The 288,358-nt window shown below is 41.7% G+C and overlaps 7 protein-coding genes and 1 pseudogene across 7 annotated transcripts; 2 read left to right on the top strand and 6 right to left on the bottom strand.

Annotated features, from left to right (window-relative positions):
• Positions 1–1,127: 1,127 nt before the first annotated feature.
• LOC115777469 (E3 ubiquitin-protein ligase RNF31-like) lies at positions 1,128–132,270 on the bottom strand. Its single transcript, XM_030725375.1, has 23 exons — positions 132,134–132,270; positions 128,428–128,626; positions 126,507–126,653; positions 111,843–111,998; positions 111,063–111,119; positions 65,934–66,130; positions 65,343–65,476; positions 62,919–63,091; positions 58,995–59,228; positions 58,724–58,909; positions 58,454–58,621; positions 58,171–58,356; positions 52,061–52,267; positions 51,788–51,961; positions 48,481–48,579; positions 46,513–46,602; positions 43,228–43,342; positions 41,807–41,919; positions 39,767–39,877; positions 39,430–39,478; positions 8,363–8,459; positions 3,652–3,817; positions 1,128–1,272 (listed from the first exon to the last, which is right to left on the bottom strand). Exons 2-23 carry the CDS (start codon positions 128,623–128,625, stop codon positions 1,222–1,224), a joined length of 3,108 nt encoding a protein of 1,035 aa, XP_030581235.1. The 5' UTR covers position 128,626; positions 132,134–132,270; the 3' UTR covers positions 1,128–1,221.
• On the bottom strand, positions 95,233–98,635 carry LOC115777490 (uncharacterized). Its single transcript, XM_030725408.1, has 5 exons — positions 98,335–98,635; positions 97,775–97,896; positions 97,093–97,236; positions 96,216–96,362; positions 95,233–95,977 (listed from the first exon to the last, which is right to left on the bottom strand). Exons 2-5 carry the CDS (start codon positions 97,890–97,892, stop codon positions 95,655–95,657), a joined length of 732 nt encoding a protein of 243 aa, XP_030581268.1. The 5' UTR covers positions 97,893–97,896; positions 98,335–98,635; the 3' UTR covers positions 95,233–95,654.
• Positions 98,843–101,214, top strand: LOC115777489 (uncharacterized). The gene is made up of 4 exons (XM_030725407.1): positions 98,843–99,016; positions 99,271–99,375; positions 99,785–99,992; positions 100,135–101,214. The coding sequence occupies exons 1-4, from the start codon at positions 98,844–98,846 to the stop codon at positions 100,597–100,599; spliced, it is 951 nt and encodes a 316-aa protein (XP_030581267.1). The 5' UTR covers position 98,843; the 3' UTR covers positions 100,600–101,214.
• A 16,069-nt stretch (positions 132,271–148,339) lies between the features above and the next one.
• On the top strand, positions 148,340–157,803 carry LOC115777481 (cytochrome P450 2J2-like; annotated as a pseudogene).
• A 24,245-nt stretch (positions 157,804–182,048) lies between these two features.
• LOC115777493 (potassium voltage-gated channel subfamily B member 2-like) lies at positions 182,049–205,010 on the bottom strand. Its single transcript, XM_030725410.1, has 3 exons — positions 204,754–205,010; positions 201,932–202,694; positions 182,049–188,298 (listed from the first exon to the last, which is right to left on the bottom strand). Exons 2-3 carry the CDS (start codon positions 202,511–202,513, stop codon positions 186,304–186,306), a joined length of 2,577 nt encoding a protein of 858 aa, XP_030581270.1. The 5' UTR covers positions 202,514–202,694; positions 204,754–205,010; the 3' UTR covers positions 182,049–186,303.
• A 5,330-nt stretch (positions 205,011–210,340) lies between these two features.
• LOC115777467 (dnaJ homolog subfamily B member 6-like) lies at positions 210,341–235,107 on the bottom strand. Its single transcript, XM_030725374.1, has 8 exons — positions 234,764–235,107; positions 227,025–227,131; positions 226,246–226,355; positions 225,967–226,032; positions 225,550–225,660; positions 223,741–223,884; positions 223,438–223,642; positions 210,341–211,178 (listed from the first exon to the last, which is right to left on the bottom strand). The coding sequence occupies exons 2-8, from the start codon at positions 227,087–227,089 to the stop codon at positions 211,073–211,075; spliced, it is 807 nt and encodes a 268-aa protein (XP_030581234.1). The 5' UTR covers positions 227,090–227,131; positions 234,764–235,107; the 3' UTR covers positions 210,341–211,072.
• A 254-nt stretch (positions 235,108–235,361) lies between these two features.
• exoc3 (exocyst complex component 3) lies at positions 235,362–256,791 on the bottom strand. Its single transcript, XM_030725373.1, has 16 exons — positions 256,614–256,791; positions 255,594–255,792; positions 254,780–254,999; positions 254,480–254,652; positions 251,752–251,964; positions 250,831–251,009; positions 250,373–250,489; positions 250,068–250,185; positions 249,684–249,809; positions 248,681–248,781; positions 247,800–247,910; positions 245,108–245,249; positions 243,303–243,425; positions 243,001–243,162; positions 242,640–242,761; positions 235,362–236,311 (listed from the first exon to the last, which is right to left on the bottom strand). Exons 2-16 carry the CDS (start codon positions 255,735–255,737, stop codon positions 236,116–236,118), a joined length of 2,247 nt encoding a protein of 748 aa, XP_030581233.1. The 5' UTR covers positions 255,738–255,792; positions 256,614–256,791; the 3' UTR covers positions 235,362–236,115.
• A 13,791-nt stretch (positions 256,792–270,582) lies between these two features.
• On the bottom strand, positions 270,583–276,766 carry LOC115777457 (uncharacterized). Its single transcript, XM_030725363.1, has 5 exons — positions 276,475–276,766; positions 274,015–275,892; positions 273,849–273,938; positions 273,236–273,298; positions 270,583–270,662 (listed from the first exon to the last, which is right to left on the bottom strand). Exons 1-5 carry the CDS (start codon positions 276,749–276,751, stop codon positions 270,634–270,636), a joined length of 2,337 nt encoding a protein of 778 aa, XP_030581223.1. The 5' UTR covers positions 276,752–276,766; the 3' UTR covers positions 270,583–270,633.
• Between the last annotated feature and the right edge of the window lie 11,592 nt (positions 276,767–288,358).

Raw genomic sequence — 288,358 nt, forward strand, 5'->3', positions numbered from 1 at the left:
ACAGCTGAGCACAACAGGTGAAAATAATAAGACTAATAACACAGGAAGTAAAACATAACACAAAACACAGGGAACACTGGACTACCAAAATAAAGCAGGAAATACTAAACATAACAGACGCAGACCTAACACAGAAAACTTGACAAAGGCAACATACACAACAAAACAACAAAGGAAACCAAACCGCACACTCAAACAATATAACTATAAACTATAAGAAACACTAAAAAACATAACCTGAAAAGTACAACAAAAGAAAGCTACACAAAAGAAACTCAAAACACTGGGCCACCGGCTGTAGCTCAGTGGGTAGAACGGGTCACCTACTGATCGGAAGGTCAGCGGTTCGATTCCTGGCTACTCCAGGCTACATGCCAATGTATCCTTGGGCAAGATACTTAACCCCAAGTTGCTCTCCGACCATCCTGTCGGAGTATGAATGTGTGTTAATGCTAGTTAATTAAAAAAGCACTTAGCTTAGTATAAACATGGAAGTGCTTGTATGAATGTGAGTGCATGGGTAAATGTAAACATGTTGAGTAAGCGCTTTGAGTGCTCTGACTGAGTAGAAAAGCGCTATATAAGAGCTAGTCCATTTACCGGCCCAGGACCATGACAGTTTTTGAAATAGGCTGCAAGTAACAAAGTACCTAACGATACAATTTAAAATTAGTTCTTTGCTAAGTTGTCTGTTATGTATAGACACCACAGTGGTTCATCCCTTGAGTAAGGTGCATTTGTTATGCGTGAATGATTCATAGGTCAGTGTTAAGTGGCTAAAACAAACAAACATTCCTCTGAAAATGGTCAGGTACAAGGGCTGGGTGGAAAATAAGTAAAAAAGCAGTCAATTTTCAAAGAAAAAAAATTTGCAGACCTTATGAAAGCTGGAGAATGACTGCTCAAGACTACTTATAAAAAGAAAGTCTACTTCCTTGAAAGAGAAAGTGTTTGCTCAAATCTTTAGCACAGTACTGTATATTCAACTTACATTTCATTATTGATTTGCCATTTATAGAATTAAAAACTTTGTCAGAGCTTGTCTCATGTTCCAGTCCACAAAGATCCATTTTTGATGGTGATTCACTCACAAAATCAAACTATTTTTATTTACACTATCACAGGAGTATAAGCTAATATTAACTGATCTGAAAGACAGGGTGGCCATTTTGTCTTGTGGTTAATGTGATTTAAAATTAAAAACAAGAAATGAGGCATTCACTACTTCTTCCGTGGGACCTTATCACCAAGCGGCACTTCACCCATCAGTTTCTGAAAAGACACCAAAATGGGGATGTTAGAGTATCAAATGTCTTAGACTGACTCAGATGTACAAAACATATAATACATTCTAGTGAGGCAAAGATGCTGTATAAGGTGATGAAAAATGAAAAACTGAAAATATATTTAGACCTAAATGTTTTATCTATCTAAAAATCCCAGGTTGCCCTTTTGGGCAATCTTTGTCCTCCAAACTCAGGTCCTCTACCAGAGGCCTGGGAGCTCGAGGGTCCTGCACAGTATCTTAGCTGTTCCCAGTATTGCGCACTTCTGGACAGAGATCTTGGATGTTTTTCCTGCTGGAGCCACTCTCTTAGTTTGGGGGTCACTGCCCTGAGTGTTCCGATTACCACTTGGACCACCGTTACCTTCATGTTCCACATCCTTTCCAGCTCCTCTCTGAGCCCTTGGTATTTGTTGAGCTTCTCGTGTTCGTTCTTCTTCATGTTCCCGTCACTTAGTATTAACGTCTATCACCACAACCTTCTTCCTTTGTTTGTCCACCACTACGATGTCCGGTTGGTTAGCCACCACAAGTTTGCCTGTCTGTATCTGGAAGTCCCACAGGATCTTAGCTCTGTTGTTCTCAGCCACCCTTGGGGGTGTGTGCAGAATAGGACGGCTTCTAAAGAAAAACTAAAAGGTCTGTGAGAGCCAGAATTCTTGCTAGTTGGTAGGTGATCAAATACTTATTTCATGCAATAAAATGCAAATTAATTATTTAAAAAAATCATACAATGTGATTTTCTGGATTTTTTTTCTCAGATTATGTCTCTCACAGTTGAAGTGTGACTACGATAAAAATTACAGACCTCTACCAGAGGCCTGTGAGCTTGAGAGTCCTGCACAGTACATTAGCTGTCCTCTGGATAGAGACCTCTGATGTTGTTTCTTTGTGACAGTCTTCCTGATGTATTCATGGATCTTTGTTGTTTCATCTCCTCAAGCCACTCTCCCACTTTGGGGGTCACTGCCCTGAGTGTTTCTATCACCACGGGGACCACTGTTACCTTTTTCCAGCTCCTCTCTGAGCCCTTGGTATTTATTGAGCTTCTTGTGTTGTTTGGTATTTTGGTATTGCGTTTGGTATTGCAACGTCTATCACTACGGCTTTCTTTCTCTTCTTGGCCACCATTACTATGTCAGGTTGCTTAACCATTACAGTTTGCCTGTTTGTATCTGGAGCTGAGAACTGAAGGCACAAATTAACTTATATAAAGCATCAGAGAATAAACAATTAAGGAAGTGTAAGCATGACTTACATTTTCCAGGGATTTCATTATAGTTGAATTATGAATCCAAATCCATAATGATATTTGGAAATCATCAGCTAAGACTCCATAACATCTGCTATGCAATAAAGTTCTCCATATAAAAATATCAGTGAAAAAAAGTAACTGAAATGTCATATTATCTATTGAATGGGTGCTCAGACTTTTCACTCAAAGCAGCAGCAACTACTGAGATTCATTTTCTGGACAGCATGAATATCTGTAGAAGACACACAAAAATACATACTGTACAAAAGTGGATACAATACAGACAGATGATGGATTATAAAAATGAAGGATATGCCAATAATTTGATGAGTGTGGATGCAAGTGTTTCAATGTATCTAAAAGAAGTGAACCAAATGCAAACAAAACCTGAAACAACTGTGTGCCTGCCTGCTGAGGAGAACAGAAAGAGAATGTTAAGACCAAAACCTTTCAAATAACACTCAGCCATCTTCAAACTGGTGTGTCGCCTCTTGGGACCCACCCCTCAGACTCTGCTTGCCTCCTACACAAACCCTAGAAAGGAAAGTCAGGAGGGAACAGGCAGAATGGAATGGCTCACATACAACCATTCCACTTGTTTACAGACTCAGTTTAATAAAATACAATTTTGGATATTAAAACTGACCATTATCTGTGTAGTCTCCCTATTTTTTGTCTGAACTCTGAGCTGGTTCATGACAATATTCCATCAGTTCTTTTTAATGACGGTGGTAGAGAGACCAACATGTTGGTCTTAAAACTCCCATAGCTGCTCAGCTGGACTGAGTTCTTTGAGGAACTTTGTATTCTTAACTTGCTTCTCAAGAAATCATCCAGCATTTTCACTGTTAAAAAGACCACTCCCATCAGGATAAAAATGTTTTATCATACTGTAAAGATGATAAGTCTGAAGAACACTATCAATTTACTGTGACCCTCCCCTCTAAAGGAATTAATGGTCCTAAACCATGACAGAGTAATGATCCCCACAGTTAGGTTCCCCTTTTATTTGTCACCTACCTGTATCCATATCTGAACTGAAGGTGGCCAGCATAGTTAAAACCATGAAATTGTGTTCAACAGTAAAACACATGTAGGCACAGATCCTCACCTCAAGCAGTCTGCTATAGTATGTGAAGGTGTCCTCCCCATCCCGGCGGGTGTCATCCACTTTGTATCTCCTGCAGGCCAGCAGCAGCTCGTTGGAGCTGTAGAGGGGTGCTGGGTCAATGGAGTGGCTGTTGATCAGGCTGACCAAGTACTCCCGGTAATGCTTTCTAGAAACCAGTACACCACCATGTTAGCATGACCACATGAGTGCTGTTGATAAAACTGAATGTAAACTGTGAGGCTACAAAATTAGTTTTTAATTTTTAAAACCTTTTACTGTAGGTCATTTTAAATCAGCCACAGAGACAGTTTGTATTTATTATTATTATTATTATTATTATTATTATTATTATTATTATTATTAATAATAATAATAATAATAATAATCCATTCATCCATTTTCTTCCACTTATCCAAGGCCGGGTCGAGGATAATAACAATAATAAAGAATAACGTTTATTTGTACAGCACTGTACAGCTGTGACAATTTACATATAAATTATATAAATGAGTCTTTAACAGGGCTTTTTTTTTTTTTTTTTTTTAAGATAATGACAAAATTAATCAGAGTTGCTCAGGCAGGTAGTTCCACAAAAAATAGCCAACTCTTGATTGGCTTTTGTTTTGAGGTGTTAGTTGGGAACATTTAACAGGGTTCTGCCTGAGGACCACAGGCTGCACACTGGTTGGTATAGAAGAGCAGCTTGAATATGTAATTTGGAGCCAGGCTACAAAGGGCTTTAAACAGGTAAAATCTAAAAACTAATGTGTAGAGTCAATAAACAGCCTGAGCATCATTAAACCTCAGTATTAGACTCAATATCGATTGAGTTCTGTCATTAGCATAGCAATAGATTGAAATGTTACATGACAAAAAAGGTTGGGTCCCAGGGACTCCACAAATTAGTACATGTTAAGAAGAGGCATTGTCACAAACAGAAAATAAAAACTCCTGCAGAGCAGTCCCTGTGCTGCAGCCTCTCAATCAACATTTTATAGTTAAACACTGCAATTAAGTCAAGAAGCACAAGAACACAACATTCACCAGTATCAGCAGTTCTTGTACAGTGATATGCAAAAGTTTGGGCACCCCTGATAATTTCCATGATTATCCTTTATTAATCATTGGTTGTTCGGCTCAGCAGTTTCAGTTAAATATATCATATAGCAGACAAACACAGTGATATTTGAGAAGTGAAATGAAGTTTATAGGATTTACAGAAAGTGTGCAATAATTATTTAAACAAAATTAGGCAGGTGCATGTGGTTAAGCACTCAGATGGGAGACCACCTGGGAATACACAGCACTAGACAATGTGTTTAATTACAGCAGAAGTCTTTCTGACAGTGCTGTGACTAAGTTTAAGATAATTATTCCTCCACTGCTATCTTCTTCAGTGTGAGAAATGGGGTGGCATGCAGACTCAGGAGGTCCCCTGACTAATCGGAAGGTTGGTAGATTGATCCCTGTCTTAATGCCAAAGTATCCTTGGGCAAGATTCTGAACCCCGAATTGCTCTCTGATGCAACTGTCAGAGTATGAATGTGTGTGAATGTTAGCTAGAAAGCGCTTAGCCATAGAAAGAAGTGCATGTGTGAATGGGTGAATGAGGCATGTTGTATAAAGTGTTTTGAGTGCTCAGTGTTGAGTAGAAAAGTGCTATATAAGAACCAGTCCATGTACCAACACATAGCAGCTACCTAAACTCTACTCCCACAAAGGTCGATTATCTTCTTAATAGTGTTAAACCCTCACTGTGTATATTGCTGGATACTGTGGTTCCTCTGAAAAAGAAAACATTAAATCAGAGATGCTTGACTACCTGGTATAACTCACATGCCTTACAGCAGATAACTCGTAAGGTGAAGAGGAAACGGCATTGCACTAATTTAAGAAATCTTTGTCTGGCCTGGAAAAACATCTTTATAAAAAAGGCCTCCATAAATCTGGGACATCTTACTATGTGTCTCTAGAACAGAAACAACAGCAGTTTTCTTTTCAGCACTGTAACCAGGCTGACAAAGAGTCAGAGCTCTGTAGAGCCGAGTATTCCTTTAATCTGAACTATAACTTCATGAATTTGTTCACAAATACAATTTTAACCATTAGAGAAAAAAATGATTTGCAGCTATTCCACAGATGTTTCATTAAATATAGCAACTCTAATTATTGGTGATATTTACCTAGACTCGCTTTCCTCATGATTTTTCTGAGTTAACTTCAATAATTTCTTCCTGTAAACCATCAATGTGTCGACCCCATTCCTACAAGACTGCTCAAAGATGTTTCAGCATTAATTAATGCTTCAGTTTTAAATGTGATTAATCAATCTTTATTAACAGACTACGTACCACAGTAATTAAACATTACTTAAAAAGCTCTTACTTGCTCCAACTGTCAGCTGTTTATTTCAGCTAACTGATCATCTGCAGAGGAATGGTAAATGGACTAGTTCTTATATAGTGCTTTTCTACTCTGTCTGAGCACTCAAAGTGCTTATACAGTACAACATGTTTACATTTACCCCATTCACACAAGCACTTTCATGAATAACTTTTATCTAATATTCACAGACATTCACACTCCAACGGTTGCATTGGAGAGCAACTTGGGGTTCAGTATCTTGCCCAAGGATAAATTGGCATGGAGTCTGAAGAAGCCAGGAATTGAACCGCTGACCTTTTGATCAATAGGTGACCTGCTCTACGTCCTGAGCTACAGCCACCCAACATGGTTTATTTGAAGAGTTTCAGTCAGGTTTCAGAATTCATCACAGTACAGAAACAGCATTAGTGAAGGTTACAAATGATCTTCTTAGAGCCTCTGACAGTGGACTCATCTCTGTTCTTGTCCTGTTGGACCTCAGTGCAGCTTTGATACTGTTGACCATAACATTTTATTACAGAGTTTAGAGCTTGCTATAGGTATTAAAGGTACTGCACTGCAGTGGTTTGAATCATATCTATATATTAGACTCCAATTTGTTCATGTAAATGGGGAGTCATTACACACAAGTTATTCACAGTATTCCACAGGTTCTGTGCTACATCCAGTACCTTTCACATTATAAATGCTTCCCTTAGGCAGTATTATTAAAAAACTTTGCATTCATTTTCATGCTTTGCAGATGATACACAGCTTTATTTATCCATGAAAGCCAGATGATACAAATTAACATCTTAAACTGGACCACTTCATTATTACGTTGGTCAAAATGCTCCCTTTAGTTGATCCAGAACATGAGGGTACTAACTGGGACTGGAAAGAGAGAGCATTTTTCTTCCAGTGAAGCAGTTTTGTAAAAGTAGAATGGGAGGCAGAGCTTCAGCTTTCAGGCCCCTCTGCTGTGAAAAAAGCTCCCAGCTTGGATTCGGGAGACAGATGCCCTCTCTACTTTTAAGATTAGGATTACCACTTTCCTTTTTGATAAAGCTTACAGTGTATCACAAAAAGTGAGTCAGTGTTGTCCCATGAAAAGATATACTTAAATATATGCAGACATGTGAGGGTGTACTTGCTTTTGTGATACACTGTATAGTTTTAGTATACTCATCGTTGGCAGTTTAGTTACTGTAGACTGTATTTTTCTGAACCTGAACCCTCCCTTAGTTATGTTCCCAATAGGCCTAGCCTGCAGGGGGTGCTCTCTGGCTGGTCTCTTTTCTCTTTCCCCTCACGTCCACCCTGTCTCAGCAGATGGCTGCCCCACCCTTAACCTGGTTCTGCCAGAGGATTATTCAGTTAAAATGTAGGTTTTCCTTCCCACTGTTGCCAAGTGATTGTTCATAGGGGGGGCGTGTGATTGTTGGGGGTTTCTTTCTAATATTGTGGGGTCTTTACCTTACAATATAAAGCGCCTCGAAGCAACTGTTGTTGTGAATTGTCACTATAGAAATAAAACTGAATTAACTGCTGTAGCAAGAAAGATCGTGGCCATATTTTTTTATGTATGGGTGTACATGGGCCATCTTTAAGTATTCTGGGACACAGACAGGGGACAGAGAACTGTTAATTATTCTAATCACTATTTTCCTGATTTGCCTGTTCATTAAAAAGAGAAAATGTTTTCAGGTGGTAAGTATGACTTTGTTGTTATGTAAGTGGGATTGTTGCTGTGCAAATGCACATCATATTGAAGTCATCATGTGAGTCCAGGTAATTTTTTGCATAGAGTTGTGACCAAATCAATTTATGGTAATTACTTGTCAGTACTGCGGTGTAATATGATACAGTGACATTTCAATTCAATTTTATTTATATAGCACCAAATCACAGCAGTCACCTCAAAGTGCATTAGTTTGTATGGTAAAGACCAACAATACTACAATACAATTACAGAGAAATCACAACAGTCAAAACGACCCCCTATGAGCAGCACTTGGTGACAGTGGGAAGGAAAAACTTCCTTTAACAGGAAGAAACCTCCATCAGAACCAGGCTCAGGGAGGGGGGGTCATCTGCTGAGAGGGGGCTGAGGGGAGAGAAACAGGGCAAAAGGCACACTGTGGAAGAGAGACAGAGATTTGTAGAGTTTTAAAATGGACTGAAGAATGCAAGAAAAATTATTACTACACTGTAGAGCATCCTTGGATCCATGATAACCACCAAAAAGGGTCACACATGAGTAAAGACAAGTTTACAATGTGGACTGCTGGCGATCTAAAGAAGATATTACAAATAATGCAAATATTGCTGATTAAAACCATCATACTCGCAGAGTCCAGCATGTCCAGGTTGGGTCTGAGCTCCACAGGCTGAATCTGGCTGCTGCCCTCCCTCATCTTTTTGCTCTATTACTCCACATAGGCCTGAAAGGATACAAGAAGAATAAGAACATGGTCAAATTCAATAAAAAAAACATACTGAAAAGCATCTGCTAAAAAAAAATAAAGAAAATCTGAATGCAGAAAATTCCTTAATTTCAAAACAGTACATTGTATTTTCACAGTTTTTTTCAGCATATGTAGAAATTACAAAAAAGCACAGACAGGACTTCCGGTTATGGCGGCCATGTGAGGACGTGTCTTCACCGCTCTGCTGTTCCAGTCAAAGAATTTACCTAAAACTCCTTCCTTTCAAAACGAACTAAATGACAAAAGAGCGCGTGAGTTCGGAATAATGCCTAAAGCAGCAAAAACATCCCAAGAAGTAAGTGAAAAGGCGAAACAACACAAGCTAACGGAATACCACCTTCGTGGTGAAATGCAGAAAGCTAATGCTAGCTCATCCTCCGCTCCGATGGTTGCCGCAGACAGAGAAGAGAACCCGAAGTCTCAAAGCAGCAAGGTGGATGAAATACTTTCTGTTGTTAATTCGATCCAGAAGGATTTCTCCTCTAGATTTGATGAGGTTCTGGGCTCCATCGACAGTGTAAGAAAAGAGATAAATGACTGTACTCAACGAATCACAGAAACCGAAACACGTATTTCTGATGCGGAGAGTGAGATAGAAATACTACGAACTAAGGTGGATACGCTAGAGTCCAAGAAGAAAGAATTGGAAGATAAAGTTACGGATCTGGAGGCTAGGTCGAGACAAAACAACCTGAGGCTTATCGGTCTGCCGGAGGGAGCTGAAGGACAGAATCCATGTGAGTTCCTAGAGAAGTGGCTGCCGGAGGCCCTCGGTGTTGGAGCGGTGGTCGTGGAAAGAGCGCATCGAATTGGACCCCGGAGGGACAGCACTGCCGCGCCTCGCACTTTAATAATGAGATTTCTTAGCTACAAGGATAAGCAGCGTATTGCTCTAGCATCAAGAGTTAATACTGAAATTCGTTACCAGAATCATCAAGTCCGGCTCTACCCAGATACGGCGGCGGATCTTTTCCAGCTTCGGAAGCAGTTTGACCCGATACGCACAGAACTACGCAAACTGGGACTGCGCCACGGGGTGGCTCACCCAGCCAAGCTGCTGGTGACTTATCAGGACCGAACTCATGTTTTCAAAACAGCGGCGGCTGCACGTGAGTTTTTACAGAAAATCCAGAAGAAAACCAACGGGGAGGCAACAGTGGCTTAAACGCCCATACGGTTTCTTAAGTTAACAATTTGTGGCTTTCTATAACCAAGTTGTTGCCTTTATTTGTCAGTTATATGGGTGATGGAACAACAGGGATCTAGTACGAATACATTTACTCCTGCTTAGGGATGGCAAGGGGGAGCATGCACATACCGGTTGGTGTGCATGCATGCTAATAAGCTCGAACCCGTGAGCAAATATATGGAAGATTAAAGTACTGTTATGTATAGTGAACAGCATCGGTAAACATCGGTTTTTTGTTTTGGTCATTGAGTGGTTAGACTGCTCCTCACTGTGTGTGGGTCAGTCACACGTGGTAACGGGAGGTGTACGGAGGGGGGAGGGAGTCCCTCGGAAGTCGGACTTGGTGTGGGAAACTAGGTTTAGGGGATATGTTGTGAGTTTTGTTCTGTTTAAGCTTCTCAAATGTTCATGTTGGTATGGGGTAAACTTTTTTTTTTATTTTTTCTCCATTTCTGGTAATTTGATGGATCTTACATGTCGCAAGCCTTAAATGTTAAAATGGTTACATGGAACTGCAGGGGCCTACAATGTCTAAAGAAGGTCAAACAAGTCATTAATAAACTGCAAGATTTGGATTCCAGAATAGTATTTCTACAGGAGACGCATCTTATGAAAGGGGATGAGGGGCGGGTCAGGAGGAGGTGGCGAGGCAATGTATTCACTTCAACATTTTCTTCTCAAGCAAGAGGAGTTATGACTCTTATCCACGAATCTGTCCCATTCCTTGCAACCAATGTTATCAAGGATGAGAAGGGTAGATATTTGATAGTTCAGGGCTCTTTACTATCGGAAAAAATTAACCTAGTTAACGTATATGGTCCCAACACAAATGATTCTGGGTTTTTTCAGAACTTGTTCCTCTCACTTTCAGCGTTGCAGGGGCGCTTTGTGATCGCAGGGGATTTTAATTGTACTCTTGTTCCAGAAATAGATAGATCCACAGGGTCAGATCTGACACATAACACCTGTAGAACAACTATACAAATGTTATGAAAACTCTCAGACTGGTAGACATCTTTAGGGAACTCAGCAACAAACCAGAGCCTACTCATGCTACTCGGCAACATTTCAGACGTACTCGCGAATAGATTATTTTTTAATTTCAACAGAACTAATATCCAAAATTCAAAACTGTACCTATGGAAACATAGTGATTTCAGATCATGCTCCATGTTGTCTGAGCTACTGTGATAAGAATCTTACTAGGGATCCCCCTAGATGGCGCTTTCAGCATAAATGGTTGCAGGATGAAGATTTTGTTAAATATATAGGAATACAAATTGATGAGTTCTTTCAGTTGAATACTAATCAAACAACAGCATGCATCAGATGGGAGGCCTTTAAAGCATTTATTAGAGGTCATATTATTAGCTTTACAGGCAATAAGTCTAAGGAAGCCAAGACTAAAAGGCAGCACCTAGAAAATAAAATAAAGAACATTCAGGAGAAGGTTTTTCAAACAAATGATACTGAGTTGAAAAAACAGCTGTTGATCCTCAGAGCAGAATATGACAAAATGTCCAGTCTCAGAGCTGCATCCAGTCTCTTAAGATTGAAACAAAATTTTTACGAACAGGGGGATAAGGCTGGAAAACTTTTAGCTTGGCAGATTAAACGGCTTGAAACAACAACCTCGATTACATCAATAGAAACACAGAATAAAACTCTAACAGATCCAAGGGATATTAATAATGCTTTTAAAGATTATTATCAGAAATTATACGACTCTAAAGGAAAGTTAGACCAAGTGGAATTAGACAAGTTTTTAAGTAGACTACATATCCCTGTCATTGCAGAGGATTGTAGAGTAGACTTAAATATAGAAATAAATAAAGAGGAATTAGCACAGGCCATTAATGGAATGAAATCTGGTAAGCAACCAGGACCTGATGGTATCCCCATTGACCTTTACAAAAAATTTAAGGACAAACTTCTTTCTCCCCCTTCTAGACATGTTCATGGAGTCATTTAAAAATGGCACCTTGCCTCCCTCTTTAAATCAGGCTCTAATTATTCTGCTGCCAAAACCGGGTAGGCCTCCCAATAAATGTGAAAACCTGAGACCCATTAGTCTACTTAACTCTGATCTCAAAATCATCTGTAAATTATTGGCACTACGACTGCAAAGAATCTTACCAGATATTATAAATAAAGATCAAAATGGGTTTGTAGTATGGAGGCAGGGATATCACAATATTAGAAGAGTCCTGAATATTATTTGGTTCAAAAAGAACGCTAAAGACACAGGTCTTCTTTCAGTGGACGCGGAGAAGGCTTTTGATAGGGTCGAATGGCCCTATCTTTTTAACATATTGGAAAGGTTGAATTGTGGTAGTAACTTTATTAAATGGGTTAAAATATTATATAACAATCCAACGGCAGAAATAGTATCAAACAAAATATTTTCAAGGGCAATTCAAATCAGGAAGGGTTGTCGCCAGGGATGCCCTCTCTCTCCCTTACTATTCACACTAGCAATCGAGCCTTTGGCATCAGCTATTCGTCTCCATCCACGAATATCTGGGATCACGGTGGGTCCCACAGAGCACAAAATTTCTCTATTCGCTGATGATGTTATTTTATTTCTAACAGATCTGAAAAACTCAATTCCGGCGACGATGGAAGTGATCCAGGAATTTGGGAGAGTCTCAGGCTACAAAGTAAATAATACAAAATCCTCTATTCTGGTATTAAATCAAGGTGAAAGGATCAACCCCATCAGTGAGATTAAGCAATTTAACGTGGTGGAACATTTTGTATATTGGGTGTTCAGATTTTCCCAGAAACTACAACAAGTGGTCAAATCCAACTACGAACTCCTAATGAAAACAATAGCTGCCTCAATTAACAACTGGACATCTCTGCCTATATCCATATTGGGAAGAGTTAATGTCCTGAAATGAATATACTTCCAAAGCTATTATACCTCTTCCAAAGCATTCCCCTGCCGCCTCCTCCTGAATTATACAATTGGCTGAAAAAAAACATTTTAGGTTTTGTGTGGAATAATGGAAGGTCTAGGCTTCGCCTCTCGTTGCTTTATTTACCATTTGATAGAGGGGGGTTAAAGTGCCCCAACTTTAAACTTTACTATTGGGCCACTCAACTAAGGACTATTATGTTCTATTTTGCAGATAAAGATAATCCTCATTGGGTAGAAATGGAGTCCCACAATTTAAGTCTAACTCTTCCATTGTTCATATACTCCGACACATTAAAGAAGTTACAGAAACACACTACAAATCCCATTCTGAAAAACATGATAAAAATTTGGCAGGATGTTAGAAAATACCTTGCGGAGCCAAACAACATATCCCAATTTAGCCCAATATGGGGTAATCAGCTGTTTGCTCCAGGTAGGGCAGATGCAACCTTTAGGCTTTGGGCACTGCAAGGTTAAAAAGTATTGGGGACCTCTACCCATCAAATTCTGATATATTTTTGTCATTTGGAGAGCTACAAATCAAATTCAAGCTGGATAAAAGCACTATTTCAAATTTCTTCAGATAAGAAGCTTTGTTAAGCAAACTACAACAATCTTAACAAGCCCCCTCTTACCTTACTTGAAAGTTAATGATTCGGAATAAATCAAGAAAGGGCATCATTTCAGACTTTAATAATGTCCTGATCTCCAACTCATTAGAGAACTCAAACAATAAGCTTATAAACTGGAATTTGGACCTATCATCAAATATCAGTGAAAGGATGGGAAAGGGCTTTAATTAAAACTCACACAATGTCCATAAACAGCCGTCTTAGAATTCTACAATTTAAATGGCTAATGCGTATCTATGTTACGCCTGTGCATTTAAATAAATACAATAATAATATTCCAGATCTTTGTGTAAAATGTAACTCCAAAGGGACTTTAATACACTGCATGTGGGAATGTAGACAAATCAAAGCATTTTGGACAGAGGTGAAAGATATAATTGAAAAAATTATCTCAAAACAAGTTCCATTGGATCCTAAACTGTTCCTGTTAGCTTTATATCCTGGGGAACATAACTTTATTAAATCAGAACGTACCTTTATAGATATAAGCTCGTTAGCTGCAAAAAAATGTATTGCTTTGGTTTGGAAAAACATCAGCAGACCTAGTGCCACACAGTGGTTAAAACAGATGTCGTCTAATTTGCCGCTAGAAAGAATAACATATATTAGGAATTCCAAACAGTATCTTTTCGAGAGTATTTGGGGACCTTTCATTAATTATATTAAGAACTTAGACTTGACAGAAGGTTTGTTTGAGTTCTGATTTGCCGGAACCTGTGGTGTGCCATGTTGTCTAGATGTATATATTCATATTTGACCAATTTGTAATCTGCTCGATACCCCTGTCTTTGAGAAGCTGTGTTTTTTTTTTTTTTTTTTTTTTTTTTTCATATTTGTCTTCTTTTTCTTTTTTCCTTTACTTCTTATTTCATTTCTCTAAGTTGAGTAAAACTAATTACTACCATGTAATAACTACAAAGAGAACCCGTTCAGCAATTACGTGCTTGTATTTGCAAAGTGAAAAATCCTAATAAAAATATATTGGTAAAAAAAAAGCACAGACAGGCACACATTTATTTAAAATGGGAGGAAAAAAAGAAGTCAATGAGTTGCAAATCATTTTCAGCCAGGTTTTCTGTTGAAAAAAGCACAAAGAAACCATATCAAACAATGAAATTTAATTGTTTTTGGAAAACTTAAGCTCACTTTGCTACTGATGCTGTTACATGTTTCAGAAAAGTTTGGAAAAAAGAACTGAACCAAATTTCTTATAACCACACACTAACAGGAAATTCTGTAGACTAGTTACTGTAAGTAAGTAAAAAGTAAGTCAAATTACACTGCTCAAAAAATAAAGGGAACACTTAAACAACACAATATAACTCCAAGTAAATTCAAACTTCTGTGAAATCAAAACTGTCCACTTAGGAAGCAACACTGATTGACAATCAATTTCACATACTGTTGTGCAAATGGAAATAGACAACAGATGGAATTATTGGCAATTAGCAAGACACACTCAATAAAGGAGTGGTTTGCAGGTGGGGACCACAGACCACTTCTCAGTACCTATGCTTTCTACTGATGTTTTGGTCACTTTTGAATGTTGGTGGTGCTTTCATACTCATGGTAGCATGAGACGGACTCTACAACCCACACAAGTGGCTCAGGTAGTGCAGCTCATCTAGGATGGCACATCAATGCGAGCTTGTGGCAAGAAGGTTTGCTGTGTCTGTCAGCGTAGTGTCCAGAGGCTGGAGGCGCTACAGGAGACAGGGCCAGTACACCAGGAGATGTGGAGGAGGCCGTAGGAGGGCAACAACCCAGCAGCAGGACCGCTACCTCTGCCTTCTGGCAAGGAGGAACCGGAGGAGCACTGCCAGAGCCCTGCAAATGACCTCCAGCAGGCCACAATGTGCATGTGTCTGCACAAACAGTTAGAAACTGACTCCATGAGGATGGTATGAGGGCCCAACGTCCACAGATGGGGGCTGTGCTCACAGCCCAACACCGTGCAGGATGCTTGGCATTTGCCAGAGGACCCAGGATTGGCAAATTCGCCACTGGGTGCCCTGTGCTCTTCACAGATGAAAAGAAGGTTCACACTGAGCCACATGTGACAGACATGACAGAGTCTGGAGACGCTGTGGAGAGCGATCTGCTGCCTACAACATCCTTCAATATGACCGTTTTGGCAGTGGGTCAGTAATGGTGTGGGTGGCATTTCTTTGAGGGCCGCAGAGCCCTCCATGTGCTCGCCAGAGGTAGCATGACTGCCATTAGGTACCGAGATGAGATCCTCAGACCCCTTGTGAGACCATATGCTGATGGCCCTGGGTTCCTCCTAATGCAGGACATGTTAGACCTCATGTGGCTGGAGTGTGTCAGCAGTTCCTGCAAGATGAAGGCATTGAAGCTATGGACTGGCCCGCCCGTTCCCCAGACCTGAATCCGATTGAGCACATCTAGGACATCATGTCCCACTCCATCTACCAACATCACGTTGCACACAGACTGTCCAGGAATTGGCGGATGCTTTAGTCTCAGGAGACCATCTGCCACCTCATCAGGAGCATGCCCAGGCATTGTAGGGAGGTCATACAGGCACGTGGAGGCCACACACAATACTGAGCCTCATTTTGACTTGTTTTAAGGACATTACATCAAGTTGGATCAGCCTGTAGTGTGTTTTCCACTTTAATTTTGTGCGTGACTCCCAATCCAGGCCTCCGTTGGTTAATAAATTTGATTTCCATTGATGATTTTTGTGTGATTTTGTTGCCAGCACATTCAACTTTGTACAGAACAAAGTATTCAATGAGAATATTTCATTCATTCAGATCTAGGATGTGTTATTTGAGTGTTCCCTTTTTTTGAGCACTGTATTCATTTAGCGCTTTTCACAGAGAGCAGTCACAAAGCACTGTACATGGTAAAAAAAAAATAGTAATTAAACACCATAATAGCTAAAACTAATAATTCAATAGAAATTCTCAGCAGAAGGCCTTTTTAAACAGAAAAGTTTCATCCATCCATTCTCTTCCGCTTATCTGGGGGACAGGAGCCTGAGCAGAGAAGCCCAGGCTTCCTTCTCCCCAGCGACCTCCTCCAGATCATCCGGAGGGACCCCAAGGCGTCCCCAGGCCAGCTGAGAGATATAATCTCCTCAGCGTGTCCTGGGTCTACCACGGGACGTGCCCAGAACACCTCACCCAAGAGGCAACCAGGAGGCATCCTAATCCTAATTTTAACTGCTTTTTAAAAGAATCCACAGAGTCAGCTGAGTGTAGATGTAGTGGTAGACTGTTTCACAGCCTTGGTGCCACTAACTGAAAGGCTCTGTCCCCCCAAGTCTTTAGTTGTGTGGGGGCAACAACTAACAAATTCCGAGCCTGTGAGTGGAGACAGCGAGAAGCCGTATATTTTATGAGAAGCTGGGAAATATAATCTGGAGCCTGGCCGTTTAATGCTCTGTATGTGAAGACGAGAATTTTATAATGAATCCTAAAATTGATTGGGAGCCAATGTAAGGAATGTAAAATCTGAGTTTTTTGAGCTTGCTTGCTGGAATGTGTTAATAATCTGGCTGCAGTGTTTTGTATTGCTTGGAGGTGTGAAAGAGATGATTTGTCCAAGCCAGTAAACAGGGCATTACAATAATCTACAGACACAATTTTTTCCAATCAGCTGGAGACCATATGTTGTAATTTAGAATGTTCCTTAAATGAAAGAAGCAGAAAGAATGAGATAGAGATCTTACATCCGAGTGAAAGCTTAAAGAGGAATCAAATATTACACGACGATTACGGATGTTGGACTTAGCAGTGGGACAAAGGAGGCAAGAGCCTGACTGATTTTCAGATATAGCTCAGGAGGAGCTATAATCATAGTCTCAGTGTTATTGGCATTTTAAAACAAGGTAATTACTGGATTCTGTAAGTAAACTGTCTTGTTTCATAAAAAAAAACTTCAGGTGCCTGAACAGTTCCCCATTTTCAAAAGCTCATAAATAACTGGACAACTGACAAGCTCTGCAACGCAGTGTTCAAGGTTTGGGAAATTTCTTTCATTCGTACATAAATACTCATTTAAAACGACCAAAAAATTTACCAATTAGGCCAGTTTTTTATGAACTGTAAGGTAGACGATGGGAAAAAAGGTCCATCCATAAAGTCACTCCATGCATCCATCCAACCATGGTAAATGGACTAGCTCTTATATAGCGATTTTCTACTCTACTTTTAGCACTCAAGGCACTTCATACAACATGCCTTATCCACCCATTCACAATTCATACTCCGACAATTGCATCAGAGAGCAACTAGGGGTTTAGTATCCGGCCCAAGGATACTTTGGTATGCCAGGACTGGAGCAGCCAGGGATCAAACCGCCCAACCTTCCACTTACTGGGACAGGTCACAGGGACAGCAGCGTAAGTAGAAAAGCCCAGACCTGCCTTTTCCCAGCCACCTCTTCCAGCTTTTCCAGGCGAACACTGAGGTATTCCCAGACTAGCTGAGATACATATCTACTTGTCTGGTTAGGACATGCCCAGAACACCTCACCAATGAGGCATTCTAGTCAAATACCCAAGCCACCTTAACTGGCTCCTTTTTATGTGGAGGAATAGCAGTTTACACTTGGCCCTTCTTGGATGACTGCACTGCTACCCCTATCTCTAAAGAAGAGGCCAGCCACCCTCGAAGTAAGCTGATTTCCACCACTTTTACCTGCAATCTTCTTCAAAAACTGTGGCAAATATATCCCAAATGCACAAGAGCACTTGACTGTGCTGAGCAGGCCAATCACAATTGTTCTGGGCTGCATGGAGCTGACGTGTAGTTGCATTTCTTGAGAGGTGCATGTCAGGTTATGTTGCAGGTTACTGCATAGGTTTAGAGGGGTTTCCGTAACTGCCTTGTGCGCACTCCTCAAGTGGACTTTGAGGTCGGTGGGGGTTTTCCTCTTGAAAAGTGTTCCGCACATTTGTCATCATCCGCAACAAGACACTCGCTTCTATCTGTCTCGCCATCGTACTCAAAGAAATCCCCTACGGGACACTGCGCTTTCTCACAACTTTTACTGTTGCCATTAGTTTGCAGACTGGGGCGGTGAGCAGACAACACAGTGAGGTGCTGTATGGTGTAAAACTGCTAAAGTGAAAAAATTATTTCAAATCAATCCACAAGGCTTTTAAATAAACTGACAAAACAAAACATTTATCATTTAACATTTTATCTATAATTTCAGTTCATTTTAGTTAGTTTGTAAACACACAACACAGTTTCAATTAGTGTTGTTTTTTTCTTTTTCTCCTTTTTTAAATTTCAGTTAACAAAAGTTTTTTCAATTTCAGTTTTTGTTATTTTGTCCATCTTTTTAACTATAATAACCTTGATTCCAACCAGGGGCAAAAGCTCCTGGACAACACAGCCCCTGGGATTGCTGGGACACACAAACCTCCTCCACCACAATAAAGTGGTGATTCACAGAAACCATTCATAAAAGAAGAGCTGAATTAATGTGAAGTAGACGATCAGAAAGTGTAAAAACTACAGGCCTATAGGCTGCAACTTAACTATGAAGCATAAATACATTTATGGGAGCAACTCAAAATGATCATTAAAATCAACACAATTTCCACCTCCAATTATTTCATCTGTCTTTTTCTAGTTTCCATCAGCATGTTTTTATTACCTGTAATTAACTTGAAATTAACAATCAGCTTATTGAATACTTTCTGAGCAGTTTATTTTTGCTCATTGGTGAAGATTATCAGTGGCATTTAAATGGTGCACCTGCAGTCTCAGGACCATTCCAGAGCCTGGGTGGGTAATGAGCTCCTGCATGAATTCACTTTAATACACTTTTATTTACATAGCGCCAATCACAACAACACTCATATCAAGGTGCTTTATATTGTAAGGTAAGAGCCAACAATAAAACCCAATACTCAAATTGACCACCTATCAGCAGCACTTGGTGACAGGAAGGAAAGTTCTCATCTGCTGCAACCGGTTGGGGGTGAGGGAGTGAGACACATTTTGGAAGAAAGCCAGAGATTATCAATAAATAATGATTAAATGCAGAGTGGGTATAAAACAGAGAGTGAAAGAGATGAGCGGGAGGAGAACAAACACTCAGTGGATCATGGAAGCCCCCAGAAGCCTATTGCAGTGTAACTGAGGGTTCAGGGGGGTTCAAGGCCACCTGATCCAGCCCTAACTATAAGCTTGATCAAAAGTTAAAGTTTTATGCCTAATCTAAAGGTAGAGAGGGTGTCTGCATCCAAAATCCAAACTGGAAGCTGGTTGCCATTCCTATTATTAAATTCTGGCTTTCTTCCATAAGTTTCTTTTGTCCTGTCTCCCTCTCTTCACCCTTAACCAGTCACAGCAGATGACTGCCCTCCCTGAGCCTGGCTCTGCTGGAGGTTTCTTTCTGTTAAAAGGAGTTTTCCCTTTCTCACTGTTGCAGAGTGCGGTGTGTGTGTTGTTTCTTCTTTGAATATAATCTTTGTTTCATCTGTTCAGTTTTTTTTTTCCAGAACTGTGCAGGCTCTTTTGAATGTTTTGAGAGAAAATCTGATTTTACCTTTATGTTCTTGTTGTATACACTGGTTTGCACCTTGGGCCTTTTATTATTTATGAGCTGGCCAGTGCATTTCTTCATTTTTTTTTTAGGAATGTACAACATTGGTGATTTCAGACTCAGACTCAGACTTATTGTCATTCAGACTATGAGACATAAGTTTCTAAGGTCTTGGTGGTCTGTGGTAGGTCAAACATATAATTAGAATAATAATAAAATAGTCTCTGGAGCTTGAAAAAGGCGACTGGACTTCTTTTTGTTTCTTGAAGACGTTTCACCTCTCATCCGAAAGGCTTCTTCAGTTCTCAACCAAAGGTGGAGAGACCCAGGTATTTAAACCCCTGTGGGCGTAGTCCCCTGGAGGGTGGTTATGACCCTCTATTGATCATGTGCGTGAACACATGTCCCCAGGTGTGAAGGGGGCGTGGGTCATATTTAATCAGTGGTTTCAGTTGAAACCAATTTAGGACTCTGCTCCATTTGTTTCCTGTGGCCTATTGAGGTCACTGGAACAAAGGTGTGAAATGGGGGTTGAGACGTCTGGGAAGGGAGCTCAGGACAGCACTGTAAGCGGGGGAAAGTTGGTGACGTAATCCACCTCCTCTGTTCAATGATGGTTGTTCACAGTGGACATAGATGGCTTCTTTCACTCCTCTTTCAAACCATCTGTTTCCCTGTCCAAAATGTGAACATTGGCATCCTCAAAGAGTGCCCTTTCTCCTTCAGATGCAGATGTACTGCTGAATCTTGTCCTGTCGAGGTGGCTCTTCTATGTTGTGCCATTCGTTTGTGAAGAGGCTGTTTGGTTTCACCAATGTAGAGGTCCGAGCACTCTTCACTGCACTGAACAGCATACACTACATCGCTGATCTTGTGTTTGGCGGGTTTGTCCTTGGGATGAACCAGTTTTTGTCTTAGGGTGTGACTTGGTTTGAAGTATACTGAGATGTCATGCTTGGAGAAAATTCTTCTGAGTTTCTCTGACAAGCCTGACACATATGGGATGACAATGTTGTTCCTCTTGTCCTTCCTATTCTCTGTAGTTTGTGTTTGGCCTTCATTCCTGTGCATCTTAGCTGATTTGATGAAGGCCCAGTTGGGGTAACCGCATGTTTTGAGGGCTTTCTCAATGTGTGTGTGTTCCTTATGCTTCCCTTCTGCCTTAGAGGGAACACTTTCCGCACGGTGTTGTAGGGTCCTGATCACCCCAAGTTTGTGTTCCAGAGGGTGGTGGGAGTCAAAGAGGAGATACTGGTCTGTGTGTGTGGGCTTCCGGTAAACTTCAATGTTGAGGCTTCCATCTTCCTCAATAAGCACTGCACAGTCCAGGAATGGTAACTTGTTATCTCTGGTGTCCTCCCTGGTAAAACGTATGTATTTATCCACTGAGTTAATGTGACGAGTGAAGGCTTCTACTTCTTGGGTTTTGATTTTGACCCAGGTGTCTACATATCTGTACCAGTGGCTAGGTGCCATCCCTTTGAAAGAACCAAGAGCTTTACTTTCCACTTCCTCCATGTAAAGGTTGGCTACAATGGGAGACACTGGGGAGCCCATGGCACATCCATGCTTCTGTCTGTAGAATCCATCATTGTATTTAAAATATGTTGTGGTAAGGCAGAGATCTAAAAGTGCACAAATCTGATCTGGGGTGAAGCTGGTTCTGTTCAGTAAGGAATCGTCTTCCTGTAGTCGTCTTCTGACGGTCTCCACTGCCTCAGTTGTGGGTATGCAAGTGAAAAGTGAAACCACATCAAAGGACACCATGGTTTCATCTGGATCCAGTACAAGATTCTGGACCTTGTTAGTAAAATCTGTAGAGTTTTCAATGTGGTGGGGTGTGATGCCAACAAGCGGTGATAAGATGGTGGCGAGGTGTTTGGAAATGTTGTAGGTGACCGAGTTTATACTGCTGATAATGGGTCGAAGTGGGACTCCTTCTTTGTGGATCTTTGGGAGTCCATAAATGCATGGAGTGGCTTCTCCAGGGTACAGGCGGTAGTAGGTGGGTAGTGGGGGTAGGGTGGTGGGGTAGAAGTGGGCGGTCAATGGCTTTTTCCTTTTCAAGTTGTTGCAGGCAGCAAACAACTTTTTTCTTGTAGTTGCTTGTGGGATCACGTCTCAAGACCTCATAAGTATTGTTGTCACTGAGGAGTGTAGTAATTTTGTTGTGGTAATCCGATGAATTCAGCACAACCGTGCACCTCCCCTTGTCGTCTGGCAGTATGGTGATGTTTTGATCCTTGCTTAGAGCTGTGATGGCCTTCTTCTCCTGAATGGTGAGGTTGGATGGAGGAAGTCTTGCACTGGAGAGAGTGGCTGAAACTTTCATCCTGATCTGTTCTGCTTCAGGATGAGAAAGTTTGTTATTTCTTATAGCGGTTTTGTTGCTGTGATGAGGTCTACTATAGGAAGCTGTTGTGGGGCTATGCAAAGTTGAGTCCTTTGGCTAGCACATTTTCTTCTGGTTTGGTGAGGACCCGGTCTGATAGGTTCTTCAGAGACCTATCAGACAGAGACTACTATGACCTGGATGACTGAGAATCTACACAGACAATAATAAAATAGAATTTAAATAAATAAAATAAGTAATCAACTAGGATAAGTTAAATAGAATAAGAATACACTAAACTAACTAAAACCTTCTACTGTAACAGCAACATCTTAAAATGTTTCTAAGTGCAGTGGTAAAACAATAACAGCAGAATAGCAGGATACTGAAATAACACAATAGCAGCATGGAATCCTGAAGTGACAGCAGAGTTCTTAAAGTGACAAATGTGCAGTTGTAGGACATATGGTGGTGTGAGAGTGTGGAGCTTTAGGGGACACCTTTTCAATGTTTAGTGAATGGAGGTACATAGTCAGTATATGGGGTGGAATGGTTCAGCAGTCTGAAGCTATATTTCAGTCTAGATGTTTTTGCCCGGATGCAGAGCAGCCTCTTCCCAGACGGGGAGGGGAAGTATGAAATGTCTGTGTGGGTGGGCTCACGGAGGATGCAGGTAGGTCTTTCCCTGCATCTGATGTGTAGATTCAATTCAATTCAATTCAATTTTAATTATATAGCGCCAAATCACAACAGACAGTCGCCTCAAGGCGCTTTGTATTGTAGGTAAAGAACCCTACAATAATACAGAGAAAACCCAACAGTCAAAACGACCCCCCTATGAGCAAGCACTTGGTGACAGTGGAAAGGAAAAACTCCCTTTTAACAGGAAGAAACCTCCAGAAGAACCAGGCTCAGGGAGGGGGGGTCATCTGCCGCGACTGGTTGGGCTGAGGGGAGAAGAAAGACATGCTGTGGAAGAGAGCCAGAGATTATATCAATTAATGATTAATGCAGAGTGGAGTATAAACAAAGTAAATAAGGTGAATGAAAAGAAACAGTCTATTGTGGGAACCCCCCCAGCAGCCTAGGCCTATAACAGCATAACTAAGGGAGGGTTCAGGGTCACCTGATCCAGCCCTAACTATATGCTTGATCCTAAAGGAAGTTTTAAGCCATCCATCCGCTTCCGCACATCCTGTTAAGGGTCTCGGGGGGGCTGGAGCCTATCCCAGCTGTCATAGGGCGAGAGGCAGGGTACACCCTGAACAGGTTGCCAGCCTGTTGCAGGGCCAACACAGAGGGACAGACGACCCTTTCACACTCACATTCATGCTCTCATTCACACCTACGGGCAATTTAGATTAGCCAATTAACCTAACCCCAGTAAGTGCATGTCTTGGAATGGGGAGGAGGAAACCGGAGTACCCGGAGGGGCAACCCACGCAAGCACGGGGAGGAGAACATGCAAACTCCACACAGAGAGAGGGAGAGGCCTGGGCCAAGGTGGAATCGGAACCCAGGCCTTCCAGATGGTATTCTAACTGTGAGGCAGCAGTGCCTAACCACTACGCCACCGTGCTGCCTTTTTTAAGCCTAATCTTAAAATAGAGAGGGTGTCTGTCTCCTGAATCCAAGCTGGGAGCTGGTTACACAGAAGAGGGGGCCTATGAAAGCTGAAGGCTCTGCCCTCCATTCTACTCTTAAGTATCCTAGGAACCACAAGTAAGCCAGCAGTCTGAGAGCGAAGTGCTCTGTTGGGGTGATATGGTACTATGAGGTCTTTGAGATAAGATGGGGCCTGATTATTCAAGACCTTGTATGTGAGGAGAAGGAATTTTTAAATTCTATTCTAGATTTAACAGGGAGCCAATGAAGAGAAGCCAATATGGGAGAAATTGCTCTCTCTTTCTAGTCCCTGTCAGTACTCTAGCTGCAGCATTTTGGATCAGCTGAAGGCTTTTCAGGGAGCTTTTAGGACAGCCTGATAATAATGAATTACAATAGTCCAGCCTAGAAGTAATAAATGCATGAATTTGCTGAGAAAGGATGTTTCTAATTTTAGGAATATTGCGCAAATGCAAAAAAAGCGGTCCTACATATTTGGTTAATATGTGCATTGAAGGACATATCCTGGTCAAAAATGACTCCAAGATTTCTCACAGTGTTACTGGAGGCCAAAGTAATGCCATCCAGAGTAAGTATCTGGTTAGACACCATGTTTCTAAGATTTGTGGGGCCGAGTACAAGAATTTCAGTTTGATCTGAATTTAGAAGCAGGAAATTAGAGGTCATCCAGGCCTTAATGTCTTTAAGACATTCCTGCAGTTTAATTAATTGATGTGTGTCATCTGGCTTCATTGATAGTGTAACCCATGTTAAAATCTGACATAAAAAAGAATAAACAGTTGATTAAAAGTCTGCAGACAGAAAATAACGTCACTGCCCCTTTAAGGAACCAGCGTTACAGACGCAGCACCTGAGTGACGCTGCAGTACACAGACCGGAGGGGAGAGAGGGCAGAGGAGGAGTCGGAGAGAAGAGCGGTGATTAATTAACAGAAAAAAGTTAATATATGGTGAAAAAAACATAATCTACCTGGTCGGGAACTGACGGGGATTTTATGAGAACAAGCTACATCGGGTTTGGTCAGGTTTTTTGCTTGGTTGGAAGCTCGGTCGGAGCGGAGGATTGGATTGCCGTGTGCGGCGTGCACATTCACAGACGGGATTCAAGATGGCGAGCCCAGACCTAGACCTTCAATTCATCTTCTCCATCGCATTAGGGAGGGATTCTCCTGCGTGTGGTAATTCGCTGCCGGAGCGGGTAGGAATATCAGGAACTAGTTCGAACTGAACTGACCAGAACTGAGAACTGATTGAATTATTATCCTTTTTGGACTGAGTCAAACTGAAGCTTTTTCACTGAACTGAGTACCTGAATTTACATTTTGACTTGAACTTGAATTAAAGTGCCATACTTTGATTTTCATATGTTTATGTGTCTGAATGTGATTTGAATAGTTGTAGTCCACTTTGATTTAATTGTGTTTGAAGGTATTTTTCTTACCTCTAAAAGAAAGGAGATTGAGTTAACTCAGGAAGAAAAATAGGAATCGTAAATAGATGCAACTAGGAAAAAAGACTGGTTTAACTAACTCAAATTAGTCTTATTAAAATAAGCTAGGTAAACTAAAGAGCAAAAAGAAAGAGTGACATACTCTTTATTTTTTTTCCCTTTTCAATTATATTTGCCTCCTTATTAAGAACCTGCAGGGTAATTTTTGTTTTATGTATTGTATTTTATGTGTGTGTTTTTGCATTCAGTAAATTGCCGGCCTGTTCCACTTAAAGCAGCGGGTCTCTGGTGGTGTTATTCCTTGCTCCCCACTCCTTAGAGCCTAGAACTGGTCCAGTGGCGCAGTTAGCAGTGTGACACCGGTGCTACAAACGTGGCGAGCCAGCCAGGAGTGGCTTAAAGCATTTAAACTAGAAACCAGAGACCGTATAATATTGTTATCAGAAAAAAAAAAAAATGGATGTCGTTCAAACCAGTAGTGTAAAAATCCCTAACTCAGTCATAGTTAGCGGCATGACCGATACAGAAACTGATGACGAACTAAGTGACTTCCTGAAACAATATGGTTCCATTCAAAGGGTAATCCCAGTGGATCTCACTGAACCAGATTCAGCCAACAGGTTATCGTAGAGTATGTGTATGGTACAGCTGTGCAATCTCTCTTACCTTCATTGCCATACAGGCTTACAGTAAGACTAAGACTGACGTCACCTACCACATCAGAGCCCTAGCTAATGTTTACACACCTGTAGCTAGCAAGACAGCTACACAGACTTACCTTTCAGAGTTAAAGGACATTGCAAAACAGACTGGTAAAGACTTTGCAGCTGTCCTCAGAGAGGAGCTCTCCCTCATCAGTGAGACTGTTGATCTAGATCACTCAGAGTCCCAAGATGAAGATACAGAGCAGAACTCACCTGATACCCCAGAGCAACATGCTCCCGAAAATGCTGCGCAGGTAAGCTCCCTGCCCAGTATGACCCCACAGCAGCATGTTCAACATCATTGGTCCCCACCGTCGACATCATCTAAGGAAAAGACACTGCCTGCTCTGAAACTTTCTGACGTCAATCCACCTGACATACAAAAAGTAGTTGTTGAGCACATAGTGAGAAATGAAGACTCTGCTCTGCAGGTGCACACTTCCTTGAGACTCAGACCCTTCTCTGGGCGTGTCCCACATCCCAACAGTGAAGTGGATTATGAGACGTGGCGTTCGAATGTGGAACTTCTTCTTAAAGACACAACACAGTCTGATATTTACAAGTCACGAAAGCTTCTTGAAAGTCTCTTATCACCCGCCATTGATATTGTGAAGCACCTGACACCTGATTCTCCTCTTAGTGTGTACTTAGAGATCTTAGACTCTGCTTTCAGCACAGTCGAAGATGGAGACGACCTCTTTGCAAAGTATCTCAACACAATGCAGGATAATGGTGAGGAAACCCTCAGCTTATCTACAACGGCTGCAGGTGATGCTGAGCACCACCCTCAGAAGGGGAGGTGTAACTGCAAGCGACCTTGACCGGCATCTTCTTAAGCAGTTTGTCAGGGGCTGCTGGGATAACATCTTGATAGCTGAACTCCAGCTAGAACAGAAGAAGCAGGATCCACCTACCTTTGCTGAACTTCTCCTGTTACTCCGCACAGCAGAAGATAAACGTTCTTCCAAAGCTTCACGCATGAAACAGCACTTCAATGTTTCAAAGCCAAGAGTGTCTTCTCATTATCAAGGTGTTTATGTGCAGGGTGAAGAAGACTGCAGCTCATCTCAGCCAGCTCCTGATCACAGGTCTGAAATCCAAGACTTAAAGAAACAAATAGCTGATCTACAGTCTCAGCTCACACGTATCACACAGAAAGACAGTAGAAAAGCTAAATCAGCTACCAGACCACTAGCTCCCCCAACAGCTAACACACATTCCCCAGCTATCACTCACACATCTCAAAGGCTGCAGCCCCACAGCCGAGGTGCAAACAAGAGCACAAGCAATAGACTAAGGCCCTGGTATTGCTTTAGATGTGGAGAGGATGGGCACATTAAGCCTCAGTGTGAAAGTGAGCCGAACCCATCTCTTGTGGCTGAGAAGAGGAAGCAGCTAAAAGAAAAGCAGTTAGCATGGGACAGTCAACATGGCACTTCAAAGCCTGATCCTTTAATCTAGACCCAGTTCCGGTTGTGGGACAAACTGGGACTGGAGCACAGGCAAAGTGTCCCAGAAAGGAGTTTTACAGAGCCCATGTGTACTCTCACACACAAAGACAGTCAGTGACTTGCCAAAAGGTCTGATTGGAGCCAAGTTGCACCGCACAAGTGACATAGCTGACAAAGACTGTAGTTGCTTGTTGGATTCAGGATCCCAAGTAACAACGAATCCCCAACTCTTTCTATCTAGAGAACCTGTCTCACTTGCCTCTCAATTCCTTGAACGACTTGCTTGAAGTGGAAGGAGCCAACGGTCAAAGCGTCCCATACCTTGGCTATGTGAGGCCACAATCAGATTCCCAAAGAGCTTGCTTGAGTCGACATCGAGGTACCTACGCTGGTCTTGGTTGTACCTGACATGCGCTCCACATGTCATCAGTGCTTATAGGCACAAATACTTTGGCTGTTCTCTATGAAAAGTATGCAGAGATCGCACCTCAGAACTTTTGAGTCTCTTCCTATGGCTACAAAGTCGTCTTAAAGACCCTTGAAATCTGGAAAAACAGTCTGTTGATTCCAGCCTGGGAGTGGTGAGGCTCATAGTAGGGACCTCGAGACCATTTCAGCTGGACAGACTAAGGTCCTTCAAGGATCAGTGAGCTGCACAACATCTGGTGTTGGAAAGTGGGTGATGGTGGAGTCACCAAAGTCATCGTCCCTACCTGGTGGCATCCTGGTGACAGATAGCCTGGTAAGTCTACCACCAAAGCCATCACGCTGCATACCAGTCATACTCAGAAACGAGTCACAGCATGAAGTCACCCTGCCCCCAAAAGCTGTGATAGCAGAGATACACGCTGTCAAGAGTGTTCAACCTGTCAAGACCCCTGACTCAGACTCTCCTACAAAATCTGACAAAAAACCCAAATCTCGACTTTGACTTCACTGATTCTCCTGTACCCAACGAGTGGAAGGAGAGGATAAAGAGAAGTTTTATCCTCTCTTTTATCCTCTGGTGTTTGCAATGCACGAGCTGACTTTGGCCGTACTGACAAAATCAAACACCATATAACTCTCGGTGACGAGACACCATTCAAACACAGGCCAAGACCTATACATCCGCAGGACATAGAAGCTGTGCGTACCCATCTCCAGCAACTCCTCGATGCAGAAGTCATCCGTGAATCAGAGTCACCTTTCTCCTCGCCGATCGTAGTCGTCAGGAAAGGAATGGCGATGTCAGACTCTGCATAGATTATAGAAAATTGAATGCACAAACGGTAAAGGATTCATATGCCTTACCCCAATCTGGAAGAGTCCTTCTCAGCATTGACCAGGTCCAGGTGGTTCTCGGTGCTCGATCTCAAATCGGGCTTCTATCAAATAGAGATGGAGGAGGCAGACAAACACAAAACCGCATTCGTCTGCCCTCTAGGATTCTTTGAGTTCAACAGAATGCCTCAGGGGATAACCAACGCCCCTAGCACGTTCCAGAGACTCATGGAGCGTTGTATGGGAGAGTTGAACTTGAAGCAAGTCCTAGTTTTTCTGGATGACCTCATCGTCTTCTCCTCTACATTGGAGGAGCACGAGGAGAGGGTGATGCACGTGCTCAACCGATTTGAAAGAGTTTGGCTTGTCTTGAAACTGTCACCAGGGAAATGCAAGTTCTACAAACTTCTGTAAAGTATCTCGGGCACATTGTGTCTCAAAAGGGCATTGAGACCGATCTGACAAATTAGCAGCACTAAAAACCTGGCCAAAACAAACAACTTGAAGGAGCTAAGAATCTTCCTGGGTTTCTGCAGTTACTACCGCCAGTTCATTAAAGACTATTCTAAGATCGTGAAGCCACTTAACGAGCTCACTGCTGGCTATCCACCACTAAGAAAGCACGCTAAAACCACAGTGAACCCTGAGAAGTATTTCAATCCAAAGGACGTCTTTGGTGACAGATGGACACCTGCTTGCCAAACAGCGTTCGACACTATAATCGAAAAGCTGACAACCGCACCCATCCTCGGGTTTGCTGACCCTAAGCTCTCCTACATTTTACATACAGATGCAAGCACGTCGGGCCTCGGTGCTGCTCTCTACCAGGAGCAACAGGGACAGAAGCGCGTCATTGCGAGCCGAGGTCTGTCGAGGTATGAGTCCAGGTATCCCGCTCACAAATTAGAATTTCTTGCCCTTAAGTGGGCAGTAACAGAGAATTCCAGGATTACCTGTACGGAAACACATTCCTTGCTGTCACAGATAGCAATCCATTAACATACATTCTTACCTCAGCTAAGCTCGACGCCACGAGCTACAGATGGTTGGCCGCTCTGTCGACGTTCGATTTCCAGCTACAGTACAGAGCCGGTAAGCAGAATCAGGACGCGGACGGACTGTCCAGACGTCCTCACCGCAGAGTACCTGATGACACATCATCACAAAAAGAGTTGGAGAGAATACAAAAATTCACAAAAAAACACTTGTCAGAGGCTGATTATGCACACCTGAATGAAAGCACCATCAAAGCCATCTGTGAGAAGCATTTGGTCCATGAAGTAATCAACAATCACCCTGGGAAAACATCACCCAGCACCGCCTTGGTTGTGTCACTTGCCCACAACCCAAAGGCTCTCCCTCAAAGCTTTGAAGAGGAGGATCAGCTTGGTGGCTTACCTGTCATTCCACCATTAGCACCAGCTGAACTAAGAGACAAACAAAATGCTGATCCCTGCTTTGGTGAAGTCATCAGGCAAGTGGAGTCAGGAGAGAAACCTCCACCCTCCTTGAGGAAAGAACTTCCTGAGCTTGGTCTCTTATTGAGGGAGTGGAACAAACTGGAGGTCTCAAATGGTGTTTGTATCGCAGGCGACAAGAGGTGCTCAGACTCACTACCAGCTTGTACTCCCTGAAGCCCTGAGATCCGTAGTCCTCGAGAGCCTCCACGACGACATGGGCCATATGGGCACAGAGCGCACGCTAGATCTTGTCCGGAAGCGATTCTATTGGCCCAAAATGTCAACTGAGGTGGAAAATAAAGTCAGAACCTGCAACCGTTGCATACGCCGTAAGACCATGCCCGAGAAAGCGGCACCACTCATCAACATCGTGGCTACAAGACCACTTGAACTCGTGTGCATGGATTTTCTCAGTGTGGAGCCGGACTCAAGTAACACAAAGACATTTTGGTCATTACCGACCATTTTACGAAATATGCAGTGGCAGTCCCCACCCCAAATCAGAAAGCCAGGACAGTGGCCAAGACCCTGTGGGACCACTTTTTCGTTCATTATGACATTCCTGAAAGACTCCACAGTGACCAAGGTCCTGACTTTGAGTCTCAAACAATAAAAGAACTGTGTGAGCTCATTGGCACTCAAAAGATAAGAACCACGCCTTACCATCCGAGAGGGAACCCTGTAGAACGCTTCAACAGGACCCTGCTCAACATGTTGGGCACCCTTGAAAACCAGAAGAAGAGTCACTGGCATGAGTATGTCAGGCCGTTAGTACACGCTTATAATTGTACTAAGAACGAGACAACCGGCTTTACCCCCTACGAGTTAATGTTCGGGCGTCAGCCGAGACTGCCAGTTGACCTAGCCTTTGGCCTACCAGTCAATCATCAGCCAGGCTCTCACTCGCAATATGTCCGCAACCTGAAATCTCAACTTGAAGACAGTTACAGAGTAGCAACTGAGAATGCTAAAAAGACAGCCAATCGCAACAAAGCAAGGTTTGACAAGCATGTTGTTGACTCCACCTTGAAAGAAGGCGACAGAGTCTTGGTTCAAAATGTCCGTCTCAGAGGCAAGCACAAGTTAGCTGACAGGTGGGAGTCCGACGTGTATGTTGTCCTGAGACAGTCCGGAGACATCCCAGTGTATGTTGTGAAACCTGAGACAAGAGATGGTCACAAAGAACTCTTCATCGTGACCTCCTGCTGCCATGTGGTTTCCTTCCTGTGACCCCGGCGAAAGCGAAACTAACCCACCAAAAGCAGTAAGGCGACCAAGAACTCGACAACATTCTAAAATGACACATCAAATGGAGCTGATGGGGATGAATCCCAATCTGATTCTGAGGGATATCACTATCACAGAAACCTAAGAGTGGAAACACTAGGTTTCAACCTGACTTCAGAACCTACGGAATACTTACCTGAAAGGAATGAACCGGAACCTGACTTGACTGCTGTTGAGCAAGATCCTTCAGACGTAGCCAAAGCTTTCCCTGAAGATCCTCCAGTAGAAACTTATGATTTAGGCTTACCTGATACTGAAGAGAAAGACCTACCTGATCCTGAAGAGAGAAACTCAATCGCTGAACAGGAAATTGGAAGCCTACTTGAGAAAGACCTGGATAATGTCCATCCTTCTACTCAACCTGCTCAGGAGAGCAAAGAAAACACAAGTGATCTGGGTCAAACGGACAACCAAAATGAAAGTGACTGTTCGGGAAGACCTGTCAGAGACAGAAAACCGACTAAAAGACTGACTTATCCTGAGCTAGGAAACCCGTTGGTTACAATAGTTCAGTCTTTATTTCAAACCTTGAGTGATGTGTTTACAGATTCTCTTGAAGAACCTAGCTTTCCAAAAACTCCTAGAGTTATGACAGTATAAATTCAAAATGCACAGGGACGTGCATTAGGTAAAGAGGGGAGGATGTAACCCATGTTAAAATCTGACATAAAAAAGAATAAACAGTCTGCAGACAGAAAATAACGTCACTGCCCCTTTAAGGAACCAGCGTTACAGACGCAGCACCTGAGTGACGCTGCAGTACACAGACCGGAGGGAGAGAGCAGAGGAGGAGTCAGAGAGAAGAGCGGTGATTAATAACAGAAAAAAGTTAATATTATGGTGAAAAAAACATAATCTACCTGGTTGGGAACTGACGGGGATTTTATGAGAACTAAGCTACATCGGGTTTGGTCAGGTTTTTTGCTTGGTTGGAAGCTCGGTCGGAGCGAGGATTGGTTTGCCGTGTGCGGCGTGCACATTCACAGACGGGATTCAGATGGCGAGCCAGACCTAGACCTTCAATTCATCTTCTCCATCGCATTAGGGAGGGATTCTCCTGCGTGTGGTAATTCGCTGCCGGAGCGGTAGGAATATCAGGAACTAGTTCGAACTGAACTGACCAGAACTGAGAACTGATTGAATTATTATCCTTTTTGGACTGAGTCAAACTGAAGCTTTTCACTGAACTGAGTACCTGAATTTACATTTTGACTTGAACTTGAATTTAAAGTGCCATACTTTGATTTTCATATGTTTATCTGTCTGAATGTGATTTGAATAGTTGTGGTCCACTTTGATTTAATTGTTTTTACAGGTATTTTTCTTACCTCTAAAAGAAAGAAGATTGAGTTAACTCAGGAAGAAAAATAGGAATCGTAAAATAGATGCAACCTAGGAAAAAAAGACTGGTTTAACTAACTCAAATTAGTCTTATTAAAATAAGCTAGGTAAACTAAAGAGCAAAAAGAAAGAGTGACATACTCTTTATTTTTTTCCCTTTTCAATTATATTTGCCTCCTTATTAAGAACCTGCAGGGTAATTTTTGTTTAATGTATTGTATTTTATGTGTGTGTTTTTGCATTCAGTAAATTGCCGGCCTGTTCCACTTAAAGCAGCGGTCTCTGGTGGTGTTATTCTTGCTCCCCACTCCTTAGAGCCTAGAACTGGTCCAGTGGCGCAGTTAGCGGTGTGACACCGGTGATACAATAGGTAAAGCTGACTATCATCTGCATAACAATGAAAATTGATGCAGTGCTTTCTAATAATACTGCCTAAGGGAAGCATGTATAATGTAAATAAAATTGGTCCTAGCACAGAACCCTGTGGAACTCCACAATTAACGTTAGTGTGTGAAGAAGACTCCCCATTTACATGAACAAATTGGAGTCTATGAGATAAATATGATTCAAACCACTGCAGTGCAGCACCTTTAATACCTATAGTATGCTCTAATCTCTGTAATAAAATGTTATGGTCAACAGTATCAAAAGCTGCACTGAGGTCCAACAGGACAAGAACAGAGATGAATCCACTGTCAGAGGCTGTAAGATCATTGGTATACTTCACTAATGCTGTTTCTGTACTGTGATGAATTCTGAAACCTGACTGAAACTCTTCAAATAAACCGTTCCTCTGCAGATGATCAGTTAGCTGTTTTACAACTACTCTTTCAAGAATCTTTGAGAGAAAAGGAAGGTTGGAGATTGGCCTATAATTAGCTAAGACAGCTGGGTCAGTGATGGCTTTTTAAGTAGAGGTTTAATTACAGCCACCTTGAAGGTCTGTGGTACATAGCCAACTAATAAAGACTGATTGATCATTTTTAAGATTGAAGCATCAATAATTGGAAAGACTTCTTTGAACAGTCTAGTAGGAATGGGATCTAATAAACATGTTGCTGGTTTGGAGGAAGTAACTATTGAAGTTAACTCAGAAAGATCAACTGGAGCCAAAGAGTCTAAACAAATACAGCAGTGCTGAAAGCAGACCGAACATGAAGAATAATCTTTGAGATGGTTATGAATAATTTTTTCTCTAATGTCTAAATTTTATTTGTAAAGAAATCCATGAAGTCACTACTAGTTAACGTGAAAGGAATACTCGGCTCTACAGAGCTCTGACTCTTTGTCAGCCTGGCTACAGTGCTGAAAAGAAACCTGGGGTTGTTCTTATTTTCTTCAATTAATGATGAATAGTAAGATGTCCTAGCTTTACGGAGGGCTTTTTTATAGAGCAACAAACTCTTTTTCCAGGCTAAATGAGCATCTTCTAAGTTAGTGAGACACCATTCCCTCTCCAGCTTTCGGGTTATCTGCTTTAAGCTGTGCGTTTGTGAATTATACCACGGAGTCAGGCACTTCTGATTTGAAGCTTTCCTTTTCAGAGGAGCCACAGTATCCAAAGTTATACGCAGTGAGGATGTAAAACTATTGACGAGATAATCGACCTCACTGGGAGCAGAGTTTAGGTAGCTGCTCTGCACTGTGTTGGCACTGAAGAGCATAACAATGAAGGAATTAGATCCTTAAACTTAGTTACAGCACTTTCAGAAAGACTTCTACTGTAATGAAACTTATTCTCCACTGCTGTGTAATCCATTAAAGTAAATGTAAATGTTACTAAGAAATGATCAGACAGGAGGGGGCTTTCAGGGAATACTGTTAAGTCTTCAGTTTCTATGCCATATGTCAGGACAAGATCCAGAGTATGATTAAAGTGGTGGGTGGGCTCCTTTACATTTTGAGAGAAGCCAATTGAATCTAACAATAGATTAAATACAGTGTTGAGGCTGTCATTCTCAGCATCTACATGGATGTTAAAATCACCCACTATAATTATTTTATCTGAACTGAGCACTAAATCAGATAAAAAGTCTGAGAAATCAGACAGAAACTCTGAGTAAGGACCACGTGGATGATAGATAATAACAAATAAAAACAGGTTTTTGATTTTCCCAATTAGGATGGACAAGACTAAAGTCAGGCTTCAAAAGAATTAAAACTTTGTCTGGGTCTTTGATTAATTAATAAGCTGGAATTGAAGATTGCAGCTAATCCTCCTCCTCGACCTGTGCTTCGAGCATTCTGACAGTTACTGTGACTCGGGGGTGTTGATTCATTTAAACTAACATATTCATCCTGCTGTAACCAGGTTTCTGTAAGGCAGAATAAATCAATATGTTGATCAATTATTAAGTCATTTACTAATAGGGACTTGGAAGAGAGAGACCTAATGTTTAATAATCCACATTTGTTTTATTTTTTGGTGCAGTTGATGAAGCTATATTATTTATTGTTTTTGATTTTTTATGCTTAAATAGCTTTTTGCTGATTTAAGCTTTGTTTTTTGGTGGTCTGGGAGCAGGCACCGACTCTATGGGGATGGGGTTTTGGGGGGATGGCAGGAGGAGAGAAGCTGCAGAGAGGCGTGTAAGACTGCAACTCTGCTTCCTGGTCTCAACCCTGGGTAGTCAGGTTTTAGGAGGGTTAATAAATTTGGCCAGATTTCTAGAAATGAGAGCTGCTCCATCCAAAGTGGGATGGATGCCGTCTCTCCTAACAAGACCAGGTTTTCCCCAGAAACTTTGCCAATTATCTATGAAGCCCATGATTGGTGGTAAGCTGCACCTGATGGTTCTCTATGCAGACTTAACCACTCTATGCAGTGCCTCCTTCTCCGCCACCGTGCACCCAGTGTACCACACAGTGAGGCAGGTGGTCATGACACTCTCCACCGCACAGCTGTACAGATACAGCTACATAAAATGGCTGCTCCCAGCCATCTGACAGTCGGCTGTCAGCTGGTTACCAACCGCTGGGAATCCCCCCTCCTTCTCTGGGAGTGTCACCAAAAGACAGCACTTTCTTCACTTCTTTTTAACTTCAAAACTTTGACTTGTATAGTATCAAATTATTTTGATAGGTCTTATGCTTACACATTTTTTCCTGCTGAAATATAAAAAGTTATGTTTTGAAAATGTAAAATAGATGGATAAAACTTTACTCTCAATTTGAATATTTTGCACTGCAAATCACCAAAACTATGCTTGGCAACCTTGTTCATCCATTTCTATTTACTACAAGTACTGAAAAAAATATTATCTGAGCCACGGGCTGCAGCGCCACTGCCCTCACTGGCATCTGCAGTTGCCATGCCATAGCCTTCATCTACGTCAGCAGCAGCAGCTTCTCAGCCTTCATCCACGTCAGCTGCAGCAGCTCCAAAGCCTTCATCCACGTTACTTGCAGCAGCTCCTCAGCCTTGTCCACGTCAGCTGTAGCAGCTCCAAAGCCTTCATCCATGTCAGCTGCAGCAGCTCTAAAGCCTTCATCCACGTCAGCTACAGCAGCTCCAAAGCCTTCATCCACGTCAGCTGCAGCAGGTATTATTGTCTGTCTTTAGACCTCATCCTCTTCAATTTCCTCAGGAGCTACAGGTGTTGGTGGGCTTTTTAATGAAAGCTGTGATGTTGGTGTGTTGATGAGGTGTACACTAAGGTACTTGACGGAAGTGGCCATTTCCACAATGTTCCCCCAGTGTAGAGAGGAGGGGGTGCCGCACCAGGCCTATGAAAATTATATTGTACCACAATGTACCAGATTGGTGAGGGTCCACACTGCTCCCTGATGCTGCTGCTTCCCTGAATATCTACTAATCTGTGGTCTCAAAACAGTCCTGGAGCACAGACACTGCACCCTCAGGCCATACACAGATGGTTTTCGCTACAGTGTTTCTGCTTCTTGATACCGGATAGTATGCATGGGCTAGCAGGATGGTCAGAGGCACTGAGATGGGGGCAGGGTGCTGTTCTGTATGTGCCTTGTATGTTTGTGAATGCTTTGTCTAAGGTATTTTCACTCCGAGTGGCAAAATTAACATGCTGGTAGAACATGGGGAGCGTGTCCCTCAGGTTTGCATAGCTAAAGTCCACTGCCACCACATTCTGGATGTTTGTTTTGTAATGAGCCAATACTATCATGCAGCTCACTACATTTGCGTTAGCTTGTGGGGGGTGTTAGATCCCACAGGTTATATCTGTGACAGCTTTTCCGTTTCATAGGGTCCTGGCCATACACGTCAGCAGAGTATTACCCCAACTGATATGATGTAGCACTACTTATGGTGTAGCGGGGTAACTCGCCTGGCTTCTAACCACTGAAAATCCTAATGTCTGCCATGCTTCCTCTGCACTCCGATGCTGCCAGTCAGGGAGGCCTACACAACTGACCCCGAAGTACAGTCCCGTTAGTTATATAGTGGCTTACCCCTTATAGATCCATGCACTTGGTACGTTCCAGGAATTATTTGAAGGCTAGGAAGTAAGCCCTAAGGACATATATTTAGTTTTAAGTGGAAACCTTAGACTAGTGTGATCAAAACAGAGCTAGATGTTAGAGCTTAACTTACCTAGAGTTTTACTATCATGAGACTAAGTGTACCGTTAATAGGGGAAATAATTCTCAGAAGAATTATACTGACTTTTTAGAGTCAATTTTATTTTGCAGGTTTCAGCTCAAGCGGTTGCAATTAGCTCAAAATCAATTCTCTATCAATTCTTAAAATTCAGTAATCAACTTAAAATTCAGAGCTCAAAATCAATATAAGTCAATCATAGTAATTATAATAAAGTAATAATTCTCAAAATTACTAGATCACAATCATGATGGAATACTTATGAGCTGAGTTGTTGAAGAAGGGGCTTGAAAATGTCCAATTTTGTCCATAAATCCCTTTTGATAAGACTGACTTCAAGTGAGTCACTCGGCCGAAGCGACCACACCCAAGAATTCAGTCCGTTAAATGCCTCGGTGGGGAAAAAGGAGAAGTCCCAAAAGAAAGATGTTACTTTTCTTCTGTTAACTGTCCCTTTTTGTAATGGTAAATGGACTAGTTCTTATATAGCGCTTTTCTACTCAGTATGAGCACTCAAAGTGCTTATACAACCTGTTTTGCATTCACCCATGCACTCCCATTCATACAAGCACTTCCATTTTTTACAAAGCTAAGTGCTTTTAATTACCAAACATTCACACGCATTCATACTCCGACAGAACGGTCGGAGAGCAACTTGGGGTTAAGTATCTTGCCCAAGGATACATTGGCATGTAGCCCAGAGTAGCCAGGATTCGAACCGCTGACCTTCCGATCAGTAGGTGACCTGCTCTACCTACTGAGCTACAGCCACAGCTAATCCATGCTGTTGTGCAGATATCCACCTTGAAATCCAAAAGGGAGAAGTCTGACAGCGAAGGTACCTCCGAACTTCATCTGAATTGGCAGGGAGAAAGCACACAGAACTATTCAAAGTCGAATTGGTATTCCACAGATAGGTTGGGCTCGTCCTCTCTGCAGAGCAGTCCTGGCGCGGGGAAGAAGCTCCTGAAATTCTCGTCCGATGCTCCGGTGCACTGTCCTTTATAGTTTAAGTCTAGGACACATCCTAGTTTTCATACATCATCATTACAAATTATCACCCTATTCCTTATCTCCTTTTTAGGGTATTTAACTTAGACATTACTTCATTCCTTGTCAATGCATGAGTCTGTTAGGTACTTTTCCACTTAAGATATTTTTAACATGTTTTCAACTTTTGCTTTTGCTCTTGCTCGTCTCCAAGCAACGGTTTCGGGTTCCCCTTTTACCCTGCTCAGTGATTCTCCAAGATTTCACAACTTCCTTAATACATTGTGCTTTACATCATCTCTGTGTCACACACATACTTATCATCTAACTGCAAATCATACAGATCATCCATATAAATCATCCTTTAACACTTCTATAAATCTGAATTATGATTGTCCACATAGTACCGGGCATAGGCTATCAGGTAACCAAGATCTCAATTCACTTGACAGGGGACATGAACTGCTGTTATGAACAACACTGTAAATTCCTGCAGCAGATAGGGAGGGTTATATTTTACAAATTAAATGTTCTACCACCTCACAGCAGTGTCTGCTTACTACTGAACAGTTTTTGCACCAACCTTTGTTGATATACAAAGTCTTAAATGTTTTTTCCATTTCTCTCATTATATTTTGCATGTTTGAGTCTAGTGATGGCTCCCTTCACTTGCATTGACATTTATTTGAACATCATATTGAGAGTTACAATGAACAGCTACCAAAAGTTGGAATCAACTTCAGATCTTTTATCGGCTTAATCTGACATGGTATACTGACATAACAGGCTTTAGCTGGCCATAAAATTGCTTGTCGGTCATTTGTCCAATTTGAAAATGGAGGACTGCATGTAAAAATAGTTGTAATTTCTAAACAGGTAATACAATACTTTTGTTAAACCCTTTGAATTAAAACATGCACTTCAATCACATCTTGATTGTGTGGTCCAAAATCCATTGTGGTGGTATACAGAGGCAAAATTACAAAATTGTGTTATTTTCCAAATACTTGTGGGGCTAACTGTTTCTAGTGTGCCCTGACTACTATGTATGCCATGAAGAAAGTATTAGAAACAGCTTTTACTATAAAACAGCACAATTCCAAAGCAGCTTTAAAATTATTCAAACAAAAGACTATTTTCAAACCTCAGTGGGAGAAACAGTATGCTGGCCTACCTGTCTGAGTTCCAGGAGGAGGTTCAGTGTTGAAGGCTACACCATTATTCTGTCACACAGAGAATATGATAACATGAAATGCAAAATTAAACACTCATTTCTGACTGTTTCCTGATTAAACTAAACTGACTTGGGGTGTGTACAATCAAGATTGGTCAACATTACTATACAGAAGTAAACTACCACAGATTTACATGTGTGCAATACACCAATGACTGTTATACATAGTATACACTGTTTTATATCTGAATGCCCATGCACCAAGAATAACTTTCAATGACATGTGTGTGTGTGTGTGTGTGTGTGTGTGTGTGTGTGTGTGTGTGTGTGTGTTTACCTGGAGTAAAGCCTGAAGTCTGGATGGTTCCCAGTCTCTCAGATAGAAGAGGCAATCTCTAGGGTGATGGGCATGTAGTCCAGACACAGTGCACTCGTCCACTGCACAGGTCTAATGTGAAATCAGGAGAAGAGAAAACACCGTACAGTTCAGGTCTGTACGTCACCACTCAGAGAAGTCTTCGGTCAGGTGAGACTGAAATTAGTAAAAACTAATAACAAATGGAAAATTGTAGCTTTATTGGGGACTAATGCTTTGAGAAGTGCATTTTAAAAAAGACTGGACCTAAAAATGCGCGCCAGCGTCAAGACTGTAGCAAGAAACTGCACCTTTTCTTTTGGCCCTGAACTTAACACAATAACAACATACTGTGATGGTACTGGGCTTTGCCTAGTGTTTTGTGTATGGTTCTTAAGTTCTGCTATCATTGACATTCATCTGTGTTCTGAGTTTCCTTGTGGGTTTTGAGTCCTGTTCTTAGTTATAGTTATTGTTAGTATTCCTGTTTCCTTTTCTCTCCTTGTTTCCCCGTGTTCCAGTGCCTGTTTATTTCTCCCTCAGTGTGCCTGCCTCCCTCATGTCAATTCCTCTGCATTTTGGTCCTGTCTTTTCCTTCCCTGTTTAGTTTTCACTTCCTCTTTTATTTTCCTAGCCTCCTGTTCCTTGTGTGTCGTGTTGATTCTCGCTTCCTGTGTTTCACTAGTGTGATTCATGTTGTCCCTCGTCTTTCCCTGTGCCTATATCTCTGTGGCAGTGGCGCAGTGGGTAGGCACTCGCCTTGCAGCCGGAAGGTTTGAGTCCCTGTCACTGCGCTGCGTTGTGTCCTTGGGCAAGACACTTAAACCACATTGCCTAACGGTAGCACCAGTCTCTGGCTGCATGACCTGTTTCTAAGTAAGTTTGTATTTTGTTCTGCTGGCTCAGTACAGTTCCATTTTGCCCGGAGTTTTCAGCAATAAATGCTGATGAAAAGTCAAGTCCTGTCCTGTTTTGGAGTTCTGCATTGGGGTCCTCAACCTGCCACCCACGAGTTACATGCCAGATAGTGTGAAGATCAGTGATTCCAAGACTAATATTGCTGAAAGAAGTAACAGCTACTCACTGTATCTGCAAACAGAGCTTTACATTTGATTTGTAGCTGTTTATCACTTGAGATCTCAGTTGAGTTTATCTTCTTATTCTTGTTGAAACAAACTCTAGAATGACTACAGTCTGGTTCAGAGAGCATGAATGATCATATTACTATAATAAAGGAATCTTTAAATGCGTCTGTCAGGCTTATTTCCGCTCCTACGCTCTAATTTGTTCTGTTGCTGTATGTGAACTTTTGCGTTCTTAACAATATGCAAATAAATACAAAACCAAATTTTAATGAATATGTAAATCTTATTATATGTTTTCATTTTCTTGAATTTTAATGGAGATATGTTAATGAAATGTTGCACCAAATACCAATTAATCTGGATGTACGCATAACACCAGAGCAGCCAACAAGCTGCAAAAAATACATAATCTGTACGCTGCATTTGTAAATCATCAGTGAACTTATTCCATAGTTACCGATGTAAGTGGTTCCACTTTCGGCACTAGATGATTGTGATGTTCACATTTTGTGGTGAAAATGGAGAACCCAGATCCAGTAATTTTGGTGGAAAAGAACAGTGTCATTCTGAAGTGGTATTCAGGAAGCAGGCCCAAGTGTTACTTCTGATTCACTTGTCCAAGATTTCAGATTTCACCCTGCAGGCCCAGGGACTGAAATGTGGCTGTAAGGCTGCTTCTCTAACGCTAAATCCTTAGCATTTGATGATGAAACCTACCCAAACTAGTTTACAAATAATTCCATTTGGGATTAAAAACAAAACAAAAGGTGTTTTAATAATAAAACACTGTTCTTTTTTTAAGAATGAAAAACAAAGAAAAAACATACAATACTGCCAAAGCTGTATATGTATTTTCATTACTTGATGAGTTGATGTGAAATAATCTGGAATTACACATCTATACACTATAAAGGGGGACTGTATGTTGCAGACTTACAGTGTGGAAAGGGTTGTTGCAGCCACTGCAGAACTGGTAACGACACTGTGAGCAGCAGAAATGCATGCAACCTCCTTTAGACAGTGCATACTGAAAGCGACAGTTAGGACAAGCTGGAAAGAGGGAAGGAGGCAGAGGAGACACAGGTAGTACATGAATGATGGGAAAACAGAGAGGTGGAAGGCTGTGGCATTACATTAAGGAATACTATTTCAGTCTGATACACAAAAAAGCAGACAGTGAGTGCACTGTAAATTCCAACAGCATTTCTGACTTACATAAATTAGTTGACTTGGTCACATAGAACATATGCTTCTCACTTGCTTTTTAAATGACTCTTAGTTGCATGGTGAAAATAACATTTTACATAGTTTTGAGTAATGTTAATTTAAAGCAATCAAGTTAACAACAAAACAAACAAGAAGCACTCCAAGAACACAAACCTCCACCAAGGCAGTATTTCCTTATTTGGGAACAGTAATGTATTTTTTATATACTCATTTTGTTTTCTTTGTTCTTTTGAAACATATTTTAAGATGTTTTTAGTGCTGTAAAAACAAGTCCACAGTTAATAACAAGCTTTTGTTATTTGTCCTGTTGGAAAAGAACTAATAATTTTACAAATTTTAAAAAATCTGTTGAAACTCGGTTTAATGTAATTAGTGGGGTTAGGGTTAATTGGTGATTCTAAATTGCCCATAGATGTGAATGGTTGTTTGTCATATGGTATAAAGATGAGAATTTCTCATAGGATTAAATCAGACAAGCAGTTCAATTTTTTGCTCTCAAGTGAATGGATTATGACTCTACATGCACATGTTTGTGTACTTGTACAACAGACCCTTCCCAAATACAAGACAGTATTTTTTTTCTGGAAATTAGACGTCAGAAGTAGACTGGAAGGCAATTACACCTTTGGAGCATCAGATACAGTTTTGTGCAGAGTAGCAACACAGCACAGACTCCATTATGGGCTGTTCATTCTCTAATGCTAAGCTAGAAGGTCTTTACAGTAGGTTTATAAAGTTTTATTTCAAAACCAGTCAGGTCTTAAAGTGTTTAGTTACTTCCTGCACTTCCTGAACGCCTCTCAGGCTGGGTTTTTTTTTTTGGCCATGGAGAAAACAAAATCATGATGGCTGAAAACAAAATGATTTTGAGCTTCCAGAGGCTGACAGGAGGAGACGAAGAAGAAAAATGTTCCCTGTTTTTTTAACCTTTATTTTACCAAGTTTGAGAACATGACGAGGCCGAGAGACCCCAAGAGAAATAGGTCCATGACACATAGATACACATAAGCACGAACAATGTAGGTTTCAAGAAATATACTTCATTTTTCACAGAAAAGGTCTTCAAACAAGAAGGCTCTAGAGGTGAGGTTTAATCAATGAGTCTGTGTGTATGTTTGTGTGTGTGCTTACTAATGCCGTTGTCTCTGAGGTATCCAGCCAGGCCCTGTTTCTGATACTCTGGATCGTTTTCTCTTTTCCAAGATTGGTACTGTTCACAGGACAGACCTGCATGCTGAGACTCCCACTGCACAGAAACAATGTTTATCATAGTACAGGACAGACTATACTGTGTACTAAAAGCTGAACTACTATTACAACAGTCATATAGAGCACTATTTATAATTTATAGGTTTGGGATGTACACAAGCACAATTAAAATCTAAGAACAAAAAAGGTTTCAAACTGACTTTGCTCATTTACTAACACTATAAGGATTACATCACATCATCAGAACATTAGGCATAATGGAAAGAGATGTGCTCAACCTTAATTTGTGCACAGAGAGCACTAAACACTGTGTAATGAGCTGTGGTGTATTTCAGCTTAACTAATCTGAGGATTACCTACATGGAGTTTAGTGTCCAGACTTTAGAAAACGCACTCCGTAAGCAGGAGCAATGGCTTTGTTACGAACAGTCTTTTCGGTAGCTTACCAAACAGCAAGCTAATGATACTTGGCCCACAAGGCCAGAGGTCAAGTTTTCTGAAAATCTTGTGACTGTAATAACTCCATAAAGGTGTCACATGGGATTTTCAAATTGGTGTATCTACTAAAAATCACACCTTGACCTCAAGGTCAGAGGTCAAGTTTACTGAGAATCTTGTGAATGTATTAGCTTAAGAAGGAGGTGAAAGATATGAAAGAAAGAGCAACACTAAAATCACTGCTTTAAAGTCCACAGTGCACTTGGTGTCAGTAGTTGCACACAGACTGATCATATATCACCTCCCATAAGCCAAGAACTTTCATTGTTTTTCAACCTGAAAACATTTCTTGAGTATTTTTTTTTTTGGTGAAGAAGACTATGCTGCATGCTTAAGGTAGAATATCACACAGCTAATATACTGTTAATTTGTCTTTTCAATTTATGAAGTTTTTACCTACAGACAATGGACGTAATAGCTCATCTGATTAGCTACTCTAGTAATTCAGCTTTGAAAGTTATTTCCATGGCATATAACATATAAAAGCTAACATGTTATTAAGGTGAGTAGGACATTAGTCAGAAACCCCTCAAAGAGTGACAGTATTCTCAGTGGTTCTTACTTAGCCATTTGCTTTTGAATTGATATGGTGAATAAAGTCACTGTATATGTAGCCAATTAAAATCTACTAAGACCTGGTAATTATGTCTTCTAGAACTTTTGCTTTCAGGGGATTCTTGCCACCTAAAGACTCTACTGCCAAGAGGCTGAGGGGCAGCACGGGCAGCTGACAGTATTTTTATATTTTGCTTCCAAGCAGCCAGAATTTCTTGTAATTTTTAAAGAAGGAAAAACTCCCTTTTAACAGGAAGAAACCTCCAGCAGTACCAGGCTCAGGGAGGGGCAGTCATCTGCTGTGACCGGATGGAGCTGAGGGGAGAGACAGGACAAACTCATGGACTCATCTCTGTTCTTGTCCTGTTGGACCTCAGTGCAGCTTTGATACTGTTGACCATAACATTTTATTACAGAGATTAGAGCATACTATAGGTATTAAAGGTACTGCACTGCAGTGGTTTGAATCATATTTATCTAATAGACTCCAATTTGTTCATGTAAATGGGGAGTCTTCTTCACACACTAAGGTTAATTATGGAGTTCCACAGGGTTCTGTGCTAGGACCAATTTTATTTACACTACACATGCTTCCCTTAGGCAGTATTATAAGAAAGCATTGCATCAATTTTCATTGTTATGCAGATGATACCCAGCCTTATCTATTTATGAAATCTTAGAAGCATGGCGTTTACCCAGACACTTATTCTGGATGGTTTTACCTTGGCCTTGAGAAATCTTGGAGTCATTTTTGACCAGGATATGTCCTTCAATGCACATATTAAACAAATATGTAGGACCACTTTTTTGCATTTGTGCAGTATTTCTAAAATTAGAAACATCCTTTCTCAGAGTGATGCTGAAAAGCTAATTCATGCATTTATTACTTCTACTAGACTAATGTGGAGATGTTTGGCAATAATGCACAGCACCACGTTTGGAGAAAACCAAACAGCATATTAACACAAACCCCTCATACCAACTGTCAGCATGGATGGTTGTCATTGAATGGTCGTGGAGGGTTGATGATTTGGACTTGTTCTGCTGCCCTAGGACATGGGCACCTTGCAGTCTCTGAGTTGACCACAAACTCAACTGTATACCAAAGTGTTCTAGAGTCAAATGTGAAGCTGTCTGTCCAACAACTAAGCCTTGGCCCAAACTGGGCCAATGCAATAGGACAATGGTCCCAAGCACAGCAGCTATCTAAAACAGAACGGTTGAAAAAGATCTCAATGCGATTCAAGTACTGTGGTGGAACCTTAAGAAAGTTGTGCATAAACAAATGCTTGCAAACCTCAATGAACTGTAGCAACTTCATAATGAAGAGCAGCCCAAATTCCTCCACAACAATGTGAGACACTGATAAAAGTCACACAGAAAACAATTACTTCAAATTATTACTTGTAAAGTTGGTTCCATGAGGTATTGAATCATTGACACGCTGGGGATTGTATTACCAACCTTTAGATCAGTGGGGGACCTGCTCTACTTCATGAGCCAGCCTAAGTCTGAAGTAACTGAATCTGCTGCAAAGCATTTGTGCTCATAGAGCACACATATATGCCAGTTGTCACCTCACACCTTCTACATGCGCTCTCTCATATGGACAAGAATATGACATGGACTCAGCAGCTATCTCAATTTATGCACCCCAGCCTCTCAGCTCAGCAAATACCTCTGAAGTTCAGAAGAGCTACAGTATAGTGCTGGTGATTCACCTGTATAATTATTTTGGAAGATTTAGTTTGTGACGCAGCTGAAGTCTCTTCGTTTAAACTGACATCTATTTATATTATTTTATCAACCCATTTATATCAATGAGGGTATATTAAATCCTTCCTAACAGTGTGCCCTACAATGCTTGTCTTATGGTACATCCCTTCATTCATTACATTTCATATTTTTGTTTTAGATCATTCAATTATAATATAACTTTAAAGGAAAGGTTATCAGAAGAGTCTGATGAAGACTCTTTTGCTACAGATGTGCCTAAAATGTCACAAATAAAGCAAACACATATAAACACAAAACTGCAGCCCTGTAGTCTGTTTTCTTTATTTTTAAGATTACAAAAAAACACAAAACCAAAACAAACCGATTGGAAGAGGCTAAGAATTTAGTAGTAAGAAAGGGACCGCACAGGAAACTTACAGGCTTTTTACACTGAGCACAAAAACTGTTTCGACACTGAAAACAGGTGACCTTCAGCTGGTCTCCATCATAGATGAATCCATATGAGCACTGAGAAGAGCAAAAATGAAAAGGGAAAGGAGAGGACAAATCAGAAATTTGATTGTACAATTTTATATCATATCAAAAGCAATGTTAGGCCTTGTACATGTCTTCTTGTATTCAGCAGAGTTATGCTGGTTTAAAGAAATTTATGGGTTCTTTTAATTAAATATTTTAAATGCATCTTAAAAGTGCCTCGATATGCAGAGTGGTCTTGGGTGCACAGACTGTCTGGGAATTGCCAAGCACTCAGAGAGCAAGAGCACTTGGTAAGATTATTAAATAAAAGATTAATAGAATGTCAGCCACATTTCGCAGCCTTTTCAAAATAACCTGCTGCACTACAGTACTGGTACTGTATCTGCAAAAAAGAAAAGGAGACCATTTATAGTGCTGTGAAAAAGTAAATGTCCCCTCATCAAGCATTCGCAATAACTGTCAATAAAGAATTCATGGCATGATGTGTTGCTCTTTGAGATCTTTTAGCCTGTTTGACTTTGTCAGACAGGTCTGATTCAACAAGTCTGCCAGTAATCAGGCCTGGGTGTGGCTAGTGAAACTGAACTCAGCTTTCCAAAAAAAGCTGAATAATCACAATTCATGATTTAACAAGAGGGGCAATTACTTTTTCACACAGTGCCAGGTAGGTTTAGATAATGTATTTCCTTTAATAAATTAAATCATCATTTAAAAAGCGCATTTTTTAGTTATCTTTAGTTATCTTTGTCCAATACTAAAATTAATTTGTGATCTGAAACAAGTGTGATAAATATGCAAAATAAATAAATAAATAAATAAAACGAACAGAAAGGGGGAAGGAGCAAATACATTTTCACAGCACTGTGTCACAACTGTGAGCCATTGTGACAGTGGTGTCATGGTTTGGGCCTGTTTTGCATCTGGCTCAGCATCACTGATGGAACACTGAAATTTGGATTTAAACTGAAAGCAGTTCTTACAGCAAGACAATGACTCTCAGTAAAAAGGCTATTCTAGCAAAGAAATGTAAAAGCATGAACCGAAGTCTCAACCTTAATTCAAAAGAAATATTGTGGAAGGAAGACCACCAACATCCAGAGCTGACGCTGCTACGTGCGGAGACTGCATCAGGACTGATTTAGAAAGTTATTGGCGTTCAGGTGGTGTCATGCCACACACTGAATGCAAAGGTTAACTGTTTCCCCTCACAGATTAGATAAGATTGGATCATTTTATAATATTAATAGAGTGACAAATTATCAAGTTTAATATTTTTTGTCTCACTTGTTTAGCTTTTAGGACTTCTGATGATGTTTTAGGTTGCAGAAATGTTGGAAACGATAAAGGTTCTAAATCCTCTTCTTACTGTACAACTGCAAAGTAGCTGTGGAAAGATTCTACGAGAAGCCTGGATTCATTTACACTGATGTCTTTACTGATATTTCTACTTTAATGTCAATAGAAAAATGCGTGATTCAAACCTAAGCACTTGCACGCTGGCAGAAACAGAAGTAGTTCCAAAAACTTCCATTTTCAGCACATCTAATACCCAGCTTCAATCAAACTACCCACAGTTCCTGTCTGTGCAAATTTACCTCTTCACTGGTCACCAAACGCTGGGGGAAGTTTGATGGCTCTAGCTTGAAGAGCATGCATCTATGGTGAGAATTTTAACATGAGACTGTTCTCAAGTTATCGCATTCCACACAAATGGATCAAGTCAATTTCAAAGTCACTTCTTGTGATGGTTGTTTCATATAAAGAAAACATAGCCTTTAACATTAGTGAGGCTTCAATAGTCTGAAAACTTGTATTTAAACTTTCATTGCTACTAAATAGTAACTAAGTAATTAAATTAATTCATTTGTTCACCTAGATTTTGTTGACAAATCTTCATCCTATACTCACATGACAGCACCAGAGAAATTTGGGGTCCTTGATTAGTGCCTGCTCTGTCAGCTTCTTATGGAACAATTCATAGACTTCTGGCTCCAGACACTCACGCAGCTGTGAAGAACAGAATACAGTTATGTAAAGTTTGACGGGTCAGCTTAAACAGTATGCATCTATGGTGTGAATCTGAACATGCTAGGTTACATCATTCTCGAGTTATGGCCAATGTTAAAGTTCCCACTAAACTGCATTAGAACCCTGAAGGTGTGCTGTGGTATCTGCTCATTATGTCAGCAGCAGATCCTTTAAGTCCTGTAAGTTGCGAGGTGGGGCCTCCATGGATTGGACTTGTTTATCCAGCACATCCCACAGATGCTCGATTGGATTGAGATCTGGGTAATACGGAGGCCAAAACTATTCCAGAACCATTTTTGCTTTGTGCCATGGAGCATTATCCTGCTGAAACAGGCCACAGCCATAAGGAAATACTCTTTCCATGAAAGGGTGTACACGGCCTGCAACAATGCTTAGGTAGGTGCCATGTGTCAAAGAAACACCTGGATAGATGGCAGGACCCAGGGTTTCAAAGCAGAACATTGCCCAAAGCATCACAAACTTACCTTCTTCCAATAGTGAATACACACACACACACACACACACACACACACACACACACACACACACACACACACACACGGCAATCCACGTGATATAAAAGAAAAAGTGATTCATCAGACCAGGCCATCTTCTTTAGTAGTGCATACATAATTAGTCAATTATGTATACGCATATGGGTATGGATGTGTGTATATATGTGTAAGTGTGTTTGTGCATATATATGTGTGTATATGTATATTTTTCTTTTATATTATTGTTACATTCTATTTATATTTATTCTTCTTTAAGGGCAACACTGGGACCTGAGGACAGAATTTAATTCCACTGCATGTAAACGTGATGCAATGACAAAGAGTCCTTGAATCCTTCGTCCATGCTTGTGGTCCAGTTCTGATTCTCATGTGCTTTCAGCAGAGGTGGGAAGTAACGAAGTACAAATACTTCGTTACTGTATTTAAGTACATTTTTCAGGTATCTGTACTTTACTTGAGTATTTATTTTTCTGACTACTTTTAACTTTTACTCCCTACATTTTTACATGAGTATCTGTACTTTCTACTTCTTACATTTTCAAACAGACTCGTTACTTTTTAACACGTCAGAGAGAAGTTTGCATTTCCGGTCAGTGCGCCATCAAACATCAAACGATCTGAGTCAGAGCAATAATAACACATAAGAGACAATCGTACTGGCGTGTCCTCCATCACCGGGGCTTATCGGGTACAAAGGGATTAAACACGCAAACACATATCATTTATGTGTCATTTATAGCGCTATAATCAGGGGTCACAGCGGGCCAGACCGAGTCCGTAAGTTGTGCTCGCGGGACATAAACAGCTTAGCTAGCGCTACTGAAGAGGAGCGAGCATAAAGGGAGTAACGTGTGGCAGGTAATTTTAAGTGCAATGTTTCTGAATGCTCAAAAAATATCAGCAAACACACAAAGTGTGTGCAGTTTGTCACACAGTGTGTCTGCTCGCTAAAAGAAGAGCTGCTGTGTTTCTAGGGAGAGCAAAGAGAGAGAAGTTCACTCAGAGATGGAGAAAGAGGACAGGAGAGGAAGGAGAGAGGTTAGATTTAAAGGTAAGGACTGCAAAACAAACTGAAGTATGCTAGTGTTATTCAAAGATTGTATACCAAAGTTTAGTGTGTGTGATAAACAGATTAGCTTGTTGTACTGTATTTACAGTAAAGTTGGTGCACAGAGGCTGTGTTCATGGTCAGAGTTACAGGTTACATCAGTGCAGCAGAGATGAGTCTGAATCAAAGCTGCTGATGCTGAGATTCATTCACTGAATCCAACATTTCTACAGCCTGTATGCTGTCAGTGTAGGGGATGGAGATCAGCTCAGAGAGCTGTGAAATACTGGGTTACATCTTTATGAGTTCACTTCATCCACACAGAGCAGTAAACCTCAGAGCAGCAGGTCAGCTGATCACAGCCTGCACACCAACATCATTTACTGAAGCTCACAACAGAAAGCTGTGATTCTTCTCCCCATGCAGAGCCACTACAGCTGATCTTAGGATTCCTCCAGCTTCTGAATCCCACTGTAACCCCTGAGTATCCTCATGTTTGTGTTTAGGTGGAGGCACAGTCACCCTCTACTATGGAGGACACAGAGAACAGAGCTGTGTTTAAATTCCCTTTAACAGTTTGTGTCCTACAGAACAGATTCAAGCTGAGTGCATTCATTAGGATTAAAATTTAGATTGGAATTACGTTTGTATTCTCATGCATTATTTTATATTATTACACTAATATATAATGAGGTTCAGTTAGCTTTACACAAAAATAGCAGGTAGAAACGTCCTCCAAAGAGCTACTTTTACTTTGTTACTTTGAGTAACAAAGTAAAAGTACTTTGTTACTCAAAAGTACTTTGTTACTTTTAGAGCCTGTACTTTTTACTTTTACTTAAGTAAAGAAGTTGAACCAGTACTTCGACTTTTACCAAAGTATTTTGTAACACAGATACTTGTACTTCTACTTAAGTACAGAATGTCAGTACTTTTGCCACCTCTGGCTTTCAGTGGGCACCCTGACTGATCTGTGGCTATGGAGCCCCATTCACGACCAACTTCAATGCAATGTGTATTCTGACACTTTTCTATCTGAACCAGCATTAATGTTTTTGGTAATTAACTTATTAAAGAGGGATGTCCCTACTTAAATCCATTTTACCTAGTACATGCTACCTTGATTTTTAGCAGCTGTTCCCAGCAAATATTTTGGAATTAATGCTAAACAGTCTGTAGTAAGGTTGAAAAATTGTTTCAAAGGTTGATGTTCTTTGTTAGAGCTTGGTAAAAAAACAAACAAACAAACAAGAATCCAGATCCTTAAAAAAAAAGAACAACTTGTGTTTAGTTTGGTATTTTTTTTTTATTTTTTTTTGGGGCGGGGGGGCAGATAATTGTTTTAATAAAGTTTAAGGGACCAAAAATCTGCATGGAAGACTTGGTGATGGTAGTTTTAAATGCTTTACACTATCCATCTGTTAACAAATCAAATGCTCCACAAGAGTTCTGAGCAGTGTGTGATTTAAACATGTTTGCTTCAATTAACAGAATCAGTGTCATCAAACTTCCTGTGTCACCACATTGACATACTACATTCACCATGTCATTTTTATGAGGTGACCAGTGGATTATGAGTATGAGAAACATTCTCATTCCCGTCATGGTTTATCTGCTTGCCTACCTGGATGTCTAGAGTGGAGAAGTAACTGTTGAGGTGTTCAGGGTCATTGATATCAGGCTCCCAGCAGACTGGACACACCATGTCTCTGATGTGTTTATCCCTTACAGCGATGGTAAAGTGCTGCTGAAAACAACCACAGCACACGGAACACTGACACGATGTGAGAGACTGCATCTGAGACAGACGGGAGGGTGAGAGAAGGCAGAAAATGATTTCAGATAAAAATTTAGTTATGTAAAACGTATAAATGTCTGTCTCTAAAAGAACCCTAACCTTGCTGTGTGGGAAAACCGAGAGGCAGATGGGACATTCTTTAGCCAGCACCCTCTTGATAAATTCCCTGTCGTGGGACTCTTGTACTGCCTGCACTACATCTTCTAGGGAATACGGGGCACTGTGCTCCAGAAGAAGTGATAATGCCAGCTCACAGCGACCCCAGCTGGGAAGATCATAAACTGCTAGTAGCCTCCGACATATGCGCTGGAAAACAATGAAATCATGCTAAGACAGACTTCATATTTTCTACCAGTAATACCAGCCAACCAATGCACAGTATGTTTTGGACAGTACTGTGCAAATGTCTTGAGCCACTCCTCATTTTAAAATAGTTTGCCAGAAAAAAAAGGGTGTAGTGATTTATTGAACATGTACAAACATACATGGAAATGCAGTGTACAAGGCAAAAGTAGCCTCTGTACAATTCTCATGTGCTTGAAAGTCAATATTTGGCATGACACCTTTATTCTTCCACACAGCCTGAACTCTGAGGCAGCTTTCGTGTGATTTCTTTGAGCAGTCTTCAGGAACAGGTCTCCAGGCTTCTTGAAGGACATTCAAAGCTCTTCTTTGGATGTGGCTGCCTTTTGTTCTGTTCTCTGTCAGGATGATCCCACACTCCACAGTAATGGAGGTTTGAGCTCTACCGTAACTGATAGTCTTCCATAGTGTGTTTTTTCTATATGGGTATGTTTTTACTGCATTGACAGTGTCTTTGTGTAATGTGGCATACCCCTGCCTTTTCTCTCAGTTTCCCTTCCTTAAGAATGGCATCTTGACAGCCACCCTTGCACTGAGATCATTTCTGATGAGGCTTCAGTAACAGTAGATTGATAACCTGAAGACCCAAGTGCATCGCTCAAGTTCTGCGTCAGGTGTTTGCTGGATTTTTTCCTATTTCTTAAGGATGTGACTTTCAGGTACTGTTCATCTGCTGTTGATAGGTTTTTAGGCCTGCTGCTTCTTCTTGTCCAGAAGCACTGCACCCCAGTGCTGAGATATGCCAGGCTTTTGGCTAATAATTCATTGATAATCACCTTGTTGGTTCAAAAATACTATTTTATACTACAAACTGTTATCATTGTTGGCACTTTTCATAGACTGGAATAAAGAGATAGGGACAAATTATGTGTTTCTGTGATGGGCTGCTAGCGTTTTTTTTAAAAACCTTTATTTTACCAGGTAAAATGTTTGAGAACCAGTTCTCATTTACAAACATGACCTGGCCAAGAGGCCCCAATAGAATCAGGTCCACTACATATAGATACACAAACATATAAACATACCAAAAATAAAAATTCCAGATTAACATGGAGCACGCATGGAAATCATGACAACTGGATAAAAAGCAGGAGTAAGAAGAAGAATAGGTGAGTTAACATTAACCCCTTAACTGGCAGCAAAAAAATCACCTGAAACAACTACATAACACCCTCTGGTTATTATTGGCTCTGAACAACCCATTTCATAGCCTATTAACTGGCCACATCTGGTCCGCGGGCCGAATGAAGTGCATTTATATGGCAGGCTAGACCCGCCCATTTTGATTGACACCTCATTCGGCCAATTATGTTAAGAAATGGGTTTCCCAGAGCCAATGATACTCAGAGAGCGTCACGTAGCTTTGTCAGGTGATTTGGTGCAGCCAGTTACATGATTGGCCGAATGACGTGTCAATAAAAATGGGAGGGTCTAGCCTGCCATATAAAAGGGACTACAACCGGCCTGTTACCGGCCAGTTAAGGGGCTATGGGGAGAGAGGGGAAACTAACGTGTGTGTGTGTGTGTGTGTGTGTGTGTGTGTGTGTGTGTGTGTGTGTGTGTGTGTGCACATGCGTGTGATTGTACGCATGTATGAATAAATGTAGGAGAAAAATGGATGTGGGTATGTACATTAGTGTGAGCCAGGGTGATCAGCAAGAGCAACAGTCAACTATAATCTGTTGCTCTTGCTGATCACCCTGGCTCACACTAATGTACATACCCACATCCATTTTACGCATGTATGAATAAATGTAGGAGAAAAATGGATGTGGGTATGTACATTAGTGTGAGCCAGGGTGATCAGCAAGAGCAACAGTCAACTATAATCTGTTCAAGTTTAAGCTTGAAAGTAGTCAAAGGTGTTAAATTACAAGTTTGAGGGTTCTTTGTAAAGTGTTACAGTCATTTGCTAATGCAAAGCGAAAAGAGTTACAGCCAAAAAACAGTCGAGGTATTGGGAATGGTGAGCTTGATGTATTCACTTAACCTTGTAGATGAAGAAGAGATGACAGATGAGGTGGTGGCGTGCCCAGGATTTTCTTATAGACAAAATGAAACCAGTGATGTAGCTGCCGGGAATGAAGGGAGGGCCAGCCCACCAGTTTATAGAGGACACAGCGATGAGTGTGGAAAGGTGCATTAGTGGCAAAGCGGATGGCTGAGTGATGAAGAATGTCCAGTTTTCTGAGAGCAGTGCTTGATGCCATTTTCTAGATGATGTCGCCATAGCCCAGAATTGGGAGTCTTGTCATCTTGACAACAGCATGCTTGGCAGCATGAGTGAAGGAGGCTTTATTGTGGAAGAGGAAACCTAATCTGGCTTTGACTTTTGTCTGAAGATCATTGATGTGTGGGGTGAAAGACAGATGCCAGATGCCTAGGTATTTGTAAGATTTAACATATTCTAATGCTGTGCCATTGAGGGGATTGGAGGCCTCATTTTTTCAACCAAAGATGATGCATTTGGTCTTATTGGTGTTAAGGTGGAGATGGAGGTTGTGAAGGACTGCTCTACAGAGGGGAGGCTGAGTTGAGGTGTAGATGCTGCAGAATGTAGTGAAGATCCAACTGAATATAAGATGGTGTCATCAGCATAAAGAAGGATTTGGGAACTGCCAGCAGCTTTGGCTACATAATTAATGTTGATGGAGAACAATGTTGGTCCCAAGATGGAGCCCTGAGGCACACCTTTGGAGATGGTTAATGGTTTTGACAAGATGTTTTCTGTTTTTAGCTGCTGGACACGGTCAGCTAGATGGCTGGAATACCAGTGACAGCAGGTGGTGGACAGACCAGTGCTTGGAAAGCCTAAGAGGATCCTATGATGGACTGAATCATAGGCTTTGGTAAAGTCAATAAAGGCAGCCATGCAGATCGTCTTGCTGTGTAATGCTGTAATAATATCATCAAGGACCTTTGTGATGGTGGTCATACATCCATGTCCAGCACGCAAACCAGATTGAATGTCAGACAGGATATTGTTTGAAACAAGGTAGTGTCTTAGCTGTTTATGAACCAGCCTCTCCAGGACTTTGGATAGGCATGGTAAAATGGAAATGGGTTGATAGCATTTGGGGTCTGAGCCAGAGCCACCTTTGAAGAGGGGAAAGATCATGGCCAATTTCCAGTCAGAAGGAAAGACAGAAAGCTGTAGAGACAGGTTAAATATTCTCATGATGGGAGCAGCAATGATGTGAGCAGATGCTTTTAAGAACATGGGATCAAGTCCGTCAAAGCCAGCAGATTTGTTTGGGTCTAGTTTAGTGAGTTCATCCAGCACTTCTGAAACAGAGAGGGATTTGAAGGAGAGACCAGTATTGTTGGAAGGGAAAGGCTGAGCAGCAGACAAGACACTGACTGGGTCTGGAATAGTAAAAGCTTTGGTTGAATTAACAAAGTAAGTTGAGGAGTGAAGCCATGCGGGGCTTATCTGTAATAACAATGTTTTTGAATACCACAGAGATTGGCAGGTGGGGAGAAGTCAGTTTGTTTTCCATGGACTTCACCGTTTTCCAGAACTCCCTAGCATCAGAGCCACAGGTGGTGAATTTCTCCTTAAAGTAGGAGATTCTGGCATTTCTGATTGCCTGTGTGGCTTTATTCCAACATTGTCTGAAGGTAAGCCAGTCAGCAGGAGATTGAGAGGAACGGGCTTTTTGCCAAAGGGTGTTCTTTTTATGGATGAGCTTTGTCAGGTCATGGGAGAACCAGGGGCTGTAATGATTTTTAGTCATAAATTTTTTCATTGGAGCGTGTTTTTCGATGATGAGACTGAATGTATTGTTAAAATAGGACCAGGCATCATCTAAGGAGTGGATAGAATTGATTGTGTCCCAAAGCACTGTTGCAACATCTAGAAGAAAGGCCAAGTTTCTTCAGAGAGCACTTTGTCACAATCACTGGTGATCATTTAGCAGCCAGAGCGTATACAGTAATCCCTTGCTACTTCGTGGTTCACTTTTCGCGGACTCGCTGTTTCGCGGGTTTTCAATCAATATTAGTGTAAAATATTTATTGCGGTATTTTCGCTGTTTCGCAGGTTTTTGCGGTACTCGTTCTTCACATACGTAGCACGTGTTGTACAGTAATGTATATATTTGGTGTATAAGTGTGTGCGGAGGGTTTATAAAAACTTAAAATAGTGTATAACTACTTAAATAATGTATAAGTATTTAAATAAATATAGCGTCCCTACTTCGCGAATTTTCACTTATCGCGGGTGGTCCTGGAACATTATTACTGTACATGCAATAGCGCAGTGATCTATGAGATCTATCAGTGTGGAGGATGAGGGAGATTTGGGATTGGGCTGGTAGGCTCAGTTATAATTTGGGTGAGGTTCAGAGCATCAAATTGCTGCTGAAGTATGTCTGGGGGCTTAATCGTATCCCAATTTAGATCATCCAAAAGAACAAATTCAGAGGCGATAAGTGGTGCCAGGAGTTCACTAACTGCCGTTAGTTAAGGAGCTGGGGCAGAGGGTGTTCTGTAGCAGACAGCTACAGTGAGAAAGAAAGTTGTTGAGAGTTTAACCTTTACCACCGGTAACTCAAATTGCTTGGGGACTGACTTAGCAACGGCAACAGCAATGCAGATGGTCTTTAACATACATAGCTACACTACCTCCCCTGGTGGCTCTATCCTGAAGAAATACATTGTAGCCTGGTATCAAGATATCATGATCAGTGTTATTTTTCTTAAGCCAGGATTCAGAGATAGCTAAGACATCAGGATTGAAGTATGTGGCAATGTTTTTAAATTATCAAAGTGCCTAGAATTTAACAGACTATGTAAAAAACCCAAAGATTTATGATCACAGAAGTCACTAAATACCATATGAGTTGAAGTGGGCTTATCTAAAACAGCCCCAGGATTTGGGTGAACATTACCAGAGATGAGTAGCATGAGTATGATTAATATGCGCCTGACAGCAATATCAAAACAATCCAGCTGATTGTCTTTCTCAGAGGGTGTGTCCACAAGCAAACAGTGAGAACCAAAGAGCTGATCCAGTCACATGAGTGGAAGATGAGATACCTGAATTGTAGGAAGTCCAAAAATTTTAGTCATCCAGTAGGATGAGACATCTCTGAGGAGTAGAGTGAAATCCAATGTTCTGCTACCATGGGCTACAGTAGTAGCTCCAGATAAAAGCTTAATGAGAGGCTCAGGAGCAAGGGACTGAGTGTGTAGCAAAATGACAAACAGTAATGTAAAGACAGCCAAAGCAGTTTTTTATCAGGAAATGCATGTCAGGCTAAGTGTAGCAACAAGTGTAGTAGACAGGCGATAGTAGGCGGAAAGCCAGGTTGAGGCAACAGAGGCCCAGACTGCACCAGGTAGAGGGCTAGGCTAATGCTAGTAGAGGTCCAGGCCGCAACAGGTGGAAGGTCAGCCAGTGTGCTGCTCCTAGTAACAAAGTGCCTAAAGATACAGTTTAAAATGGATTCTTTGCTAAGTTGTGCGACCAGTCAAAAGTTTGGACACACTCTTGTGTCCAAACTTTTGACTGGTGCTGTAGGTCCCTTTCTATGTTTCATAGCTCAACACTGAAAATTGTCAGGAGAAAGGACTGGGCTGAGAGTGAGTGAAAAAAACTATTGTCCAAGACCACTTTAAAAAAAAAATGACAAGAAAATCTAGAAATGAGAAATGGCAAGACTTTTGCACATTACTATATGATATTGATAATTAAGATGGCTGAAAATGCCCATTCGAAAAACCTACCAATTCCAAATGAGAGAGGATGTGGCCATAAACTACAAATCTGGACTTTAAACTGGCCCCAGTGTAAACCAATGACTAACGTCACACGTTGCCATCTACTCTATCTGTGGTCTCACCTGTTTGTCAGGGTGGTGGATATCGACAGGAGGCTCAGGTTTCTCACTCCAAATGCGTTTGTGGAAGGGCTCTAGAAGCGGTCTCTGTAGCAAGGCCAATGCCCCTCTTACCTCACCACCGCTCTGCCTTAAAACCTCATGGCAGTGAGCTTCATCACTAAAGCCAAGTGCACACAGCTCCTTTACCTGTTAGAATAGGATGAAGAAATAATAGAATCTCTACACAGAAGGGAGACTGATGAAATATTAGTGCACATGTCGAAACATTTCTATCGTGTGTCACCTTGGCGAGTCTGTCTCTTAGAGCTTGTCTGGCAGCTCTCTCTGTGTCACCCCCTGCTGTCAGCCAGGCTTGCTTGGCTTCTGCTCTGGAAAGCTGGACCTCACTTTCTGTTTCTGCAGGAGCTACCTCTTTGCCAGCCTCCTTGGCAAGATTCTGTGTTATGTTATTCTGTGTTAGAGGACAGTCAAACACTATCAGAAAAAGAGTTGCAGTCAGGGTCACATATCGAAGTGATTTGTCAGGTTTAAATGATTTGACAAGTATACTGACTGTCTGTTCAGTCAGGGGATTGTCAGAAACAGACTGAAGAGAGGATGTTGCCACCAACACCCTGATTTGGTCTAACAGCAGGGGAAGCTCCATCTTTAACCACTTGCAGGGCAGGATGTTGCTGTCCCCAGCTACCCTCATGCTTGTGTACACTTCCTCCGGACTCACTCCTTTCTTCTCCCCGTCCTGACACAAACAAAGAAAAAATACACTTGTATTAAAACATTAGAGGAAATCTAAATCTAGAGATAATGGCGGTGAGGTAACTTGCTCTGATTAATTGAATCAGCTTTAGACCCTCTTCCTTCATCAACTTCTGCCTCCAAGAGTCCAGGTCTTCGGGAGCATGCTCTTTGGGTTTGATTGGCAGAGCAGGAACTCGTCTGACGGGAGAGGGAGGGCGGAGCTTCACTGGTAGGGGTGCAGGCTCTGGGCGAGCCAGGTCACACATCTCACACACCATTGCTGGAGAGTAGTTCAGGTAGGTGCAGAATTGACACACCCACTGGAGCAGAGTCACAGAAAGAGAGTCACTAACCACAATGAACAGCCACAGCATTAAAAGGGTGATTATCAGTAAACTGGATACTTCTGAAATCACTTACGTTGTCTGACTCACACTATTAAAGCCTCAAAATGAAAGGCAAAAACTGCCGGTGAAATAATGATAATGATAAATTTACACAGCAGCAAATGGTCAAGTATTCCAGGTAGATCTATGGAATACAGTTTTATTGTTGCCTATTCTAACTTTTTTAGTTACAAGAAACTAAGAAAGCCACAACAGCTCTTTTAAGCTATGCTACAGTAAATCCTAAAAACTGCTGCACAAGCAAAGGGAAACAAGAGGAATGAGATGAGCTCTTGTGGTTTTATAGTAATTCATATATGTATTATATGTGGCCAGTAAAAATACGCTTTGTCAAAGGACACCAAACTCTGGGCGATGGGCTAAATTTAGAGAAAGTATTTCCAGAGAAAATTGTAAGAGCTGTATTTCAGATCTGGGTATTTAACCCTGAGACGGACTTTATTTTATTGTAACTGTCACTCAGTGTCCTTAAAAAACACACAATCATGGAGTGAGCACTGGAGACTAAAATTTGCTGCAATAAATATGTGAAGACAGCATACTGAAGTTAGACCCTTCTGACCTCTCATAGATTTAAAAGAAAACTGTTTAGCATCTTTACAATGGCGGATGTGACAAATGTCCTTCAGATGTCCTTAGCTTGTTAAGAAATCTTTAAAAATGCATCAGAGGAAAAAAGATGCTTTTCTGGTCTGTTTGACTGATCAGTGTCAGACTGCTCAGTCTGACACCAATACTGCCTCTTGTATGTAAACACACTGCAAGCTAGATTAAGAAAAACTTGCAAAGATATTAAGAACCACTGTTTTGCCAATTTTAGGTTTAGCAACACAAGATCATAAATGCGATGACACTTTTTTCTTTTAAAATTTTGGTTAACCCTAACTAAGTCTAGGTTTACATCGTGTGCATGCCAAAAACAACAGTGTTAACATGCTGACTTTTTTGTTTTTTAGCACAGGTACAAATGCTTCCTGATAATGACATAAAAAGTACGTGACCAGAGTTCTTACAATTAGCAGAACAGCAGAACACAGCCCTGCACTGTGGGTCCTGGGTGGGAAGCCCACTGTGAGTCCCAATACTAATGTACAGTCCCTGACAGAAGTTCTGTCCCTTATCCATGTTGTGGAAACAAAAGCTCATAACCTGACTTTAAATTCATCCATTGGTTTTAGAAATGACTCATATGAAAGCTGAAACCCTCCCAAATGAGGTTTAATTTACGAAAAAGAAATTTGCTTCACTGCAGAAATATTGATCATTTAATGAACACAGAAAGGTCAGATTTTGGAAAGACAAAAGTTTTGTCACCTTGTCATGTAATGCACCCAATCCTAGTTTACAGCCTCACCTGTGCTCACTTATTGATCGGTTAATTAGTGGGTGTGTATAAAAAGAACCCCAGCACCCCAGACCTTCCCTTGAACTCCAACTTGACTTCTGACAACATGCCAAAAATCCACCCTGCGACCAAAGCCTTGATTATCAAGAGGCTGAAGACCAGATCCACTGCAGAGGTGGCTGGCACCTTTAATGTGTCTCAGCGTCAAGTACAAAGAATTAAAAAAAGATCTGAAGAGACTGGAGATGTTTTTGACAAGCCCAGGTCTAGCAGACCCCGCAAGACCACTGCTCAGGAGGAACGTTTGTTGGTTAGAAAATCCAAAGCCAGCCCCTTTTCCACTGCAGCAGAGCTCCACCAGGCCTGGCCACCTCAAGTCCCTGTGTCAACTAGAACAGTTTGTAGGACTCTGTCTCGAAATGGCCTCCATGGTTGAATCAGTGCCCAGAAGCCAGCACTAAACAAAAGGCAATTAAAAAACCGTGTGGCATTTGAAGTATTACAAGAAGTATTAGAAGTATTAGCTACCTCTTACATTCCCAATCATAAAAGGGGTCAAATTTTGCAGCAGGATGGCGCTCCATCTCATACATCCATCTCTACATCAAAGTTCCTCAAGGCCAAGAAGATCAAGGTGCTCCAGGACTGGCCAGCCCAGTCACCAGACATGAACATCATTGAGCATGTTTGGGGTAGGATGAAAGAGGAAGCTTGGAAGACAAAACCAAAGGATCTTGATGAACTCTGGGAGGCATGTAAGACTGCATTCTTTGCTATTCCTGATGACTTCATCAATAAATTGTATGAATCATTGTCGAACCGCATGGATGCAGTCCTTCAAGCTCATGGAAGTCACACAACATATTAAATATGGCTCTAATAGCACCACAACTTCATTTACCAATGTTATGAAACATATCTTTGTATTTGAAGTAAATTGTTTGATTTTCACATTACTTTCTGTGGGCGACAAAACTTTTGTCTTGCCAAAATCTGACCTTTCTGTGTTCATTAAATGATCAATATTTCTGCAGTGAAGCAAATTTATTTTCGTAAATTAAACCTCATTTGGGAGGGTTTCAGCTTTCATATGAGTCACTTCTAAAACCAATGGATGAATTTAAAGTCAGGTTATGAGCTTTTGTTTCCACAACATGGATAAGGGACAGAACTTCTGTCAGGGACTGTAAAATGAAGGTGCTGGAAAAAAAAAAAAACTCTGTGCTATGATAACCATTCTTTAAAATAATTATGCTTATGTATATATTTCTCTTTGAAATGACAGTGTTAGTGATGAACAGCGATGCCTACATGAAGAGGAAACCTTTGTAAGACCTTTTCAGGAACTTTTTGTTCCTGAAAAGCACAAAATTGACTAATGTCTTTCCATTTGAGACGAGACCTGCACATACTGAAGCAGACCCTTGCAAATCTCAAAGTGTTTCTGTTACTTCCTCTCTTGCCTGTGCCCCTTCCTGTTTTTTCTGCTCTTATGTATAAAATGATGGTGAGAAAGCTGTTTGAGGAGCACATGCCGATAATATTTGCTCCTGATTTCTCGCAAGAAATTAAAGAGCTTTGCCCGAGACTGATCGTGTAAAGCCTGGTCCTTGATAAGTTTTTGAATTCATCCAACCGAACAGCATGTCTGGGCCCTGCAGTGTGGGGCTTGACCGAGCAGCCCACAGTTCCATAAGATGCCACACCTGCTCACGCCGTAACATTGCCTTGACCATGTCTGGCAGATGACCTGCTGGGTTTGGGTTGCTTTTTGAGCTTAACAATGAGCTCCCTCGCATGCACTGACATCTCTTTAGGCCTCAAACTTTAAAAAACAGTGAAAAGCAATAAAAGCAAAAAATTCAATACTTTGAGTACATTTCAGATATTATGTCTGCTTGATTTGTAATCAAATAATAAGGGAGCAGGCCTCACCTGGCCATGATACTACTTCTCAGTCAATTGTCAAGTTATTTTAAGTGTTTGAAAATGGGAGATTGAGTATGAAAATGGCTGCAATTCCCAAATAGATAATACAAATTTTAGTAAAACAGTCTGAATTTATGCCAAAAGTCTTCATTGCACTTCAATCACATATTGATTTTTTTCTATATAATACTGACTGCATATTTGTCAAAGTATACACCTAACTGTAAGTGTGGAGTACAGGAATACACACACACACACACACACACACACACACACACACACACACACACACACACACACACACACACACACACACACACACAACTAACCTGACTGTCAGGGTCACCGGGCATCCCCAGTACTGGTGCTGGTGGTCTAGGGGGAGTGATGGGTAGATGTGATGGGGTCACTGGAGGTCGTGTGGCCAAACGAGGTCTTTCACAAACCTCACACAGAACACTATTGGCTGCATTCACGACGGTGCAGCTCTTGCACTGCCACTCTGAGAAAAAAACAGTAACAAATACATACATCACTTTATTCTGTTCCTATTACTGAAACTTAATAAGATTCTTACAGAAGTAGCTAAGCCCCCTCAAGTGTGTATGCAATGCAGTCCAAAGGACCCATTTCCAGTTTCTTTTCATTATTGGGATACATGGACCTACAATAGCATCACGCATTGCATTTTACAAGCAGATATTTAGAATCAGAATCAGAATCAGAAGGTTTGTATTGCCATATGGGTGAACAGGTTCACAGCATTAGGAAATTGCTGCGGTACTTCGTGCTTACAGAAAAAACAAATAAGTATAAAAACTATAAGACAATATACAAGTATACAAATTGCAAATATACAGAGATATTAGAGCTATAACTATAACACAATATTACAAAATTACAAAATTATAAAATATACAGTGCAGAGACTAATTAAAAGATAAAAAAATAAACTATATTTAACTATATTTTCTGCTACATAGAACAAAAACTATCATAAACATGAAATGGAAGTTTTATACATTAGTTTAATGCATCATTTTTAAGTTAACAACTTCTAATGTTACAGCTGGATCTTTCCTTTTTATTTTTATGTCTATGACTTTTTATTAAGTCACCAATGAAACAACCATACAATCTCAGAGCCAATTTACAGTCACCAATTAATCTAACAAGCACATCTTTGGACTGTGGGAGGAAACCAGAGCAACTGAAGGAAACCTGCACAGGCCACACAGAAAGCTGACCACCAGTTCAATGCATTCTCCAAGCCCACATGCAGATTGGATGGGCAAACTCCCACGAAAACTCGAACATCCGTGAGAGGATGAAGAGCTGGTCTGGGATGAAAAACAGCCCAAAACAGCCCTACCCGGAGTCCCACGGGCCAGATAGGACTCCTTCTTAAGTTTTATGACTCCCTTCATGTCTGTTGTCAACCATATGGCTCAGGGATTACCACCACGACAGGCACCAGCCACCTCGAAACCACAGCTCTGTGCAGCAACTGAATATCCTCAGCCTCCCTCAGAATGGTTTCAAAGTTCTGCTGGAGGTGAGAGTTAAAGATCTCATGGACTGGGGCCTCTGCCAGGTGTTCCCAGCGCACCCTTACAGTGCATTTAGGTGTGCCAGGTCTGTCTAGTATCCTCCCTCGCCACCTGATCCAACTCACCACCAGGTGGAATCAGTTGACAGCTCAGCTCCTCTCTTCACCCAAGTGTCCACAACATACGGCCGCAGATGTGATTATATGATTACAAAATCAATCAACCTGCGACTTAGGGTGTCCTGGTGCCACGTGCACTTATGGACATTTCTATGGTTGAACATGGTGTTTGTTATGGACAACCTTTACACAGAAGTCTAATAACAAAACACCATTCAGGTTCAGATCAGGCAGGCCGTTCCTCCCAATCACGCCCCTCCAGGTCTCACTGTCACTGCACATGGGAGCGCTGAAGTTTCCCAGTAGGATGAGAGATCCCTAACAGGATGGAGCACCCTCGAACACCCCACCCAGCGACTCCAAGGAGGCTGGCTACTCTGAACTGAATTTGGTGCATAAGTGCAGACAACAGTCAGGACCTGTTACCCAGCCCGAAGGTGCAGGGAAGGAACCCTCTCGTCCATCGGTGAAAACTTGAACATACAGGTAACAAGCTGAGAGGATACAAGGATACTCATCCCAGCTCTCCACCTTTCACCAAGGGCAACTGAATCCAGCCGTTCTTCAGGAGACTGGCCTCCAAGGCCATGCACTGAGCTATGCCCGCCTCGATCTAGGCAGTATCTCTCAACCTCACACACTAGCTCAGGTTCCTTCCCCACCAGAAAGGTGAAAGTCCATGTCCCAATAGCCAGTCTCGATAGCTGGGTATCCACCCTTGGCCGCTGCCACACTGCACCCGACCCCTACGATGCATCCTGCAGGTGGTGGGCCTGCAGGAGCCTATGTCTCCTCTTTGGGCTGCACCCTGCCAGGCACCACAGGCTAAGGCCCGGACGCTTTCCCTGCAGATCCTTCCCCAAGCCTGGCTCCAGGGTGGGGCCCCGTTAACCCTATCCCGGGCAGCTATCAGGTTGGGCTCTAGTTCGAATCAAGAAACTTTATGCAGTTAGAAAACAGTGCTAATCACTGCAGCACTGTGCAACCCATCAATTTCTATATTAAGAAAAAAATGCAAGAATAAAAAAATAAATAAAAATGTGGCATTACTAGAGCCTGAGTTGCACAAAAGGAAAACACATACCGGTGATAGTGGCAGGCTGACAGTCATCTGCTTTAGAGCTGAGGGACTCCAAGCGAGGTTGCTCACACTCCTCACACAGCACGTCGTGGATAGAGTTGACTTTAGTACAGTGAAGGCAACACCAGGTGAAAGAACTTGAAAAGGGAAAGTTGTAAAGTGTTTGTTTAGTAGACATCTTGTTTTAGATGAAAGTTAAACCAGCAATATCATCACAGCAATATTCTTTCATTGCACTAAAATGATTTCATGATTAGGAAAAAAAAAAAGAATGAACCTGAGCGTTTAAATGGTTCAATGAATGCTTGTTTTTTTTTCCTGAGTGGGGTTGTTTTTTTTTTTTTTGGTTTTTTTTTTTTTACAGCTTTAGCTTAGCAGAAATTGCACAAATCCCATTTAACTCTGGGATACTTTGATATATATATATATATATATATATATATATATATATATATATATATATTTGAGTTCATGGTCAACTCAATGACCTTTTCAGTCTGAACATGAATACAGCCCTGGACTGAAATGTTACTTAATATAGACTGACAAGTCAAAACTAATACTATTTCTAGACCAATGCAATCAGAGAATTACCAGAACTCCTTATCCTGACCTGTCACTGCTCCAGTTTTTAGAAGATGATGATGACGATGATGATGTGTCAGCTGTTCGATGGTGGTTCGCTCTCTCAGGGTAAGAGTGATACAGTCTGTCACAATCTGAGCAGAGCCCCTGGAGGCAAGTGAGGCAGTGGGCTGAGATACGGAATATTCCACAAATAGCGCAGTTCTCTGAGATAGAAAGAAGACAACAAAAATATAACACTACCTCCTACTATAATCTGTACCAATTCACTGCAATAAATTAATCGTTTTGAAATGTACCACACAGTACACTGTCAAAACTAGATTCATACAGTGTACAAATATTAATTCAGTATCTAAATATAGTATGTGTACAAAATGATCTATAAGAGAACAACTGTTCTGAGATGGTGTAACATTAACATAGCTAAAGAATAGCATCTTTATATAATTTAATTTTGTTCAAATGGTATTTGGAATCTTTCCTTCCAAAAGTGAAGCTCAGTTTGCACATCTGCACGTCAGAGTGAATGGACTGCTTTTCTAGTCCTAAAGGCCTCCCAAAGCAACAATTCAAGCTACATTTATCATTCAGATACACAGGGCACCTTTATTGTAAAAAGACAGAACTTTTTAACATTACACACACATTCACGCAACAATGACACGTCAATGGCAGTTCAGTGTCTTCAGCACCACAACTGTAGGGACCATCAGCCTCTGTTTAGCTCTGCATGCTAAGCAGCAGCCAAATAAACACAGTTTCCATTAATGGGAATTCTTCAGTAGCTAACAACTGAATAAAGGCTTATTTCAAAAACTCTATTGAATATGTACTATACACACAGATCAAAAACACTGGGATGCAACTGTAAATCTTGCATCAAGTCTTTTTTTTTAGAGAGAAACGGTATGTGAATGTATGCCCAGTAGCTATGACAAAATCCTCTGCTTAATATTGCGCAGGTCCCCAGTATGCCACAACACAGCTTTGACCCTTCAGGGCACAGACAAAAGCACTATTTTATATATATATAGCCATCTTTATATATATATTCCACTGGAAGCAGTGGAACAAGCAACCTGCAACCATCAGAGGACTAAACTGACAGTATGTACAGGACATCCCCAGAGCACTTTTCCATGTGTAACTAAGCTCAGTGCTTACTGTCACACACACACATTGATACTCCAACACTTGCATCAGAGAAACTTGGGGTTCCGTATCTTGCCCAAGGACTCTTTGGCATGCAGCCTGGAGCAGCCAGGAATCGAACCACCAACCTTCCGATTAGTAGCTGACCTGCTCCACCTCCTGAGCCACAGCCACCCCAGTCAAAGTACAGGTGTGTAGGGTTATTGCGGCACCTCATTACCTTTCTGTTTCAGCCATCCTGTTGTAACTTGCTGGTGTGCCTGGAATCATTGTCCCATTGCATGACCCAGTTTGGACAAAGCTTCAGCTGTTCAACAGATGGCTTCACATTTGACTGTAGAATATTTTGGTATACAGAGGAGTTCATGGTCAACTCAATGACCCCTCCACCACTGTGCTAACAATTGGTGCAGATACAGCCATTTGTCCGTGGCCAATTCATGGCCAATCCGTGGCCGACCCTTGGCAGTTCATCCAGCTTGTGTCTCAAGGCTCTGTCCTGGGCCCCTCCTCTTCATAACTTACCTCCTTCACCTTGGCAATATCTTCCGCAATTTCAGTACCCATTTCCACTGCTTCGCAGAAAACACCCGGCCTGTCACACCAGAAGGCTTAATCAAGGGGTAGACCCTAATGCAGACTTGGCAGTGGAGCTTTAGAAATACAAATGTCACTTTATTTAACACACTGAGATCACACAATCATGAATAAGCTATAATGCTTTCAGCAGGGGCGAGGTGAGTGCAGGCATCACTCAGCTCACAGGCAGATTATTGGAACGACGTACAGCAGGTGAGTATGAATTCAGAAAACAGCAATTCAGTCCTGGAGAGGAAGTGGTGTGTGTGTTGCCGTTGCGGCTCCAAAGTGTCCAGGAGGGCAGGCAGGCTGGGGGCTGGGTAATCCACAAGGGAAGTAGTCAAACCTGGAGCGGGAGAACTAAAAGGCTGCGCGTGATGAAAAAACAAAAATAGCACACGAAACCCGAAACATAACACAAATCCAAGAACTGTTAGCTTGAGGAGGCTGGAGGCTAGTTAACAAGCAGGTTGGCTAAATACTCTGGCTGGAGGAATTATTGATGGGCACCAGGTGCGATGGTCACCGAGAGACAACCTCCAGCTCCGCCCTGCAGAGCAGGAGACCCAGCCGCCCAGCCTACAGGGATAGAAAATAGGAAAAAACAGAGTTGCACCCAAACCACAACACCCCGACCTCTGACACAGCCCTACATATCCACCAAACCTAACTCTTCCCTCCCACCCTCCTCTATCACCACCTGCTTATCTGAAATCAAAGCCTGGTTCACCTCAAATTTTATTAAATTTCCCAGCAACAAAACTGAGTTCCTTCTCGTCGGAACAATATCCACCCTATCCAAAGGCGACAGTTTCTCCCTCACAATTGACAGCTCCTCAGTTATTCCCTCCCCTCAGGTTAAGTGTCATCCTTGACAGCACTCTATCCTTTCACTCCCATATCAATAATATATATAATAATATATCCAAACTTATTTATAGTCTTGTTACCTCACATATTGATTACTATAATTCTCTTCTATTTGTCCTCCCTCACAAATCCCTCCAGAAGCTTCGAATCGTTCAAAACTCAGCCACTCGTGTTATTACCAAAACCCCCTCATTTCACCACAATACCCCAGTCCTACAGCAAATCTCTGGGGTGTTGACTGAAATTTTCAACTCTTCCCTCATACAGGCAGCCGTCCCCACCTGCCTAAAGACCGCCACCATCATCCCGGTCCCCAAGAGCTCCACAGTGACAGGCCTGAATGACTATCGGCCAGTAGCTCTCACCCCGATAGACATGAAGTGCTCTGAGAGACTGGTTATGGCCCACATTAAGGATACCGTAGATCGTTCAGATGAATGATTGTGCGTTTTGCAATGTGTGTACTATATTAGATGTCATACTTGTTGCACCACGGGCTCCACCTGTTGGTTTTTCCGGATGCAGACATGTTGTGAAGCTGTCGTTTTCAGGCTGCTGTTAAAAACTGTTATTAACTAAGTCAAATCTCCTCACTCATTTTGACATGTGTCAGAAGATGTTTTGGATCTGCAGAGAGTGAGTCCGTTTTTTTTTTCTTCTTTTTTCACCAAACATTGAAAAACTCACGGCTTGCTAACTATGGCGGAGGGATTTCGCAGACCTGACCCACTCCTTTTTGAAGGAGACATCGCTGAGAACTGACGTATTTTTGAGAGAGAATATGACATCTTTGAAGCAGCACACATGAATAAACCACTAAGGCAAAAGCGTACATCCTCCTCAGTCTTGCAGGAGCAGAAGCCACTGAACAAGAGTGTTTGTTTGCCTACACCGCAGAAGTCAGGGCACCAGGTGACAGTGGAGCCGTCCTTGTTCTAGCCGAGTCCAGGGAAGATCCAGAATGTCTCAAACGCAAATTTCGAGAAATTTGCAATCCACAACACAACAAAACAATGGAAAGGCACAAGTTTCACACTCTAAATCAAAAACAAGGTGAGACAATAGAGACAATCCTTTATCAGAAAATCAAAGCAAAAAGTTGTCACTTTGGAGAACTAACAGATGAACTGATATGAGATAGAATTGTGTGTGGCATCAACAATGATAGTGTAAGAAGGGCCCTGCTACGTGATAGTGACTAAACCCTCACTAAAGCCATTTCTATCTGCCGTATCCACAAAGCGACTGAAGAGAACACCAGAGCCCTAACAAAGCAGGCAGCGACAGTGGATGCTTTGCAGCCAAGCTGCACTAGAGGGCAGCATAGGACAATATATTATCAGATGGCCATACGCAACACAACGTTAATAACATGTTGCAATGACCTGCCCAAAGAGATAAATGCCCTGCATTTGGCCAGCAATGTCACAGGTACAAGAAGATGAATCACTATAAAAAATACTGCAAGTTAAGGCCAGCCAGTCAAAACCCTGAAAGAAAAAGCTTTGTGAAGAAAAGCTATGCCAGAAAACCAGTGCATCAGCTAGATGTAGAGCAGCCAGAATATGCCATCACTGATGATACTTTCTATGTAGATGGCGTATCTGTGGACACTGTCAATACTCGAATGGAAAGTCGAGATGAAGGATATGTCACTTTGCACACAAATGACAAACCAATCAAATGAAAATTGACACAGGAGCAAGATGCAATGTAATTGCAAAAGACACTTTTTAACAGCTTTCAGGAGGGAACATCACAGCATTTGGCAAGACCACAAATGTAGTGGCTTATGAAGGCAGCAAAATAGAAACTGCAGGTCTAGTCACACTGCCTTGCTACTTAGATGGACAGCAACAAACGCTACCTTTCTACCTCATAGAGCGTGATGTTATACCACTTTTGGGATTTCGTGCATGTATGCAACTCAGACTTGTCACACTCAGCCCTCTTGTTCACCAGGTCAGCACAGAGACCTAAACAGAGCTCATAAAAAAATATCAAAGAGCAGTACAACGATGTATTTAGTGACCAACTGGGAGAACTGCCAATAACCTACTCCATGACACTGGATCCAGCTGTGCAGCCAGTCATCCGTCCAGCACACCGTATCCCCTTGGCAGTGCAGGCACGAGTAAAAGCTGAACTCGACAGCATGACAAATAAAGGCGTCATTACCCCCATTGCTGAGCCCACAGACTGGGTTTCGTCAATGGTCGCAGCACACAAAAGAGACAAAGAGGAAATAAGATTGTACATTGACCCCAAAGACTTGAACGCTGCTTTAAAGAGACCTCACTATCCAATGCGCAGTGTGGAAGAAGTCACCATCCAAATGTCAGGCACAACTCTGTTTTCAGTACTTCATGCTAAGAACTCCTTTGGCAAATTAAACTGGGCCAAAGGTCGTCCATGTTGACCACATTCAGTACACCTTTTGGACGCTACAGGTTTCTCTGCATGCCATTTGGCATAAGCTCTGCAAGTGAAGTTTTCCAGCGCTCAATGGAACAACTGTTTGCTGGTTACCCATGTGCCATTATAGTTGATGACATTATTGTGGGAGGTCGAGATGCTGCAGAACATGATGCAAATCTAAATAAAGTGCTTGACTGTGCATGTGAATTAAAACTCAGACTCAATCCGCAGAAGTCCAAGTTTTGCCTCGACAAAGTCTGCTATGTGGGTCACATGTTCACAAAAGAAGGTCTAAAGGCTGACCCCACAAAGACAGATGCAATCACAAACATGCCTGTCCCCCAGGACTCTCTCGCCATGCAACGTTTTCCTGGCATGGTCAACTATCTCGGGAAGTTCATACCAAATCTGAGCAACATTGCAACACCGCTCAGGCAGCTCACACATAAGGACACTGCGTGGTGCTGGCTCCGTCAACACCAACAAGCATTTTAAAATCTGAAGTCATGCCTATCCAGCTCACCAGTCTTATCGTATTTTGACATAAAGAAACAGGTGACACTGACCTGTGATCCATCTCGCTATGGACTGAGCGCAGCATGTTTGCAAGATGGAAAGCCTGTCGCATACGCATCTCACACTCTATCAGACAAAAAGACTCACTATGCACAGATCGAAAAAGAACTTCTTGCAGTTGTTTTCGCATGCACTAAACTCAAAGACTACATCTACGGCAAGCACACGGTCATTGAAACGGACCATCAGCCCCTGGTCACCATTCTATAGAAGCCGATCCACACAGCTCCAGCCCGTTTGCAGAGGTTGTTACTCTGTTTACAAGCTTACGACATCACCCTGGTCTACAAAAAGGGTAAGCACATGTACCTGGCCGACAACTTATCACGAGCCCCAACCAGCACTGCTTCACAGATACTGAGTGCTCACAACTCGTTTGAAGTGATGTCTGTTAGTTTTATCTCAACAGCCAGGTTCGAGGAACTCAGAGCACACACAGCCAGAGACCAAGTGCTCCAAACTCTAGGCAATGTGATCCAAAACGGATGGCTAGATAAGGAGTGCTAGGTACCTCCCTCTGTACAACCATTCTTTCCCTACCATGACGAGTTAGTAGTGGAGGATGGCATTGTTGTTAAAGGGCATAGACCAGTCATTCCAAACTCAACAAGAGCAACAAGAGTACAATAAAATCATGCACAGAGGTCACCCAGGCCTTTAGTCAACAAAATGCAGAGCCAGAAGCACAGTGTTTTGGTCCAACATGAACAAGGACATTACAAAAGAGCTGCTGCCTTGTGCAGTATGTAACAGCACCCGTCCTCACCAACAAAAGGAACCGTTAACACCATACCTAGTCCCTACCCTGCCATGGTCTACAGTCGCCACTGAAATTTTTGAATGGCACAGCCAACAGTATGCAATACTAGTAGACTCATACTCAGGGTGGTTCAAGATAGATCTTCTCCATGACACTTCTTCAGCTACTATAATCAAAAAAACTAAAACTGCACTTTTCTGTTCATGGGGCCCTGATCTCAGACAATGCCAGACAGTACATGGCATTGGATGTGTGAATACAAGATGGCACCAGTGTGCACGGCGAGCTGTCTTCGTCTCCCTGGGCTCCTTTGTTTGCTATTGTTGATTCTCCTTCTGTGTTGTACTGATGGCTCTGCTCTACTTGTTTATGATGGCCTAATACTTCTGAGTCTTCGTCCCACTAAATTGCAAACATATAATCTGCGAAATTCGCCAAGAAATCTTCCTCCTATATTGGCGGGCATATCGGAGGGTCTACGCCGCCTACCACTCCCCTTTCCCCCTAGAAGGCACTCAAAAAGATGGGGAAAACGGGGTGGTATCCGGGTGCGCATCAAGACTTACCTGAAATCTGTTGGATCGACAAACTGTCAGATTATTAGAGATGCATTGCCTTCTTTTTCTGCGCTCTGGCACTGGTCCAGATTCAGATGTCATTGCTGGATCTAGCCTGTTGATCCTCCTGTTCTGTCAGGCCAGCTAGAGGGGCCTCCTCCTGTCTGGCAGTGGGTGCGGTCCTCCAGATGTGGCGTGAATCCCGGAAACCTTCACTTGTTGGAACGTGCACCTGCTAGTACCAGTATGACCAGGCTTTGGATGGCTCTGCTGAACACCAGGTCACTGGTAAACAAGACTTTCATCTTAAATCACCTGTTCAACTCCTCAGATTGGGATTTTATGATCCTGACGGAAACATGGGTTCGACCCAGTGAGTCGTCTTTCTCAGAACTCCCCCCGATTGTTCATTTTTTAACTCTCCTTGGACCACTGGCAAAGGTGGAGGGTTAGCATCGATATTTAAATCTGAATTTTGCTGCCAGCAGTTGTCACCAGTGCTCTACCCCAGTTTTGAGGTGCAGTTCTTGGAACTGAACTCCTCTCCCTCAGTCCTCTGCGCATTGTTGCGCATTGTCCACCAAAATGCATTAAGGACTTTATCCAGGACTTTGGTGACTTATTTGGGGGTCTCATGTTGAAATACAACCGTATTTTAATTGTCGGTGATTTTAACATCCATGTATGTTGTGAGTCTGGACCACTGGTAAAGGATTTCCTCGCTCTTGCTGACTCTTTTAATCTCACTCAGTGGGTGAGTGATCCAACTCATAAAAAGGACATACACTTGATCTGGTGCTTTCATATGGTCTGGACGTCTGAATCGCTGATATTAAGGACTGTGGGATTTCAGACCATTTTACTGTAATTTTTAACATTGCGGTTTGTGACCAGGGTTTGAACAGCGAATGACCTGTGCAGCATTTGTGCACGATAAATGCCACGACCGCTGCTCAGTTTTCCTCCGCTTTTACTAACTTCGTCCTTTGTGATGCCAACCTCCATGCTGATCTACACATTGAAGAGTTAGTGTTTTTAATGTAACGTGTTCTGATATCCTGGATTCTGTAGCTCCATTCAGGATCAAATGTAACAAATCATCACATCAGCCCTGGCTGAATGACACCACTCGTGCTCTCAGATGCGAATGTTGGCGCGCTGAGCGGAAGTGGGAGAAGGACAAACTCCAGGTGTCTTTAGGGATCCTGCGTGACCGTTTATCAGAATATCAGAGGGCTGTTAAAGCTTCAAAATCTGCTTTTCTGTCTAATCTGATTTCCAGGAAGAGTCACAAACCTCAAGTTCTTTTTAATATTTTTAACTCAGTTATTAACCCCTGTGATGCTGTTCCTATGGAGGCTTCTATGGCACTTTGTGATCAGTTTTTGAAACACTTTGTAGATAAAATCTCCTCTTTACAGCTTTCACACTCACAAACTGTTTTAGACAAAGATTCATCTTCTAATTCCTCAGCTGTTTTTCAGCAGTTTGAGCCTGTGACTTTTTTAGTTTTAAAGGAAGTGGTATCTCAACTAAGGCCTTCTAATTCCCCTCTAGAAATTGTTCCCCCTTGCCTGCTCAAAGAAACTCTTCACATCATTGGGCCTAGTATTTTGCTCATACTGAATGCCTCACTTTTATCAGGCTGTGTACCAGTTACCTTCAAGCATGCTGTTGTGCAGCCCATTATTAAAAAGAAAAATCTTGAGCCAAATGTTCTTTCCAATTATAGGCCAATTTCTAAATTACCTTTTATGTCCAAAATATTGGAAAAGGTTGTTTTTAATGACCTTCTTTTAACTGTGTGAACAAACAGTGGTGGATGGAGCAGCTACCAAGTTCTCTTTTCTTCACCTTAACACTTGCTGATCAGGTGCTTGATGAAGGACCTCCAGCTGATTTTAATGATCGTTACTAAAAGAAAAAGCTGCTGTTTTGGACGCTGGAAAAATGTTTCCTTTTGCACTATTTGAGCTCACCGTCTCTCTTTGCGCTTGCGCAGTTAAAACCGCTGCCTGCTGTGAGTGTTTTGAAAAACTAGTGGCTGCGGGAACCATGGCGCATGTGTGAGTAATGTTGTAATGCTTTGTATTCACAAGCATTCTCGAAAAAACGTTTCTACTGCAGGTCTATATTTAGTCACTAATAAGGGATTAAAGTATAAAAAATATTTTGACAGAGCCCCTCGGTCCTGGGGGGCGGGCCTTCCGGTACCGAACCATCGCTAGTGCTAATGGCCCGCGCTCGCTAGCAAACCAGTTCTGGTAGCTACAGCTGAAGTAAAGACAAAAATAACAGCTGAAATTCTCAGCGAGCACAACACACACAGACACACAGAGAGCAGTGGAGGCGTGGAAATGCATGTCAGCGATAGTTGCCACCCGTCCCGTAAAGTACGGAACCCCGCATGTTATGGAGCCGTATTCCACGGAGTCCCGTAACATACGGGGTTCTGTATTTTACGAGACAGGTGGCAACTCTAGCGATGATCCACTTAAAGGAAATCCATCGCAGCGACGGAGAGCTTTTTAGAATATGTGGGTGCGTGCGTGCATGATTCATACTCCAATCCAGTAGGTGGCGGTAATGCAGTTCTGTGTTGGTTTGCCAGCCACCAATAAACCCACAAAAAGACGACGAAGCACTAATGCTGCTAATGCTAGTGAGGAGTGCCGCTTACACCGAGACAGCTGAGCGCTGCAGAGTTTAAATGAAGCATCGACACAGTAAATTTGTGTTGATAATTTTTTAGAATCTATTTAATTGAGTTAATCGATGAATCGTTACAGCCCTAGTCTTGTTTTCATTATATATGCTGCCTTTGGGAGAGATTTTTAGGAAGTACAATATTCCCTTTCAGTGTTATGCAGATGACATCCAAATTTATATCCCTATTAAATTGGATGCTTCTGTCCCACTGCAGCCTCTGTTTAATTGTCTTCATGATGTTACAGACTGGTTAACACAGAACTTTCTTACTTTAAACGAAAACAGGACAGAAACTATTGTGTTTGGAAGTCGTATCCCTGTGGATAAGCTAACTGATATCCTTGGCCCTCTTGTGTATTACTGCTCCTCGGCTTTGAGAAACCTTGGAGTGTTTTTTGATAGTTCGTTTAAATTTGAGAAGCAAGTGAACACAGTTGTAAAGACCAGTTTCTATCAGTTACGGCTAATTTCCAAAGCTAGATCCCATCTTCCTCCAAAGGACCTTGAAAAACTCATTCATGCTTTCATCTCTCCATTGTTTGCAGGTAGTCCAAAATGCTGCTGCATGTCTTTTAACAGGTAATAGAAAGCATGAACACATCACTCCAGTTTTAGCAGGTTTACACTGGCTCCCTGTCCAGTCTCGTATTGATTTTAAGATTCTTTTACTTACTTTTAAAGTCTTAAATGGAACGACACCCAGCTATTTGGCTAAGCTGCTCAAACTTTATAACCCCAAGAGAGCACTGAGCTCATCTAGCCAGATGCTCTTAGTGCAGGTCTCATTTTAAACATAAAGGGATCGGGCTTTTGCAGTCGCAGCCCCTAGACTGTGGAATAATTTGCCACTTTATTTTCGTACTGCAGAGTCCATACAGTGTTTTAAATCCTCTGTAAAAACTCACCTTTTTACCTTGGCTTTTAATTCGAGTTCAGTTTGAGTCCCATCAGGTTTTATGTTGTGGTGTCTCTTGTTTTAGTGTGTTAGTTTTAGTTTGTTTCATTGCATCATAGTTATTTTATTCCTTGTTTTTCATGTTTATGTTTTATTCTATTTTATTCATCCATGGAAATTTCTTGCTTACTTTGTTGTTTTTAAATGTGCTCAAGAAATAAAATTGACATTAACATCGACAAGCACATATTTCCAGCAGTTTGCCAAACAATGGGACTTCGTCCACGTCACTAGCAGTCTGGAATATCCACAGTCAAACGGACTAGCTGAACGTGCGGTCCACAGCACCAAAGAGTTCATGGAAAAGTTGTACAGAGATGGAACGAACGTTTTCCTCAATCTGCTGAACCTTAGGAATATTCCTTATAACAAAACACTAGGATCACCAGCAGAATGTCTCATGTCTCGACAGACAAGCTCAACCTTTCCAGTCAACAATCATCTTCTAGCACTCACCCCAAAAAGCACAATCCAGGTCACCACGCAGCTTCAGAGGAAGAGGATCATTCAAAAACAGTATTATGATGCAACTAGTCTCCCACTACTGCCACTTGCAGAAGGGCAAGCTGTTCGGTTGCAGACTGCAAAAGGACACGACCGCTTTGGCACAGTGACACAAGGAGCCTTGTTCCTACATCGCTGAGTCCAACAGAGGCTTTTACAGGAGGAATTGCTGCCACATCGTTCCCATTGGTGAGATACCACCACCTCGACACGCTGACCCTGGTGACTCTTGTTCTCAGCAGTACCAGGTACAGTGGACACGTTCCCAACTGCACCACAACCCCGGTTACCCCACCCCTCTCAGCTGTCCAATCACCAGTCCATCGGGGAGCAACATGGTACTTCAGCTCAATCATCCACCAAAGTGTCACAAAATGATATCCCATATGTGATGTGCTCAGGTGGGATTTGTAAGCCAAATCCACAGTATAAAGACTGAACTGTATGTTTACATGCTCTTGTGTTAAAAAAAAAAAAAAGAGCAGTAAGGGCAAGATGTGTTTACGTTTTCAGTTTTCATCCCCATTGTGTCCAAGCTAACAAAAAAAGAAAAAAAAAGGGGAACAGATTTGAAGTTTTTTGTGTTGCATTTCTAAAGAAAAAGTGAGTCGTATTTACTAGTTTCTAATGTAATTCTGGGTACAGAGCTGTACAGTTTTTTATCAATAAGTTTATCATTACCTGCTAATTTTGTGCAGGATTGTTTATGTTAAGATAGCTATGTTTGCACTGCCAGTATGTTCATTATTTATAGAAGGCCCAAACTAAAAGGACAGGATGTAGATCATTCAGATGAATGATGGTGCGTTTTACAATGTGTGTACTATATTAGATGCCATACTTGTTGCAGTGCGGGCTCCCCCTGTTGGTTTTTCAAGATGCAGACATGTTATGAAGCTGTCGTTTTCAGGCTGCCATTAAAAACCGCTGTTAACTAAGTCAAATCTCCTCACTCATTTCGACAGATACCATCAATGTCATTGTGGATCCACACCAATATGCATACTGGAAGAACCGGTCAATGGAGAATGCCATCTCCTCTGTGGTTCACACTGCCCTCACCCACCTGGAGTGTAAGGACTCCTACAGTAGGATCTATGTGGTTGACACAGCAGTAGTCGACTGCATCGCTAACAGCGATGAGTCTGGCTACAGGCAGGAGGTGGAACACCTGGAGCGTTGATGCAGAGGGAACAATGTCTGCATCAATGTGACAGAAACAGCAATGATGATCAGACAACCCCACCCCCTGCATATTGAAGGATCTGCAGTGGAAATGGTCCTCAGCTACAGGTACGTGGGTGTACAAGTGAGTAACGACCTCACCTGGGGTAACAACACTTCCAGTCTAGTCAGGAAGGCACGCCAGAATCTCTACTTCCTCAGGAGGCTGAGCCGCACTCAACTCGGAAGCTCAGTCCTCTCCTCATTCTACAGATGTGTCGTGGAGAGCATCCTGGGCTCCTGCATCACTGTGTGGCACAGAAGCTGCTCTGCAGCAGAGAAGAAAGCTCTGCATAGGGTGGTGAAGGCTGCACAGGGGACTGTTGGAGTCAGCTTCTCCACCACCATTGACATTTACACCTCCAGATGCAGGAAAAGGGCCACCTGCATCCTGAAGGACCACACACACCCAGCACACTTTTGTTATCCTCCCCTCAGGCAGGAGACTGGACCCCTAGACTGAGGAACAGTTTCTTCCCTGAAGTTCTAAGACTGCTGAACTCTGGTGGGGCTATGTAGCTGGACTGCTCTTGCACCCCTCTGCACACACTCACACTCATGCTGCTGTTATTTGCACAAATCACTGCTTTGGTACCAGGTGCCACTACCTTTACTCCATCTGTTCCTCCTTGGGTGTCATGAAAAGTGCTTCCAAATAAAATGTATTATTCTTATTAGTAGGTACCTTTTAAAATAATTTAAATAAAAAGCAGCTGAAGCTGCATTCATGGAACTTCTAACAGGTGACTGAAAAGGGAGCTAGAGAGCATTTGGATTGCTCAGCGCAGCGCTACTCTTGTTTTAACCTATTTATTTATTAGATTCAACTGAAATGAATTAATGAAAACAATATTTGCATGGAATAATTTTGGTGATTTGCAGTGGAAAGGGTATGAAAGGTCAGACTGACTAAAATTTTATCAGTTAGCTGGCATTCTCCTTCTAGGGGTAGTCTACTACTCCCGGTCTTATGTCTCCTTATGTTGCATGGTGGGACTACTGAAGTGGCCCCACTCACTACTTCACTGCTGTTTGCCCTTCAGTTTTATTTACACTTTAGACACTGAGGGTTTTGGGGGGGTAGGTGTTGGTGAGCACTGCTGATCGGCAGTCAGGTGCACATCATGCATCTGTCCCCTCAATTTTAATAGCACTCTAGTTTTCATACAGAAACATACTCACTTTTTAAACTTCATACACTCACATATTCTGACACATGAACTCAACATTTCAACTACCAGATGAGTGTGGAGGGGAGTAGGCAAGTCTTTTCATTCCTCTCCTTCCTGCACCCGACCTGGGAAGGGGGTTGGCTAAGGTGTTGGGGATGGGGCTGGCTGCACTCTGGAGTCACTGTTGGCTGGCTCTGGGGACACTCATTCGCCCCAGTTCGGAAGACGGGTTGATGAAGCCTCTTTCCCACCAATAGGGTGGTGGGAACGCGTGACGAAAGTGGCAGAAGGGCGTGACTCTGCCGTCTCAACATCAAGTTTTCTACCATATTACATGTGTATTACATGAGAAAAGCAAAGTGATTTTCATGGCTGTGAATTAGGTTGGGCTCTAAGGCTGAACTTGCTGCTTTGTATCAGTTCATATCACAGATAAAAGGACACAAAGTGCGTACTTGTCGTCTTGCTCTAATCGCTGTCTGTGTTTCCCTCTGTGCTGCACACAGATGCTCCAGTAGTTTGGTTTGGACCGTAAAACGTATTTGCAGCACAAGAAAGGGGAGCGTGTTCTCCCACGTTTGTGCGCTTCGGCTTCTGTGTCCAGACGAGGACCCGCCCACACTCATACGTAAAGGAGCAGTTCACAGAAACGCAGTGGGAACGCGGGCCCGTTCTTAAGTGTTTCGCCGGTTCATTGGGAACAGCACGAGCACTGGCACACGAACCGGTTCTTCGGCGGTGGGAAAGTAGCATGAGTGGAAGTGTATGTGTCCCATGGTGTCTCTGTGTGTGTGCGTGCGTGCATGTATGGCTGGTCCTGGGTGTGGGGCTTGCTGTGCCTCACCCCCTTTGGGACATGCTTGCTCCCCACTGGTTGTTGCTGCCCGCCTGGGAGGGGGGCACTCGGTGGTTCCGGGGCACAGGGCTGGGTGTTTTGGCATGGCTGTTGGTCTGCTCCCTTGGGGGTTGTGGCCTGGGTGGGGGCGGGCTGCTTTTGCGAGTGGGGGGGCTTTGTTCGTTGTCGGGCGGCTCTCGGGCACCTGGGGTCCTGGGCCCTCCCCTGGCTCACGCGGGCATGGCCGTGCCCTGGTGGGGGCGGCTACCCGTCGTCGCTGGTTCTGTGGGCCTCTTGCCCTTTGCTGCGGGCGGCCTGGGGTTTATGGGTCTATCTCTAGCTATCTCTGTTTCTCGGGGTCGTTGATGTGGCTTCTCACCCTCCTTACCAAGTACGATTCATGACAAATGCGCACACACACACACACACACACACACACACACACACACACACACACACACACACACACACACACACACACACACACCAGAACAAAAGAATTTATTCTTCTCTTTCAGGTGCTGTTGGCTTTGTTGCTCATTTTTGTTTGGGGACTTTTGTATTTTATTACAAGTGCAGAAATTGGTAAAAATCAGCTAGTGAAAATTCTTCAATGCCAAATGTTAACAAAACATTTGTGAACCACACAAGTCAAAATTTTTGTATAGAAAGTGCCATCTCTTGGTGACACTCTGAAATTGAGGGAAAGGGATGTGTTCATGGTGGAAAGCAGATATGCCCCAGGAGAAGGAGGGGGGACTTCCAGCGACTGACAGCCGGGTGGGAGCAGCAATATTAAGTGTCTGTATCTGTACAAAGTGTTTATGCTCATATGTTCTGCTTGGTTTTCTCCAAACATGATGCATTATTATCAAACAGCTTCAATTTGGTCTCGTCTGTCCAAAGGACATCATTCCAGAAGTCTTGTGGTTTGTTCAGATGCAGTTTTACAAATGTAAACCATACTACCATGTTCTTTTTAGAGAAAACAGGCTTTTCCCTTCCAGAGAAGCCATACTTGTTCAAGTCTTTTTATGATTTTACCGTTATGAATTTTAACTGACCTTGGTGTATATTTGTTGGGATGTCCACTCCTGGAAAAATTGTAGCATTGTGTTCACACACCTGAACACACCTGAGACCAGCAAATTTCTGCTTTTTACGTAAGTAGTAGTAATTTTCTGCTGAGCAGTGAGTACATAGCTGCTAATATGTGTTGCTGATCAAGTCCACCCTTACAGCTTCCACAGGAATTTCAGTGGAAATAGTAAGGGTGTACTTAGTTTTTCATACACATGACTAATGACATGGTGCAACATGTCATGTTGTGTTGTTCATCTGAGGTTATATTTACCTAATTTTTAAAACCTGCTAAGGACTAGATTATTTTTATTATGCCCTGATAAGTAAAACAGAACTAACACAGGGTGACTGCATATTACAATGCTGAAAAGGAATAATTACATTAAATCAATCTCGTTTCTAGAACTGTAAGTGTGCAAAGCATATCTAAAGAGGTATTAGACACTGAGTTTCCTGCTCACCTGGATGTTTGTTTGGGATGGTGGAAAAGACCTGAATGGACCTGAGACTTTGGTTGTTGGTAGAGAGCGGGTGGCCATGGCTGCTGTCCCTGGAGGAGCGATGGTATAGGGAAAAGGCTAGAGACTTTGTCTGACTGTCTGCATGGCATAACATGGATGAGGCGTGGTAGACCACAGCATCAGTGTTGAGTCCCACATCCTAAGAGGACAGATAAGTGGCTGAAAGCTGGCTTTAAAATTAGAGATGGGTCACTCAGTCCAATGTTATATTGTATTAATACAAACATGGCTTCATCAAAACTTTCCACATAAAAACAATGTAGGTAATAAGAGAAGGCTAACAAAGGGTATAATCAGAACAACGTAGGGAATACAAGGCATGACAAAGAATTATCAACAGCAGTCCATGGGAGAATTTTATAAAAGTAAAAAGTTGACAGTAAAGACACAACAGTCAAACCAGGAAACATACAAATCAACTGTGTTATTGCACCTATTCATGAACACAGCTGAGGTTAACAACCATTTTTTGTTTTGTGCTGACAGATACAGCTAATTGTTATTGTAGTAAAAATGCTGGTACAGTAGCCCTCATTTCTTTATTTATTGCTCCTAAGGAGCCAGACTTATAAATCATTTAAGCATCAAAAAGGGACCTGAACTAGAGTTGTGTTTATACATAATAGACAACTTAGCAAAGAACCAATTTTAAAATGCATCTTTTTTTTTTTTGTTTACAAGTTGCTGTGTTGGAAAAGCACAAAATTATTTCATAAAAGAGCTATTAGGTAAGTGTGAACACAGAAAACCATCCATCCACCCGCCCACCCTCTGCTACTCTGCCCCTGGGTCGTGGGGGCAGCAGTCTAAGCAGAGCCACCCAGAATTTACTTCTCTCCCTGGGCCCTTCCTTCAGCTTATCTGGGGGAACTCTGAGGCTTTCCCACACCATCCAAGAGATGCAATCTCTCCCACGTGTCCTGGGTCTGCCCTGGGGCCTCCTCCTGGTAGGACATGCCCATTGAGGTAGTTCAGGCATTCTAATTAGATGCCTCAACTATCTCATTCTTTCAGTTACTACTGAGAGTTCATGGCTATATTATTATCTTTATTTTACCAGGAACACCTGGTAAAATAAAGGGAGACCTGGGCAAAAATAGCAGCCATATAAACTCAAAAACATCTCAAAATATTATAAACACAACTTAAAATATAAATCACAACAATATACAATAGCCACAATATAAAACATTAAGTGGCTTCTCAAGAGAAACATCCACAAACGTCCTTCACTGGATTCCTTATTATGCATTTAAATTCACCAACAGATAGAAGCATTGATGTCTTTCTTAAATACATCAATGCTTTAAGAAAATTTTAAGAAAAAGCTGTTTCCCCCAGATCTGTCCTAACTCTAGGTACATCAAAAGAAAACCTTTTTGAAGAGCATAGCTTGTAACTATTGGTACTAGGACACAGATGGGTACAGAGGTAAACTGGAGGTTTATATAAAATGGGTTTATAAAGGAAAATATAACAGTGCTGCTTTCATTGAGTTGTCAGTGATGGAAACCCACTAAATCATAAAGAATACAGTGGTGAGTTAGAGATTTTGCATTTGTAATAAAATGTAAAGAAGCATGATACACTGAATCAAGACTCTTTAGAACTGAACAATTAGCATGCATATACAATATAGCACCATAATCAAATACAGGCAAAAATGTACATTCCACAAGTTTTTCTTGGCATTAGCAGAAAAGCAATATTTATTTCTAAATTAAAAACCAATCTTCACTTTGAGCTTCCTAATAAGATTAGCAATGTGTACATTAAAGAGAAGTTTGTCATCTATCCACATACTCTGATACTTGTAGGCAAGTACCCTTTCAATGTTTTTGCCATCAGATGTAACAATGCTAATATCCTCAAACCCCTGTGGTCAAGCTTTTGAGAAGATCATAAATTTTGTTTTCTGAACATTTAAAACCAATTTTAAATCCAGCACAGCAGTCTGTACTGAACGAAATGCAATCTGACAATCTTGTACTGCTTGGCCTACAGAGGGAGCATGTGTGCATATAACACTATCATCAGCATAAAGATGTATTTTTGCTGGAATGTTCTTCCACAAATAATTTATAAAAGCAGAAAATAAAAAAGTCCCAAATGGAACCCTGCACGTCACTTTTGGTTAGCCCAAGAAAATCAGATTTAGGGCTGTTGGAATTATAGTATAAATTCCATTCTGTTTATTATAAATTATCATATCTTCTGTTTATATGGTTTTATAAGTTGTTTTATGTACATATTATACTGTTGTTTTTATGTTTGAAATGGAAACATGTGGTGACATTTCTTAAAGAGGAAGTTGTAGTTACCTGCAGGCTGTTTCAAGCCTACAGAACACACATAGGATACGTGTCTCATGTACACCATGTTACGTATGTAGTATACTTACAACCATATATGGTAAGGAAGAAGCCGAGAATGTTATTTATTACATGCTGTAAACTGAGTTTTGTGTAAACCACGTGATCTTATTGTAAAAGTCTGAATAAAACCACTGTGCAGGAAGTCGTCCCTCGGGACAGATAACTTCCACTCAGCCGAGAGCTGAGCTTAAGGAAGGGATCTCTCCTCCTTGCGCAAGTTTTAAAAGAGTTGTGTGTTTGTTCTCTGAGTTTATTAAAATGATTTGAACCTATCATTTTTTGGTCCTTCAAGCCGGATTGGGAAAGTTTGCTGACTGACGCTGGAGAACAAGGACACCGCAGACTGTCGACAGCTAGGATCACCAGGTGACCAACAGAACGCCCTGGAACGTAAAATTCGTGGCCAGGCTGGTGATTAGGCCCGATTCTCCAGCGCCGTTCAACAATCTCCCGGAGTCCGAGGGGACGAAACACCAACAGTAACAAAGGTATGTGAAAGTCGCGCGTTTTAAGTAAAGTTGACTCGCCGGAAGGAGTTCGTTTTATCCAGCAGTTACTGCTGTGCTCTCGGGGTTCAGGCTCAGGGAGGCGCAGGTCTGCTCGGGCTGGAAAAACGGGTTATCCTCAGTGGTTACCGCTGTGTTCTTGTGGCTCAGGTTAATTTCTGGGCTGGGGAAAGCACAGGTCTGCTCAGGCTGGGAAGATGGTACCGTAGGTGTTCTTTCGCCGAAAGGAGACAAGCAAATTGGTAGCTCTCGCCGGAAGAAGAGATTCTTTTAATTTGGCCCAAATTCGGACTTTAGGTACTCTCGCCGTAAGAGAGATTTAAAATAGGCTCCATAAATACGCGTACGTGTGTGTGTGAATGTGAGTGACTGAGAGAGTGAAAGCCGCCCATTAAAGTGAAAGCAGCAGCACAAAGTTGAAGTACACAGTGAAGGGCGGATTTGGCATTAGGTCCCAGTAAAGACACGTGGTCTGAACGGGACAAAGCACGGGGAGTAAAATGGGGAGTACGGACAGTAAATAGAGTAAGCCTGCCCTATAAAGGGATTTAAAATATATGGAAAGATATTCTCTGGGCAGCACAACATTTTGTGATAAATGGAAGCAAAAGTATGGGTTTAGTGGAAAGCTAGAGTTAAAAGAATGTGGAGATTTGGTGGAAAAATTAAAAATAAGTGTGGCAACAAAGAAAGGGAAGAGGAAAGTCGAAAAAGAAAGACAGTTAATGGTGGCAAAAACGTGGTTGGAACAGGCACAAAAAAGGGCCGCGGGTAGACAACAAAAGAAGGGAAAACAAACTTCTTGTAATGTGCATGCTGCTTTGTTGAGGCCTGAGGATGAGACCGTTAGGCCTTGTAGGGTGCAACCCCCACCTCAACTACCTCCTCCAGCTCAACCACTTCCCCCACAGTTACAGGGGGCAGTTGGCGGTTCACAGTTTGAGGAGGAGGGCAAGTTAGTGCAGCAATTAAATTTAACAGCAGGAAGGATGGGGCGACATCTAAGGATAATATCTATCATATTAATGATAAACCAGTACTCCCTAAAGCTTTTTTTTTTAAATTGCAGCATCTTTTGAGTCATGGGCCTTGCCATGCCTCAACAGGGGGGATGGTATAGATAATAAGTAAATACTTTCAAGCAAAAGGTTTTAACAATTATTCAAAAAAAATTTTTGTAGAGCATGTTTAACTTGCTGTAAAAATAATCCACAGGGTAATCTGTAACCAAGAAGGGGTAGATTCCCAACACCTTATCCTTTTCAATTTCTCCACATGGATTTCATAGAATTGAATCAATGTAGGTTGTAAAAAACTGTCCAGATGACCATTCCCTTATCTGTAACCTATACACACACCCTTCCTCCGTCAGGACCCTCTGTGTTATTGAGGTCACATTCTTTAGTTTTATTGTCCTTTTGGTTAGTCTCTTTTTAGGCGGGAACATGTAACTGAGAGGAGGATCTCCTCGTCTTTATGGTTGAGTTAAGGAGAGGGAGAACAGGGGGATGTAAAAGGGTATAAATATATTGTGTTTCTGTGTAAGATTCAGAATTCACTCATGCCCCTCTGGGGGTATGGCGCGACTTCTCCTCGTACGAGTAATAAACCATGTAAAGGAATCTTGTCTCCCTCATTTGAGAAATAAATTTCTATAACAATTTTGGTGATTGTTGGCAGGATCCAGGGAGTTTTTCCACGAAAAGTGACAAGTCTCTGATCAAGCTGAAGAAAAAAAAAAAAGCTTCAGTCCTCCTGCTTTTGCAAATTACGGAGAAACTCGAATTTCCACTCCTTTGCTGGACAGCCGCCTGGATTCAACGACCCTGCCTTAGAGGCACGGCCGTAACATATATCAAGTGAGAAAGATTCCAAATAATTTAAAATAGGAATTGGGGTAAAAGATAAATTTGACAAAAAAGGTAAATTAAAATTGCATCTGTCACTGTCGGGGTCGAATAGACATTGGGAGTCTGCCTAAAAGGGTAACACCCATCGGTGAGCGGGTGGCACGCAGACTGGGTCGCGTGTAAAAGAGTTTAAGACAAATTGTGTTGTTTAACCTTTGGTGATTAGGCTCCTTGAATGTGATCTTTTTCTCTGTTTTTTTACACATAGAAGAAAACCTGTGAGAGACGTCTCACTAGGAAAAAATGGGATCTTAGAGCAGTGATGTTAATCCTTCTCCTGACAGTGCCACATGTAAATGAGATAAAGAAGAGATATGGATCCAAACAATTGGAATGTGTAAATTATTGGGTTAAAGAGTGTGCACAAGAAGAAAAAAAAGAAAAAATGTGAAAATCTGTAAAATGGCTGAATATGAAAGACAAATGAAACGTTTGAGTGCTTGGGAAAATGGAGATAGGAACGTAGGAGTAGAAAATTAATAGTTAAAGAACTCGGCGGAGAGCGAGATCTTAGCAGAGTTTTGAGCGGCAGAACAGCTGATGCCCTAATTAATGGAGTGGCGGTTTTGGGCCCACCTCCATTTGTTGTTACTTGTGATACCTCATCTCTCTATGCCCTTTTTGCAGGCAAATTTATAAGCGCTGAAAATCTCTGACCCAGGTCTGGGCTCCTGCCCTCCGATCAGACATCGTCTGGACCAGAATTATCGTTGCCAAATACGGGACCCATCACCTCCACCTCTTCATTGAGTCGCTGCTGCACCACAACCTGCAGACAAGCAGAACAGCTCCACCTCAGAGGAGCCCTCAACACTGCTCTCCCCTGTATGCGGATAGACGAGATCGGTTGCTTAGAGCAGAAGCCTGAAGTGTGACAGTCGTCTCACTGAGGTGAGAGTCATGTGCAACATGCGCAGGAGATGGTTAATCAGAAGAAGAAGAAGAAGAAGAAGAAGAAGAAGAACCATTAGAAAAAAAGGACAAATAAGATGCTGACAGAGAAAAGCAACATTGACTCTGTATTCAGCAGTTGCCACTGGGCAAACTGTTGCCCAGGGAAGAGGACAAGGACGTGGAAAAAGACGAGGTGACTTTTCCAGGTGCGCCGAGATGACAGATGTTACAACTGCGGCCTGACGGGTCATTGGCGAAATGAACGCCCATGACTGGTGAAGGGAACACGGACTAACCAGACTGTGACACACTGATCGGAGAGGAGGACTCCAGACAAGTCAGATGAAGGCGAGTTGCCTGATCAGCAGAGAAGGGAAGTGAGATATCACCTACACACACATGCATACACAACTCACACTCATTACTGACGTATGACGCCTAACACACACAGCCTAGCACACATACAACAACCTGCTCAGCAGGCTTTCTGTAATATATTATTTCAATGCATTTATGTACAGTTGGATCAGAAGTGTATAAGAAAATGCCTATGCTGAATTTAATTGTAAATGGGGAAATTCTCCTTTTTTGGTTGATTCGGGAGCAACAAATTCTATTATCCGTGAATGTGCATTACTTGTTCCACTTAAGTTAAATGGTCGCCACACCTGCTCAATGTCTGCATCTGGGAATACAGTTAAAGAAAGTTTTGCAGTTCCAAGCTCTGGCAAAACAGAGTCTGGACAACTGTACACCCATTCTTTTTAGTGTCTAAAATGTTTCAGTTTTCAGGAATAAAATCTAGTCCCATTTTGCCTGATTATGTCTACCAGTGGAAACTAAGTCAGAACCCATTTTCCAAAAAATTATTAGATGAAGTACGTAATTTGGTGAGTCCTAATTCTGATTTTATGTCAAAGTATGATGTAGGCCTTATCAGGGACTGTGAACCTCTTATCAGACTGAAATCTTATTTTGCCCTTGTTAAAAACAATATCCTCTCAATCCAGAGGCTGTTAGTGGCATAACATCAGTATTCAACTCCTTACTGACTACTGGAGTTATTGTTTCATGTCTTTCTTCTCCTGTTTGCACTCCTCTATTTCTTGTGGAGGAAAAACAGGGATCATGGACAACCCACAGAGTGGTGTTTGGTCCAAGATTTACAAGCTGTCAACAGGGCTGTTGTGGCCAGAGCTCCTACAGTACCTAATCCACATACCATTCTTTATGGCTTCTCTCACAGATCTTCTGATGGTGTCAACCATGTTGGCTCTGCTTCTTTGCTTGATTCACAAATCTCTGTTTCAGAGATTCAAGCCTGTGCTACTCAGGAGGAGCGTCGTCTTTGAACTAAGTGTACTTACTTTCCTCATGGATGGTTTTCTTCAGACAACAAATCTTGTCTGCCTTCCCTTAGTTTGCAAAATGGAGTCATGGGACTCCATGACTCCATTTTGGACCATGTCTCCAAAGGCGGAATGCTACGAATGGTACTTTGAAAAACAAACTGGCCAAATGTTGTGAGGAAACGGGACTTTCCTGGGTTAAAGCTTTGTTATTAGTGAAAATGTACATGCGCATAACACCATCAGAATTAGGACTTACTCCGTATGAAATATTATACAGCAGACCATTCAGGCTGCCTGTATATACAGAGGAAGAGAAGGCAGAAGAGAGCTGTGATTGGAGTGACTGGATGAGGAAATTTCTACAAAGTAAACAAGTAATTGATGCTAATAAACTGCCAGAAGCATTTCTTTCTTTTCCTCTCAACCCAGTGAAGAAAACAACTGATCCTTACTCCTTTAGAATGGCACCCTTCTGCAGCTTCACAATTATTTTCAGCATGAGAGACAATGCCTGACCTGCGTCCAAAATATTGCTTGTTACAACAATCTAACTGGACGGAGGAAGGAATGTCAGTCTGACGTGGCCTACAGAATACAGATGGACACTGGAGAGCTGAGTCATTGCTCACGAGTAGCACCAGGACCCAAGGGAAGAAGAGTGTTAGCGGATTGGTATTTCATCTGTGGTCACAAAGCATACGTGTCCCTTCCCCCAGATTGGGGAGGCTTGTGTAGTGTTACATATGTGTCAGATCATGTCTTTTTCATGCAGTACCAGGCCAGTCATACACATCACAAGACGAAGCGACAGGCTGGAGAGTGGCTCACGAGCCATTCAGAAGTCCCAGATGAGCTCCGGATCTGGGGAGTTGGAGCAAAGATTGCCCAGTCTAACTTTCCAGGAATTGGACTGGGATTTGTGCGTGACCAAGTGGAAAGAAATCGCTATGCACTCTTACGTCTGGTAAATACAACCATAGCTCTAGGACAAGGAACTTTAAAAGCGTTAAGTTTACTCAGAGCAATGGTGATGCAGAACAGGATAGTATTAGATCTTTGGACAGCTTCCCAGGGTGGCGTGTGTAAGATCATTGGTAAGACATGTTGTAGTTACATTCCAGATGAAGATAATGCTGGTGGAGCCATAATGGAGGCGCTCGACAGTCTGACTTACAGAAATATGTACAACAGCACACTCAGGGAAACCAGAGTGATTGGTTTTCCTGGCTAAATGCGGGAACTTGGTGGCAGGTATTGTTGAAATGCCTGACACCTGTTTTGTGTGTGTTAGTGTTGATTTGTGTGTTCACAATGTGCATTCTGCCCTGCATCAGATCCATGATAACAAAGATTTTCACAGGTTATGTCATGTCATATTTGCAGCTTCAGATGGTCGACGGTCGATGGTTGAAATGCCTGAAGATATTTTGTAAATATGTATATATCTGGCAATGAATGAAACCCACACTGAAAATGTGTGAGCAGGTGGTGTGGCGTGTAAAAAGATGCCAGTTTAGTTATGATAAACAGGGGGGAAATGTTGGAATTATAGTATAAATTCCATTCTGTTTATTATGAATTATCATATCTTCTGTTTGTATGTTTTTATAAGTTGTTTTATGTACATATTATACTGTTGTTTTTATGTTTGAAACGGAAATATGTGGTGACATTTCTTAAAGAGGAAGTTGTAGTTACCTGCAGGCTGTTTCAAGCCTACAGAACACACATAGGATACGTGTCTCATGTACGCCATGTTACGTATGCACATTCCACAGTGTACTTACAACCATATATGGTAAGGAAGAAGCCGAGAATGTTGTTTATTACATGCTGTAAACTGAGTTTTGTGTAAACCACGTGATCTTATTGTGAAAGTCCAAATAAAAACGCTGCGCAGGAAGTCGTCCCTCAGCCGAGAGCTGAGCTTAAGGAACGGCTCTATTCCTTGCGCAAGTTTTAAGAGTTGTGTGTTTGTTCTCTGAGTTTATTAAAATGATCTGAACCTATCAAGGGTCCTCTACATAGACAGACTGAGTTCGATTTATCAGATAATTTGGAAATCACTCAACTGCCGCAGGACCAAAACCAGTGTTAGTAAATTTTCAACAGCAAGTTATGATCCACTGAGTAAGCCGCCTTAGACAGATCCACAAATAAAGCATTGCAATGGTATTTCGTGTCTAGGATGCATATCAAATTATTTATCACAGCTGTGGCTGTAGTAATGGTACTGTGCCCAGTTCTAAAAGCAACTGAAAGTCACTTAGAATATTATTATCAGATAAAAATCACTTTAACTGCAAATTTACCTGAGATTCAAGGATTTTAGCCAGCATGGAAAGTTTAGAGATTGGACAATAATTGTTCAACATGGATGGATCTCCACCTTTAAGTAGGGGGAGAACATAGGCAACTTTCCAAATTTTAGGTATGATAAGAGGGCTGAAGACTCAGCTTAAAAAGGTAAGTGACTGGTTCTGCTACAGGTGCTATAGGGCTATAGGTGAGGGCTGGAACATAGATTGACCAGTAAATTGACAGCTTTGCTTTGGTACATTGGTACAGCATCTGCATTGCTGCTGGCGTCACACCGATCCAACTTTCAGTCTCTGCTCCACTCTCCCCTCACTCATGAACAAGACCCTGAGAATCCTAAGCTCTTCCACTTGAGGGAACAACTCCGTGACCTGGAGTGAGCATTCCACACTTTTTCGGCTGAGCCTCAGACTTGGAGGTGTTGATTCTCATACCACTTCACACTTGGCTGCAAACCGCCTGATAGTATCAAGAGGGATCATGTAAAAGTCAAAGAATAATGGACCAAGGACTGACCCCTTAACTTGATTTTTGTTTCTGCAGATCTACAAGTTCTGATTGAAACATGAAACCTTTTACCCTTTAGTGGGATCAAATAAAGAGGTGCAAGACTTTACCTGATGAAAAACGTCTTCCAAATCTTTAGAATTTACAGGTGAGACTGTAGATGTTGGCAGTAATTTGATAAGAATGTAAAGTAGTGCTACATAAATTACCATAAAAATAATATGCATAATAATATTAGGGCTGCAACACTTCCTTGAGTAACTCAAATAATTAGATTATAAAAAAATCGCCGACACAAATTTGTTGCTTTGATGCTTCGTTGAAGCTTTGCAGCCCTCAGGTGTCTCCGTGTCAGCGTTGCATTTCACCCGCATTAGCAGCATTAAAGTTCTCTGTTTCCGTCATTTACCATACCATACCATACCATACCAATTTATTTATAATACACCTTAAAACAACAACAAGGCTGGCCAAAGTGCTGTACAACACATCAATCACAGCAACATGCACAGACATAGGACAGAACAATATAAAAGACACACCAACAACGAGCACAGTATTAAAAATTTAAATACTTAAAATATCAAAAAAATTTAAAAATAAGGAACTACAAAACAGAAAAATTAACTTAACGCCACAGTCAGTCTCACACTGGGTTGAAGGCCAGGGAGTAAAAATGTCCTTTTAAGCGAGATTTAATAACAGCAAGTGATTGAGCCTCTCTTACATATAATGGCAACTCGTTCCATAATTTTGGAGCCGCAACTGCAAAAGCTCGATCTCCTCTGGGTTTGCCTTGTGACTTTGGAACACATAGCAGCATCTGGTCTGCTAACCTAAGGGAACGAGATGAAGCATAAGGGAGCAGCAGTTCAGACAAATATAAAGGGGCATGACCCTTTAAGGATTTAAAAACAAACAGAAGAATTTTAAACTGGATTTGAAATCGAACTGGAAGCCAGTGAAGAGAAGCCAAGATTGGGGTGATGTGCTCCCGCTTTTTTGCCCCAGATAAAAATCGGGCAGCAGCAGCATTTTGCACCCACTGTAGGCGAGCAATAAAGGCCTGGCTGATTCCAAACAAAAGCGCATTACAGTAGTAAAGGCGAGACATTATAAAAGCATGTATCACTGTCTCAAGATTAATTTTGGAAAGAAAAAGCTTCATTTTTGATAGCCGTCTCAGCTGAAAAAAGCAGGATTTCACTAGTGCATTTACCTGAGCGTTGAGCTTTAATGTCGGGTCCATTTTCGCACCTAAATTTGTGATAATGGCCTTCTCATATGGGGCCAGAATAGAAAGGTCAACACATGGGATGCTGCCACTGCCACTGGCCCTAAACAACATAATTTCAGTCTTTTTGTCATTTAAACTTAAAAAATTCAGTGACAAACAACCCCTGATGTCAGAAAGGCAATCCAGGAGGGGCTGGATAGAGCATACACCGGAGTGCCTCAGTGGGAAATAGACTTGGCAATCATCGGCATAGCAGTGAAAAGACACTTCATGTTTCCGAAAGATAGTGCAAAGTGGCAACAGGTACAACGAGAAAAGGAGAGGCCCCAAAATGGAGCCTTGTGGAACCCCCCAGGGAAGATCAGCAGAGGCCAACTTACAGTCATCAATACTGAAACAGAAACTTCTGTTGGCGAGGTAGGACCTAAACCTCTGGAGGGCTGCACCTGTGATGCCCACACACTGTTCCAGCCTAGATATGAGTATCTCATGGTCCACAGTATCAAACGCAGCAGTTAAATCTAATAGCACAAGCAGAACACAGTCACCAGAGTCAGTTGCCAAGAGAATATCATTAAAAACCATTAACAAAGCAGACTCAGTGCTGTGATGGGATCTAAACTCAGACCGGAATACTTCCAGAAATTTGGAAAATATGACTCTTTAACACAGAGTGGATCATCGCTGACAATTTGTTCCATGCCTCCACTGCTCTTCACAGCTGTGTGTGTGTGTGTGTGTGTGTGTGTGTGCGCATGTGTGTGTGTGCGCACGTGTGTGTGTGTGTGTGTGTGTGTGTGTGTGTGTGTGTGTGTGTGTGTGTGTGTGCGCACGTGTGTGTGTGAGTGTGTGTTGTGCTCACCATGCTGCTCAGGATTTCAGCTGTAACTACCGGAACACATCGCTATCTCCACAGTTTGCTGGCGGGTGCCACTATTAGCACTAGTGATTGTTCGGTAACAACTGCAGAAGTTGTGGCAAGCGCAAAGAGAAGGAGCAGTTATCGATATGGTGAGCTCAATTGGAGTGAAAGGAAAAGGTTTTTTCTAGTGTCCAAAGCAGTGCTTTTTTCTGTAACCACCATTAAAACCTTTACTGGGCAACAGCTGAAGGAGCCCTTCATCAACCACCTGATCAGCAAGTGAAGAGAACTTTGCAGCTGCTCTATCCACCACTGTTTGTTTCACACAGCAAAAAATCTACAGTAAATCTACAGAAGTTAAAATATGGAGATGAACTATTAATAAGACAAAAGTATTTCTGGTAGCACTTTCTATTACAGCTCGGTAATAATGTGGTAATAAGGGGGTAATAATGGGGTAACAAGCTGGAAACAAAAGGTAATAATGGGGTAATATACAGGACATTATCATCCAATTACCAAGGTAATTACCAGCTAATATCCAAGTAATACCACTAGTAACAACAGCGAAAAAGCTGGAAACAGAAGGTAATAATGAGGAAATTTAACGGTTATTGCCATCCAATTATCAAGGTAATTACCAGCTAATATCAAGTAATACTGCTGGTAACAACAGCGGTTACAATTGAGTAATATTCCACTGAAATTTATGTAAATGGATTGTAAGGCCCCCAAAACTGATGGTAATGCTGTGGAAACAGAGATATGCCCATGAGGCTAAACCCTTTAGTAATAGTAGCTTAAAAATGTGGTAAAAATATTGTATGGAGATAGCAATAAGGAAGTAATGTTTATGCATTTAACTTTTCATAATTTTTAATAAATTGTAATAAACGCAAAATTATGAAGTAATATTGGCTAATGTTTTAACATAATAGGATGGTATTACCATGTTATAAGGCTTGAATTAATGATACCTTAGGTTCTCAGCATTCTGCTTTGCTTAATAGCCTAAATATTATGCTTAATGGTTTGGCTTATTAAATGGTAATATTTATGGTAATTTCTTTGTAATAAGCAGGAATCAGGGCTGCAAAATGCAAAACCGACTGTTTCTATGCAATAACCTATTTAAGTAAACTACAACAAGTGTGAGCATTATCTGGAAATAATGGTGGTAGTTTCTGTGTAATAAGCAGGAATCAGGGCTGCAAAATGCAAAACCGACTGTTTCTATGTAATAACCTATTAAAGCAAACTACAAGAAGTGTGAGCATTATCTGGAAATAATGGTGGTAGGTTCTATAGCAATAACTGCAAAAACCATCAGATTACAAGAAGAAATTTCTGCTTGTTTACATATACTAAACTAAAAATGCTGACCAAATTCCTTCATGAACTTGCAGTTTTATTGTCATTTTCCTTAAAGAACAAAGCAATGTCTGTATAACACAACATGGATAAACTTGAAGCAACCTTATAAAAATGATAACTTGATCAATGCCTGAACATAAGTAAATAAAGAAATATTGTATTCTAAGATATGAGATCAGGATTTACAAAATGAAAATACAAACAAACAACCAACATCAACAACACAAAGACATGCGAAAAAATAAAACAAAGTAAATCAATAAAACAACCCTATGGTTTCACTTCTTATGGGTAATATTCAAAGAAAAACTTATCACACATGAATAGTTATCACAAAGAAATTAATAAAACATCATCCAATCCTGGAAATAGCTGGAAAAAACAGACTTCTCATTAACTAAACTATTCATGTTAAAACTGCAAACATTTTCTCAAAAGGTTGTGACAAAAAAATAGAAAAAAGCAAGAAGAACTTCCTAATTCCCTTTGATTTTGTAAGAGATGGGCAACAACTCTCTCTCTTTTTTCTTTTTGTCTATTCTTGCTCTTAACTCTGGCTCATCATCAAGGAAAACCTTCACCTCTTTTGCATACTTAAGGAGTGAGCCGCCAGTAAAGGGTGGAACCCTACATTTCTCCTCGCTGTCCGCTACCAAAAGGACTTCAGCAATGACGGCTGTGTAGGCAATAGTGTTTCGATCCACGTTGAGTTTTTCACAACTTCGGTTCAGGCTGTGTGTTTTCTTGAATGTTTTAAGAACAAACATATACCTGTGTTTGACATCTTCTGGGTGTTTCACTGTAAAAGCCAAGAACAAAACAATCACAACACATCCAGAGGTATGAACAAGTAAGTATATATGTGTTGAATTGTTTCCAATATTTACACTCTTAATACCTAAAATGTTAAATCACACAACTGAGCAGTCATACAAGACAGAACTCACTGTGACACATAGCTATATGACTGTGTCAGCAAATCTGACATTTTCTAAAAAAAAATGTAAAAAAAGAATGTTAACTGCTACATAACATACTTCTTTTGCCAAACTGTGACACTTTCTTCTTCTTCTTCTTCTTGGCCTTCTTGCTCTTTTTCCCGTCACTCGGTGAAGAAGACGACTCAGAGTCTGAGGCTGATGAATCTGAGGAACTGGAACTTGAGGGGGAATGATGTCGTTTTGCTGAGAATTGTAAAAAATAAATAAATAAAAAAATAAAATAAAGTGTACTGTGAAAAAGAGACAAGTGGAGTATACAGTTGTGATCAAAAGTTGTGACAATGGCACAAAGTTTTGTATCCATCTACTTTTACATGTTTATATTAAATTATTTATAAATGTGTCTATGACACAGTGAAAATCTATCACAAACAATTCGTCCGTCCATCCATCCATCCATCCATCCATCCATTCTCTTCCGCTTATCCTTTTCAGGGTCACGGGGGGGCTGGAGCCTCTCCCAGCTGACATAGGGCAAGAGGCAGGGTACACCCTGTACAGGTCGCTAGCCTGTCGCAGGGTCAACACAGAGTGCTAACTCGCAAGCAATTCATATTTTTCAAAAACTGTTACTGGCAAATAAATTTTGCTTTCTTAGTGTTGCAACTGCTGAAGCCTTTGGCCATGACTCTAAAAACAAACCATTTTTTTCATTGACCGGACTGATGGAAGATGACTGACAGTTGAAGTTCTTCAACAGGTTAGATTATAAACTCTAAAAAAATGGATGAGGCTTTAGATTGTAGGTGTCCTCTGTTTTTATATATATATATATATATATATATATATATATATATATATATATATATATATATATATATATATATATATATATATATATATATATATATAAGCCATATTGCATTTTTAAATTATCAATCAATCAAAGCAGATCACAATTTCTGTGTTTCACCTGAAGTAGTAGGGATGTTATCCAGTGCTTTTTTCAGCTGTTCTCTGAGGAAATTTCTTTCATCTTCAAGGACAGTAATTTTGTCTCTTAGCTGCTGAATTATTGCTGTAGCAGTTGGAGCCAACGTAGATGGAGTTCCTGGCGCTATAATGGTAAAAAATATATATATCATCACAAAACAAAAGAAAAAGGACATGTTTAGATACAATGAAAACCAAGGAATCAATTTTGATGTTTTAATTGTATTATACAATGTATGGCAACATTGTTGGGTTTTTTGTTTGAGTTTCTCTTTTCCATAATGTTCTTCTTCTACAACAATTAAATTATTTCGGTGTCTTCACTGTTGTGTTATTAGCAGATTCTAAAATATATGTTACGTTTCAGTCTATGGCTGCCAATAAATACTAACTTTTGCTTCAAACTTTACTTGTGAATACAGTCAAATTCTACAACAGAATGCTTTTTAACATATATGACAGTTTGCGCTTACAAAAATGAGTAATGATAGGTATTTTCCCCCTGTATTTTTGAAGACTTAATAGTGAACTGTAGGAAGTTTGAGAGGAGTATAGAATTAGGGGGTAGTGATTTATAAATACTGGTGCATTAAAGGTGTCATACTGAAAAAGCCTACATGAGTGTAGTCAATTAATGCTTGTGGATAAGATTGTATACTTACTTTCTCCTTTACCCTCTACATTGTCAAGTTGTTCCACCTGTGCAGATCCAGCACTGCCATCAGCACTCACAGATGGATGTACCTGGTTGGCTGTGTTGTACCTTCTTCTTAAAGGCATGGCTCTGAAATGTTAGAATATTGTATTGGAAACATTCAATGGTTTACTGGTAACTTTGGAATATTTAATGGCTATCGTTAATAATGAGCCAGTAATATAGTTAAGCAAATACAAAGTGCAGAATTTAACTTTTTTTTTTTTTTTTTTAAATAAGGATACAGGAAATACACCTGACTATAAACCAATAACCCTCTGGGTCTACACATATACACAATGGTCCAATATCAAGTATTTTTTGACAAACCTCAAAACATCAATTATCAGGATCAAAATAAACCACACAGTGATTCAGACTGACACAAACTAGTTCCTTCGTTGTATGTATGTATATATATATATATATATAATAAAAATGTGCCAACCCCGAAACATCACAGCATGTTATCAAAAAAAGACAAAAATGTGCATAATTTTCTGTAATATTAAGAATTCATGTTCTTACCTTGCAACCTTACAACAGTAGAAAGTATGGCGATTTTATTCCAAAGACACTCTTGTAATCCAGTGGTTTTTGCCAGCTTGGAACTGTGAGGTACGCCAAAAAAGGAGGCAAAGTGTGGCTGTTGGCGCCAACTTCTTCTTTCTCTCTCCTCCAGAGATAAAAGAAAATGTGCATATTCCCACCAGACCGCAGTCTGCCACCTACTGGCAGCCGGTTCTTTCCAGCAGAGCTTAGTTTGGAGGGGGAAGATTTAAAGTGATGCACAGGCACTCCTACGGCTGTAACGAAAACAGGGTACATTGTCCCACTTAACTGAATCTAAATTGACAATAAATCCAAATAAATTTGCTTTTTGCACTTAAAGAATGAAGTTATTTATTATTTTTTATTTACTTTTCTTACTGCCGTGGAAGCAGAGTGAATGGGGGACCATTAACTGACGGACCAGACAGCTGCTTTACTATCTGGCGCCAGTATGTGATTCATACTTGACTTGCAGTCCATTCAACATGAACACCGCTGAAAAATTATTAAACATAACACAAAGGGGAAATAAGAAGAAGCTTGTACTTATAAAATGGCTTCAAAAACTGAAATTACTCTCAAAAAAGAAGAGATGCTCTCTGTGTGAAAGAAAAATGAAAATGAGAAAAGGTGGCAACACAAGAGATGGATATCGCTGGTAAGTTCTTGATTTCCTATAAATTTCTTAAATTTGACCTATGTCTTCCATATGCCTGAATTACACATTTCTAGGTTAGTTATTTGCATTTGGAGAGTACTTTGAAAGTACTTTAGTAAGACATTTTGTAAAATACCATCAGCTAATCAGCACAGTCACAAAAATTTAAAATATTATTATTGTTGTTTATTGATATTTAATGTATTAATTCATGTATTCATTATGTTTTACCAAATGGCATATTTTGTTCAAAGGGTGTGTCGAAGACATAATAGATTCATGTCCAAATCCATAAGAGATGGGTCTATTTTCTCAGGCTCTCGCTCCTCCTTGACTTCTTGGATGATGTTCATGCATAGGTTTGTTACACAGACATACATATAGTCATGATAAACAGTAAGTACATATGTACTGCATGTAGTAAACTATTTTGACTCATAGCATAATATTAAACACAAACTGTTGTAAAATTAGGTAAATGCAACCTTGAATGAGCAGCAACAATATTTCATTATTTATTTAATAAAAGCTACGCAAAAATGAAGAAGCAGTATATGAAAATTAAGTACTAACTAAGTACACCCCATGATTAAGTAGTGTGTAGAACCACCTTTAGTAATATCCCTTCTATTCTACCACATTATTATTTTATAATAATTTCATACATGTGACATAACAGTAACACCTTTTACATGATTAAGAAGTCAGTAATAAACTGTGTTAATATCACATTAACATTATTCATATAGGTTTACTACATTGCTGCAGGTTTGCACAAGGGCTAAGACTGAGGCAAGTGGACTTAATTGAAGAGGGAGTCTGTGGAAGCAGCCGCACTTTGTCCAAGATGTCCAAGACACTAAGGAGGGTGTGTGTGCAAGCAGTTAAGCACCTGAAGAGGAGGGGGAAAATGAGAATAGGTGGAAGACATGGTTTTGTTGTCATTGATGAGAGCAAGTTTTGTCACAAGAGAAAGGTAAAGATATGAATTTATTTAAGATATTAATTGGTGAATAATGGTGATAGGTACATCTGTATCTATGAAATTGTTGTTCAGACAACTGCAAATAAATCATGCCTTAACACTGTCCTCTTTCCAAAAACTTCTAATTTTTCAGTATGCACGCGGGCGATTTGGTGCTACTTGGCGCAGGAGAGGCTGGGTTTTTGGATTGTTGGAAGTCAATCAACGGAGAAGGAGGCCTGTGTTGAAATTTGTTCGCAGACGAAATTCTGAAAGACTACTTCCTATTATACAGCGATATGTTAGACCTGCAAGTACAATTTTGAGTGACTCTTGGCGTTCCTACTGCAGACTGAGGCAACATGGGTATATACACTACCAAGTCAATCACCAGAGGTTTTTTGTTCACCCTGCTACAGGAGCACATACCCAGCATATAGAAAGGTCCTGGAGAACCTTTAAGCAAGAGGTGTACCGTTTCAGAGGCAACATGACTGGGAAGTCACTGAGAGAGATCCTACATTTTATTGAGTGGAACTACTGGCTGGGTAGACAACACAGAAATGGACCCCTTGGTCGCCTTTTCAAGGATATAAGAGCCATACATCCAGTACAATAACATCACCCCTGTGGCTGGAGCCTTTTTGCATGGAGTTTGTATGTTATCTCCAGATCTGTGTGGGCTCTCTCTGGCTACTCTGGCTTCCTCCCACAGTCATGCATGGGGTTAGATAAATTGGTGATTAGCTCTAGGTCTGACTGTGTAAATTGACCCTAGTTGTAAATGTGAATAGTTCGTCTCGGCATTAGCCCGATGACAGACTGGTGACCTGTCCAATGTGTAGCCCATCTCCCGCAAATGACAGCTGAGACAGGGTCCAGCTCCCCTGGAAAAAATGCATAGATGGATGGCATTTTGTTTTTGTGTATTGGACATTTAAAATATGTATTCCATTGTCATCCAGATATAAAATGTGCTGTGACAGAGGATCTTCTACACTCCTATGCAATTTCAAAAACTATTTTAAATAGACCTCTTAGCAGTTTGTGATCCTCAAACAAATACAATGCAGTTATTTTCCAGCGAGCTTTTAATGAGTGTTTTATGCATGTTTATTTTTTTAAATCTAATACTTAATGTTTTTCAAACAGGTAGTTTAGCATTTTCCATGTGTTTCCAGTTCATCATCAGAACTCTTGACTTTTGTTTTATTCAGTGATTAACTTGGCAATAAATACAGTCAGTTTACAAGCCTGATTCTTGCTTATTACACAGAACCTACCACCATTATTTCCAGATAATGCTCACACTTCTTGTAGTTTGCTTTAATAGGTTATTGCATAGAAACAGTCGGTTTTGCATTTTGCAGCCCTGATTCCTGCTTAATACACAGAAACTACCATGAGCATTTCCAGATAATGCTCACACTTGTTGTAGTTTACTTAAATAGGTTATTGCATAGAAACAGTCGGTTTTGCATTTTGCAGCCCTGATTCCTGCTTATTACAAAGAAATTACCATAAATATTTCCATTTAATAAGCCAAAGCATTAAGCATAATATTTAGGCTATTAAGCAAAGCAGAATGCTGAGAACCTAAGGTATAATTAATTCAAGCCTTATAACATGGTAATACCATCCTATTATGTTAAAACATTAGCCAATATTACTTCATAATTTTGCGTTTATTACAATTTATTAAAAATTATGAAAAGTTAAATGCATAAACATTACTTCCTTATTGCTATCTCCATACAATATTTTTACCACATTTTTAAGCTACTATTACTAAAGGGTTTAGCCTCATGGGCATATCTCTGTTTCCACAGCATTACCATCAGTTTTGGGGGCCTTACGATCCATTTACATAAATTTCAGTGGAATATTACTCAATTGTAACCGCTGTTGTTACCAGCAGTATTACTTGATATTAGCTGGTAATTACCTTGATAATTGGATGGCAATAACCGTTAAATTTCCTCATTATTACCTTCTGTTTCCAGCTTTTTCGCTGTTGTTACTAGTGGTATTACTTGGATATTAGCTGGTAATTACCTTGGTAATTGGATGATAATGTCCTGTATATTACCCCATTATTACCTTTTGTTTCCAGCTTGTTACCCCATTATTACCCCCTTATTACCACATTATTACCGAGCTGTAATAGAAAGTGCTACCGTATTTCTTAACCAATTACTCAACTAATTGATGGAATAATCGATAGAATACTTGATTACTAAAATAATCGATAGTTGCAGCCCTAAATAATATGGAATAATGATCAGAGATGGCATTATCTAGAATATTTGTAACTATGGCATCAAGGATTATGTAAAAAAAAGTGATCCTTTTAAATTGTTTAAAATCAATACATTCTAATAAATTGAACTGTTTTGTGTCAGAATTGTTGCTGTAGTGTGACTGTCGAAATCACCTAAAATAATATTGCAGTCAAATTTTGTTGTAAGTTTAGATAAAAACTATGGCTCACTTTAGGAGAATCATACACAATATTTCCAGAAGTATTCACTAACCCATCCAAATAATTGCATTCAGGTGTTCCAGTTACTGCCTTGGTCACAGGTTTATAAAGCCAAGCACCTAGGCATACCGACTGCTTCTACAAACATTTGTAAAAGAATAGGTTGCTCTCAGGAGCTCAGTGAATTCCAGCATGGTACTGTGATAGGACACCTGTGCAACACGTCCAGTTGTGACATTTCCCCGCTACTAAGTATTCCACAGTCAACTGTGCAGCTGCATTCAAGCCTTACATCACCAAGTACAATGCAAAGAGTTGGATGAAGTGGTGTAAAGCACGCCCCCACTGAACTCTAGAGCAGTAGAGATGTGTTCTCTGGAGTGAAGAATCATGCTTCGTCATCTAGCAATCTCCTATAGGAGTCTGGGTTTGGTGGCTGCCAGGTGAACGGTACTTGTCTGACTGCATTGTGCGAAGTGCAAAATTTGGTAGTGATGATGGTGTGGGGGAGTTTTTCAGGAGTTGGGCTCAGCCCCTTAGTTCCAGTGAAACGAACTCTTAATGCTTCAGCATACCAAGATATTTGGGACAATCTGATGCTCCCAACTTTGTGGGAACAGTTTGGGGATGGCCCCTTCCTGTTCCAACATGACTGCACACCAGTGCACAAAGCAACTCCATAAAGACATGGGTGAGCCAGTTTGGTGTGGATGAATATAATTCAATTCAATTTTATTTATATCACAAATCACAACAACAGTCACCTCAAGGCGCTTTATGTTGTAAGGTAAACACCCTACAATAACACTTGATTGGCCTGCATCCTGACCTCAACCCGATAGAACACGTTTGGGATGAATTAGAGCAGAGACTATAAACCTGATGGTCTCATCCAACATCAGTGTCTGACCTCACAAACATTCTTCTGGAAGAATGGTCAAAAATTCCCATAAACACTCCTAAACTTCACGGAAAGCTGTCCCAGAAGAGTTGAAGCTGTTATAGCTGCAAAGGATGGGCTGAAATTAGGGCTGCAACTATCGATTATTTTAGTAATCAAGTATTCTATTGATTATTCCATCGATTACTCGAGCAATTGGATAAGAAATACTTTTTTCATATTAACAGTTCATCTGCATATTTTAACTTCTGTACTGCAGTTTTTCCCTGTGTGAAACAAACAGGGTGGATGGCGCAGCTACAAAGTTCTCTTTTCTTCACTTACTGATCAGGTGGTTGATGAAGGACCTCCAGCTGTTTCTCAGTAAAGGTTTAATGGTGGTTACAGGGAAAAAAAAGCTTCTTTTGGATGCTAGAATAACATTTCCTCTGGCTGCACCTGAGCTCACCGTCTCTATAGCGGCTCCACCTCTTTACACTTATGCAGACAGACTGCACGTAAACCAGCTGACTGCTGCAGTGTTTTTGTTGAAAAACTGGAGGCTGGGTGAGCATAATGTTGTAATGCTTTGTATTCACAAGCATTCTCCTAAATACGTTTCTACTGCAGGTCAAGATTTAGTCACTAACCAGGGATTAAGTATAAAAAATATTTTGAGGGGGAAGGGGTCCTTCTGGTACCGAACGATTGCTAGTGCTAATAGCAGCGCTCGCTAGCAGTATATCCGTGGTTATAGCGATCTGTTCTGGGAGCTGAAGTAGAGAAAAAATAACAGCTGAAATTCTCAGCACAGCAAGCACAACACACAAACACGGCAGAGCAGTGGCAGTGTGGAAAAACATGTCAGCGATGATCCACTCAGTGTTAGAATCTGAGGGTTTTTTCTAACTCCTGATCCACACTCCAGTCCAGTAGGTGGCAGCTCTAAACTGGTTTGCCAACTGCCATTAAACCCACAAGAAGAAGAAGAAGAAGAAGAAGAAGAAGAAGAAGAAGAAGAAGAAGAAGAAGATGAGGACGGAGAACTTTAATGCATCATCTTTGGTTGAAAAAATGAAGCCACTATTCCCCCCAAGATTAGCTGTGCCAATGTGCTAACGCGCCTTTCCACACCCATCATTGTGACCTCTACAAACTGGTGGGCTGGCCCTCCCTTCTTACACGGCAGCTCCATCACTGGTTTCACTTCATCTATAAGACAATCCTGGGCAAGACACCACCTTATCTGTCATCTCTTCTTCATGTAGCTCACAATAAATATTGAACAAGGTCAAGTGAATACATTAAGCTCACCATTCACAATACTTCTACTGTTTTTGGCTGCAACTCCTTTCGCTTTGCAGCAGAAAATACTGGAATACTTTACAAAGCTCCCTCAAACTTGCAACTTTAACATCTACAACTTTCAACCATAAAACTCAACAGATTATAGTTGACTGTTGCTCATGCTGACCACCTCAGGTCACACTAATTTACATACCCACACACACTTTCTCCTATATATACTCATACATGCGTACAATCACACAAACACGTTAATGTCAACTCTCTCCCTTTCTGCTAACTCATGTACTCTTCTCATTCCTGTTTTTATCCAGTTGTCATCATTCACATGCATACTCCATGTTAAATCTCTGATTTATTGATTTATTAATTGCTTTTGGTATGTTTGTATGTTTATATGTTTATATTTATGTGTAGTGGACCTGATTCGATTGGGGCCTCTTGGCCAGGTCATGTTTGTAAATGAGAAATAGTTCTCAAACATTTTTACCTGGTAAAATAAAGTTTTTTTTTTAAAAAAAATGCTGCTAATGCGGGTGAAATGCTCCACTTACACAGAGACACCTGAGCACTGCAGAGTTTAAACAAAGCACCAAAGCAACAAATTTGCTTTTTTATTACTAAGAAAAAAAAGGGAAAAAAAAGCAACAAATTTGCTTTAGAGTATTTTTTATAATTTTATAAGTATTCAAGTTACTTGAGGAATGATTGCAGCCCTAGCTGAGATTATATTATATTATACCCTATAGATCAAGAATGGGATGTCACCCAAGTTCATATGTGTATGACGGCAGATGAGCGAATACCTTTGGCAATATAATGTATATGGTAAGGAGTAATTTAGGAAGAGATATAGAATTAATTACTGAAATTAAATATTCAAAATTTGGATACTTATCAAATGACAAAGACTTAAAATTAAAAATGTTTTTTATATAAAACAGTGATCTCACCACCTCTTCTGCTTTGTATGCTTTGTAGGAATGCAATATTCAAAACTATAATTAGTGCATGATGTTTCAGTCAGCTCTGTGTTACCACTGTTAAGCCAGGTTTCAGTTAGAAGCATAAAATCCAGTTTAGTGCTAGTAATGATGTTAAGTTTCAATTAAATTTTCAGTTTCATTTATACTGTTTTAATATGTGCATTAAAGGGCATATCCTGGTTAAAAATGACTCCAAGATTACTTACAGTGTTACTGGAGGCCATCCAGATAAACTATCAGGTTAGAACTGTGTTTCTAAGATTCATAGCTTCAGTTTTATCTCAATTTAGAAGCAAGAAATTAGAGGTCATCTAGGCCTTTATGTCTCTAAGACATTCTTGCATCCGTCCATCTTCTTCCACTTCTCTGAGGCCGGGTCGTGCGGGGCAGCAGCCTAAGCAGAGAGGCCCAGACCTACATGTCCCCAGCCACCTCCTCCAGCTCATCCGGGGGGACCCCAAGGCGTTCCTAGGCCAGCCAAGAAATATGATCTCTCGAACGTGTCCTGGGTCTGCCCCAGGGCCTTCTCCCGGTAGGACATGCCTGGAACACCTCACCCAAGAGGCACCCTAGTCACACTGCACGAAAAGAGGCATATTCATCCCTGTATACTGACGTGGGCGCCGCTAGTAAACGGCAGTTTTCGTCAGCATACGGGGATGCACATTTTCGTGAATCTCCATAATTAACCTTAGTATGTGAAGAAGCACTGATTTACCTCATAATGCTTTGCAAGGTTCCTGAAATCAGTCTTTATGAAATGTTCATTATGCCTCACTCTATTATGCATCACACTATATTCCAGAAACTGTTCAGTTCGCAGTCTACACATTTTTATCAATTAACAACTTTCAATTAAAAAAACAAAAAAGCTTGAGCTTGAATTTTAGTAAAACTAGGATCAGCATGGTAACATCAGAAAGCTCGTTTTAACCTCTTAACTGGCGGCGCCAAGATCACCAAAAACGCCTGAAAAAGCATACCCAAATTAAATCAGCTGCTGTTCCTGAACTCTTTGGAGTACATGCAAAAGTGTTGTTGGCTCTCACTGCGGTATTGTATCACTTCCTGTTCCTGTTTCGGAGCACAGTGTTTTGCTGTCTGTTTCCTGTTATATCTGTATAACTCGATTTATCTGGATAATAACATATTTTAGTGTAATCTTCACCTACTTTAAATAGCATACTCTTTGCTGAATCACCTGTATTCACATTACTCACTTTATTTGTTTTTAGAAATTCGCTAGCTTAGCTCAGCTAGTAGCTTAGCCCTTAGCCGACTCACTACCAGCATGGCTTCTTCTCCTGTCTCTCCTGCACTTTCCTGCTCTGGGTGTCACATGTTTAGTTACTCCTCGGCCTCCTTTAGCAGTAACGGTACTTGTAATAAATGTAGTCTGTTTGTAGCTCTGGAGGCCAGGCTTTCTGAACTGGAGACTCGGCTCCGCACCCTGGAAAATCCTGTATCTAGCCAGGCCCCTGTAGCGGGTGCGGACCATGGTAGCTTAGCCGCCGTTAGCTCCCCCCCAGCAGATCCCGAGCAGCAGGGAAAACAGGCCAGCTGGGTGATGGTGAGGAGGAAGCGTAGTCCTAAGCAGAAGCCCCGGGTACACCACCAACCTGTTCACGTCTCTAACCGTTTTTCTCCACTCGGCGACACACCCGCCGAGGAACAAACTCTGGTTATTGGTGACTCTGTTTTTTGAGAAACGTGAAGCTAGAGACACCGGCGACCATAATCAAATGTCTTCCAGGGGCCAGAGCAGGTGACATTCATGGAAATTTGAAACTGCTGGCTAAGGCTAATCGTAGATTTGGTAAGATCGTTATTCACGTCGGCAGTAATGACACCCGGTTACGCCAATCGGAGGTCACTAAAATTAATATTGACTCGGTGTGTAACTTTGCAAAAACGATGTCGGACTCTGTAGTTTTCTCTGGGCCCCTCCCCAATCAGACCAGGAGCGACATGTTTAGCCGCATGTTCTCCTTGAATCGCTGGCTGTCTGAGTGGTGTCCAAAAAATGACGTGGGCTTCATAGATAATTGGCAAAGTTTCTGGGGAAAACCTGGTCTTGTTAGGAGAGACGGCATCCATCCCACTTTGGATGGAGCAGCTCTCATTTCTAGAAATCTGGCCAAATTTATTAACCCTCCTAAAAACTGACTACCCAGGGTTGAGACCAGGAAGCAGAGTTGCAGTCTTACACGCCTCTCTGCAGCTTCTCTCCTCCTGCCATCCCCCCAAAACCCCATCCCCATAGAGTCGGTGCCTGCTCCCAGACCACCAAAAACCAAAGCTAAAATCAGCAAAAAGCTATTTAAGCATAAAAATTCAAAAACAATAAATAATACAGCTTCATCAACTGCACCAAAAAATAAAACAGTTAAATGTGGATTGTTAAACATTAGGTCTCTCTCTTCCAAGTCCCTATTAGTAAATGATTTAATAATTGATCAACGTATTGATTTATTCTGCCTTACAGAAACCTGGTTACAGCAGGATGAATATGTTAGTTTAAATGAATCAACACCCCCGAGTCACAGTAACTGTCAGAATGCTCGAAGCACAGGTCGAGGAGGAGGATTAGCTGCAATCTTCAATTCCAGCTTATTAATTAATCAAAGACCCAGACAAAGTTTTCATTCTTTTGAAAGCCTGACTCTTAGTCTTGTCCATCCTAATTGGGAAAATCAAAAAGCTGTTTTATTTGTTATTATCTATCGTCCACCTGGTCCCTACTCAGAGTTTCTGTCTGATTTCTCAGACTTTTTATCTGATTTAGTGCTCAGTTCAGATAAAATTATTATAGTGGGTGATTTTAACATCCATGTAGATGCTGAGAATGACAGCCTCAACACTGCATTTAATCTATTGTTAGATTCAATTGGCTTCTCTCAAAATGTAAAGGAGCCCACCCACCACTTTAATCATACTCTGGATCTTGTCCTAACATATGGCATAGAAACTGAAGACTTAACAGTATTCCCTGAAAGCCCCTTCCTGTCTGATCATTTCTTAGTAACATTTACATTTACTTTAATGGATTACACAGCAGTGGGGAATAAGTTTTATTACAGTAGAAGTCTTTCTGAAAGTGCTGTAACTAAGTTTAAGGATCTAATTCCTTCATTGTTATGCTCTTCAGTGCCAACACAGTGCAGAGCAGCTACCTAAACTCTGCTCCCAGTGAGGTTGATTATCTCGTCAATAGTTTTACATCCTCACTGCGTATAACTTTGGATACTGTGGCTCCTCTGAAAAGGAAAGCTTCAAATCAGAAGTTCCTGACTCCGTGGTATAATTCACAAACACACAGCTTAAAGCAGATAACCCGAAAGCTGGAGAGGGAATGGCATCTCACTAAATTAGAAGATGCTCATTTAGCCTGGAAAAAGAGTTTGTTGCTCTATAAAAAAGCCCTCCGTAAAGCTAGGACATCTTACTATTCATCATTAATTGAAGAAAATAAGAACAACCCCAGGTTTCTTTTCAGCACTGTAGCCAGGCTGACAAAGAGTCAGAGCTCTGTAGAGCCAAGTATTCCTTTCACGTTAACTAGTAGTGACTTCATGGATTTCTTTACAAATAAAATTTTAGACATTCGAGAAAAAATTATTCATAACCATCTCAAAGATTATTCTTCATGTTCGGCTGCTTTCAGCACTGCTGGTATTTGTTTAGACTCTTTTGCTCCAGTTGATCTTTCAGAGTTAACTTCAATAGTTACTTCCTCCAAACCAGCAACATGTTTATTAGATCCTATTCCTACTAGACTGTTCAAAGAAGTCTTTCCAATTATTGATGCTTCAATCTTAAAAATGATCAATCAGTCTTTATTAGTTGGCTATGTACCACAGACCTTCAAGGTGGCTGTAATTAAACCTCTGCTTAAAAAGCCATCACTTGACCCAGCTGTCTTAGCTAATTATAGGCCAATCTCCAACCTTCCTTTTCTCTCAAAGATTCTTGAAAGAGTAGCTGTAAAACAGCTAACTGATCATCTGCAGAGGAACGGTTTATTTGAAGAGTTTCAGTCAGGTTTCAGAATTCATCACAGTACAGAAACAGCATTAGTGAAGGTTACAAATGATCTTCTTACAGCCTCTGACAGTGGACTCATCTCTGTACTTGTCCTGTTGGACCTCAGTGCAGCTTTTGATACTGTTGACCATAACATTTTATTACAGAGATTAGAGCTTGCTATAGGTATTAAAGGTACTGCACTGCAGTGGTTTGAATCATATTTATCTCATAGACTCCAATTTGTTCATGTAAATGGGGAGTCTTCTTCACACACTAAGGTTAATTATGGAGTTCCACAGGGTTCTGTGCTAGGACCAATTTTATTTACATTATACATGCTTCCCTTAGGCAGTATTATTAGAAAGCACTGCATCAATTTTCATTGTTATGCAGATGATACTCAGCTTTACCTATCAATGAAGCCAGATGACACACGTCAATTAGTTAAACTGCAGGAATGTCTTAAAGATATTAAGGCCTGGATGACCTCTAATTTCCTGCTTCTAAATTCAGATAAAACTGAAATTCTTGTTCTCGGCCCCACAAATCTTAGAAACATGGTGTCTAACCAGATACTTACTCTGGATGGCATTACTTTGGCCTCCAGTAACACTGTAAGAAATCTTGGAGTCATTTTTGACCAGGATATGTCCTTCAATGCACATATTAAACAAATATGTAGGACCGCTTTTTTGCATTTGTGCAATATTTCTAAAATTAGAAACATCCTTTCTCAGAGTGATGCTGAAAAGCTCATTCATGCATTTATTACTTCTAGGCTGGACTATTGTAATTCATTATTATCAGGCTGTCCTAAAAGCTCCCTGAAAAGCCTTCAGCTGATCCAAAATGCTGCAGCTAGAGTACTGACAGGGACTAGAAAGAGAGAGCAGATTTCTCCCATATTGGCTTCTCTTCATTGGCTCCCTGTTAAATCTAGAATAGAATTTAAAATTCTTCTCCTCACATACAAGGTCTTGAATAATCAGGCACCATCTTATCTCAAAGACCTCATAGTACCATATCACCCCAACAGAGCACTTCGCTCTCAGACTGCTGGCTTACTTGTGGTTCCTAGGATACTTAAGAGTAGAATGGGAGGCAGAGCCTTCAGCTTTCAGGCCCCTCTTCTGTGGAACCAGCTCCCAGCTTGGATTCAGGAGACAGACACCCTCTCTATTTTTAAGATTAGGCTTAAAACTTTCCTTTATGATAAAGCTTATAGTTAGGGCTGGATCAGGTGACCCTGAACCCTCCCTTAGTTATGCTGCTATAGGCCTAGGCTGCTGGGGGGTTCACATAATGCACTGTTTCTCATTCACCTTATTTACTTTGTTTATACTCCACACCGCTTTAAATTAAACATGCAAGAGAAGAGAGGACCAATTTGTTGGCGGACTCACCTTGTGTCTGAGTGTAGGAATAATTCTCTCATAGAACTCAGAATGGGGATGAGTCTCCTGGGATCAAACCAAACAAGTTATAATTAATACTTCACACTTCTAAACAAGCAAAAACTGTGCACATTAGTGCACATATATGTATATACAACAAAACAGTGCATCATAGTTAAGCAGAGGCTAAGGCACTGCTGAAAGCTGGAAAAGACTACATTTGAAAGAAACAGGTGTTCAGTCCACAAACTGTATGAAAATTGAGGAACTTCATGACTGGTGCTACTGTGTCTAGAAGATCACACTAAAGGGTGAAAATGGACCAAAGGGTAAAAGCAAAAACCTGCAGGTAGCTCTCTATGCCTCACACTTCCTGTTACGCTAGATGTGTGTTTTCTAGCTGGAAACACAGGCACTATTTTGAGTTTGTGTCAACTGAAGATGACAATATCAAGGTTAGTTGTACACTCTGTGCTGGCGAGAAAGTGCCATCTAGCTTCAAAAATACTACGTCAAATTTGAAGAAACTTATAAAACAAGTCCCACCAGGTGGTGCGAAACAGAGCTGCGAATAATGCAGGAGGTACCCCAGCACCCAAACAACAAAAGCTGGACTTCGGTGCAAAACCAGTAAGTGGGGGAGAGCTGAAGAAGTTGGTCGGACAGTATATAGTAGAGGAAACACTGCCCTTAAACAGGGCTGACTCACCCTCGTTTCATGGGTGTCATTTCATGGCTGCCCAGGGACAGTATATATATCATTCATGCATTCAAAAATTTCACACAAACCTTGATAAGCATTTCTAGTTCCATCCTCAGGCTCATCACTTCCAGAGTTACTGCAGCAACTCTGCCCACATCAGGATCTGTGACATCATCAGGGAAGCTGAGTCCATCTGGTTGCTGATTAGAGTAACCATAGAGACAGAGTACCGCTCGTCCTCCCTGGGATGAAAATTAACAAACAGGGTGGAATGTGAACTAAATGTTAGTAGCCACAGTGCTTAGCTAATTTACTGGAGCATCTTTGTTACTTCCTACTAGCCTGCATATTCTGAGCAGCAGTTAAAACAAAAAATGTTTTTTCCCCCAGTAGTCTTCCATGCAGTAACATCTAACTGAACATCAAGCACCATTTTATGGTTTAACAGTAGGGTTGGACAGATCTTAATTCGTGCATGATATAAAATGTGCTGAAAAGTGCAACTGTGATCATACGAATCATTAATATAAGAAAACACTTAATAATGCACAACAAATATAAGAAAGCACTTAATAATAAGGAGAACAGTGATGACAGATGGAGGATGAAGAAAAAAGAGCCGAAGAGGCTGCAAAGTAATTTGTGATCAAGAGAGAAGCTGTGCCTGCTGAGGATGTTTGCAGTTTTAAAAAGTGAGGCTCGTTTTGCAGTCATTTGTGGCAGCGCTGCTTTAGTGGTAAACTTTCTACCACCTCCGCCACACACAGCAACAAGGAACAATTGTGCTTAACAGTGCAACAGTGGCAAAAATGTGACATTACAGTGAAACAAACAGTATGACAAGCATCCTTTTAAGGACCAATTCTGGAGCCAAATTCTTAATTTTCATGTCAATCAAGATTAATCCTACTTTATACGTGAGAAGCAGAAATCACATTAAATAATTTTTTATTATAACAATGTTCCGGGCCCCAAGGGGGGTCAACGTACCAGTAATGCCACCTAAAAGAATATATGGTCATGATGGAGTGCTGCCGTTCACGTCCAGATTGCAACTTTAATTTTCAAAAACAAAAGTATGCAGCAATGTATGTAGCGGTGTGATCCTCCATTATTGCCATTAGGTATTTACATCACATTTACAATTGCACAAGTCACCTTTCATCTTAGTAAGGGCCCTTAGGCCCTTCTTCTGTGGAACCAGCTTCCAGCTTGGATTCGGGAGACAGACACCCTCTCTATTTTTAAGATTAGGCTTAAAACTTTCCTTTTTGATCAAGCTTATAGTTGGTGCTGGATCAGGTGACCCTGAACCCTCCCTTAGTTATGCTGCTATAGGCCTAGGCTGCTGGGGGGTTCCCATAATGCACTGTTTCTTATCATTCACCTCTTTTAACTCTGTTTATACCCCACTCTGCATTTAATCATTTGTTATTATTAATCTCTGGCTCTCTTCCACGGTGTGTCTTTTAATAATAATAATAATGATAATAATAATAAAACATTTTATTTATAAGCACCTGTCATGACACCCAAGGACACTTTACAGATAGAAAACAAGAGAAACCACAAAAAAGCACAAACAAGAAACTAAAATGACCAAAAGAACTAAAGCAAGTATGCAGTTTGGAACAGGTGAGTTTTGAGTCATGATTTAAAGATATGAACGGAGTCAATATTGCAAATGTCTGGTGGGAGAGAGTTCCACAGCTGGGGAGCAGAGTGGGAGAAAACTCTGTTCCCCATAGTACTGAGGCAGACAGGGGGAACAGTAAGGTGGTTAGAGGAGGAAGAGTGGAGGGTGTGGGATGAGGAGGTGATGTGAAGAAGATTAACTAGATAAGAAGGAGCAAGGTTGTGGATGGCCTTAAATGCAAACAGGAGGATTTTGAACTGAATTCTGAACTTTACTGGGAGCCAGTGGAGCTGCTGTAGGACTGGGGTGATATGGTGAGGGATTTGTGAGGAAGGAAATTACAGTAGTCAATGCGGGAGGTAACAAGGCAATGAACAAGGATGGAGGTGGTATGCGGGGAGAGGGAGGGGCAGAGGTGATTTATGTTTCGTAGGTGGAAATATGTATATGTAGGGGCAGCACGGTGGCGCCGTGGTTAGCACTGCTGCCTCATAGTTAGAATAACATGTAGAAGGTCTGGGTTCACTTCCACCTCTCTCTCTGCGTGGAGTTTGCATGTTCTGCGTGGGTTTCCTCCGGGTACTCCGGTTTCCTCCCACAGTCCAAAGACAACCCCACCCCCACCCCCGGATTCAGCCAGAGCTGTAGGAAGAGGATCAAGAAGACCTGTGGAGGGCTTGAATTTCTGGATGAGGTTAGTGATTTCAGAGGGAGATGGTGTTGAAAGGTGGAGCTGCCAGAGGTGGGAAAGTTCAGATGGGGGAGGGGAGGAGAAATAGGGTATAGGTGTTGGTGGATTCTGTTGATTTTTTTTTTCACTGAAGAACAACATAAGGGAGTTACAGGTTACAGTGGAGTAAAAATGAGAAGGAACTAGGTCAGGGGTGGAGAATATTATTTAGCAGTGAAAACAGGGTCTTGGTGTTGCCTTCATTGGAAGAAATAAAGCCAGAGTAGTAGGCAGATTTGGTTTGGGTAATTGAGTCTTTATAATGTAATAAGTGAGATTTGTACATGTCTTTTTTGGATAGTGAAACCAGTTTTTTTATGGAGACACTCTAATTGATGTCCTTTGGTTTTCATTGGCCAGAGTTCAGGGGTAAACCAGGGTGCAGAATGAGTGACGGAAACAGACCGTGTTCTCACTGGGGCGAGAGAATTTAGAATGTCAGTTAAACAAGTATTACATTGAGTAGCCAGTACGTCTGTGGTGGAAGAATGGTCAGGAATCAGCACACTAGCAATATTTGCAGAGAGGATATCCAAGTTGATGCCCCTGATGTTACTGAATGAGATGGGCTGTGGTGCGTTGGTTAGGGAGAGACAGAGTGAAACATTGGAGGGAGTGGGTCCAGACAGTTTACAGACAATACACTCAAAACAAGCTGACGGGAGGTACGGACACAGGTGCTACTTTCCCACCGCCGAGGTTCCGGAGCCGGAGCAAGTTCCTGTGCCGATCCCAATGAACCGGCGAAACGCTTAAGAACGGGCCCGCGTTCCATCCGCGTTTCTGTGAACTGCTCCTTTACGTATGAGTGTGGGCGGGTCCTCGTCTGGACACAGAAGCTGAAGCACACAAACGTGGGAGAACACGCTCTCCTTTCTTTTGCTGCGAACACATTTTAGGGTCCAAACCAAACTACTGCAGCATCTGTGTGCAGCACAGAGGGAAACACAGACAGCGATTAGAGCAAGACGACAAGTACACACTTTGTGTCCTTTTATCTGTGATATGAACTGATACAAAGCAGCAAGTTCAGCCTTAGAGCCCAACCTAATTCACAGCTGTGAAAATCGCTTCGCTTTTCTCATGTAATACACATGTAATATGGTAGAAAACTTGATGTTGAGATGGCAGAGTCACGCCCCTCTGCCGCTTTCGGCACGGGTTCCTGGTTTCAGACCAGCTGGTTTGCGGGGCCGGAATTGAACCCGTTTTTCGGCAGAGCACCGAGTGTTTCGGCGGTGGAAAACCCGCCTAACGGTTCAATTCACGGCTCCGGCTCCGGAACCCTGTTGGTGGGAAAGAGGCTAGGGTGGACTTTCCACCTCTCGCAATGAATTATCGTAAGACCACCACCGTGACCACGGGGCTGACAGATGTAAACAAAGCCAGGAGGAGTGGAGTCGTTAAGTTGAGAAAAGTCCGTGGGTTGTTGTCAGGTTTCAGTCAAACAGAAAATCAAACTTACAGTCAGTGAGGAGATCCTGGGTGAGATGTCCTTTGTTTGGGAGTGAACGGATGTTAAGCAGACGGAAGCTGACAGCGGCGGAGGCGTGTTTGACGGACGGATTTGCCGACCTGGCTGGGCTGGCCAACAGGCTGAGATCAGCAGACCGGGTGGCATTTCTGTGAGGCCGACAAGTGGTGGACCAGATGGAGTATATGGGTTTCGATGTGTCGAGCTCGAAATTCTGGCGATACCCACAGTAAATATATCTCCAGCGAGGCAGGAGAGCAATCTCTGGGTGGAGACTCAGCATCACCGGCGGCAATTCGTACAGGTGCCAGCGAAGTTGAAGGAGCTCAGCACCCATATATTGACGGAAACTTGATACTGGTTGGATGAGAAATGGTAGAAGAGTCCAGGCAAGGGCAGACCAGACGCAGATCCGGTTGGCCTACATTATGTGGTAGGTGAGGTCACGGAACAGGTTAGTCTTTGGTGGCGAAGCCAATGCTAACCCGACTCGGCAAAGACACAGCGAGATAATTACTGGAATGATGTGTATCACAGGATCACTCCTGTCTCTCTCCCCTCAGCCCCAACCGGTCACAGCAGATGACCCCCCCTCCCTGAGCCTGGTTCTGCTGGAGGTTTCTTCCTGTTAAAGGGAGTTTTTCCTTCCCACTGTCACCAAGTGCTGCTCATAGGGGGTCGTTTTGACTGTTGGGTTTTCTCTGTATTATTGTAGGGTCTTTACCCACAATACAAAGCACTTGAGGCGACTGTTTGCTGTGATTTGGTGCTATATAAATAAAACTGAATTGAATTGAATTATCTCTCCAATTAGCATCATCGCTGGGTCACACACTGCACTGCACGAAAAGAAGCATATTCATCCCTGTATATTGACGCGGGCGCCGCTAGTAAACGGCAGTTTTCGTCAGCATACGGGGCAGCGCATTTTCGTTTGCCTGAGACGGATATGGTCGTTTACGTACCACCAGAAGCAGCGGGGGGTAAAGGTACGGGGGAGCCAGCCAGCGGGAGGTGTTAACGACTCTACTTTACATATGAAAAGCAGCTGTAAGCCGAAGCAGCGGTAACAGACCCACGTGGCTTCTCTGAAATTGGATGAAAAAAATGACATCACAATTCATCATTCACATGTGATTGGCTGGTAGATCTGTCCCCCATTGGCCTTTATAAAGACAGGCCTGGGTAAGCCCCTCCCTAATAAATAATAACCCGGTAATAAAAATTATTTTTAATTATTATTTCTGTGATATACCTTGTATGTTATGTTGTATTCATGCCATGCTAATAACCTCAACTAAAAGGAATTCAATTAAGAGAAACAAATTGTGAGGCACAAGTTTGAATATTTTTTTTTTTTATTTACAAAGCAATATGCACATACACACACACACACACACACACACACACACACACATCATATATAAGAAAACAAAAACATTATGACATATAATGCTTTGCTACTTCTGGGCCATGTGGTGGTGGCTTTCTCTCAGAGCATGGTCCAGCATACAAACACTTATGGTGCACAGCGTTGTATTTAGGGTGAGCTTCCTGGCTGGGGAAGCTTGGGGGTCTTAATCCAGCCAGATACGCCCTCTGAGACGCCATCCTCCTCATCCAACATGAGGTCAGTGGTGACACCGTCCCAGAAGGCAACCTCCTTCACTGCCAGGACACTCGCCCTCGCCTCCAGCAGCTGTTGACACAGAGCACACATTAAGTCATTATGAAACTGTATGAAATATTGTGAAAAATCAGGAAACTACACTGAAAGTTTGAGTCTCTTGACTTTGAATGCACACATAGCAGATAAGACCCTGAATGCAAAAAAAAAAATTAATCAGCCCATCTTTGTCATCAAAAACAATGGTTATGTGACAAAGTACCAACTCCTGCATCCTGTGAATAAAAGACAAATGAACAAGTACTTTGAAAAAATGTAACACTGATAAAAGTACTTCAGTGATTTTGGTCATTAACCCTTGAGGCACCTTTAAACTGATTATACATTTTTTATCTTTTAGGTCCCAAAATGTTACAGCTGCTAAAACTATAAACATTCAATGTTAATTATTTTCACCTTCACTGCATCATCTTTTTATAGACATTTTGGGTTGTTCAAAAGAAGCCAGATTTTATATAAAGTTAAAAAAAAACAATAAGTAATATTTCCCAAAAATAAAACTGCATTTACAAGCTAACTACACAAATACAGCAGACCAACAAAACAATCCAACACGTCTTACCGGCTTCCTTCCTGCACGTCACCGGGCAGGATTTTTAATGGCTGCCGCCTTTTCCAGAACGTGAGGCTGACTGTAGTGGAAGCTGCGGCGGACTGTCTGTAGGATTAACAAGAAGCTGGAAAACATTTTTGTACATTGTAAATAAAGAGCATAAACACAGTGTATACATAAACATATCCAGGCAAAAAACACACAAACAACACCAATAGATACTTACACACAATTATATCACGGTCCACGCATTAGGAACACTCACACTCGTGTTGTGAGGCGAACACAGTCTGTGGAAAATAAAGGTGAAAATAAATAAGAGCAAAAACATTTGAAGTTCTTCTCTCCTCCACACATTGAATACTGCTGCTTTGTTTCTGATTCTTACCTCTGCAGAGGATCATACCGGCTTTTATTGGATTCAGAGTTGTGCAGGAACTGCTTCCTATAAGATGAAACCAAATAAAACTAAGAAACCAAATCACAATACGTCTGTCAGCTTACTGTGACCATTCCTCCACTCTTAGTATTTCTGTTTTAGAAACGACCAAGTCTTACCGCAGTTTTCAGATTGTGCTGCCGTCTTTTGTTTGTTAGAGTCCAGAGCATCGAGTCTCTACACAATAGACGCCATCTTGTCTTTCAGCTGCCCTAGTAGAAACTTGAGTAACTGAGGAGATAACCCACTCATTGCAGCCAGCAGTGTCTTCTCGTCTGCAGTGGGGCTGGTTGAGGCTGGCCGGTAGAGAGACCCGCTATCACGAGGAGCTTCGGGGGTGTTGAAAATATAAACGTCCTCCATTGTACCAGGAAAGCAGCGTAGACAAAGAACGCCATTCAGTTTGAACGGAAGAAAACGACCGCACTGATTTCCTTCAGCGTGATCCCGCACGTGATCTGTATTGTCCAATCACAGGCGAGGAAGTTGCCACATGGAATTCAATTCATTTCATTTCATTTCAACTCAATTAAATTTTATTTATATAGCACCAAATCACAACAAACAGTCGCCTCAAGGCGCTTTGTATTGTGGGTAAAGACCCTACAATAATACAGAGAAAACCCAACAGTCAAAACGACCCCCTATGAGCTGGAAGACACACATCCACTGTCCGTTTTTTTTTTTTTTTTTACATTTTTCTCATGAAGGTTTTGCTGATATCTCTTATGTACATCCATGTATAGCAAAATAAAAGTTTATATGTTTTATATGTTTATATGTTTTCTTATTCCATCTGCCTTGGTAGTCTTTAATGTCATTAATGCATGTGAACATTCACTGAACGTTTATGGCAGCGTTCATGGGATGTTGTCTGAATGTTCAATGCTAGCTGGGAAGCCACTGCACAGGAGAGGATGATGGTGTGACAGACTTTTTGTTACAGTGAATTAGACTGAAAACTGTAAGTCCAAACACACACAAATCAAACTTTCAGCAGTGGTTTTCCAGAAATTCAGCCTTGTCTCTTACTTTCTGAGTCTTCACCAGTATCTGTAGCTCATCACTTTTGTTGGCAAAGAGATAACATTTCCCAAGATGACTGTTGGCAGAAAGGGCTTATACTTCCACTTCCAAACCTTCACCTTTGCACCAGCACACAACTATGAAAACACCTCTTTATCTCAGCTAGAATAGGGTGGTATCTTCCACATTTGCTCCATTTCAATGAAAAAAGCTCTTGTCTTGAATAAACTCTTCTCCACACAGAAGTATCCATCAGTACTTGATGAAAACAAGAGAAAAAAATCGATACAAATACAAAAAAATAAAGTTTGAGTAAAGATCAGAGCTACCAGACTTTGCTGCTACCAGTTGAAGTGTATGTTCTAGAATGTTTCAGAGCCAATAATTAAAAATTCATGTTGTTGCTCCTCTTCAGCATTTTCCTGGTCCATTAATTCTCAGATGTGTCACCTAGACTACTCCATTGATCTGTCATTTTCTTCAGCATTACCAACTTCCACTTCTCTTTTCAGTAAATGTCTCACTCACTTTCAAATATCCCTGCATAAGAAAGTTCTGGAAGAACAACAACAACAACAAAAATGAACGGAGCTCCGCAACCACTTGTTCATCCCTTGCTAACAGACATAAAGTTTGATGAAAATACGTGCACTGGCCAGCTCAGCAACACCAAAAGGCCTTAAAGCCGTGGAAGAACATTAAAATGGATAATAACAGAACTCTTTCCTTCCATTTCACAACATCAAGTAAAGTCTAGAAAACTCTTGACAAGGTAGCCGTATCGTTGTCTACAATAAAGAGACACTTTGATGAATGGAAAAACAGAGAGTTTTAGAGCCCACACAGTCCTGGGAAAAAAAATAAATAATTGGGGCAGATCAAACTAAAATGAACTTACCACAAAAAATTAGCATACCATACCGTCATCTTTGAAATATGGTAGAGGCAATGTTATAGCATGGGCATGTACTGTACGTCTGCCAGTGGAACTGGGTCACTAGTGTATTCTGATGATGTGACTGCCAATAGAAGCAGCAGGATGAAGGGCTATACTCTGCTCAGATTCAGCCAAATACAGCAAAACTGATTGGACGGTGCTTTGTAGTGCAAGTTGATAATGACACAATGGATACTGCACAAGCAACCCAAGAGTTTGGCAAGGCAAAGCAATCTGACATTCATCAATGGCCAAGTCAGGCGTCTGATCTTAACCAAAGGGCATGCTTTTCTGTTACTGAACACAAAACTGAAAGCAGAAAGACCCACAAAGGTCTGACAAAGCATCTGAAGGGAGCACACACAGCAAGTGATGATGTCTACACTGTGACGAATGGCTGTAAAAACTACAGCATGATAATACAGTAAGGCGGCTGTATTTTGAAAATACAGCTCTTTGCTGTAAACAGAAATGCCTCTGAATAGAATATCAAATTTAATTGGACCGTTGGATCAGTGCATAGCTGTGCTGCAAATTTTAAATGTACAGTTGCATTGTGGGATATTTACCGGCTGGAGGCGAATGTTCATGGGCTAGAGAGCAGGACCAACAAGGATTTTCACCGGGTAAGTACTTTCTTAGGATTTAACATTTTTATTGCAGTTTTGTGTCTGTTAGTGGGCAAAAATAATATTTTATGTGGTGAGCTACTCTCGCTTCTGTCACAGTCTTCTAGCTAGCGGTTGATCGCCGGGCGCTGTGCCTTGCTGAGGCTGCTATTATTTCACCGCAATTTACAATCTACCACAGAGCAGGGGCCGTTTCATTAACAATGTGCACATTTGATCTCACTATGGTCGTGCTGCTCTTGATTTCACGGCTACAGAAATAGAAATGACAGCCGGCATGAACGGAGGAGAAGTAAGAGGAAAAATGAAGATCAAATGAAAATTTCAGGCTTCTAATTTAACAAAAAAAGTCCCAACATGAAAGGTAGATAACAACCTTCATGTATTTTGATACACAAATTGAAAATTGAATACAACTTTTAGGGCTGCAACGAATAACTCAAATAGTTCGATTATTAAAAATCCTCGACACAAATTTGTTGCTTCGAAGTTGCTTCAGGTGTCTCCATGCAGAGCACTTCATCCACGTTAGCGACATTAAAGGACTCTGTCGCTGTGGCAGATTTCCATCATTTGGAAAAAACGACCCTTTACACGAGTGGATCATCGCTGACAAGTTTTTCCACGCCCCCACTGCTCTGTGCTGTGTGTGTGCACGCGTGCGTGTTGTGTAGAGAATGTCAGTCTTTACTTCAGCTGCAGCCACCAGGACGGCTGCTATAACCACAGTTTGCTATTAGCACTAGCGATCGTTTGGTGCTGAACACCCCCGCCCTTCAGTACCGAGGGGCTCCGTCAAAATGTTTTTTATGCTTTAAACCCTGATTAGCGACTAAAAATAGAGCTGCAGTAGAAACGTAATTTGGAGGATGCTTGTGAATAAAAAGCATTACAGCATTAAACTCATGCAGCCCCCAGTTTTTCAACTAAAACACAACAGCAGCTGTTTTACTGCAGTCTGTCTGCACACTGCAGCAAGCAGAAAAAGGCGGAGCTGCTACTGAGACCTGAGCTCAGGTGGAGAGAAAGGAGACGTTATTCTAGTGTCCAAAGCAGCAGCACTTTTACCTGTAACCAGCTTAAAACCTTTACTGGGAAACAGCTGGAGGTCCTTCAGCAACCAAATGAGGAAGAATGAAAAATAAAATCCAACTGTTGTACATTTTTTCTTAGGTAATCTTATGTTGTGATGTGCTACAGAGGTGTGCTACAGCTGCAGATCTTAAAGGGACACACAACCTGCCACCAAGTCCACAACTCATTGCCCTTGGTAAGTACAACATATGCACAATGTAGTCTTCAGGGTGTCTCACTGTATCTCCCATCCCCCTGTCTATAGACAAATGGGTGGAAGATACAGTGGGATATTGCCATCTTACTGTATCTGCATCCCTAGGTCTATAGACAGAGGGGAGGCAGATACATCCCTGTCTCAGTGACAGAGGGATGTATCTGCCTCCCCTCTGTCTATAGAAATGTGTCTCTGTACCTCAACGTTAAATTAAAATGAAAACTAATATCAGTTAATATTGTTATTTTTTCAGGAGACAACATTACCCTTCATCAGTGGATGATAAGCATCGAGGGTGAAATTGTTTGTGAGGGCGCTCACCCTACGTTCCAGGCTGGTCTCGCAGCACTTTTTGCCACCTTCTACGTTTTTAACCTTGAGTATCCAGAGGAGGCAGCATGCACACTGGAGGTTTTTCAAAGGTGAGATCTAATTCAGTGATGCCTTTGTTAAACATATTTGGTAGTTCACAAGCATCTAATTTAAAAAGGCAATATGTAACTTAAAGTAAAGAAAAGGTTAGTTTTGAACACTGAGCTATATGTCTCCATCTGTTTTAGGTGATTCACAGGCCTCAACCCTGAAAGGGGAACAAAAGCTGCAAAAGGAAAAGTAACATCAATAACGACAGGACGACTCGTGCAAAAGAAAAAGACAGCAGTGAACAAACATGTCTCCACTCTTCTCTGCAAGTTCATGGACTACCAGAGGAACTTCTAAAATGGTAAGATTACACATGTACTGTTATCTGTATGTGCTCTTTGCTTTTTTTCTTTATCTGTCCTCCTGTCCATGGACGTGTCTGTCTCTCCCTCTCTCTCCCTGTCTCTCTGGATCTGTCCTATCCAGTTCTAACAGACAGGAGGACAGCTACAATGAGGGAAGGTCAGAGAAAGAGTGTCTGTCCACCAAATCTGTCCTCCTCTTCCTGTCTGTCTTTAACTGACATAAATGGAGTTTAATGTGAAATGTGTATATTTCATGTGTTAAATAAAACATTTTTCCTTTCTTTATCTTCCAGCCACCCTTTGATGATTTCAGGAGGTGTTCAGGACTAAGCCCCACTCAGCACTCATTCATGTTGGTTTGGTTTGGCTGTTCACTATGTTTTAAACTAGCTCAAATGTTAAAGATGTTACTGTTAGGGTTCCTATAAAGTTTTCAAAAATATGTAACTTCAATATTTGACAGTGCTGGATTCCTTCCTTTAAAGGGGAACATTGTTATGTCGTTGTTTGACAGTTTTTTTTTTTAGAAATTTGGCCCTTTGGAACTTTTATTTTAAAGGTCATTTACCTTGCTGTATATAATCTAATATTACCATGGGGGGTTATGCATTTAAAAATGTATCAGTTCATAATGTTTTTTGGACAATTCATGTCAGTGTATTTTTGCACTTTGGTTTTTATACTTTTTGACTTGTATGTAAAAAGAAAATGTTGCCTTTGCAAAGCGTCATGTTTTGTTATGTTTCAGTTTGTTGGTTTTAAATTGACAATGAAATAAAGTAATTTTAAAATATATTGTTTTTTTATTTGCTTGAAATTAGAAAAATTGCTAACATTTATTGAGAGTTTGGTAAATTAAGTTGCAAGTTGACATTTTAACTTTTAACAGCTAGCGATAGCCAAAGTATGCAGAGTTTAATTCCTGTTGAAATTAAGATTTAGGGTGAAACAACTTTTAATGTAATTCTATCACAGGAAAAAAATGAAGTAACAGTAACCATGTAATATAATTACTGTAAAATTGTGATAAAATCACACTAAAATTGTAATGAAATTAAAGTAAAATAAAAAAAAAAAAATTTAAGTGAAACTAATAGAATTACAGTAACATTGTAATAAAATCACAGTAAAATTGTAAAAAGAATTACAGTAAAACTAAGAGAATTACAGTAAAATTGTGAATAAATTACAGCCAAATTGTGATAAAATTACAGTAAAACTGTAATTAAATTACAGTAAGGTTACTGTAAAAATTACAGTAACTGGCTGGCAACCCTGCTGCCAGTAGTTTACTGTAAATTCTACAGTCACTTTTTTAACAGTGTAGACTTCAGGCAGACACTGAAATTTTACTTTTTTACTATTACTTTTGACCCTCTGAAAATGGGAGACCAGGTATAAAATGGCTGCAATTCCAAAACAGTTACCATATTTTTGTTAAAGCCCTTGAATTAAAGCTGAAATTTGCACTTCAATCACATTTTGAATGTTTGGTTTAAAATCCACTGTGGTGTACAGAGTAAATGGTAAATGGACTGGTTCTTATATACTTTGAGCACTCAAAGTGCTCAAAATATAAACGTGCTTTATCATTTACCCATTTACATACATTCATGCAAGCAATTCTTTGCATGCGTATGTCTATTTAACATTCACCCACATTCATACTCCAACGGTTGCATCGGAGAGCAACTTGTAGCTCAGGAGGTAGAGCCACAACCACCCCAGAGGCAAAACTCCAAATACTGTGCCACTGTACACACACTTATGGACCTGACTGTATCTTAGTCACAGCTACCTGACAGAAAATAATGCTACAATAATGGCAGTTACTTTCAGCACCACTAAGCATACATATGCATGTTCTGCTCACAGAAATGCTTTTTAAGAATCTTCTTAACTTATAATCTTGCTGTCATTCACCAGGACAGATTGGGTGAACAAATGCTTTTATATAAAACTTAAGATAAACTTAAACTTAAGATTTGGAACTTCTGTGTGCAGCACAGGAAAGTCGAAGAAGGACACATTAGGTTAGGAACAGGATTAAGGAATATGTACACGTCTTAACATGCTCTTTCTTTCTTATATTTAATGATATACTATAGTGTATACAGTCCCTGACAGAAGTTCTGTCCCTTATCCATGTTGTGGAAACAAAAGCTCATAACCTGACTTTAAATTCATCCATTGGTTTTAGAAATGACTCATATGAAAGCTGAAACCCTCCCAAATGAGGTTTAATTTACGAAAAAGAAATTTGCTTCACTGCAGAAATATTGATCATTTAATGAACACAGAAAGGTCAGATTTTGGCAAGACAAAAGTTTTGTCACCTTGTCATGTAATGCACCCAATCCTAGTTTACAGCCTCACCTGTGCTCACTAATTGATCGGTTAATTAGTGGGTGTGTATAAAAAGAACCCCAGCACCCCAGACCTTCCCTTGAACTCCAACTTGACTTCTGACAACATGCCAAAAATCCACCCTGCGACCAAAGCCTTGATTATCAAGAGGCTGAAGACCAGATCCACTGCAGAGGTGGCTGGCACCTTTAATGTGTCTCAGCGTCAAGTACAAAGAATTAAAAAAAGATCTGAAGAGACTGGAGATGTTTTTGACAAGCCCATGTCTGGCAGACTCCGCAAGACAACTGCTCAGGAGGAACGTTTGTTGGTTAGAAAATCCAAAGCCAGCCCCTTTTCCACTGCAGCAGAGCTCCACCAGGCCTGGTCACCTCAAGTCCCTGTGTCAACTAGAACAGTTTGTAGGACTCTGTCTCGAAATGGCCTCCGTGGTTGAATCAGTGCCCAGAAGCCAGCACTAAACAAAAGGCAATTAAAAAACCGTGTGGCATTTGAAGTATTACAAGAAGTATTAGAAGTATTAGCTACCTCTTACATTCCCAATCATAAAAGGGGTCAAATTTTGCAGCAGGATGGCGCTCCATCTCATACATCCATCTCTACATCAAAGTTCCTCAAGGCCAAGAAGATCAAGGTGCTCCAGGACTGGCCAGCCCAGTCACCAGACATGAACATCATTGAGCATGTTTGGGGTAGGATGAAAGACGAAGCTTGGAAGACAAAACCAAAGGATCTTGATGAACTCTGGGAGGCATGTAAGACTGCATTCTTTGCTATTCCTGATGACTTCATCAATAAATTGTATGAATCATTGTCGAACCGCATGGATGCAGTCCTTCAAGCTCATGGAAGTCACACAACATATTAAATATGGCTCTAATAGCACCACAACTTCATTTACCAATGTTATGAAACATATCTTTGTATTTGAAGTAAATTGTTTGATTTTCACATTACTTTCTGTGGGCGACAAAACTTTTGTCTTGCCAAAATCTGACCTTTCTGTGTTCATTAAATGATCAATATTTCTGCAGTGAAGCAAATTTATTTTCGTAAATTAAACCTCATTTGGGAGGGTTTCAGCTTTCATATGAGTCACTTCTAAAACCAATGGATGAATTTAAAGTCAGGTTATGAGCTTTTGTTTCCACAACATGGATAAGCGACAGAACTTCTGTCAGGGACTGCAGTATAAGATACTATATTTACTATGGTACTATGCTATAGTAGGATTTATAATACTCTATTATTACCTGAATAGCATCAACTGTGGCCCTGAACACTGGGTTGTTGTGCTTTACGGTCCTCCAGTACTTTGGCCTATTGGGATTTGTCAAGTTACAGCCATACTTTTCCAGGATGTTTAGTGCTGTAGATAAGCGCTGAAGAGATGCAAGGGTCTGCAAGAGAAGCACAGAAACAGTTTTTTTTGCATCGACTTCAATCTGAAATGGAAGCATACAATTAAGCGACACCCACATTTTTTTCAGCTGTATTAGTGTATTTTATATTACAAAACTGAACACATTCAAATATAAAATGGAAAGCTGTTTTCTATTTGTCTATCTTCTCAAAAATTCCATAAATCTTTTTTTTTAACTGTTTATCCAACTGAATGTCACGCAGGTAAGTCGAGGGAGGGAGTCATGGTCAGCAGTCCAGCCTAGAAGTAACAAATGTATTAAGTAAATGTTTAGCCTCACACTTAGGACAGGATATTCCTTTGACACGACTGCGTACTGTCCACAGGACTGTGGCACTGTATGCAGTATTGTGACTAAACACACCCCACAAAAGCAGTTTTCACAAAGTCCTGTGAAAACATTTAATCAAAAGTTAAATTAAAACTAGGAGCATTTTAACTAACCATTTTAAAGCCACCTTTAAAGGCTGTGGTACATAACTTTAAAATAAATGCTCATATTTAATATCGAGGGCATTAATTAATGGTAAGCCTTCCTTGAAAGTTCTTGTAGAGATAGGTGAGGTATTGACTGAGGTTAATTAGGACCCACAACTTCTCTATCCTGATGGGAGTGATCTCTCCCAGGACAACAACTCCCCCCTTTCAATCTCATCTTAATCATTAATAACCTATGGTAGGCACTGGACAGTCAATAAAGTTAAAGTGGATGGACCAAAGTTTTGGGGGAAAAAAAAAGTGAAAATGGTGCATGTTCCATCTCTTAATGTGGGTGGACCAGGCTTTCAGTCATAAAAATCTCAAATGTTTGCTTGGAACTAGGAGAAATAATCCTGGAGGAAAAACAGGAAAGAAATAGCATCAGATCACAGCTCAATTATGTTTAGTTCAATTATGTTTAACTTTTAACGTCCATAGCTTTAGCGTCAACTCATCATTACACTTGTTGAGACAAAGGAAAGTTAAATGCTTGGTTAACCCCTTAACTGGCAGCAAATAAAATCACCTGAAACAACTACATAACACCCTCTGGTTATTATTGGCTCTGAACAACCCATTTCATAGCCTATTAATCGGCTGCGTCTGGTCCGCGGGCCGAATGAAGTGCATTTATATGGCAGGCTAGACCCGCCCATTTTGACTGACACCTCATTCGGCCAATCATGTTAAGAAATGGGTTTCCCAGAGCCAATAATACTCAGAGGGCGTCACGTAGCTTTGTCAGGTGATTTGGTGCAGCCAGTTACATGATTGGCCGAATGACGTGTCAATAAAAATGGGAGGGTCTAGCCTGCCATATAAAAGGGACTACAAACGGCCCGTCACCGGGCCCTTGCCAGTTAAGGGGTTAAAAGACAAAAATAGTCCCACTGAACAGTCACTCAGATCACAGTGTGTTTGTTTATGCTTAAAATCTCATTAGCAAATCCAGAACCAGAACACTGAGTAAACAACACTGGTTTTGAGGAAAATTAAATAGTTATGAAAAATGGGATTTAAGCATTATATGTGTTTCAGTTTCTCAGCCTCCTCCATGAGGAGGATGTTCTCAGCTACAGAAAACTGATGCCTTAATGGCAATAAGCTGGTAAAACAACAATAAGCAGTAAACAAATCGGTGAATTCATGGCAACAGACACTTGTCAGTACTGACGCTAATGCTAATATAACTTATGATTTCTATAATCTGGATTGAGGTTATAGAAGTATTCCCAGATGGTGGCAATAAACAGACATTTTTTCTTTCTCACCTCCTTCCTGTTGCTGCCAAAGCTGTTTTCTATGACCATCGTTTCTGCAGCAATGTGACGGTATTTGGAGCAGGGTGGTAAGGGCAGATTTGCCATTGCCACTACCCCAGCTCGCAGCTCCACCACTCTGCCCCCAGAGTACAGACACACTTCAGCCTGACTCCGCACATCCTGCAGCTGCTCAGAGAGGGACGGCATTCTGCAAACGCACAAGTACACAGTCAATGCATGCTAATTACTTGGAAGGAACAAAACAACAACAAACCTGTCTGTGTAGGTTCTCAGTCATCCAGGTCACAGTAGTCTCTGGAGCTTGAAAAACAAAAGTCCAGTCGCACTTTTTCAGGCTCCAGAGAAAACAACAAACTTGGCAACATGCATCCACAGTATCTCAAATACATTTATTACACGTACACCAGAAATGAGAATTCCGTTGGCCTTTCCTTCTTCTTACAGGTTGGCATGTTTGCTTCATTCCCAGTTCAATATCACAAATCACATGTACACTAGTGTGCAAAAGTTTTAAGCCACCCCTCATTTCCTTATATTTAGGCTCCAAGGAGCCAGAATTTCTTGTCATTTTTAAAGAGGTCTTGATCATAGGGCTGCAATGATTTGTCAACCTAATCGATGATGTTGACGTGGAATTTTAATATTGACGCATCATATTCTAAAACCACGCACATGATTTTATAACTGCAGTACACTACAGAAAGATATGGGGACAGTGTTGCCTCCATTGTCTGCCAATAACAATACCAGCAAAGATGTGAACAACATAAAGATGGTGGAGCAGAGAGGAGAGTGGAGAAAATGAAAGAAAATGGAGACAGACTGTCAAAGGTGTGGGAGTGTTGGACAGAAACTAAATAAAGCTGAATGCAGACTGTGCAGAGCAGAGGGTACGATAGTGAATGGGTACGTCAGTGCGTCGCTGATACCTGTTAATGTTTGTAACGTAATGTTTCTGTTAGTTTACCTGTCGGAAACAAGCTCTCATGGATAATGTTTGCTGAGCGCCACCAATTCAGTGATGTTAGCTAACGAGTGAAGGACAACAGGAGCAGCTACGTTAGGGCCTATTTTTTCTCACATTAATATCATTCTGAATAATAAACCTCTGAATGAACTGAATCATCTGTAAACTTTTCAGCTGTTTTACACAAAAAACTTTTTGATTTAATTTGAAGCCTTATTTGAACTTTTGAACAGAGGCCATTTTTATTTATTTGCACATTATATTTTCATTTAAAAATAAAAATTGCATTCACTTTAATATGCATTGCTTAGTTGATATTTATTGTGATGGTCACACTAATGTTAAAATTCATTTAATTAGTTTCAAACTTGGTGGCGTGGTGGTTAGCACTACTGCCTCACTGGTAGAATGGCATCTAGAAGGTCTGGGTTCAATTCCGCCCGGGCCTCTCTGGGTGGAGTCCCCATGTTCTCCCTGTGTCTGTGTGCGTTTCCTCCCACAATCCAAAGACAGGCAGTTCCTGGGGTTAGGTTAATTGCCCATAGGTGTGAATGGTTGTCTGTCTCACTGTGAGAGGCTGGTGACCTGTACAGGTGTACCCTGCCTCTTGCCCTGTGTCAGCTGGGATAGGCTCCAGCCCCCCTGCGACCCTGAACAGGATAAAAGAATGGATGGATGGATAGCTTCAAACTCATATTTAACTATAAGAAGAGACAACAAGGTGTTCCCATGATGCTCTGTTTCATTTCATTCACCTCTTTTTAACTCTGTCACAGCAGATGACCCCCCCTCCCTGAGCCTGGTTCTGCTGGAGGTTTCTTCCTGTTAAAAGGGACTTTTTCCTTCCCACTGACACAAAGTGCTTGCTTGTTTCCTCTCTACTATTGTAGGGTCTTTACCTTATAATATAAAGCATCTTGAGGTGACTGTTTTCTGTGATTTGCTGCTACAAACAGAAATAGCTTCATTTTTCAGCATGACAATGATTCCAAACAAACTGCTAATGTGGTAAAACTATACCTGGTTAGAAAAACACAGAAAAACCAACACTATCAGTCATGGTAGAGCGCAAACCTCAGCTACTGTGGGGCTGACTCAAACTCCCTCCTCAGCTAACAGCTAGGTCAGGGAGATTGGGGGGGTAGAGCATCTATTTACAAAACATCCAGGAGACGATTTGATAAGCGGCAGTCCAAGGCTGCCAGGGAGCCAAATTCCTGATTCTACGACTTGTTTTGGTTCAGACTGTACTGATTAATTTGTTGACAGCCTTCAGTCTTACTGGCACCGCTCTGTGGCGAAAAATCCAATTCATCCGAATCTTCTTGGTTTGTTCCTTCGCCGTGCAGAAACAGATACATACATCTCCAAGATCTTACCCCTCTGAATCAGTGCCAGATATACAGAGTCTGAGTTGAAGAGAAAAAAAAAGTCAGCCAGGGATCAAATCACCAACCTTCCGATTAGTAGGTGACCTGCTCTACCTCCTGAGGTACAGCCACCCTCATTTGGTCATACCAAATAAATACCTTCAAGCCCATTAGAACTGTACAGAGGCTTTTTGCCTAATATAATATATCACCATATACAGTGATCCCTCACCTATTGCAGGGGTTATGTTCCAGAGAACCCCGCGATAAGTTAAAATCCATGAAGTAGCGACCTTATAGTTATTATGTATTTATTTTATTATTTATATATATATATATATATATATATATATATATATATATATATATATATTAAGGCTTTATAAACCCTTCCCACACTCATATAAGCCTTTCCCACTCTCTTACTACAACTTCAATGATGATGACGATGATGATGATGATGATGATGAATTATGTGGCTGTGCAGTACTGATGGTGATGAAGGTGGTGCAGTCTTCACCCTCAGCCGTAACTTCTATTTCCGTTAAAGTCGTAGGTGTAACTGATCTCTTCGTCTGAGTGATGACCAGTTATGGGGAGTTACAGAGTATACTGTATACTGCAAAATCCTGCAATACAGTGAAAACTCCACAAAACACAATTAGTAATATTTTTAAAAAATCCACCATACGGTGAAGCCGCAATAAGTGAACCGCGTAGTGGGGACCACTGTAAGTTTGCAGGTTTCATGAAATCACGGCACATTTTATACGTTTTCCTGGCAAAATATAAAGAAACGAGGGGTGGCTTGAGACTTTTGCACAGTACTGTACGGTTCACATTACTCTGTCAGACTCTAGCTGCTGACATGCATTTTTAACCCTTTGCAACAACACATTGGTAAACAAAAGAAATCTCCATGTAGCTGTCACTCCAGTTGCGATGGCCAGTACTGATGCGTCTTGCATCTTTGAGCACTGGTCCCACCCATGAGATCAGGCTCAGCAGCAAACCAAGCTCATGCAGAATTGCAAAATGCAAATTTTTCTCGCAAACGTAGTGTCTGTAGTTTTGCTCTAAAATATGTTTTGCTTAATTGCAAACCTCTTCAGTATGACGCTAAAATAAAGACGCAAAATTGTGCGTAAGGGGTGGAAAAATGATGATCCAGTTCCAGCATTACTGCAAAGCAGCAGGTACACCTATGGTTATGGTCGGACAGTAGATACTGGCACAATTTGCTATATGTAATGTTGCTAAATTATCCTTGTTCTGCTTCTTGAACAACGTATACATGTAAACCAGCGCACCTAAGCGTCCCAATAGCGAACGCACTGACAGTGAATCTGGTTCTTACCTCTGCTCTCCAGCAGCACGGCGACGAGATGCTCCTTCAGTGGGCTGACTTCATCCGGAGGTACGGTCATTAATGGCGCACTGCGTGCTGTTCACGTTGTGGCTCAAATACACGGTACCGTTATTGGAGACCGTCGGAACGCTACTGCGCAGTGTGCAGCGCCTCCAGCTTTCTGCCCCTCCCCGGGCACAACGTGGAAGCTGCGCAGTTGACGTCACCTGCGGATTTGAGGAGCGTCTCTGCCACGCTTGTGCGTCCGCTCGCGCTTCTTTTTGATTCATAAAAGCTAAACCGTTTTTCTTTTTAATATTGAGAATTTATGGGCTCTATTAAATTATGTTTAATGTTAAACTGCCTGGGCCCTCACGTCTGTGTTAAAGCTTGAGCCTGCTCTGAAATTGCACCACAGATGAAAGTGTGGCGAGGATGCTGCGCTGAGTTCACTGAGCTTCTGCACCCAGAGAAACTCTCCCGTTAGTCTCCTGCTTTTCTCTGCAGTTTCATACAGAGCACTTTTATTACTGTGGCTATGTTCTTTGTTTCGTTGTAAATATGCAGAGCGTTTGTGTGTGTGTGTGTGTGTGTGTGTGTGTGTGTGTGTGTGTGTGTGTGTGTGTGTGTGTGTGTGTGTGTGTGTGTGTCATGACTCGTGAGCTGGCAACTAAAAAGACCTATGCAGGACCCCAAAAGAGCTGTGCAGTTAAAAGGTTTTATTCATAGAGAACAGGAGAAAACAGGAGCTGGGGACTGAGCGGGGAAAGAGTCCAGGGTGCGGGGAGCCACTAGGTAAGAGAGAGGGAGGTTAAAGTCTGGTTCACAGAATCCTTAATGCAAGATAATAATGTGGGCAATATTGCCTCAGGATTACTTAACAGTCCGGGAGGTGGTTGCTGGGGGGGGGACTAAGATGCTGCGAGGGTCCAGAGAGTACCAAGAGTCAGAGGGCGAGCAGGCAGGCAGGAGAGTGACCGGATAGTGTCCATGTTGGGAGTAATCCGTATTAGCGATGTCACCAAGGGTGGAAATGGGAAGACTCTTCAGCAGGGGTGATAAGATGATCTGGAACAAGGGAAAAACAAACGGTAAGCAATGGAAACTTGAGTTACCGAGAGTGAGCCTAGGCAGGACTGATTGCTGCTGAGGTAAGGAGACGATCTGGCGGTGACTGGGTGGCACCACTGGTCCTTAAGTACCGGAACTGGATTTGAAGGAATTTAAAATAACATGAATGTGTGCTGCTTAAGCCTTCAGGTTTCTGCGTGTTTGTTTATCGAACAGGAATGACACAAACAACAGAATAAGGAGTCCAATTATTAAATTTAATAAAGCCATTTCAAACTGTTTACAGATTAATCTGGGTCAGACTGCATGCCATGCCCGTGTGAGATGACATGAAGTACTGGCACATTCTTTTTCAGCTTACAGTTTCATATAGTCGCAGCTTATCAGTCTTGGTTACATCATTATAGAAAACAGAATGTGGAAAACAGAGAATTTCAACAACAGGGTGACCTCAAAGTCTCCATTTCCATCATTGTGTAGTCTCCATCAGTGTGGTCTGTGGTTCCTGATGACACTAAACATTATAAGCTTCTGTATTTTTAATCAGTTATGTTTATCTTCCAGTCTAAGACAAATTTCTCAGGGAAATAAGTGTACATAAGGTAAGAGGACACATATACCATGAACTTCATGAAACTCATTTCCTCCCCTTTTGACCTCAGACCTTTCTTAGTTCAACTTCACCAGCCTGACCTGGGGTGGTCAGCCAGGACTGCAATGATGTGAAGAGCCAGAAGAGATTTTTTGTGAAAACTAATCTTATACTATTGTGATTGTGAATTTAGCAAAAAATTAAGACATACTTACAGGGGTTGGACAATGAACCTGAAACACCTGGTTTTAGACCACAATAATTTATTAGTATGGTGTAGGGCCTCCTTTTGCAGCCAATACAGCGTCAGTTCATCTTGGGAATGACATATACAAGTCCTGCACAGTGGTCAGAGGGATTTTAAGCCATTCTTCTTGCAGGATAGTGACCAGGTCACGACGTGATGCTGGTGGAGGAAATCGTTTCCTGACTCGCTCCTCCAAAACACCCCAAAGTGGCTCAATAATATTTAGATCTGGTGACTGTGCAGGCCATGGGAGATGTTCAACTTCACTTTCATGTTCATCAAACCAATCTTTCACCAGTCTTGCTGTGTGTATTGGTGCATTGTCATCCTGATACATGGCACCGCCTTCAGGATACAATGTTTGAACCATTGGATGCACATGGTCCTCCAGAATGGTTCGGTAGTCCTTGGCAGTGATGCGCCCATCTAGCACAAGTATTGGGCCAAGGGGATGCCATGATATGGCAGCCCAAACCATCACTGATCCACCCCCATGCTTCACTCTGGGCATGCAACAGTCTGGGTGGTACGCTTCTTTGGGGCTTCTCCACACTGTAACTCTCCCGGATGTGGAGAAAACAGTAAAGGTGGACTCATCAGAGAACAATACATGTTTCACATTGTCCACAGCCCAAGATTTGCGCTCCTTGCACCATTGAAACCGACGTTTGGCATTGGCACGAGTGACCAAAGGTTTGGCTATAGCAGCCCAGCCATGTATATTGACCCTGTGGAGCTCCCGACGGACAGTTTTGGTGGAAACAGGAGAGTTGAGGTGCACATTTAATTCTGCCGTGATTTGGGCAGCCATGGTTTTATGTTTTTTGGATACAATCTGGGTTAGCACCCGAACATCCCTTTCAGACAGCTTCCTCTTGCTTTTTTATTTATTTATTTTATATTTAAACCGTTATTTAACCAGGCAAACAGATTAAGAACAAATTCTTATTTACAACTGTGGCCTGGCAAAAGGGGAAGCCTTTTGAAGGGAAAGGAATAAAAGAATTAAGAAAAAGAAAACAGTAACAGTAAAATTACAAGACAGTGTACAACAATAACAATCATAAAATGAATCTAGCCACATTACGTAAAACAATTACAAACATCCTTAAGAACATTTTTTATCCGTCTCTTAAAGGTGAATACTGAGATGAGGGTAGTCAGTTTCAGTGTTCTCTCTAACGAGTTCCAGTCATTTGGAGCAGCATATGCAAATGCTATGTGGCCAAAACTGCGTCCACAGTTAATCCTGTTGGATGTGGTTCGTCCTTCTTGGTGGTATGCTGACATTACCCTGGATACCGTGGCTCTTGATACATCACAAAGACTTGCTGTCTTGGTCACAGATGCGCCAGCAAGACGTGCACCAACAATTTGTCCTCTTTTGAACTCTGGTATTCCACCCATAATGTTGTGTGCATTGCAATATTTTGAGCAAAACTGTGCTCTTACCCTGCTAATTGGACCTTCACACTCTGCTCTTACTGGTGCAATGTGCACTTAATGAAGATTGGCCACCAGGCTGGTCCAATTTAGCCATGAGACCTCCCACACTAAAATGACAGGTTTCAGTTTCATTGTCCAACCCCTGTATAATGGATGTACCTACTTTCTATACTTTCTTTTGGCCTGAAAAACAAAAAGAAAACAAGCATTAATCTTTCATATGTCAATGTTGTTCAGTGAAGTGGATTAGCATTTAAATGTAATCATTCCAAAGTAAATTCTGCATATAAATTGGCCCACATAACAAACAGTAACATGAAACAGTCACTATCTAATAATTTTCCTCAAATTCATTAAAAAATGTGGATTGCATCCCTTCAGGATCAAATCCAGTTCCAGTTGATGAAAATCTTACTGCAAACATAAAGAAATGATCAGTGATCAGTGCACAGGTAATAGTTATATAATGTATGCAGCCTTCTTTCAGCCTTCAGCACAGCTGCTCATATTCACCAAAGCCATGATGTTCAAACCACAGCAGTCAGCACTCGTCCCTGAGATGCATTCCTGCACCTCTTTAGACATCAGCTGTTCACTTATGGCCGTCATCCTGGTTAGTTTCCTGTTAAAGGCTCATAATGTCTCAGGTATGATCTCAGGTACCTGTGGAAAAAGTCCAGTGAAAGAAGTTCCAATTTTTCCCTGTCAGTTAAACAAAATACCTGCAGGTCTGTGGGTCAATAATTACATTTACACAAACTAAGACAGGACATCAAAATGCCCATAAATATTCTAAGGATGTATTTATTCAATGGCTCTTAGTTAAAAATCTTTTCTTTTATTAATCAGCCTGAGAAAAATGAGCTTACAATTCTCATATACCACTAGTTTACTAATTTACTAAGTGGATTCAATCCACCAAAAGTGAACCTGATTTAATGCACCTACAGTTAAATGTCAGATTAAGCAAAAAGCTAATATGAGTTTCTGTCTGTCTATGAGTGGGTGAGTGTGAGTGTATGAGTGAGTGAGTGAGTTTTTCTATAAGCTCAGTGTCTCATTTTTCATCCAACTGTAAAGTTAACTTTTGCATTTTGGTCTCAAACCCATCAGGAAATTTAAAACCCAAATTAATATCCCTAAATTAAAATTTGACACACCTTCTATGTGAGCTAGAGTGGAACAAAAAGAACACAAGAAAACAAAACATAGGATGAATCTCTAAATATCTAAAAATAATCATTTTAAAGTTCTCTGATCTTAAACAGCTCTTGGATAAGTTTGTCTGTACCTGTAAAATTACTGTTCAATTCTGAGTACTTTGGCATGAAAATCTGGGGAAATAAAATATCTTAGAAGGATTAACAATCAAAATCATTTCAAGTTTTATACTGTACTAAAAATTATATTTATTCTGTAAGGGTCTGTACCCCAAAGAAAGCATAATTATGGCAGACAAAATATGGCTTCATAAACCTCAGGTTACTAAATTGTGAAGAAGAAAATGCATAACCTTGACCTAAAAAACATCAGCAGTTGTTACTAGTTCAGCAGTAAAATAGAGGCTTTAACTTTTTTTTTTTTCATTTTGTGTAATTCTATGCTTTTAAATCTAAACCCCTGCAGTGGGATTTTCACCACAAAAAACAAAAATAAAAATAAAAATGTTATGGACAAAGTCTTTAGTCAAAACGTAGATACTTTTCAGGGTGTGTCCCCCTGAGGCCTCATGGGAAGAAGCTCCTCGTGAAAGCGGGCCTCTCTAACGGCCAGCTTCAACCAGCCCCACTGCAGAAGACACTGCTGGCTGCAATGAGGGGGTTATCTCCTCAGTTACTCAAGTTTCTACTAGCACAGCTGAAAGACAAGATGGCGTCTATTGTGTAGAGACTCGATGCTCTGGACTCTAACAAACAAAAGACGGCAGCACAATCTGAAAACTGCGATAAGACTTGGTCGTTTCTAAAACAGAAATACTAAGAGTGGAGGAATGGTCACAGTAAGCTGACAGACGTATTGTGATTTGGTTTCTTAGTTTTATTTGGTTTCATCTTATAGGAAGCAGTTCCTGCACAACTCTGAATCCAATAAAAGCCGGTATGATCCTCTGCAGAGGTAAGAATCAGAAACAAAGCAGCAGTATTCAATGTGTGGAGGAGAGAAGAACTTCAAATGTTTTTGCTCTTATTTATTTTCACCTTTATTTTCCACAGACTGTGTTCGCCTCACAACACGAGTGTGAGTGTTCCTAATGTGTGGACCGTGATATAATTGTGTGTAAGTATCTATTGGTGTTGTTTGTGTGTTTTTTGCCTGGATATGTTTATGTATACACTGTGTTTACACTCTTTATTTACAATGTACAAAAATGTTTTCCAGCTTCTTGTTAAACCTGCAGACGGTCCGCCGCAGCTTCTGCTACAGTCAGCCTCACGTTCAGGAAAAGGCGGCAGCCATTAAAAATCCTGCCCGGTGACGTGCAAGAAGGAAGCCGGTAAGACGTGTTGGATTGTTTTGTTGGTCTGCTGTATTTGTGTAGTTAGCTTGGAAGTGCAGTTTTATTTTTGGGAAATATTACTTATTGTTTTTTTTAACTTTATATAAAATCTAGCTTCTTCTTCTCACCCTAAATACAACACTGTGCACCATAAGTGTTTGTATGCTGGACCATGCTCTGAGAGAAAGCCACCACCACATGGCCCAGAAGTAGCAAAGCATTATATGTCATAATGTTTTTGTTTTCTTATATATGATGTGTGTGTGTGTGTATGTGCATATTGAAGAACATTGCAAATCACTTGGTGTTGGCTCTCACTGCGGTATTGTATCACTTCCTGTTCCTGTTTCGGAGCACAGTGTTTTGCTGTCTGTTAGCTGTTATATCTGTATAACTCGATTTATCTGGATAATAACATATTTTAGTGTAATCTTCACCTACTTTAAATAGCATACTCTTTGCTGAATCACCTGTATTCACATTACTCACTTTATTTGTTTTTAGAAATTCGCTAGCTTAGCTCAGCTAGTAGCTTAGCCCTTAGCCGACTCACTACCAGCATGGCTTCTTCTCCTGTCTCTCCTGCACTTTCCTGCTCTGGGTGTCACATGTTTAGTTACTCCTCGGCCTCCTTTAGCAGTAACGGTACTTGTAATAAATGTAGTCTGTTTGTAGCTCTGGAGGCCAGGCTTTCTGAACTGGAGACTCGGCTCCGCACCCTGGAAAATCCTGTATCTAGCCAGGCCCCTGTAGCGGGTGCGGACCATGGTAGCTTAGCCGCCGTTAGCTCCCCCCCAGCAGATCCCGAGCAGCAGGGAAAACAGGCCAGCTGGGTGACGGTGAGGAGGAAGCGTAGTCCTAAGCAGAAGCCCCGGGTACACCACCAACCTGTTCACGTCTCTAACCGTTTTTCTCCACTCGGCGACACACCCGCCGAGGAACAAACTCTGGTTATTGGCGACTCTGTTTTGAGAAACGTGAAGCTAGAGACACCGGCGACCATAGTCAAATGTCTTCCAGGGGCCAGAGCAGGCGACATTCATGGAAATTTGAAACTGCTGGCTAAGGCTAATCGTAGATTTGGTAAGATCGTTATTCACGTCGGCAGTAATGACACCCGGTTACGCCAATCGGAGGTCACTAAAATTAATATTGACTCGGTGTGTAACTTTGCAAAAACGATGTCGGACTCTGTAGTTTTCTCTGGGCCCCTCCCCAATCAGACCAGGAGCGACATGTTTAGCTGCATGTTCTCCTTGAATCGCTGGCTGTCTGAGTGGTGTCCAAAAAACGACGTGGGCTTCATAGATAATTGGCAAAGTTTCTGGGGAAAACCTGGTCTTGTTAGGAGAGACGGCATCCATCCCACTTTGGATGGAGCAGCTCTCATTTCTAGAAATCTGGCCAAATTTATTAACCCTCCTAAAACCTGACTACCCAGGGTTGAGACCAGGAAGCAGAGTTGCAGTCTTACACGCCTCTCTGCAGCTTCTCTCCTCCTGCCATCCCCCCAAAACCCCATCCCCATAGAGTCGGTGCCTGCTCCCAGACCACCAAAAACCAAAGCTAAAATCAGCAAAAAGCTATTTAAGCATAAAAATTCAAAAACAATAAATAATACAGCTTCATCAACTGCACCAAAAAATAAAACAATTAAATGTGGATTGTTAAACATTAGGTCTCTCTCTTCCAAGTCCCTATTAGTAAATGATTTAATAATTGATCAACGTATTGATTTATTCTGCCTTACAGAAACCTGGTTACAGCAGGATGAATATGTTAGTTTAAATGAATCAACACCCCCGAGTCACAGTAACTGTCAGAATGCTCGAAGCACAGGTCGAGGAGGAGGATTAGCTGCAATCTTCAATTCCAGCTTATTAATTAATCAGAGACCCAGACAAAGTTTTCATTCTTTTGAAAGCCTGACTCTTAGTCTTGTCCATCCTAATTGGGAAAATCAAAAACCTGTTTTATTTGTTATTATCTATCGTCCACCTGGTCCTTACTCAGAGTTTCTGTCTGATTTCTAAGACTTTTTATCTGATTTAGTGCTCAGTTCAGATAAAATCATTATAGTGGGTGATTTTAACATCCATGTAGATGCTGAGAATGATAGCCTCAACACTTCATTTAATCTTTGTAAATAAAAAAAAAAAGAAATTCAAACTTGTGCCTCACAATTTGTTTCTCTTAATTGAATTCCTTTTAGTTGAGGTTATTAGCATGGCATGAATACAACATAACATACAAGGTATATCACTGAAATAATAATTAAAAATAATTTTTATTACCGGGTTATTATTTATTAGGGAGGGGCTTACCCAGGCCTGTCTTTATAAAGGCCAATGGGGGACAGATCTACCAGCCAATCACATGTGAGTGCTGAATTGTGATGGCATTTTTTTCATCCAATGACAGAGAAGCCACGTGGGTCTGTTACCGCTGCTTTGGCTTGCAGCGCTGCTATTCATATGTAAAGTAGAGACGTTAACACCTCCCGCGGGCCGGCTCCCCCGTACCTTTACCCCCCGCTGATTCTGGTGGTACGTAAACGACCATATCCGTCTCAGGCGAACGAAAATGCGCATCCCCGTATGCTGACGAAAGCTGCCGTTTACTAGCGGCGCCCGCGTCAGTATACGGGGACGAATATGCTTCTTTTCGTGCAGTGTATGAATGAAGATGTCTCAAAATAAAGCAAATTATACCAAAACTACATCCAAATACTGACTTTCAGCACTAATTTAGAACTAAAGTCAGAATATTTGTTGGTGCAGGTCATTTGGAGAAGGTTCATGAATATCAAGGCTAACTGCCCTCATCAACCCCCGCAGACACTTCATCTGGCCCATTCAAAATCAGAAAAGACACCCAGTTCAGCCAGAGGCCACTAAACATACGCTAATGTGTCTGTTAGAGTCCCTGCCTCACATCCTGCTCCCACTGATGGGATTAATTACCAAGTCAATGCAGACAGAAACCTGGGACCACAAACGGCACCAAGGCCATAAGGAACATAATGGGGGTAAAGGTGTTTGTATTAGGACGTGTTCGACTCAATAAAAAGAAAGTTGGTAGGGAAACATGTACTGGCCAACAGCATCCACCCAGCTGCTGCTGGAGGTCCCAAGCATTTGGGATTGGGGAGGTCTCCAACTTCTCTCTAAGCCTGTGTCAATGTGGCTTTAATAACACAGAAGTCAGTTCTGGGTTGAAATTAAAAATGGCTCAAAGTCAAAAATGTAAGCAGCAGAGAATCTGCTGCAACAATGATGGGCTTCAAAGTGGCTTTTGTTGAGATTTAAACAGAGACTAAAATCCTGAGCCTTTGTGCTGTTTAGCAGAGAAACTAAAGTGTAAATAATGGATCAACTAAAGTAAGAAAAGCAAAGCTAATTCAACAAAACTACACAATCCCTTTAGTGTAGCTGTCCAGTTTGCCTTTATAATAATACAGCTAAATTTGCCTTGTGGCCGCCTCAGGTTTGTAATGTTACTCTTTGTCAAACCACACAGGTTTAACAAAGTCTTAGTCACAGGTTTATCAAAGTTTATCATTTATAAACAGACTCAGTATTGTTCTTAAGTCAGTCTTTGGCCACCTTTACAACTTATGCTTTAAATCTTCCAAACAATCATGACTCCATGAATCTGAGTCAGTGAAATTATACTTTGTCTTTTCTTGATGAATCAGTGAGTAAAATCATAAAGTCATTCTGGGCATTCAGAGTTTAATATTTTGGAAAGTGTAAGCTGGAAGGATTTGGTAAGGCTCATTTATATGGCTGCTTTCTAACTGCAATTTATTTCCTTTCAAACCTGAGAAATCGTTTTAAATGAATGCAAATGATGTCAGCTGATGGCACCGGCACGACTGCTTTGTAAAGCGACTCACAAAGAAAGGCGCAACACCCCCCACCCACCCCCACACACCTCCTTAAAAGCCCGCTCAGGAGCACTGCACTTGAGTCAGTCTTCCGACACAGAGCGCCATCCTGCTTGGTTTGAAGTTTTTCTTGTGTTGATCTACAAACACCAAATCTGCTGCAAAGATGGAGGACTGGATGAATTTCCACTTTTCCATGGAGGACTGCTTCTCACCAGGTATGTACTCAGCATTGTTGCCCAATGAGCCAATATTAGCAGAGGTGGCTAAACTCTGTGTTTAAGGCCTGATACCAGAAGTCACCATTTCTCCCTCCACAGCTGAGCAGAGAGTCCTCTTCAGGTCCGTCTTGGTTTTGAAAGACTTTCCAAATATCCAAACAGTTTTTTAACCTTCTGTTTTTAAAGTGGTGCCATCTGGTGACAAAGTTTAAGAATGCAGCCAAACTAAAATGCAGAGAAAGTTTGTGGGAGTGTGAAACTGTTCTGTATAAACTTCATCAAATTATCTTTGTATCATTTCTGTTCTAAAGTATCTTATGCAAACACATCAGTAACCATACTGACCCATGTGGACTGTATAGACTTGTTCTTACTTGGCCTCGCTCTCTTTACCCTCTCAGATTGGTGGAGTTCTGGCAGCAACCTTGAAGGGAGTCTCCCCCTGGCAGACATCAGTTCATGGGCTGAAAATGCTCTCCATAATGATACAAGCAACAGCAGCCCTGCCACAGAGGAGAAACAGGTTCTTGCTGTCCCAAAGAACGAGGATGGCAACACGGGTTTGATTCTGCATGCTCCCTTCACTGCTCCAGAGAAGAGTGCAGAGAAACCCAAGAGAAAGGACCGGGTGGTTTTCTCAGAGAGGCAACTACATATTCTTAATCTTCGCTTCAGTCTGCAGTCTCATCTCAAACCAGATGAAATGGAAGAGTTGGCAGACATGACAGGACTGACCTACAAACAGGTTAGTGTTTTTATTCTTTGAAGGTTGCTACAATACAAGTATATTAAATTTAATTCATGTTCATGTCTGGCTCATTAATCTTTTTTTCCTTTTTATAGGTGAAGACTTGGTTTCAGAACACAAGAGCTAGATTTAGGAGGAGAGACAAAGAAAGAAAGGACTGTCCACTTCATGGACCTTTAAGCATCCCCCCACATGTCCCTCATAAGTAGCTCCCATAATCAAACAGAACTGGAGCTGTTGGTAACACTCGGAGTGCTACAACCAGCCCATGATGGAGACAAACTTAAGGAGCACAGCTCTCCAGGACCAGGCCCTCTATCTGGGTCCTTGGGGCAATGCTGCTTTACCTGTTGGCTACCCTCCTGGACTCCAAGCCCAGTCGCAGTCGACCATGCCCATCTCACCCCAGCTGGTCCGTGCCACCAAGCAGCAGCCATTTTGAATCCAACTACAGGGTTTTGAAAGCTGCCATCATTATAAATAACCCTGGGCTTCACTGTGCAAGCTTTAAAAGCAAAGAGAGCCTCACCAACAGCTAATGTTCCTGTCATTGATGCTAGCTAGTAACTGATGACTGAGCTGACAGCATCAAGCTGTGATTTTACCTGACAGCACATTTAGTGTTTCTGTCCATGTAGCTTCACATGCTATTGGCTTATAATTAAGGTATCCAAGTGTTCACTCTGGTAAAATGAAGTACTGCCTCTGTGTTTGAGTGCCACATTCTAGTCTAAGATATTTGACAGGGTTGTTGAACAATCCATGACTATTTCAACACTCAAATCTCATGCAGAGTTTCCCCATTTTAGTTGAATCTATGAAGAGTTTAACAGAACAGTATTTTTACTGTAACAAGGAGACTCCCAAATAGCTTTTAGCTGAAGGTCACATCACAGCATGGTGTACAGAGTGTCCGTTGGTGTTGTTCTTGCAGGAACACTCAGTGCAGCAGGTCTAGCAAGTCTGTCAACTTGCTTTGCTTGACTAAAACTATTCAGCATCACACCATGACTGAGCTTTGCAGACAGATGAAGAAAACATAGGCTGACCAAAAGCTTTAGCAGGAGCACAGACTGAAACACTTCCTACCAAACTGCCCTGTATGTGCCAAAATATATTCATCTACCAATTTAGCAGCTTCAGAGACAGTCATTACTTCCTGCTCAGCAATATGAGTGACAACTGCAGGTAGAAAGCAATATTTAAAATGCTCCAACACCATCAGATCACACAGGTCCTGAAAGGTGCTCACCCCTACCCCTCCATGATTTGAAATGTTGCCTTAAGCTTCCAGGATCAACTCATGCCTTCAGAACTGCAGCTTTAACTAGAATATTTGACCATCATTTGCAGTCAGTGCAGCGTTTCGTGGCCTTTTCCAGTCAGAACAGACTGCAGCATAACCACACAGACAGCTTCTGGCAGCCACACAAAATAAAATGAACAGGCATCTCTGTCTTCATCAAACTTGGATGTGACCGACTGACCAACACTGTCAAGTAGATTCTGCATTTGAATTGGCAACACTTTATCTACTAACAGCTTTTAACAGTTCTTTGCAGTCATCTTTAAAGCATTCATCTCCAATATCAACACGTTCAACAGGTTTCAAAAGTTCCTCTGATGGAGACTGACCAAATCCATCAACTGTAACCACCACCATGAGGTATTGATCCTTGATGTGCAACAGCAATTAGTACTTTCCCACTAACTACCTACCCCCCCAAAAAACTTACTAAGCTTAAGCCTAGTCTTCATGCAATTACTCACAGTGGGTATTTATGCACTCAAAACCACCAGAGAGAGAAAGGCAACTGCACAAACAGCGACCCCCTCGACTCCAGGGACGTGCCCCCGAGACAACCACTCTGACTGTTTTCACTGCAACACTAACACCTTTAATGGTAAATGGTAAATGGACTAGTTCTTATATAGTACTTTTCTACTCAGATATGAGCACTCAAAGCACTTACACTTTAAAGAACGAATCCCAAAGGAGAATCGTTCCTTCAGCCTACCAGGGAAAGCACCAATTTTAACTTACACACATCCAATAATCAATATGGCTGTGTCCTAAACTGTCTCCGAGTTTATACAAGACAGCACAAAAACTCAACCTCCAGAATATTAACAGCTGACAACATTTAACAGAAAAGAACTTCGCAGAGTAACCAGACAGACAAGTGGTGTAGTCATTCAGATGATATGGCCTCCACACACCAATACTTGGCACACAAAATATCAGCTCATCACAAGTTACCAAACCTGAGACTAATTAACTCAAACTTTCTTCACAGGCAAGCCCAAAGTCACAGCTAACCAAATTAATTTGCACAGATGTAAACAATACAGCTCAAATGCTTACCAGCATATCAACATATATGCCATGTTTGAATGTGTAGAAAGTATATGAGTGAGGTGCCGTTTACACGAGACCGTTTTCATTTTGAAACGGTGTCGTTTTGATGCGTTTCGGCCTTGCGTTTACACGACAACGGTGTCGTTTTGATGCGTTTCGCCCTTCTGTTTACACGACAACAGAGTGAAAACGATCTGTTTCAGAAACGGGGTCCAGAGTGGAGCCTTTCAGAAACGCACCGGCTTGCGTTTTCGTGTAAACACTTGAAACCGGGGTGATTTGAAAACGCTCGACTCGCACATGCGCACTATGGTTGCGACGGCCAGTTTTTCGCGCACGCGCAAACTGATAAACAGTACTCGCGGATTCACGAGTGCTTCTTATGCTTTTCCTGTGTTTTTACCGTTTTGTAATTCAGCGTTGTGTGCAGCAGCGATCCAACCTCATCATCGGTCCACACAAAACCTCTCACATTGGCCGTTTTGTAAGTAATGAACAATTTGCCGCACTACCTACTGTGTCACTCCACGCATGCGCGTCTTGCGTAAACAAACTTTGCAAAGAGAAAACCAACGCCAACTTGTGGCCTGGCATGGGAACTACATCGTTTTCATCGTTTCACATGTCCTCGTGTAAACGCGGATCGTTTCTGAAACGCCATCGTGTAAACGAAAGGCTGAAACGCATCAAAACGACACCGTTTCCAGTGAAAACGGCTTCGTGTAAACGGCACCTGAGATGGTACCAAACCCAAGACCCAAACACTTCATCAGCCAAGCAGCCATGAAGAAAAGAGGAGAGCCAAGAGCATCTGGCAGGGCTGCTTTAAAGCACACCTGTGCTTGACCTGCTCAGGTGTGCTTAATCTGAAATTGGGTCAGCTCCACCCACTAGAAATGCAGAAAAAGGCAACAAGAAAACAAGGCCAGCCCAGTGACTGCCACACAAGTCTGTTATTGTCAGAAGGTACTCAGTGTAATTAGTGATGGGCAAATGAAGCTTTGAAGCTTTCCATCCCGTTGCTTCAAAAACAGGTTAATTACTGAGGCTTCGTGTGCACACAACCCCCCCCCCCCTGTTGGTCAAAACCTTTATTGTCATTTCAGCTATTTGTGATGGCCTCATGGCTGTCTTGTAACAGTGTCTACTACCAATGGGGACACTACCAAGAATAGAAACAAAAACACCATAACTTGGTTTTGTGTGGTTCACTCATTCATGTGAACTGCCTTGATTACTGTGTGGGTGATGGTTATAGAGGTCTTGGAGTCAGCTGGTTTCTCTTTCTGGAAATAACCTCTCTGGCTTTGGTGCTGAGGAGGCAGGACTGACTCATCCAAAACAGAGGGCAGGGGCTTCTCTCCTTATCTCCTTAGCTCCAATTATTAAACAGACGTGATCTGTTTCTATTTCCATCATTATCTGGGGAATTGATTGGATTTCATGAAATGTAGTGCCTTTAATTTGAGACAAGAGCTCTGTATTGTGGTTTTACTGAAGAAGAAGAAGAAGAAGAAACAGCCTTTATTGTCCCACAGAGGGGAAATTTGGGTGTAACAGCAGCCGCAGTTATTATAAATATAAATAAAGATATAATAATTCACACTATTAAGAAAAGAATATATATAAAATCAACAAACAATATTAACCTTAATACTAATAATAATAATAACACTATATACAATGTACATGATGTGCCTGTGTGTTGAACCTTAACAGGCCGGACTATTTACAGTATATTATATATTATCCTACATTGTGTAGGCTATTGTGGTTTTTGTTGGGAGCAGTGATGGTTATAAAGTCTTACAGCTGCTGGGAGGAAGGATCTGCGGTAACGCTCCTTTGTGCATTTAGGATGCAGCAGTCTGTCACTGAAGGAGCTTTCCAGCTCAGCAACAGTTTCATGCATGGGATGGGAGACCTTTTCCATCAGTGATGTTATTTTGGTCAGAGTCCTTCTGTCTCCCACCACCTGCACTGAGTCGAGAGGACATCCTAGGACAGAGCTGGCTTTCCTGATGAGCTTGTCTATCCTCTTCCTCTCAGCTGTAGACAAGCTGCTGCTCCAACATACTGCTGCATAGAAGATAGTCTGCCTCTCTGTGATTCAGCTTCAGGGGGATGGACAAACCCCCCCCAGGGAGCAGTGCAACCAGCCTGGGATGGATACAAACTGTGTTCATAGCCAGGGCCTCTATCTGGCTTCTCTGGGCAATGGTGTTGTACCTGCTGGGCCCCCCTCCTGGACTCCGAGCACATCACAGTCAGCTGTTCCCAGCTTGCCAGAGACGGTCGGCTCGTCCGTACCTCAAACGTTTCCACCATCTTGGTTGCGAAACCCCAAATGTGATGAGGAGGGCTGAATCTGCACACTGGCTTTCAGACAGAAGACAGACTTAAAGCACTTCCACATGGTTGCATTTTTCCAACGTGGAAGCTACATCAGTGTTTTATATTGTCTGAGGTTTTTCTGTAAATTTGATCTTCCTGATATTTAAATATCCTTCTGTTGGTGACGATTCATTAAAACAGGAAAACAGGAAATCCTGACTCCATGTTTGTTTTTAGCAGTGACGTGCGGTGAGGTTTGTGACGGTGAGGCACTGACTCATTTGGAGTGGGATGTTCACATGCATGAACCCAAATTAGAAGCTTATATTTTTAATTATACTAATGATTAATTATGCTTTAATCAACTGCATACAGTTCAACAGTGATGGCAAGAAAAACATAATATTTAATGTAAGGTCAAACTCTGGCACATCAGCATGTGTAGCACATGTGTAATCAATCATGTATATTGGTGATATAAAGACAGACAGCAATGGGCATGCACCAAACGCCTGCTTCATTTATTGTATGTGACACAGCGCCCCCAGAGGTGAGCCAGGGCACTGCACTGGATCGCCCCGCATTTCTTCCGTGGGTGTGAACAGGAAGTGCATAAATTCCACGATTTTGACCATTAAAGTGTTGAAATAGTTCAGAAAACACTTTTTAACTGGCTAAAGAAGGAAATCAAACTATTATAGAACACCAACTTCCTTCCTGTTCACAGCATTGATGTTCAAGATGGGCACATCTTCATTGTATACATGTGTACAATGATAATAAAGTTGAATCTAATCTAATCTAATCTAACATGGAAACAGTACAGAGTGTCCTCGGCTTGGAGCGGGCCACAACAGCAACCCTCAGAGACAGAATCAGGAAACCCAGGCTGCCCGCAGCCACTCATGAGTATTGAAGACCCGAGACCAGACATCCCGATGACAACCGTGTGTCCATCCCCAGAGCAGGAGGAGGGCGGTCCCAGCCAGGGCCCCCACAGCCAAAGGGCAAGAGCCCCAGAGATCCAGTGACAATGGGCAGCTGCCCCCACCACCGCACGAGCCAGGGGAGGGCCCCAGGAGCCCAAGAACCGCCCGACGTCAAGCAGAGGCCCGCGCAGAAGTAGCCAGCACCCACCCAAACCACAACCCCCAAGGTAGCAGTCCAACAACCACGCCAAAGCACCCAGCCTCGTGCCCCAGAATCACTGAGTGCCCATCTCCCGGGCGGGTAGCAACGACCAGTGGGGAGCAAACATGTCTCACAGAAGCAACCCAGGACCAGCCATGCATGCACATATGCACACACGCATGCATGCTCACACAAGGACTGCGTATGCACACACACACACACACACACACACACACACACACACACACACACACACACACACACACACACACACACTCATACACAAAGAAAAAGGCACCACGAGACACACTCATCCACTCATAAACCCATCTTCTGGCATGTGAGCGAATGGCCAGCAGCCACTCTAGAGCGATGTCGGACACCCCCCCCGACAACCTAGCCAACCCTCGTCCCAGGTCGGGTTCAGGAAACAGGTGGGAAAAGGCCTGCCTGGTCTCCTCCCCACTCACCTGGAAGGTGAAATGTGGGTGCATGTGTCGGAATGTGAGTGCCTGTGAGTGCATGAGGTGTATGAAATGGGTATGTCTGTATGAAAATTAGAGTGCTATTAAAATTGAGGGGACAGATGCATGATGAGCACCCGACTGCCAGTCAGCAGAGCTCATCCACACCTACCCCCCAAAACTCTTCATGTCTAAGGTGTAGATAAAACTGAAGGACAGACAGCAGTGAAGTAGCAAGTTGGGCCACTTCAGGGGGAACATGTCAGACCCCGCGCCGGGACAGGCACAGAAGAGGCCAGCCACCTGGCCCAGAGCCAGCACCCACCACTGCAAGCACCCCAGGTCCCACACCCCAAGACCCAATCACCATTTTCTTAGCAATGGATAAGACAGTAAGAATTAAGTGTGATATATTTGATTCTCTATCAGTTCACTTACATCACCTAAAATGCTCAGTTTGGGTGATGTTGGGATACCGCAGTTAAACAATGTGGACAAGTCTTCACATATCCTCTGCCAAAACCTCGGAACAGGCATGCAAGACCATATAGCATGCATGTAGATCTCAGCAGTATTGTCTGCACAATAGGCACATGTGTTTGAGTGTGTAGGGCCCATTTGGAACATCCTTTGTCCTGTATAGCGCGTAGAGTATTACACTGTATAAGTTGTAAGTTTGGACTTTTTGTCATTTTAAAAGTGTTTGTGTCCAGAAGTTTGGATCTGTATTATTGGAGAGATCACACTCCCATTTTGCAATTGGGGGAGAGACTGAAACATCAATATTTAACAATAACTTATACAGTTTTGATTGCAGTTTAGGGGTACAGAGATTTAGAAATTCTGCTATCCATGTAGGCATTTCTAAATTTAGTTTAATGGGATTAAATCTTGCTGATATATTGATTGAATGCAAAGCACTGATACACTAAATCAATAATTCAGTCATAACCTTTTGTGTAGCCAGGCTATATGTTGTAATAATGTCCCAAGTGTGATAATACTGACTATATGGATACAGTACTTAATAGTTTGACCTCTCGATGGTTTTGAAATTGTATGACGTCACTGAATATGGTTTACATTTTTTTTTCTTATTTCTTTAGGAGGTGGGTTGGCTGCACTCATGGGTTATAGTTGTTTGCCTAATGCAGGAATTGATATTTTTTCCCTCACACTGTCAATTGCATGTTTTGTTATGTCATGCTCTCATGATTCTGCCATTATGCAACAGAATGTGTGCACACTTTTACCAGCTATAGTATTAAAGTAATGCTTACACAGTTAGGTAGTGTAAAATAGTACAACATAATATATTCTAAAATATATTCTATAATTGTATAATGAGTACTCTATGTAGATATTTCTACATTGTTGCATTGCTTGATTTGTTTTTGTTGAGTTTCCTGTTTTTCTTAGTGACATGCTTTTATTTTGAAGACCAGCCCCGGACACCAGTGAGATCTGAACAACATGAATCTTATCTTGGCTTATGAGTAATAAAATAGTCTGTCCATATATCTGATTGCACTTTCATGGTGGCAGCACAGCTAAAACACTTGCCTTAAAAACTGAAGAAATGGAGACATTTGGAGTGGTTAGATGAAAGGAGCATTTTAATTTTTTTGTGTGTTCTTCTGCTGTTCGCTGATATTTTGAAGAACAGAGCGCCAAAAAACTTTCCTCCCGGTCCGTGGGCTCTTCCTTTTTTTGGTGATGTTCATCGCATCAGACCTGACAGAATTCACCTGCAGTTCAGAAAGGTATGAGTCTTCACTTTTATTATTTTATTATCATAGAATAAAATATCAGAGGATTAAAGAAACGTCCTGGGGATCCTGCTAACTTCAAACCTATTTTTGAACACCCATTAGTTTTACTTCATGGAAGAATATATTTAATATATATGCAATAGTTAGTAAAATGAAAATTTTAGAAGTAATTCACATCAAGCTCAGAAAAGACCCTACTGAAAACTCTGGAAACCCCTAACTCACTGGACTTTATCCTCAGTTCCCTTTAGTCACACTTTTTTCCAGATGTTTTTTCTACCACCAAACTCAAAGTAAAATGGTTTACTGAGGCCATAAAACATTAGGTCAAAATATAAAGTATGTGGTAAGAGAGAAGCTGCGAATTGCAGTTTACTAGTTTGGTGCTCTTAAAGCTGCTTTTGGAACCAAACTCAGGAGGCTTCAATTACAACCACATTTTAGGTGACTCATATCAACACTTTATCATGTGATTCCAGCTTGGTTTCTTGTTAAGAGACATAATATTAGTGAGGCAGCATTGCTCCATTCTTAACATTTTTCAGTTGAGAATGCAGAAGAGGGATATTATTCCTCTGAATGTTATGTGTAAGCTGGGTGGGACACAGAAAGAATAAGAAGAACTTGGGAAACTTTGGAAAGGCCAAAGTTTTCCTTCTTAGAAAATATATCAACTTCCTACTGAACAACAACACCTGTCCACTGTCTTTTTTGTAGTTTGCAGAGAAATATGGAAAGATTTTCACCCTTCGGCTTTTTGGTCAAAGAATTGTGGTCATTAATAGCTACAAGTTTGTGAAAGAAGCCCTGGGCCAGCGAGCAGAAGACTTCATCGATCGTCCCACCATAGCAGTGTTTGAAGCTTTATTTGGGAACAAAGGTTGTGTCTTTTGTTTTTCTCTTTCAGTTTTTCTTTTCGATTTCATTAGTACTTAGTAAAATAAACAGTAAAACTGTGACACTTACATCCAGTCTAATTTGGTGTCTTTATGTTTTCAAAGGTCTTGTGGGTTCAAATGGTTATTCATGGAAGCAGCAGAGAAGATTTGCTCTTCATACACTCAGAAACTTTGGTCTGGGCAAGAAGACCCTGGAGTTATACATCCAGCAGGAGTGCCAGTATATCTCAGAAGCTTTCACACAACACCGAGGCAAAACAATCTATGCTGTTTTACTGTTGTATTTGGTTTTTTAAAGATTTCACTGCTTATTACATGGACTGGTTTAGTTTTTCCTGCAAAATGTAAACAAATTAGTGCATGGGAAAGAAACCGAGTGAAAAGAAAATCACCATCCTCTATGATAGAGCTGAAGTTATGAGACTGATTTGCACAAGTCAATAGCACTTGCTTACTTTGATTTGATATGGGGTACATCTCATGTGTCATATCCAAATGTTCTGTTTTCATTTACAGGAAAGCCCTTTAATGCCCAGCCACTGATAAACAACGCTGTGTCAAACATCATCTGCTGTTTGGTGTTTGGGAATCGATCTGAGTACACTGACAAGCAGTACCAGTCCATTACTCATAACTTCAGTGAAATGTTGCGCTTACAGGGAACCATGTCAACACAGGGAAACCTCTTTTGAACATGCCACATGATGCAATGATCATATGAAATCAGGATTTATACAAAATGCATGTCACATTCACTTATATCTACTGTGAATTGATTTCCTTCTTCGGTCTTTCTCAGTTTAAGTGGAGTGTGAATCCCAGTGATCCTGGGAGTTCTGTTTTTAGGAGCACAGTCTCCTGGTAGAGTAGAGAGTAGAGTATCTGATTACAAATATCCTAATTTTTACATCAGAATCCATCAGCTCATAAAGGGAAGTAAGTGCAGCCGTAGTGCTTCTTGAAGCAATTCTTGACATTTTTAAGCCATGTTAAAACTCCTTATTTAGCTTATCTGGGCAGTTATTTTCAAGCCTTATATTGCTATAAATGAAGGACAACCTTTTATGCTGTAAAAGTAACAATTTATTATTTTTTTCTTTAGAACTTTGTACATTTGCAAATATTTACAGTTTTGATTCAATGCTGTGAAGTTGTTTCAACATGGTGAGGAGAGGAGGGTGAAGAGAGATGGAAGAGGCATGGTGTGAGAAGGGGTGAGTGTGAAAGAGATGGGGTAATAGACAGAAAAGGGAATGGGAGGGAGAAGGAAAGAGAGGGAGGAGAAACAGAGGAGGGAAAGAGAAAGAGGAAGTGGAGGGGTGAAGGTGGAGAAGATGATGAAAAAGTGAAGAGAAGCTGCTGCTCAGTCTGAGAGAAACCATCACTCTCCTCAACCTTTGCATTGTTAGGACACACTTCACATCACATTGTCCTCTTCCAGGTTCTTTAAAAGGGGCTGCTCTTCCTCGTCCACTTTCAGTTTTAGTTTCTTCTTGGCCTTGTCCACTTTCAGGCTGAACTTCCTCTTTGCCTCGTCCACTTTCAGGTTGAGCTTCTTTTTTGCTTCTTTTATTCGCCTTTTCATACTGTTTTTCCCCTCTATGTCCGTCATTACGTTCTCTGCCATGTCCATCTTTATCAAACCTTCTATTTTTTGTTCAATTGCTTGCTGTACTGCCAGTAATTCCTTCTTCATGTTTTCTGCTTTCTTCTTTAGGTTTTCTTTGGCCAGCAGCTTTTCTTCTTCAGGATCCTCTTTCAGACAGGCATTTTCAGCCTTCATGGCTTTAAAGGACACAGTTTCAAAGACTGAGGTGCTCAAAAGTGTTGCTGTGAAGATTTTATTGTTCATCGTGGAAATTAAGCTACAGATAAGGACAGAATCACATAAAAACTCTGCATTAGGCCCACATTTTTGCAGTACTGCTTTGTAAGGGTTTGCTCCAAATACAAATAAATCTGATGCCTTTTGCACAGGTGAGTGTGAGTTATGAAAAAATGCTTTAACTGTTTGGAAAACTGAATTAAGAGTGGTGAAAATCACTTTTCTGCTGTGACAAATGTGCCAAATCAATTGAGAAAAACTTAAATCAGGGGAAGAAATTAGTAAGAGAGGAAATGAAGCTACCTGTCAAATGTTCAGAGCAGAGCTGATGCTGTGTCTGACCAAAGTCTTCTGCAGTACTTTGTATATGTGTTGCTGTAGCTTCTGATGCTGCTGATGTTGCCTAGCTTTTGTTTTCCTAATTTGAAAAATGCTGAAACTAAGCGATTGAACGTTCTGTCTCTTTTGAAATTTGGAGCATGCCCCACCCACATAGAACAGTACTCTCAGGTGCTACTGTTGCCTAGCAGCAACAGCTGGTACTGACTGATGGACACCCCAGTAATAAAGAAATGTTATTGGGGTTTGTTTCATTCATCCATTTCCTTCTGCATATCTTTTTAAGGGTTGCAGGGGGCTGGAACTCATCCCAGCTGTCATAAGGCGAGAGGCAGGTTACACCCTGGTCGAGTCACCAGCCGGTCATAAGGCTAACACACAGAGACACACAACCATTCACACTCACACCTGTGGGCAATTTAGAATCAGCATTTAACTTAACTCCACAAAGTACATGTCTTTGGACCATGGGACAAAACCAGAGTGCTCACAGGAGACCCACACAAACACGGGGAGAACATGCAAACTCCACACAGAAAAGGTGCCGGCCAAGGTGGACCCGAGCCCCGGACCTTCTTGCTGCGAGGCAACAGTGCTAACCACCACACGACTCACTTCTTTCAATCTTTTTTTTAAAGAAAACATGTCCATGTATTCTTGAGCTGGAATCATCATCACTACACTTATTTTTCCTTATGTAGCAGAGTCAGGGTCCTCCTAAGGAAAGTTGGAGGGTTTCGTGCATCCTGGTGAACTTTTTCACCAAATGTATTTTAACATCTCAGATGTGTTTCAGCAGTATTTCTGCTCATGTTAAAGCATTTCTGTACTTTTACGTCCTTCTTCCTTCCTTCTAGCTTCTCCATCGCTCCGTCACACTGTGTGTATGAGTGTGTGTAATGGACACTGAGAAATATGAACTGCATTTAAACAATCACAAGTTAAATCTTATTGAAACAAACAAACAAAGCTTGGTGACTTTTCCCCCAAATATTTTCCCCTTTGGAAGTTATATTTCTACCACCACCTCTGCTGTTTTCTGTTAGATTTCAATTCTTTGACTACAATGTCTCTTTCTATGTGGTGCACACAGACGTGGATCTCTCTTTGAATGTTAGTGTTTATTTATTCATTAAAAGATGACTTCATCAGATTTCCAAAGTGTGGAATGATTTAATAACTGTTCTCCTGTTTTGTAGATGTACAACGCAATGCCCTGGCTGATGAAGTGGCTGCCTGGACCTCATAAGAAGATGCTGACTCTGGTACAACAGATAAATGACTACATAGAAATCAGGATCAGAGCACACAAAGAAAACCTTAACCCAGCATTACCAAGAGACTATATTGATGCCTTTGTGATAGAGATGGGAAAGGTGAGCTTTGGGCTTGAATTCTATTGTGTTTGTTCTGTTTGGTCTTCTAATGAAATATACCCACAGATTTTAATTTCTGCTGTTTGTGTCTCTGATAGGATGAGAACAATGATTCAAGTTTTGCTCTCAGCAACTTACGTGCTTGCAGCATGGACCTGTTTTTTGCTGGAACTGAAACTACCACCACTACTTTACACGCTTTTCATGATCTATTACCCTGACATACAAGGTGTGTGTACGACGTGTGTAACATTTCCAACATTACTGTGTATTTTGTCTTGTGGTGACTTTATATTGCTGGGGGCCTCTCACACATCAGTGTTATATTACGAGGAAAAGCATCAGAAGCAGTTTGTGTAAGTCATTTATGTAATTCAGAATAATTTATTATAGTCATATACATATATATATATTTTTAATGTTTAGGTTTCAGTTTGGATTCAGTTAGTTTCCAGAGTATGCTTGATTCTTTAAGTTTAGTTAACAAATTATTCAATACTAAAACTCAAAAGACATTTCCTGCATATTTTTCTGTCTTCTATTTAGGGCAGCACGGTGGTGTGGTGGTTAGCACTGTTGCCTCACAGCTAGAATGACATCTAGAAGGTCTGGGTTAGATTCTTGCTGTGTAGAGTTTGCATGTTCTCCTGTGTCTGTGTGGGTTTTCTCCCAGTACTCCAGTTTCCTCCCACAGTCCAAAGACATGCAGGTATTGGGGTTACGTTAATTGATCATTGTAAATTGCCCATAGGTGTGAATGGTTGTCTGTGTCTTTGTGTTGGTGACCTGTGCACTCTGCCTCTTGTCCTGTGGAGTGGAAGAGAATGGATGGGTTTTCTATTTATGTTGGTAGTTGTGTAATAATTCAGTATCAGTAATAAGTTTAGATTTTTTTCTTAAAATGTTATTTTTACTTTAGTGACCTGGAGCGGTTTTACTCACTCACTGTCTCAGCCTTAGCTAACTGTAATAATCTTGACACAGACTCTCATTGTTTCCTGTTCACTGTGCAGAGAGAGTCCAGGCTGAGATGGATGCTGTGGTCAGTTCATCCAGACAGCCCTCTCTGACTGACAGAGAAAACATGCCCTATACTGATGCTGTTATTCATGAGATGCAGAGAATGGCCAACATCGTCCCCCTCAATGTGGCTCGTATGGCAACAAAGGACACTACAGTGGATAAGTACACAATCCCAAAGGTTCACAATCTATAAGAATTACTGGCAGTATAACTGTTGAATAAAATATTTCTGGTCCACCAGTCCAGCCACTTGAGACTGGCTCCAAAAGTTGATCCCCCATACACTCTCATGTTAAAATACCCAACTAAACAACTAAAACACATTTAAAGGCTGGATTAAAAATGGTTCTGATATCTGAGGATAGTGTCCTGATTCCTAACAACTATACTGTGGGTGAATATTTTTATAAGTCACCATCTGGATATTTAAGATTTAAAGTTAGAGGTGTGGCTTCCTGTGCAGACACAGGAAACAGTGAATTCTCTCTGCTAGGCCTCATCTCAACTAATTTTGTACTGAACTGACACCATGTGTGTGCCATCTTCCATATAGTAACTTCTGACTCCAAAGAACCAACATGGTGGCCAAAACCAAAGGATGACTTCACAGTGGCTGTGTCCATCTTTTAGTCTGTTTTTGTGCCCTTTGGTTTTTCATTTCTGTGCTGCTGTAGGTACTTGTAGTGAGACAATATGGTGGGCCAGATAAAAATCAATTCCCCATAAATGAAAGGCTTCTTCTGCAATGATTCATAAATACACACAGTGAGACTCTTATGGCCCTTCAGTAGACTGATGACCTTTCAGGATGTACCCTGTCTTTTGTCCTATGACAGCTAGGATAGGCTCCAAATCCTAAAAAAAAATCCAGCATTTTATCAAAACATCTGGCATCACCTGGTGAAGTCACACAATCTTCAAAACCAATTTAGATTTTTTTCTGTTTTAGTATTTCAGTTCTTACAATTATTGTTAATGATATTTTTCAGGGCACCATGATCCTGGCTACCCTGGACTCAGTCCTACATGATGAGTCGATGTGGGAAACTCCACACTCTTTCAACCCTCCACACTTTCTGGACAGGGATGGTAAATTTGGCAAGAGAGATGCCTTCCTTCCATTTTCTGCAGGTTGGTTGGATGTTAACCATGATATTTTAGACAAAATATCATGGTTCATTGGCTTGTTGCAGAAATGCAGTAAAATCTGTGATACAAGTGGATATCTTGTAAATTGCTTGAATAAAACTTGTGTTTTGTGAATTCTCAGGTAAGCGAGTGTGTCTTGGAGAACAGCTGGCCCGGATGGAGTTATTTTTGTTTTTCACCTCCATCCTTCAAAGGTTCTCTCTGTCACCACCTGCTGGAGAGCAGCCCAGTCTGGAGTTTAGGTTGGGAGGCACCCGTTGTCCCAAACCTTACCGCCTCTGTACTGTAACACGTTGATACATCAGCTGCCTTAACCCGATTATGTCTTTTTCTCGGCACAATGAATTACTGTCTTCCATCACATTTGTCATATAATGCATTATATATATCTGCCATACTATTTTCATCCTATAGCATCAGTAACAAACAATTTGTAAATTTTCTTCATTTTACCCAGGAGACCAAAAACTAGTAAAATGAAGTGAGGGGAAAAGGAGAAATGACATTATTTCACCACATTCCAATCATGTCTGATCCATGTGCACAATTAAATCAAGTTCATTCAAAAGACTTTCTGTAAAGGCTGATTGGATTGAGGGTAACAAGTTTTGAAGGTGTTTTACTAAAAATGGAACTGTATGTTACTCTAAGAAAAATAAATGTGCTGCCATTTTGTGCCATTGCAGTTGTACTGTGTGAATCTATGTAGAAATCTTTTTATCATAGTCTGATATTTGCACTTTTTAGCTTCATTCACACTGGGCAGAGGACAGACTGAAGATTTTGCTGGTTTCCCTCAAAACAAAATATTATTTATTAAAAAGTAGGTAAATGACTATTTTTTTTTAAAGGGAACCTCACCATTACCTGTGAATTTACTCAAATTTACCATAAGATCCAGATAAAGAAAAATGCTCTTTTAAAAGAAAAGTGTCCAGGCAGATTTAGAGGGTTTTGCATTTGGACTCTTCATGTTTCTACATTCATTTAAAAAATCTACAACAAAAACGCCTTCTGAAAAGTAGATTGTGCATAGATAAACTCATTGCTCTCATGTAACATTTTATTGTTTCCTGTGCTCATCATATCTATAATGAAAACAACGGAACAATTGCGGTGTCTCCATAACAACCGTCAAAGGAGAAGAACATGTAAGTGCACGACTTGCACATCACATCAGTAAAACTTGTATAAATTTGAAAGGAAAACTGATATATCAGATATATTACTTAGGATAAAATTAGATCATTTTATTTTTTTATTCTTTTAATTTTATTTTAACTTTACAAGAGCATCTCGCCCTCACACTGTGTGCCAAGAAAGATTCTGGCCCTTGGATAAATGTAGTTGATGACCCCTGCTATAGAAGAACCCCTCTCAGCCCCTTGTAGGAAAGACTTCAAATTATTATACAAACTCAAAAACCAAAATGTTTCTCATGCCCACTATGTTTTGTGGCATCAGGTCTGACACAGAAAAAAATGCAGATGCAGACTCACATTAGTATTGTACTTGTCACATCACAAGTATGCACGTGTCTGCTTGGGTCCAAGTACTGAAAAAGTGTTTTTCATTGGAGGAAGCCCCCATCCAAACAACGGTGTCCTTTCATTTTGTTGTGACTGCGAAGTTGTCCACACAAACACTACACTACAAGGGTCGTCATGAGCCACCCAGGAATTCATGGTGTAAAATGTGGAAAAATGGAAAATCTTGTGGATTTGTACACTGATGATTTGCTTATTAGCTCATCTGAAAAAACAGTGTCTGTCCCCAACCTCCTCCAGTTTTACAAATGCATTTGTGCTTTAGCCTTTTTGTTGCCAACATGATTTGTTTCGTCCACTTTTAATTCGTTTTACTGTGATTTTTATTGCAGGTGTCACTGGATGCTACAGGCACGTTCAAGCTAATAAAGACGGAACTGGTGGAGCAGGGCATCAACCCAAATGAACATGGCTGCACATTTTAATGACAAGGTGTAAAAACATTTTTTTGTCTTTTCCTCCGGCAGATCCAGGCTCAGGGAGGGGCGGTCATCTGCCGTGACCGGTTGGGGTTGTTGGTTTCTGTTCTCTGCAGTGGGTCCTGAAGAAGCTTCTTGATGGCAGAGTGAATGCTCTTCAGGAACAGTTCATTGCCTCTCTGGGTGAAATGGACTCCATCCCCCTGAAATATCTGATTGTCGTAATATTTCAGCGGATGAGTCCCAGATCGTTGCCTCCAGCATGGATCACCAAAACGTCAGGGGGCCTCTGTGAGGAGAGCTCGGCGTAGAAACAGGGAAGGACGCCGTCCCAGCGCATCCCACCTTTTCCACACCACTTACCTTTGGTGTTGAGTCCAAAATTGTGCCCAAACTGCTGGTGTGCTGCCTCCTCTTCTTGTTTGATGTAGCTGGATCCAATGATCCAAACGTTAGCTACTCCCTGCTTTGGCTTCCTCTGCTTCTTTCTTTGGCTGCTTTTGGAGCTTCTGGCATTTTTCCAAATTTGCAGCCGCGTTGCGGCGGAGGAGCCGGCTTTAGGGGGCCTCCGTGTCCCTGCTGAGTCATCGGCACTCGTTTTTATTTTCTTCAGGTTTCAGGTTTCTTCCTGTTTAAAGGGAGTTTTTCCTTCCCACTGTCACCAAGTGCTGCTCATAGGGGTCGTTTTGACTGTTGGATTTTCTCTGTTTCTCTATTGTAGGGTCTTTACCAACAATTAAAAAGCACCTTGACGCGACTGTGATTTGACGCTATATAAATAAATCTGAATTGAATTAAATATGAGACAAGCTTAAATATATCAAAGGCTCTTTTTTTTTTTTTTACATCTTTTTTTGTAGCCTTGATTATGTATACAGCCAGGTTGCCTCTCTTTGTGGTCAGTTTGCAACATATTCGGATCATTTCAGGTCTCATATTTGGATTGACATCTCGTTATCAAGCACGTCACAGGGACCACGTGATAGCATTGCTTACTGTAGTCTAACAGGGAACTGGAATATTGTCTTGTCTGGTCAGGCACTTAATAAACTGTCTATATTTGGGCACTTCCAGGCTGAGGTTTCCTCTGTTACAGTCACCAAGTACAATAACTAAGGAGTGCCACTTTATCTGCTCCACATTTATTTGATGGGCGAGTGAACGCTGTGCCTCCTGCATGTTGGTTTGCGGTGGAATGGTGACCCTCACCAGCAGTGTTGGTTGTAATGCATGAATGTAATTACATGACATTTTTCAGTAAGAAAATAACATAACTCATTACTGTGCTAAATTCACTAATTACATTACAGTTGCAAATATGTTAATGCTTGGGTCCTCCAGTTATCTGCACATCGGGCAGGCAAAAAGGGAAAATAAAAATAAAACTACATGCTACAGCTTCACAAAACATGTACAGATTTTGGTCCACAGTATATTTTGATGTCTTAGTCTGAACTGCTGATCTGAACCTCAAGCTTTCAAATAGGACTAAAAGATTGAAAACACCAATGAAGTTATTGATTTGAATGATTTCTGATCACCAGGAACAACAAGAATATTTCTCAGACGGTTTGATTGAGTGTGAAAGTGTTAATGATCTTTGTGTAGGCCAGGTCTACTGTAATATGAGCCCAGACACAATGCAGTCTCTAAAGAAAGAGATCATCTGACTGTTTTATCTTGAAATATGAAATGACAGTCAATCAAATAGGAACATTCTGATTATCAGTTTAAAATATTTCAAATTTGGCTCTTTTTTTCATGGGTATTGAAGTTTGCAAGCACTTACCTGTGGGTGAGTGTGTCAAGTAAAGATGGCTGCAGCCATGGTCATAGGAGCCATATTGACCGTATGCATATTCAGCATAATTTGGTGAAATTGGATGCTTTTTGATCCCTGTTAGCTACCACCTGCTGCTCACTGTTGACAGGCAAAGTGTCATTCCTGCTGTTCTCAAGAACTTCATCAAAGGTGACTGGACTTTATTTAAACCCTAGTGGGGGTTGTCCCCTTTGGAGGTGGTCGTTGACCCATTGTCTGTTTAGCTACTCAGTCATCCAGGTCATAGTACTTTCTGGACTTTTGTGGGTCATTACCACAAAGGGTTTCCTGTGAAAGCACTGTGAGATTTGTGAGACCTTGTCACTTCAGGTGACCTCAACAGGTGTGAGTGGGGTTTGAGGCACCTGGAAGGGATCTCTAGCCTGTTAACTGGCAACGGCCCGCCCCCGGGCCCTCTGTAGCGACTTCCGACTTTGAGGTCTCATAGCGTCACATTAACGCTGCCGTTCGCCCTTACGATGCTTTTATATGACAGACTAGACCCTCAGAATTGGATTGACACCTCATTTAGCCAATCATGTTATGAAATGGATTTTCCAGAGCCAATAATAACCAGACAGTGTCATGTGGCTTTTCTGGACATGCCCCCAAATGTTCTCCAATCGTTCTTATTGGTCAACTCTGACCTGAAATCCAAAACCACAGATGGCTAGCCAATAAAATTCCCGACACGTGGGTATATGGCACTATGGGGTTTGTTTTCACATGACTCCATAACCTCCCTGCGTAATCAGTGCGTAGTCGGTGCGTCCTCCATGCGTAAACTGAGCAGGAAGCAGGAGTCTATGCGCTGACGTGCGTAAACAGTATTTACAATGTTTTTTCTCGCCAACTGATTATCAGAATGCATCAAAAACAGACTACATTTATTCAGCGAAGTGACTAAATGACTCACGAGAGTGGATTATTTTGTATTAGAGGATTTTATTGCTGATTCGACCGGTTTTATCGCTGCAAACGAACACCTGTTATTCAGAAGGCGATTCATAGTAAGTAAATTTTTATTCTCAGCTCGTCCTCAGATTATATGCCGTTCTGATGTAAATATGTATGTAATGGTGAGCTTGGCATGCACCATTACACAGAAAATATAACTGTGCGCCGCTGTGGCGCCACTTATATTGTGTGTCTGTGTGGGCGCGGCGTAATTTACAAATTGAAATTTGCAAGAGTCCAGGTGTTTGTAAAATAACAGGTCACTGTTCTGCAACTGTGTGCTGTAGTTACAATATAACAGATCATATCAATAAAAATAAAATAAATACAAAAGCCTGTGTGTGTGTGTGTGTGTGTGTGTGTGTGTGTGTGTGTGTGTGTGTGTGTGTGTGTGTGTGTGTGTGTGTGTGTGTGGATTTGGATGGGTGCAGGGGGGGTGCTAAAAATGTGTCTACATGCACCTCAGAAAGTATATAGCTGCGCTCCTGCATCTGGCTGCCTGGATGACTGAGACTCTTCATTAAACCAAGCCTCCAAAAAGCAAACTCATGCCTAAGGAAATGAATAAGCTAAAGAAATGGATCATTGTGTGATGGCCCAAAGTCTGCCTCATGGACGAGCTCCTGGATTTGAATTCTTATCCATGACTGCTTTGGTGGAGCAAACTCCTCGTGGCTGGAGCTAATCTGAGCAGGAAGTGTGTTGTGTCATCCCTCCGGGCTCCCTCCTTCTCTCTCTCTACCTCCCTGACTTCCTTCCTCTTCAAATCCTCCTCCATCATCTCGTCACTACTCTTCCTCTGTGCCTTGCCTCGTCTGGGGGTCGCTGCGGTCCCCTCTCCTGCGCTCTCTGCCTGATCAGATAGCTCCCCTGCTGCTTCTGCCTCTGTCTCCTCCTCATCCTGGCCATGTGGATTGCTATGTGTGGCCAGGATGAGGAGGAGACATGATCTTTCTGTCTGTAGCGTGATGGACTGCAGAGCAGCCAAAACATCGACTTTCATCGGGCTGCTCACGACTTCTGGTGAGCAGTTGATCAAGTGTATTTGATTATCAGCTCCTGGCTGTCACTTTCCTGCTTAATTGCCATGTAAAAATGAAGGCTATACTTATTCTGACCCTGCATTTGAGCTTTGTTTACTGAATAATGACACAGTCTAATGTCATGCTGTTAATTTGAACTTGGATTTGAAGACGTTTACAACCTGAAAAAGACCAGAGGATTTTTTTAGAATAGCCTGACATGTAAAAGCTTTGAATTGAAAGAGGACGTTTTTCTTATTTCACACGAGTATCTGTGGCAGCATCAAGCTTCAGCACTGCATCCATCCAGCTTGGTTTGTCTTTGTTTTCTGGCTGCAGAAAGGATCGTGCCCGTCCACTGTGAACACCTGATGGTTAACGTGGGTCTGCGAGCTGAACCGGTGCCCACACTCGCTTTAAGTTCCAGCTCCATGAGCATCGTGTCCATGTGTGACTCCATCCCATCCTGAGTACGCTCTGCAGTCATACCTGGACTCTCACACTCTTCATCAGCCAGGCAATGCACCATGGATTTTATTGATATGTATGCAGACACACACTGTTTTACAGAAGATCTCAACACTGCCGTACCTTCATACTGGACGAGTGATTGGATCAGTTCAATCTGTTTCACCAAAAAGCTTTTGAAAGTTTAACCGTGTGTGTTTGTGTGCACTGGGCTTTACCTGTTATTTTCTTCTTAATGAACCACAAGCAGTTGTTGGTTGTAAAATGTCATTTCTCATGTGTTGTACCATATTTTTAATAGTGAAGTTCTGCCAACCACAGCTGCCAGTATTTTACCATAAAACAGTATATACAGTATATATGAAAACATTCACACAGATACTTTGATTTTTTTTTCTTTTTTTTAATTAAATTTGGTCTCAGGGTCCTAAAAGTCATATTGATAAACAACCAAACGTGACTCAGCAAAGATGTTTTAAATGGATGATTCCTGACATCATGACAGTCATGTCATGATTGTGAGGAGTCATCCGTTTACATATTTGCTGAGTCTGAAATGTAATGCCAGTGAACTGATTAGTGGTTGGTTTAAAGAGCCCCCCAACAATCAGAAGATCCCCTCCTCTGAGCAAGCCCTTGGCGACAGTGGGGAGGAAAAACTCCCTTTAACAGGAAGAAACCTCCGGCAGAACCAGGCTCAGGGAGGGGCAGCCATCTGCCGCGGCCGGTTGGGGGGGGGGGCGTGATGGAAAACAAGGAATGATTTGTTACTGTACCTCTGACAAGTTCACTGACATATTATGTTGTGTATAAATGTGATTTTTAGGACCAAAAAAATCAGATTTTTAGGACTTGATTCTGCTGAATAGCCTAAGCAGCCAATTGCGCTTCTTCTTCTTCTTCTGTTTGGGTTGTTCCTCAAGCTTCTCCAGCTTGGTGGTGAGGATCTTCTTGTTTCCTTGTTGTGTTTTCAAAGACTCCTGCAAAGATCTCACAGTTTCCAGCAGTGAGTCTCCTTTTCCTGCCTTTGATTGATCTTCAGCAGGCTCCTGCAGAGACAAGGAAGTCTGCGGCACTTCCTTTTCTTGCTCCGTGCCTTGCTTTTCTTCAGCAGGCTCCTGCAGAGACAAGGAAGTCTGCGGCACTTCCTTTTCTTGCTCCGTGCCTTGCTTTTCTTCAGCAGGCTCCTGCAGAGACAAGGAAGTCTGTGGCACCAAGTCCACTGTTCCTTCCTTTCCTTTTTCCATGTCTTGCTTTTTCTGCAGAGGCTCCACAGTCTGCGGCAGGAATTCCTTCTCTGCCTCTGCTTTTTCCAGTGGAGTTCCCATGCTGCTCTTTTCTTCCTTCTCCTCCTCCATGACTGTAGGGTAGAAAGCATGAAGGTTCTTGTAGTTAGTCAGCAGGGATTTTACCTCATTCATTTCAGACTGGAATTTCTCTCTCTCCTGTCTGTGTTGGATTGCCTGCTCCTCCAGTTGTCTCTGAGATTCCTGGAGCTGCAGTTGGAGCTGCTGCTGGAGCTGATGGATCTGCGCTTGCTGTTTGCCACACTTGAGTTCAAGGTCAGCCTCTTTGGCAGATCTGAAGTCAGCCTGTGAAGCCTTCGTGGCTCGGCGGGAAGGCTCTGCACTCAGTACTGCAGCAGTTTGTACTGCAGCAGTTCTTTGTTCCTTCAGGTTTCGTGGTGAACGAGCCTCTGCCAGCTGTTTCTTCAGCTCACTAATGGTGCGCTCTGAAACCACTTTGTTGTCATCAAATTGCTTGAGCTGCAGCTGGAGCTGCTGCTGGAGCTGTTGGATCTGCGCTTGCTGTTTGCCACACTTGAGTTCAAGGTCAGCCTCTTTGGCAGATCTGAAGTCAGCCTGTGAAGCCTTCGTGGCTCGGCGGGAAGGCTTTGCACTCAGTACTGCAGCAGTTTGGCTACTTTGTTCCTTCAGGTTTCGTGGTGAACGAGCCTCTGCCAGCTGTTTCTTCAGCTCATTAATGGTGCGCCCTGAAACCACGTTGTTGTCGGAAAATTGCCTGGCAAGCATATGATGCTCTTCTGTCATATCCTTAATCATTTTCTCTAAATGTGTGTTGTTGGCTTCGAGCTCCTTTACTTTGGTCTCAGATTCGAGCAGCTGGCTCATCAGAACGGTTGTGTCCTCTGAATTATCGGTGCCAAGGAAACAATTCTGAAGTTCATTTAGTTTACGCTCAGTTTCCTTCAGTTTCCGTGTCAGACTGGTAATTTGTGCCTTTGTGGCTTTTTGGTAGTTATGGTGAGTAATGCTCAGCTTATTGTACTGGTCTTGTACCACTGAATGATCTGAAGAAGAAGAAGAATTGACACTATAAAGGCAAAAGTTTGAGGCAGTGCATTCACTTTCCCAATCTTCTGCCTTTTCCTGGGATTCCAGCTGCTGCTTCGGAGCTGCGATCTGCTCCCTCGCATTATAGTTCACACCCGTCTGCATGTTGCCTTTCTTTGGTCTTCGTGGGTATGACATCTTTGCAGGTGCTTCAGAGTTTTGCCTTCTCAGGTTTGCTTCTGTGGTTTAAGCGTCTGATTGCTTTGGGTCTGACAGCCTTCTTGGTTTGTGCTTCACTAACTGTCTGAATGTTGAGCCTGTTTATACGTTCTAAGATCAAAGGCTTTATGCCTTAGATGCACTCTGGAATGAATTCTGGAATTCCTTTCAAAAGAAAACACTTACAGACCTACTGTAAGGAATAAAGAATCTCTTTGATGTGATTCTTTATCCCTTTCAAAATAAAACACCCACAGACCTACTGTAAGGAATAAAGAATCTCTTTGATGTGATTCTTTATCCCTTTCAAAATAAAACACCCACAGACCTTCTGTAAAGAAGCGCCTTTATTTTGTAGTATATGCTGTCTGTAGTATGTGCTCCTTCACCTCCCCTCCTCATGCCACCCCCCCCCCCCCCCCCCCCCCCCACACACACACACACACACACACAAACACACAAAAGGCGCTCCAGCACGCGGTTTCGAGAACGCGCTCGATCACGACTATTTTATTATAATCCTCTCTAGAGATGATTGAACAGGCAGAGAAGGAGAGGCACAAAGAAAGGGCACAAATCAGAAACTGAAGAAGGAGAGGGATCAAAACGTTGTTGGGATGGAAAAAGCTTTTCAGTGCTTTAAACACAGTCGGTGTGTTATGTCAGTGTATCAAGAGGAGGCTTTGAAACACAAATAACTTTCTGCTGGAGCTAGGGGGGGGCTAAGCATTTTACTGAGGGTGCTATGAAGGATCATTTGTTATTTCAGTTCTCAACACACACAAGCTAACAAGCTATTTTCTTGGGGGTGCTGTGACTTTTCCAGGGGGGGCTATAGCAGCCCTCACGCAAACACAGTGAGAACATGCAGACATCGCTTGGAAAGGCCTCGGCCGAGGTGGATAAGAACCTGGGACCTCCTTGCTGTGAGGCAACACAAGTTACCATAATGACACTGAACACTCAGACTTAGCAGCATAGCTTGCTAACCCATTACATTACATTTCATAGTACAACCCCTTTATGATGCTTCGTGTCTGTCTGCACCAACAAATCTTTTTGAAATTTCATCCCCTAACATGAAGCCAAGTCCTTCAGATCATTCTCACTATCTTTTTTGAACATTCTTTTTGGCCTATTTTAGCCTTTATTCTGTTAGCACAGTGGAGAGAAGATAGCAAAGCTGAGGAGAGAGAACAAGGGAAGACATGTACTAATGGCTCTGGGGTACATTTGAATCCAGGCCTCTGCAATAGCCTTGTGGCAGACACACAAGCCAGTGCGCTAAACTGGCTCCCCTGGAGGTCTTTTTTATCACGATCCTTCAGGCTAATGCAACAGACAGTGAATGGAAATGTGTTCCACACTCGATCTGTAGAAGAGTCGAGCTGCTGGACACTTCACATAAAGATGAACTATTATAGTGAAAGATAAGACTCAAGCTCTGCTAATTATGAAATGAGTGCGCATGAATGATCTAAAATGATCATAATCACCATCTATTTAGCATACTGTAACATTTCAGAGATAATATTTCTGTTTTCTAATGTATTAGGATTTACTTTGTAGCCATTCAGGTAAAAAAGGAAAGAAAAGAGAGACAATAGTGACTTAACATTAAAGTTGATTTTTAAATATATTATGTGCCTCTCAGCTCCCTGAACTATATTTGTTTTTTTCATTTCCACTTTATTAAGGCACTGTGCCTGGACACTATAAAATATTGGCAGAGCTGGGGTTACTCTTTATTTTGAAGGTTAAAGGTTACATTCTGCCAGTTGACTAGCAGCTGGTATAAGTTGAGATATACTAACAACTATGCCAAGATTTTATGGTGCTGCTTAAAATGTTTGAACAAAATGTCCCCAGAATCCCAGAAAAGGATAATGACTGTGTGTAGATCAGTTTTTAAATGACTTTCTACACATCATTTACACCCTGCCTTTACTTCATGAGTGAAAACAGAGTGTTGAACCTTCTGTTGTTACTGTAGATTTGAACCCATTTTAACTGATCAGTGTCAGAAAGATCTCAACACTGGTTGTGCTTGTGACTGACATGAAATAGAAATGTTAAAACAGAAACATATGTAATGTCAGCAGTACCAAAGAGACAGAGTAAATGCTACAACAATACACAACTTTGTACAAACCTTTTTAATTTCAATTTAACTGATCAACTTATGGAAAAGTAAAGTTGATCGGGGTGGCTGTAGCTCAGTAGGTAGAGCAGGTCACCTACTGAAGATACTTAACCCCAAGTTCCTCTCTGACGCAACTGTTGGAGTATGAATGTGTGTGAGTGTTAGATAATTAAAGTGCTTAATTAATCATGGAAGTGCTTGTATGAATGGGTGTGTGTGGGTAAACGTGTTGTGTAAGTGCTTTGAGTGCTCATACTGAGTAGAAAAGCACTATATAAGAACTAGTCCATTACCATTTACTAAGTCTTCTATTGGGTTGAGGTCAGGACTCTGTGCAGGCCAGTCAAGTTCTTCCACACCAAACTGGCTCATCCATGTCTTTATGTAGCTGTTTTGTGCTCTGGTGTGCAGTCATGTTGGGGCCATCCCCAAACTGTCCCCACAGAGTTAGAAGCAGGAAATGGTCCAAAATGCCTTGGTATGTTGAAGCATTAAGAGTTCCTTTGACTGGAACTAAGGGGCCGAGCCCAACTCCTGAAAGACACCCCCACACTACAGTATACTCCCCCTCCACCAAACATTACACTTGGCACAATGCAGGTACTGTTCTCCTGGCAACTGCCAAACCCAGACTTATCCATCTGATTGCCAGAGATTTGTCACTCCAGAGAACATCTCTCCTGCTTCACATCACCATATACAGAACTTTGCATTGTGCTTGGTAATGTAAGGCTTGGATGCAGCTGCTCAGCCATGCAAAGCCATGAAGCTCTACACACTGTTCTTAAGCTAATCTGAAGGCCACACAAGTCTGTAGTGATTGACTCTGCATAAAGTTGGTGACCCCTGCACACTATGTGCCTCAGCATCCGCTGACCCCACTCTAGAATTCACTGAGCTCCGAGGAGCAACCTATTCTTTCTCAAATGTTTGCATGCATAGGTGCTTGATTTTATCCACTTATGGCCATGGAAGTGATTGGAACACCTGAATTCAGTGATTTGGATGGGTGAGTGAATACTTTTGGCAGCATATTGTATATGTGATTATATGACCGTTGTAAGGGTTATACTGGTTAGGTGGTGTATACAGTCAGGCCTAAGTCTTCGGTAAGAAAGACTGCAGCAACCCAGGAGTGCAATGGAACAGTCTTTAATAACGTCTCACAAGTGAATCACAGGGAAGGCACCGCATTGGTAACAGGTAGGTGACTGGTTAAATAAAGATGTGTGGTTTCTGAAAAAGCATGAACAACAATTCACTAATTAACAGTATAAACAAGCAGGATAATAACAATCACCTCAATTTCCGCTGAGTGTAACACACGCACTACTATATAACATCCACAAGAGGTCGCCATAGACCACAAATAGACATACACAAACTCAAACTTATCAGGATGTTAATAACAACAAAGTGAGACAAATAAAATATGGTTCTGATATAAACAGTCTCGCGGTACAGTTTAACATAACTGGGTGCCGTCAGTATCGAACAGTCCGGCTGCAGTAGCAACATACAGGCTAACCGGATGTAGCTTAACCTGCTACCGAGCTACGACGGACATTCGGGTGATGAAATATATGTGCAAGATACACACCCAGTTGTCCAGCTGTCATATTGTGTAACCCGACAAAGAATGACACTTACGGCTTCATGAACGCACACCCAGTCCTCCGAAACTGTCCTTTTCCCGTGATGCTCCTTCGCCGCTTTATTAGGTACGCCGGTCTGCCGTGCAGGGCGTAAGTGAGCACCGTGATCTCGCAGTTGCGATGTTCACTCTCGCGCTAACCTCCGAAGCAGGGAGATTTGGCACAACCGTGCAGAAAGACATTGGAGGAAGGAGAAGTTGAAGGTGAGATTGCCCAAGGTCCAAATAAATCCTAACCTCTGACTCAATACTTTGCTGCATTTGCTGAGGCGCATAGTGCAATAAAGTTGCCAATGCTGTGCTGACTCAGTGACTGCAGAGATTCAAATCTCCCCTGGCATCAACAAAAGCACAAAAACTGTGCTGATACCTGCAGATGGGTTTCCATGGCTGAGCAGCTCATGTACTTGTATTGTGTACATGGCCCAGTACTGTTCTCCATATAGTTTAGCTATCATATGCCTGTACATTTACAATGATCATTATTATACACAGTGGGTCTAACAAACTGTGTCAGTGTGCACACTTTTCTTGAGTGGAAAGTATATATTTAAATATTCTATAATAAGCAGCTCCAGGATGAAGAGCAGCTCGTTCCACCACAGGATTCATTACAGCACTGTGGCCTCCAGTTTGCATTGAGAGAAGGCCTGAAGCTCAGCCAATCACAGCAGAGAATGAGGACAGGAAGTGATCAGCGGACACAGCTGCAGTGATTGGAAGGTTCAGGTGAGGGTGTGAGGCTGCTTCATGCAGGTGTGAAACTATGAGGAACCTGAACGCCTCCTCTTCCCTCAGCAGGGATCTGTGGCAGTGAGAGCTCAGTGAGAGCTGCAGGAGGAACAAACTGATTCACTGAGAGGGTCAGCTCTGTTTGTGCTGCTCACACTCTTTAACACACTCAGCTTTAGTGTCAGTAACAGCAACAAATCATCATTTATCTACTGAGTGTACAAAGTTATTTGGAGCCCCTTTTGGGCCCCCTTCATACCACTTCATTGTCCCCTGAACTTAACTGTTCAGGGGACAATGAACAGGGTTAAAGTTGGAGGGTTAAAGTTGATTATTAATTTTTTTAGGATGCATTACTGTTTCAGTGTTTTCAATTCAATTTTATTTATACAGTCAGTGCCAACTCACAACAAACAGTCACCTCAATGCACTTTATACTGTAAGGTCATCCTAATCTTAAAAATAGAGAGGGTGTCTGTCTCCTGAATCCAAGCTGGGAGCTGGTTCCACAGAAGAGGCGCCTGAAAGCTGAAGGCTCTGCCTCCCATTCTACTCTTAAGTATCCTAGGAACCACAAGTAAGCCAGCAGTCTGAGAGCGAAGTGCTCTGTTGGAGTGATATGGTACTATGAGGTCTTTGAGATAAGATGGGGCCTGATTATTCAAGACCTTGTATGTGAGGAGAAGAATTTTAAATTCTATTCTAGATTTAACAGAGAGCCAATGAAGAGAAGCCAATATGGGAGAAATCTGCTCTCTCCAAGTTCCAAGCTTTAGAATTTGCCATTTCTACTGACCTCTGCAGCTAACATGACAATAATAAAATGATAATAAAAGAGCTGTGCAATATATTTTAGCCTCTTTAATTGTCTGTAACTTGGTTGTACAAAAGCACAATAATAAAAACAAATAAATGGAACACAAAACTTCTTGGAATTGAAGCTCCAAATTTAATATCATTACTGAAAATCACATTATTATGAATATGATGATGAGAAATGAGTATTATCATTACTATTATTATTATTAGCAGTAGCAGTAGTATCATAGAATGGATGGATTATTATTATTATTATTAGTGGAGAGTGTTACTACTTTATGGACTACATGTACAATATCCACTGAAAGAAAGGACACACTACACAATGTGTTGCCAGGTTTTCAGCTAATACCTTTAGGAAGCAAATTTTGGAGAAAAATGGCCCTTCTATTAGTGTTCTATTAGCTTTTAGGACAGCTGGATAATAATTAATTACAATAGTCCAGCCTAGAAGTAATAAATGCATGAATTAGCTGTTCAGGATAACTCTGAGAAAGGATGTTTCTAATTTTAGAAATATTGCGCAAATGCAAAAAAGCGGTCCTACATATTTGTTTAATATGTGCATTGAAGGACATATCCTGGTCAAAAATGACTCCAAGATTTCTCACAGTGTTACTGGAGGCCAAAGTAATGCCATCCAGAGTAAGTATCTGGTTAGACACCATGTTTCTAAGATTTGTGGGGCCAAGTACAAGAACTTCAGTTTGAATTGAATTTAGAAGCAGGAAATTAGAGGTCATCCAGGCCTTAATGTCTTTAAGACATTCCTGCAGTTTAACTAATTGATGTGTCATCTGGCTTCATTGATAGGTAAAGCTGAGTATCATCTGCATAACAATGAAAATTGATGCAGTGCTTTCTAATAATACTGCCTAAGGGAAGCATGTATAATGTAAATAAAATTGGTCCTAGCACAGAACCCTGTGGAACTCCATAATTAACCTTAGTGTGTGAAGAAGACTCCCCATTTACATGAACAAATTGGAGTCTATGAGATAAATATGATTCAAACCACTGCAGTGCAGTACCTTTAATACCTATAGCAAGCTCTAATCTCTGTAATAAAATGTTATGGTCAACAGTATCAAAGCTGCACTGAGGTCCAACAGGACAAGAACAGAGATGAGTCCACTGTCAGAGGCTCTAAGAAGATCATTGGTAACCTTCACTAATGCTGTTTCTGTACTGTGATGAATTCTGAAACCTGACTGAAACTCTTCAAATAAACCGTTCCTCTGCAGATGATCAGTTAGCTGTTTTACAACTACTCTTTCAAGAGTCTTTGAGAGAAAAGGAAGGTTGGAGATTGGCCTATAATTAGCTAAGACAGCTGGGTCAAGTGATGGCTTTTTAAGTAGAGGTTTAATTACAGCCACCTTGAAGGTCTGTGGTACATAGCCAACTAATAAAGACAGATTGATCATTTTTAAGATTGAAGCATCAATAATTGGAAAGACTTCTTTGAACAGTCTAGTAGGAATGGGATTGTCGCATCTTTGGATGGTTGCATTCTTGGAGAAAAAATCCTCGCTGAAAAAGTCTTAATGCATATATACAAAGTTTATTGCAAAGAAACAGACAGTGTCAAAACAGATGCTTCTCGAGCCATCTGGGACAGGGTATTTGCCAATCACCCTAACTCAACTCAACAAAGGGAGAACAAAGGTTATATACTTGGTGAAACCCACCACATTCCTAACTTTCCATATATGGCTATGAAAACAGCTTCAACCTACAACCTATATGTGGACATATGGTCATCTCCTTACAGATGCAGCCACCGAAAATGGCTGGCCAATCCCTGACGCGACCTTGGCCGGTCCTTGGCCGATTCGTGGCCGAACCTTGGCCTAAACGCGATCCCCCGCTAATGACGTAGGAATTCCGGCCACTGGTGGGAACGCCCCTAAGCAGCATTTGGGGAAAATGGTGGTAATGTCTTGTTTATCCACAAGGAGGAGCAGTAATAGTGGAAGCGCATTCATTTACAGTCCGCTGTATACTGTACCAAGGATGCTCACATCATTGAACTGTAATTGTAAGCGGAACTGTCCATTAAAAACAATAGAAAGATGAGATTAAAGCGGTCATTATAGTGGAGCGGTGAGTATTGTCTGGAGGGACGGGCTGGGCTTGAAGTTCAGCCCGGGACCTCGGACAGGCTGTGAGCGCTGCACCACCAGCGAAACTGGGTAAAAAGAAGAAGAAGAAGAAGAAACAGCCTTTATTGTCCCACAGAGGGGAAATTTGGGTGTAACAGCAGCCGCAGTTATTATAAATATAAATAAAGATATAATAATTCACACTATTAAGAAAAGAATATATATAAAATCAACAAACAATATTAACCTTAATACTACTAATAATAATAACACTATATACAATGTACATGATGTGCCTGTGTGTTGAACCTTAACAGGCCGGACTATTTACAGTATAAAAAAATAAATATAATAATTCTGATCACCAGCTGGTTTGGCCTGGGAATGACCTGGGAAGCCTAATCCTCTCATCAGTGTCACATTGTTCTTCCAAGTCTTCACAATGTTAAGCTTTTTGTTTGTTTATATTTTCGCTTTTATTTTATAATCAAAACTGCGACCAAAATGACTCTGCTTCTCAAACTAATAATACTGGCAGTCGTTATTGTCTGTTGAGCTAGGGTTAGGGTTAGTAATTCAGACTAAATGTCATCCATATTACTTTTGCTGAATCTAACAAATATTTAGGAAATTACATAATAAGTGGATTATTATTTAATATCCATATTGATTATCAGTCTTCATTTTCACCATTGATCCACCCAGGGTCTTGGTGGGGATGGGCTCTATCCTGGGATCCTTGGGTGAAAGTTACTGTATGTTGCACCCTGCAGGTCTGCAGCCCATCAGTCATATCTAACATTTGGTTCGAGATTATAAACTAAAATCAAAGCAGGCTTCTTGCATGGAAATGATGAGCTGACTGTGAGCATTCTTTGACTCTCCTCCACCTGCTTCATCAAACCTCAGCAGTAACATATATGAAGGCAGCAGCTGACACAGTAACACTGAGCGCAGCACACAGTGCAGTCTAAACTCTGCTCTGATTAATTATATGAATGTACAGCGAGTCAATCAGGATTGTGAAACGTCAGCTGCAGAGCCCCAGTCTCCATCATCAGATCAATGCCCGGTTCATTTTCCATTTTATAAACAATACTTTAGAGGTTTTCGTGAAGTCACACTGTGACAGTGACGTGCATTAGTGTGTGTGTGTCATCAGTGGCTATAAAAGGCCTTTTCTTAAAGGATAAAGTGGTGTTTGAGCCACAGTTACGGCGGAGCGGCGGCTCCTTGAAATGGGACGCAGCCTTCCTGCGGCAGACAGCTAGCAGCAGGAACCGGACGCGCCAGGTTAGCCTAAGAAGCTACTGAGGCGTCCATGACAACCACCATAGAAACAGCCTTTTAAGACCGTTTAAAAAACATCCTCAGAGTTCAAACGAGCAAAAATATATGATTTGAAACAGTTACAGCTGCAGAGCTGTGGCGGCTTCTTTAAACGTTGTTTACATAGATGATCATGAATGATACGATGTAGCTAGCAGTGTAGCTAGCAGTGAATGAGGTGACGTCATTGTGTGCGCATTTCACAGCTGTCTGTCTCAGTCTGTTGTTGATATTACTCCAATTAACATGTGTTTACTTTCTCTGGACCATCTCAGGTCCACCGTTACAATTTCAGCCTACAAAATGATTTAAATATGAACACACACTCTAACATCAGTGCGCTTTATGAAGTCCAATCCTTAAAATAAATATTATGTTTGTAAACATTCGTGTCTCTGAAATAAGTACAGCTGTTCATGTTTGTCATTACCATTTTATTTGTTTAGAGAATTGTGAACTTCACATTGTGTATCTAATCAGAGTCTCAGCAACCTTCAGTCAGAGACTGAGACTGGATCACAGCTTTAACCTCTGCAGAGTCACAGACAGACACAAACCTTCCAAATCACACACAAGCAGCCCAGTCTCATCATTTTTGGATGCCTCTACGGTACACTACACTGTGATCAATATATTAAAAATTATAAATGAAAAGACAACATTCACATAAAGCTGTTTGAAAGTAAAATTTATAGGTACTTTCCAATAATATTTTTAAGGATCTCTGTCAGAGACCAGACAGAGCCATGACTCTCAAGAACCAGAGACTGAAATATGGAAAAAAAATCCCTATGAGAAATAAATGTGTAACAGTAAATATTTTGTCCAGTGGAAAATAATCGTTTTGAAACAAAAGCTTGGGATATCATCAAACCAGAAAAATAGAACTCATTTTTTTCTTTAATAACACACCTTAGCATGTAGTAATGTGACACATTTCCAAACAACAATACATAGATTTTGTTCAATGTTTTGATTGTGGCAGTGAAAACACATGTTGCTGTGTGAGTGTGACTGGCAGCCTGTGCACTGAGACCATGAAGCCCACTTCTCTGAAGCAGCTTCTTCTTCTTCTTGGCATCAAAACAGAGGTGGGAGAAATCTACCAAAAGGAGAAAGAACATCTGAGGTGAAACCAGTCAGGACAAATGATTAAATTATATATAGTAGTTCAATACAGCCTCTCGGGTAGCTTTGTGCTGATTTCAGCTCACTGCTCCTGTCTGTGGACCCGTGGTTTTTATGTTTGTAACCACTTAACTTCCATTCATCTATTTAACTCAGGGAGGAGAAATGTCAGGTTGGTGCAGCTGGTGAGTTTAGGAGGGAGGTGCGTTTGGTTCTCTGTTGTCATTATCTGAAAGATTTGGTTCACCCTGTGGCTGGGCTGTATCTGGGGTTATGTTGGACCTGTCACACTTAGCAAGTTTCCCAGGTTGGTGTTTATGGTTTAGAACTTCTAGCTCTGGAGCAGCATCTGTGGCTGTGTAGGGTCCCGTTGGTTTTTGCTGTTTCTCCAGATCTGCGTTGGAAATTAGGTTATTGATCTCAGTGCATTCCTAAACAGGCTGAACAAGGTTATATATCGTCACCCTCCTAAAAAAATGGTCAAAGACATTTTTAAAATTTTATTTTTGTCTAAATTAAATTTTCAACATTCGGTTCAGTTTTTTGTGTTTTCTGAAAAGCCTGAAAAAATAAAGTAGACCATAATTTTGGGAGGGTGACGACATGTTTCATGGCTAAATAACATAACTGCTGCAGTCTGATGGTGACAGCAAGATCTGAAGCAGTGGGTGACGAGGAAGAGGAGGAATACAACAATTTGAAGAGATCCCTCAGTCTACAGTCAGCACAACGGCTACATTAGTGGCTGTTTGAGTTTCCTTCCATCTGCTGTGAACCTGAAGCACGGAGAACACAAAACATCTCTTCCAAATCTGGGATCTCAATTACAAATATGTTCTTATTAAAGGTGAAATATGTGTTGTGACCTGGCTTTTTATACACCTGGCGACCCTGGGTCATCAGTGGTAACCCATCCCCACCCCCACACCCATCCCACTCACATTCCGATCTACTGGCCCCGTGTACATAACAAAAGGTGGCCTAATGAGATGTAAACTGCCATTTGGAGGCGCTTGGTAGAAAAAGGAGTAGTGTGAAAATGCTGGTAGTTCTAGTGGTCCAAGTTGTTCACCCACTCCTCCAACCTCCTGCAACAGTCTCCTACAACCTTAGGGCTTGGTTTGTGGCCTGAACTTGAGTTCAAGCTTCTCCAAACTCCACTGGTGTTGCTCTGCAGTAGCTGGTCCTCCATCTTCTTTCTGTAGGTGTTTTTTCCATCCCTGATTTTCCTTCTGAGATCCTTCTGCACAGCTCTCAGCTCCTCCTTATTTCCTGATCTAAAGGTTCTCTTCTTCTCCTTCAGGAGAGCCTTTGTTTCAGAGCCACAGTTATGTACAACAAGTAATACTCAAGTGAATGTAAACATGTATTAAAAGAAAAATGATTCAGCTCAGCTCACAAGAAACTGCTGGATACTATTCTGGAAATGCCTAATGAATACAAGGCCACTGTGAGCAATGACAAACCTTTAAACATGATAATCAAAAAGTACACATTAAGTATCATTGCTCACCTTTATTTATGAGAGTGTCACTTCTCAAAATGATTGCATGCTGTCAGCTCTCATGGGTGAAGTTTGGCTTTGAGGGTTGGAGAAGAAGCTTTCCAGCACCTTTGGATTTCCAATTCAGTTCTGAAAGAGTAAAGACACAAACTACAATGATGTATGAAGCGGAAATGTTTGATTGTTGCTGCAGCACTAAACAGGTTTACAAACTGGTAGCTGATATAGCCTGAAGTATTAAAGATGAACCTCCTCTTCCACAAAAAAAAAAAGATTTAGTGGTTCTTATTGCTGTTCTCAAATCTGCTCCCTCCACTGATAAACAACAACAATGTAAAACATATTAATGAATCAGTAACAAAATTATGGTGTTGAAAGTAAGTAGCCTGATGCTTCTAGATTAGTGATTCCAAAGCAGGCTGAGTCAAAACCTGAGATGGAGACTGGGTTTGTTTAAAGCTGAGGACAGTGAATCAGTCCCTGCTCACTGACAGGATTCCCAGAGTCTGGAAGCTAATACACTGTAAGTAATACACTGTAATACACTGTAATACACTGTAAGTTTCAGCTCATTCTCAGGTGCTGGCAGGTTTCATGGATCCTCAGGTTTGTCACAGAGGATTAAAGGCAGCCAGACTTTCAGTTTTATGTGTATAGTGCGAAATCACAACAGTCACCTCAAGGCTCTTTCCATAGAAGAGCTGAAGGCTCTGCATCCCATTCTACTCTTAAGTATCATAGGAACCACAAGTAAGCCAGCAGTCTGAAGTATAAACAGACTGCTCTTTGTTTAAATAGTGAATATAAGAAACTTGCTAATATAAGGTTTGTTTACAGTGAATATAAAGAAATCACGGGAACCTCCCCAGCAGTCTAGGCCTATAGCAGCATAACTAAGAGAGGCTTCAGGGTCACCTGATCCAGCAACTGTGTTCAGACCAGTATCATTTTATTTTACATTGTGATAAGCCTGGGTCAGTTCAGTGCAGATTAAATGAAGCACTGTACTCGCAGATATTGAATATGGATGCACTGAAGCTCATCAGGATATTTATTTGGAATCTGTGGCTGAAAATAATCATTTTACTTAACTAGTAAGTCCAGAAGCTCATATTTCTGTCATAACATTGTTTAAATAGTGAACGCTTTCCTACGATATCCGCTAACATTTGCACAGAAAATTTAAGCTAGCGTCTCAAAGACGGCAAAACCCGCAATAATCTCTACAAATGCATCTCAGAGTTGGGATATCAGCGCTCTCTTACACCACATTAATCTAATTTCAAGTGCTTATTGAACTCACTGCCGTAATAATATCACTATATAAACGCTGTCCATTGAAATCCTCTTACCTGAACACTGCAGCATCCGCCGGAAGTCAGCGAGCATGGCTTCTGTAGTCCTTCTTCTGTAGTCCTTCTTCTGTAGTCCTTCTCTGTCAGTGATCCTCCGTTAGAACGATAACTACCTTCTCGACTGACTACGAGGTGCAGACGGCCCTTGCTGGCCCATATCTACGGGCCTGAAAACCGCTAATAAAGTCAGTAATTACCTGATAACATCCGAAGCGGGTGAACTAATGCAATTAGCTGGACAGCAACGGGAATACGCATGACTGTGGTCACGGCCGATGGGGTGATGGGTACTGTAGTTCATTTATTTATTCATCGTTGGTTCATGGATTTAACACAGAGGGAAAACGGCTTCAGACCACGGAACTCACAGAAAAAAGTGGACACCGAATATAGCACTAACCATAAACACGTAAATATAAATTTAGACCTAAAAAGCCCCACAAATGTCATCGTTACAACCATAAGCAGCACCCCACATTAAATGAAACAAGGAGAAATTCATGTCAAAAGGAAAAGTGGCGGTTAAGGATCACAATTAAAGGCATAATTCAGCTTCTGAGCTTCCAGTTCAAAAGAAAAGGGGGGAAAAAAGGGGGACAGGGGCAAAAAAAAAAACAACTATACTGCAGCTTAGAAGCCGTGCTCAGAGGCACGAACTTTATCCCACTGCCTTTCAGGCAGGTTAGAAGTCGTGCCGAGTAACACGAAAAAAGAGGGAATTCGTGTTCATGAGCACGAATCAATAGATTAAATTTCGTGACTACTGCACGAACTGCCGTGAGACCGGGTTGGCTCAGCGCAGCACCGCTTCTTTTTTAACCTACTGTATTTATTTACTTATTTAGTTAAAAGATGAAGTGAAACAAAGGAATCTTTTGGTGATTCGCAATGGAAATGTGTGAAAGGTCATACTGACAAAAATTTTAGGCATCTATTTTAGGTTTTCAAAACTTGACACTTCACCAAAACTTTTTTGAATCACAGAACTCAACGTTTTTGTTAAGAAGGCGCCACCTTTTGGTGACAGTCTACAATTGAGGGAAAGGGGTGTGTTCATGCTGGAAAGTAGATACGCCCAGGAGAAGGAGGGGGACTTCCAGCCCGACGACAGCCGGACGTCGGCCAGCTGGGAGCTGGACTTCCGCTGGCCGACGTCTGGCTGGATGCGGTAACTTTAGGTGGCTGCATCTGTATATGGAAGGCCAGAGAGCTACAAGAGGCCCTCTCTGCATTCCTTTTTGAGCTGAGGCCAAACCTTAAAGCTCAGGTTACTTCTTTTACACAATCAATAAGGCTGAAAAGAGAAGAGACCATACATGAATATATAATTTAATAGAACAGTACAGACACAACAGGATCTAATAAACATGGTGCTGGTTTGGAGGAAGTAACTGGTGAACTGTAATCCCTCCAATGTGGGTCGGATCGGATCGGATTGAATTTTTTATTTCATTAGCACTTCATTTATTACATTAGCAGTAATGCACCTGATGTCTCCAGGTTATTGCACATGAATATATGATAAATGAGAATCATGTTAAGCACAATAACATATGTAATACTGCACATACTCTTGTTGTTAAACGTGAGAATGTGCTGTAATAATAATAATGATCACTAATTCTGAATTTATTGATATATGAATTTGTTATGGATGAAAATGGTAATCTTTGTTTGTGTCTTCGCTTCCTTCCAGGAGCACCTCCTGAGGAAGGTGTCCCGGTGGCATTCAGGTGCCCTAACACCTCAGCTGGCTCCTTTCAACAGGAAACTGCTGCAGTGGTTCTATTTGAAGTGCCCGGCCTGTTTCCAAATCACAGCATAGATACTGAGGAGAAACTCGTGGTCCCCTGTCTCATTCTCTGTGCTCTGACCCTGAGCCTGTGGACACAGGTGATAACAGATGCATGTATGAACCTCAAGTTGAGAGTTCAACTTGAGGCTTAGCTAGTAACCAGAACAGAGCGGCTCCAGCTCACAGACAGACAGAGGCACTCTGCTGGGGTGTGCATATGTCCACATTCGTCCTTTTTTCAGTGATACAGAGAAAAAGAATGAGTCTAATCCTTCATGGAGGTTCCACAACCATCCGAGTCATGATCCATCTTATCTCTAAAGTGTTCCACATGTTGATCTTTTCAAAAGCCCATTTATATATGTGGGTTCTCTACCAGAGGCCTGGGAGTTTGAGGGTAAACTTTTACATGTTCTAAAGAGAAAAATTCAAGCATTTTTCTAAAGCAAATTATTATTCAAAAAGTATAAATACCACTCAGTTTACATGAATACAGAATACATGAAAGTTAACTTTTTTCACATATTTTCACATTTTTGAGATACATCTAGATCAGCTGTTCTCAAACTGTGGTGTGTGTATCACTGATGGGACGTGGTATGTGGGAACTTATTTTTTAATTTTAACTTTTTAAAAATATATATCTGGAAAAATCATGAACAAGATCTCTGTCTTTCTATTTTGTCTGTATATCCACTACTGTCTGCCCTGTGTGTGCATGTGTGTGCGTGCGTGTGAGTGTATGTGCGTGCATGGGTGTGTGTCTGTGGGTGTGTGTGTGAGTGTGCATGTGTCTGTGTGTGCGCACGCGTGTGTGTGTGTGTGAGGTGCTGCTGAGGTGAGAACCACTGATCTAGACCTACGCTTATGTAATGAAAAGCATAATATTAGCCATCCAGTGCCCTTTTGGTGGCACACACACTGAACAACTGAGACTAGAAAATCAGTGTAGATGAGGTGGCAGAAACATCTGACTGGATGCAGTTTTGGTTTCTGTCAAACAGCTGAAGTTCTTAGGTTGGATCCTTTCATCACACCGATGAGAAAAAACTGCGCTGCTCTAATATTGCAGACATGTCTGTCTGAGTGAATCAAGCTGCTCACAGAAGTCTCTGCTACATGATGCTGAGTTTTTGCTTAAGAGAAGAACTGTGGGGCCCATTTGGCAGCACTCACAGATACACACACACACACGCATGAGTGTAACAAAATAGACACAACAAGATTAGGTCACATGAACACATTTATTTGTCTTCCATTTTGATAACTGAATCAGTCATCATTTGCTATAATTACACTGACCTATATATATAATAAATCTCACTAATCATACAGGCTACTGTTCAATAAAGTATATGAGGATGGAAGAGTGGGGCAGTAAAGAAATAAGAAGTCAAGCTGGCAGGACAGATGAAGCAGGCTTTAGGGCCTGGTTTGTATCTTATAGTATATTTATCTCACTGTACAAAGCCTAGATAAATACAACAACAAATACAAACAACAGTTTTCTGACAAACGAGTGAAGAAAGCGAAAGCACTGTTCCTATGTTCCTGACCTGCAGCACTGACAAGCTTCTGAAACCCACAAACTTCAGCAGCACAGACTGACTGACTGCTCTGTTTGTCGTAACTGTAGCACTTTTTAACTTCTCGCCTAATCTCTGAGTATAATAAAAACTATAATAATGAGTAAGACAAAACCATTTCTTTCTTTTTGATCATTTGTTTTAGGTTGGTTTGATTTATCTTTATGGCTGCCAATATTTTGGTAGGATTAAGATATAGTTAGTGTTGTTCAATTTATTATAAAAAACAGTTCTAGTTGACTCCATATGGCCTGGGAAATGCTGACTATATGAATGCTAGAAATAGCATTCATACAGTCAGCAATTAATACATCCACTCACTTACATGTGTAAGAGCTATAACAGTCATATTTCTGATTGTCATATGTCGTGAATGTGACAATCTACCATTGCTCCAAGTCTGCCCATTTGGCTGTCGGTTCACTTGTACAGTAATCTGCTGCTGCACCAACGACAGTGTGGCACTATGAGCAATGAGCTACGGGGTGTGGAAACTAATGAAGTCGATGCATTAATAATACAATGTTGCAATGGTATTAAAATCCTGAAAATGTGAGGATTTGCACTTAAATATATCAACTACACAAGGACAAAGAGAGAACAGAAGAACAAACAAAGAAAAATTGAGCCATATTATACAGGGTTTTTTTTTCACCTTCTCATAAATTGTCTATTTATGAAAAGGCACCATTTTTTAAACTTCATATACTGAGATGTTAAGAAATTGGTCTTAAAAACAACACACAGCTCAAAGTTTTAACTGAAAACAAAAACTAATTGAAAGAATGTACATTAGGAACACGGGTACAGTATAATTCCCCTTTTAGCTTGTGACCACTCTAATCACTCTGCTCTCTGTTTACACAGTTAAATGTGCATTTGAATCTGTCAGCAAGCATTCAAATGAATGCAAATCTGAGCTTAAAAAAAAAAAAAGTTGAAGATTTCCTAAGATAATGACAAGTATTAACGTGGCATCAGGTCTTTTCCCTTAAGTGCCTTAAGACTCCCTGTAGAGGGCACTGTTAGTCTATCTTTATACAGTCAGCACCCATGGAAAAAGGTCACACAGACACACTCCCTCTGCAGCCATCATATATGAATAAACTTGGTTTAAATTCATGTGTGGATGCTCATAAATTCAAGGGCCTCCTCCTTCAGTTTATTTCAAAGTGGAAAGCTTTGCAATGAGTCCTGATGGGTGAACCTGCACCTTCTCTCACAAAGGAGACTTCTTTTGCTTCTTACCACATGGTCTTATTATGGCAGCTTGTGTATGAGTCAGAATATGATGTCAATCAAGTAAACTGCTGAGATCTGGTATCATGGTGACATGGATACACCAAAGTCCAATGTGTCAAACAGACAGAGTCAAATGATCAGACAACACAGAGAAAAGGAATTGAGACCATCCAAACCACTTCGTATGGAGGTATTCCCAACAAAGAAAGCTTACTGACAATTGTTCCTGTCCACTGTTCTCAGTCCAACAATGAAGAGGACTACAGTGAACCATGAACATAGATTCTCCTGCTCAGAAGAGGGGTTTAAGGCCCGCCTGTCTCACTTGTCTCTCTTCAAGACCTGTGCATCAGCGTAGGCTTTATAAGCTGCATTTTTACTCTATGAATTTGGACCAGGGTCTCAGAAGCTTTGAAGCATCTCAGCGAGTGTACAGGCACTGGGTCTAAAAACTGACCTCCAGAGTCAGCCCTGCTTTCCAAATCACACATTTTACTGTCAGTATGTCATGCAGCCACTTTACAAAGCATGTGCTGTTGCATGCTGTATGTATTTATTTGGGAAATATGACAGCACCATAATATTGCACCTGGCCCCTTTTGATAATATATCAGTTGGAAGGAACATAATTTGACCTGCCCGTGCTCTTGTGATATGTGTGGCATATTTTCAGGAGTTACATTATTTTCTGCAGGTTTGCATGCCGCAAAATGACCTAATACAATAGGATAGCCCAATATTATTGACATATTGCATTTGTTATGCCATGTATTGGAACATACTTTGTTGCATCATATCTATTAGATATGGTGGAACTAGAAATGGTATGGTGGTGAAAGCCCATGCCAGTCCTTGCTCAGGAGTAGTACTTTTTAGATGTGCTCAGGGCCTGAAGCTTGAAGCACAAATGTTGATGGGCTGATACACCAACTATCAACATTTGTGCTTCAAGCTTCAGTCATGTCACAGTAAACCAATAACTCATAATTTTCTGATTTCTTACTGTCATTCTAGCATTTCAGCCATTTCTACTCGGCCTTGCTGCTCCTTGTTTATTGAGTGAACCCTTTTCAACAGCAATAAAGCACAAACAACAGCAGCATGTTGCTGTGTGGCAGACACAGACACACACTTTGAAACACAGTAAGTTTGTAGGTGAAGCAGAGGAATGAAGCTGATGGCTGTTTGGTGAACAGTTTTCAGTTTGCTGTTATTTTGTCTTCAAAATAGGTTTGCATGTACGTTTATCCAGCTGCTTGTTTTGGCTCCAGCTGTCTGATTATCTGACTGCTGATGGCTGAGCTGTTACTCTGTTTATAAGATCTCTTTCTGAGCTCAGTGAGTACAGTGGTTTAAACCAACAAACAGGGCCTCTGTTATAATAAACTGAAATGATAAGACAGTAGTCTCACAGAGACAGAAAGATGGTGCGCCTGTTGCGTTTCATCAACTCTATTACTACATCCACACCTGATATTCCTGAAATAACGAGGGCTGCCTGAACACACTGTGTAACATGTGCCTGGTCATTTTGTTGAGCCAAAAAGGAAGTCTAATTGGTGAAACAGATCGGGAGGGTCCTTTGAAAGTGGAACCCTCATCAGCCCTTTGTGACACAGACAGGATGAGGCTGCAGGAGGAGCCCCTGAACTGGGAATTAAACAGTGACTGATGAACCATAGTCTTTGTCTTCATGTCTCAAATCACGTGTCTCATCGTGGGTTTGTAGTGTTATTAACTAATTTGTTTCATCGTCAGGATATTTCATGCTAGAGATGAGTGCAAACAGTGCTCTATCAATGAATACAATAGTGATTATGTCTCTATTCCCTTTTCTCCATCAACACCCTGGTGTCATTTCAGGTATTTAAGAACAAGAAAAACAAATAAGAAAAATACAACGAAAAGCAACCAAGAAAAAAAACAACTCAAAACTGAAATATACAGAAATATATGCTGTTAGGGGACTGCCATAGATCTCAGTGCTCAGTAGCAGATGCATATGTTCTTTTAGACTATGCAATACTAAATGTCAGTCCTGTATCATGTGCTTCTGTTTGTCACATTACAAGAATGTAATATGTGGAGAATAATGAGTAAAGCAAGAACCATAATACAGAAAAATGACTGATCATTGTTTTTTTTCTAAGTCTTGCAAAAGATATATTTTCAAAATCTGCAAATATAAAAAATATAATTTCCTTCCATCCTCTGTCTTTCCTTAGTATAACTGTTAAGTAAACTCAACAGGCCTAGGGAGGAAGCATTCAGAAACTGTAAGTGTTACTCGCTGAGCTCTACACAGACACTCTTCAGGATAGACAAATATTGTCATTCAGACAAGGCTTAAAACACAGGTCAGGTTGCCACTGTTTCCCATCTTAATGCAATCACCAACATGACAGTGTCAACTTAAATTCAAGTTCAGTTAGTGCCCAGTCAAGCAGGCATGTGCTTCTGAATTTGCTCCAGTAATAAATTCGTGACTGCAGCACCAAAGTCAAAAAGAGAGATGATAGTTCAGAAGTGTTGGTGGATCTGATGTGTTATTCTCCTCAAGAACTGCAGCTTTTATGATAGTTCTGACAAAGCTCACACCATGTTATGGCTCATTGCAGGTAGGTGCTGTCATGCATCCCATCAACCTTTACCTAATCTCACATGTTTGTTTCACAGGGTGGCGTTTGGCTTCCATCCAGAACAATGTGATTTTCTCGCTTTTCTACCCTCTGTCCTGCTTCTTCTCCTCCTCCATCATCGACTCCTTCCATTGTTACTAGGTCCTGGGTGCAGTTAAGGGAGCTTGCTTTCGACAGAGGGCTAGCACCACTGCCTGCGCCAGCAGCAGACCTCTCCATGTGATTCCTCCCCTGGTGGCTTAAGCCGGTGAGCTGACCTTCACCTTCTAAGCTCCTGCCTGCTGCGCTCTCACCTCCCCCATGGGGGTTGCTGGGACTGATATATTGCTGAGCCAGGGATGGAGACTGCAGGATAATCAACGGAGACTTAGTTTCCTGTGTTGCAGAACTAGGAGATGGAGAAAACCCGGAAACTATGTCATCAGAAAGTAGTTGAGTACACTTTGCTGAGCCAGTGGAGGCTGGTGTTGCCACAGGTGTCATCACTGCCATAAGGACATCATCTTTGGATCCAACGAAGTCAAGCTTCAGGGCTCTTGTGTTTTGAGGGCTGCTATAATCTTCCAAGGCTGTACAGGTGCTATCATAGGTCATCCCAGAGCTTTCCACACTCTGTGATAACAAACCCAAATCTCCAGTCACCTTCTCTTCAGGGTTAGACATAAATTCATACAAACCCTCTTTGATGATGGTCATTGGCTGGATGCTGTCAGGGCCCCGCCTTGCTTCCATATTACTGATTTGACTTAGATCCAAGGGAGGTGGAATATACTGATGTCTAGCACCAGCTTGACCTCGTTCAACACTGAGGCACAAAGAACTTTGTTCTGTATCCGTTGTAGTTGAGGATTTTGTAGCAAGACTGACTTTAGGTGATGTTTGCTGGGCCTGAGTGGAGGCCAAATCTTTCATCTCAATCTGTTCTTCTCGGTTTTTCTCCTGCTGCTCCTGAATGGCTGCTGTCTTGTTGTAAGCATCTTCTAGCCTCTTTGCACTAAGGTGTTGAGGAGTAGTTTTGTTAGACGTGGGCTTGACTCGTTCAGGGGAGCCCTGCTGAGCTACTTCTTGGTATTGTTGGGACCTACCTGGGCTACTCACCTCTGCATTGGAGTAGTGCTTGTGGTAGCTCCAGCGACTGGGCGACAGGTGATTATCAACAGGACATTTACCGTCGTCTTTTTTTTCTACCAATACATCTGTTAATTCCATACTGCGGGCAAAAGCATCCTTTAGGTTAATAGAGACAATGCTTCCACTCCGCTTGGCTCTTTCAAGAGCTTCCCTCCTCTTGATGGCCTTCTCTTGCCTCTTCTGCTCTCTGTAGAACTCAGAGAAGTTGTTGACAATGATTGGGATGGGAAGAGCGATGACAAGCACACCTGCTATGCAGCAAAGCCCTCCTACAATCTTGCCAAGCAGGGTTTGTGGGTAAATGTCACCATAGCCAACAGTTGTCATTGTAATGGTTGCCCACCAAAATGAAGCAGGGATACTGGTGAATTTTGTAGCATCCTCATCTTTCTCAGCAAAGAACACCAAACTAGAGAAAATCATGATGCCCATGGCTAAAAAGAGGATCAGCAGTCCCAACTCATTATAGCTCCTTCGCAAAGTGAAGCCCAAAGACTGGAGCCCTGTCGAATGCCTGGCCAGTTTCAGGATCCTCAGGATCCTCATAATACGGAAAATCTGAACCACACGCCGCACGTTTTGGAACTGCAATACGCTCTTGTTAGACTCAGTTAGACACAGGGTCACATAGTAAGGCAGTATAGCCAGCAGGTCAATAATGTTAAGTGGTGCTTTCATGAAATCCCACTTGTTGGGTGCTGAGAGTAGGCGCAACATATACTCCATGGTGAACCAGGCAATGCAGATAGCTTCCACATGGGCTAAACTGGGGTTGTCATTGAACTGGCCAAATTCATCTACAACCTGCAACTCTGGCAGAGTGTTGAGGGACAGCGAAATGGTGGAAATGATGATGAACAGGATGGAGATCATGGCCAGGATCTGCAAGAAAAAACAACATTGCAGATTATTGTATTAGCTTTTCATGTCGTTAACTTCATGCATATCTCTATATCTACACAAAGAAAAGTGAAATGATGCAGTACCTGCACTCTCATAGTGCATTTTGTACCTGTTTCTTGCTACTAGTCAGTAAAGTATAAGTGACATTCCAGGGTAAAGGTTTCTCAGACTAAACAAAACCATTTACCTCTTCCTTTTCTTCCTTTTTCTTTCTTTTTATAGTTTATTTATTCTTTTCTATTTTCTGAAATTATTTTATTCATTTGTAAATGTACACTGTACATAGTTTCTTTTGCAACTTGCACTGGAGGGACTTCAGAATCTGAATTTCATTCGTGTCATGGTTCATGAGAGAAGAATGAAAATCAAGATTTTGAATCCTTCCTAGTGGCACCAAGTTTGTCCTGAAGGTGGTGCTATTGGAAAAGTTACCAAAGGTCACTTTTTGATCGAGGCCCTTGAGAAGATTCAGCTTTGAAAGTTGTGGCTCCACAGTGACAGTCAGGTTCATTCTGTTCTATCAAGCACAAATGAAAAGCTTATTGGAGCTAAACATCACAGTATAGTACTATAGAAATGAAACACATTCCCCACTTTTCTTACTAACCCAGGTTTTTCAAAGCAAACAGACACAGAGAGAACTGGACGCCACTTGTTTATTACCAAAGTAGTTTTCAACAGCTTTGTGAAAAGCTCTAAAGAAGACATTCTCAGGATGAGTCCTCGTGTTATGTGAAAGACATGATCTTTGTTTCAACCTGTGAAAAAGGTCTTAGAGTGTTTCCTGTGTCTCATCAGGGAACCATGGTGCTGTGATCAGCTCACGATGATGTCAAATTAGTCTTTTAATGAGAACACAAAGACATAAGGGATTGCAAACCTTCTGACAAGAACTATGACTGAAAATGACTGCAATACACACCAAAGCAATGAACATCTAAAACCACTGATGTCCTCCTTTTCTAGGAGTAACATGGAAACAAACTGAGTTAGCTGCTGCTCCTGCATGTTCACCTTCAAGAGTCATTTATTAGGTTTTGAACCTTTTTTCCTCGACCTTTTTCATCCCAGATTAAAGCTTCTGCTCACAGTGAGGCTGAATGGAAAAAATGGCCCAGGGGATTCAAGCCATTAAAAAAAAACTCTAACTGGGAAAGTGGAATAAGGAACCTGAAGCATGTGTGGGCTGAGTCCTCTGGGTGCAGCCCTTGCTAGGACATTTCAGGTTTATTGTAAGAGGATTGCCTTGCTATCTATAGAAAGGATAGAGGTTAGAATTGGTTACTCATTCTTTCCTCCCCCAACAGGGAGAATGCTTGGAAATAGCTGAGCAATGCAAGATTTTCTTTTTATCTTGATATATGTTTGGTGTGATATCTGACCGAGGACCACGGCGCTGCTCTCTGGACACAAACACTGTCTGTAGCTTACATTTCAGTAACTTCAACACTTCAAACTTCATTAAAGCACATGGAGTGTCAGCAGAATACACTGAGGACAGCTCACACAGAACCAAACCTTCATGTGAAAAAACTGAAAAAGGATTCCTGTGTACTTGTATATTATAATTCATTAAAACTTATCAATCTAGAATAGTAACTGACTACAAACTGAACAGTATATATCTTACATCAGTTTTTTGCAATTTTGTGATTACTTAAAAAGACTTAAAGTTAAATCAACTGAGATCCAGGAGCAATTCATTTATGAATCCTTATCAGGAAAAAGGGAAAGATTCAATTGATTTTCCCTTCTATGCCACTCATCAGGGTGTGTGTGTGTGTGTGTGTTCCTCCATCTCCCCAGCCACCTCCTCCAGGCTTTCCCACACCATCCCAGACACATAATCTCTCCAGTGCGTCCTGAGTCTCCCCTGGGGTATGCTCCCTCCTTACCTAGGAGGCATCTAGTCATCCTAGTCAGATGCACGAACCACCTCAACTAGATCCCTTCAGCGTACAAGAACAGTGGTTCCACTCTGAGCTCCTCAGATGATGGAGCTGCTCACATCAACTCTAAGGCAGAAATTCTATCCAAAAATCAGAACAGAATCACAAAGGGCAGCACCTGCTGGGAACAAATTTGACTTACAGCTGGTGATTCAATTCAATTCAATTCAATTCAATTCAATTCAATTCAATTCAATTCAATTCAATTCAATTCAATTCAATTCAATTCAATTCAATTCAATTCAATTCAATTCAATTCAATTCAATCTCTATAGCATCAAATCACAACACAGTTGTCTCAAGGCAAAGCCAAGCTTTCACTATGGTTGTACAGTCACCAAATAGCCAGTAATAATGGGCCCAAGACCCCGTACCCCTGAAGCACTACTCACAGGAGACCCCAAGAGACACAAAGTCCACAAAACACATATAGACTAGTTGGACAAACACCCATACACCCTTTACTCTTACTTTACCTTTATTTAAACAGGAAGTCCTACTGAGACTAAATCTGCTTTACAAGGGAGACTAATGTAGCAATGTAGCAGCCACCATATTAAAAATGGAAAGAATACAGCATAAAATACAAAGTCTCCAACGTGATATAAAATATACAAAAATACCAATAACCAATTACACTGGCGGCCTCTCAAGAAAAAAAAAAAAAAACCCACATCTCCTTCATTCCTTGTGATGTCTTTAAATTCAGTAATAGATATAAGCATGTTCAAGATGACTTCTTTCTGCAGATGATTCCGTGAGCAGGGTGTGCAGCAAGAAAATACTGTTTTTCCCAGATCTGTCAGAACATCAAGACATGACTGTTAGGACGAGTGTAGCTGGTAACTACTCTGAGTGGGACAGAGAAGGCTCCAAAGATAAACTAAAGTAAATATACCTGTGCTGTTTTCTGAGAGGGGTCAGTGATAGCCCATCCATAAAGAATGCAATGATGAGTCAGAGACCTGGTGTTGATCAAAATCTAAAGAGCATGGCACATTAATCAGGGCTCTGTAAAACTGAGGAGGTGGCTTGTATATACAGTGTATCACTATGATCATTCACAGGGAGAAGAGATTTTTCTTTCAATAAAAAAATTTAAGCAAAATTTATTCCTAAAGTAAGAAAAATAGTCTTCAGTGTGAGCTTCCTAACAAGATAGTAACATATCCATTACCTGTGTGTAACGTCAGACGTGACAGTGCTAAAATCATCCGACCCTTATGGATGAGCTTTTGAGAAGACCATAAATTTTGTTTTGTGAACAAACTGCTCAGTTTTAAATGCAGCAAAGCACTTTGTAATGAGTGACCTGCAGTCTAAATGTCCTGCACTGCTTGCCCTACAGAGGAACCATCAGCATGAATCTAATATTATCCAGAGGTTAAAGAGCTGCTCTGGAGTTTTGTGACCCCATTGTTCCTCTTGAATTCCAGGTTTGACTAACAGATGGACTCTCCTTCCAGGACCCTGATATGGATGTTTCCCAGAAAGGCTGAGGAGGGTGATCCCCCAGCAGTTGGAACATACCCTATACCCCCCCTTCCTCCCCTTAAAAAAAGGGACCACTGTCCCTGTTTGCCAGTCTAAGGGCACTGTCCCCAGTTTCCATGCTGCAGAGGAGTGTCAATCAGGATGTCCCCACAATATCCAAAGCCTTAATGGACTCCACCCTGGGGTGGCTTCAGCCACACTGGGGAAGCAGCAGAATCTGTGGGTGAGTCACCCGCTCATCCACACACTGCTTCCTCTGTGGAAGGCTCGTTAGTGAGACTCTCCAAGTATTATTTCCAAAGCCTGACAATATCCTTTGAGGTCAATCGCAGGCCAACCATAATAAATGTATGCTTGTGCAATTTGTTTTTTCCTTTATAAAAGTGTGTGCACTACATATAATTATTGAATGCTTAACTATTTTATTTAAAGACTGCTGAGTTATTTATTTAAACAGGGCAGAATGGACTGAACCCTGTGCTGATAGCTAACACTGTGTGTGACTGATCAGCAGGAAATGATCAGGTAAAAAAGGAAAGTACTTATGAGCATCATTAATCTTTGTATCTGTATTTTTTATTCCACAATCACAGCTGTCCTAGCGTGTCAAGACAGTGCCTGTGAAATCATCTGATGGATTAGCTAAGCCATTTACAGTGAGGGAGTTTCTGGCCAATCAGAGTCATGGCAAAAGGCACTGAGTGTTACATCATTACAGTGTTTAGAAAGATTTTAGACAAAAGTACAAACAGGAAGAAGAAACTGTGAAAAACTGAGGAAGAAAAGATGAATAGAAAGTCAAAGAGAGACAAAGCATCGGGCAGCACAAGCAGGTATATCAAAGAGTGGCCACCCAGCAGCATCTTAATGGCTTAATGGCTGCCAAATGCTGTGACCTTGGCACTCAGGGAAGAGTCTAAGCAGTACCAAGAACAGACAAGCTGCTTTAGAAGCTGCACAGTGAGTCTCCACATTTGACATTCGTTTGAACAGTGACACTTTTTTGTATCAGTTTGAGTCGCTAACAAAGAAATGAAGTCTACTCAGTCACAATGAATCTCTTCATCAAGCAAACAAAGAAGCTGCTGATATCAATTCTGACCAAAAGGGAAATCAGATCAATTTAGAGAACAAGAACATAACATGGAATGAAAAACTGGATGAAGTGACTGAACAGAGAAATCCAAACCCTAATCAATATGTGGAGTTATTCCTGGAACAACAGGCACCAGATCTGTTGGGCTGTTTCTGCAGAGGTCAACGTGGTTTATTTTTAAAGATGCTGCTTTCACGGGTCGCATTGTTTTTAGCTCTCGTTACACTGAAGTAAATCTGAACTTCAAGCTTTCCCATATTCATTACTTAAGATGTTCTACAGTCATTGTTTCATTCATTTAGGTTTTCACATATTTTTGTGAAAAACCAAAACCTTCCTTCATTTATGACCAGCTGCATCATGTGCTCAGTTAGCCCTGGAAAACAATCTATCCTTCATTTCCTCCGGGGGAAACTCATTCTCTGCAGTGGGCAGCTCCACAAGCTAACATAAAAAAAGCTAAGCATACCTGGGACCCCCGTGCCATCAGGCAGCTCTGTTATCCACTGAACCAGCATGCAGCCTGCAACTTAAAATCATTATCTGGTGCCATCACAGCCGGAACTGACACAGGAATCCACAGGTGGAAAGAGTACGAGTTAAAACTGGCCACAAAGCAGTCAGAACCTCAGGTGAGTCTGTTTTTGGAAGAACCGCTCCGTGCCCGGCCGTCATGTTGAATCTCAGACCAGAGACAGGACGCTCAGGCAGGCTCTCTCCATGTAACAAAAAAGAGCAATAGCAACTCACTGCTCACACAAATCTTTGGAAAAACACTGGGAATTTCAATTAGGAAAACACTTATGGCTTCACTACCTATTTTGGTCAGTGTTGGGAAATGTTCTATGTTGTTCTATGATTCCCCCCAAAATTCTGGTGTCTACACCTGAATGAGCACCAAACCCAGATAATTCAGTTTTATGGAATGGTACTTGCATTTCAGAGGCAAACACTTGACTTTTTAATCCACTATAATGTTGTAAGGTTTTCCTCACTATATATATATATATATATATATATATATATATATATATATATATATATTTCTGTACTGCAGTAACATTTTGAAAGTAGCACTTATATTTGAAACAAAGTATTTCTTCTCTGTACTATTACTACTTTTATAAAAATAAGTACTAAACATTAGTGATGCCTTTTGACTTTTGTATACTGAGGAGAAAAATAATGGTAACCACACAAGTTAACACACAATACACGCCTGGTAGCATGTAACTCACAGACACTGAGCTCTGTGATGTGGAGACATTTGCCAGCGAAAGAATTACAGCTGACGGCTTGAACTTTGCAGAAGAATGCAGACCACATTAGTCTGGGCCTCTTCCTGCCAGAGTGATAAATTCTCACTTGAATTAAAGTATTTCAAAGTGAAAGCTTCAGTACATTAGTGAATACACATCAGTCTTCTGCTCTATCTGAAGGCACAGGGCCAGTAAACTATAGACCTCTGAGTAGCCACTTAGCTACTTACGGCTGTTGGACATGCGCTGTGCCGAGGGAGACACTCTGCACACAGAACCAGTGACTCATTGTTGACTTTTATGTTGTCCTGAATTTCACTCGGGATTTCACGGTGAATATTTAATCTCATGCAAGTGTTGAAATGATTACTAATTGGTACATCAACAAAGCCATTCCACTTAAACTGCCTGCCTGTACAATGCTTTTTAAGCACAAAGGCTGTTATGGATTAATTCTACACTTCAACAGCGTTTTACATCAGAGACACCAGAAAGTTCACGTCAGGATCATAAGCCCACAAATCATTAACAAACTGTGTGCACAAGAAGACAAAAGCACACTCGTAAAAATGCATATTTTTTAACAGAAGTTGATTTATAGCCTTCATCTCAGTTTAGTAAGACATGCAAGTCAGACAGTAATCCATAATTTTACATTATTATATAAACTACTTACTTGGAGACAGAAGTAGCAAATGCAGCAGAAATGTTTGTTTGAATCATCCATTGACAGAAGTAGAAAAATAAAGTTAAAGGTGAGGCAGGAAGCTGCTGTCTAAAGAGCTAATGGACAGTCTTTCAGTTGTGTCCTTGGCTGATCCTGCAGGCTTAAAAAGCCCCTGTATCATACCATCTACAGATTTACCTCCTCTGCGCACACATTCAAACACAAGACCATATATAAACAGCTGATACAACGAAGGGTACATCAGTCCTTTCTGAAACACAACTCGTGAAACCCATTTTTGCTAAATAAAGAACATTTAATTCAGCGGTCAGTGATTCTTTCACAGCCATGGAAACAAGCAGAAAACTAGATACTAGAAAGTGCTGATAAACCACTGACTGAGGTCACAGACTTTCCCCTTATGAGGTCCAGGAAATTGTTTTCATCTCAGAGAGCAGCGCATAAGGTCAATAAGAACAACAATTTTTTGAAAGGGCCAACTGCAGGTGGAGGGTGGAGGACAACTTCAGCCATGGTATTGTGTGTGCTCTGGATGAAGAAGTATCTCTTGCAGAGTGAAGCCAGTGTGTAAAGTAATGCAAGCTTTCCTTGGCCATCGCTGAAGATTCAAAGACCTGACTATAAAGTAAGCGAACCATTTTCTCTCCCCTTCCTTCTCTGCATTTTCAAAAATCTTATTTTTCACATCAATCAATTTGGTAGATAACATTTCATCCAAAATTATAATAATTCTGACTGCTCAGAAGCAGAGCAGGTGACGTGGTGGTGTAGTGGTTAGCACCATTGCATCACAGCAACAAGTTCCTGGGTTTGACTGCACTGACCAGCTGGAGTTTGCATGCACTCTGTGTGAGTTATTCCAGGTACTCCGGCTTCATCCCACGGACCAAAGACATGCACATTAGCTTAAGTGTGAATGGATGGTTCTGTGCTAAATTGGCCTGAATGCCCACCTAGATGCAGACTGAGACTTCATTGCATAAGCAAGGCTTTTTTCCCATATTAGTTAAAAAATTATATAATACATTTAATACTTTAATGTTGCACATTGAAATTCACTGAGGTAACAATCACTTGCAGTCTTTTTTGTCTTAATGCTCTCCTGATCCAGCTTCACTCATCACCGTCCCCACTGCAGGTCAGACAGTGGCCAGGACAGACTGCCCAACTTACCAACAGTTAGTCTATTTGCAGCAGCAGCAGTCCTGGTAAAAGCCCCAAAGGAGATTAAGCCATACTCCTAAGTCAGACTCATATTGCATGCAGTTCACAGTGAACAGTTGACTATGCATTACTGCTGTGCTGTTGTAACAGTCTGCATTACTTAGAGTATACAAGTTATACTACAAAACTGTGTGCAGATAAGAGCATCTACAGGTAACTGACTTTGTCATGCTCTGTAAAATAAAACAACGGGGTGCAAAGACTGTAAAATCCATCTGTCACAATCTCTGAAAGAGTTAAGGACCAAACAATCTGACACTACAGTTTTAGTGTGTATCACTCAAAAAAAAGAAAAAAAGCATACAAAGGGGCCATGTTAAAAAATCTGAGCCAAAAATAAGAAGATTACACAGATTATGTAAAGTTTATGAAACTAATCTCTATTATTTAAACATTTAATACTCATATTATCCAATAAAAGTCAAACTATTATAGGTAGTTGTACAGTTGACCATCTGGACTCTGAATTGCTGTGTGCGTGTTTGTTCCATGACAAACTGGGCACCGAGGTTTACAAATAGCCAGCTGATGGTTCTTTTCTAATCAGCAGTAGCACTGAGCCGTTCGCAGCACCAGGAAGACGCTCATCTATTGGTCTGTTGTTGCTGCATCACTGCCACATGACCGGTGTCACTGCGGAGGGGCCTAAGCAGCTTCCCTCCTGCTGACACTACGGTTCCAGCTTGGTCACATGGATCTTCTGAAGCCCAATGTTGTTGTATTTTTAGAAGGAAGAACTATCTGCAAACTAGACCACTGATTAGGTGATTAGGAAACAGTTTGGACACGCTCACCATTCATATGAATGTGGACGTGTGTCCAAAGTTTTACTGTTACTGTATTCAGATATTCACTGTTTGAATAGGAGTTTGGAGTTTGCAGGTTAGTTTGGTTATTATACATATTTCCCACCCTTGGTAGTCTCATAAGGCAACTTAACCAAGGTTTTTCTTATATTGCAAGCAGTGACATTCAATACTTCAGAAATAAAAGGATTTGAAAATAATATGTGGACTAAACGCAATAAGAAAAAAAAAAAAAGTTGAACATAGTCCCAACACCTAAACATTTTAAGTAAGTTATCTGGATGGATTTTGTTTGTTCAGTCATTTATTTATTGATTTATTTTACCTAAAATGTTGGATATAGCTATAAGTCCCAGCAATATGAAATCATTTTTGTTCCAGAGAAAGGAGGCTGGTGGTTTGAAAGTGTGTGGGCCCAGTTGGAGCCTCAAGCACACTGTGGGGCACGGATTAAAACACTTACATGCTGGAAGCATTTCTCTTTGATTGTTGCTATTTGCAAAGTGACCAGTCAGCCAATCAAAAACATTTGTACTAACACAAATGTATGTCACATAAAGCTTGGGGCTCCTGTGTTGTGTTTGGTAGCCACACAATTAAACAAATTTAAATTAGCCAAATAATTTTCCTGCAGTCGCATTGCCAAATCAGTGACGATTCATTAGAGGTCACAGGGTAAATATGCATTGTTTGCCTTGAACTGGTTTCCTAAAAACACAATGCATTCACACAACTCTTTATCATCAGGGACAAATGATATTGTATTAGCCAGCAAATGCATTGCCACAAACATTTTTCTCTCTAAGTTCATTTTCATTTTCAGTGCCTAGAAAATGAATGCAATTCAGTTCAAAAACTAGTGACACTGTTTATAAAATGGGTATGATAACATCACCGACATCAAAACCGAAAAGTCTGCTCAGGTAAAATGATGTGTCACAGTGATTGGCCTCATAGCCATTATAATAACACTGCTCCTGTCTCACTACATCCACCACCACAACCTCTCCCTGCTGTGCGATATTTGTGTTCAGATGTTAAATAGGAACTTGGTTCTCCAGTACAGTCCTCATTATGACTTCAGGCAGCAGAGCTTTTTTCACCAAGTCCATCTATGAAACATTTGTTAGCAGTAGCCAGTTCCCTTGATTCCCTTAATTTGACCTAAACACAGAGCTCTGATAACTTATGACAACCAGTAATGTCTTATCCTTATACTCTTATTTGTAACTTACATGTTGGGTTTGCTCATGCTGATTGAGTCAAATAAAGCTCCAGTCTGACCTTCACTGGTGCTCAGGTCCCGTTTGGACCTAAGCTGCTTAAAGCTATACACTTCCTTCCAAAAGTATTGGAACATTGAGGTCAATCCCTTTATTTTTGCTGTAGACTGAAAACACTTGGATTTGACATCAAAAAATCAACATGAGACAAAAAAATCAACATCTCAGTTTTTATTTCCAGACATTTACATGTGGATCGGACACACAGTTCAGAAGATGGCACCTTTTGCCTGAAGTGACCCATTTTCCTTATGAGAAAAAGTATTGGAACATGTGACTGACGTGTGTTTTGTTGCCCAGGTGTGTCCTGTTACATTGATTATTCAAAAATAAATAGTGCTGAATTTCTAGGCTCAGTTTCAGAGTTGCTGACTGTGCATTTATAGTTAGAGGATTAACCAACATGAAAACCAGAGAGTTGTCTGTGGGTAAAAACAAGCATCTATGATGCTGAGAGAAGATGGAAAATCAATCAGAGCCATTGCACAAACACTGGCCATGGCCAATACAGCTGTTTGGAAGGTCCTGAAGAAGGAAGTCGTCACAGGTGCCCTAAGTAATAGGTGTGGAACAGGTAGATCAAGGAAAACAAAGCAGCTGATGACAGAAACATTGTTAAGTGCTGTAAAGAAAGACCCTAAAACAGCTGTTAGTGACATCAGCAACGACCTTCAGAGGGCAGGAGTGAAGGGATCACGATCTACTGTTCACAGAAGCCCTCATGAACAAAAGCAAAGAGGCTTCACCAGAAGACTGTAAAACACTAATGAACGAGAAGAACAAGAAGACAAGAGACAAGCCTCAGAAACTCTGGGACAATATTTGATGGACTGATGAGACAAAGATGAACCTTTACAAGGGTGATGGAAAGACTAAAGTCTGGAGAAAGAAAGGATCTGCTCATGATGCCAAACACAAGGGCTCATCTGTGAAACAGAGTGGAGGTAATGTCATGGCTTGGGATTGCATGGCTTCTTCTGGGACGAGCTCATTAATCTTCAATGATGATGTCACCATGATGGCAGCAGTACAATGCACTCAGAAGTCTATAGAAACATTTTATTTGTCAATTTAAAGAAAGATGCAACCAAACTGATTGAGAGATCCTTCATCATGCAGCGAGATAATGACCCAAAACACAGTGAAAAACTACAAAGGAGTTCGTCGGCGCAGAAGTGGAAGATTTAGACAGACTGAGTAAGGTCTCCAGACATAGACCATATGGAACATTATACCCGCTAAAGAGGAGACTGAAAGCCTGGAAAAGCACCACAACAGAAGAATGTAAAAATGTAGTGATGTCAGTGGGTCACAGGATTGATGGAGTTATTGTAAGCAAAGGATTAGCAGCTAAATAATGAGCCTTATTGACTTTAATCTTTTTAAATGGATCTGTTCCAATACTTTTGCTCACAAGAAAAATGGGTGGGTTCAGACCAAAGGAGCTGAGCTGTGTGTCAGATCCAGATGTAAATACCTGGAAATAAAAGCTGAAATGCTGCTCTTACTCATCTTCGAATGTCAAATCCAAATGTTTTCAGTCCACAGCAAAAATGAAACTTTTGGAATGGAGTACAGCTGAAAAGTCTATCTTTATGCTGCTGACAGTACAGTTGGCATGAACAGCTCTTCAGTCAGTCACATGAAAACAGGGAGTCATTAACAAAATCAGCCCCTGATTTCTTTGTCCTCTGCACACTGAGTCTGTGTTTGTGCTCCTTTCCACTTATAGCGGTTTTGTTCTTTTCTCATTTTCCTATATTTTAAATGATACAGTCAGATGCATAGATAACATTCATCAAGAATTCACCGTGATTGTACAAATCAACTCTAGAAGCCAACTACATCACACTACCAAAATAATGTCCTCTCCCCACCACCCCAACCCCCTAACTCATCACAAACAGTGGAAAAGGACAGAGATTCAGGAGCACAGTGATTATCAGTCACCTCCTGTATGTGGATGACATCAAACCATACACTAGAAGTGAGACACTGACTCACTGATCCAGGCCTGTAACCCCCAAACTGTGAGAGCAGCTCCAGAATTCGGTACAACACTTGGAATCTGTGTCCAGAAGAGTGCAGACAGCTAAGATCCTGCCCCAAACCCAGGAAATGGTCAAAGACCTGAGTTTGAGGAAGTTAAACATACCACTCCCCCACACATGGGTGAGAGGGAATTTGTATATCTCACAACAGCTCATTTATGCTACTCAACCATTGTGATTAATTTTTTATCAAATTTGAAAAAACTGGGTTTTGCTGAGTTCACAATGATTGTGAGCCATACTCTTCTCACAGGTTCCAGTGAATAATATAATATCCACTGCAATAGTCTTTTTTTTTTAGCAGAAAAAGCAAAACATGCACTGCTGTCACATCATTAGTAATGGACCAATGCTCTGCTTGGACTGTGGAGAAGCCGTCTATCTGCTGTCTGTCTGCTCTGCTGCAGACAATAAAACAGTGCTGGAGTAAACCAACTGCCAAATGACTCAAAGCTTGCAGTGTGTTTGCTGCAGTGAGGAGTGCTGACAGGGACTGGAAAGAGAGGGATTTTTCTCTCATACTGGATTCTCTTCCCAGCTTGGATTCAGGAGACAGACACCCTCTCTATTTTTAAGATTAGGCTTAAAATGTTCCCTTATGATCAAGCTTATAGTTAGGGCTGGATCAGGTGACCCTGAACCCTCCCTTAGTTATGCTGCTGTAGGCCTAGTCTGCTGGAGTGTTTCTTTTCATTCACCTCTTTTCCCTCTGTTTATACTCCACTCTGCATTTAATCATTAATTATTATTATTAATCTCTGTCTCTCTTCCACAGCATGTCTTTTGTCCTGTCTCTCCCCTCTCAGCAGATGACCCCCCCCCCCTCCCTGAGCCTGGTTCTGATGGAGGTTTCTTCCTGTTAAAGGGAGTTTTTCCTTCTGCTCATAGGGGGTCGTTTTGACTGTTGGGTTTTCTCTGTATTATTGGAGGGTCTTTACCTACAAACAATATAAAGTGACTGTTGATGTGATTTAGTGCTATATAAATAAAATTGAATTGAACTGAATTGAACTGAACAACTGAATTGTGTCCTACACAAACATAATGAAACACATTACTTGACAATGTGCTGACAAAAAGTCATGAAGCTTATTTCACTGGAAATAAATTTTTTTCCAGAAAACAAATTATGTAATGGTTTCATCTGATAAAAACAAAACAAAACAAAAACACCTTGACTCCACAACAAAGAGAAACCTGGCTCTCAGTGATACTTAAAACATACCCTAAAACATAAACTGAATAGATGGTCCAGCAACTCTGAAGCAAAATATTCAAAAACTAGAGCTGGAGTACAGTGTATAATATCACACAACCTTTTCCTCTTCCATTAAAATAAACTACTGTGGTAAAGATCAGATTTAGAGAAATTGTGTCAGAGATTACTGCTCATGCTTATTATATATATTATATTAAAGTTCTTCGACATTAGTTCTGACAACTGTAATTATTGACAATCAGTGGGCCACAAAATGAAGGAAAATACTTATTCCTGAAAACCTATGCTTACCATTTTATTCTCTATGGTCATCACAGATTAACAATAAGTACTGAAGGGTAGCGCAGCAGCATCCTTTATTTTATGGCTTTCCTCTGTTGCCTCCAAATAAAACTTATCTTTGTTATGGGCCTAATCTGAGGGCATATCATCTTGTATAGTTTTAGCAAACCTGAAGGTGACCTGAGATACTATCACAGGCTTCCCTCAAATTATTACATTAAATAATTTCCCATTTGCTATCATTTGCACAGCTGTCGTTACCTTTGCAGCGACAGAGGAGCTGGGTTTTTCCAGGAGATCCCACAGCTTCTGTCTCTTGTCAGGACAACATCCCTGGTCCTCCTCCTCTCCCTCCTTGTCCCTCAGGGTCTCTGCCTCTCTCCTCAGTTCCTCATTCATCTGCTCCTTCTTCTGGTGGTACCGTGCCTGGCAGCAGGACTCCAAATAGATCTCATCAATGCCCCAGTAGTCCAGCTCCTGGCCAAAGGACAGAGCGCACATCTCCTCCATCATGTGAAGTTTTCCTGTTCTATAGAAGTTGAGGATGGAGGAGAAGGCCACTGGGTGCCGGTCAAAGAAGTATTCATTCTCAGTGAGGGTGTAGTCATCACAGATCTCCAGCAGTGACTCGTGGGTGTTACAGTCTCTTAGCCGTCCCAGGCGGGTTCGGGGCAGCCGGTCGAGTGTTCTCCACAACACTTCATGTGTAAGACCACCGACATTGAGCCTTACCCGCCGGGAACGGGCTTTAGTGCGGATGATGTCCACTGGCTCAGGGGGGAGGAAAGGAGCTGCAGTGGGTCGGGGGACTTTGGGTGTGCTAAAACTCACTTTATCTGTCATGTTTGCAACAACTGCACTGTTATCTTGCTGTGGAGGTGGTTGACTTCAAACACAGGTTTTTGTGATGCGTGTGTATGTGTGTATGGAGCTCAATGAGATGATGATGGTGGCTGGTCAGGAGAAGATGGCCCCGGCCCACCAGGCTCACCTGCCTGAATTCAGGTCCTGGTAAGATCCATGGCTAGAAAAAGAGACATCACCCATTACACAAGTCTGTTTATTCAGTTATAAGATCTGATTCTCTTAAATGACCACTGAGGCCCACTGTGTGACCTCAGGAACTATCTCTATTTGTACATGGTACAACTGCACACACAAACAACAACAAAAAAATAGATTAAATAAATACATAATTATTATATCAAGTAGGTTAAAAAATTGTTGTGAATTGGCACAATATAAATTAAATTAAACACAACTGATCTGAATACATGCATTTCATGCAGAGCAAAGCTTCAAGGTCTTGAACTTGATTTTAAAACATCAGTTCATCTACTAAAAGTGAACTCTGAGCGCGTAATAAAAGAGGTCCCACCATAAGGCTCTGATCATGTCAGCCAGCCTTACCTGTGCTTCAGGGCTGAAAAGTCACAATTTTTTAAATAAAATTAGAACATTTTCTTTGTGGATGGATCTGGAGTTCTGGGCAGTTACAGTAAGCTTTGCCAAGCTGTCACAGTTCCATTTGCCACCAAAGTGTCCAAAATTACAAAAGACAAGGTAGAGGAACAAGAAAAAGGGATCAATATCTTGAGTAATGCATTGTTCCTCTAACTTACCACCTATTGCTAGTGCACTTTTGGCAGGTGCCCCCCTTGGTGTACATTCTAGCAATGCCAAATTTACACAGTATTTTCCGTAAAGTGTTCTTTTTATCTCATGTTTAGTCAGCTGGAATATAAAATTGCTTGCCTCCTCTATAATACTAAAAAACACTGACAGCTGCCAGTGCTCCCCTCAGCATGGCAGTAGCATCTTTAGCTGGCACGAATCCCCTGGAAGCACAACTTATAGAACACATAATTACCAGGTCTCAGTAGATCGTAATGGGCTTCATGTGAGCCTTAGCCTTCAAAATGATATGGCCAAGTAAGGACCAGGAATGAGAACTGCCAAAACTATAAATATAAACCACTAAGAATACTGTAAATTTCTGTGTTTGGCATTATTATGGTAAGAGTTGAGTTGTCAGAAATCTTTTGTAGATGCATCTATGGTATGAATTTGTCACCTTATTCCTGAGTTATTGTAATCAAAATTGAAAGTTGCCCATACCTCATTGGACTTTTTAGGCTGAGGGGTAAAAACAAACAAACAAAAAACCCATCCTACAGTAAATATGTAATGTTTTTCCACACTAGTTTAAAATCCACACATCATAGTTTAAAATCTTGGTGATACAATATTTGCCAATCTAGGAAGTTTTGGTATTTTTAATGAGAAAGTGTTCTCTCATAAACTCAGTAAACAGCGAATAGCAATTTTAATCCACCTCCAGGGAATATCTGGAATCTAAACAGCACTTTTGTCCTGGAAGCCATTCTCCAGTTAGACTGTGGAGGCTTATGCTGCCATTAGAAATCCTTTTACTCTTATCTGATTGTGTAATGAAGTCCCACAAATCCCAGTAGTGGCATAAAGCCTTGTCTCCCCTGGCTCAAGTCTACCTTAGTTAATTATAGACTGTCTATCTTCTCCTGGGACACTCATAGGACACATGGCTGCATCTGGAACCAAGCTGCTACATCACGACTAAAAAACAAACAACAACAAAAAAAAAATCTTTGTTGGTTTGTTTCATTCCAGAGTACATTAGAACTGACTTCTGCAAATAAAAATTTAGATCAGTACACTCACTTTACAGAACACATTTTATCTTCATCACACCACAATTGACTCATTATGTAGGCTAATATATTTAATTGATTCTGTTTGTCTTCTTTTTCAGTGCAGGCCAACTGCATTACAGCGAAGCTAAAGTTAAAGTCCAAAGTGAGAGCGCTCCTTTATGTCAAGAGATTAAGGAGACTCGGGCTTAACTCGTGATTACACGCCTAAGACATTCCAAGTTTACGAGATACAGACAAAAAGAAGACAGAAAAAACGTGGACCAACAAAACTGTGTTCTTCTGCTCTCTTCTATTATTCCGAATTAACTTCTCAGTAATCTCCGTATAGACTTCAAGTCCACAGAAGCACCACAGAGGTCTGCTAAGTCACACAATGTTCGTGGAGCTTACCTCTGTGGAAAAAGCTGATATGTCGGAGAAGCCGAACTTTTTGCCTCCCAGGAGGTCCCACCATAGCACCCTTTTAGTTACCCCAGCTGCCTCGCCTTCCCTCCTGCCGTTGATTCGTGAAGCCCGCCAAGAACACACAGACCGCGAGATAGCCACATTTTGGCAACAAATACTCGGTCAGAGCAGGAGAGGAACACACGAGGAAAATACAGAAATACAAGTGCGAAGGTGCTGGTCGGAGAGCTGCGCCGGATGTGAGGAAGAGAAAAGAAAGGAATGGGAGAGAGAGAGAGAGAGAGAGAGAGAGAGAGAGAGAGAGAGAGAGAGAGAGAGAGAGAGAGAGAGAGAGAGAACGGAGGGTGGCTAATTGGATTTCGGCGTTCAGCACCAAGGACAGCTCCAGATCAGCGGCCTACAGCTGAGGTGCTCCTCGCGCCGGAGCGCGGTTTGCGGCCACATACAGCTCCTCTCTCCCTCCGAGACCTCTGCGGGTCGAGGGGAACCATCCGCCTGATATCATTCTAACATTCTGTTACTTTCATTTGGAAGACACTTTATGGTAATTAATGATAAACGAATGAACGTTAATCGTCAAACAGCATCCATTTATGCATGTAAAACCTGACGACCAGAAAATCAAACCTCAATGCAAGAAAAATACATGAATTCAGCAAATAAGTATTTTAATGATTTCATCATTATGCTCATGTTTCCTCATAGTTGGCCTGTAGCTCACTGAACAGACTAAAAACCTCAGTAGTACTAGCAGCAGTTTGTACTGTTTAATTCCAAATGTCATAATCATGATTAACTCAAACTTCTTGATGACTTCATTATGTTTGTGGCCCCTTACGACATGGTGACCTGCTTTAACCCCTGAACACTAACGTCGGGTGATTTTCACCCACGCGATTGTAGTCACGTGATTTTCATTGTGTTGCTGCTGTCTGGGTTACATGCATAATTCATATGGTAAAAAAAAAAAAAAAATGTAAAAATTCTATAGTCAGCTGGTCATTTTCAACCTCTCAAATTTGCAATTTTTGTTGATCTTGCCCCACAGCTGTCAGTGATGCAGAGGCTCACATGGCCCAAGATGCACCACAGAACAAGTTCCCAGTTCAATAATAATAATAATAATAATAATAATAATCTTACTCACTAGGTCTATTGCAGCGTAGTATCTGCATGTAGAAAATTCAGGCTGGGACAGCTATGCACTCTACTGAGTGCCTTCTAGTTATTATTATTTATTTATTTATGCATTTCCTACAGGGGGAAGTAAAAGAAGAGTACTTGAGTTAGCCATGTATTTTTGTACTTTAATATACTTTGATGGGAAGTATCTTTTACCAGGTGTATTATATTGTGTAAAATAGACCCAATATTAGCAATATTGTTACAAAACTGCAAGTTAGTGTTGAAAAGATTGATGAAAAGATTATTCAAGAGAAAAATGGCATGTAATAAGCATCAGCAGAATAACTATACACAGTAAGCAGAACATCAAATGCAGATGTTTTTACAAAGAGAGGAGTGAGGAAGCCCAGGTGTCTGATTAACTTTACTCTTCAGTAACATAAAGCTATCTCTATGTCTCAAATAGCTTGTTAAAAATATCAACAATATGCAAACACTGCTGCTGCTAATTCATAAAGTTTTATGAGTCTATTAATGTGTTTTCATGTAGTAGTTTGTGGGATCTCACATGTAATAAGTTTAAAAGTCACTAAGTGAGAGGTGATATTGTCTAGTAAAAACCTAATGTCTGCTTAGGACAGCTGTTTTTGTTTTTGTTTTGTTTTTTCTAAACCTACTTCATGAAAAAAGATGTGGAGGTGAGCTCCTGTAGCTGCAGGCTCACATGCTTAGCTAGGTCATTGCACTTGTGTTTGAACTGGAGCGCTTCTCACCTCAGGTAAGATGTAGTTATGTCATGTAAGAGTAGGGAGGTTCTGTTCCTTCCTTAGAGCAAGTGCAAAGCAACCAATCTGTGGCTGAGCTCTGACACACTGCTGCCCTCTTCTCTACAATCTGTTCTTAAGCCAGTTAGTCTTAACAGTAAATAATGCAGCAAACAGACAAAGGGACAGCCAGCATGATGCAGATGATATTTACAAACTACTCATTACTAATGAGATCTCTGAACGCCCACATGAGGAAACTAAAGACCAACTGAACAACAAATAATTTTGTACAGCTCTTTGCCTCCTAATAAAAATAACCAATATTATTTTGGGCAGTAGGGACAATTCTCTCTGCTATTTTAAAACTGAAAATAAAGAAACTAGCTTTACTTCAGCATTTGGATAATAACATTCACCTGTGCAATTAATTATGCAAGTGGCTTAAAAATGGTCACATCAGGGACTTAAGCTGTGTGGGAATTGTTATGTTGATTTGACTGCAGTGTTAAAAGGGGGGGAAAAACTGCATAAAGTGTGTTAATAAGATGCTGGCTCACCCTCTGCCACCAGAACATTAATTCTTCAGTTTCTGGAGCCCTTCTGGAGGGATGACCACTATTCTTCCAAAGATATTCTCTCATTTGGGGTTTTGATGGAGAGCGCTGTCTTGCTCCAAAAGCTCTCATAGGTGTAACACCTTTTACTTTTGTGTTGCAGCTCCTCACACTCACACAAGTGCAGTCAGGCTGCTGTTACTTTGTTGAAGGAAGTTCTGGAGACTGTTGAGGAATTCTTCTTTTTATTTTGCTGACTTCTCTTCCATCATGAACTGGTAAGCACAGGTCCAATCATACATGGATAGTATGTAGCCACACTTACAGAAGTGCAGAGACAAAGAAGGACACAAGCAAGACAGACACTGGACCTCATTTACCAACAGTACATATGCACAAATCAGTGTGTAGCAATGATGTCTTAGTACATTTAAAAACACACCTTTAAACTGAACACTTACTGCTACTGATGATAATAATTATTATTTTCTTTCTGTTATTATTTTTCCAAGTCATTTTTTCATGTCCACACCTTATTTCCTTTTATTTTTTTTTACTTGATCCACAGTGAGTATCTTGAGGGAAAAGATATTCAACACCTCATTATTTCAACCTGAGAGTTTGTTTTCTTTTTTTTTTGACTCTTCAAGGCTGCGCCTTTATTGGCCTCCTTTTGGGACATTATTATTTAAGTTTCTTCAGTCAGACTTTCTCCATTTGTCTTGCCTTAGCAGTGCAGGCTTCTCTCTCACAACATCATCATCTCTTTCTCAACTTCACCTCTACATAAACTTGTTTACTTATATAGAGAAATGGGGGGGGGGGGGGGGGGGTGTATAAAGCAGTTTATACAGTACTCAAGTAGAGTATGCTGTGTTGAGAATGTTGATGAGAAGTATTCAGTGTCTTTGTGTAGCTAGGGAAAGGTACAGTGGTACTGAGTCAGGAGTGGCAGAGAAGTATGTGAGGGTGGTGCATGACATGTATGAGGACAGCAAGACAGTGGTGAAGTGTGCAGTAGGAGCGTCAGATGGATTCAAGGTGGGGGTGGGCCCCTTATTGTGTGCAGTGGTGATGGTGAGGCTGACAGATGAAGTCAGACAGGAGTCTCTGTCGACTATAAGAGTGAGAAAAGGGAGCAGGTGGAAGAGAGTCTGAAGAAGTGTAGGCATCTTCTGGAGAGAAGAGGAATGAAAGCCAGTAGAAGCAAGACAGAATACATGTGTGCATGAGAGACAGACAGGTTTCACAGTGAAGCAGCAAAGAGCAGAGGTGATGTCAGGGGTGATTTGTGGCAGGAGAGCAGCAAGAGTTAAAAGGAAGCTTTACAAGGTGGTAGTGCGACCTGCTGTGATGGATGGTTTGGAGGTGGTGGCACTGACAAAAAGACACCAGGCTGAGTTGAAGATGTTAAGGTTTCCACTGGGAGTGGTCAGGATGGACAGGACTAGAAATGAGAACATCAGAGGGACCAGCCAAGGTTGAGCGGTTTAGAGAGGTAAGGCTGAGATGGTTTGGGCATGTGCAGAGGAGGGATAATGATATACTGGACAAAGGAGGCTGAACATGGAACTCCTGCTATGTCTTTTATCATTCATGAGGAACATTTTGTATTTTTCATACATTATGTAGAATTTGCTAGTAATAGAGTTTTATGGGTAGTGAAATGTTTTCGTAGTATTTTTTTGCTTTCTTTGTTAAATAAATTCCTCCATAGAAAAAAGGTAACTATAAGAGAAACTTTTGTATTCTACAGCCAAGCAGAGTGTAGCAAGAGGCTGTCAGAGTGATATGGTTCAATCTGGTCCAATTTGTGCCATTAAAGACTAAAGGAAGGTTGATTTGATTTGATTTTGCAGGGGACGGGTGGAGTACACTCTCTGACTCCCTTTCTGTAAAAGTTACTGCGTGTCACTGCTGAGTCTACTGAATGCTTCTCAAGGTCAGTGAAGCTGACTTGGTTAGCTCTACAGTTGAGGATACCTGCTCTCTATGAAATCATAGAGAGGGATGAGTAGGAAAAATCAAACTTTGACCATATTTAATACCTTCACCACCGTATAAGTGTTTTTATATGACAGAAAAAAGAAAAGAATATTTCCTTATACTGCAAGGTAAAGACAACAGGTAAACATTTAGAGAAAATAATACTCAGACAATCCCCTGTGAGCAAGTGCTTGATGATAGTGGAAAGGTAGAACCTTGATTTAACAGGAAGAGGATCAGGGATGGACAGCTCGGAGAAGGATATTAAATTTAATTGAGGAATTAACAGGAAGTTAATGAAGGGAAGTTAATAAGCCTCCAGTGTTTTGTATCAACTAAAAGGCTTTCCAGGGAACCTTTAGAACAATGTGAAAGAACAAATGCACGCACTGGTTTTTCAGCATCACCTGGATAATATGTTTCTAATTTTGGCAACACTGTGCAGTTGAAAGAAGGCATTTCTAGATACCTGCTAAAGGACATATGCTGACCAAAATGACTAAATTAGTACTTAACAGATTACGTCAGAAGGAAGGTATATTTGTTTTCTTAGGGGACTAAAGTCATTTGGCACAACCACACAGATTTGTATTCATTTTTCTGTTGCACTATACAAAGTAGAATGCAATATGCAATCACCACATGGCTCTTATGTTAACTCTGGGCAGCTCAAAGAGAAACTCAAATGCTTACAGCAAGTTTTCACTGTGCTCACTAATACCATTTTCTGCTAGTTGCAAATTTAAAGTTTGGTTGTGCTGCAGGTAAGACTACATTTCTCAGGACATCAGAAGACTCTGAAGTCTGAGGATGTGATGTAATACAGGCCTGTGGAACTGTGGGTAAAACACCATCCGCAAACAAGGAATTAAACTGATGCACTAGAGCCACTTTGAAATATATCATTGTGGTAAAATCATTGTAATATTGTTTTGATATTCCTGGGAAACAGTGTTCATTTCAATACACACTGAAAAAAAATGAGCTCATGAGTTATTAACCATGATGGAACTCATGACGCGGAACGAAGAGACGCCGTGAAACTAAATCCCTGAAAACGAAGAGCCAAAAGCAGCCGATGGTTCAACATCCTGAAAACAGGATGAAACTCAAGATTTATTGGTCTACAAAGTACACAAATTCCTCCCATATTCATTTATTATTTATAGAAAGCCATCCATCAAAAGCTTTAACATTAAGACTCGACACTAACAGGTGTACATGCATCATTGAATAAACAAAAACATAATGTATTAGAACAGATAAAATTGCATAACATCCTCCCAGCACTGTTAAATTTATTAAAAATAAAATAAATTAAAAATAACGCGCGCGCGCACACACACACACACACACACACACACACACACACACACACACACACACAATAAAGCATAAACCTTTTACCCACATAAAAATCATAGTAATACCTTTTATTAGTTCAGATGGAAACACAAAGTCATGCTTCGTTTTCTGAAAGCAGCACGTGCTGTTCACACAGGACGAACAGAATGACACACAGAGCAGTGGAGGGGAGGTCTGATCATATCAGAACAGAATACTGTGGCCCTGAGTGTTAAAGGAACAACACCACCCTGAGCCAAAATAAAAGGACAGCTTCCACTGACAAACACATCAACTAAATGCATAGAAAAATGTGCATCCAAACCTTTGGATCTGAAGTGTTGTTAACAAAGGAGAGTCAGCAGGGAAAGAACATGAATGGAATAACACAACAGAAGTATCTACAGCCAACTAATGATACAGGAATATTACATTATTTTGTTGCTTTTTTTATCCCACTGTGAGCTCAAGTTTTATTGGAATCTTTGTACTGAGGTAACGTCTCCAGTGGAGGATGTTTGTGACTCTTCACTTGTGTTCCAGTCGCAGCAGCTGCTCCTTACCATTAATGGTTATTGACCGCAGGTGGCCGTCCTCTTCCACCTCAACTCGCTCCTGACCATTTTCTACAATTCTGGAGAAAGACAGGGTGAGGGAGAAGTGAGAGGAATGGCTTTAAACCACATTTTACACTCCACTCATGAAAAGCCTTTCCATGCGAATGGGGGCTGCATTTATACTGCTGTCTGCTGGTGCAGAATTAAGTCTATTGAGATATTATTGAGACAATCATTAAGCAGCAAAGTGGAGTACAGAATGGCCTTCAGCCCTCTGACTCTAAATCCTGGTTGCTGTGGAAAGTGGAAATCAGATTCCTCTCTCACAGACAACAGCTCAGCAAACTCTGTTCCTCCTCTCCCGCCTCACCGTCCTGACTGCACTCAGTTAAGATCTGTTAGCATGTTTAACCCCTTCTGCAGAGGATTTGCCTTTAATTAAATATGATTACTGGCATTTAAAAAAACAATGTTTTTAAATACATTCTAAATGTGTTTTGCTTTTTGATTAGCATTTTCTTCTTGTAATGAATTATGTGCTGGAAATTACATTGGAAACAACATCAACAACAAAAGACAAACAAAGACAAATCCTCCTGAATAACCACAGCTGTGCTGGCTTCTGGGCATTCATTAAAAAGCCTTTTTGTCACTGAGGTCTCTGATGTCAATACTGGCTTCGCTTATATTCCAACACATCAGTACTGTGGACCAAAGAACCTCAAAGCTGTTGCACTATTTGTCATCTGGTCCACAGAAAAGTTATGCATTGTTCAGGTGTCTCATTTATTAACAAGGTGTATGCAAAAATGAAGCCTGAAGAAAAAACAAGCATACAGCACTTACAGCCATGCAAAAGTTGGAATTTATTTTTTTTTAAAAAACAAAAACTTGTTGGGAGGATGTGTGCTCATGCACAGGAAGGCGGAGCCATGCACAGGAAGGCGGAGCCATGCACAGGAAGGCGGAGCCATGCACAGGAAGGCGGAGCCATGCACAGGAAGGCCGAGCCATGCACAGCAACATTTGGGGAAATTGCAGATGGTGAGGCGGTAAATTAAAGCTACAAAAAAATTACACTTCAATTCAGGAACTTCATTTTTCTTCAGATTATTCACTTTATCATGAAAATTCAGAATAGCAGTCTTATTTCTGCCAGTGAGCCCCAACTCCATAGATATACATCAAATCAAATGTCAAATTAAATTCATGGCAGCACTTTGCTGTCTCCACATCATATCCCCCACCCCCAGACTGCATGTGGCTGCAACAAGTCCTGCTCAACACATGTTAACAAGGACAACTGATACAAATCATTGATCATGGATTCAAATCTTGCACAACATCAAAGAGCATTAAAGAACAGAACAGTGTCAGATGTTTTCGACAACATTTTATAATGCGCAACTAATCGTCGCTATCGTCACCAGTCGCTCTAGTCGGTCAGCCTAATTGTTGAGGTTTTAATTGATGCCCAGTGCAGTAAATGTTTGTCCTAAATGTTACGCAGCCATGTGCCTCCAGATGGAGCTGCAGCCCTGACATCGTTATAGAAAAATGCCAAAACTCTGTTAATGTTGGCCTGAAATGTTTATTAGGTCCAATATTGTTTTTTGTGAGGTTTTACAACATAACCTGAAGCACACCTCCTGAGAAACACTGTCATTTCCTCCGCTGCATTTCCGGGTACTTCTCCTCAGTTTGTACAAAGAAGTGAAAAAACTAGAGGGACAAATGAGTTTGCACCTAAAAAACAAACAAACAAACAAACAAACAAACACTGACCACAGCAAAGATTAAGCCTCAGGAGGAAAACTAAAGTCCCAGCATTTTATGTTATGTTTTATATGCAGCTGGCACAACATATAAAACACCAGGACATGACCAAAAGGTAATTAACACACACAACACACCTGCACAAGCAGGTTACGTCGTAGCTCTGCAAAGACCCAGCGCTGAAGTCTGAATCAGGGGTAAGCTGGAGGAGGAGGAGGCAGGGGGAGAGGGAGGTCTGGTCTTCTCTGCTTCTCTTCCCCACGATCAGGCCTCGGATAAATGGACGGGTTTTTACACGGCGCTCAAAGTGCTCATAAGATCAGGATAAGTGGAACAAAATGGATGGCTGGATGTTTCTATTGTATTGTTTCATCATTATTTTGTGCCACACGTTTAATTAATCCATTTTCAAATGTTCATTATATGTTCGTTGTGGGTTTGGAGTGTAATGGGCAATGCATGGTGCCCCCCAGTTAAGCAGCATTTAAAGTGCGATTCATTGCAGAGGAACGCGATGGTTTCAAATGCCTTTGTTCATACAGTTTTGACATTGTCCATTAAACAGCCCTAAAATTTGAATGATTTGGATGGATGAGTGAATACTTTTGGCAATACACTGTAGGGGTGGGAATGTCCAAGGACTCGATTCGATTACGATTTAGAGGACTGCGATTCGATTATAAAACAATTATCGATGCATCTTGGTAGTAGCAATCCATGATGAATTAACTTCAATTTTATTTCCATTTTAAAACTCCCATTTTATTTTATATTAAATCAAATGAAAGCAACATGGCAAGTACACGGCCACACATTCCTGAGAACTGAACAAAGAAATACAAACTGAAAAAGTGCACCTGTAGCAGCATGTTTGTAGTAAATTAACAGATTTCAGCAAATGCCAACTCTTAACCAACATTATGTGCAAACAACAAACAAATATGTGGTACCAAAACCACAACTTCCACACAAGAGTAGAATTATGTGCTAGCAGCTCTCATACAAAAACAATGCTTGTTGAGTTCAGCTTATTTTGAATAACATGGTTCCTCATGTTTGTTGTGTTTCCAAAATATTTGAGCTTTGTTTGACACAACTTGCATATGGTGGAGCTCTTGTCAATGGATGTTTTCCCTTCGACTTCGTAGAAGCCGAAGTGCTTCCACACACTAGCTTTTAGCGCAGAAGGTGCCGGCTGGATTTGCCGCTCTTCCATCTTGTGTCTTTGTTATGTGCGCAGCACAGACTGTCCGGGTGCAACACCTCCGCTCTTCTGAGTTCCGCTCTTTATGTTCCGCTCATTACGTTCTCAGTTAGAGCTAACGTCTAGACAATCGGTTGTTGTCATTTGTGAATCGATTCTGAATCGTCCACGTTGCGCATCGAGATGCATCTAAGAATCGAAAATTTCCCGCACCCCTAATACATTGCATGTGCATCAAGGTCAAAATGTGTCACGCCTTTGTGAATGGAAATACAGACTGCTTACAAGAAGGTGCAAACCACTGGTCACAGCGAAGAACAGGAAGAACACATTAGAGTTTGCCAGGAAACATGTGGGAGAGCCTCACAGAAAACAAAGAAAAACCCTCGTTGGACAGATGAAACAAGATGAACTTGTGCCAGAATGATGGGAAGAGAAAAGTATGGGGATGGAGAGAAACAGCTCATGATCAGAAGCATATCATATTTGGCAATCATGGTAGAGGCAATGTTACAGCATGGGCATGTGTGGCTGCCAGAGGAACTGTCTCACTAATGTATATTGATAATGTGACCGCTGATAGAAGTAAGGACGGATACGAGAACTGAAGAAGCCTTTTGGATGAGTATTTTCGGTGGACTCATCAATAGCCAGCCAAAGGTATCTACCTTCTTTGATCTTTGAGCAGTTACAAGACGTTGGACGTCCTCTGCCAAAACATGGACACAGCAAACAGTTAGCAGACAGAGGTGTCTGTTTAAAAGACGTAATTATGCTGTCCACAGATCTGTCAGTGACAAGTTCCTCCAGAACAGCCACCATGAACTCCTTAAAAACCTCAGCATCGGTAAATGGCTTGCTATGCTTGAGGAACACCCAGGAACGCCCTCTCTTGTTCAGTTGAAGTTCAGTTAATAATTCAGCCGGCATGGGAGTATTAGTATTGAGATTTCAAAGCAGCAATTATTCTCTGGTGGGCCTCTGACTCCTTGAAGCTTGGATGCTTTCTGTTGTGGTGACACCTCAGATTATGTTCTTTAGCAAAAGTGATGGTTTCATTGCAAATGAGGTACTCAGGTACAGTATTTCTAAAATTTGGCACTATGAATACATACTTATTGGTCCATTCTTCATTAAAACTGCAGTTTTCTGCATCAAGTTTCCACTTGAGGTTCTTCAAGAGTGGCATTTTTTATCCTTAATATATATTCAGAAGGCCTTTTCCTGCCAGTGTTCTCCACAAACTACGACACTGCATGCGACAGTGATGGACAGTTTGACAGCCTCAGAAATACAAAGCCCACAAAATCGCAATTGCTAATTGTTGTTTGTGCTTTAAGAGTCTTCAAGTTTAACTTTCCCCTCAGGTTGTAGTCCTCTGTCAACAAACATCCTCTGTACAGTTCCCAGCAACATATTATATCTGGCTTTACACATATTATTTATAATTTGTTATATTTCATGAGGTCTATGAACTTCATATTTTTTGACTTCAAAAACAGGATGTTATTGTGGTCTCTGAACTCTGCTTGTTTAATGATCCTTGTTTAAAGTTTACATAATGGTTGCAGTGAAGTTTTGTATGTATTGCCCCAGACTTCCACACAGTACTCTAGGTAAGGGAATATAAGTGAGCAGTAAAGTAGGCGGAGCTTTGCTTTACTCAGCGCAGAGATGCTTTTTGACAGTTTGGAAATGTTTTATGTTTCCAGCAGATTTTATCTATTGTCACACCCAGAAACGTTGTATCAAAGACATGTTCTATTTCAACATTTATCAGCAATTTTACTCCTGCATCTTTTCTACAGTTTCCAAATAACATGAATTTAGTTTTGGTTAAATATAGTTTAAATATGTTTTCAACTGATTCATTTCTTGTGTGACAATTTCCAAAAGCTGCTGTGAATTCTGAGCCACAAATAATATTTGTATCATCTGCAAATAAAATAAACTGCAACATGTCAGAGGTTTTCCACATATCACTGATGTACAGGAGAAACAGTTTTGGTCCCAATACTGACCCCTGTGGGACTCCACAAACAACGTTCAGGCATTCTGACTGATGTTCACCAGTTTTCACAAATTGTTCCCTGCTTGACCCACCCAACTCTTGACCCACTCCAGCACCACTCCTCTAATACCATAGTGCTCCAGTTTGTCAAGTAATATTTCATGATTAATTGTGTCAAAAGCTTTTTTTTTCAGGTCAATGAAAACTCCAACTGTACATTGTCTTTGAAGAATATTATTAGTATTTATTCACAAATTCTTTATATAAGGTATTTTTCTTTTTGCAATCCTTCTGTGATCCAAGGGCACTCTGCATATTTTTGCCTTTTGCTGTACTGTTTTATTCAGCAGTGCCTATCATATAACATTTCAATTTTCCTAAGAATGTCTCATAAGCTTTATCAACATCTTTTTTCCTTGTACACCACCTCACAATTTTGCTGAAGTAGGTCACTTTTGAATGCATTCATGGATTCCTCTGTTCAAACCCATTTTAGTTTACTTTCTTGTTTGTTTGGCCTATAATTGCTGTAACATACTATATTATAGGTATATTATATACCTATAATATACTGGAAAAACAGATAAGTGATCACTGATGCCGTTGATTACAAGGCCACTTACAGTTTTGTTCTGTATTTCATTAGTGAAGATATTGTCTATTAATTATTAAGATTGAGCTGTGATTCTGGTGTGTCTGGTGATCATTGGACAAAGTCCCATGCTGTACATTGTACTGATAAACTCTTTGGATTTAATAAGTCTATACTGAAATCCCCAGAAATAAACATAACCTTTTGGTCTAATTTAGTGAATGTCTTATCCACCCACTCCTTAAATATTTCAATGTTTGTACCTGGTGTCCTATATATACACAACTCACAATAACATTTTTCTTTTCCATACATGTTTCTATAGTTATACTCTAATATGTTTTCCACCATTACTGACATTTTTTCCACCACCTTGTATTTTAAATTTTTGTCCACAAACAAAGCCACACCCCCTCCATTCTTGTTAATTCAGTTCATATCCATCTATTTCAAAGTCTGCTCCTTTCTCCATATTAATCCACATCTCAGACATTGCAATCACACTGAATGGGTGTCCTGCTTAAATATTCTCTTATGTAATGAAAGTTGGCAAATAAACTTCTACTATTAAAGTGGATTATGGACATTTTACAGTCAACCATAATAGTCTTGTTGAAGTGTTCTTCTGTAAAATAACAGCAGGTGTTAGTGATGTTAAAAAAAAGTTCAGTTCTGGATCCATTTCCTGATCTATGAAACGAGAATTGTGTTTGATGTTTTGAAGTGATTTCAGCTCCAGATTCTCACAATCAGTAATCCTGGGTGTCAGCACTGAGATATTCCCAGTAGTTAAATTAGTTGCTAGAGTCATGATTGAATGTGTTGTGCTTTAAGTTTCCATCATTATCTTGGTGACTTGATGTATGTAGTTTATTTGTTCAGCTCCTTGTGGTCTATGTGGCTTGTATTTTATTGCTTACAACCCAGTCCATGATGCTCATTAATACTTTTCCAGATCCTCAATATTCCTCAATATTAGCTTCCTCAGATGCTCCGTTTAATTTGATGAATATTTTACAGGTTGCAGTCCCAGTATTCTGAATTCTTCCCAATTTATGTAGGTATTGTGCTTTCTTTGTTATATCAATATGTGTTTGGTTAGATCAGGGGTGTCCAAACTTGCAGCCCTCTTAATTGGAGGGGAATTTGGCCATTTACTTTTTTGACATTTCGCTTAACCCCCTTAATTGGAGGGGAAGGCGAAATGTCAAAAAAGTAACTTAAAGGGCCAAATTGTGTTATTTTTGACATCAATTCGCGGACCGGAAGTGGGCGGGGCCAGGAGCGGCCCGCAAGTTTGGACACCCCTGGGTTAGATGGTCATTCATGTAGACCCAGGAATGTCAACTGGCGGCCCGCCACATCTGGCCCACCAGAGCTTTCCATCCAGCCCCCAGAATATTACTGCCACAGGTACTATACGCCAATCAATCATGTCATGTCATAACCTGTTAAATACCTATCTGACTAGTCTGAATTATCAAAAGCCTCAAAACACTACTTTCCAGTGCCCGTAAATGCCTCCATATCCCTAGAACCAATCAGAATGCAAGATCGGACCATGTGACTTAACCTGTTAACTGGCAAGGGCCCGCCCCCGGGCCCTCTGTAGCGATTTCCGACTTTGAAGCCTCATAGCGTCACAGTAACGCTGCCGTTCGCCCTCACGATGCTTTTATATGACAGACTAGACCCTCAGAATTCGATTGACACCTCATTTAGCCAATCATGTTATGAAATGGATTTTCCAGAGCCAATAATATCCAGAGAGCATCATGTGACATTTAAGGACATGCCCCCAAATGTTCTCCAATCGTTCTTATTGGTCAACTCTAACCCGAAATCTAAAACCACAGATGGATAGCCAATAAAATTCCCGACACGTGGGTATATGGCACTATGGGGTGTGTTTTCACATGAAGGCATAAACTCCCTGCGTATTCAGTGCCTAGTCGGTGCGTCCTCCATGCGTAAACCAAACAGGAAGTAGGAGTCTATGCGCTGACGTGCATAAACAGTATTTACAATGTTTTCTCTCGGCAACGGATTGTCAGAATGCATCAAAAACAGACTACATTTATTATACAAAGTGACTAAATGACTCACGAGAGTGGATTATTTTGTATTAGAGAATGTCGTCGCTGATTTGACCAGTTTTATCGCTGCAAATGAACACCTGTTACTCAGAAGGCAGAAGGTAAGTTTTTATTCTCAGCTCGTCCTCGTATTATATGCCGTTCTGATGTAAATATGTATGTAATGCTGAGCTTGGCATGCACCATTACACAGAAAATATAACCGTGTGCCGCTGTGGCGCCACTTATATTGTGTGTTTGCGTGGGCGCTGTATAGTGGTGTGATTTACATATTGAAATGTGCCAGGTGTTTGGGGGTAGGGAAAGGTGTACTGTAAGTATCGATTGGGGGTTTCGCGGGCTTCTCTATTACGTCAGCATCACCCAATAAAAGGGCAAGGTGAGGTGGACAACGTCTCAGAGCTTCATTTGAGATTCGTCGTGATCGCATCGTTGTTTTGGAGTTTTGCGAAATGGCACAGCGGGCCGCCGGCAAGACCAAGTTCACACAGAGAGAACTTGGTCACACGGAGAGAGAGTGATGTTTCAGCATCAGACTTTTCGGGTTCAACTGATGATCCAACATCAGAAGAAGATTTGTTTTCCGATGGAGACGACCAGTAAGTGTCTAAAGTTTTACAAGTTGGGGGTGGGGGTTATTGTATGGGAGGAGGTTGTACATTTTGTATCAGACAAGGACTACTGGGAGGATTGTGTGGTTTTTATTTTATGTGTGTATGCACTGTCTGCATTTACTGTAACTTTTTTTGATATACAATGTATTTATTTGTGTGTGTAAGGGAATCACTGAAAAATGACTGGGTTTTTGGTGCATGAAGGCCTGACATTTTCCTTCTTTTACAAATTAGGGGAACCTCTGATCATGAGTGGCAGCCAGCCAAAGAGAAGATGGTGGAAGAGGCTTCTTCATCTGATGAAGAGGATCTAATGCCTGTTACAGCACGGGCCAGAAGGGCCAGTGCACCACATGTGACAAGCCATTGTGCTTTGTCCCAAACAGAGACTGTTATAACCGGTGGCACATTGAAAATTCCATGTGAGGTGGGGGGGGGGGGGGGGGGGGGGTAGAGCAGAATAACTGTAAATAGTTGCAGTTTGCTGTGCTGTGTTGTTTTTTTACATTACTCTGAAAAATAAAATAGCATTTACAGAAATGGTGATTTGTTTTGTGACTAGTTTTTTTTTTTACAATGTACAATAGTGTCATTCATATTTTATTAGATTAGTATGGCTTTATTTATGATTTATTCAGTAATTTTGTGTGTAGTACAGGATTCCTCAGGGTAGTATCTTTGATTAGAGCCCTCATTGATGACTGTGGTGCCGTTTACACGAAGCCGTTTTCACTGGAAACGGTGTAATTTTGATGCGTTTCAGCCTTTCGTTTACACGATGGCGTTTCAGAAACGATCCGCGTTTACACGAGGACATGTGAAACGATGAAAACGATGTAGTTCCCATGCCAGGCCACAAGTTGGCGTTGGTTTTCTCTTTGCAAAGTTTGTTTACGCAAGACGCGCATGCGTGGAGTGACACAGTAGGTAGTGCGGCAAATTGCGGCAAATTGTTCATTATGATATAAACGGCCAATGTGAGAGGTTTTGTGTGGACCGATGATGAGGTTGGATCGCTGCTGCACACAACGCTGAATTACAAAACGGTAAAAACACAGGAAAAGCATAAGAAGCACTCGTGAATCCGCGAGTACTGTTTATCAGTTTGCGCGTGCGCGAAAAACTGGCCGTCGCAACCATAGTGCGCATGTGCGAGTCGAGCGTTTTCAAATCACCCCGGTTTCAAGTGTTTACACGAAAACGCAAGCCGGTGCGTTTCTGAAACGCTCCACTCTGGACCCCGTTTCTGAAACACATCGTTTTCACTCTGTTGTCGTGTAAACAGAAGGGCGAAACGCATCAAAACGACACCGTTGTCGTGTAAACGCAAGGCCGAAACGCATCAAAACGACACCGTTTCAAAATGAAAACGGTCTCGTGTAAACGGCACCTGTATGTTGAAGCATTGAGGAGTTACAGCCCTTTAAAATTTGCATGTCAAAGGGGGCTTAGATGCGGCACTTTGACTATCCAAATGGCACGTGAGAGAGCACGCCAGGGCATCAATGCACAAAAACCTTTACAAAACAACAGGCTTTTGTGCTATCTTGATGAAATTCGAAATGCACGACAAAAAGAGTTCATTCTACAGCTCCAATGTATTTTCCAGTCGATACCTTCTATATTCAGTGTGTAGTTACATGATAACTATCAGGAAAAATCTAGGCGAGGCAAAAATTGTCTACTTTTTCTGTGTTCCAAACTTAATAGCTACATACTCATTACAGTTACAGTGCTTTTGACTACATAAATGAGTAAACTTTTGTGTTTACTCCAAAGAGTTCAGGAACAGCAGCTGATTTAATTTGGGTATGCTTTTTCAGGCGTTTTTTGTTTTTTTTAGCCGCCAGTTAAGGGGTTAAAGCATTTTCACAGCCTCCCACCTCCTCCCAGTTGTCACAAACCCCGCAACCTAGTATCTACTACTCTGTTATTGTTAAAATAAATGTGCTGCCATTTTGTGCCATTGCGGTTGTGCTGTGTGAATCCGTGCTGAAACCTTTATCACAGTCTGATATTTGTGCCTTTTGCCTTCATTCACACTGGGCAGAGGATGGACTGAAGATTTTGTTGGTTTTACACTGATTTTATGTTTTTTATTTTTTTATGACTTTAGGTCCAATGTATTATTATACATTGTCAAAGTGACAAAATAATGGACACAAGGTCATGCCGAAAAAAGTCAATTATAGACTCCAGAGGGTTAGGATGGCTGCCACAGGGTCAGACTTGCTTCTAGAAGGTTTTTACTTCAGTGACTACAACCTCAGCATCACAAGCTGATACTGAAAAAACATCAGTCTAATCTAATCGGATTGTGATCTCAGCTGTGATTAAAAACATTCAGTTGTTATACAGTACATCCAGCTGAGGACATTCCTAAAATTCCTCAGAATTCCTCTGAGAGTGAGCCAGCTGCTCTCGCTTCAGTTTTAATCTGTAAAAAGCTACTCAAAAAGCTGCTTCACTGAAAACAAGGGATTTATGGATGCATTACACAATAAAATAGTAAGCTATTATATTTTAGAATGCTTACAACTCACTATAGTGCTAAGCAGCAGGAAACTGCTTTTTATTTGTCTTTCATTAAATTAACAAGCTTGTTTACTTTGTAATCAGGTCACACTGAACAGAGTTTAGGTTTCCTGATGACAGCAAAGGGCTGGAACAAAGGTCAGTGCACTAAGGCACATTGTATCAATGTTACCCGTCACTGTTTCAAAGATATGCGCATGATAACAGAGAATATATAAATTATACAATGCATCCCACCACCACCACTAGATGCAGAGACAATGAAAAAGTCTAAAATTACAGCGACTTCTCAGTTTGCAATGGGAGATATTGCCACATAAGTAGGGATGTTCCTGGTGACTAATTTCCTAAATCGACTAAACAAGGAAAAAATTATACTAAACAACTAGTGTAAAATTAAGAAACACTTGGATATCAAATTAAAATTCATGCCTGTTTAATGAACAATGACAAAAACTTTCTAAACAAGCATTTGAAATCAATCACGTTTTTCTATAATGAATCGCACTTGAAATGCCGCTTAACTGTCCAGCACCACGCATTATGAACACGTTATACTCCAAACAACAGCAACAAAAAAAACTTAAAATAAATTGATGTTAAATATATGAAAATGCATTTCTGCAAATGATGTTCACGCATCACTGAATCTGAAAAAATAACATCCGAAAAATGAATAGATTGCGACTTGTGCCCTGCATTATGAATGACGCTTGCTCTACAATTCATGACACGCATCAAAATAATACAATACAAACATCCATCCATCCATTTTCTTCCACTTATCTGGGGCGGGGCCGTGGGGGCGGCATCCAGAACAGCGAAGCGAAGACCTCCCTCTCCCCCAGCCTCCTCCAGCTTACCCTGATTCAGACTTCAGCGCTGGGTCTTTGCAGAGATACGACATAACCTACGTAAGCGGCCGATGTTGCCGCCGGCTTTTATGCTTGTGCAGGTTCATTGGGTGTGTTAATTACCTTTCGGTCCTGTCCCGGTGGTTTACATGCGGTGCCGGCCGACAGAAACATAAAATCCTGGGATTGTTTCTCCTCCTAGGTCCTACTCTTTGCTGTGGTCCGTTTTTATTAAAGGTGCAAACACATTTGTCCCTCTAGTTTGTTTTGATTCTTTGTACAAACTTGGAGGAATTCATCGAAAATGCAGGGAAGGAAGGGCGTTTCTCCAGAGGTGCGCTTCAGCTTACGTTGTACAACTTAAAAAAATTTCAAAAATGACTAACGATATTAGACCTAATAAAATTATCAGGCCAAGATTAACAGAGTTATGGCATTTTTCTTTAACGATGTCAGGGCTGCAGCTCCATCTAGTGGCAGACGACTGCATAACATTTAGGACAAATATTTACCGGCACTGGGTATCAATTAAAACCTTAATAATTAGGCTAACCAACTAGTACGTCTGGTACCGACTAGTGACAATAGTGACGATTAGTCGTCTAGTCGACTAGTCGCGCACATCCCCACACATAACATTTGGCCATTACCTACCTTTTAGTAGTAATCTTCCTGCCGTTGATGATCTTGGTGGAGGTGGACACAGAGCGGAAGTTGCCCATGCTTCCTCCACCTCCTCCTCCAAAGGAGGTTGATGAGAAAGAGGTGAAGCCTCCACCTCCAAGACTGCCCATGGTTGTCATGTGACCCATGTGACCAATGTGACCCACAGCACTCATGGCACCAAAAGAACCAAAGCCTGAAAGTAAAAAGGACAGAGTATTATTTAAGCACAAGACAAAAATTTATCTTGGAACAATTATTCAACAGTGTTTTTTTCACTGGCAAATTGCTTACCTGGGTCAAAAGGGGAGAAGCCGGCACCAAAGGCTGGAAAACCAAAGCCCCCCAAAAACGAGCCACTTGTCCGGCTGCGACTTGCCCGACTTTGGTGCCGCCGGCCACTGACGAAAAATGGATCATCACTAAATGGATCTGTACCTGAGAGGACAGGGCACAAAAGAAAGAGTCAGAGTTCAACCATCTGTTTTTCTACCACTTATCTGGGGCTGGGATGTAGGGGCAGCAGCCTAAGCAGAGAAACCCAGACCTCCCTCTCCCCAGCACTGCCTCCAGCTTATCCAGGGGCACAGCAAGGCATTTCCCGGCCAGCCGAGAAATATAATCTCTCCAGCATGTGCTGGGTCTGCCTCGGGACCTCCTCCCAGTGGGACATGCCCAGAACACCTCATCTAAGACGTGTTCAGGAGGAATCCTAGTCAGATGAAGTCCTTTTGATGTGGAGGAATAGCGGCTCTACTCTGAGCCCTTCTTGAATGACTGCACTCCTCACCCTATCTCTAAGGGAGAGGCCAGCCACCCTTCAGAGAAACCTCATTTCCGCCACTTGTATTCAGTGTCAATCTTTCAGTGACTGCCTGAGCACATGAACATAGATTAGGGTGGGAATGTAGATAGAGCAGTAAATCGACAGCTTCGCTTTTACAGTGTATCACAAAAGTGAGTACACCCCTCACGTGTGTGTGTGTATATATATATATATATATATATATATATATATATATATAAGTATATCTTTTCATAGGCCAACACTGACAAAATGACACTGTGACACAATGAAAAGTAGTCTGTGTGCAGACCGCTTCAGTGTGAGCTGGAGGCCACCACTTAATGAAGCCAACAGGACCACATCATCCGCAAAAAGTAGAGACGAGATTCTGAAGCCACCAAGACAGAAGCCTTTCACCAGCTGGCAATCCCAAAAACTTCTGTCCATAAAAATAATGGACAGAATAAGTGACAATGGGCAGCCCTTCAGTTTAACACCCACTGGAAATGAATCCGACATATTACTTATAGTGTGAGTAGAGCGCCACTTTCCCTTCCTGAGTTGCCTGATGGTTTGCCAAAAAAAGCTTTGAGGCAGTCCAAGTCTTTTCATATGGCCACACTGAACTACTCCGACACCTGAGTTTTTGCTTCAGCCACCATCTGAGCGGCATTCCGCTTGACCTCCTGGTACCCACCAGCTGCCTCCAAAGTCCTAGAGGCTAATCAAGCCCAATAGGACTCCTTCAGCTTGAAGTCTCCCACCATCTGATTTGGGAATTACCAACACGACAGGCACTAAGCACTTTGCAGATGCAGCTCCAAGTGGTGGCCTCAATAACGGAAGATTGAAGCAAGGTCTATTCGGACTCAGCGTCCTCAGCCTCCCTCAGAATACTGTCGAAGTTCTGCCCAGAAGTGACCTTCTCGTCCACCGGTGAAAACTCTGACGTACAGGCAGCAAGCCGAGGGGATGCAAAGATACCCACCCCAGCCCATCACCTCCCATCAAGGGCAGCACAAGACTGGAACAGAGTCCAGCCTGTGCGCTGAGGTCTAGCCTCAGCGCACAGGATATCTCTCAACCTCATTAGCTCAGGCTCCTTCCCCACCAGAGAGGTGACCTTGTCCCAAAAGCCAGGTATTGGTCTGTGTGAGTGTCCACGCAACACGCTGCACCCGAGCCTTACAGTGCCTCAGAGTGTGACTAAATAAGAACCACAGCAGGCGGCTGAAACTGAACAAAAAAGCAGTTTGCTAAAAGCAATGACAGACTCAGTAATGAATCAGCTTTGTTAAGTTGAATGAAGGTCTTACCAAAAAAGTCTGCAAATGGGTCTCTACCACCAAAGAACTCCCTGAAAACATCTTCTGGATTACGGAATGTGAATGGTTCGTGGAAATGCTCTCCATTGTGGAAATGGGCCCCTGAAACATCAGGTCAGTTAAAACTAATGTCAAAAGTGTATTATTACCCAGAAAATAAACCACTGCATTAGATACTGTTAAGTCAATGTTCATTCCTTTTATTTCATTCGATATCAGATTGTGCACTGTTGAATAACCCAGTACTATGCATGCACTGATATACTAATTTACTAATCTCAGTAGAAATTTTTAATGCTTTTTTTAAATGCACTTGATCAAGAGCTCATGCACACTGTAAAAATAATATCAATATTATCTTATGCAAATACAGCAGTTACAGGTGCTTTTAAACTTTAAAATAGTTACCTCTTCCTCCACTGCTCCCCGTCAGCCCCTCTTTGCCATAATGATCATATAAACTCCTCTTGTTTGCTAAAAAACAAAGTGACAAGTCTCAAAAGCTAAATAAAACAGTAAGAATACAGCTAATAAGCAAGAAATGCAAGGATCACTGAAGAGAGAGAATTGTGTTTTTTAATTGATCTGACCTCGTACCACGACCCCAGATTAGACTGGTGTGAGCTTCACTCCTTAATACAATTATTTTATTATTTGCAGGCTCGCACACACAGCTGTGATACAAACCATCAGATAGGACTTCGTAAGCCTCTGCCAGCTCCTTGAACTTTTTCTCAGCCTCCTCCTTGTTCTCTGGGTTTTTATCAGGGTGCCACCTCAGGGCCAGCTTTCTGTACCTGCACCATGGCACAAGAAGGTGGGGAGGAGGGCAAAGAGGAGGAGGGGGGAAGGGGAGGTCTTAAAAAAAAAACAAGTTAAAATGGAGCATTTCAGGCAGAAAATGAAGAGGTGCTCTTGCAATGTAAGCAATGAAAAAAGGATGGGCTTTTAGCATTGAAATATGGTCACCTATTCTTGTAGACCCACAAACAATTACAAACCTGTAAAGGAGCACAACATGAGCACTTTCAAACTTAATTTTTTGACCAGGTTTTATAGGGATTTATGTCCATATTTTTCAGCTATACTGAGCTCTTTATGGCAGCTAAAGCCACTGAAGCACACTGGGAGGAAGCTTGATGACATTTGTGTGTACGTTATTTATGTATAGGCTGACACCAGGTTCACATCAGAGGGCTAACTATTACTCTTTTCACTTTCACGTCAAATAAAGGAGAGTTCTGTTCCCAGGTGGAGTTTGCAAACCTAAAGTGAAGAATTTGATGAAGGAACTTCCTGTTAGTTTGAACTCACTCAGTACTTTGTGCTTGAAGCTCAAGAAACAGTTGCAAAAAATCACTCTGTAACACCAACCTCTTCAGAAAACCGCAGCGCAATGGCATCTCTGTGCAGCTGACTACTGAACTGTTTCTCAGATAGGACAACATTTTAAAACTTGAACTCACGCTTTCTTTATGTCATCTGCAGACGCATCCTTCCGCACTCCTAAAATCTGGTAGTATTCCACCATGATGAGTGGATGACTGGAGAAACTCCAGAAAGCCTGATTCACCTGAAACAGTGAAGACAAAACTGCCTAGTACCTTTATCATCAAGTACCAAAACCACACTGAAACAACTGTTCCCAATTTACCAATGAAAAAAGCTGAAAAAGAAAGAAAGAAAAAAAGAGAATTCATGCCTCTCTTGAAGACTTTGCTTTTTGGAAGTCTTTACCAACCTTACAAAGTTTTTGCACATGGGTTGAAGTTGAATAGTCAATTTGTTAATGAATGTTCCCAACTGAGACAAGTGACTCTGGGTCATAGTCTCTTAATACTAAGATAAGAAACTACAATGTTCCTTTATTACCTTTTTACCATAGAAGCACTTTGTAATGTGGATGTGGAAAAGTGCTCTATAATTAAAGACAATGAGATATATTAACATGTTCACTGACAAGTGAGTGTTGCATTAGTCACAGTCTCATTTGGGGCATTGTATTGACAGGTTTAAGAACGTCATTTCATTTTACTTTACAGAAGCTGAACGCTTTAATAAAGGTGAAAACAAATCACTTAAGATACTGTGATCTATTGCCGCATTTCCACTAGTAGTTACTCAGCGCGGCTCGACTCGACTCGGCACAGTTTGTAGGCTTTTCCATGAGGTCCTGGTATCAGGTACCTGGTACTTTTTTAGTACCCACTCAGCCAGAATTCCAAGCGATCTGAAAATGTGACATCAAAGAACAGCATCCCACTGGTTGGCCAGGGAGTGTTGTCACTAGCTGAGTCATGAGAGCGACTCCTTCACCAGAATCAACTGCAGCATTTTTAAAACCTGACAGCAAGAAGATAAAGGGACGCAAACCACTGATTACCGATTACCACGTGGGACCACTGTTACCTTCATCTTCCACATCCTTTCCAACTCCTCTCTGAGCCCTTGGTACTTGTCGAGCTTTTCGTGTCCTTTCTTCTTGATGTTGCCATCACTTGGTATTGCAACGTCTATCACCACGACCTTCTTCCTTTGTTTGTCCACCACTACGATGTCCGGTTGGTTAGCCACCACAAGTTTGTCTGTCTGTATATGGAAGTCCCACAGGATCTTAGCTCTGTTGTTCTCAACCACCCTTGGGGGCGTGTCCCATTTTGACCTTGGGAGTTCCAGGTCATACTCAGCACAGATGTTCCTGTATACTATGGTTATGGCGTTTCATGTATGCCCTGCCTGCTAGCATCTTGCACCCTGCTGTTATGTGCTGGATTGTCTCAGGGGCATCTCTGCACAGCCTACACCTGGGGTCCTGCCTGGTGTGGTACACCCCAGTCTGTATTGATCTTGTACTCAGGACTTGCTCTTGTGCTGCCATGATTAGTGCCTCTGTGCTGTCTGTCAGTCCAGCCTTGTCCAGCCATTGGTAGGATTTCTCTATGTCAGCCACTTCTTCTATCTGCCGGTAGTACATGCCATGCAGAGGCCTGTCCTTCCATGATGGTTCCTGTTCTTCGTCCTCTTCTTTCTCGGGATTCTGCTGCCTGAAGTACTCACTAAGCACACGATCCTTTGTGGCCATCTTCCTGATGTATTCATTGATCTGTGTTGTTTCATCAAGACAGTGGTTCTGACACTTACTAGTCCTTGGCCACCTTCCATCCACTAAGCGTACAGTCTCAGGGTGCTGGATTTGGGGTGAAACCCTCCATGCATGGTAAGGAGCTTTCGTGTCTTAAAATCAGTGGCTTCTATCTCCTACTTTGGCCAGCTTATCATCCCAGCAGGGCATCTGACAACTGGCAGGGCATAGGTGTTGATAGCCTGGATCTTGTTCTTCCCGTTCAGTTGGCTCTTCAGGACTTGCCTTACTCTCTGCAGGTACTTGGAGGTTGCAGCTTTCCTAGCGGCCTCTTCATGGTTCCCATTTGCCTATGGGATTCCAAGGTACTTGTAGCTGTCCTCAATGTCTGAAATGTTGCCTTCTGGTAGTGTAATCCCCTCAGTTCTGACTACTTTTCCTCTCTTAGTTACCATCTGACTACACTTCTCCAGTCCGAATGACATTCCGATATCATTGCTGTAGATCCTGGTGGTGTGGATCAGTGAATCGATGTCTCGTTCACTCTTAGCATACAGCTTGATGTCATCCATGTAGAGGAGGTGGCTGATGTTTGCTCTATTCTGTAGTCGGTATCCGCAGCCAGTCTTGTTGATGATCTGGCTGAGGGGATTCAGGCCTATGCAGAACAGCAGTGGGGACAGGGTATCTCCTTGGTAAATCCCACACTTGATGTTGACTTGTGCAATGGGCTTCGAGTTGGCCTCTAGTGTTGTTCTCCACATACCCATTGAGTTCTTGATGAAGGCTCTTATAGTCCGAAAAATACGGTAAAAGAAATCATGAATGAAAAGGAGCAGAAACAAGTACAAACTTATAATATCTGCCACTATTCACATAAAAAGAAAATTAGCTATTCAGCTCAGAAGACTATTAGAGACATATTTCAAGTAAAAAAATACACAAAAATACACAACAAAACATCAGCTTATTCAATGCCATATCACTTCATCATAATAATTTTCAAATTCCTTTTAAATGCAGAAAGAGATCTAGATTGTTTAATCTCACTGTTAAGATTGTTCCATAAACCGACAACTTTAATTGAAATCCATTGTCACTCTTGTGAATCCAAATTTTTTGAAAATCTCAGTTCCTTTTAAATTGTATTTGATTCTCTTTTTACATAATTCAACAGAAGTCTGTGTTGAATGTTTGGTAAAAAATGCTTATGCACTTTGTACATAAATTTTAAAATATTGTACAATTCACTAAATTTCAGTAAGTTTAACTGTATAAATGTTGGGTTTGTGTGATCTCTGTATCCACTTCCACTTATGACGAACAGCTCTCTTCTGTAAAAGAAAAATTGGATCTATATATGTTTTACAAGTACTACCCCACACTTCCACACAATATGTCAGATATAGAACAATCAGTGAGTTATACAAAATATACAAGACCTTTTTGTTTAACAATTCATTTACCCTCCGTGAATTGCCACCTTATCGTGGTGGAGGGGTTTGTGTGTCCCAGTGACCCCAGGAGCTATGTTCCCCGGGGGGGCTTGTCCCCCTGGTAGGGTCTCCCATGGCAAACTGGTTCTGGGTGAGGGTCCAGACAAAGAGCGGTTCAGAAGACCCCTATGATTGTAACAGCAAGGGAACAGTTTACCCTGCCCGGGATAGGGTTACCGGGGCCCCACCCTGGAGCCAGGCCTGGGGAGGGAGCTCGAGGGAGAGCATCTGGTGGCCGGGCATTAGCCCATGGTGCTCGGCTGGGCACAGCCCAAAGAGGTTACACGGGCTCATCCTCTTGTAGGCCCACCACCCACAGGAGGAGTCGCAGGGGTTGGGTACAATGTGTGTCGGGCGGTGGCCAAGGGCGGAGGCCCTGGCGGACCGATCCCCGGCTATTGGGACATGGAATGTCACCTCTCTGGTGGGGAAGGAGCCTGAGCTAGTATGTGAGGTTGAGAGATACCAGCTAGATATAGTTGGGCTCACCTCAACGCATGGCCTGGGCTCTGGAACCAGTCTCCTGGAGAAGGGCTGGACTCTGTTCCAGTCTGGAGTTGCCCTCGGTGAGAGGCGGCGAGCTGGGGTGGGTATTCTCGTATCCCCCCGGCTTGCTGCCTGTATGTCGGAGTTTACACCGGTGGACGAGAGGGTAGTTTCCCTGCGCCTTCGGGCTGGGGAATGGGTCCTGACTGTTGTTTGCGCTTATGTGCCGAATGACAGTTCAGAGTACTCACCCTTTTTGGAGTCGCTGGGTGGGGTGCTGGAGAGTGCTCCATCTGGTGACTCCATAGTCTTGCTGGGAGATTTCAACGCTCATGTGGGCAATGACAGTGAGACCTGGAGGGGCGTGATTGGGAGGAACGGCCTGCCCGATCTGAACCCGAATGGTGTTTTGTTGTTGGACTTCTGTGCAAACGACAGTTTGTCCATAACGAACACCATGTTCGAACACAAGGATGTCCATAAGTGCACATGGCACCAGGACACCCTAGGTCGCAGGTCAATGATCGATTTTGTAATGGTATCATCAGATCTGTGGCCATATGTTCTGGACACTCGGGTGAAAGAGGAGCTGAGCTGTCAACTGATCACCACCTAGTGGTGAGTTGGATCGGGTGGCAGGGGAAAATGCTGGACAGACCTGGCACACCTAAACGTATTGTGAGGGGGCGCTGGGAACGTCTGGCAGAAGCCCCAGTCCGGGAGATCTTCAACTCCCACCTCCGGCAGAACTTCGACAACATTCCGAGGGAGGCCGGAGGACACTGAGTCTGAATGGACCATGTTCCGCACCTCTATTGTTGAGGCTGCTGCTCAGAGTGGGTGGTTGGTGCCTGTCGTGGTGGTAACCCCCGAACCCGATGGTGCTCACCGGAGGTGAAGGGAACCATCAAGCTGAAGAAAGAGTCCTAGCGGGCTTGGTTAGCCTGTGGGTCTCCGGAGGCAGCTGTCAGGTATCGGCAGGCAAAGCGGAATGCAGCTCGGGCAGTGGCCGAAGCAAAAACTTGGGTGTGGGAGGAGTTCGATGAGGCTATGGAAAAAGACTTTCGGACGGCATCGAAGCAATTCTGGCAAACCGTCAGGTGACTCAGGAGGGTAAAGCAGTGCCCCACTCACACGGTTTATAGTGCGGGTGGGGTGCTGCTGACTTCAACTGAGGCTATAGTCGGACAGTGGAAGGAATACTTCGAGGACCTCCTGAATCCCACTGACACGCCTTCTGTAGTGGAAGCAGAGTCTGGGGACGAGGGAGATGACTTGAACATCACTGGGGGTGAGGTCACTGAGGTAGTTAAACAACTCCTTGGTGACAGGGCCCCTGGGGTGGACGAGATTTGTCCTGAGTTCCTGAAGACTCTGAATGTTGTAGGGCTGTCTTGGTTGACATGCCTCTGCAACATCGCGTGGAGATCTGGGGCAGTGCCATTGGATTGGCAGACCGGGGTGGTGGTCCCCATCTTTAAGAAGGGAGACAAGAGGGTCTGCTCCAACTTTCGGGGGATCACACTCCTCAGCTTCCCTGGTAAGGTCTATGCCAGGGTGCTGGAAAGGAGGGTCCGTCCGTTAGTCGAATCTCGGATTCAGGAGGAACAATGCGGTTTTCGTACTGGTCGTGGAACGCTGGACCAGCTCTTTTTCCTCTCAAGGATATTCAAGTGTGCGTGGGAGTTTGCCCAACCAGTCTACATGTGCTTCATGAACTTGGAGAAAGCATTCGACAGTGTCCTTCGGGGTATCCTTTGGGAGGGCCTGCGGGAGTATGGGGTGTCTGGCCTGTTGTTGCGGGCCATTCAATCTCTTTACAACCGCAGTGAGAGCTTGGTCCATATAGCCGGTAATAAGTCAGATTCGTTTCATGTGGGTGTTGGACTCCGTCAGGGCTGCCCTTTGTCACCGATTCTGTTCATAATTTTTATGGACAGAATTTCTAGGCGTAGCCAGGTGGCGGAAGGCTTCCACCTTGGTGGCCTCAGAGTCTCATCTTTGCTCTTTGCAGATGATGCGGTCCTGCTGGCTTCATCAGGGGGGGGCCTCCAGCTCGCAGTGGAACAGTTCGCAGCAGAGTGTGAAGCGGCCGGCATGAGAATCAGCACCTCTAAGTCTGAGGCCATGGTCCTCAGCCAGAAAAAGGTGGAGTGCCCTCTCAGGCTCAGGAACGAATTCTTGCCCCAAGTGGAGGAGTTCAAGTATCTCAGGGTCTTGTTCACGAGTGATGGGAGAAGGGAGCGGGAGATCGACAGACGGATCGGGGCTGCTTCTGCAGTGATGCGGACGCTGCACCGGTCTGTCATGGTGAAGAGGGAGCTTAGTGTAAAAGCGTTCCTACCCTCACCTATGGTCACGAGCTTTGGGTAGTGACCGAAAGAATAAGATCGCGAATACAAGCGGCAGAAATGAGTTTCCTTCGAAGGGCGGCTGGCCTCTCCCTTAGAGATAAGGTGAGGAGTGCGGCCATCCGGGAGGGGCTCAGAGTAGAGCCACTGCTCCTCCACATCGAAAGGAGCCAGTTGAGGTGGCTTGGGCATGTGATGAGGATGCCTCCTGGCCGCCTCTTGGGTGAGGTGTTCCGGGCATGTCCCACCGGGAGGAGGCCCGTGGTAGACCCAGGACACGCTGGAGAGATTATATCTCTCGGCTGGCCTGTGAACGCCTTGGGGTCCCTCCGGATGAGCTGGAGGAGGTGGCTGGGGAGAATGAAGCCTGGGCTTCTCTGCTTAGGCTCCTGGCCCCGGATAAGTGGAAGAGAATGGATGGATGGAATTCATTTACCTTATTTAAAACAGCAATAGTTTTGGATATTTTAACTTTCATATAATTTATATAAGATTTCCATGACAAATATTCATCAAAGAGAACACCCAAAATTTTTTTGTATTTCACTCTGATTCCATATTTGTACAATTTAGCCAATAATATTGTATGATCAAGTGTATCAAAGGCTTTTGAAGATCTACAACTATACTTAGTAAATATTGCTTTTTATCTATTTCTGTTGACATTTCTTCTACAATTCAATTATTGCTGTTGAAGTTGAGTGATTGAAACGAAACCCAGATTGACAATTGATTAAAATATCGTATCTATTGATACATTGATTTAATCTAGTAACAAACAATTTCTCTAAAATGTTTGGAAACTGTGGAAGCAGTGATAATGGTCTATAGTTACAGTATTCATGTTTATTTCCACCTTTGTAGAGTGGTATTATTTTAGTAATTTTCATATGGTCTGGAAAAACCCTTTTATAATCATTTTTAACTTTGGGTATTTGTTGAGCCAAATTAGGACTGATATTGACAAAAAATTGATTAAAATTATTTACTATATCAATTCTCACTGCTAGTCTGGTGTACCTCACACCATAATGATTCAGTGTTATGAGTTATTCTAATGATTTTGAATTAATATGCTGTGGAGCAGCGTTATTATGGTTTTGTATTTTCTAGACTGTTCTGATTTTTTGTTTTTAATTCAGTCCAGTTTCAGTTAGTTTTCAGAGCGACTTTGTTCATTTGTTTAGTTTTTATTGTTCGTTTCATTTTAGTTTGTTTCAGTCTTTTTAAGTAATTAGTATTAAAATATGGGGAGCATATGCTAGAGACAATATTTAGGATCAGACAGCAGTGCGGATATTACAATAAAAACAGCGCTGTTCGAAAGCAGCTCCAACACGTCCATCAGGTAAGTCCTGAGAACACCGGAGCTGTTTGAAAGCTACTTTTCTAAGTTGACAGTCATTTAACTTCGCCCTCAAAGTCTCGTTTTAATTTAAATGAATGTTAACATAAGCTTGCTGGCAGCGATCAGCCGCAGCTCATCATGCTTCGGCTCACCTATCCGCGGACAGGAAGCATCAGCAGCACCTGAGCCGCGCGCCTGTTTCGTTTCCGAGGTAAATATGACATTAGTGTGACCGCGGGCACGAGGGTTGACCCGTTAAAATGCAACGGGACTCTTCCGCCGCTGAGGGCTCGTTTGTAGCACGTAATGCAGCTTGAACTGCCCAAGCGGAGCCGCAGACGCTGCTAGCGCCAGCAGCCGCTCGCCTCAGCCGCCCTAACGTTAGCTAGCTCTGCCCAGCAGTGAAGCAAACGGGGTACATCATAAACGGTGTCAGCCTTACCCAGCGGAGGCTCAGCTGTCGGTACTCTCAGCGGGGATGCAGACCACACACACACGGTCTGTTAGTTTGGACGTGAGAGAACCTAAAAACGTTTATTCATGTTCAGCAGTCTGCAGATTAAGCGGCCTTTCTTCTTCAGCAGCGACAATTAAAGCTTACTGGCGCTTTAGCACCGCCGACCGGACACAGGAGGCTGTAGCGCTGATCCCACGGCTGCTAAAGACAGAAGATCCCGCTCTGCACGCACTTCTGCGCTTGGACGGCATCAGTAAACATTTCCACGTAGACGCGGAAGTCTCACTCACTAGTAGTCTTATTACCACACTGTCAGGATTTACAACATGTTCCCTTTCTAAAACTTCCCGTTATACTCAGGACTGCACATAAACTGCATATTTTTCTGATATTGTGCAGTCTTGATAAAAGGCCCACTGTAGTGTTTTGATAACAGCATCATTAAACAGTAAAATGATTAAAAAGCACTAACGTGTGATATACTGTAGCTTTTGTATACTCTACTCTTACAGATGTCATTGTCACCTTGAGGCAACTGTTGAGAGTTTTTTGCTATATAAATAAAATAAAATTGAACCATATTATCTTTGAGATTTTTATGCCAAAAAGTACACTTTGCCTAAATATTCCACCACAGCATGGCCAGGATGATAGTGATCAGCACTGTCACCTTATAGCAAGAAGGTCCTGGATTCAAACCACTGGTCTCTGTGTACACCAGCCCCTCCACCAACCTTCTGATGAGTAGGTGACCTCCTCCACCTCCTGAACTACAGCCACCCCTAACAGCTGTGTCTGTGTTAGCTCTGTAACAGATTGGTGACCTGTCCACAGTGAACTCTTAGCTCAGGAAGTGTCGAGCGATTACTGGAGGCCTTGAATCATTTAGCTTTTTTTGATTCTGTTGTTCTTCCTGTGAACCTGGGACCTCTTGAGTTCTCCTGTAAGGTATTCTGCTTTTGTTACATTTCTGTTCACCAACTCAGTCTGTACATGTAATTAGAAGCATCAACTGATAATGAAGTTGTTTGCGAATTAACTGAACGCTGCACGAGTCAGAGAACGGCTAAAGTGAGAAACATCACTGACAAGAAATTCGGTAAAAGATGAAAATAAAGAGGTCCAAATCTTGTGATGCTTTGTACCTCTAAAGCAACAGTGCAGTCCATTTTTACAGCACACATTGTATTATTTTGTTGAAGCAGACATGTGATCAGTATGAGAGTAAAAGATCAAAAAGAGTGAACACAGAAAACAGCAAGAACCAGTGAAAAACAAAGCATCTTCTGTTACGCTGCTGTGACTGAAGCTGCTGCAGATGCAAACGGTGACTGGCTTCATTTGAGCAGCTTTGAGGTTGCCATTGAGGTCATGGTAGTCATGGTCATAGTGGGCACAGCGATGTCTTTGAAGATGCACTGTGTGGCACCAGAGTGTGAGACTTTGTTCTCGCTGAGCGTGCCGATGATCATCTGCCGCATTTCCCTGCTGGCATCACCGCGCACGGCGAGCAGCGCCTGGATGTGCTCCTCCCTACAGAGAGCAGGAGGAAGACAGGACTCAGCCATGTACATGCAAACACATCACAGACACACAACTGAATTATTAATGCTGCAAACAATGCTGTCTGCAACAGATTACTTTACTATACAATACAGAGTCAATGAACTCCCCGTACTCCTTTTAAATAAAGTTTAAAATGCTTTTATTCTCACAGCATGCTCATGCTTGACCTAAAGAACTCAACATGTTTCAGCATTAAACAGATTTCATGAACAGTGGCATCCCACCAGTGGCACACTTCCACCTGGAGTCAGAGCGACAGCTCTTTGATGTTTTAGCTTCTACGTATTCCTCAAACAGAAACACTGAATCCAGGAAGTAACAGACTAACAGTTCCTTTTTTAAACTGTTCAGCACTGCTATTTAATGAACGCTGCACAAAAACAAATACAACAAAATCACTCACGTTCTGGGTTGTTTTCTTAAGTACACACGAGCCACCATAGGGTGGCGCAGTTTACCCCATAAAATCTCCTCTTTAAACAGTTTCTTCAACCCTTTAACAGTAGCCGATCGCCACCAGCGGCCTTACTTGCTGTGAACAGCTGATTAACGCAGAGCGCATCACCACTGAAACGTCTGATCAAATGCACCTTTGAAGTTAACGGCCCACCGGCGGGCTCATGGTAAATAGAGGGTGAAACCCTTACTCATACTGAGAGTAGACTTAACAAAAGTGATGCTGCATGCTTATCTGTTACTATTACTCTTTCCAATATGATCCACAAATAGTCATATCAATATCAGGACATATCCATGAGATAGTAACATTATAGCAGTGACAATATACATCTTTAACCGTCTTTTTTTTGTAATGTGTGTGATTTCACAGGTTCAGTCTCTCTGGGGGTTAGATGAGCCTGCCACTCCTTAAGTGGCACACTAGCTGCACCGGAGTCTGTGCGGGGCTCAACCTTGCATGATCTGCAGAGGGTTGTGAGTTGTAGAGGGGCTCACTGGCATGCTGATGAGCTCCTGTGGATCCTCCTGAATAGATGTGTTGCTCTTGCTGGACATGCTGTGGGTGATTGTGTTTTCAGGATGCAGGAGTTGGGGTCTATCATCATCATAAAATCCTTCCCTGCATAATTAAACAAATCCATACTTTAGATTTGCCAAGGCCATTTAGGAAGAGGGTGTGACATCATTGTCTCTTTTTGCTGGTCATTTGGCACATTGTCCCACAAAGTCCTTATGCAGCTTCTTGGGAATGATGACCCTGCTGCTTCTGAAGAGGACCCCATTCTGCATGCTAATCTCTTCCCTGAAAGCCCAATATGGCGAGCTGTGTTTCTCCTTACCGGTCTGGCCAGCCCTCCAGTACTGCTGACTTAAGGGCCTGAAGGTGTTCATCTATCCCTGTATGTTGTCTGATTTGGGTCAAGCACTGACTTGTAACATTAAGGCTTGGGTTACCTGTTAAGGTTCCAACTCTGCGTGTTGGACTACTGAGCAAATGGACTGCCGTACGTAGGGCTGGTCTCAACTGAGAGGTGGTGTTGTGGCTCTGCTCAGTGTTCCACTCAAATACATCTCTGGACCAGGTTTGTAGACCACGTTCCAGCAGTAGCCCTGAAGAGTGAGCAGCATGTTTTGAAGTTGTTTAGGAGCACTGACGAGGGGCTTGCCAAAAATGGCAACGAGGGGTTTGTGGTCAGTTTCTGCAGTCACATTATCTCTGCCATAGCGGTAGTAACAAAAGCGCTGACAGGCAAAAACTATGCTCAGGCATTCCTTTTCAATTTGAGCATAGTTCTGCTCTGCTACAGTAAGTGCCCTTGAAGCAAATGCCACTGGTTGTCCATCTCGCAGGACCGTTTTGGCTTGCATCACTGTGACTGGCTTTCTGGTATAATATTTCAAGACTGGTGCTGCTGACACCAGGCGCTTAATTTCTGCCACTGTTGTGGGAGCCAGTTCCATGATACTTCCTTGTCAAATAGCCTGCGCAGTGGTTCACACAACTCAGAATTTGGAAAGGTATGTGACAAATGCTATGAATCTCTGCAAGGCTTTGACAACGACTGGAGCTGGCATAGTCTGAACTGCTCTAACCTTCTCAGGGTCTGGTTTAAGGCCCTCAGCTGACAGCACATGGCCATAGAAGCAGTACTTCTGAGTTTAAACTGCAGCTTCTTCAGGCTAATCCTGAGGCGGACTTACTTGCAATGCTCCATGAGTGCAAGAAGTTTTGTGTCATGATCCCTGTTGGCCTCTTCGTCCAAGTCGCCACAGCCACCAACCAAGATGTCATCTGCAATCGGCTCCACCCCATCCAGGGCTCTTATCAGATTCTTAATGACCGCCATATTGCTAAGCCAATCAGTAGGCTCTGTCAACGAGGTCAGGTGGCCCTCCCTCTCATGTCAATCCATCGGAATGTTGTGTAGCGGGCACCGCACTGGCATGATGGATTCATTTAAGTCAAAATGGACCTCACAGGGGAGTGACTCAGTGGGTGAGGTGAAAACTTCCTTGTATCTGCTGATGAGCTGCTGCTTCATGCAAGATCTTGGCACAATGCATTCCACCTTGTGAAGCTTCTCAGATATAGGAGTGCATTAGGCCAAGGTGTTCACATGTTGAGCCAGACAACAGTAAGTATTGGTTGGTCTCCACAACCTTGAAGTCAAATACGTATGTGTGTCCCTTTTTTTGTACAATACATCCTGAACAGTCTGAGTGAAGTCACGACCTCGCCTGAGTAAAGCTTCAGCATGGTGTGGCAGGGTGCCAATTTCCCTTTCGGCGCCAGTCTCATCTTTTCTTTGAGGCTCATAACATTACACGTAGCTCCGGAGTCCAATTGGCACTTTTGCCTGACACTGTTCACTTTCAGATTCACAAACCACTGTCCAGCCCTTTTAAGGCGCACGCTTGCAAAATTATTAGGTATTCCACATTGGCGGCAGGTCTTCCCAGATGCAGGGCATGCGTCCCTCCCTGGCTTGTGCTGGTGTCCACAATATTTAGAGTTCCTTTCACTTTCTCGTTCAAACATAAGGATGTCCATAAGTGCATGTGGCACCAGAACACACTAGTCACAGGCTGATGATCGATTTTGCAATCATATCATCATTTCTGTGGCTGTATGTTCTGGACACTCGAGTGAAGAGAGGAGTTGAGCTGTTTTCGTCCTGGTCGCGGAATGCTGGACCAGCAATTTATCCTCTCAAGGATATTTGAGTGTGCGTGAGAGTTTTCCCAACCAGTCTATATGCGCTTTGTGGATTTAGAGAAGGCATTTGACCACATCCCTCAGGGTATCCTGTGGGGGTGCAATGGGAGAGTGGGCTGTCTGGCCCATTCTTGCGGGTCATTCAGTCCCTGTACAACTGCAACAAGAGCTTGGTCTGTATTGCTGGCTGTAAGTCGGACTCACTTCCTGTGGGACGCTGCACCGGTCTGTAGTGGTGAAGATGAAGATGAAGCTGAGCTGAGCTGAGTGTGAAAGCAAAGCTGTCAATTTCCAGGTCAATCAACGTCCCTAACCTCAACTATGGTCACGAGCTTTGGGTAGTGACTGAAAGAACAAGATCGTGAATACAAGCAGCTTCCTCCAAAGGGCGGCTGGCCTCTCCCTTAAAGATAGGGTGAGGAGTGTAGCCATTCAGGAGGGGCTCAAAGTAGAGCTGCTGCTTCTCCACATCAAAAGGAGCCAGCTGAGGTGGTTCAGGCATCTCACTAGGATGCCTCCTGGTTGCCTCTTGGGTGAGGTGTTCTGGGGATGTCCTACCGGGAGGAATCACTCGGCTGGCCTGGGAATGCCTTGGGGTCCCCCCGGATGAGCTGGAGGAGATGGCTGGGGAGAGGGAGGCCTGGGCTTTCTTGCTTAGGCTGCTGCCCCCGTGACCCGGACCCAGATAAGTAGAAGAAAATGGATGGATGAATAGTTGAGGCAGACTCAGTCCAATGTATACAAAAAAACTTGCATCGTTGGTGATATTGGGTAGCACACTATCCAACGTCTGACACCATGTTTGCAGGTATAAGGCTAAGCACACACAGCCAGAAAGTGAGCTTCAGCATTGCTATTTAATGAATGAAAAAAGGTATACCGTATTTTTCAGACTATAAGGCGCACTTCAAATCCTTAAATTTTCTCAAATATCGGCAGTGCATCTCATGTATGAATTCTTGTTTTGCTTGCTGACCTTGAACCAATTTTATGTGGTACACTGCACTCAAAAATTTGTCGAAATGTTTTAGTGCAACTTTGGTAAGGGACGCTTCACAAATATCGACATTTTCCAGAGCGTACAAAGTGTACGACGGGGGGGGGGTAACACCCAGCGTACACTTTTCAAATAGTTGATCACCGTCTGACCTCCGATGGGCGAGGCATCTACACCACTGCACCATTGCGTGGTCTGCAGCGATATTTCCTCCAGTCTGGCAGATCAGTTCAAAGGCCTCATTGAATTCTCTAGAATAGTCCATCATTGATTCACAAAATGACTCTACGAACGATATTAGACAGGAACAAGCTGCGAGTGCGGCACAGCAGGTGTGAAAAGCAGCTGAAGCCGCCGGAGATAAATTCAACAAGAAGTGGAAGCATTGTTCCAAAAATAGAAACCGTACACAGTAAACCAAAGAAAACGGCGATGGATTTGGCCTGTTTTCATCTATGCTGGCCCGGATATTTGTGCGTAATCTGGCGATCGGTGGCCGGCACTGTTGCCAACTTTTGTGCAACAAAACTTGCTGTCGGCTGTCTCAAAAGTCGCTAAATCGAGGCCCAGGGGTGTGTGTGCTGTCCCCCTCTGTGCCAAAGAGGGGGTGGGCGATGCCACAGCGTATGAAGGGACCAGCGCTGTATGTACACAAAACACGGTGAAAGTGGAATTTTCAGTTTTCCGGTGTTGTGTCAAAAAGGGATTTCTTCTTTTTTTTTTTTTTTTAAATGTTTTTTCTTTGCTTATATCAGTAAATATACTGGTGCTCAGGATTTATGAAGGGCTTATATATAAAATGAAGAAATGACTTGTTCTTACCCTCATTAATAAATAATATATTGCAGCGTCTGTTAAGACGTTGAAGAAGATGGCAAGAGATTGCCAGCAAAAGTTGCCCTTTTATTAACAATTAAATGGTTGCTGTGGGCTGCAACCAAAACAAAACAGTAACAACAATGAGACTGACTCGGATAATGACGAGGGAACCCGGCATGCTTGATGCTGAAATCGCCCAACTGTTCAACTCAGACACTGTAGATGAGGAATTTGATGGATTTGTGGAAGATGAATGATTTAAAATGTGAGGTTATTTTTCTGTATTTGTTACAACTGAAAAATATTCTGAGTTACTGTGAATGAGTTCAATAAAGTTCAACTTACCTGATGCTTTTGTTTCACTCTACATATGTTTTATCATGCGCCTTATATATAAAAATAGACCTGTTCATTGATATTGTGCCTTATAATGCGGTGAGCCTTATGGTCCGCAAAATACGGTACAACAAAAGGCGCTGCAGTTCCATAATATCACCATAGGGTGGCGCAGTTTACCCCATAGCACAGATTTTTGTGGGGCCTTCGTACGTAGAACGTCCCTCTGAACACTACATGGTAAGCTAGGACATAACCTGACGTGCATCTGTCGAGAACTGTAATGGCACGTCAGGGTGACGCGGCCTGCTAGAACTGTGATTAGCACATAGGGTTCAGAGGGGTTTGTGGTTACGTACGTAGGCCCCACAAAGACCCAAAGCAGAAGTCTAAATCAGGTCTTAGCCATGGATGCCATGTAACATTGTGCATCTGTAGAAATATAAGTCGGTGGGTAAAAAGCTTTTAAAGCCTTATTTTAAAGGTAAAGTAACCTAACGCCTTCTCTTTAAACTCAGATCTGACTGGTGATACCGTTCTCATTTCCAGGTAAAACCTGAAATTAAAGTTAATGATTTTTCCTCATTAATTTAGATATGGATGCCAAAATAACTAATTAGCTAATTAGCTGGCCAATTAGCTGTGTATAGACATGACCAAGATGAACATCTAGTTTGGCTTGTAGAAAGACTTTGCCTCAAACATGTGTAAGAGCAGCATTAATAATTAGCACAATGTGGTATAAATGGAGTAAAAACAGTCACTCTAAATGACACTGAAAGCAGCAACCTGAGGAGAAAATGTCACAGGGAATATGCCATGTAAACAATGTACAAATATGAAAAAGCACATTATGACAAAGCCTGTCATTGCCATTTCATGTAAGTGTCCAGTACAGACGCTGAAGTTAGAAGAATGATGTTGATAACAACGGAAAGGCTCGTCAGTGTTAGCATGTGACAGCGCACCTGATATCAGGATATTTGGACACCAGCGTGGAGACTTCCAGGAATAAGAGTGTGGGGTCAGTCAGCTTGAACACTTCAGCAATGGCAGTGATGGCACCACAAAGCAGGTCTGTGTCTTCACCCTACAAAAACCCCACAAGAAAACAGTGATTTTCACAGTGCTGCTGTGAGGGGAATGAGTATCGTCTGCTTGGCTATTGGCTGACAGATCTGTTTGATCTCAAATATTCTAATAATTGGAGATACTGGATTTCTGATTTTCATAAACTAGAAGCCAGAAGCATCACAATGAAAGAAAAAAAAACTTGAATATTTAATATTTACTTAAATAAGAAAAGCCACTCTACAGATGTGAACTTACTGCAGCCAGTTTTTTGAAGAGGAACTTGAACTGCTCAGCTTCTTTCATCATCCTTTCAGCTCCCTCCTTCCTCTCATCAGCGTTTTTAAAGGTGATCCTCTTTTGCATCACGGCTTTAATGTACTCCACCACCACCCTGCGCAGGGCCTTGCTCGTCATCTCCTGCACACACCACATTATGCAGGTCAGGCCTCAGAGTTGTACTACAGCTCTGGAGGCTATGCAAACAGCACACTTCTGGTTTCAGTGACAAACATTCCCAAACTTTATGGAATCTATGAGGATTTTTTGCAGACACCTACCTGATTGAAGGGCTTCTTAATTTTGTTGAAGTCATTGAAATAGTCCTCCACTGTCACACAGATGGTGTCCACAGCATGAGAGCCTGAAAGCCACTTCCTGGTCAGCAGCTCATTCAGGTGATTCTGGTCAGTGCAATGCCAGAATCAAAGGAGATTAATGCATTAAATCATTTCTAACCAGTATACAAACATTTAAAAATATAAATCATATACACTGATTCTTATGACAATTTGTTTTCATTCATTTTTAGTGTCAAAATAAATAAAAAGTCATTTTGTATCTTTTGTTGTTACTATATAGTTTATATGGTGGTGTAAATATAAATATTGCATATAAAAGAAAAAAAATACATGTAAATATAAAAATAAATACTTCCTACACTCCTTCTGTGGTGCTCATAAAAAGGACTTAATTAAACCTTAAAGTGCGTCTTTGTATTGCATTATGTAGCACAAACAGAACAAAAGGATTTAATTTTATGATGTAGATGACCTATGTCACAGAAATAACCAATGATCACAAAAATCTGCCTAAATAACTAATCAAATATCACTTTTTTTGGTTGCTTAATCCTGTAACTTCATGTCATAGCCATAATGAGAAACCATTACATATGAATTACTAAAGAGTTGTGTAAATGAAGCAAAAACTCAGAGATACACAAAAGGGCATCTCTGAATATTTTTTTGTTTATTTTTATTGTAACTATCTGTTGTTGGATAAAAGTCATGCCATCCTGACTGCATCCTAAAATGTTTTCTGCACCACCAAAGTAAAACACTTTCACTGTGCATTTAGTGAATATGTCTGGTAAAGGTTTGTTATAATATGGCACCTCTGTGCATGCACAATACTGCCAAAAGCATTTGTTTATCTGCTTTCACACACATCAACCTGAGTAACATCCATTCTTAATCCGTAGGCTTTAATATGATGTGGGCCCACCCTTTGCAGCTATAACAGCATCAACTGTTCTGGGAAGTCTTTCCACAGGTTTAGGAGTGTTTATGGGAATTTCTGACCATTCTTCCAGAAGAATGTCTGTGAGGTCAGACACTGATGTTGGAGAGAAGGCCTGGCTCACAGTCTCTGCTCTAATCCATCCCAAAGGTGTTCTATCAGGCTGAGGTCAGGACTCTGTGCAGGCCAGTCAAGTTCTTCCACACCAAACTGGTTCATCCATGTCTTTATGGAGCTGCTTTGTGCACTGGTGTGCAGTCATGTATGCTGACTGCATCAAGTATGCTGAACCATTAAGAGTTCCTTTTACTGGAACTAAGGAGGCGAGACCAACTCCTGCCCCCCCCCAAAAAAGAAGACGTCTCCACTGCTCTGCAGAAAGCTGGCAGCATGTGTGCACTATGGCTAAGTTGCTATCATTCCCAGTCACTTCCACTTTGTTATAATACCACTAACAGTTAATTGTCTTGTACATCCAGCAGCAAATGACAATAAAAGTTGAGTTGAGAGAATTTCAGGACTGGACTTGTTGCACAGGTATCATCCTATCACAGTACCACACTGGAACTCACTGAGCTCCTGAGGGCCACCCATTCTTTCACTGATGTTTGTAGCAGCAGTCTGCATGCCTAGGTGCTGGTTTATACACCTGTGGAAGTGACTGGAACACCTGGATTCAGTGATTTGGATGGATGAGTGAGTACTTTTAGCAATATAGTGTATAAGACATTACAAGTTATTTCAGTTTCTAAAAAAATAGCTTGTTCTGATATTTTAACTAGAAATAGAACAAACAGCATTTAAACATGCAGTAACTACAGTGTTATTAAAAACAGACTTTTACCTCAAGGTCAAGGAAAACTTCATCCAAAAGAAACTGACAACCGTCCTTGGCCACCTCATTGAGTGTCCTCTCGATGGCAGCGTCACTTTCAGTGGGCTCTGATGACTGAGAGTACTTCTTCTTCAGACTGTTGACTGACTCTCTGAGGAATAAAGGGAAATGAATACGAATTAATCCTCATAACGTGGCTGACCTATAAACTGCTCATCACTTCAGTTTCACTGACAGACCCTTCTGCCTAGCAGCATTAGAATGGTATGCCACTTCAACTACTCATAGATAGCTACTGTTTCACCGACATGTGGTAGAACACCACCTACTCACTCCTCTATCCACTGCAGTATATCACATTCCAGTGGCTTATATGAATACTGTTATATATATATATTTTTTTTTTTACATACTATTAAACCTAGTCTCACCATGATTTCCAGAACACCACTGCTGTGATGCTGTGTAAATGTGATCAGACTGGTGGGGGAGGATGCTAGACAGACCTGGTGCACTGTATTGAGAGGGTGCCCTGACAACACCTGGCAGAGGCCCCAGTCCAAGAGATCTTCAACTCCCACCTTCAGTAGAACTTCAACAGCATTCCAGAGCAGGGTGAGGACATTGAGTCTGGACCATGTTCAGCACCTCCAGTGTGGATGCTGCTGCACAGAACTGTGGCTGCAAGGTGGGTGGTGCCTGTCGTGGTGGAACTCCCCGAATCAGATGGAGGACACCGCTGAAGGGAGCCTGTGGGCTCAAGAGGAACGGGGTTCAGACACTGGCTGAAGCAAAAACTTGAGTGTGGGAGGACTTTGGTGAAAAAAGACTTTCCGACTGCCTTGAAGCGATTCTGGCAAACCATCAGGCGACTCAGGAGGGGAAAGCGGTGCTATACTCACACAGTGAATAGTGTGGGTGGGGCACTGCTAACTTCAACTGAGGATACAGTTGGGTGATAAAAGGAATACAGTGTATCACAAAAGTGAGTACACCCCTCACATGTCTGCACATATTTAAGTATATCTTTTCATGGGACAACACTGACAAAATGACACTTTGACACAAAGAAAAGTTGTCTGTGTGCAGCTTATATAACAGTCTTCATGTAGAGCAACAATTCGTCTTTAAGATCCTCACAGAGTTCTTTGCCATGTTGGAACTTTCAGTGAGCAGTATGAGAGAGTGTGAGAGCTGCACTACAAAACTGAACACACCTGCTCCCTATGCACACCTGAGACCTAGTAACACTAACGAGTCACATGACATTTTGGAGGGGAAATGACAAGCAGTGCTCAATTTGGACATTTACGGGTGTAGTCACTGTTGTTGCTGCTGGTTTAGACATTAATGGCTGTATATTGAGTTATTTTGAGGGAAGAATAAATTTACACTGTTATATAAGCTGCACACAGACTATTTATTATTGTGTCAAAGTGTCATTTTGTCAGTGTTGTCCCATGAAAAGATATACTTAAATATCTGCAGACATGTGAGGGGTGAACTCACTTTTGTGATACACTGTACTTGAAGGACCTCCTTAACCCCTCTGACACATCTTCTGTAGAGGAAGCAGAGTGATCACTGGGGGTGAGGTCACTGAGGTGGTTGAACTTCTTCTTGGTGGATGAGAGTCGCCCTGAGTTCCTGAAGGCTCTGGATGTTGTAGGACTGTCTTGGTTGGCACGCCTCTGCAATATCGTGTGGGGATCTGGGGAGGTGCCACCAGATTGGCATACTGAGGTGATGGTCTCCATCATTAAGAAGGGAGATCAGAGGGTGTGTTCCACCTATCGAGGGATCACACTCCTGAATCACCTTGGGAAGGTCTTTGCCAGGGTGCTGGAAAGGAGAGGTCGTCTGGTTTTCATCCAGGATGAGGAACGTTGGACCAGCTCGTTATCCTTTGAAGGATATTTGAATGTGCATCAGAGTTTGCCCATAGACCTGAAGAAGACATTCAACTGTGTCCCTCAGGGCATCCTGTGGGCGGTGCTGCGGGAGTCCATGTACAACTACAGTGAGAGCTTGGTCTGCATTTCCAGCACTAAGTTGAACTCGTTTCCAGTGGGTGTTGGACTCCGCCAGGGCTGCCCTTTGTCACCAATTCTGTTCATAATTTTTGTGGACACAATTTCCAGGCAAAAGCAAGTGGTGGAAGGCTTCTGCCTTGGTGGCCTCACAGTCTCATCTCTGTTTTTTGCGGATGATGCGGTCCTGTTGGCTTCATCACGTGGTGGCCTCCAGCTTATACTGGAACGGTTCGCAGCCGAGTGTGAAGCAGCACGTATGAGAATTACCACCTCTAAGTCTGAGGCCATGGTCCTCAGGCAGAAAAGGGTGGAGTGCCCACTCTGGGTCGGGGACGAGCTGCTGCCCCAAGAAGAGTTTAAGTATCTCGGGATCTTGTTCATGACTGCGAGGAGAGAGGCTGGGAGATTGGGAGAGTGACAGACTGATCCGGACGCTGTACCGGTTCGTTGTGCTGAAGAGAGAGCTGAGCGTGAAAGCAAAGCTGTCGACTTACCCATCGATCTACATCCCGACCCTCATCTATGGTCACAAGCTTTCAGCAGTGACAGAAAGAAGGAGATTACGAATACAAGCGAGTCACACAGACAGTCAGGAGCAGTGACAGACAGAGAGCGCTAAATTAGTCAGAATATGTTAATGCTAGTTCATGTATAAAATTATAACTCACTTGAATGTCTGGCAGTTGTTAATGATGGCTATCATGTACTGTACATAACACTGAGGCAGCTGCCTGTCTCTCAGGTGCTCCTCTTTGTAGATCACTGCCTCCTCCCTGTACCTACAAACAACACACACACAGTTACTGCAGTAGTTTGTTCTCTTTATTGTTCTTTAAATGGATCCAATTATAACTAATCATTAACTACTTTAAATTTCAAGAAGCAGGCTCTCTGCGTTAATGAACCCTGCTGAGGGGGTATTTGTTCATTTTGGGGCTAAGGTTGCATGGTTTGCTTCCAAATGAGGTGAGACCAGAAAGAATAACTGTGACCATTACAGCTGCATTCACACCACACTCCAGCGTCACTTGAAAACACAAGTCACTGAACTGAAAGTTTGAGAATCCTGTTGAAGACTTTCTTAGGTTATTTCAAATAATATATTAATATACAGCTGCTCAAATACACGGACATGTAGATCTTTTCCTCCCATAACTGTACAACTTTATTCATCACAATGATCCATAACCTAAGGTTCATTTAGTTCAAGCTGACCAAGTTTGTTTCATTGTGTTCTTCACAGCCAAAGAAAAGTTTCCACTGGTCCAGTTTTTCAAAGAATTGTGTGATTTGTTTCAATTTGGCAGTCTCAAAATATTGCCAGACAATTATTAATGTAGAAAATTTTAAATAATAATTCACTCATTCTGGTGTTCACATATCTGAAACTCACTACTCGAGGAGGAGAATAGCATAAAACCATGGACAGTATAGGAAAATTACCCTCGTTTACATGTTTTATTTGATTCAGAGATAAACGGACATCAGACGTGAGGTGTACACGGTGAAAAACACTTTACAGATTACTGTCGAGTAAAAGTCAAAATACCTGATGAGGAAAGTGTTCATTTGTTTCAGGCAAAGCTTCAAAACCTTTTCTTTGAAATCTCCATCGATCTGTGCAGCAACCTGTAGATTCTGCTCAAACATCTGAGAAGGTGAGACATTGAGATCAGGAGGTGAGAGAAGAGCAAAGTGAGTATTTTTGAGGAGCAAACGTATGGTGGCTTCAGTGATGTTTATGTACCTGACATCACAATGGCACAAGTACACTGAATGTCCCAACAAATGCTCTAAAATGCAGTAAATGAGGAACACTTTACATTTCAGCTGAAAACTGTGACAGATGTAGACTTCATGACTGTACACCTGATCAATTTAGGCCCTGCTTAGATCTAATTTTGACTTCATCCACTGAAGTGGAAAAAACTGTTTTAACAATGAGCAGCATGGAAGTGTAACTAGTTAAACATAACTGAGTTTAATTATAAGCTTATTTCTTCCTTTCTGTGCTCTGAGTTTATTGTGGCTGCAGCAGTTAATCAGGCTAAGGCAGGTGACCCCACCACTGAACGAGAACACCACGTTCTCCTGGAAATGTAGTAAAGTGTTTAGAGTAATAAAAATCCTGCCAACATCCAAATGCTCAAACCTGAAGAAACATCTGCAGCCTGAACCTCGTCTGCTTTACTGCTGGCTTTAAAACCTTTGTTTAAAAAATAATGGAAAAAAAAGGGAATCAAAGATAGTATGTAACAAGTTAGTAAAGTAATTACAATAGTTACACTGCTTATTATGTTTTGAAAGGGTAACCAGTAATATTTAAAAAATAACTTTCCCTACGGTGCTAATTATGCCAGTGTGGTCCACAATACAAGTGCTGTATCTGGTAAAAAAGGCTGCCAACTTTTCAGTGTGCAAACACTTATAGAAGGTGTGTGTTGGGAACACACCGAGTCCATCGCCACAGTCTCAAGTGAACCCCACAACCCGGGCCCGCTCGCCCGCTCATTCCTGTTCAGGGCCGCAGACAGTGGAGCTGTGTGTGTTACCTGGAAGACGATGGCAGGCAGTGTGGTCTGGTAGTATCCGTCCTGGTCAGCCTCAGGCTCGGTGTCTTTCTGCCAGTCTTTTTTGTCTGTTTCCAGGGCCTTGCGCAGCCAGCCTGTTATATTAGACTAAAGACATGAACACTTAAACAGAATGAACAAAAGCAAGAGCTTGTAACTTTATCAACATCAGCAGTCACAGACTGGGAGGAAGGAGTCGGTCTTTTTTAAATTAGGTTAATGGATGTTCAAAGAGCAGATTTTAGTTTAATTACCCAGCAGACTGAAAGTAAATAAAGGTATGCACAACACTCAATATACAGAATAAATAAATACTACAGGTTAGATAACCTGAATGAGCAATCTTTAGACTTCCAGCTCACTTACTGTGAAGGTCTTAACATATTTACTGAGCAGGTCATTCACCACCTCTGGAGGTAGCAAAGGCTCCAGCTGGTGGATGTCACACTCTGAACAGAGCTCTGGATGGCCCATCATCTCCACACTGTAACACGCACACGCACACGCACACACGCGCACACACACACACACACGCACACGCACACGCACACACACGCACACGCACACACACACCAGGGTCAGGTCAGTTTAAACAAGAGAAGAAGTGCCTGCTCGTAGTACAGCTGCAGTGTTTAAGCTGCTCAGACTCTCAGAGGGAATTTTCTGTGTACCTCTTATATGTGTTGAGAACCCAGGTGAGCAGGGACACAATCTCATTAGCCTCCAAGTCCTCAGAGGCCAGTTCTTTGACACGAGTGGATACAGCGTTGTGGTAAAGACTGAAAAACCTGAAACACACACATACATGGTGCACATGTAAGTGAGCACTTCCCTGAAGACACAGCAGCATAATGAATATGACGCTGAATGATACAAGTCCATAAGTGACCTTTTTCAGGTGTCTATGAAAGTTTACAAAACTCATTCACGTTAACACACTGCTGTATGGAAACAATTTGATACTTTGATATAAGCGCACAACAATGCTGCTTCCATTTCAACTTTGTATTCATTATTCAACTGTACAAATTACTCCAGGAGTGCCAGAATTGAAGGACTTTAAGTACTTCCAAAAACTGTGAATGTGACGTCTTCCACCTCTAATGAAAAAATGATTTGTATGTGTTACCTGTTGAACGTGTTGTAGTGCGGGGGGAAGCACTGCACCATGAGATTTTTGACAACAATCAGATCATCCAGAACATATTTCCTGGTTATTTCTAGCAGACGAACCAGCCACATTTTATCAGCCTCTCTCGTCACTGCCTGGGTGCCCTCAATGCGGGTGCTGACCGTCCCCTCCAGCACCTGCATCGCAGACACATCAGAGTCTTCATCAAACGCTCGGCGGCTTTCGGTTCCAGTCAACCACACAAAGTGAGGCTAACTGCAAAGATGAATTTAAATTAGCCAAAGCATACGGTCTCCTGGATGCAGATGAACTGAAACTACACTAGTACTACAGCTCAACGAATACTGGCCATACAGGCAGAAATACAGGTCAGAAAATGAAGTGAAGTATTTTACGAAGAATACTTAAATTAAAGGATGAAGGTCTGGTAACGTAATCCTGAAAAAAGTTTGGATAAATAAAAGGAAACAAAAAAGGATGAACGCAGTGAGGCAGCTGAAGATGTCTGAGTGTAGAAGAGGAGGAGCATCAGGGGCTCAGTCACTGTGCCCTATAATGACTGCGGCCGGCTGACATGTTTCTACTACTGTTTGTGTTTTTAAAAAAAAAAAAAAAAAAATGTTATATATATATATATATATATATATATATATTTTTTTTTTTTTTTTAAATACACAGAATTTTAACATATTTGAATAATATCAACACTTGCAATAAATCAGGAATAAAACATGGATGCGTGTCAAATATTTTGCTGTACTTTACATTTTTACCCGAGTCACCTCGAAAACTCTGGCTGCCGTTCAGTTGTGGTGAGTGTACTCGCTCCAGACAGTGAGGGGACTCCATTTATGTTTTAATTTTGTTATATTTCAGTATTTACAAACTATCGTCCTGATCCTTTGGCCCTTTTCTGACCTCAAACATCTTGTCCTTCCACCGTTTGGGCCGCCCAGGTGGGATGAACCCAGTCTGCTTCTTCCGGTCAACCATACGTCGATCGATCTTCTCCTCCCGCTCAATGATACGAACGACTGACACCAGCATGGTGGGGTCACGACGCACTGTTACCATGGACCTCTGCAGTACCATCCATAATTGTTTAGCCAGCTCATCTGACAGTCCCTGAACCTGGAAGACAACAGAGAGCAGAAGCTTTGTGAGACGTTCAGTTTAAGGTGCAGTCAGCTCCAAAACACAACATATGGCTACAACTAGAGATGCATCAGTCGATCATTTTAGTCATTTATTCTATCGATTTATCCAGTAATCGGATGAGAGACACTTTTGTGTTATTAATGAGCTAAAAGAAATATTCAAAACACAGGTTTTTTTAAATGAACTGCTCACTGGTTTCTATTACAGAAATTGCAGTTTAACTGCATCCAACATCTGTGAGAAAAACAGTAATTGTTTTTAAACCTTTATTTTACCAGGTAAAATGTTTGAAAACCATTTAAAACATCAAAGTACACACAAGTATGCACAGTTACATATTTACATAAATGTATTCATTTATATAAAAAGTGAATTCAAAGGGGAGCCCATGGGATTCTCTGGTTTTTAAGGGGGCCGCAGGACTCTTGCATCAGCATGTGTAAGTGTGCTCGTGAATGAGTCAGTATGCGTGTCTGTAAGACTCTACAGAAGCATTCAGAGCTGCGTTTATCCTGAGCTTTGATGCAACACTTCCTGCTGCAGAAGACACACATTCTGAGGGTGGGCATGTTAAAAATTTATGTTATTATTATTATAATTCAGTATCTAGGTCAGTGGCTCAGAATTTTACTGGCCCATGTATATTTTTAATTATATTTAATTATGTATAATTATATTTATATTATATTTAATTATATTTTAGATCTAGATCAGAGGTCTCCAAACCCCGGGCCGCACTTAAAGAATAAATAACTTACATTTTTTCAGTTTTACTTATCTACGTCTGAACAATGTTTTATTTTGAAAAATGGGCAGATTCATGGTAGTTTTCCAGTGATGTGAAATATTAGAATAGAAGCACTTGGTGAGTTGGAGTGGAGTTTGGTGAGATCGTGGAGCAAGACTTTTGGTCAGCCTTAAGGCAGTTCTGCCAAACCGTCAGGTGCCTCAGGAAGGGGAAGTAGCGTCCTGCTCACACTGTATATGGTGGGGAATGGAGTGATGCTGACCTCAACAAAGGCCATAGTCAGGCAGTGGAACGAATACGCCAAGGACCTCCTCAATCCCACTGATGCACCTCCATTAGTGGAAGCAGAGTCTGGGGATGAGGAGGGTGACTTAACCATCACTGAAGTAGTAAAAAATTTTATTTATTTATTTATTTTTTTTAATCCCCTGTATTCAATCACCCTATGGGCTCTGGATGTTCTGGAGATGTGGCTGTCTTAGTTGACAAGTCTCTGCAACATCACATGGAAGTCCGGGACAACACTTCTGGATTGGCAGACCAGAGTGGTGGTATCCTTTTTCAAGAAGGGGGACCAGAGGGTGTGCTCCAATTACAGAGGGCTCAAAATCCTCAGGTCCATGCCAGGGTGCTGGAGAGGAGAGGAGAATCTGTCTGTTGGTTGAACCACAGATTCAGGAGGAGCAATGTGATTTCCATCCTGGTCGTGGAACACTGTACCAACTCTTTATCCTCTCAAGGCTGAGTGAGGGAGTGTGGGAGTTTGTCCAACCAGTGTTTTGTGGGCATGAAGAGGGCATTTGACCACATCCCTTGGAGCATCCTGTGGAGGTGCTCTGGGAGTCAAGATGACTTACCTGCTGCTACACACCATTCAGTTCCTGTAAAATTGCAGCTTGGTTCACATTAATGGCAGTAAATTGGACTCATTCCTGGAGAAAGTTGGACTCCACCAGGACTGCCCTTTCTCATCGATTTTATTCATTTCTAGGTACAGCCAAGTGCCAGACGGCTGCCTTGGGATAACGTTCCTGCTCTTCACATATGATGCGGTTCTCTTGGCCTCATCAAGTAGTGACCTCCAGCTTGCACGGAAGCAGGTTGCAGCAAAGCGGCTGGGATGAGAATCAGCACCTCCAAGTCTGAGACAATGGTGCTCACCCAGAAAAGAGTGCTCAGTCCAGGTCAGGGATGAGCTGGTGTCCCAAGAGGTGGAGTTAAAGTATCTCAGGGGGAGTGGAGTGGCAGATACAGACAGATTGGGGTGGCATCTGCAATGATGTGGACAATGTACCGACCTGAGGGAGCTGAGTGGGAAAGTGAAGCTGTGGATTTACTGGTTGATGTATGTCCCTAGCCTCACCTGTGGTCATGTGGTCTGAGTAGTGACCCAAAGAATGAGATTGTGGATATAAGCAGTGGAAATGAGCTTTGTCTGAAGGGCAGCTGGGCTGTCCCTTAAGAGACAGGGTGAGGAGCTTGGTCATACAGGAGGGGCTCAGAGTAGAGCCACTACTCCTCCACATTATTAAGAGCCAGTCGAGGTGGTTCAAGTATCTGATTAGGATGCCTCCTGCATGCCTACCAGGTGAGATGTTGAGGGCATCAGTGCTGTAGAAATGTACATAATACTTACAGTGTAAACATGGCAACAGTACACAAAGACAACAGGTAAACACGGAGGAAGTTCACTATCCAAGGAGAGAGCGTGTCAAATGTACGTCAACTCTGTTAGCTTACATCCTCAAAGTAGATGGAGATGAGATGCATGTCACTGGTGTTCTTGCTGTCCATACGGTACTGCTCATACATGAGGTCATCCCGTGAACACTCCAGCTCCATCAGCTTCCTGTGGGCCTGCAGCAGCTCTGCCTGCTCTATCAGCTGCTGTGTCTCTGCCACTATCTCTGGTACTACACACAAAGCAGAACAAAAAGACACACGTAGTAGTGAGAGCAACAGAAAGCAAAGGTTTCTGTAGGAAAGGGACACAGAGCTGTTGCTGTTATGTGAGAGTTGTTTAGCTTTAACTAAACTTACCAGAGAAGATGTTTTTTAGGTTCTCCACAGCAGCGGCCAGCTGACTGTGTTGAACTACAGCGTCTTTGACATCTTTTAGGTTCTCTATGGTGTTGATGCTCTGCCTCCAGTCTTTACTCACATCAGCCAGGGAGCTCTGGATGTCTTTGACATCTAGCAGGGCGCTGTGCAGCTGGGTCAGTCCAGTGCGGACGCCATCCAGCTGGGACTGAATTGCTGCCTGAAGAACATCAAGAAACAGATTGGTGTTCAGTATCATGGTTGATGGCCTTTCAGTTAATAACACTGGCATATGATGAATGCCTGCTTTTGTTGACTATATAGGATAATTAATGCATTCACTGTAAAAATGCATTGCCTTCATCTTAGCTGTTATCAAGTTCAAATGGTACATATCTCTAAGGAAACAGCACCAGTCCATACAGAGGAATCCTATGTGCCAGACACTGACACATTCCTTGGAATACTGATGACAGAAAGATTAGGAGGAAGGGGGAAACTTGCTCCAGTGAAATGTACTGTGAACTGTATCGACTGTGTTATCGCAAAAATCAAACATCTGGTATTTTGAGGGAATAAAATTCTTTGAGACGACAGAGAACAACCATTCATTACGACTTAATTATTTACTGATAAACTGATAGAGCATGGGAGCATACAGGTACATAAATGGGTACTTTTGGTATCAAAATATAGTCTCTCTACATTTTCTGACTCTTCACTGACAGACGACTTAATTCTATACAGACTATAACAAGAGTTTGAACGAGCAAGGCCAAACTAAACTTTCCAATAACGTCTGTTAACACATTACCTTGAGCCTGGCTTCCACAGAAGCCTTTTTACGGGCCTCTCTTCTTCTGTATTGCTCCACTTTATCCAGCTGGTCTGACCTCTGCAGCATCCCTGCCACACGCTGCACTGCAGTGGCCACTGCCTCCCTGCTAGTCTCCTCCATAGTGCTGCTCAGTAGAATAAGGTGCCAGGTGTGTCCAAAGGTTTCACACACAGAGCTGAAAGAAATATGGAAATGGTAGTGCTCACGGTTTTAGCCGGTGGCTGATCGCTGTATAATAGGTTGTTATAGATAGCTGAAATTCTCAGCTTGGCACAGCCAGCCAGGACCCTGATGCTTTTCTAGCTTTACTCCCCATTCAGAGCACTTTAGACTTCGAACCACATCCAACCACAAAGACTGTCCTCAGTAGTCTCTGGAGGTTGGAAAAAAAGGCGCCTGGACTTCTTTTTGCTTCTTGAAGACGTTTCCAGTCCAGTCGCCTTATCTTTCAAGCTCCAGAGACTACTATGGCCTGGATGGCTGAGAAGCTACACAGACACTGTCCTCAATAGTAATTTTTGCATGCGATACTTTAAAATGCACAGCAGCTCCCTTCACTAATAAACATAAGAGCAGTTATAAATAAAAAATCTCTGGTGGAACAACTCGTTTTTGAAACTGTGATGTTGTGTCCTTGCTGAAGCGAGCATGTTTAATCCTGATCCGCATGAATGTCCTGTCCATGCACTTTCTTCCGCTTATCCAGTGGGAGCCAATCCCAGCTGTCCCAGGGTCAGAGGCAGACCCGCCTGTGTCGCAGTGAACAGGAATGAACAGCCTACGCTTGATCAGCGCTCTTCAGTCGCTACTTTGCTAAATGGCCTCTGTGGCGTTCATGCCGCCCCGTAACGTTCAGAGCCAGTGCTGTTTTTACACTACAACACAAATCAGTCTATCGCCTCTTTAAACGACAAAAAGACCGACGCAATCCACTTCTGCTCAGCTCCAAACGGACGGGAAACGCCGTCACTGTCAGCGCCAGTGAAACAAGCTTACCTCACTTAAGGAAAAAGCACAGGGAAGATGAAAGCCATATATTTCTCCTGAAACAGACTACGTTGTTGTGGTTTAACTTCCTGCTTCCAGCGCCGCTGCGCCTGCTTCTTCTCCGTTTTTGAGGGCTGTTGGCAACCTTTGTAGTCGCCATACCGCCCTCTAGTGATGAGAAAAGGAAACTTTGTGAAGCACTGAACCGCTAGAATCAATCGTCTCGGAAATGGTTTAATTACTCGAAGCTTCAATTATTTATTTATTTATTTATTTATTTATTTATTAAGCCTGCCATGGCAGATCTTGTAAGCAGAGCTGTGATCTGAATGCGCTGTTGTGCCAAACATATTTGCTTTTTCAAGATGAGCTCCATGGGTTCTCTATAGGCTCCTCTTTGACCCTTTATTTATTTATTTGAGTTATTTTTCACATATCTGTGCCAGAGTTGACAGGCTGTGGAAAAAGAAAAGAAAAAAGTAAGAGAGAAAGAGGGAAAAATAAGAATGGGGAGAAAATAGAAGAAAGAGGAAAGAACACAAGTAAATAAATCAAAATCGTTCATCACTTTCTGAACCTGTAAGAGAAGAAAAAGCATACAAAACACTAACAATACTTGCAAAAATAAATTTGTGTGGGAAAACAAACATGGCTGCACAAACCAACAGTCTTGTTGTGTTGTGATTGCGTGGGTGTTTGTATCTGTGTCATGAAATGTACTTACTAATGAGGGCAGAACGCCGCAGCTCCGCCCATCAGAAGCTAGAGGCCCATCAAGAGCCACGAAGACCCGGGGCCACACCTTCCAAAGACAACTGCACCCCCACCCCAGCAGACGGGAGAGGGAGGTCCCAAATGGAGCCCCCCCCCCCCCCCCCCCCCAGTCGAGGAGCAAGGGCCCCAGAGAACCCAAGAACCGCTCGACACCCCACAAAATAGGAGTGTGGCTCTGGGATGGACCTGTGACCTGTCCAGGGTGTACTCGGCCTCTCCCCCAGTGACACTAACAGTTGTCCTATGACCCTGAATTGGAAAATGGACAGAAGTAAACATTTCTACATTACATACATATTTACAAAAATCTTTAGAAAATGGATCTGAATAAAATCTTTTCTTTAGCAAAAGCTTTAAAGTCTAAAACTAAACTGGAATTTAAAGAGAAAAAGAGGGAGAGGGACAGCTTTTACTTAGAAGGTGGATGTATAGATCCAATCACAAGATTCTTTTAATATGTTCACATGTAGTAACACAACAGTAAAGTCCAACTACAGCATTAGCAGACACTTCTGAACAGGTTCTTAACTGAGCTGTAAAACCAGGTGCTCCATTGCCTTTAAGTTTACATCACCAGAAATGTTCACACAAAGAAAGCAGAAGTTGCAGCTGAGGGGACAAAAAACTCAGAAGAAAAAAAAGAAGACCAACAACTCAATCACAATGATGAGCAGGGCCCTATTCCAGGAAGCAGGGTCGACAAACTGAGTCTGATCAACTCTGAGTTTTCTGTTCCAGAAAGGCTGATCGGAGTCAGTTAAATCAACTCCAAGCATGTTCATGTGTCATGTGTGACTGTAGAAAGAAAGCCATCAAGCTCCAATAGCATTGTATCAGGAAAAACTATGAACTGATCCAGAACAGAGCGTGATGGGATGAACTGGGAAATGACCAGAGTCGAACTGGAGTCGATTCAACCTAATCCAATCTGAATCAGTTTTCAGATCCATCTCTTCATGCACGTGGACTCCAGTGTAGAGCTGGTTTGATTTTCAGAGTCTAAAATGCCTCTGGGCACATCTGGTGGGTAGATTCACTGGGGTGACTCAGGAGATTTTCAGTGGAAAGTGATTAATGACTGAATCCTCATATGAACAAATTTCAACATAAAATGTAAAAGGATTACAATCAGACTGTCTTGAAAAAGTCACTTTAAAATACATTTAATTCAGATTTAAAATTGTAACATCATTTCAGCCTCATCTTCACTCAAAGCACATCATCTTCAAGACCAGCTGTGACAGACATTTTCCCATCAGTGTGACTGATTACAGCGTGACAAATGATGGATCATTGATCAGTGTGTCATGTGTCTAAAGCTTTATATGGATCTGCTTTATTTAAACACTGATTGCTACAGTAAGGTACAGCAAATGTTTCCAGTGCAAGGAAACTGGCAGCTGTATTATTGTCCACAGTCAGAGCTAGAAAGATGGAGCCTATCCACAGTATTCCTGACTTCGCGCCATTACCCATAATTCATAGCGGAAGCCGGTAGTTTACTTCCATTTACGCTGTTGTTTATGGTTGCGGGCTTACACACTTGCCGTTCATTTAAACATTTTAACCAGAGGTGGCAAAAGTACTGACATTCTGTACTTAAGTAGAAGTACAAGTACTTATGTTAAAAAATACTTTAGTAAAAATCAAAGTACTGGTTCAACTTCTCTACTTAAGTAAAAGTAAAAAAGTACAGGCTCTGAAATGTACTCAAAGTAAGAAAGTAAAAGTAGCTCTTTGGAGGATGTTTCTAGCTGCTATTTTTGTGTAAAGCTAACTGAACCTCATTATATATTATTGTAATAATATAAAATAGTACATGAGAATACAAACGTTACTCCAATCTAAATTTTAATCCTAATGAATGCACTCAGCTTGAATCTGTTATAGGACACAAACTGTGAAAGGGAATTCAAACACAGCTCTGTTCTCTGTGTCCTCCATAGTAGAGGGTGACTGTGCCTCCACCTAAACACCAACATGAGGATACTCAGGGGTTACAGTGGGATTCAGAAGGTGGAGGAACCCTAAGATCAGCTGTAGTGGCTCTGCATGGGAAGAAGAATCACAAATTTCTATTGTGAGCTGCAGTAAATGATGTTGGTGTGCAGGCTGTGATCAGCTGACCTGCTGCTGCTGCTGCTCTGAGGTTTACTGCTCTGTGTGGATGAAGTGAACTCACAAAGATGTAACCCAGTATTTCACAGCTATCTGAGCTGATCTCCATCCCCTACACTGACAGCATACAGGCTGTAGAAATGTTGGACTCAGTGAATGATTCTCAGCATCAGCAGCTTTGATTCAGACTCATCTCTGCTGCACTGATGTAACCTGTAACTCTGACCATGAACACAAACACTGTGCTCCAGTCCAACACAGAGCTTTACTCTAAATACAGTACAACGAGCTAACCTAAACTGCAGTATTTTCATACAATCTTTGAATAACACAAAGTCTGCATACTTCAGTTTATTTTCCAGTCCTTACCTTTAAATCTAACCTCTCTTCTTCCTCTCCTGTCCTCTTTCTCCATCTCTGAGTGAACTTCTCTCTCTTTGCTCTCCCTGAAATACAGCAGCTCTTCTTTTAGCTAGCAGACACACTGTGTGACAAACTGCACACACTTTGTGTGTTTGCTGATATTTGTTGAGCATTTAGAAACGCTGCATTTACCTGCCACACGTTACTTCCTTCATGCTCGCTCCTCTTCAGTAGCGCTAGCTAAGCTGTTTATGTGCCGCGAGCATAACTTACGGACTCGGTCCGGCCCGCTGTGACCCCTGATTATAGCGCTATAAATGAGACGTTATGTATATGGGTTTGTGTATTTAATCCCTTTGTACGAGATCAGCCCCGATGATGGAGGATACGCAGTACGATTGTCTCTTATGTTATTATTCCTCCGTTTAGGCTCAGATCGTTTGATGTTTGACGGCGCACTGACCGGAAATGCAAACTTCTCTCTGACGTGTTAAAAAGTAACGAGTCTGTTTGAAAATGTAAGAAGTAGAAAGTACAGATACTTGTGTAAAAATGTAGGGAGTAAAAGTAAAAAGTAGTCAGAAAAATAAATACTTAAGTAAAGTACAGATATCTGAAAAATCTACTTAAGTACAGTAACGAAGTATTTGTACTTCGTTACTTCCCACCTCTGATTTTAACACTGCAGTTTCTTTTACCTGGCCTAAATGGTACCACATCGGAGGTGGATACATTGCAAGGATGTTTTAAAAAGCAGCGAGGTAACAGTGTCTCACCTGTCACTTGTGTAAATGACATGAAATTATGGCCTGAAGTCAGCTACATCCACATTATCAGTTACCTTGTTTTTTCTGAAGGTGTTGATGGCGGGGAATGTAATTATAAGAGCACCAGATTACCTCCAAAGCAATAAAATCAATAAAGTAATGCTGAACAAACAAGGCAACGTTGTTTTCCTTAAAGCAGCTGTAGAGCCGAGCCAGAGCATCGGCCATGCTAAGCGCTTAGCATGGGTCATGCTAAGCGCTTAGCATGGGTCATGCTAAGTGTTAGCATGGGTCACGCTAAGGGAAAGTGGAGCGGTGGAGACAGTCAGCTGTTCCTGTATCGCTGATTAGGGAAATCATGCAGTGATGCTGCAGCTATTCTGTGGAAGGTAAATCACTGATCTGGATATCAGAGTGTTCAGATCACTGAAACAGAAACACTGGACTGGCTGAAGGCTGTGATCGAGGAGACACGCAGCTGTCATCGTGCTAACTGCTACGTGTTTACATGTGGAAGGCAGGCATTGTTTAAGCTTTGTGTAGGCTGTATGCTGTAGTGTCACACTATAAATAAAATAACGTAAAAAAATAACAGGCTGTACATTAAAGGAAAACTTAAAACATAAGGAAAAAATACAGTAATAGGATGTGCAGCTGGGTAGTATAATTTGGGGGAAAAAGAACAAATTTACAGAATAAAATAATTTGAAAAAATGTACAGACTGATGTAGTGACAACCGACAACAGCACAAGTTGAACCCGAGCTCATGTTCCAACTAACAAAGCTGCCTGTTACAGCACAAAGTAACACAATTTTGTCATTAACTCTGGCTGTAACTTTGGGTAATCGGAAGTATAAAACCGAACAGCGGAAGCAGCCGTCTGTCATGGAGCCTACGTGTGCTCTTCCAGAAATAAATCTGTGATGTAATCGCTCTCCTTACACTGATGACTGATTGCAAAAGGACTCATGTGAAGTACAAAACACAGCGAACATCTGAGATTTCAGTGTTTGCAAAAATGGCAACTTCTGCAGATGAATTCCCTCCACTACCTTCAGCTGCTGTCACAAAGAGTCATCACAGCAAATCTGATCTGGTAGTTTACACCAAATGTCCTTCCTGATGCAACCCCAAAAGGGATTTGTGTCTCTGGCATTGAACCAGCAACCTTTTGCCTGGAAAGCACATGTGCAAACAACTAAACTATGAAGTCACGTTTAACAGTGACTTTATGAACGAGGAAATAAAACCAAGTGTCAGCCAGACAGAAAGGAGGCGTCAGAGAGAAACTCAGAATAGGTTAATATCATAGAGTCTGTTACCTCGCTGACTGATTCAGTTTTTAAATTAACCCTCTTTCTGCAGCAGAAAACCAGCTTCCCTCACCCCAGGGTTAACAAAGGGCACAGGCTGGTTGGGCCAGTGAGTGCAGACCAGGAATGTGCACCTTGGCAGGCAATCCCTGCAGAATAGTACAGAGAAAGAGACGTGAAGGAGAGGAAAAATACAAAGGACAAAACATGACACACAAACATTGCAGCATAAACACAAAAACAACTGTCCCTATGGTTTTTATCTGTGGTTTTTATCTGTGGTTTTTATCGTGTTAAGTGTTTTCAATAAAGTGAAGCAGAAGTTCTCTCCTGCCTCTGAGTCCTGCATTGAGGTCCTCTCTGCTCTGCCTGCCGCAGCAGTAAACATGATGTTTGTATGTCTTTTTAACTTCAAATGTGTGCTTCTCATTATGTCCACTACTCAGTGTGTCAGGGCTCAGATGGCTTTGGATCTCAAGTCAACAAATGCCTAGAGAATGCTGAGATTCTGTATGACCGGCTGCAGAGGAGGATGGAGTCTGAACTGGGCTTCAAAAAGAAACAGAGGATGCTCTTTGCAGATATTTATCCCCAGAACATCCATTCTTTGATCAGAGTATGTGCCAATCCATTGCTGTCTAAGTTTGTACTATGTCGCAGTTGTCAGAGAATTCTTGAAGGGGTCTGCAAGATGCACTGTAATTTGATAGGATTTTTTTTCACCAGTCTTCCACGTAAATTCCATTAAGATGTGAAATTAGAGGTGACACCAGAAGTTGGACTAAACCTCCATTTCATAACATTTCCGGTTTCTTCTCTTGTTCTGTGACAAACATCTTTACTGTTACTTTGGCAAAACATCAGTTTATCTGTCCAGGTCTAAGCGTCCCAAAAGGTTGGTCTGTGCCTTCACATTCAATGTCCAACTGTAGCTTAAAATAACTTTTGATAATAATTTAGGGGTATAAAGATGTAGAAATTCTGTTACCCGTACAGGGATTTCTATTTTCTGATTATTTCAATTAAACCGTGCTTGTATGATGGACTTCAGTTGCTGATATTCAAGAAATTTACTGTTGCTGATTCCATATTTTCTTTCTCTTGCCATGCTGAAAACTTCAGTACTATCTTTGTCTGACATATATCTGGATTGTTCCAAATGGGTGTCAGTTTACATGGGATAAGTGAAGACTTGGTTATCTTTAAAAATTCCTACCAGGCTGTCAGAGATTCATGTTAGAGCTCATGTAAAGACTTTTAAAGCAGTTATGATGTTTAATACTGGAGCTAACGTAAGGTGAGTCAGAGATTTCCACGTTTCCACAGAGTGTTTGCTCTAAATCCAGCCACAGGCTGTCTAAAGGGCTTGATTTGATCCACCTTGAAACATACTGCAATCTATTGGATAAGAAACAGTGATAAAAGACATTTTGAAATGTTTCAGTCTAGGGACCTAAATTTCCAGTTTAAGCAGTCAAACACCTTCTCTGCATCTAAAGAAACAACTGTGGTTAAAACCCTTTTACTACCCCTGTGGTAGCAAAAGGGTTACTAGAACAATAGTCTATGATGTTCATTAGTCGGCGTGTATTATTCTCTACTTTTGATAAAATCTGTTTGGTCAGGATGTATCATGGATGGAGTGATTTTTTTAAAAATCTTTTGGCAAATTATTTGTTTTATTTTGATGCCTGTGAGATTCTAAAAAGTTCTAGAAACACTGAAATTAAATGATCCTGCTGTCAGGAACCTCCCAAATGCTGTACACGTTTATGAAAACCAGTTTACCCAGGACTGAGGAGCAGACCATCTGAGACACAGACATCGTTCATTTTATTGTAAGATCTGTGGCGAAGTCTTGCAGCTGTTGGTGTCAGTGTATCACAAATAACATTAATCAAAAATATACCAATCAATTAAAAAAAAACTGCTACCCAAAAACAACATTAGGATTACCAATATAAGTTATTGTTAAAAATTAATGATTGCCAACTGTAAAAGGGAGGTGGGATCTTTCCATCAACCCAGAGGAAAACTTCTAGACACAGATCTGTTTAAACACCTTCAAAATGACTAAAAGTCCAAATTTACACCTCATACAATAAAAAACTCTCCATAGAACACATTATACAGGACACAGGATGTTCCAAATGGGCCTCAGACACTCAAACATATGCACCCACTGTTCAGGCGAACATGTTGAGAACTATATACATGCTATATGTTCTTGCATGTCTGTTCAGAGGTTCTGGCAGACGATCTGTGAAGACTTATCCACATGTTTTAATTGTGGCATCTCTCCCAAACTGTGCATTCTAGGTGACGTGAGTGAGTTAAACATGGAAGCAAATATATCGCACATAGTTCTTACTGCCTTATGCATCACTAAGAAAACTATCCTAATGAATTGGAAACCAAAAAATGATTTATGTATTATTCACTACAGGAATTTACTCTTAGAGCACATTAGTCTGGAGAAAATGTCTGCCACCTCTAAAACCAATTGGATGAATTTGAATCTCTCTCTGGTCCCCACTGATCAACTCCGTCACTTGGGGGGGGCTGTAGTCTCATCTCGCCGTGTGTCCGGCAGGGGACTGGGGGTGGGCCTGGGGGATACGGGTGTCTGATGGTTCTTGGAGTGGTGTCTGTGTGTGGGCCCTGGTTGTTGTTGTTGGGGGCTTGGGTGGATGTTCTTATGGTCTTGGGGTGTGGGGGCTGGGGGCTGGGGGGGCTGTGGTGGCGAGTGCTGGCTCCGGGCCGGGTGGCCGGGCTCCTCTGCGGGGGTCTGGTTGCCCCTTCCCTGGTTGGGTCCCTTCCTGCACCGGGGGGGTGCGGAGGTTTGTGCCACCTAGGGCACACCACCATGTGGGGTGGGTCCCGGGTCGGGATGTCTAGTTGACGTTCCGGGATTCTGGGGTGCCCACAGATCCTATGGGGTGGGGGGGTGGAGGTGTATGTGCTCAGATGAGGGAGTGGCGGTTTCCCACATGGGGCCAGCTGGTCCTGGACTCAGGATGGTTTTTGTGTGTGTGTCATGTTAGTTGTCCCCTTTTTTTGTTTGTCTGCCATTGGCTGAAAGATTGATCGGTGTAGAGGCTCGGCACGCAGACGGGTTCCAACTTGGGGGCCCGTCTGCGTGCTTGATACTCTGCAGTGGGGGCGGTGGGTGCCAGTCTTGAGCACGGTGGTGCTCTGGAGTGTGGTGACTTGAGGCCCTGGACCTGCCTTTCCTGCCCTGTGGTCAGGTGTAGGAAGCAGGGTGCTTACTTAACAACTAGCAGCTGGCTCTCTCACTCTGGGAGTAGTTTTCTATCTCCCAGTCATCTCCATCCTGACCCCCACCCACACCAAAACACCACATCACTCACACATGTAGGGTCTCTGGCACGGCTCATGCCGCCCTGAGTAGGGGTCCCTTGGCTCTGCTCGCCGTGCTGCATGATGTCATTACTATGATTACATCATAGTCATTATGGCTCATAACATGTCACGGTACACCGGGGGCAGGTGTGTCACAGTACAGGACGACCTTTGACCTTCTGTCAAAGTACGTGATTTATGACGGGCAATAAAATATGATGGCTGACATGCATGACATATATGTCACATTTCTATGACCTGAAATATGGTGCCGTTTACACGAGAGCGTTTTCATTTTGAAACGGTGTCGTTTTGATGCGTTTCGGCCTTGCGTTTACACGACAACGGTGTCGTTTTGATGCGTTTCGCCCTTCTGTTTACACGACAACAGAGTGAAAACGATGTGTTTCAGAAATGGGGTCCAGAGTGGAGCCTTTCAGAAACGCACCGGCTTGCGTTTTCGTGTAAACACTTGAAACCGGGGTGATTTGAAAACGCTCGACTCGCACATGCGCACTATGGTTGCGACGGCCACAGTTTTTCGCGCACGCGCAAACTGATAAACAGTACTCGCGGATTCACGAGTGCTTCTTATGCTTTTCCTGTGTTTTGACCGTTTTGTAATTCAGCGTTGTGTGCAGCAGCGATCCAACCTCATCATCTGTCCACACAAAACCTCTCACATTGGCCGTTTTGTAAGTAATGAACAATTTGCCGCACTACCTACTGTGTCACTCCACACATGCGCGTCTTGCATAAACAAACTTTGCAAAGAGAAAACCAACGCCAACTTGTGGCCTGGCATGGGAACTACATCGTTTTCATCGTTTCACATGTCCTCGTGTAAACGCGGATCGTTTCTGAAACGCCATCGTGTAAACGAAAGGCTGAAACGCATCAAAACGACACCGTTTCCAGTGAAAACGGCTTCGTGTAAACGGCACCTATATTTCATAATATTTTATAGTGCATAGATATAGCATAAACGGGCGGTGACATGTATGAATGAATGAGGGTGCTTCTGTGTCTGCAGAGTTCAGATGAAATTGTGAGCTTGTGCTTTTGTATACAGTGATCAGGCTGATTTTATTTTATTTTAGAATCAGAATCAGAATCTTTATTGTCATTGTACACAGAAGTTGCACAACGAAATTTAAAATGCATTCCTTTCTAGGTGCCTCAGACAATAAATAATAAAATAATAAAAATATGAGTGATAAAAATGATTACTAAAATACAGTGCACAATAGTAAATTAAGACGAAATTAGCCCCAATACACACACCAACGCACGCACACAGTCAGCACTACCACCCCACATCACTGTCCAAACCACACAGAGTTCAGTTCAATGATAGCCCTGGCATAAAAGCTGTTCCTCAGTCTGTTTGTTCTGGCCTTCATTGTCCTGAAACGTCTGCCTGATGGCAGTAGCTGAAACAAGGAGTGTCCAGGGTGTGAGGGGTCCTGGAGGATGTTCTGTGCCCTCCTCTGGCAGCGGGCATTGAACAGTTCCTGGAGGGAGGGCAGGGGACAGCCTATGATCTTTTGAGCCGTGTTGATGATTCGCTGGAGTGTTTTCCTGTCTGCTGCTGTGCAGCTGTTGAACCACACGCACAGACAGTAGGTCAGGATGCTCTCTACACAGCAACGGTAGAAGGACACCAGCAGATTCTGGGTCAGATAGTTGCTCCTAAGAACCCTCAGGAAATGCAGTCTCTGTTGGGCCTTCCTGACAATGCTGGTCGTATTGATACTCCAGGTCAAATCATCCTGCAGATGTACTCCCAGGAACCTAAAATCTGAAACCAGCTCCACTTCATCCCCCTCGATGAACAGAGGTTGAATGACATGTGTTGTCCTCCTAAAGTCTACTACCATCTCCTTTGTCTTAGTGGTGTTCAGGATCAAGTTATTCTCACTGCACCACCTTGACAGCCGCTGCACCTCGTCCCGGTATGCTGACTCATCCCCACCTGATATGAGCCCCACCACAGTGGTGTCATCCGCAAACTTAATGATGCAGTTACTGGCATGTATGGAGGTGCAGTCATGTGTGTAGAGGGTGAAGAGTAGGGGACTCAGCACACAGCCCTGTGGAGAGCCGGTGCTGAGGCTGATGGCTGAAGAGAGGTGGGGACCTACTCTTACCCTCTGGGAACGGTCTGTCAGGAAGTCCTTGATCCAAAGACAGGTGGAGCGTGGTATCCCCAGATCTGACAGTTTAGTCACCAGTCTTAATGAAAATGAGACCAGCCGTTTTACCCCTAATGACTCAGTACAGCCTGCAGATTCCAGATCCACATGGCCAAAACGTGCTGGTGCAGACCGCGGTGGAAATCGCTATTTACTTTTATTTGTATTTAAATAATTCATTCTAAAAAAAAACAAAAAAAAAAAACGCTAATCAAAATCCGTCTTAATCGCCGCCATCCATCCTCTCAGGCGCTGCTGGAACTGCGCGATCGGTGTTTGCAGAGCGTACAGACCTGTTTGCAGCCTGGGTTGAAAGCAGAATGAAGCGCACAGAAAGCAGGTTGGCCGGTGCCGCTCTGGACCCCCACTTCAATCCCTGCGGGATGCCACTAAAGCCGCGTTTCCATACGGGACGACTCGGCGCGGTTTGACGGCGTTTGCCATCAGGAGGTCTTGAAAGTGTAAAGACTTGACAGAAAATGACATGGAATCCAAATCTTTGCAGAGCTTTTGGCTTTTAAAGGCTGTGGTCTTAAACTTTTGATCAGCTGAAAAAAATCATGTTTGAGTATAAATGCAGTTTTCTATAAATTCCCTGCTCAAACGTTTGTCTCTTGCTCTGATTTCTTCTTTTAGCATTGAGAAGCTCTACTTAGAACCTTCTTAAGATCCAATAGTGCAAAATGCAAATTCTTGCATTTTTTTAACTGGTCTTAAGATTTTGATTAGAAGTGTACCATATCCAAATATGTTCATATGTGTGTATCGAGCTCTGTCCCCTTATTTCTTTTGTTTTCACCTTTTTTCTTCTTTCTTCTCACTTTTTCCTTCCTTCCTGTCAATCATATTTTGTGGACAAACAAAATGAATGAATAAATAAAAGAAAGACAAACTTTAACAAAAGGAGCCTGTAGAAAACTTAGAGCTCTTCTTGTAAAAGCAAATATGTTTGGTACAACAATGCATTTGGATCAAGATTCCTTTTGCAAAAACTGCCAGATATGACAGGTATTTAAAAAAAAACACCAAACAAAACCCTTTCCTTCTCACACACACACACAGTCCCACCCTGCCTCAACACAGCCTCCATCCCAAAAAACTCACACCAGCAGTGTCTACAGGCCCATTGCAAAGTGCTTTGAGAGGCTTGTGTCAGAACATATCACAGCCTGCCTTCCTCCTGACTTTGATCCCATCAATCTGCATACACAGCAAACAGACCCGCTGATATACCATATCCCTCCACATCACGCTAAACCACTTCCAGCTCCCAGAATGCTCTTCATAGGCTATAACTCTGCATTCAATACGATCATCCCTGACATCCTTTTATATGGATAAAAGATTTCCTGTCAAACTGCCCACAGACTGAAAATTGGAAACACCAGCTCCTTCACCCTCATGCTCAGTACTGATACTCCACAGGGCTGCATGCTGAGCCCTCTTCTGTTTTCCATCTACACTCAGGTCTGCACCCCCCCTCCCAATCCCACAAACTCATTACACAACTCTGGGCCTACAGAGACGAGGTGCAGCAACTGGCAAAGTGGAGCGCGAGGAACAGCTTGTCCCTCAACACAAAGAAAACCAAGGTGGTCATCAGATTTTAGGAGAAACAAAACCGTCCTCACACCCCTCCACATTAAAGGGGGTTGTGTGGAGAGGGTCTCCCTGAAATTCTTGGGGACCCACAACACATGGTCAAAACACAGCTGCACTGGTGAGAAAAGCTCAACAGCAACTGCACTTCCTGAGAATTGTCAGGAGAGAAAATGGAGAAGCTGTTGCTGACCCTCTACTGCTCCACCATAGTGTGCTGGCATACTCAGTCTGAGGTATACCAGCTGCAAAGGGCAGTAAGGACAGCAGAAAAAAAAAAAAAATTAGCTGACATCTCCCCTCTCTCAAGGACATTACCAAGGCCTCTCCAGAGCAAAGAGGCTCATCAAGGACCAGTCTCATCCTGGCCACCACCTCATTAAACTGCTGCCTTCTGGAAGGAGGTACATAAGCATAAAAAGTAGGACCAGCAGACAAAAAACACAGCTTCTTCCCATGGGTCATCAGGCTGATACCCAAAATAATCTTTCAGCAGTCACCAAACACCACTGATCCCGGTGCAGTCTCTACCAGTCTTCCTCTCCATTACATCCATCTACTCCACTACCTACGCCACTGTTGACAGGATTAGGATTATTACCCATTTATGATTCGAACACACTGCTAACTCTGACTCTGATAGTTTGTATGCTTGTTGTATGCCCGTGCCTACAATGACAGCTTCTTAACAGTGAGATCACCTTCACAGCCTGTTTGTTTATACAGAGACTGTGGATTCAGTCTAATTTACAGACTGACTGGAGCAGGAGTTACAGTAACAGGACAACTGTGGATGTTGAAGCAATAAAACATTGCATTGCTTTTTCTGTAGGGGATGTTTGAATACCTTTGATATTCACATTTTATCTTACTGCAGCTGCTAGTAGTTCTATGAATAAAGGGGGGGGGGGGGGGGTGTGTGTGTGTGTGTGTGTGAAATAAAAAGTGACGTCAACCCACTGGGGGTGACCAGCTGAAGCATAAAGTGCTATTATCCAGTTAAAGAGATTCCAATTAACCCTGCTGAATGATTTTTCTAAAGCTAATGATAAAGTTTATTAAACCAGTTTGAGTCGCTGATGAGTGAAAGTTGCTTGAATTCCATTTCTGGGAAATGTTCACCTTTCTAACCACCAAGTGTGAAATCATCACTGCTGTAGGGTGAATTTGTTTTTCCAGCAACTGTCACGATGTACCAGAAGTCAAAGACGCCATGTGTACACAGTAACACATTGGACAATACACACTTCTGAATCCATTCACTTAAAGAGGACAATTAAACTGGGGCAAACACTAGCTGCCAAGTACCTTGGCAAGAATATTCCAAGAAGTTTAAAAATCAATAATTCATTAGCAGGAATTTCAAACAAGAAATTAACCAAAAAAAATTGCTTTAAAAAACCAAAAAAACCCAAATCATGTTGTACACAAATGTTAATAGAAAGCTTTTTATTGAAAATTAGGTTCATTTTTAAGATTCATTTTAATTTCAATAGAGATTAAAATCCAAGTGTCTTGTAGAATGTGGTCATTGGTCAGTACTGCAGGATCCTTCCACTCCCACCTGGGGGGAGAGATGGGAAAAATAATTAAAAATGCATTGTTCAAGTATTTCTGTAAAATGGGAGAAGTTTAAAAATGGTAGATGACTGATACTTCTAGTACTTCTGTGTACTCAAGCTGTCTTCTTACCGCAAGCCTCAGCCAAACACCTTTTTCTATGCCTAAGTACGTTCAATGTTCTTAACTATGCCTAAGCTCTTTCCTCTACTCACAAAAACACCACAATGGATTCACTGGAGGCAACTCCAGGTTCCTCAGTTCAGCCTGAGGATACTTTAACATGAGCTGAGGGATTGAACTACCAACCCTCTGATTGACCCACTCTACAGTACCTCTTGAGTCACATCCTAAACACAGGCTCTGGCATCCAAGTACTAACCAGGTGATCTTGCTAAGGCGTAGGAACGGGGGCAGCATGTCCCCCCAATATTGGAGACAGGCGCATTTGTCCCACCCAAAAATTACACCGCAGGAGAAATATTTTTAACTCGCGTGCTTTTATTTTGAAGGCGCAACATAGCGTCATGCCACTGCGCTCCCCCCGCCCCCCTCTGAACGGCCCCGAGTGTTTGGGAGGCGGAGACAGGGGGAGGAGTCAAACTGAATGAGGTAAAACGGTCTGTGGGAATGTTACCGTGAATATGGCTGTTTGTCAGGTTACTTTCATACATAGGATGAAGTTTACGTACTGGACAAGAAGTCAATGAATTTCAAATGAGAGGCGGAAAAATCATTTTGGCTCTTCTGCTTAGACCAATGTTTTTAACCTTATGTGTACCGGTTCGGCTAAATGCAGGGCTGTAAAGAGACACGCAGCTTGTCTATTAAATGTGAGAGGTATCACTTTTATTTATTTCTTTTGATTTATTAGATTAGTTTCAAACTGAATAAGCATATTTTAATTGCTGTTTTTTTAACTTGAGGCTGATATTAAAAAGTGAATAATTTGTTCATAACATTATCTGTGAGGATTCTTTCATGTCAGAACGTTGTTTAAAGAACCAGTTCTGTTGCCAGTCAACCTACATAAATGCATTTTTGACCATTATTAAATGTTTGACCAATAAAACATCAAACTTTGCACTTCTTCTAGTATATGAAGGAGTGTGAGGGCCACATTGAGGGGAAAAAAAAATTGTGCATTTTCAGAATAAAGTCTAAATCATCATTTCAAGTCAAATAACGGGCACAGTAGCTATACTCTCTACAAAATGCCTTGGGTAGAAACAACTTGATCAGCTGTGTTATTGTGTCTTGTGGTTCTCTATATGCCCTCTGTACTGTACGAAGGTGCAGCCATCCTTCCATCTAACCGTTGCCAGTTTGTGTGGTTTTTCCTTCTGAGCAGATGCAGCTTTCTGCACTCTTTAACGTCCTCATACTTATCACTACATCATGTTTATGTACTAAAAGAGAAATCATTTCCTTGTTACTAAAACTGATTCTAAAGTATATTTTCACTAACTCATAATACAAGACATTCTGGAGGGGATAACAGATGTGTCGTGGCAGTTGTTTGACTTGAAACGACTTTATTCTGCACATGTCGACTTTTTTCTCAAAATTTTGAATTTATTCTCAAAATGCACAATTTATTTTTTTTACTCAATGTGGTCCTAATACTCCTTTATACCAATACCAGTGCAGCCAGCTGATAAAGTAAGCTCTAGAGCCTGGAATGACATGGTCATTATGCTTCATAAAAGACTTAAGCCATTTTGTTGGGTGGTTTGTCCACGTCTTATGATTATAAAACGTGTAATCATAATAATCTTATGATTATTGCACGTAAATTATACATGCAATACTATAGGTGTACACAACACTATTTTTCCAAGAAACATTTGAAAAAGAAGAAAATAAAAGATCAAATTGAGGGCTTGGAGCCAAAGGGCCGTGTGTGTGTGTGTGTGTGTGTGTGTCTGTCTCAAATGAAAGCTCTTGATATGTTCTGTCAAAATTACAGAAGTAAAATATTAATAGAAATAGAGTTATTCAACAAAAACCAAAATGCTTAAATCTGAATGCACAGAAGAAGTTGGTGCCAAAAGGGTGTAAGTACATTTACAACAAAGACAATATTGTTCATTAAGCATTGTTTCAATTTGTAAAAAGAAGCATGCTTTAAAAAACTAAAGTCAGTATACAAATTAAGACTAAATTATGGTCATTTTTTCTTGTTTTGGCTCTCCTGTAATGTCACTTACGGCTGCCAGCCCTCGAAATAGCATTTTTTTTTTTTTTTTTTTTATGTTTTGCTCCGAGTATTTACGAATCTGTCAGGTTTCCGATATGTGCCCCCCCCAATAGTAAACTCCTTCCTACGCCCTTGGGTATGACCATTGCCATCCAGTACTCAGGATATCAAGTTCATGATGTCCTCTGATATGCAATAGTGAAATGTCATTTTCTTCTTACACAAAAATGGTGATGTTTAGGAGCTGTGATTTGAATTGTTGAAAATGCTGGTCAGCTATACAAGATTAACCAGAATATTAGCCATTTTAAATCAAACCTGGCCCACATGAGCAGAATTCATCCATCCAAAGACAAGCCAGGATCTCTGTGACTCACCTTTCAACTTCCCAGGTTTTCCACTGTTTCCATTGCAGGCTTCCTCCTGGCTGTTGTGTTTTTCTGTTGGCAGACAGGCAAAACTCTTACATGCCATCTCAGTTAACTTCTGAAAAATGATTGGGTCCTGCATGGCTACACTTGCTTTGGTGTCAGCTGGCTGGACATTTCCATACAGGGATTATGCACTTGTGTGTACCAATCATTTGGTAACATCTGAATCAAATTCAGGGCTACAGTAAATCCCTATAGTATCAGTTATGCCACTAAATGCCAGGATGTCTTAATTCAGTCAGCATGTAGCATGAGTGCATACACAAATGAAAAAGTTTGATTTCTCTGGTCAGACTGTCAAATCTAAACCACAGCCTTAGAAATCAATGTCGTTTGCTATCCCAAAGGCTGAAACTGCATCTTCAAACATCTACCCTGGCATGAAGCTGGGGTTTTCATAACCTACTGCATGGAGATACAATTGTTAATATAATTTAAAATATTTTAGTGTAATATGAGCTGCCTCAGCCACATTTTAGGACTGAACAAGTTCACCCTGGAGAATGTAGTAACTGCATGCATACTGAATTTTCCTGTAATGCTTGTAATGTTGAATTACCTTGACCTCGGTTCCTCCGCTGACCATTCCTCTTCGAATGTTTCTGCATGCAGAACACTTTAGCCTTGCCATCATTTACCGTCTTCATATCTATGAAGGCAAATTGCAATTAGTACACTATACTGTATTTTTCGGGGGGGACCAGATGATTAAAAGATCAGATCACCTGGAAATTTATAAGAATGTCTTCTGTTTGGTCCCACGCTGCCCTTCAACTCCTCACAGAAACACTTGATTTGCTGTAACTCGGTGCACTGGATGGCGCAGTCGACTAAATTTCCCTTTGATGGCAACGTGTGGGCCATTTTCTGGTCAGCTGTTGGAACACACAGTTCCACATTTTTCATCTCACCTTCTACTTTAGAGATGTCGTCCTCCACCTCCATGTGGAGGCTATTTTGGAGAGTCATTTGGCAAGTGGAAGAGATTTTGTCCTCTGCTGCAGAGTACATGAGACAGGTTTCCTCTCTGTCACGAGAGCAAGGGCTTTTCTCCTCATGCTCATTTATCATAAGAGTATCCTGGTTTGGGCTTTGGTTAGCCTCTGGTTCAGAAGACCCATTTTCATCCATGTCTTTGTCAGTGCAGGCAGTTAAGATTGTACCCTGCAGGGGAGTGAAGGAAGGATCCTTCTCTGAAGGAACCATGCTTTGGCCTTTTTCAGTTCCTTTTAGTTCACAGACTTCAGGTTCACACTCCAAGTCTGGGTTTTTTGGAGGACTTCGTCTCTTTGCTGGGGTACTAAAAATAAGGCAGTTTTCTGACACTGGAACAGAGTCAGAAGAGGAAAATCTGCAAGATCGCTTCCTTTCTTTATTAAATTTAACACTGGGGCTATCATTTCCTGATGACTGTCCATTTTCAGTTTTCTCCATCTCTACAATTACTTCAGGTTCAAATATGCCATTCTGCTGTAGCCACTCCTTAGTTGGAATATAAGGGGCGAGAGACTCCACAGACCAAAATGACAGGTTCATCTCTCTCTGACATCTGCTTAAAGACACATGGTTAGGTGTGATCTCTGTGGTGTCATCATACGTCTCACTGCCATTCTCCGTCTCATTGTGGGGTGCATTTAGCGACTGCAGCATTTCATCTCCGTTAGTTAAGTAAGGGCTAACAGTAAGTTCCACAGACTCATCTCTTGTGGGCAGTGAAATGGGTTCTAAAGCAGGAGGACATCTGAGGACCTTTGAGACCATTTCTCCATCATTAGGACTTGAGATAACTTCAGTGTTGACATCAGCACTGCTAAGCACTACTGGATCATTCTTTGTCTCAGCAGGACTCTGAAGTAGAGCATTTAACGTCTGTTCAGTTTCATAACATGGAAGCTCATTATTCTGAGGGAGCACTTTGGCTGCCATTTTCATTGTTGTCTGAGGTGTGCCACCTCCCCAGCTCAGAATATCAGGAAGAGAGATGCGTCTCTCTTTGACTTCATCCTCCCTTTGAGAAGAGCTACACACAGGAACCATGCCATCCTGAGAACTCACTAACCACATATTGGGCTCCTGAACAATATTATCCTGACATGTCTGCATTTTTTGAGTTGCCTTTCCAGCTAACTGCACATCATTCATTCCCACAGGATGGATCATGTTAGCGCCATGTTTGACGGTGTTTGTGCCAGGCCTATTAGCCTGTTCTTTTGCATCAGTACTGACCACCGTATAGGTCTCAACCTCAGCTGAGCCTTGTTTTTGGGAACTAGAACTCAAAGATGATGGCGAGGTTGAGGCAGTTGCACACCAAGAATCTGAGCTGACAAGTGGGCATCCCTCATCGTAGCCACCCACACCTCTGTGTGGGGGTTCTGTTTGGACCTCCGAGTTCACAGTTTCTCTTACAGATGTAGTATGAGCCAGGTGAGTTCTGCGGGTCTGGTTTAAATTCTGAAGTGGTGCACCTGGACCGTGGGCCTGAGGGTGGAGCAGGCGTACTGGTTGTACCTGAGGGTGCGGTACAAGGTAAACTGGAGACTCCAGGTAGGGGGGAGGAGGGAATGGGGGAGGAGGGAATGGGGGCATGACCATACCATAGCCTTAAAGAAAGAAGAAAATTAAATGAAGGAAGTGACAATTCTGGAATAAAATCTGGAATCTGATGTACAGTTTCATTGCCTGACAGATAAAATACTATTTTAGTTCACTGTATGGGATGGTCAGAGTTGCACAGATATGTTCTACTCATCATTACATATTTCAGAAACAATGTGCCTAAGAGTTTAAGCTCTTGGCATTATAAAATGAAACAAATGGTAAATGGACTAGTTCTTATATAGCGCTTTTCTACTCAGATATGAGCACTCAAAGCGCTTACACAACACGTTCACATTTACCCCATGCACACGCATTCATACAAGCACTTCCATGATTAATTAATTAAGCTAAGTGCTTTAATCGTCTAACATTCACTCACATTCATACTCCGACGGAACGGTCGGAGAGCAACTTGGGGTTAAGTATCTTGCCCAAGGATACACTGGCACGCAGCCTGCAGTAGCCAGGAATTGAACCACTGACCTTCCAATCAGTAGGTGACCTGCTCTACCTACTGAGCTACAGCCGCCCCATGGGCCCCAACAACAATCACTGCAATATAATAAAGAAGAATCTCAACTTACCCATGCCTAGGAAGCCTGCAAAGGGATTGTAAGATAAGGGCGTGGGCCACTGGTAGTGGAGGAACGGGGGTAGAGGTGGACCGTTAACGTAAAAGACAGGCCTAGCAAAGATGGGGTGCTGAGGATAGGCTGAAGATCCTGGATCCTGGCTGTGTAGTCCTGGATCCTGCTGTGCAGCATTTGTCACGTTATGGTTAACATGAGTGTGGGGGTTTGCACCGTTTGGCCCATCAGGAGCCAGGGGGGGTCTATTGACTGCTGCTGTCGTTGTCTTCATCCTACACAGGAGGAAGGGGTGTTAGCTGTGCATAAATATAATAGGAGTTATTAAAATGAAGACACTTTAGTATAGTAGGCCAAATGCTAAAGACATGACACATTGGACATGAAGTTAATTACATTTAACACGCTGTACAGAAACATTACATCATATGAGCAGAGAGGTGATAACTCAAGGAAAAGAAATCTGAGCCCTACAGTGAAATGATCTGGCTCCACGAGAGTGAAGCCTATGCTGTGGTCTTTTTGGAGACCTTCACATTTTATGTATTTTAAACATTTTAATTGGTTGGAGTTTATTTGTAAAGGTAAACTGCACATCAGGGTTATTATAGTTAACGAAAACGAACGAAATAACGAAAACTGAAATTGAAAAAACATTGTCGTTAACTGAAATAAATAAAAACTATAATTAAAAGGAAAAAACGATAACTAACTAAAACTGAATTGTGAGTTTACAAAACTAACTAAAACTAACTGAAATAATCGATAAACTTACTTTCATTTACTTGTTTTTTGGGGGGGTTTTTTAAGCCTTGTGGATTGATATGAAATCATTGTTTCCGCTCTCCGAGTTTAAGCTGGGAGCGCCACAGGACAACTGTGTGAGTGCGCATGTGCGTGCGCTCACCGCGCTGGTCCGCAAAGTAATGGCTGCGGTCTGCCGAGTCCCGTATGGAGGTTCTTTGAGTACAAACACCTGCACACGACCACAAGATAATTAACACACACAATCCAGCTACACAAGCATAAATGCGGACATGAGGTCGGCAACTTCCGTAGGTTATGTACAGAGGCCGCAAAGACCCTGCAGGTTTAATTAGCAGCATCTAACCAAGCTAGCTCCAAAACAGAAGCAGCTTCAGGTGGTGAGAACATCAGGATGCAGCTGGATTTGACCTTTGACTCCTTCAAAGAGTTTGTTTTTGTCAAACACCACATGTAGGTGTTGTTAATCTACTGCACTGATGCTGAACTTTATTGTGGAGTTTATTGTAGAATTTATTGAGTTTGGGAGTTCATGTTTTTCTTTGTTTCTCCCTGTTGATGTTCATGTGTGTCCTTAATATTACACACATTTAGCATTTAGTCTTGTGAACAGTTGGTTGTTGAATATATTTCTTTAAACTGTATCTTTTGTCAAGTTTTCATTACACAATAGTCACTTTTGCGCCTGGAATCTTGCACCTGATTAGGTATGAAAATACTAAAACTAATACTGAAACTAACTGAAACTAAGCATGAAACCAAAAATAAAAACGAGAAAAACCTCTCTGAAAACTAATTCAAACTAACTGAATTAGAGAAAAAAAAAGTAAAAACTAACTAAAACTAAACTATAATGTAAAATCCAAAACTATTATAAACCTGCTGCACATTATAGCAAAGGTCACCTTTTCCAGTTAAAGGTTTTACACACAAGAGTTTTAAACAGATTTTACTCAAGGCATTAAGGTCAAACTGTGTTTCCTTAATTTAAGAGAATGAGTGAGAAATGCTAACAAAAAACCTAATTTGATTAAAGTAACAGATTAAAAAACAATGAAAGTCATTGTGACGCTGGCACCAATCAAAAATCCTGCTCTGTCCATTTCCCACTCCATATACATTTGAAAACATAACAAAAAAATGTTAAAAAGACATAAATTTACCTTGTTGAGGACATGATCAGTTAACTGACAAAGCAACACGCAAAGTAATTAAAATGAAGGCACAGGCACACCTGAGCTTAAGTAGCTGCTGATTGGACACATGTGTGTACTATCTGCTGATGTGCATCCTCAACAGCGCTGGGGCTTCTTGTTAGACTGACATCTGAACACTAGATGGAGCCAAACTTCAGGCAAACACTGATTTCACTTTACTATCATCCATCTGTGAGAACTACATCTGCACAGGTTTTTAGCATCACTGAACTCACTGTTCCCAATATCAGACATTTCACCATGAACAAACATATTAGTCTGAACAAAGGAGGGTACTGAGAAGTGGCTGCACAGAGTCCAAACAGCGCCTCCAAAGTGAAGTTTTAACTGAGAACAAATGTGTGTGTGTGTGTGTGTGTGTGTGTGTGTGTATTAGATAGAATACACTTAGATGTAGGAAAAGATACATTGCTTGTATGAATGGGTGAATGGGGCCTAAAGGGCTTTGAGTGCTCGAGTAGAAAAGAGCTAAATACGAATCAGTCTATTTCTAGTTTTAGATGTTAACCCTTTAACATGGGATTTCCCCTGAAACGTTATCCTCTAAAACTGTCCACAAAAAGATAAACTTTGAAAATAATTGATCCATATCCGATCTCAGACATTTACAGAACAATCAAGCAGTCTTGTGAGGTTTGTTTTTGCTGTATTATCACAGCATCAATATTGTTACTTCAAACACAACGCGAAGGAAAACGGTTGTTCTGTCAGCTTTATCTTCGAGAAGGTGCACGAGCCAGGAGCCAAACGACACATTTGTTTAATGAGAAAGGATATCTAATCATAAAGATATTCACATTCTAAAGAGATTCATATGAGTGAGGCATTCAGGTTCGGGGGAGGTTTAAGGTAATATTTCAAACAGCTTTGAGACGTAATGCATGTGATGTCAGAAAACTGCAAACACAATGGCGTCTTCAGCAACTCAGCCAAACTGTCAGCACATGTTCATCTGAGGAGAAGAAGGAGACATTTTATTTAATAACTAACATGCACATTAGTCTTGATCCATCCTAACATGAGACTAATATTTGAACAAAACATGGTAATCTCCTTTCCTCCCAATCAGGACAAACCTTAATCTTGGATGGGGTTTTACACTAATACTAGCTGTTAAATTTGAAGTGAAGAGCAGGTAGCTGAGCATTATAAAGCGTGTTTCCACACTCTGCACAAGAAGGAAGTTACTGCCAGTTTGAGATGTGGGGAGCAGAGGAGGAATAGTGTTTGTATCAGAGTGAATGAGAGTTCCACGGTTTCACATGAATTAAGATTTAAGTCTAAAATTCAAAACCTCACAACCTCTTTGCGTGTCTCCAGTGCTATCCTAAGAAACACAAATGACCACCAGCATGACAGCGATAATCATGATTGTGATTTGGACCCCCCCACAGAACAGGATTGCTGGCTGTGTAGATATAAACACACACAAAAAAGTCCTCATGTCGCTGTTTCATAAGACTTTCTTGCAGGCTGCTACTGTTCTCACTGTATTAATCTGCTCGCAGTCATGGTATGTTGATAAAACTGACAGCTTAGAACACCCAGCAGATAAGCAGCTTATGGATCAACCCAGCCTGCCTCCAGCACCTGATATCCATGACTTTCACAGTAGCAAATGGAACTATGACTGCACATATTTTTTTTTTTTCTGGCAAAAGGCTGCAGAGCTGGATTCCCTACACTTTGTCCACACAAGCAAATTTATCAAACCCTGCACCCCACAAATAATAACCCCGATCTGACCTCAGTTACAGCCACACAGAAACCTGAGCTACGTTCTACTTTAAACACAGCAGAAAAGACTGATTTTTACCACTCTATGCAATACAGCACTTTAGGTTACACAGCTCAAGTCTCTTAAATCAAAGTTTAATATTTTAGATCAATAGATTTATTATATTAAATAAATTATATATAATGCCCTCTGAAAGTCTAACAGAAGATGCAAATGCAGCACTATGGATAATCCCTCCAAAAAGATGACTAGAGGCTAAGATCGAGGAGGGAAGTCAGCCAGCTGTCAGAGCTGCAGAAAGGTGTGATGAAGAAAGCGGTGCCTGAGAAGCACAACAGGCTGTCCATACCTGAGGCCTTAGAGACTGCCAAGCAAAGACTCACAGCCTTGGCCAACCGCCTGAACAGGTATACCAGAGAGATAGAAGCCAGGAGAATAAACCAGATGTTCTCCACTGAACCGTCCATGGTGTACTCTCAGTGGCAGGGTAACAATATGAGAACAGCACCCCCACCAAGGCTGGAGACGGAGCAACACTGGAAGAGCTCAGCAACATGCACAAACATGCATTCCAAGCACACAGTGTCTCACACAGTGCCCATTTAATACACTGGAACTTATGCTATCAATGTTTGCATCATATGGCATTGTTTTACTCATTATTATTGAAGTAACAACTATGATTAGCCACAGCTCTCTCTGGTAAGCCTGCAAGATGCTCCAACAGAACCTCTCTCTTCACCACTTTTTTAAATATTTTATCATAGGAACAGGTAGTTGCTATGGTTACTGTTGTCACTCGGCCTGGATGAACGCAGTATCATTTTTTACTGTGAGATGGGGGAGGGGGAGCTACAGTGCTAGAGAGGAAGCTGGTGAGGGAATCCTTTCATTATGTAATATTTGGAGTTAACACAGAGGATTAGTCATGCATCTCTCCATCAACGCCGAACAAAATTTTAGAGAACCAGATTGATACAAATCATATTTACACCCACAACAGATTCATACTCTTACATTTGGAGCCAGCTTCAGTGCTCCCTCCTGCTCTCTCCATCTTTGGCTCTCTCTTTGTAAAAGAGAAATGGTCTGTGAAGAGAGATCCCATTCAGATTCATCAAAGCCCCCTTTCATAAACTCACACACACACACACACACACACACACACACACACACACACACACACACACACACACACACACACACACACACACACACACACACACACACACACACACACACACAGAGTGAGAGAGAGTGAGAGGAGCAGAGAAAGAGTAAACCTCTCCTGTTTGTCTTTGAAGTGGACATGCCACTGTAAGCCATTTTCTATCTCTGTGGCAGGGCTGCCAGTTCTGGGTCATCTTTTCCAAATTTACCCTCTGACAAGGAAACAGAGAGAGGAGCACAGCCACGGGGTGGGGGGGTGGCAGTCTCGGAGCAGCACAGTGGTGCAGTGGTTAGTTCTGCCACTCAAAAGCAACAATGTTCTGGGTTTGAATCTCTTGGTTGGATCGGCTTTTTTATATCAGCATTTCATCAGTTTCACAAATTAATGGTTCAGGTTGTCATGTACTGAAGATTGTGGAATATAGAAAAGGCAGGATGGATGATATTTTATTTTATAATATTTGTATCCAGATTATCCAGTGATAGTTAAGGTGCTAAGCTATGCAAAAAGATTGTGTGCTTGTATTACTCATTAAAATTAAAGTCACTTCTCTAAAATGGCATCTTCATTTGTGTTGATGTGTGAATTGTGAGAAGGCCTCTCAGTTTCACAGAGCCTCTAAAGCCTTTGGCTCCCCCTAACAAGTATCAAGGAAAGATAGAGACTGTTACTGTTCCATAGGCCTTCACCTGAGGAGGTCCTAAAAAGGACACTAATTAAAACACTAAAACCTTGAACCTGCTGACCTTATAAAATATGCAGTACTTGTTGATTTTATATTCGTTCCTTATTTTCTCTTAGTGATATTGATAAATCTGTTAATTGATACTTTCACAAAGAATGCAGTTTCTGTTTTCTCGTTTCTCTGTTTTGTCCCTGTCACCTTTCTCAGATGACCTGATCATTACTGAGGTAAATGGTGCTCCTACAACACCTTTCTACTCAATTTGGTCAGTTATTTCTGGGCCAGCTTTCAAGAGTCAGAGTTTCTGATTCCAAGAGGTATTTCCCAACAGGCGACACAGACACTGATTAAGCCAGTGGTGAGGAGACTCACCCGGCTCTAACTGCCTCTCTCCCCTCCAGATGTCTATCCTGGTTCCGATGATGAAACTAGCCCGAGTAGCTTTTCAGCTAAAGTGCTCTTCATCAGCCACAGCCGTTACCGGCAGCTCCCCTCTACGATCCTCGCTTTTGGTGGCCAGGAAAAGACTATACTCCTGTTCATTTTAAGGGCTAGAGTGACCTGTAAGAACCACTGAAGAGACGTAATACTTATCCACACGGCTTCCCTTACTGTTACACAAAGTCAGAAAGGGAAAGACCACACTGCAGGATAGCTTATGTAAGCAGTTTGGCCGGGGCAAAGCAAAAGCTTAATCAAATAACAAGAATCACATAATCAAACCGTCTAAAATCTATCCTAACCTAACCTTTATGCTAATTTCTGATCGTCATCTTGAGATGAATGAGACAAGAGGGAGTATACCACTGACGTAATACTGTGCCTGATAAAGTCCAAATGGGATAGCAGTGACTCAATAGAAAGTCCTCCAACTCCTTTGAAATTTAATCCAACATGGCAAAAATGAGCAGAGAAAAAGCCAAAAATGATTTTCCCAGTTCTTGAGTCCACAGCGGTTGGTTGAGGGTTAATCCTCTGGCAGTTCTCACTGAGCTCCAGAATCCTTTCTTCAGACGCTGCTCTCTACTCCATCCATGGAAAACAAGAGGAAGAAGCCCTGAACCTTCTTAAACTGCTTCCTTTCATACTCATTTGTCCATAAGCATCACATTATATCAGCACACTCAGTACTTTGCTGTTTCACAAAACCTGCCCAAACAGTGATCTACTGCGCACGGCTCATATTCTTTATGCTACCTTATTTGTTACATTGAATAGAATTATATTTGATTAGAATTATGCATGATTAACTAATAGCACAATTAGACTTCAAGAGTGAGCGAACAATCAGTGTGTGACGACTTAGCAAAATTAAGGCTTAGTGAAACCACACAAGAGATCCTGGGTATATTAAACTTGCTTCACAAACACACCCCATAAATGTGTAGTTAGCAGTGAATGACTTTGAGGGTTTGTGTCTCTGTCTTTGAGCAGGTTTACATAACTGGGTTCTGAGAAATGTTCCCCGTTCTGTACCCAGAGCCTGGCGCTACAAGATAAAAATGGAGCCTCGCCCACCCGGCCGACCCTAAACAAGATTATACATGCAGCATGTGGACAGAAAAACAAGCAGAACCACAATGACCTGACAGGCAGTAGGACAGATCACCTCAGTTTAAACCATGAATGACTTGGTCTTAAGACAGCCATCTCTATCTTAGAATGAAGTGAAATAGATGTAATAATAAATACCAGTTGACAAATAAAGCCATCTTGGAGAAGCCAGTGCACACTGACTCGTTACTGGAAATTTGGTGAATTTGAAATGAGTTAATCTTAGCTCAGAGTCTGATGGAGAATTAACCCTCAATAATTCTGCAAAGAGCAGACAGTATGGTAGATTAGTCTCAATAACTCTAAATTACTCAAACACAAACAGATAAATGATTTAGTCGTGCTTCAGGAGGCTCAGCAGGAGGTGGCAGAGCTGAAGAGGTTAAGAGTTTCACTGGGAGTGGCCAAGAGGGACAGGATTAGAAATGAGTCAATCAGAGGGACCATCAGGTTGTGCAGTTTGGAGACAAAGTTACAGAAACAAGGCTGAGATGGTTTGGACGTGTTCAGATCAGGGTTATAATAGTTTTGGATTTTACATTATAGTTTAGTTTTAGTTAGTTTTTACTTTTTTTCTCTAATTCAGTTAGTTTTAATTAGTTTTCAGAGTGGTTTTTCTCGTTTTTATTAGTTTTTATTTTTGGTTTCATGCTTAGTTTTAGTTAGTTTCAGTATTAGTTTTAGTATTTTCATACCTGATCAGGTGCAAGATTCAAGGTGCAAAAGTGACTATTGTGTAATGAAAACTTGACAAAAGATACCGTTTAAAGAAATATATTCAACAACCAACTGTTCACAAGACTAAATGCTAAATGTGTGTAATATTAAGGACACACATGAACATCAACAGGGAGAAACAAAGAAAAACATGAACTCCCAAACTCAATAAATTCTACAATAAACTCCACAATAAACTTCAGCATCAGTGCAGTAGATTAATAACGCCTACATGTGGTGTTTGACAAAAACAAACTCTTTGAAGGAGTCAAAGCTTAAATCCAGCTGCATCCTGATGTTCTCACCACCTGAAGCTGCTTCTGTTTTGGAGCTAGCTTGGTTAGATGCTGCTAATTAAACCTGCAGGGTCTTTGCGGCCTCTGTACATAACCTACGGAAGTGTCCGACCTCATGTCCACATTTATGCTTGTGTAGCTGGATTGTGTGTTATTACCTTGTGGTCGTGTGCAGGTGTTTTATATGCAGCGCAGGCTGGGACTTCTTTTTTGGTCCTCGCTCTTTGTGCTCAGTTTGTTGGCTGCAAACATATTTGTCCCTGTTTTTTTTCACTTTCTTCATTCCTTCACGTCCATCCTGAAAGTTTCAGCAGTCTCCTACCAGGAATTTGCTGACAGTTGTGAGTCCTTATATTGATGCTTTGATTATTATTCCTAATTCTCACTGATAAAGTAGCCGGAAACGCACAAGGACTAAACAGTTTAGTCACAACTTTCTGGGCTGCGTGGACCCAACAAGTAGTCCTGTTTCTCAGAGGCGCAGGCCAGGTTACCTTGTAGGATCAGAGCGGTTTCTGTTGTGAGCTTCTCAGCTGGACTTTGATGTTGCTGGTTTTTCCTGACTGAGAAATGTTCCACACATTTTTCATCATCCACAACAAGACTTTCGATTCTATCTGTGCTCTTGTACTCAAAGAACCTCCATACGGGACTCTGCCGCTTTCTCGGCAGACTGCAGCCATTACTTTGCGGACCAGCGCGGTGAGCGCACGCACGTGCGCACTCACACAGTTGTCCGATGGCGCTCCCAGCTTAAACTCGGAGAGCGGAAAAAATGATTTCATATCAATCCACAAGGCTTAAAAAAAAAACAAACAAGTAAATGAAAGTCAGGTTATCGATAATTTCAGTTAGTTTTAGTTAGTTTTGTAAACTCACAATTCAGTTTTAGTTAGTTATCGTTTTTTCCTTTTAATTATAGTTTTTATTTATTTCAGTTAACGACAATGTTTTTTCAATTTCAGTTTTCGTTATTTCGTTCGTTTTCGTTAACTATAATAACCCTGGTTCAGATGAGGGATAGTGGATATATTGACTGAGCAGCACAGTGGCACGGTGGTTAGCACTGTTGCCTCATGGCAAGTAGGTCCTAGGTTTGAATCCACCTTGGCTGGGGTCTCTCTGTGTGGAGTTTGCGTGTTCTCCCTGTGTTTGGGTTTTCTCTGGGAACTCCAGTCTCCTCCCACAGTCCAAAGACATGCAGTCACTGGGGTTAGGTTAACTGGTGATCCTAAATTGCCCATAGGTGTCAAATGTCTGCCAGTACAGGGTGTACTCTCGTGTTGTGTAAGCGCTTTGAGTGCTCATATCTGAGTAGAAAAGCGCTATATAAGAACTAGTTCATTTTACTCTGCCTCTCGTCACATGACACCTGGGACAGGTTCCAGCCCACCACGACCCAAAAAAATAATCATTTGAAGAAAATGGCTGGGTCCAGAGGAGGTGTTCAGAATTAAAAGCCAGTAGCTATTTTTAAAAATGCCCAGCCCCCTCTTTTTTTAAAATATGCTTACACATTTATTTTTAAATTACATGTTTTTCAACAGTGCAGTAATGCAGCTTGATTGTCTATCTTGAGGTCAATTCTATAACAAATACAAAATATACTTTGTTAAGAAGACCAAATTCAGTGGGTAGCATTTATAACTTGGTGTTCTTGTTGATGCTTGGGAAACAAAACCTTCCCAAAACTATTACAACAAACCACGTGTCATGTTATGTGAATGAATGCAAAACAAATTTGTTTTTTGAGCTAGTGTTTTATACTTTGATGTGTTAGAATTCATATTTATGGACAGAATGCACTTGAGCCTGAACAATGAATGAAATTCATATAGCTATTTTGGCAATGTAATTTACATTACAAAGTTAAGGGCAGCTTAAACTTGATTTCAAAACGAATAGTAAATCTGAAAAGATGTTTTACAGTTACTTTGATTTATGCTAAATTTATTAAAGTTTTAAACTGCAAAACAAGCAAACCTTAAATATATACTTAAATATATAACATTTAAAATATTAAATAACACCATTAACAATAGTGGCAATTTACTTTATTGCTCTGCAGAACAGTGTCTAGTATCACGTGTTGAAATGTTGTAATGCAGTTTAATCAGCCAAGGAGTGCCCTAAATATTTTGTTTTTAAAATAGTTTGCATAATGTGTATATTGACACTCCCAGCTGCCATAGGGCGTACCCATCTTAAATGAACTGTAGGTTTTCTAAGCACTGAGTCTGAATCATTTTTTAAATTACTGGCAACTTAAGAGATTTTCCAGTGCAGGTGCTCAGTGTGTTTTTCTCTCTTGAGCCTCTCCTATGACCTCTCCTCAGACTCTGACCCAGTGTTCCGTCGAGTCGCGTTTCCCCATCAGATACTGTTTCCCCACCGTCTCCTCGCCACTGCGCGCCGCCACTGCGCGCCGCCACTGCGCGCCGCCACTGCGCGCCCCACTCACTGCGCGCCACCCACGCACCATAAAACGGTATCTGATGGTGGTCATTGGGTCATCAGTTACCGTTCCCTCAGTTTATTACAGGGGGAACGGTATCTGATGGGTGACATAAAACCATCAGATACCGTTCCCCCTGTAATAAACTCGCCGCGATTTGACGGCATCTCCATTAGAATCAGGAACACTTTGCCGGTCCTTTTTCCTACTCACTCACCCGAGGTTCTAAGCGATCCGAGGCGATACTAAAGTATGACGCGGAGTACAGCATGCCACTGATTGGCCAGGGAGTGTCGTCACTAGCGGAGGCATGAGAGCGACTCCTTCACCACAATCATTTTAAACCCCACAGCAAGAAACTGGAGGCACGAAAAGCACCGGTTGAATGCTCAGACCGACAGTTCTCAGCGGTAGTTCTGCAACATGAGAGCCATCTGAAACACACACACAGCATACATATTATAAAGTTAACAATGATAACCTTCATCCATTAAAACATTGTACAGGGACTTATGCATGATGATGATATTAAACTGGCATTAGCTGTGAGCTTGCCTCTTTCTCATGTATTGTTGTGTTGTGTTATTCCTGGTAACAGAATGCTTTTGGACAGAATTAGAAAACACTGAAGTTTTCTACTATCAGACCACATTGTTGTGGCATTTGTTATGTTCAAGCTGTGTTCTTGAAGTGGACATGTTACGTGCACTTTTTATTTGAAAGAAGATATATATTATATGATAAAGTTCTTTTTTGTGTTTATTTGATTCCTATTCAAGACACTTTGATAAGAATGACTATATTGTTAATATAGGCTACAGAGTATCATTTTTTATCGTTTTTGGCTGGTGGTGTGCCTCGTGATTTTTTCAATGAAAAAAATGTACCTCGGCTCAAAAAAGGTTGAAAAACACTGGTTTACACGATCACATTCATCCTACAATTTTATTATCTGATACATCATCACAGGTAACGTCTCTGAATTTCAGAGCTAACACTGATCTTAGCTATAGTTGTGAGTCATTGAGTATTGTGTACTCAGTCAGATAGACTGGCTGTTTTTGGATAGTCTTTGTTTGTCAAACAAAGACTATCCAGCTAATGGTTTGTGATGATGACTTCAACAAAGGAGTATTGTAAAGGCCATCACAAGCCAACACCATCAATGTCCTGCCAAACACAAAGCCTGTTTTGTAACAGAACAGCAATAGAAGAAGCAGAATATTAATTCATAATGATATTCCATCCATCCTTTGTTAAACACAGTTTAACAAAGGATGGAT

This window comes from Archocentrus centrarchus, unplaced genomic scaffold (assembly GCF_007364275.1).
Source record: "Archocentrus centrarchus isolate MPI-CPG fArcCen1 unplaced genomic scaffold, fArcCen1 scaffold_54_ctg1, whole genome shotgun sequence".
Lineage (NCBI taxonomy): Eukaryota > Metazoa > Chordata > Actinopteri > Cichliformes > Cichlidae > Archocentrus > Archocentrus centrarchus.

Bases quoted from the DNA above. Each gene is read 5' to 3' on its own strand.
- LOC115777490 (XM_030725408.1), bottom strand. From the start codon at position 97,892: ATGCCTTTAAGAAGAAGGTACAACACAGCCAACCAGGTACATCCATCT. The intron at 96,363-97,092 runs GTGAAACACAGA...TACAATTCTCAG, and splicing joins TAACATCCCTACTACTTCAG to CAAAACGACATCATTCCCCC. The intron at 95,978-96,215 runs GTATGTTATGTA...TGGCTTTTACAG, and splicing joins GTCACAGTTTGGCAAAAGAA to TGAAACACCCAGAAGATGTC.
- LOC115777489 (XM_030725407.1), top strand. From the start codon at position 98,844: ATGAACACCGCTGAAAAATTATTAAACATAACACAAAGGGGAAATAAG. The intron at 99,017-99,270 runs GTAAGTTCTTGA...TTTTGTTCAAAG, and splicing joins ACAAGAGATGGATATCGCTG to GGTGTGTCGAAGACATAATA. The intron at 99,376-99,784 runs GTTTGTTACACA...ACATTGCTGCAG, and splicing joins TGGATGATGTTCATGCATAG to GTTTGCACAAGGGCTAAGAC.
- LOC115777469 (XM_030725375.1), bottom strand. From the start codon at position 128,625: ATGCCGTCCCTCTCTGAGCAGCTGCAGGATGTGCGGAGTCAGGCTGAA. The intron at 58,910-58,994 runs GCAAGTTACCTC...TGTTTGTGTCAG, and splicing joins AGCTGATTCAATTAATCAGA to GACGGGGAGAAGAAAGGAGT. The intron at 3,818-8,362 runs GTATGATGGTTT...ACTGGTTTCTAG, and splicing joins GGACATGCTGGACTCTGCGA to AAAGCATTACCGGGAGTACT.
- LOC115777493 (XM_030725410.1), bottom strand. From the start codon at position 202,513: ATGACAGATAAAGTGAGTTTTAGCACACCCAAAGTCCCCCGACCCACT. The intron at 188,299-201,931 runs GTAACGACAGCT...TTTTTCTTGCAG, and splicing joins GCTCCTCTGTCGCTGCAAAG to ATCCTGGCCATGATCTCCAT.
- LOC115777467 (XM_030725374.1), bottom strand. From the start codon at position 227,089: ATGGTGGAATACTACCAGATTTTAGGAGTGCGGAAGGATGCGTCTGCA. The intron at 225,661-225,966 runs GTAACTATTTTA...CTGATGTTTCAG, and splicing joins GGGGAGCAGTGGAGGAAGAG to GGGCCCATTTCCACAATGGA. The intron at 223,885-225,549 runs GTAAGACCTTCA...CTGTCCTCTCAG, and splicing joins CCCATTTGCAGACTTTTTTG to GTACAGATCCATTTAGTGAT.
- exoc3 (XM_030725373.1), bottom strand. From the start codon at position 255,737: ATGGAGGAGACTAGCAGGGAGGCAGTGGCCACTGCAGTGCAGCGTGTG. The intron at 249,810-250,067 runs GTAAGTGAGCTG...TCATGTCTTTAG, and splicing joins AATATGTTAAGACCTTCACA to TCTAATATAACAGGCTGGCT. The intron at 242,762-243,000 runs GTAAGTTCACAT...GGGTTTTTGTAG, and splicing joins TCTTCAAAAAACTGGCTGCA to GGTGAAGACACAGACCTGCT.
- LOC115777457 (XM_030725363.1), bottom strand. From the start codon at position 276,751: ATGAAGACAACGACAGCAGCAGTCAATAGACCCCCCCTGGCTCCTGAT. The intron at 273,939-274,014 runs GTGATCTGATCT...TTGCCTTCATAG, and splicing joins ACATTCTTATAAATTTCCAG to ATATGAAGACGGTAAATGAT. The intron at 273,299-273,848 runs GTAATTCAACAT...GTCTGCCAACAG, and splicing joins GCGGAGGAACCGAGGTCAAG to AAAAACACAACAGCCAGGAG.